We start from the raw sequence: 248,745 nt of genomic DNA, 5'->3' as shown, positions 1-248,745 counted from the left end.
TCCTGGGTTATTTTTACCTCCAAACAAGCTAATTAAGCAATAATCCTAGAAGAATCCATCACTCTGACAAGGCTGTTGATTAACCATCCCCCAGCCAAGCCAGAAGTGCTTCATTTCCCAGCGGGACGGGCCATAATGGCACAGCAGCCCTGGGCGGCAGCCGAGCAGCCAAGGGAGGTATCTGAGAAGACAGAGGCAGGTCGGTCCTTGGGACAGACTTTGCAGCCTGAAGAAGCTCACAGGAGAGGCAGGGGCACTGGCCTGACGCCCCACAGGCTGGGACATCTCAAACGATTCCACACTATCCTTTCAAATGTCCCCAGAGAGTGCCTCTGTTGTGAACAATTCTGGACCACGGGAGAAGAGCGGTGGGAAGGGGACTGGACCCCGAGACGTAATTCTCCAGCTTTAGATCCGTGTCAAGGACAGAGCTGCTGCTGAGAGCAGAGACAGGCAGAACGATGAAATCACTGCCTTCGAGAGATCATTTCATGCCCAGACGATATCTCTTTCTCTTTTCCACACTTAGACTCTTATTGTAAACACCCGTCTCTATTCCCCTAAAAGACTTACTTTCTTCAGTACTGGGCAAAGAGGCTCTGACCGCCCCGGAGGTGATGAAACACTGCCCCCTGGCGGTCACAGTGGTGCTGCAGCGCGGAAGCATCCACCTTCCAAAGGCTCTTTCTTTCCCACCAGCCAGCCCGGCTGGAGCAGGGCTCACCTGAGTGAGACACTGTCCCATCGTCCGTCCGGCTCCATCGTTGTCTGAATCCCGGTCTCCTTTAGGCCTGTTTTGCATCAGGAGTAGATGATGTTGGCAAACAGTCTGAACCAAGGGGAAGGAAACAGAACCCCGGCTGGGACATCCTGCTTTGGTCACTGACATGCCAGGTCATCCTACCTCTTTAAGGGTATCCAATTCTGTTCAGCCACAAGAAGGGAGAAAGAAAGAGAGAGAGAGAGAAAGAAGGAAAGAAAGAAAAGGAAGGAGAGAAAGAGGAAGGAAGGATGGATGGAAGAGAAAACAGCATCTAGTAAGTGCTCAGTAAATGCTAAAGAGAGTGAGCCTATGTAGAGACAGGGAGCATGGTGGAGGGCACAAGGACTCCAGAATGTAAGACTACCTGTCCGGCCTCCAGCCAGCTGTGTGTGTGTGTGCGTGTGCATGTGTGTGCTTCAAAGAACAGCCTTCTCTAAAATGAAGGGGCTGAAGCTGGAGGTCTCTAAGGCCCCTTCCACACCACAGACTTGAGGAGCCAGTTCCTAAGGATTTCCAATCCACCATCATCATTCAGGGGCAGCACGTAACCAGGAGAAGGCCCCGGCGGCAGCAGCTCTTCCTGAGATCCACTCTCTGGAGAAATAAACCCAACAGTGCTCTCCTCCGTCGGCCTGAGAGTCGCTGCTCCTCTAACAACTTTGTGAGCGTGGACATTCCAAAGCCCCTTCATTCACCCTGCATTGGCCATTGGCCTTGGTATCACCCGGAGGAGGGCGGTGGGATGGTGACACCTAGTGGCCATCTCCAGGAATCAGCCCTGGTCTGCGTTCTGCACATGCCAAGTCTTCTACTCCCCACCTCTAAATGGGCAGTAGTGACCCCCAGCGTGAGTAGAGCAGTGTTCTGGAACTGTCTCTCCATCTGACTTCAGTCAGGAGTTTGGCCTTTACAACCTTCTTCCAAGTGCTTCGTCCTCTGAGATCCCGAGACCCTGTGGTTTATGGCTTCTAGGCAGGGATCCCAGGCTCTCCTGCAAAGGGCAGGATATCCCCATTGGGAGGGCACAGCCCAGAGTTCACCACTGGAACCGGGGGGCTCCACCCATGTGGTCATGCCCAGTCCTGCCACACACCCACCTCCACCCAGCCATGAGACAGGACGGCACAACCAGGCTGCAGAAGCTGAGGACAGCTCCCTCCTGACGGCCAGCTGCCGAGGTGGGGGAAAGTAACAGAACCAGCCAGAAGGGAAGCTTTGTTGAGCTAACTTTCTGTTGGGGGTCGGGGGCAGTTCAGCTGGCTTTGCCCACTTTGGGTTCCAAAATCTGGCCCTATTGGTGGGGTCTGTAGGGGTCATGTGTCCCCAAAGAATGATACAAATGGGTTCTTTTTAACACCTTCCTCCCTACACTTAGTCCACAAACCACAAATAGTGGGAAGCAGGTTGTGTGCAGAGACACCCCACAGGTCATACCATTGGGGCATGATTGTGTCACCCCATTGGGGCATGGCTGAGGACAACGACACTGAGCTCGTTGGGTCCTTCCTGAGTCCCACAACATTTTGGTGCTGGAAGAGATAGGTTCCCTGCCTCCTGAGTCATGGCCTTTATCATCAACTTTTGGTCCTTGGCTTATTCGTTTTTCTCAAAGTATAATCTTCGAGTGGTGCATGATTTCCACGGAAGACTGGTTTTTCTTCTGCTATGCAAACCGCAAAAAAAGCTAGACGATGCTGACCCTTTATTCCTCGTAGCTTCCCCCATGCCGTCCCCAGGAAGTATAACGTGGTAGCACTCTGCCGTCCTTAGAAGAAGGATGTCTTTAGTTCATGTGGGCGATGCAATTTCTTGGGTTGTCACGGCTTCCGGTGGTGTGTGGTAATTTTCCCTTGTCCCGTGAAAATGCTTTGTTGGAGATGGAGAGTCGGCGAACGTCAGTGTACAACACCTACCACTGGACTAGTCAGGGTCCCATCAGGAGACAAGAATCACACCAGCTGTTTGAACAAAGACAACTTAATACAGAGAATTAGTAGCTAGTAGTTAACCACTACTAACAGGGACCACAGAGTACTCTAAGGAAGACAGGTGCCCCTCCAGGGCACAGGGACAGTACCCAAAGAAGCAACGAAGCAATTGGATGAGATTCAGACCACGTCGGAGAGAGTGCAGCCCACTGGGTGGTGGAAAAGTTCACTGGGGCACCAGCAGGGGCAATGTGAAGCGCAGGGGTCCCCTGCTGGGTGCTGGGAAAGCTCCATGGAGAGTTTTGAGCAAGACTCTAAGCCCCTCCTGGATCTGTGAGCCCAGATGCCACCTGCAGTCACCCTGGAGGGAGAGGGGTCAGTAGGGGGAGCTCTTGCTCCGTATGCCTTGCAGTGTGCCTCTACCACCCTCTTCTGGCCACGCCTGGCATTGCACCAGCTGATCTAGGAGACACCTTTACAGAATCCAGTTACCAAGCAGGGCCAAGATAAGGAGTTCAGCACCTGCTCTGTGCCAGGCCCTCGGGAGTTTCATAGACTCTCAAGCATAGTTCCTTGAAATAGATATTAGCTCTCCTATATTAATGTTGAGAAGGCACTAAGAGCTAGGAGTTATCTGAGAAGGCTAAGCCACTAGCCTCGGGTGGGAGCTGGGGTTTAACCTGATGTGTCGGAGGAGGGTGTGGGGGGGTGCTGTGGAGTCTGTTTCTCCCACACAAACATGGCCTCTTCCTGTAAGGGATAACGGACCGTAAGGTCCTGTTCTCCTCCTCCATGAGCTCACACCACAGCCATTGCTACTTGGACTGTCTCCCTAGCGAGGCAGGTGCCAGTGGACACTCCAAAGCAGAGAACCCCAGACTAGAGACACGGGGAGGGCTGGTGAGGACAGAGCCTCCCGGACCTACCTCTGCACTTTCCAATGTAATAGACTGGGGGACACCGGACTCTACATCCAACAAACTCCCCGGAGGTCGGATGCGGTCCGAGAGAGGAGCACCGTCTCCACCAGGCGAGATGGGGCAAGGAGGAGTCTCCTGGCCTCTGATGGGGGAGGGGGCCTTCTTTCCAACAAGCTCCTCACAGCCCCCACACCCCGGGGAGAGGTCACTATTGATACCTGGTTTCTGAAATGAAAATCAAATAGGGCGCCCGAATCTGTGGCCTGGGTGACGCAGTTGTCAACGCTGTAACCCAGACGAAGCGGATTCGTTTGTCAGGTGGATGAATGAAGGCTGGGCTCCGGTCCCCTTTGTCCCCTTTGTCTAGATGGGAGGTGTTTCAGGCCAGAGGTAATCCCCTCTGGCTCAGGAATAGGACCATCCTCTTGGGAGCACCTGTCCCGTGTCAGACCCTCTGCACCTCCATCTCTGGTCCTTATGCCTGGCGGGGAGGAGTGGTCCCCCAGTTGTCGGCTGAGAAACCGGGGGTCCTGCCCAAGCCCATGCAGACACAAGAGGCAGAACTGAGAGTCAGCCCCCGGGGTGTCACTCCAGAACCGTGCTCTTTCCACGGGCCCACGTGGTCTCGGGAGACGAGGCAGTTCTGGGTCCGGGTGCTGCAGGGGATTGGGGAGCCAGGCCAGTCCTGGAGAGGGGTGAGTGTTTGCTGCCCTGGGAGGGCTGGTTCGGCGTCACCTGCAGGAGGCCAGGAAGCGCCCCAGTGGGGAGAAGGGGACGTACCCAGACATCCTGGTGGTGAGAGATGTGGAGAGGCAGCTGGGGACGAGGCTCCTCAGGGAACAGTAGCTCAGTTCGGCAGAAGGTGGGGCCCATGGCTGTTACAACATCTGGTCGGTCCTCCCCAGTCACTGTAGAAATGATCACCTGTCGACTCACCTCCAGGAAGGGGAACAATTCAGACCCATCTCAAGTGCCAGACTGTTGAATCCACAAAAGGGTGAAAACAGCTTAAACCCTTCCACGCTGCCCCACCAGCAGGATGCAGGCAAGTGGCTATGCACTGACTGAGGCCTGTGACTGCAAGGACTAGTTTCGGTGCCTCTGGGGTGCCCCCTCCCCTCTCCCCATCCTCTCCCCCTCCTCTCTCTTACCCCTTCCCCACCCTCTCAGCCTGCTCAGAAGCTCCTCCTCCCCAGCCTTCTCTCCAGCCGCAGCCCTCGGCAGGAAGCCCTGTGGCCCCGTATGGACCGGACAGCGCAGGCCCAGACTCCTGCCACCTCTTGTCTATGCGGGCGGACCCTCGCTCTCCGGACCCAGCCGCCCTTCTCTGGGAACAGGCACTCACAAGCACCACCTCTGGTCCAAACCCAGAATGTCGGACACAGAGGGGGAACCCTCGAATCAGCCGTGCACCCTGAGAGAGGACAACACGTCAGTGTAGGCTTGTCCACGGAGGGTGGGCGTGCCTGGGGGCAGCCGTGTGTGGGAAGGGAACACTCTGTACTTTCCCTTCAGTTTTCCTGTGAACCTAAACCTGCTTAAAAAGCTAAAGTCTGTTTGAAGGGGGGTGGGGGGAACTTCCCCTTAAGGCCGTGGTAAGAGTGAAGTAAGACAGTGACGTCGGAGAGCAAGGCCCGCGGGGCCCACAGTGAGGCCCACAGTAGCTGGGCGGGCGGGGTGGGGGGGTCGCCTGAAGCCTGTGCAGGCCAGGCGGACCCTCAGACTCACTTACGTCACCCTCTCATCTCCCTCGGGAGACCTCTGGGGCCTGGGGACGGGTGTAGGAATTGAGACCCAGACTGGGCCAAAGGACCTTGTTAATAAATCAGGAAACAGGACAGCAAGGGCAGCCCAGGGCTAAACATAATAATAGGCCTGGGTCTAGGATTTGTAAGATTAGTTAGTTCCTCCCTCCCTCTCGCCAGAAAAAAAGGTTTTTCATGGCCAAAGGAAAGAACAGGAAAGGACCTGGCAACCTGGCAAAGGCATAGTTCTGGCTGGCAACACCCTTGCTCTAAAGTCTTCACTTGCTCCCTAGTGCCTTTGCCTGGCACACTGGTCTCCCCTCCACCTGCTTGACCCTGTGGCCACTCGGGGTACCATTCGGGGGTGGAAAGAGAACAGGCAGGTGTGGGGAGACCCAAGTCTGAGACCCAGCTCTGGTAGCTCTGTGACCTTGGGAACATCTGTCGTCCTCTCTGTGCCTCAGTTTCCCTGGATTCTTTCCTTCTTTCTCTCAAGGAACACACTACTGAGTGCCGACTCTCATTCAGACAACCTCCAAGGTCTTTTCTTGTGATGTTATTTTCCATACGATGCAGTTCAGATGCTCTGCGAGAGATACCGCACACAGAGAGACAGAGCATAAATGGGAAAATTAAAAGGTTTCCTTAATCACGGTTCCCAGACATGTGCATTCCTCCCAGGCTGTGCCTTTGAATCTACATTTCTGTGCCCACCTTTTGTACATGGGACACTTGGGAAATGCACGGCTGACTTTGAAGATTGTAGGGCTGTGTGACCTCGTGCTCAGTATCTCTCCAGGGCTGATCGAGGACAAAAGGAGATGCTTGCCGACCACAGCTCTTGATCCCCCTGAGTCTCTCTCGTGGTGGGACCTGTCCTCCCTACCAGATCCCCTCCCCTGGCCCAGACCCCGTGAGAGCATCAGGAGTCTCTCTGGGGAAAGAAAGCACATAGGGCCCAAACAAACCATGAAACAAACAAACATGAATGGTGCCAGTCCTAGCGCTGCCATTTCCTTGCTGTGTGACCTTGGAAAGTTACTTAACATCTCTGAAAATCACTGCCTTCTCTTTGGTAGAGACACTAAATCTTCACCCGTCAGGATTGTAGTAAGGATTAAGTAAAAGAACATGAGTGATGCCCACAAACAGCAGCGACACTTTATTCGATGTGAGACGTTAGGTGTCTTGTCCTCAGAGGAGATGCTCGTGGAAAGCGTTATAGGACAGTGTGCAGGGGAGAGCCCCACGTCCCACAGCCATCCGCTGCCTCACCATTTCATCCTCCTGGATCATTGTCATTTCCTTCCCTGTGACCACCAGGGGGCAGCATGGGGTTGTGGAACCTTAGGCTGTCGCTTCTCCGAGTGTGCAGGGGCAGGCATCCTTGGCACCGGTCACCACAGGGCTGTTGGTTGACCTCTTACATGCTGGGTGCATGGGGAGCAGTAGGGACACGTGGAGGGCCATGGCTGTCTGCCTCATGCATAGAAGGGACAGTGAGTGCAGATGGAAAGGTCTGCAGTGGGGGCCGAGCTGGGGGCAAACCCAGTCTCCCCAGCAGCTGCCCGGCCACTGTCCTCTGTGCCAGGGGCCTGTCGGTGTCCCGGGAGCCCACGTGGCAGACTGTGAGAGAGGGAAGGGTGGAGAAGCCGGGGCCCTGACCCCAGAAGCTGCCCTGTGCGCAGAGCTCAGCTTCCTCTCCGTCAAGACCCCCATGGCCCCGAGGCCCAACCTGGACCCTGTGAGGGATGCTGAGAACCCCGGGAAAGCAGCGTCCTCTCGTCTCTGCCTCATCCAACAGGGCCTCTTCCTATCCCCAAGTAATCTTGGCCCCCGGCCGCCACAAGGGTTTGTGGGAAACTTCCTCCCAATCCTCAGCTAATCCTCCTTTGACTGAAGTCCTTTAGCAATTACATTTGGGCCGAGTGGCCTCTAATCCCTTCATCCCCAAATGTCCCCGGGAAGGCACATGTGCGGACGTGTGTCCCGCTGGGGCCTGGTGACCAGTGGGTCCGGGCCAGAGCTTGCCTGGGACCACCAGCGTGTCCCCCCCACGGAGTCTACCTTCTTTCCTCCCTCCTGGGGCCCAGTGAGAGCAGGCCGAGGAGAAGCCCCAGGCATGTACCTGTGGTGTCTGGACAGGCGGCGGGCCAGCTGCCCAGAAGCCGGGCCCCGCCTTCACGCTGAGCGACCATCAGAGAGATGCTCTTGTTTGAAGTTAGGCCCTCGGTGTCCTCCTCTCGGGCATGGGACTGGAAATAGTCTTGCCTCTTAGGGATACTTATGAGGACTTACTAAGGTCATTTATGCAATGAGCTTAAAGCAGAGCCTGGAGCCCAACAGACAATCAGAACCAGTTAGCTCCGCTTAACCTGGAGTGCCCGCCTGTCACCCCAAGTCAACACGTGTTTTTAGTACCATTCCAGGAAGGCCCCCTGCAAAACTGTGACTAGAGATGGACGAGCTAATGCTAACACTTCTACGGACATGCAGAAGAACTTGCCTAGCCAAACCAGTTTTGAACAAGAAAAGCAAAGTCGGAGAAAACGCACTATCGGTTTCAAGGCTTCCTAGACTTAACCACGAAGCTACGGCGCTGGGAAACAGGATATCCTGTTGAATGCACGGGGAGAAAACAATTGAATATCCATATACGGGGGAAAAAGAGCAAACCTCCAGCCGTATCTCCCCCCCCCCCACCGTATGCAAAAATCCCCTCAAAATGGATCAGAGACCTAAGCATAAAACAGAACTGTAAGACTTCTAGAAGGCACGTACAAGAAAACCTTGTGACTTTGCTCTGAGGAGACAGCACCCGGGACCCATCTGCAGTGTAGCTGCCGCAGCCAGAGCCACGTGTACGGGCTCCTACCTCCCTGATTACTTCCTGGCTGTCGGTTATTTGAATTTAAAAGTGAAGGTGTCACCCTGGTACCTGGGCCCCGTTGTGTTTCTCCAGTTTGCCGGGCCTTCCTGGTTCCTCCTGAAATTCTCTCCCCCCAGTGCTCGGCTTTGGGTCAGCTGCAAGCGTGGGACTGAAGCCAGAGGGCGAACTGCTCCCTGGGACCTGAAGGATCCCACCGGTCCCCAGCCGGGCAGGTGGCTCTCAGGGCCTTCTCTCCTGCCCTTGGCCCATTTCCCACATACTGAGTGAGTGTGCAGTCAAGTTGGAAGAAAAAAATAAATAAAATGAGCAAACCCACAATTTTTTCCACACTTTTCTCTCCATTCCCTCTCTCTGCCTTTCTACCTGTCTCTCTGTCACGCTAGAGACGCATGAGTCGACCACAGAGAGTCCTGGGATAGTAGCTATTAAACCAAGGGTCTGCGTGTCTGTGCACACGTGTGTGTGTGTCTGCGTGTGTGGGTGCACACGTATCCGTGTGTGTTTATACAGAAGAGGTGTGCAAGAAGCAGAGGCAGAGGCAGAGAGAGATGAATGGGAATGAGAAGTTTCTTTTCAAGGGAAAGAGGCAGAAATTACATCCGTTCAAAAATACCCTGCCCCTCTCACCGATAAATATAGCGACGTAAGTAGATGTGTCACCAAATGCAACTTTCAAAACGATCCAGAACGAGCCACTTGAAGAGACTGTCCCTGCTGGCTCTGTCCCCTGGCTCTCCCGGCCCCCGGGCCTTGGGCCCCCGTCCACCCAGGGCTTCCTGGGGGGAGGGACACCTGTGCTTGGCCTCACCGCAGCCTTCTGGCCAAGGGGAGTAGCAGGAGCAGTGTGCCCCTTTCCAAAGGGCTGCTGGCCAGAGGGGCCGGGCTGCCAGAGGTCTCCCCCACGACAAAGCTCTCGAGAGGCTACTTCTTTCTGTTGCAGGGGAACGGAGGCTCAGAGCAGGAAAGAAGCCCCCAGCGGCCTGGGCACCAGGTTCCGTGACTAGAGCAGGTAATTGGAGCTAAGATCATGTGACTTGGACCCCCGGGTGCCGTCAAGATCATTGGGCCTCCGGTGAAACAGAGGCACCTGTGAGCAAGACGGACTCCCGCACTTGACAAAGGGGAGGTACAAGGCCCACGGAACTGCACCCCAGTGGAGACTCGGCGCCCCTGAGACCCACATGCAAAAGACCCTTCCAGCAGCCCTGGGGTAGGTATTGTCTTCCTGTTTTTCCAATGGGGAAACTGAGGACAGGCGCCACGGAGTGATTTACCCCAGGTCCCGTAGTCGGCCATAGTAGCTGGGCTTTGCTCCTCTGAGGGGGTCAGGGAGGGCCTCCATGCTTTGTGGCTGCCCCACGTGAAAGAAGTCAGAAGCCGGGCTTGTTTCCCGCCAGCCGGCACCTGGGTCTTAATCCCTGTGGGAACACAGAGTCTGGAGTCCTCTAGGAGAAAGGCACTGGAAGCTGTGAGCGTCTCTGGTCTAACCGCGTCTCACCTCCCGGCTTAGCCTGGAGCCCCCTCCAGGGCCCAAACCTCCCTCCCGCCCACCTGGCTATACGCCCTGGCACCTCCCTGACCTAGCCCAGCAAGGGCCCCTGTAGATCCTGGGCTCCAGGCTCCTAGCGAGCATTTCTTAGCATCTTTGGAACCCCAGGAGACAGAGCTGGGTTCAAACACCCCCTCCGCCCCTTCCAGCTCTGTGGCTGGGGACAAGCAGTTTTGTAGATTTGTTTTTTACTGCTCCTGAAATGACCACACACTTTGTGCCTTCAATGACACAGGTGGATCGCCTACGGTTCTAGAGGAAAGGTGTCAACATCAGTCTCACTGGGCTAAGATCGGGGTGTCTGCAGGGCTGTGTCCCTCTGGCTCTAGGAGACGGTCCATTTCCGTGTCTTCTCCAGCTTCTAGAGGCTGCCCATGTTCCCTGGTGGCCGGGCACCACTGGGACCTCTGCTTCCCTCCCTGGGCCTCTTCCCCTGACTCTGGCTTCCTGCCTTCCTCTTGTAAAGTTGCTGGGGAGGCCATGGGGTCCATCTGTATAATCCGGGATAATCTGCCCATCCCAAAATCCTTCATCTCGGATGCAAAGCACCTTTTGCTAAGTATGGGAAACCATTTGCAGGTTTCATGGATTCGGACCTGGACCTCTTTGGGGGGGAGGGAGCATTATTTCATCTTCCGCACCCGTTTCTTCATTTGCAAAACAGGGTGATGATCTGTACCTCGCAGGTCTGCTGAAGGGCCAAAAGTGTTGCCAAGTGGAAAATGAGGCCACAAAAGCATGGCCTCTGCCCTTCTCGCTGCCTGTGTCTTTCTGTGGGACTCCCAGTGCCCATCCCCAGGCCTGGCTCTCAGTGGGGGCTCAGAGAATCCCTGTTGCAATGAACCAGCCGTCTCGAGGGACGGCTCCAACCTCCCTGGCGCTGGGCAGGGCACTTTGCGGAGGGAAAGGCTTCGGGCAGCCGGAGGAGGAACATGGAACGCGATGTTCAGGGACACCAATTCCAAGTGGTTTCTGTGGGAAGCGGAACTGGAAACCATTCCATCTGCTCTCACGGCGACTGCTGTCCCAGGTTGGCTCGGCTGAGACCCCTTCCGGTCCCCAAGCACCTCTCTCTGGGGGCCGAGTGAGGCTCTCCTTGAGGGAGTGGGCTAGCCCAAGGGCTCTGTCCCCACTCACTGCGCGGGCCCGGGCAGACAATGGCTCCGGGTGACAGGACCTGGAGCCCAGACCAAAAGTCCCCGTCTTCTAGGAAGGCAGTCAGAGCACGGAGGGGGCTGTGTCCTTCCCAGTGGAGGTGTAAGGCAGGGAGTGGGGGCAGATGCCGGGGAAGCCCTCCTAGTATTCCCTCCAGCAGGAGGCTGCTCCCCCAGGACAATTGGGACCCATCTTTATCCAATACTCTCATTCCTGAAACTTCTTTCAGCATGCCCTCCCATAAATGCATATTTATTTCTGAATTTTATGACATAAATTCCTGTACAAATGGCCCATGCACATCCAAACTTTCAGGAGATAGAAACAGAGAGAAATAAAAGGCTGTAAATACACACAATAGAAAAGCAACATTTGGATCCCACATCCTAGAACAAACGAACAAACAGGTGGACATGTGCACTCCAGAGGCCGGCGGCGGCAGAAACGACGCTCATGCGCGTTGTTGTTCTTTCTTCTTGAATCTTGTCTACTCGAGTGTCAGATGCAGAGAGCACATCCTCTGCCAGGCAGGCCTGGTATCTTGCTTCTCCACCTGGCCTACAGAGCTGCCAAAGACAGGACATTTATGCTGTAGACCGTGCAGAGTGCATGGTACACAGCTGGTGCATAATAAAACCATCCAGTAAATATTTTCTGAACAGCTGCTTTGAGCCCAGCTTTGAGGCAGGTACAGGGGGTTCAAAGAGCAGGACGGGGTCCCCCCCTCATGGAGGGAGCCCAATAGAGTAGTCGTTGTCTGAACCAGGCTGGGGGCGGCTAGGCCATTTGAAGCAGATGAGCAAAGGCGTGAACGGCACTGAGCAAGGGAGGCGTGTGTGCAAAGGCCCAAAGGCCTTCAGGAGCCTGGTATGCCGGGGGGCTGTCTCTGGGCAGCGGGTTCCATGGCTGGAACCCAGGAGGGAATGAAGGAAATGGTGAGTGAAGAGGCTAGCCGCTGGCAGAAGGTGGGCTCTGGGGCTTCTAGGTGGGAAGACTGTGTGGTCTGTCCTGCCTTTGTGGCTTTCCCAACTGGGGGCCCCACTTAAAGCACCCTTTCTGCCATGCATGGTCAGCCCAAGAGGAAGAGGACCAGAGGGCTGGTGCGGAGGCTTCTGCAACCACATAGGAAAGGAGAAGTTCAGCTCTCTGTCCTCACCGTGCAGAGGCAGGTGTGGACCCAGGTGAAACCCAGAGGATCTGGAGTTCTGGGCTTTATTCAGAGGCTGGCCCACAGGCTCCACAAAGCCTCCACTCACTGCCGTGGGAGGCCACCAGGGCTTTGCATGGCTCTAGTAGGGGTTCCTCTCATTGGAAAGCCTGCTTCAGGGCCAGGGAGCCCTGCCGTCTACCCTCTGGTGAGTCCTTGGCTCCAGACCCCTTCCCTGCTCCTCAAGGTTGGGGGCTTATGATCTTTCCGTCTCCCAGAGCCAGGGGAGGGGGGGACGTTCCGACCTGAGCTGGTCATGTCTGTTTTGGGCCAGGGAGCTTTAAATGCTTAATGGGAACACACCTCACAGGCCGGTGGCAGGGGTCGGGGGGGGGAGGTGTGCAGACGCTGGAGCCCTAGAGTTGGCGATGGGGGACATGCATAGGGGAAAGATGCATAAAGAGGGAGTCACGGGCCTCCCACAATCCTCCCTGACACGCTACGTGGCCTTGGGCCTGGAGAGCTTGTGTGACCACTGCCGCAGGCCCCAGACCACAGGGTTGCAGAACTTAGAGTGGGGAGGTGTGGCCGGAAGTGGACATAAGGCACCAGACTGAGCCTCGCTCCGGAGGCTGGGGGGGAGTTGAGAGAAAGGTCATTTACTCTTTACTCCCAGGTCTCAGGGCAGGGTCCGGAGGAGCGTGGAGAGGGCCAGAGAGATGGCCGGGAGGAGCCTGCCAGGGCAGTTCCAATAAGCAGCTGACTCCGTGTCTCAAGGAGTCACTGAGAGCAGAATTTCAGACATCTGCAGGCGGCCCCAAATGGATGGCTCGAGAAGGAGGTGTTGTGTGAGAGCAATCTGGAGCCAGGGTCAGCATGATCCGCAGGACGGAGGGGCCCATGCTGGACACCTCTGAACTCTAAAGCACCCCCCTCGGGGTGAGGGGGAGTCCCCTTGGGATTCAGCATTTCAGGCCCTGGCTGTGGGGTGGGTGGCGATGGGACACGAAGGGAGACCCTCCAGCACCAGCCCCAGAAGAACGTTGTTCCAGCACGACCCTGGCGCCTGAGGCAGGGAGAGCTGCCGGCTGGAGATCTCTGGTCCCTTCACGGAGAGACTCGGGGGCGGGGTGGGGGGGGTGCAGAGGGCAGGAGCTATTGCACACCTGAGGGTTCTCGAAGCCCTCATGAGTGGGAGCCACTGGAGGATCAGGCCAGGCCAAGCCAGAGGAGACAGGGTGATTTCTGCCAGTGCTGGCTCTGCCCAAGACGCCCAGGGACCCAGCTTCCAACATCTTCTCTGGTCACCATGGAGCGAGCAGCCCTCTGGGATTCCTTCCAGCTCTGCCATTCTCGACGCCAGCTTCTCCAGGCCCTGCCCGAGCCACAGCCCATCAGAGGGTGGGCCACCCTCCAGGGGGTCCGGCACCTCCCATGGGTGTTCCCAGAAGCTGCTAACAACCTGCAGCTTCCTTCCTGAGAAGTAGGGGAGGCGGGCCAAGCCCTGTTCCCCTACCTCACCAGCCATGGCCTGGGAAGGAAGCACCACACCGCCCTCCACTCCTGTGGCCTCCGTGGCCGGCCTGTGAATGAGTATGGAAACAAAGAATCAGAGGGAGAGAAAAGCCTGTCAACCCAAAACAGCCCTCTGAAACTCCACCAGCTGTCTAACCCCACACCCCTGCAGCGGGGATGTTCTGGTATTTTGACAGAGCAGAGAGAGCCACCTGATGGCTCCTTCTGGAATCTCCCTCCTGGGGAGAGAGCTTGCATTGTGTGCGTGAGGACACAAGGACAGGAGCGAATGTCCTCAGACAGATGGACTGAACACTGCGGACCTCCCAACGCTGGGTTCCCTGCGGAGAGACGGATTAAGGGACAGGCTCAGGGCCCGATCAAGGCGTGAGGATCAGCATCCAGCGAGAAGTTGCAGAAATGCTCCCCCGTGCTGGTCGCCAGGGTTTCCAGCCCAGCGTTAAGCACTACAGGCCCAGCTGGGCCGGAAGAAAATACCAACCTCCCTTCCCGCCCTCGTGGGGCCCGTGGGCAGAATTCAAGGATTCGGGGAACTTGGATGGGAAAGGTTTTTGCATCTTTATGCTCACGAGCTCAGCCTCCCTGCTCTTGCGAGGGTTCGAGAGGGTTCGCCAGGGACCTCGGGTGTTTTCGCAGGGTCTCTAATTTGTCCGCGGTGGAAATCACGGAGGCAGCAGGCTTGCTGGAGGTTGCTGAAGGGGCTGTCTCAGCTCCTCCCCTCTCCAGAGGGACCGTGGTTTTTGGACCTGTCACTAGAGCTTGTCGATGTAAGATGGTAGCACAAATCTGAGGTTTTTAAAAAATATTTTGATAATTGCATTTCAGTGTAATTGGTTTCCTTTGTAATCTGATGTGTTCTCTTCCATGCATTTAAACATCTGACTCTGGAGATCAATTCATCAACTTCACCAGACCGCCTCAAGAAAGAACGGAAGGACCCACTTCCCCCCCGGGGAACCTGGCATAAGCCTCCCACCCAACCAGCCAGTGTGCAGGGCTGGTAGGATGCACATGGGCGTGGGAGTGTTTTGAGGATGCAGAGCCCTCTGTTCAGACAGGGGAAGCCCAGGCCATCCCTCGAGGGCGGAGCCAGCTGCGCAGGTCGGATTTGGGAGGGAGGTTAGAGAGCTGCCCAACCCTCCCCAGTCAGGTGCCCTTCCTTTCCTTTCGCCCTTCTAGAAAGCTCCTTAGATGTCCTGAGTTTCCACAGAGCACACCTGCAAACTACTGACCTCATGCAGCCTTTCTCTGGGGGCCAGAAGAACATGATCGAGGTGTCGTCTTGTGGGGGGCGAGCCGACCTCACACTGGCCGGCCCGAGGGAGGTCCTGACTAAAGACAGGTCTGGACTGCAGTCAGGGGATGTCATTTACGCAAACTCGAGGTGAGGCCTCTGTGTGTGTGTGTGTGTGTGTGTGTGTGTGTGTAAGAAACAGGAGAGAGAGGGGATCCTACCACAGGGCGCTCTGTCACGTATAGGTTGTGGGGTTGCAGTTTTCACATGGTAATCAATAAAAATAATCCCACTTTGTTCTTTAAAAAGATTGTATTTATTTATTTATTTGAGAGAGAGAGAGAGAGAGCAGGAGCAGGAGAGAGGGAGGAACTCGGCAGGGAGCCCGATGCAGGACTCAAGCCCACAACACTGGGATCATGACTTGAGCCAAAGGCAGACCCTTAACTGCCTGAGCCAGTCGGGTGCCCCGATAACCCCCAGTTTAAAAGGTGGTTTGGGAGATTAAAGGAAGCAATGCATGCTAAGAGTTGAGCTGGCTCCATAAATTCCCACTGTTATGCTTTCTCTGGGGAAGAGGTCTGTACCTGCCCTGGCCTCCTCCAGCCACAGCCACGGCCACGGCCATGGCCTCCCTCCCGTCCTCTGCCTTTGAGGCAGCTTCCTGACTGCGAGGAGCTTGGAGCTGGTTTTTACCAATTAGACCTGAAACCCTTCATTCTTCCCCTCCTTGCAAGCCTGTCTCTTGGCCTCCCTGGGTGTTTTGGCAGTGGCCAGCCTCAGCCAGACAGCACACACGGGAGTCACTCTCTTATCATCTAATAATTAGCCTGACATGTAGAACAGTCCCCCGGGGCTCTGGGATGACGGTGCCTGTTTTCATATGCAAAGATGCTATAATTTTGCATTTGCGCCTGGCAAGGTGCAAACAGAGAGGAAAAGTGACAGAGGCTGAGTGTGCCCTGTGCTCAGCATGTTACGCAGGGGGCAGGTTATTGGGGAGATAACGAAGCATCATCTTTAGGGCTCCTCCATCGCAGTCCCTTGTTTTCCGCGAAATTTGCAAGAGTAGCGCATGCGTGCATGTCCTTCATAAAGACGCGCTTCAAAATTGTATACATGTCAGGCTCCACAAAACCTAACCCACCCCTGGGTGGTCTCCTGGGTCTGCCCTGCCTGGAAGTGGACCCCCTCCTATTGTTGCCCGTTTGGGACAGGCAAATAGATTTGGGGGTGCAAGTCCCAGGCGGCATTGCGCTTTGGGCTAAGGAATCTGATGGTTCATTGAGTGGAAGGGCACGGCCTCCTCAGGGAAGCAGAGCTCCTCCCTCGCTCTGCCAGCTGCGGGCCAGGAGGCTTGGTGCCGCCCCAGAAGCTCCAAGCCTAGGAGTCAGGCTCTGTAGAAGGCAGCTAAGAAGCCTGCCCTGCCCACAGCGGGCAAGATGGGTAGAAAGAGCAACATGTACCTGTTATCTCTCAGTGGGTGGAGGTGTCCATGTCCTTGATGATTGCAGAAACACACAAGACATTGATTGAAGGATGGAAAGGCCAGAGATAAATCCCTCCTCAGTCCCTGACAAATCATGGAACAGGTGCATAGCCTGTGCATGCCTCACTCGACTAAGAAATAAAATGGGGAAATGTGTCATAGGTCCCTCGCCGTTACTAGCAGGAGACCAGGGGCCAGGAGAGGAAAACAGTGATCTCCTGTTTCTGCAGCCTCAGACCTCCTGGAGTAGCCCCTGGAACAGATGACCGGGGAAGAGCATGTGGGCTCAGGTAAGGACATGGAGGTGAGAGGTAAGAAGGGACCGACAGCTCCTGCAGCCACAAGGCTGGGCTCTGTCAGTACTTCTGTCCGCAGCCCAACATCCCATCTGGACTCAGACCCCACAGCCCCCTGACACCTTCCCTTCTTTGTTTCCTTTTGTTCTCCACACCTAATCAGCTGTCAAAATCTAAATTCCCTACCCTCGATCTGCGCTGTGTGGTCCCCTTCTTGCTAATCCTACAGGCCACCGTTCATGTTTTATCTGGACAAGAGCTCTAAGGATCTAATGCAGGGCTTCCAAACAAACGGGCCATGGGTGTGCTGAGAGTTCCATCTCCTCAGCCCTCGGGGTGCCCGACCATGCTGGGGGAGACCAGAGCCTCCAGACCAGTACTTTGTAGCCGTGGGAAATCTCACTTGTTAATCTCACCGTGCAATTCGAATGTCGTCATTTTTTTGTCTGTTGCTTCCATGGGGGAAGCGTCCATCTCCCAGGGGCTCCCTTCTGCCTACTCAGACCCATGGTAGGCCCTGTGGTCAGTCAATGCCATGGGGTCCCACTTCAACAGCGCAGCTTGCCTTCAGCACGGCCAACAAGATTCTGAACCATATGAAAGTGACTGAAAGCTACAGGGCGGGCAAGAAGACCCAAGCCCAGCTTGAAGAGATCAGTGGAGAAAGGCAACCTGGAAGGACTTCTGGAAAGGTCACACCAGCTCACACCAGCTCCTTCAGCTGGGACAGTGGTTCTCAGACTCCACAGCACACTGTGTCTGAGAAAAATGCAGATTGCAAGGCCTCCCCTGCCCCACGAGAATTTTCATTCTTCTATTTGCAACCAGCCCCAGCAGTCTGCATTTTCAGGAAGCACGCTGACTGCGCACACAGGTGTCCCACAGACCTTACTGTGAGCAATGGTGCCCGATGGTCTCTGTAACTGCCCCACTTAACCCCGTCAGCTCCTATATGAGATAGTACCATGGCATGTGCTCAGGGTTTCAGCCTCAAACCCCAAATCAAACGTATCACTTTGAAAAAAAAAAATATATATATATATATATGAAGACGGGATCATTAAAATATGAAAAGCAGTTGAAAGAAAGACCATCTGGGCAAAAACCAAAGTTACTCATCCCTGAGAACATTATCTCAGAAAGGCAAACTGCCTGGAAAGGATTAAATGTAATCCCAAAGAAAAAGAAAGTCTTGCAGTTCTGGAAAGAAATGATTTATCATCTATAACTCAGGCAGCCCATTGGGTAGATGACACTGCAAAGTGCTCTCTGAAATGTGCCAGGACCCGAAGACGAGGAGTATGTGTGTGGCTGAATGCTGGCCAGGGCAACATGCACACGTTCCTTTAGGTTTCCAGAACGGAGAGAACGTTCTTCATGGCATCATTAGCTTCAGCATGGGGGAAGATTATCTTCATTATCTCAGTCAGCTCGGGAACCTGTCCCCTTTACTCCGCTAGATGGTTCTAGAGAGCGTCATGACTTTGTCTGATTCCCAGGTGGAGGCATCTGGGAACTTCTAAGGGCTTTATAAGCCTGCCAGGAACTCATTGGGCAAATGGTCCCGAGTGTTTGAAATCCAGACTGACTTGAAAACCTAGATTGCCTATTCACCATAATTTTGGAGAAAGGTTTGGATTTCCATTCCCGCTTCCTCCTCTGCCTCCTTGGCACACCTCTAAACCCATTTTCTGCCTAGAGCGTGGAGTGGGGTGGAAGACTCCGGGAACTAGTCTGGGCTGCTGATAGGCGATGGGGACATGAAGACCCAGGAGCGACTGCCGGCTTCCTTCAACCGGAACAAGAGGTGTGGTCCTTCCTCTTTGCTGGAGGAAGACAAGGAGGTGATTCTGGCTGCATAGACGTGACTGGGCCTGCTGCTTGCCTCTCCCCTAGATCTTCGTGAATTAGGGATGAGGATTCAGGAGGAGGCTGAGAACCAGCGTGAGAAAGCGCTCAGAGAAGACGCCGGTTTTCAGCTCTTGTGTGAAGAGCTAAATTTAACTGGGATAAAATATCTGTCAAGGAAAGAAACACAAAGGCTCAATTACATCCTCTCCGAGGTGCCCTGCATCTTCATCTGGGCCAAATGCGGAATAGCCAAGTAAGAGGCATTGAGCTAGGGCCAAATGTTGCCACCATTTGGGATGTGGGCTGCAATCATAAATAGGAAACTTTATTTTACATGTGCAATTAGCGTTGTCCTTTTGTTACAAAATGTTTAATGTTCGGATTTCTTGTTGGGCTCTAGAGGGCAGGAACAGCAAGTGCGGCTGCGCCGTCTGCTGCGCCATGACTCTGACCTTCACGCTGATGCAGGCTTACGAGCCTCACCGGGCACACTCTTCGGAGCTCCCTTTGCCTGCCCAGGCTGCTCGCCGTGAGCCTGCCAGCCAGCCTTTTCCCTCACCTGTAACTGGAGAAAGGCAATTCCTCTTCCAACTCCTGGAGGTAAAGAAGTCTCAACCAGGACTTCTTGAAAAATTCACGGCACACAAGAAATTAAATATTAAAAATTTAATTAATGTAGCTTTTACAGGCTAATTTGTGTATTATTACCAGTGCTTCTATCAAAGAATTCTATCAGGATTAGCATTATAATCTAATCTGGTATTCTGCCTTGTGTTGTTACTATAATTGTTCAGAGGGCTCTACAGGTGATCGCAATCAGATCCGAAGGTCAAGATCGTTTTATCACGTGGGAGCTTGGGGAGGGGCAGAGGGTGAGGCATTGGGGGTCAGTCCTGCGTGGGCTTAGAGCGCAGAGCCCAGCCTCGGGCGGAGTGGGCCATCGGCACACATTTGCTGAATGGCTCACTGGCTGAGCGAACGGCTAAGTTAAGGAATGAGAAGAGGTATGAACAGGAGCCAAGCAAAGAGGGGCCTGCACCTGAAGGCTATATGTGCTCTAGGTAAGGTGAGGTCAAGGGGCAGACCTAGAGCCAGCAGCAGGACAAGGTCAATGCTATTGGGAAGCCAGGGTGCATTCAGAGAAGACGGGACAGGAAGGAGGCTGTGACAGGGCAGCGTGGCCACCGGTGGGGGGTGAGTGAGTGTCCTGGCAGGCACGTCAGTAGGTGTCCGAGAGCAGGAGACATGTCAAGGTCATACAGGGGATGCGGGGCCTCAGGAGCAGAACTCCAGACCCTGGCTAGGATGAGTTGTAGAAGGAACAGAACTCGGGCCAGCTGTCAAAGTTCAGAGCACCCAGATGGTACCTAGACCAGGAACAGGAGGCAGGCCTTAGCCACAGCGAGACAGCCTGTTTTGGGCCTGACACCCAGGCCAGCAAAGGAGCCTAGCCAAGCGGGCTCCAGGGCCAATCCCCCGAGCCACTCAGTTTTCATTTCTCCCCTCCTTAGGAAAAAATCCACCCAGAAACCACCGCAGGGATGGGCCCCCATGAAGGTGATCCAGTGGTCCTGGGGAAGGAGTCTGGGAGGCTAGGAAAACACAGAACCCAACAGCTCCCTGCAGAGAAGGTAAGCCAAATTTCCACATGTTATTTTAGGCTTTGATTTGAACATGTGACCAGCTGTCCTGAGCCCTGAGTGCTTTAACTGATCATCAACCGGCCAGCAATGTTTTGGTGAGACCGGCAAGGTAGCTAGCTTTGTGCTTCCCCAGTTAGGGGATTGGAGACGTGGAACAGTCATGGACAGATGAGTGTTCCTAAGTATGCGTGCTGTGCTACCATACACAGAGAAGGAAATAAGGCTGCGAGAGGGAAACCGCCAGAAAGTGCTACACATGAGCTTGCTTGGGGAGGACTTTCTGGAGGAGGTGCTTGGGCCTTGGGTGTGCACTGGCTGAATTCCATTGCACAGGTGAAAACCCTGAGGCACAACAAGGTCAGGGCTAGGAGGTCCACTGAGCCAGGGCAGGCCAGTCCAGGAGGCCCCAGGATCTTTCCTAACAGAAAAGAGCTGCATTCCTTTCTCCTGCTAAATAGAGAGCTGACTTTGGCTTTAGGGTGACGGTTTTAGTTAGTTGGGTTTGTTTGGGCTTTTTCTTTGTTTTGTTTTGTTTTGTTTTGATTTGTACAGAAGGAAAGAAAAGGGAGGAGATGAATTTTCTTCCTCTAGCAGTCAAATGGGGTCTGTGCTTAGGTGAGAAGACCCGGCCTGGGACCATGCCAGGGAGCAGCGGGGCGAGGTAGCCTCTGGCTGTGCCTCTCCCCACAGGCCACCCCTGCGTGATGGTGGCACCAGTTCCCTGGGGCTCTTGCATGTTGCCACAACATCAGTGACTGAAATTGACTCAGAGCTATGGTCTTAAGAGTTCCTAGGTCAGAAGGCTGACTGGGGGTCGACAGGCCTGTGTTCCTTTCTGGAGGCTCGCAGGGAGAATCTGTTTTCTTGTATTCTCCAGCTTCTAAGGGCCACCAACGTCCCCAGGCCAACAGGGGCCCCGTCAGGTGTTTCTCATGTGGCACCAATCTGCCCTGCTCTTCTGAGGACCCTGGGACCCCACGGGGCCCACAAAGATCATCTCTCTTACAGTCTCCTTGTCCTAAAGTCAACTCGTGAGCATCCTGAACTCTGTCCACAAGGGTAATGCAAAATAGCGTGCCCCCCGGTTTCTGGGATTCAGACGTGGGCATCTCTGGAGGGCCACTGCCAAGGTTACAGGAGATCAATGTCTTTTATTTAACGATCTGCTGGTTGGGCTTATAATTGTCAGCATCTGGAGATCTGGTGTGGAGGTTTCCGTTCCATGCTCTTCTCCGGGCCTCCAATGCTAGGGCTGCTCCGGGGGGAGCAGGGGCTGCCTGAGGTCTTCAGGGCGAGGGACGGAGGGGAGCACTGAGTACGGGCCCCTGGCTAGCAGCTACCCCCTGGACACAACATCCAAGGCTCCCCCCAGGCTGTGGGTCTCCAGGGAAATGCGTCACCTTCGTCATCTTACCTCTGACTCCCTACAGTGCTCTCCTTACAAGAGCATTCCTCCCAGCACAGCTCCATCTCCAGCTCTTTCTGCCTTTTACATAAAAAGGCTAGAAGCAAGGGAAGCAACCTCATGAGCAGGGCTCCCGGAGTAGATCCATCAAAGGACGCGAAGCCCGTAAGGAGACCGACCGGAGCCCCTGCTTACATCATCCTGCCACCCAGCGCTCGGCAACGGAGGGATCCACCCCCGTTTCCATGGAGATGTCATCTCCTCGCCATTCTCCAGGCCCCCAGAGAAGTGCATCCAGGAGGAATGACTACACCAGGCTGTGCCAGAGAAGGACAAACTCTCGTAGCACAACCCTCTCAAGGTGAAAGGCTGACGCGTGAGAGAGCTCTGGAATAAGAAGAGGAAGGATGGGCACCAGAGGCTTCCTGGAATCAGCCCTCTCCTGACCCACCCCAGTAGCAGCCTAGAGAGGCCCCAGACTCCTGTCCAAAGCCTGCACAAGGGTTCAGAGGCTGAGCTGGGGCCAGAACCCCAGCCCCCACCAACCCATCCCCAACCCCTCACAGGACTCCTCCCCCCTGAAGGAAGGCACTAGGGAGAGGGAATACCATTTGTCCTGTTGGCTCAGACAAGCAGAGATGGTCCTGCCTCCTTGCCTCCACGTCTAGCTCTGGCCTGCCTAGACCCGTGGCTTCCAGGGACATGTGTGTCGGGGCAGGCTTCGCGCTGGTTCTGGGGAGCGGGGGCGGGGCGGGGGGGGGGGGGAGAATGGATCTCCACTAACGCCCGGATGCTGCCCATGGAGTGTGAGAGCCGTCACGTGGCTTATTCAATGCAATGAGAAGGCCAAAGCTAAGGGTCAAAGCCACTAAGGATCCCATGTTCTTGGGTCAGAAGTCCCCCTGCAGTGGTGCCAACCCCTCCCTCGGACTCAGGAAGAGAACTGTGTCCCACCAAACACCATGCGGTCTGCCCAGTCCAACCTGCCAGGGTTCCAGACAGTGTAGGAAGAAGCCTGGGGGAGGGCGGGGGAGGCAAGGCTTCTGTGGGTGGGTGGAGCTAATGATAAGAGGTTCATCCCCTGCTCCCTGGTTAGGAGATTGTCAGAGATTCCCTGGATCCTTGAGTTTCTGCATCAGGTCAAGGATGCTGGCCTGTTCCAAGGCTGGGATGATGTTGGCTAAGCAGCAGATCCAAAGCTATCTCTGACTGCTGCTGGAGCCATGCAAGGAAATGAGTCTTGGGGTGTGTTCTGGGAGCATGTGTCCCACTGATGTGATCCTCTCCTACTGTGGGGGAGCAGGAGGGTACATGGCTGGTCCCCACCCCCGCCAGGATTAGGGCCTACATCTGTAGAGATTTCCAAAGGCGAAGTCCTCGTAACTTTCAAAGTTTCCCCATTCTAGTTTGTAATTCCTCCTTCTTGCCTTTCCTAATCCCTATCTCTAAGAAAGTTTCCCCATTGGTCTGTTTTTTAAATCACTATAGGTTGGTTTGTGCTTTCTAGAATTTGTTGTAAATGTCATCATAGATCATGTACTTGATATGGGTTAGCTTCTTTCATTCCATGTGATTATTTTGAGATTGACTCATGTCCATTCCTTTTCCTTGCCGAGTAGTAGTCCCTCTTGTGGATATACTTTCTTTATCCATTCACTTGTTGATGGGCATTTATTACAAATAATGCTGCTGTACGTATCTGTATACAAGTCTTTGTTGTAGATGTGTGTTTGAATTTTTCTTGGTAAGCACCTGAAAGTTAAATGGTTGAATCACATGGTAACTGTAGGTTTAACATCTTAAGAAATTGTCACTGTTTTCCAAAGTAGTTGTACTATCTTATATTCCTGCTACTAGTATCCCAGTTTCTCCATATTTTCACCAAAACTTGATAGGATCAGTCTTTTTCATTTCAGCCATTTGAACAGATGGCTAGTAGTTTCTTGGTATAGTGGTTTTCATTTCCATTTTAATGTAGTTGTTTTAATTTGCATATACCTAAGAGCTTATGATGTTGGACATGTTTTCATGTGTTTGCCATCCATGTGTCTTCTTTGTTGAAGTGTCCAAGTCTCTTGCCCATTTTAAAATTAGGTTGTTTTCTTATTACTGGTTTCGAGGGTTCTTTTTCTATTCTGTATAGAAGTCCTTTATCAGATTTATGCTTTGCAAATGTTTTCTCCCAGTCTTTCGTTTGCCTTTTTAGTCTCTTAACAGTATTTGATTTTGATGCACACAAACATGTCAATTCATGGGTTATATTTTTAGTGTCCTATTTAAAAATTTTTTTCCCAAACCCAAATTTACAAAGATTTACTTCTGTTTTCCTCTAGAAACATAACAGTTTTAGGTTTTACATTTAGTTCTGTGATCTATTTTGAGTTAATTTTCACGTATGGATTGGATTTTGTTTTTTGCATGTGGATATCTGATTATTCCAACACCATTGAAAAGTAGAGTCTTTATTCTGTATTTAATTTTGAATACTTTCTGTTGAATAAGTCTTGAAGTACTCCCATGCTCTTTACCATGACCCTCCACTGGCTGCTTTCAGAAAGATTGGGGAAAGGCAGAGGACCTTAGATCAGTAGTAATAGGCATGAAACCTAGGTAATCTGCTGCCCTTCACAGAACCCCATGCTTATCCTGGACTCTTTTGATAAGAAAAGAGCCTTATGCCAGAGGAAGGACAGGAAACTAAATATCTAGACACACACACACAAATCCATGACCTTTGGAAGAAGATCAAAACAAAAGCATTTGACATTGAAGAAAGGGTAGGAAACCTGTCTGTTCCTTGTCTAGTGCTGGTAAATGGCAAGAAAGCACTCGGTTCCAGGACCATGGGGTAAGGGGTAAGGGGTGGGTTGACACAAGAAACCCTTCCCCACCCAGGATGTCCCACAAATGTAGGCAAGGCTTGGTTTCCACAAATGAGAGATGCAGCAATAATGAGGGCCAAATGCTCACAGTGTCAAGGACAAAGGCATGATCAGAAATCTGGGAACCCCATCTACTCCAACATGAGCCTCACACCCAACATTGAACAGTTACAGCATATAGCTGGGGAAGAATATAGAGTCTCCCTCTATGATTCAGGCATGCAGGACCCCCTGAAATATGGGCTGGCAGGAACACTGAGAAAAAGTTCACAGCACACAGACACCCTACTAAATGCAAGGGAGCAGGCACTCCGCCACTGAAGGAATTTGAAATCTGTGTTGCAATGAGGTAAACTATAACAATTACAAAGCTAAAGCTCAGCACAACTGCTGATTATACTTGGTTCAACCCCCGACACTGACAGCCGGACAGAAAAAGAAGGGCACCTACTTCCTTCATAAATTCTATTTACCTCAGTCTTTACTGTTATTCGAGACACAGTGTTTGAAATATATTTAAAAATTATAAATGCACACACATAATTATGAGACACATTAAAAAGCCAGAAAAAAAAATACCAGCCTATCACCAAGAGATAAAACAATTCACAGAACCAGACTCCAAGATGACACAAAAGTTGGGACTATCAGAGGCTTTAAAGTAATTATGATTATTTTTGGGGAAAGGATCTAGTAGAAAGGGTGGACAACATATGTGAACAAAGGGAGGGAGAATTCCAGGAGAAAAATATAAATTATAAATAGAGTCAAATGGAAATACTAAAATAAAAAAAATAGATAAAGAATTCTTCTGGTAGCTTATAATCAGACTCTATATGGTGAAAGAAATAAACAGTGAACTTAAAGATAGCTCAATCAATAGATATTTTCCAAACTGAAACACAAATTGGCTAAATAATGGAAACAACAAATGAGGAAAGTATCCAACAGCTGTGGGCAATGTCACTATCTATGATCCAAAATCAGTGTTTCAGAAGAGAGAGAAAATGGGACAGAACAAGTATTTGAATATATAATGTCCAATCATTTTCCTAAGTTGGTTAAAAGCAGCAAACTATAGTTCATAGTTCTGTGAAACTCAGAGAATAATATGGGTAAATTTAAAAACAAAGTGAACAACAACAACAAAAAAAACAAGGCCCATCACAGTCACACTGCTGAAATCCAAAGATAAAGAGAAAATGGTGTAGGCAAACACAGGGGAGAGAGATGATATATACAGGAGGGAAATATTTGAATTACAGCAAACTTGTCTTCATAAATTCTGGAAAACCAGAAGCTGGTAAAACATCTTTGAAGCAGAGGGTCGGGAAGAGTGGGGCACCTGAGTGGCTCAGAAGGTTGAGCATCCAGCTCTTGGTTTCAGCTCAGGTCATGATCTCCGGGTCCAGGGACTGAGCTCCATGTCAGGCTGTATGCTGGACAGAGCGTGGTTAAGATTCTCCCCCTTCCTCTCCTCTGCCCCTTCCCCCTCAAAAAAAGAAAAAATAATAAAAATAAAATACTGAGTGGGAAAAAAGAAACTGTCAACTCATAGTTTCATAGCAGGGAAAATATCTTTTGAAAACTAAGGCAAAATCGAGACTCTGAGACAAAACTTCAGCAAGTTCATTATCAGCAGATCTACACTATGAAAATGTTTACGGAAGTTTTACAGATCAAAGGAATATGATATTAGATGGAAGTTTATATCTCAATAAATAAAGGAAGATTCCTGGAAATGGTAAAGGGTAAATATAAGACTTTTTGTACTTATTTTTAATACCTTCACAACAAGTAACATGCACGACAATAGCTCGAGAATGGGAAGGGGGAAGGAACGTTTTCTGTGACCCTCTTACACTCTCTGTGTAATGGTGTATTACTTGACAGCTGTTTATAATAAACCCTAAGGCAATAACTATTTCAAATAATTAGAGATTTGAGCCAAAAAACAGAATTTAAGTAATATATATCCTGACAATATACAGCTGATACAGTTATTTTAAGGAAAGGGGAAGGGTTCAAAAGACTGAAAAGAGAGTAAGTTTGCTCATTGCCTCCTCTGTCGCCTGTTATGAAAAGCTAATAAATGTAGCAGTAGAAGTCTGTGCCTATTTAATGTGGCAAAGATAAGTTCAAAAAGATACTTCTAAAACTCATGCAGTCAATCAATTTGAGAATGGACAAAGGACTGAATAGACCTCTTTACAAAGAAGATGTACAAATGGCCAACAGGTATATGAGAAGGTGCTCAACATCAGTCACCATTAGGGAAATGCAAATTAAAGCCACAATGAGCTGTTACCTCACACCTCCTAGAATGGCCATCATCAAAGTGACCAGAGACAACTAATGCCAGCAATGATGTGGAGAAAAGGGAACCCTTGTGCATTGTTGGTGGGACTATAAATTGCACAGCCACCATGGAAAAGTATGGAGGTTCCTCAGATTACAGATAGAACTGTCCTATGATCTTGGAATTCCATTCCTGGGGATATACCCAACAGAAACAAAAACACCAATTTAAAGAGAAATCGGCACCCCCATGTTCACAGCAGCATTATTTACAAGAGCCAAGAGATGGGAACAACCTAAGTGTCCATCGATGGATGAATGGATAAAGAAGTTGTGGTATATAAATACAATGAGGAGAGCCTGGATGGCTCAGTTAAGCATCTGCCTTTGGCTCAGGTCATGATCCCAGGGTTCTGGGATCAAGCCCCACCTTGGGCTCCCTGCTCAGCGGGGAGTCTGCTTCTCCTTCTCCCTCTGCCCCTTCCCCCACTCATGCTCGCTCTCACTTTCTTTCTCACTCTCAAATAAATAAATAAAATCTTAAAAAAAAAAGAAATGCAATTAAATATTATTCAGACATTAAAAAACAAGGACATCCTACCCTTTGCAGCAACACGATGGACCTTGAAGGTGTTATGCTAGGTGAAATAAGTCAAACAGAAAAAGACAAATATCATACAATCTCCATTATATATGGAACCTAATTTTAAAAAGACCAGATTTGTGAGTACTGGAGATGGAGGGTAGGAAAAGAAGGAACTGGAGGAAGGTGGTCCAAAGGCTTACACTTCCAGTTATAAGATGACCGAGCACCAGGGCTAAGATACAGCACACAGTGAACATAGCTAGCTCCACTGTGGGACAGACAGAGGTGCTGTTAAGAGACTAGATCTTAAGAGTTCTCATCACAAGGAGAACTTTCTTTTTTTATCCTTCTCTTGCATCTATATGAGATGATGGATATTAACTAAACCCACTGTGGTGTCATTTCATAATATATGCAAATTAAACCATCGCTGTATGCCTCGTACAGTGATATGTACCAGTTCTCAATAAAACGGGGGAGGGGATGCTCTTTTTAAAAAAAAAAGATTTTATTTATTTGTCAGAGAGCAAGAAAGCCACAAGCAGAAGAGAGCTGCAGGCAGAGGGAGAAGCAGCCTCCCCACTGAGCAGGGAGCCTGATGAGAGATTTAGTCCCAGGACTGGGCGGGATCATGACCTGAGCTGAAGGCAGATGCATAACCGACTGAGCCACCCAGGCACCCCGAGGGGATGCTTTTCTTAACCAATGCAGTGTGGCAGAGGAAAGGGAAGAAAGCAAGGAGGAGGAAGCACGCAGGTTTTGTTCCTGTTTATAGAAGGGGATTAATATATTCTGTCTAAAGAAAGCTAAGGATGCTATATGAAGTTTTAATTATAAACACTAGAGAAATAAACAAATGACCTTTCTTACATAAGAAGAACCAGACCGAAAACAAACAAACAAACAAGACCAAGAAGAGAAAGGATAAGAAAAGGAAGCCAGTGTGTGAAAGACCAGAAGATGAATAAATAAAAGGAAAAAGGAAAAATTAGAAACGTGACATAAAATTGCATGACAAAACTTGGAGCAAGTATACTGTTATGTCCGTAAGTGCAAACCCACTAAACTCACCTCTTAAAAATATTTTCAGATGGGCGCACCAAACAAAACCCGACTCTGTGCCGCGTACAGAAAGCACACTGGAAACAAAGTGGTTCAGGAAGGCTAAAAATAAAAAAAAAAAAAAATGGCTGATGTTATGCCAGGCACACACCAGTAAGAAATCAAGGGTCCTGAAGCTGAAACAGGACAGGAAGGCTTCAGGTCAAAGAGAGCTAGTGTGTAATGCCAAAGTTGTAATTCACTCAGATTAGTCATATTTATGCACCCGTCCACAAACCAGAAAATTTCATACAACAAAAATTATAGGGAATAGGATAAATGGACAACAACACAGGAGGGTATTTTTATCTCAGTCCTGGGAAGATCAAGAAAAGAACTGAAAAGAAATAGATCCATTTATGGTCAACCCTAGTTAGACAACAGGGTAAACTCTGTACCCTGATCACAGAGAACACACCTTCTTTCCGATACCCAAGTCAGTGTGAACACGCATGAAAATCTTACGTAAAGCCACAGACATCAGTATGTAGAATGGGTAATATTCTCTAATCCCAGTGTAATAAAACTAAGAATTTAGAGGAATATCAGGGAAAAAAATCCTTTTCTTCTGGAAATTCATGAACTCCTTATAAAACTACTCAGAGGCTAAAGGTGAAATTGCAAATAGAATTTCTAAACAAGGCAATGAAAAAGCACATGTATTAAATCCAGTGGAATCACAAATAGAGCAGATCTCAGAGGAAAATGAATAATGTTTGATTGATCTACCAGTTAAAAATAATTAAAGTAGGTGAATTAAGAGCCCACTCAGAAAGATAGAAAAAGAAAAAGCAGAAGAAAGGAAAATCTAAACACAGAAAGTAATTTGATGGCAGAGAAACATAGAACTCATCCGTGAATCCAAAGGTTGGTGTCTTAAGAAGAACAAATGTAATACATAAGATATTAGCGAACCTAATTGCAAAATTAAAATGAAGGCACAAAAAAAACCCACAAAAAATACGGTAATAAATATGGAAGAGAACATTCAAAAATCATGTGAAACTGCTTTGCACAACTCTTAAGTAAATATGTCTTAAAACTGTGTAAAACAGACGTCAGTTCTGGCTGGGAGGGATTGCATGGGTAGCTGGTTGAGCGAAAACCATACCCCAGCCTTGTGACTCCCAAGGCAAGGCTTTGCTAACACATCTACCACCTCCTGCCTCCTACTTGGAACCTCCTTGGCCAGGTGCTGTCCAGCCTCTGCAGGAGGGACAATTGGCAGGAAGGTGGCAGGAATGGGGGGTTCTGGATTTGTAGAGCCAGTGAAATAAAATCATCCATTTCTTGTCCCAGGGGACCCAAAGACCCAGCCAGGCAGGGTCCCTCTTCTTTATGCCAGCCGCAGCCCTGTCCACTAGGATCAGCCAGCACCCTGACAGTAGAAGACTCCGCAGGTCATAGTGTACCCCATATGACAAGCTGACTATGTCCTCCAAATGTCCAGGGTCCTCCCTCAGACACAGCCCTCATTCTGCTACATCCTCTGTTCTCCCCCTTTGGGGGTTAGGCCCCAGCTGGCTGCCAGGCAGACCTCTGTCTCCCCAAGAATCTAACACAATACCCAAGAGGTGAAGGGTGCCACCAGCTTTCCCAAATCCAGTGTGGAGTCCGCCCGCCAGACAGCAGGCTCCAAGAGAGCTCAGATCAAGACGGTGTGGATAGACACCAAACATGGTCCCCATGTGTTCCTCCGTGGAACAGAACGCCGGAACAGTGTGACTAATATGACGCACTTTGTAAACTTTTCTCCCGCTCCTTGTAAAAGCAAGATGGAGAGAGAGACAGGGACGGAAGGAGGGAGAGAATTAGAAGTATAAAGTGAGATGAATTTTCTTATCACCCCAGGTAATTCTCCCCAGCCCGTGTGCCCAGGAAGCAGGCTCTTGTACTAATGTCGCATGTGTCCTCATTTTTCCAAAGATAGCCCATACATAGAACAGCATACACGTGCATATCAACAGGTTTACACACACGCAAACATGTTCTATTAACGGTTAACACCAAGTAGAGCCATTCCTTCTCTCCTTCGTTGGTTCCTTCGTCCGTTCATCCATTTCAAACAGACGAGATGCTAAGGATACAGCGCGTACAAAACCAGCCCAGCCCCCGCTGTACAGCGCCCGGCCACTAAGGCCCACGATCCCCAAATAACCACGCAAGTAAAGGCGTGATTAGGAACCGAGACCCAGTGAGGAAACACACGTGACGACTGAACTGAGAGGCCCGGCTGGTGATGCCACGGCTGTCATTGGTTAAGGGACGGCCACCAGCAAGCTGGGCGCCCGGCCCTGGCCGCAGGCACATTCTCTCTGGGGCTTTAATACGTTTCCGATTAAGAAGAGAGCTGTGAGTCGTGGCCCTCAGCCATCTGCTGGGCAGGACTCACATGGCTCACGTCCCCACCCCACCCTGGCCCCCAGGAGTGCTGCAGAGGAACGAGAGACAAAATTATTCCATGTGCCTCGGGCAGAGAAAGGCTGGCCTGGCTCCCGCCCACTACTCCCTCCCTGCCTGGGGGGGAAAAAAAAAAAAACAAACCCTGGTGGTGGGCATTGCTCTGCGTGGACTTCCCAGGGACATATCAAACTTCAGACAGCCCAGCAGAGCCCACTGGCCTCTCCGCTGCCCCCTGACTTACTTGCCCTTCTGCCCTGGATCCCGCGCGGGCCTCCTCACTCCCGGTTCACCCTTCCTCCCATTCTCCAGCCCCTGCCCTCGCGCATGCCGTGCCCTTCACACGGACCCCTCCACCTCCAGGAACCCCCTCATTGACTCCAGGCTACAGACCTCTCCTCTCTGGCCTCAACATACTTCCCTAACATTCTTGGTGGCAATTCCCCATCCTCCACTGGCATCTCCTTCCCTGGAGGTCCGGCAGGTGACAGGGGAGGGCGAGTTGACAAAGGGCCATGGTAGGGAGTGGCAAGGATTCAGGCCACCTGGAGAATGCTTGTCCCCGTGAGGGGCAGCCACCCCCCAGCCACAGGTAAGCGTAGTGGCAGGATGAGCCAAGGCTTCAAGTTACCAGACCTCCTGGGCTTTTAGGAGAACAGGATTTGCTTATGAAATCCCTGGATTTATTCAAGTTGGTCCCTAATTCACATTTGAAACACTCAGAGTGATTTGTTCATTCCTGTACTTCAGACTTTGCTCTGTCTGGGTCCCACCTCCTCTTCCAGAACCGTCTCCCACGGTGGCTGTCCTTCCTGCTCATGGCACGACCATACCGTGCTCCAAGACGTGCCTTGTGCGTCTCACCGACACTGTTCCTCATGTTGTCCTCCGCTTCCCCTCTGATGTCCGTCCACATCCACCCTCATGAAGACCACCTCGCCGTCACCACTTAGCCCCGAGTCTGATGACTCTGTCCCTCTCTGCCTTGGTGCCTCTCCTGCGTGTTGTAGCTCTGTCCTTGCACGACGCACAGTCTGACCCGGGTGACCAGCTGTGTGTACGCCCCTGTCCTCGCTGGAGGGGAGACTCTGCGATACAGACACGGTCCTAGTCACAGACCCGGGACGTGTCCGATGCGGAGACACCTTTCAGGAACTGTGACAGTCGGAAGTGAAAAACAGCACCGTGTGGGGCTGGGCATTTGGGATTCGGCGTCCCAGACCCACGGCACACGCAGGGTCTGCTTCCAGGACACACACCCAGTTTCTCCGGGGCCTCCAGCCCTCAGCCCCGGCCCAGCCACAGGACATGCTACATCCCCATCTGCACGGCGGCCCTCACACGCTGCCAGGCCTCGTCATTAGTAACCCGGCGCACGTCTTGCTCTGTTGTTCCTCCCAGTTTATGGCCAAAAACATCTGTGTGAGAATAGGCTTTGCTGGAGTGTTTGGCCCTGCTCCCCGCCCCTCCTCCTGCTCCTGGAGTCTGGGTCCCCTCAGGGCTGTTTATGACTGATTGCCGTGGTCCAGGAGGGAGCAGGTGCAGGGCAATGGGAGCGCACATGAGTTCATGCAAGTCAATGAGCCCGCTTCTCCGTTCTGACCCGGAGGACAGAGGACACAGAGGACGAGCAGAGCGTGTGGGCCGGATGAGAAATGGTCCAAGGCAGGATGTGGAACACGGTAAAATGTGGCCTGGTTTTCCCGGAGGTGTGAGCCGGATGAGAAATGGTCCCCAGATATGGGTCTGAGAGGTCCCCTGACATCTGCGGCATGTCGGTCAGCGGTCTCCCTCTATGGAACCAGAGAGCCCTCAAGAAGCAGCAGCTTCGTCTCTTTGCACACGGGCCCAGTGTCACACTCTCCACCGTCGTGTGAACTGCGGGGCCCTGGGCCCTGGCCGTTTGCACCGGCCTTGGTCTTCGAGACACTGGCATCTAGAAGGACACAGAGCCATCCCTCCCCAACCCCCCACTTCCCACCCCCGCCGTCAGCTCCCCTGCAGGGGTCCCTTTCACCCCTGGGTTTGGTTCACATTGAAATGAGAGAAAAGACGGTGCTGGTGCCAAGCGAAAGGCTTGATGGGCGCCGGGGGCCACCATTTCTTCTTGGTGGTGGTCTCTGGGCCCAGGAGCTACCAGCAGATGCTCTTATGCTAAGCAGTGTTCAGACCTTCTACTCAACAGGCTCTTTTCAAGTTCTTCCTGTGTGCTGAGGCCGGTACTAAACTCTGCAGGAGACAAAGGTGCCAGCCAGGGGTCCTCATCACCGGTGCCTATAGTCCATTAGGGGAGAGAAACCGTAGGCATCCCTTCAAGTGCTCCAGGTCTTAGGAGAAGAACTCAGGATGGGGAGGAGAGCATCTACAAGGACAGCAGACGCGGAGTTGGAAGCTCGTGTGTAGGTGCTGGCAGGGGTGCGGGCAAGCTGACTGCCTGATGGCAGGGAATGGGATGAGGGCAGAGTTTAAGCACATGAAAAATGCCCTGAGAAGTCTGCCTTGTCAAGCCCAGCCGGCCAGTGGCTTTGTGTCCTTGGGAACTGAGGGGACGTCTGCTTTGTGGGGTTCCCTGCATAGTCACACGAGCTTGTGGTCAGTGGAGTCGGCTGCTGAAAATGGGGGTCTCCTCCTTTTGGGCCAAGAGGCTGTTTCGTTGTTACCATGAAATCACAACCCAGTCATGGGCAGATGAAGGATGCCAGTTCTTCCAGGAGTATCTGCTTTGGGACTCCAACGCTCTCAGTCCCTGGGACCGGGATGCTGAGGTCAAGGCAAGGCCCTGCAGCTTCCTCCTTAAGGAGACGGTCAGCTGCCCGGCTCTAGCTTCCACGACTTAGGCCTTGACACTGCCAGTTCTTTCTGCTTTAAGAGGAAGTTTTTCCCTCCCAGCAAACAATCCCCTGGTCTCCATAGTGAGAAGCTCTGTAACTTCACAGAGTCATACCCTTCCTATATGGGAGCTATGCACCTGCCTAGATGGTTTCAAGGCCAAGGCTCTAGTCACACAGTAAGAACTTTGCCAACTTCTTATTGGAAGTTAGAAGTCATTAGCTCAAACAAGGGGAGACTCTTGTCTTTAGCCATGCCCCACTCCCTACACCCTCACACCCTCATGGTAAGTTCCTTGTCTTTTCTGAGCTAGTCTTTTTCCAGATGTTGAGGGGCTAACTTCTGGTAGGGGTAGGTGGGGATTCCTAATCATGACATTAGAGGGCTTGATTAATGTTTCAAAGATTCCTTACATGAGTTCCCACAAGGCCTAGGACATTTATGGAGATCTGCTCTCCCTCCAATGCCCAGTTCTCACCACATGCCAAAGTCCTTGGGCAGGTTGGCAGATCAGGCGTGACTTGGACCCCAGGCCATGTGTCTAAGGAGTAGCTTCGTGATCCAAACAGCATTTGTGTTCCTTGGCTTAATGTCTCCCAGCCGGGCTAATAAAAAATCTACCCAAAGAGGAGCCTCAGGGGTCCTGAACTAACTCACCCAGTTCAACAGCTGTCAGGTCAGAGGAAGCCGATAGTCTATGCAGATTTCTTACTTCAAGCTAAGAATGTTCTAGATCTTGATTAGTTGCTTTTATTATTTGTCGACTGCATACTTCTGCCCAAGCCCTCGGTGGGAGTGACTGACTGCACGAAGCATTCACATCAGAGGGAGGCAGGTGTGTTTTCAGAACAACCCCTCCTACCCTCAGGGAGGCGAGTGATGTTAGGGTCTGTTCCTCTCATAGAGCTGTGAGTGGCCGAGACTCTGGGAGAGTCAGCATGCTGCCCTCATAGCATAAGCCAGAGGAGTCACAGACATCATCAGCCACCCCTCTCCACCTTCTTGCCATTTACTTTATTCTTCGCCAGGTGCCCTTTCTCATCTGAGCAGCACTCCAATTCTGTTAAAATAGGACCATAGATTAAAAGAACCACAGGCCTGGGTTAGACCTTTCTTTGGAAGGAAAGCAAGGGATGATTGTCAAACCATGTGGGGCCTCAAATAAAAGGAGCTGTTCCTCATTTCTTTTCATAAAGAGCCAAAGTTTGTTTTCTGAGAGCACTCAGAGTTGGAGCCTGGTTGACCAGATGGTCTAATGGACTCCATAATCTTACTTCCCTGACCTGGAAAAGAGCCTTTGATGTTCTCTCGCTCTTATTTTCCAGGCTCTCCTGGAAAGCAAGTTTACTCCCACCCTATCCAACCATACCTTTCATGACCTTGTGTGCACTTTAACCATCTTCCCCCTGGTCCTTCATCTTCTTGTCCCCAAGGCCCTAACTTCTCGAGCTCAGGAGATACTAGCAGGAAATGTTGAGCATATACCGCCAGCTTCACTACCGAGGCATGCCGAGCTCAAAGAGGCTAGGTTAGGAAGCGTCTCTGCGGCCTGAAGCAATGGATGCCTTCCTGTCACCGAGGCCTAATTGATTCCTCCTGGGTTTCTGGAAGTCCAGCTCCAAGGTGACATTGGCTGCTGCCTTCAGGGTCTGTGTCTTGTCCCTTCCTGGAGGATGATGCCAGGACCTGGGGTCCCCAGTTCACAGCAGCCTGACCTGGGGGAAGCAGGATGGAGGTGGCCTAGGCCGTGACTCTTAGGGAATCCATGTGAGCCCAGTCAGCTTCCCTTCGGGTGCCTGGCTTCCGTCCTCCAGCCTCTCTTCCACCCTGGCTTCAGGAAGTTCATTGCCCTGCTGCTCCAGGGGCCTTTGCAACAGGCCTTCAGCATAGAAGGGTTCTCCTCTGCTGCAGAGGTGGGGCTGAAGGCCCTGGGGCTTTGGGTCAGTATGAAACCAAAGTTTCTTCCACAGGTGATCCCATGCCACCATCTAAAATATAATGATCACAACATGCACCTTTGAGTTTCCCCTGTGGTGGTGGTTAATGAGGAACCTTAACTCCTCTGTGGTGTCTGAGCCTCACAGAAGCCCTTCAAGTGCTGTTCATGTCTCTGCTGACTTGCTCTGTCCTTTCCCTGAATCCCCTCTCTACCCCTTCATTCCCCCTCCTCCACTCCACCCCTCTACCCGGAAAACCCCTCTGTACCTTTCAAGACCCAGCTGGAATGTGTGGCCACATCTTCTGTCTCCAGAACTACTGTAGGCATGAGCAGGGACCACCCCTTCTGTGGCCCCTCAGGGCTCTGCGCCCATGCTCTCCATAGGCCTTTACCATGCGCTGTTCCATGTGTGTGGCAGCTGGGCTCCAAAGATGGCGGCCAACAATCCTGCCTCTTCCTGTACACACTTAGCCCTGCCCCACCAACAACGAGGGCCTATGTCCTCTGTCCTGGAATTTTGGCTAGACCCATGGCCACATTGAGGAAATGACCCATCCCAGGAAGGGCACCTTCCGCTCCTTCTCTCTTGATACACTCTCTCTCTGTCAGGGAACTCTCTGGGATCCCGCCGCCATGCCTCGAGAAGCCCCGGCTGTGGAGCGGGTCACATGTAGGCCCTCAAGTTGACCATTGCTGTTCCACTCTCTGCTGCCAGCAAGGTGGACCAGTCATCGTGGACGCCCCCAGTCTGGCGCCCAGAGAACTGAAGACCCAACCAATATCACACGGAGCAAACGAGGGACAGGAATGAGCCCAGGCGACCCACACAATCCTGGGAGATAATAGAACAATTGTTCATAGCCGCTACGTTTGGGGTGAGCCATGGATAAGTGACATGCATGACTCCGACATTGTTTCTCTGTCATCTACGAGATTGTAAACCCCATGTGGGCAGGAGCTGGGGTCTTGGTCGTGTGTGTATATCCCACACCCAAAACAGTGGTCTGGCTGAACGGTTAGAAGCTCAGAATCGATGGTCAAGGGGCCTGGGGTTGGATCCGTCTCCTGCCCTCACTGGTTATGAGGCTGTTATCAGTCAGGGTTCAAGTGGGGCCGCAGAGCCACAAAAATGATTATAGGACAAAGGGACTTATTATAGAGATTCAGCCTGAAACAAACATGAGCTGGTGAGAAGGATGTCTAGAAGGGGAGACAGAAGATCAGAGTCACTGCCCCGTCCTGGCTAAAGAGCCAGCCTGGACTTCCCAGAAAATCGAGCCGCCCCACACACCCAGCCCCTACTCTGATGGACAGGGCACACAGGCGGAGAGGTCTGTTGAAACTGCCACCTGTGCCTACCTACCAACTCTGGCTGAGAGTGTGGGGCCTCTCTTGGTCCGGGGGATCTGAAGCTGTGTGACAAGCCTGACAGGAAGTCGAGGAGAATGAGAATGAGCTGGGACCTGCTAGAACCTTTGCTGTGGTCCAACACCACAGGCCTCATGGCAGCCTTTTGAGATCAGTGGCCACTGCTGCCCTTCCGCCTTCCAAATCTCATACAGGCTGCTCTTCTGGTCAACTCGCTATGGCTCTCTAAGCTAGAGTCGTGCAAGGAACGGAATTCAGCCTTCAGCAAATGGCTTTCCTCGAAGCCTTGGTTCCTTGTCAATAGAAGAGGGAAATGAATACTAACCAAATTCAGATTGCTGGAGAGATTAAATGAGAATTAGATGTATGGTTCATTGTGTTCTAGATTCTCAATGCGTGCTCGTTGTGCTGCTTGCCATAGGAGAGCGCGTTCCTGCTCATGCTTGTTTGTCGGAGGAATGGATCTGAACTCTCTGGAGAGGCATGCTGGGGGGCAGGAAATACAGCATGGCCCAGAACTTCAAGGCCAAGCCGGAGCAGTCTGGACCTCTCCCAGGAAGCTTCCCTTTCAGTCTTTAGTGGCTCGAGGAAGGAGAAGGGGTAAGAAAGCAGGACCGAGGCAGCTTTCTGGTCCTCCTGGGGCTGCCCTGCAGGCTTTGCTCTCTCTACAATGGGACGTAGAGATGCATCCTCCCTTGTACTGCCCCAAGCCTGCCCAGAGTTTCCGACATCCTGGCTACGGCGTGTTCGCAGCCCCTCCTCCCGGGCATCTACCAGCAATGGAGGAGGTGGAGAACAGCTGTGGGTATGAAGGCAGACAATCCGCCTTCACCTGGGTCTGCACAAAGCTGGTGTTTGCCACACAGCAGGGAGTTATCTGGGTGGCTGGGAGATTGCGCAGAGTCACCAGGCCACAGAATACCTAAGGGAGAGAGCTCAGAGCGCCTTGGGCAGAGGATGGGGGGACGTGGGGTGCTGGTGTTCCTTTTAATAGGGAAAAGAGAGGCCTCAGCTCAGTGGCCTCCCCTGGGTGGATCAGGTCCTCAGTTCCACTCTTAAACCCCTAGAGCCCACCCTTCATACAGGGCCAGTGCAATCTTTATTTAAAACATGAACCAGACCATGTTACTCCCCACGCCACTCTCCAGGGCATACAGGATAGGTCAGGTGCATCTTACGCTGTGGCCTGCAAAGCCCGTGTGAAGCGGCCTTACCTCCCACTCCCCCCACCCCCTACCTCCTACTAGGCTGCACAGTTTTGTGCACAGTTTCTGGCCCCTGAGCTCCCCGGCCCCCAGCCCAGAGCAGATTTAGCAAATGCAGGGCGATGTGGAAAATGAGCGCATAGGCCTGAGCTGCTGGCTGTGTCCTGTCTGCACCCCCCCTCTTTCTTTTTCCTCCGGCTCTATTGGAATGTTTGATTGTACGATGAAAATACAACACATGTAGGATGAAGGTGTATAACATAGGATTAGACACACGTGTATATCACAGGATGATGACCACAGGAGGTGAGTTAACACTTTCCTCCCTTCACATGACTGATTCTGCGTGACGTGGATTTACCATCTCCTCTCTCAACAACTCTGAACTAGAGAGAACGTGGCGTTGTTCATAATTATCACCATGCTGCCCATCAGAGCCCCAGAAGTTATTTATCTTATGGCCAGGAGTTTGTACCCTTTGAACCAACGTTCCCCTAGGTCCCCCGCCGCCAGCCCCTGGCAACCACCATTCGAGGCTCGATTTCTAGGAGTTCAGCTTTTCAGATTCTGCATATAAGTGCGATCATACTGTATTTGTCTGTCTCTGTCTGACTTACTTCACAGTGTGATGGTCTTCAGTTTCATCCATGTTGAAAATGGCAGGACTTGTTTCTTCCTTATGTCTGGGTAAATTCCACTGTAGACACACCACGTGTCCTGCACCCGTCCATCCACCGACCGTGGCCTGTACCCAGTCACTCATCGACGGACACTTGAACGGCTCTCACCTCTTGGCGAGTGTAAATAATGCTGCTGTGAAGAGTAGAAACCATCCTTCCAGGAGCGAGTGTGGGTATCTATTCGAGACGGGGTTTCTATTTCCTTTGGATATAGATCTAGAAGTGAGAATGCAAATTCAAACGGTACTTCAATTTTAAATTTTTTGAAGACCCCCCGCCCATACTGTTTCATGCGGCGGCTGTGCCAACCCACACGCCCAGCAAGGGGTCCCTTTCCTGCACGGCCTCACCAGTACTCGTCGGCTCTTGTCTTCGTGACGACAGCCGCTCTGACAGGTGTGAGGGGGGAGCTCACTGTGGTTTTGATTTGCATTTTCTTGACGAGGAGTGAGATCTAGCAGTTCTTCATTACCTGTCAGCCATCTGTATGTCTTCTGTGGAAGAAGATCTATTCAGGTTCTCTGCTCATTTTTAGTCAGATTGGTGTGGGGTTCGTTTTGCTGTTCGCTTTGCATAAGTTCCTTGTATATTTTGCTGATGTAACCCCTTGTCAGGTAGATAGTTGATTTTCTCCCATTTAGGAGGTTGCCTTTTTCTTTTGCTGATTTCCTTTGGCAGAAGCCCCTTAATTGTTTTCAACCCCTTCCTTCTGAGCGAAGGGACCTGACCTTGGGGACGTCCGGTTCTCCACTATTCTCTGACTAGGTTTGACCAAACTCCCCCTCACGCTTCCCAGTATCTAGAAGTTCTTAGAGGGGCTCATCCTGCCCATTCTCATTCATGATGCAGTGAGCGTTTGAGCGCTAGAGCCAGAAAGTGAGTCGGTCAGCACGAGGGAGAGGCAAAGCTGCCCTTGGCCTTGGCTGCCGCCAGGAGGGCCTCTCCCCGAGCCGCCTCCTGGGCTGTGGGGCCTGGGCTGCAAGATCCGGGGAGCAGCTGCTCGTCCTCCCCGGGCCCCCTCCCAGGCCGGGACCCCGCATGGGCCGCAGTGTGACCTCCGCATGGCCTGATTGCTGCCAAGACTGCCTCTTGGCTGACCCTGAACCCTGCTGCCACCAGGGGCCTCTGGAAACATCTCGAGTCAGCCCCAAGGAGGGCGGCCTTACTGTTCCAGGAGCAACAGGGGAGCAGGAAGGAAGCTGAGGAGGATGCTAGAGAGGGAAGGGCGGCTGAGCAACCTGTGTGTGGGGGGGGTAGATAGTGGTTCTGGGGAGCAGTTCAGAGCCAACAGGAGAGAGGGTGCTGGGGGGAGGTGAGGAAAGCGGACGCAGCCACCGAATGGAAGCTTCAGGAAGCAGCACTGTCCACACCCCACCAGTCCAGGCAGGAGGGGTCAACCAGGGGCCAAGGCTTCCAACCCCAGCGAGTCACTCAGGGACCTTGGCCAACTCACTTAGCCCATCTGAACTCCCATCCTCCCCTGGCAATGGCACCTACACTGGAAAGCCAGCACAGCACAGGTAACTGAGGCTGTGGGAGATCATCTGGGGAGCTGTGCTTTCTTTGCCCCTGGGGACATCCCCTTCCAGGTTGACTCCGGGGCGGCTCCGTGAGGAGCTCTGTCCAAAGGGACTGCCCCCCGGGGTGGTGCAGATGGAGGTCTGCTGAGCTCGTCCCCCTGGAACATTCTCCTTAGTTCTCCAACCACCATGCCAGGAGCAAGTGTAGGCAGGTGTGCAGAGAGGCCCATGTGAAAGAGAGTCAAGATCCTGACCAACAACCATCCCCCCGGGCTCCCAGCCAGCAGCCAGCGGCACGCACCACCTGCCAGCCATGCGACCGAGCCCCCGTGAACACCATGTGAGGCCGAAGAAATGCCTAGGCAACCCACGGAGTCAGGAGAGAGGATATACGTGTCATGTCTAGGGCTGAGGAGGTTCGTTACAGAGCAAACACCCAAACGTCGTCTCGTGGAATTGCAGCGAGACCAGCAAGTAGACAGCAGGCGCTCCATAAATGTCGCTGTTCTCGGTACCGGAGTCTGATCCTAACAAGCCATGAAGTGTGAACCCTTGCTGCTCTCCACACACAGACGCCAACAAGCAGCGGGCCTGAGAGTTGGTGGTTTGCAAAGCACTTGGAGTCTCAGACTCGACCCACATCACGAGGACACGAGCGCCAACGGGATGACGGGCCAGGCCCAGGATGACCGAGCTCCTGCAGGGCCGAAACTCAGTCTCGCCGTTCCAAGCACAGCGCCATTTAACACAAGAACTTCCTCACAAGCGGCAACAACAGGTTTTGGAAAGAGAGACAACAGCACAGAGGTTTAGCAGTTCCCTAGAGAAAGCAGACCTGGGACCGCCTCCTCACCGTGTGGCCTGAAGCAAAATACTGAAGGGCAGCTTGGGTCCCACGTCTGGGAGACGGAGGTAATGCCCATGGCCTGGCCTTCCTCCACCGAGGAATGCCGTGAGAATCCAATCAAAGAACAGGTGAGAAGGGGTGATGGTTTTTCCGCAGTTTCTGTAGAATTCTTTGACGGATTCTGGTTCCTTCTCATCATTACAGCGGTCATGCATCTCTCACAGGACAATGTGGGGTGTACACTAGGCCTATATGCCATGCCCTCTGAGCGCTTAGACTCTGGAAACTTCCGACCTCTGCTGGTGGCTGGAGAAGGGTGCTGTTGGCCTCAGTCACCGACTGGGCCCGGTTCTGGCCCTGGGCCCTGAGCAGGAGGAGCGGTGGGCAGAAGCTGTCCTTTGTTCCTCCTGATAACACTCCATTTGGACAGGTGCAGGCCATACCTCAGACTACTAACCCTTGACCTTGTTTTCTTCTAGTCAAGGAAGATTATGCACTGGCCCCGCCTCTCCCACCCTCGCTATTTTCTTTCCCCGTCACAGTGGGAAGATTGCGGGGATGTGTCCTGAAAAGCGAATGGGGCGCTCATGGCCTGGTTGAAGGGCATTCTCCCACAGTGAAAACCCAAGGACATCTCCAGCCTCAGCATGTCTGCATCAAGACCAAAGGGCACAAATGGATAGGCCTTGTGGCTATCTGGGGAAGGCGGCAGGAACCACAGAAAGAACCGCGCCTCCTGCAGCATCCCCTCTACTTACCCTCTCCCAACACCAGAGCGCAGTCATCCAACTCAAACTCAAGACCCGGACTCGGCTGCGAAGTCATGAACAGGTTCACAGAACACATTCGGAATCGGCCGGGATCTGAGTCACGATCCCACCTTGCGTTCCGTTGTCTCTAGTTCCCCAGTCTGTAGCCACTTTTGCGATCTTGTCTCTTGTGACCTTGACAGTGGCCAGTGAGTTCGTAAAAATGTCTCTGACCCCGAGGCTGTCTCCAGTTTGCTCGTGATTAGACTAAGGTTGTGCGTTTGAGGCAAACACGAGGCGGTACTTTTCTCGGGGAGGAGGGGCGCATGAGATCAGTCCGTCTCAGGCCGGGTGATGGGAACCTAAGTCCCCTGGCTAAGGTGTCTGCTACAAAGCCACCACTTTCCCTCTGTAATTACTGTCGTATGGGGAGAGACCGTGAGGATCTACAGATTGTCTGTTTCTCATCATGGATGTTCTACGCACTGATACCCATCACGGAGCCTTACCTGTAGCAATGACTATAGCGTTTGCCAGATGGTGATTTGTTCTTCCCAACATTTCTTCCACATTTACTCATTGGAATGCTACCGTAAGGACGCGATGCCTGCTCTCCTATGCACGCGTTCGATTATTTCTTTATCCCAAGATGAACTTGAGGGTGTAACTTGACTCTGCGGGTTATCACCCTTTCCTCTCGGTTTCTCTGTTGCTCGAATCGCTCAGGCTTTGATGTCTGGGCGCTCCGAGGGTTGGCCCCCACTGTGCTTTCACCTGCCACATGGGAGCGTGTGGCAGACGTCCTGGTGTCATTGCTTGGGGGTGGGACCTGGCTTTCCGACGTTCTCGCTGCTCTTCAACCGTGCCGCCTGGGTTGAGACCCGCTGATGGAGGGCGACCTCATCCACCGAGGAGGAAGCGACGGCTCTGAGCAGGGAGAGCACTTGCTCAGAGTTAAGCCATTGAGTCGGGGGGCCCTTGGGACCACAGGCCTGGATTTCCCCACTCCTCCCTGGCAGCCAAATCCCATGCCAGAGCTATCAGACGTTCTGGACGATGGTGTTTATAGCCGGGGACCCCATCTGTCCTTTCAGAGAGTCCATGGGGTCACAGCAGTTACTCCCTGTCGGCCCTCCCCGCCCCCCAACCCGGTTGGGTGCCATCTCAGAGCAGCTCTAAGATGCTCTTCACCTCTCTCGCTCCCCCTCTTGCCCACACATGCAAGTGTGCCACAGGGCTTCCCAGAGACTACACGACAGGGGCTATTCAACAAGCTGACTACAGCCGCAGATGGGTCCGTCTTCTGTGAGGCCAGGCATGAAAGAGATTCGAACAAAACAAAACAAAAAAATTCGAACAATAAAACAACACTGCGCTTCTCATTAATTTCTGTTTTGGAAACTATAGCTATCTGTCATAAGAAATGCACTATATGGGTTTATCGCGTTAACGAATGAATACGGAAACATCTTAAGTATCTGTCACAGTAACTATTGATAGAGCACATACAAAGGACTTTGGGCTTATCAGTAATTTTTGAGTATAAAGAGGCCCCAGAACCAAAATGGTGTTCGAGAGTATTCTAGAAATGGTTTTCTACTTTTCTAGAATATTCCAGTCCCATGGGATATAACATTAAGGAAAAAAAAAAGGCCTACCCTCTACCACCGTCAAATTCTCTAAGGACTGGTGGGTTATCAAAGCGCTCTCTCATCCCCTGCCTCACCACGGTGTCAGCGACAAGCGCCCTTCTCTGTGACTTCCACAGCTTACCAGAACACCCACAAGCAAAGGGCAGCACACCTTACATGTTGTGAAAATGATGGAGATTTCTAAAGTAAATGACAATTTTATGTTTATGAAAAATAGTAGATAACTAAAATACCTGCTAACGAGTTAGTCTTTGTGATGCAGATGGAATTCTTGCGTTTGGCTGGACCACAGGGAGAACGGAGACATCCAGCTAGAAGCCCGAGCGAGTCCTCCTTTATCACCCGTCCTCTAGCAGGTGGAAGCAACGGGCACTGGGGAGCATGTGGTGTCTTAGCCCCAAGTTTTCAAGAGGCAGTGATCCCAGTGTAGACCACATGGGGGTTCTTAGTGGATTTGGGGAGGAAGTGGTGTTGGAGCACCGGGTGCAGAGATCCAGCCTCTGCCTTCAGGCACATGTGGTGTCCAGGGAGACGGAAGGGGTGAGGTTCTCAGAGCGGCAGGGCTACAGAGACCCTCCGTGAGGGAAGGCGCTCACGTCTCAGCTGGGACTTTCTGCAGGGCCTCAGGCCTGGGAGAGCAGGCCTTCTGGGTCTCCTGGCTGTGCATGAAAACCACCCAGGGAAGCTTAACCCAGCACTGATGCCCATGCCAGGCCCATGCTGGAGAGGACTGGCTGCCTGTAGTTTTTTAAAAAGCATTGGGGGCGCCTGGGTGGCTCAGTGAGTTAAAGCCTCTGCCTTTGGCTCAGGTCATGATCCCAGGTTCCTGGGATCGAGCCCCGCATTGGGTTCTCTGCTTGGCAGGGAGCCTGTTTCCTCCTCTCTCTCTGCCTGCCTCTCTGCCTACTTGTGATCTCTTTCTGTCAAATAAATAAATAAAAATCTTTTTTAAAAAATGCATCTGGTGCTTTCTGTGTGCAGCCAGGCCCAAGGACCATGATTCGGATTTTCCTGGGTTTGCTTATGGCCTCCAGCAAGGACTGGCCGCATCATTCACAGGGCCCAGTGCAAACGGAAAATGTGAGGCCCCTTGTTCAGAAAACTATGAAGAGCTTCCAGATGGTGACAGCAGAGCAGCAAACCAAGTTTGGGACCCTCCCGAGACCAGGAGGCCCTGCAGATTCCCTGGGCATACGCCTACAAAGCCACACCTGTCTCTGCCTGTTACTGCCCTAACCACTTCCTCAGAGGGACCCAGAGCTGACTTGCCCTCCTTGGTGACAGTCCCTGAGAAGAATCCAGGGCTGGCTCTCCAAGGCAGCTGGTCCTCCAGTCCCGTGTAGCCTCAGAACAAATGAAGTCATCTCCGAAGCCGGAGGCAGGCAGAGGAGCGCGAGCTCTGTGTTCGCCCACTCTCCTTCTCAGAATGACCTCAGTCTTCCTCCAAGCCCCATGTGTGCCGGCATCTGGCTGCAGGCCCAGCCACGCAGCTGTCACTGTGCGCTCACACCCTCTGAGCAGTCCGGCCCCGTCCTCGGCCCCCTCCCTGGACCCGCTCCCTGGAACCGAGTCTGCTGCGGATTTCCCGGCAAGGGCCGGCCACCGATGGCTATGTCCCAGAGTGCAGAGACGGAGAGGAGATGGGCTCTTTCTCTAGAGGATGGAGAATTCCCAGTGTGGGCCGTGGCTGTCATCTCACCCCAGTTTCTGGAAACGGAACCACCAGCTGCCGTGGGAATCCGCTCCTTAGCCCCAGGCGGTGGACGGAGCGCTCACAGCGCTGGAGCTTTCTGTTGGCCGGCTGTGCTCAGGGAGCCTCTGGTCCTGTCTGTGCCCAAACTCTGGCACCAGGGACAGGGCCAGGCCTGGGATAGGGATGCCTTCTCTTATTTACCCTCTTCATTTTTATCTGGTTGGCTTCACACCTGGAAGGCGGTGCTTCATAAACAGTGGTTTTGGGAAAGGAAAGAAAGCAAACCTGCATGTGGTCAGGAAGGCAAAGAAGAAAGCTTATTTATCTTGGCTCCCTCCCCAGTCCTAAGCCTGGGCTCTACATCCAGTAAGTAGTTAATAAATATTGACTGAATTAAATCACCTCATAAATCATCCCAGATTTCCGGAACATCTAAGACCAAATGCTCATTGTTTGGAGGAGGGCACTGGGGCCTCGAGGGTGGACGCAAGCTGAGCAGTCTGAGCTCGAAGAAGGCGGATGCGCTCATTTCAGGCACCTGGGGAGCTTTGGCATCTCCTAATTTTCAGTCTGCACACCTGATTAAATCCCGTTTCGGGGGCGGGGCCCAGCTACAGGTATTAAAGCTGCAGGGACCATCCAGGTAATCTGGTTGGAGATCCCTGGTGGCAGAGGCAGAGGCTATGCCTGGGGACCCCACCAGAGGGAGCACTGTCTGTGCGCCGGCATGCCCCAGGGAGCAGGGGTGCCTGGGAGGCCCCTGCAGGGGGATTTCCAGGGAAAGTTGGCAGGTGGACATCTTGAGGCAGAAGAGCAGGTATACTAGTGCACGTTCATCTCGTGTCTACCTGGCGTTTTGCTGGAAAGGGGCAGCAACTTGCCGTGGGACCAGCCCTGACCCTTAGAGTAGGGGATCTGCTGAGAACCCCACTGCTGTGAAGAAGCTTGTACTACATCGGGCCCCTGCATGACTCGTGCTGCCTTCCTCCAGCCAGTCAGGGGAGCTGAGACATGGATGGATTTCTTGAGGTGGCTTGTCTAGCAGCCATTTCTTTTAATAGCCTATTATTCAAAGTGGACACAATTTAGAGAGACCAGAATGATGCACCCTCAGGCACTCATGCACCCATCACGAGATTGATGACCATCCTCTCGGGGCTCTGCTGATCCATTCATCATTAACTCATTCCTATTTTCAGTTCAAATTGACAATGATGGGGATTTTAGCTCAATTCAAAATTTTTTAAAAAGACTTTATTTATTTATTTGACAGACAGAGATCACAAGTAGGCAGAGAGGCAGGCAGACAGAGAGAGAGAGAGAGAGAGAGAGAGAGGAGGAAGCAGACTCCCTGCTGGGCAGAGAGCCCAGTTTGAGGCTTGATCCCAGGATCCTGAGATCATGACCTGAGCCAAAGGCAGAGGCTTATCAAACTGAGCCACCCAGACACCCCTAAAATTTTTATATTTATATATATATTTTCTTTTACAATGAAAACCTTGGTTCCTAACAACATCATAATTACTTGTACAATTTATTTTACAATAAATGCAATAACTTCAGGAAATAGGTATCATTACTACCAATACGACAACAAAAACAATCTGAGATTTTTTTTTTTATAATTCTTTTTGTCCTTCAGATATATGCCATTAAGGATATACCCTATTACCTGAAGTAATTCCTCTCTGCAAAATGAATCCACAAACTCAATATGCTATATTCATTTGCTTCATGTTCCTTTTGACTTCTAGAAATTGCTTTCTTATTTTTTTATTTAATTTTATAATTATGTAAGACATCAACTTGGTTCCCAAGTCAAGCATACCGTATAAAATAAGATTTAGTCGAAGAAGCCTAGGGTCTACTGTAGTCCTACGCATCGTGTTCCTGCTCTCCTTCTGTACATTGCCATTTTGCTTCCGTGATTTATATTTTAAAATTATTTAGTAACTTGTTTTTAATGTCAGCATACGTGTATGTATCTGTGTGGCCTCACCTTCTTCGATAAAAATCAGCATAACTGTATGTATTGATCTCTACCTTTCTTTTTTCACTTAACATACCGTTCTAGAGAAAAGTCCCCTGCCAGTGTCTGTTGATGTTCATCATGGTGTCCTATAGCTCCTAAGAACTCAGTCATGTCATCGCGTTCGACTCAGTCATTCCCTACTGTGGGCATCTAGGTTGTTTCCAGTATTTTATTCTTACAAGGGAGCCACCATGAAGAGTTTTGTGCGTGCATCTTACCATTCCTCTTGGCCAGTATTTTGGGGATCAATTTCTCAAAGTGGGATTGTGGGACAAGGGTAAGTGCGTGATCATTATGTTAGACATTGGGAAAGTTTCCTCCACAGGTGTAGTTGGAAGAAGATAAGAGCAACTGAACATCTTCCTGATGATGTTATAAGTTTCTCCTTGGAAGAGTTAACATGCTAAGCTATTTTGGTAAATCATATCCTCAATCAAAATGATTTGACTCTTGCTAAAAAAAAAAAAAAAAAAAAAAAAAAGGAGGTGGACAGGTTTGCATTTCTTTTTTTTTGTTGTTATTTTAAGTTTGTAAATTTGTGCACCCAGCTTTAGTTTAGAACAGGATCCTTTCGGAATGACTTCCGAGGAATCACCAGTCAGAATTTATTGTGCAAGAAGAATGGTTAAGGTGATGGGCTAAAGCTGTTTGGGATAAGAGAAATGTGAAGCATCCTTATCTTGGCTTTCCAGAAGCTTACACTCCTGCTGAGGTGATCAGGCTGAAAAATAACGTAACATAAGATAGGCTGTAATGTAGTCAAGCGTGAGTTGCTGAGAAATGTCTCTGTGGCGGGAGGACATGTCAAGCTAGACTGATTGGGGAACACTGCAGAGAAGTGGGATCTGACTAGTCGTGGGCTGGGACAGAAGCCCCTCTCCCATGAGAGGGCTCTGTGCAAAGCTGGGAGGGGGTGAGGCGCCCGTGACATGTGGGCAACCTGGTTCATTCTTGTGAAAAGGTTGACACCTGAGGACCTGCTGGCTGGGTTGGGAGGAATTGGGAGAGGCTGTTTGGCATTCTGCTGGAAGCCACTGGGGGCTGTGAGGAGCAGGTTCTGTGGTCAAACAGGCTTGGGTGCTCTGAGGGGGACGTGAGGAGAACTTGGAACAGGGAGAGTGGGTAGCAGGTCCCCAGACTTGCCCGATCTAGTGCACCAGGAAGGATGGACACGCATGGAGGCAGGTGCGGGAGGGGTGAGTCACTGCAGGTGAGGGGCAGAGCAGGGAGACAGAGGGATGGCAGAGCTGCAGGCGGATACTTCAGCGGATCTTGATGGAAGGAAAACATCAACACTGTCTTGCTTACGTCTGGATACTCTGAGTGGAAGTAGTGACTGGAGAATTCAAGTTGGACCCGCTGTTGATGAGATGGTCTATGCACCGCTATGGAGAACACCAGGGTTCCCAAATACCCCCTAGGGTTGATGGAGAAGGGTCCCACAGGGCAGGGCTTGGAGCCCTGTCTGGAAACTATGTGGGAGCTTTCACAGTTGAGGTGGACATCCCACCGTCCAGCATCATTTCATCCTATTCTCTGTAACAGTCCTCTTCAAATCTGTCCCTCTCGACACAGGTCCTGGGGACCAGGGACCAAATTCCATCCCTGCTCCAGGAGGCGGCGAACAACCCACATTAAAAAAAAAAGAAAAAAGAAAAAAGAATTTCCACCAGCCTCTTGGTCTGGTTTTTGAAGCCAGCCCTCATGGCCTGGGTGCCTCAGGCCTTATGTGTCCCTTTTCCAGAAAATGACATTGTGGGCTCCCCCCAGAGTGAATCTTTCTAGCAAAGTGCTTGTAGATTCTGAAGACAGAGTGGGGAGCATGGGATAGGTTCTGCAGGGGAGGAAAGATAATTTCCCTCTACTCTTCTGAGTTCTTGGTTGAGATTCTGGTAATAAAAGATTAACAAGAGGAAGACAATCAGAAATGTATTAACATACATCTGCCACGTATACGTAGAGATACAGCCAAGGAAAAATGAGTAACTTCCAGAGGTGGCTCGGAATTCAGGACTAGAGAACACCTTCTCTGGGAAGGTGGAGGCGGTGGGAGGACTCTTAGGGGAGAGTAAATGACTTCGAGGAAAGATGAACTGGCCCTTGGAAGAATGGCTGGGAAGCATAATGCTTTGTGAGCACCTTTATCTGGGGGTGGTGGTCATTTTTGTCCTCTCTCCTATGACAGGAGTCTATCCTTGCTGGTTGATGCAACTCCCAGGGAAGGGATTTATGGCCACTGAGTCCTTTTCTTTCTTTTTTTTTTTTTTTAATTTTTTAAAAATTTGAAGTCAATTAATTAAAATATAATGTATTACTGGTTTCAGAGGTACAGGTCTGTGATTCATCAGTCTTCTGTAACACCCAGTGCTCATTAAATCACATGCCCTCCTTACTGTCCATCACCCAGTTACCCCAGCCCTCCACCTCTCTCCCCTCTAGGAACCCCTCAGTTTGTTTACTATGATTAAGAGAATCTTATGCTTTGTCTCCCTCTCTGGTTTCACCTTGTTTTTTCTCTTCTTCCACTATGATCCTCTGCTTTGTTTCTTAAATTCCACATATCAGTGAGATCGTATGCTAATTGTCTTTCTCTGATTGGTTTATTTTGCTCAGCATAATATGACCAGTGAGTCTTTGGAGAACTGGTCATCAGGCAGATGAGGACAGTTCACAGAAAGCCTTTCCCTCCAACTGCTGCTTTTCAAGTGCCTACAGTTCAAAGCCGTCAATATACCAAAGTGGCCTATTTGGGGTGGCACGTGCTTAACTAGTCATATTTTGGGGAGGCATATTCTGCTACCCTTCAGTTCCATGACTTTCAAGTGCATGTGTGTGGGTTTGCTAAGCACATTTTCATGCATTTGTCAAGCTTTGTTACAAGATTTGCTTTCACGGTTACATACTCCCTGACAGTGATGGGGGATGCACAGTCCCATTTACCTCTTGCAGCTGGTGGTGCTGGTATTGGGCATTACAACGCCACACGTGTGAGACCAAATTGCCCTCAGGGTTTAATTGACAGAAATGGAAGAAAACCAAGTTCTGATGAATTCACTGAGGCCTGAATTCATTCAACTGTGGACCTGACTTTTCCAGTTCAGGAAGCAGTGTATTCCCTTTTTGTGGGGGCATTTGTCTTTTTTTTTTTTTAAACATCTGTGAAAGATTCCTAACTGATGAGCTCTTCCTTGATGCTACATACCGTAAGGCTGGAACAAGGTGGGAAAACACAGTAGTACTCAAGTCATTCCGGCAAACCAGAAACAGGATACATGGGCGAACTTGATCTGATTCATTCCACTTTATTCTGGATGTAAATTACAGGTAACACAACTCGTAAACATACTAGTGGACATTGAAAACTAAGGCCATTCTGTGAGTTATTTTTAAAACTTGTTTTGTACATAATCTTTTAAAAAATAAATTACCCAAACCAAGATTCTCTTCTGAAATAAAAGCTTAAGGTTGGTACGAGACAACTTCTGGGCCATCTCCAATCTGAAGCTCATTGCGTGACAACACCGTGTTTGTTTGCTACATCATAAATAATAGCTCTAAGGCAAAGGCTACCTCAGCATCAAGCTCTCCTCTCCAGATGTCCCCAACAAAATAGTGTTTACCACAGTGACCAGTGTTTACAAACTATTTTCCTCCCAGTGAGTAGCAAAAAGAGACTATTACCTAAGAAACACATTGTAGAATTCTCAGAACAAGAAAAAGAACGGGACCCCAAACTAAGGCACTGAAAGCACGTTATTTATATAAAGAAATGTAAACAATTTAATACCAACAGGCTCCCTCCATTAGAGTCTCTATTACAAAAGTGCACAGGGGCATCGCAGTCAGGCCGAGAGCCTGCAGGCCAGGTGCAATGGGCATGTCACCCCTTCTGCAGAATTCGCAGATTTCTAGCCACCAAAGTCCAGCTCCCAGTGTGGTGCTGAGAAGTAACCAATGTCAAAGTGACACAAGCGGAAGCTGGTATTTCTCCCTAATCTGTGTGTTAGTGTTACAAACAAGGAAGGGTTTTACCAGGAGTTTGAAATTATGGGTTGTTTTAACATTTTCTTCTGGTCTTTTACCACATTCGCCTACTGGTTTGTATAGTGACTTTGGCCTCTTATCAGAGCTTTCTGGTGGTAAAACCTGGGACCTCTTCAGCACCCTTCCTCGTAGTTTACTATTTTAAGTATAATGGTTCATGTTCTATACAAAGCACATTTGCTTTGTTTAAAACGTTCAGAATGGTAAAGAGCGAACAGTTGGACAGACAGTACTGTAAACATTTCATAGCCCACTACTAAGCTGATCTTCAAAGGACGGAAAGAGCTTTCAGTGGAAAGAGGGCGGCTAGACTGAGTCCAGAGTGATGAGGTGGGAAGGGGCGGAGGGCTCCTTCCTGAGGCCCATCACAACACTCAAGTTAAATTAATTTTTACTTGACGTTTTTTAACCAATTTACAAAGCTCTAAGTTCCAAATCATTCACTATTTCTTTAAATTCTTTCTCTTAAAAAAGCCAAACATGTAGGAACAAAGAATTACAAATTTATAAGAAGTCTTACTGCGAAAACACAAGACCCCAAAAAACAAAACCAGAAAACAAAACAGAAAGAAGCAACTTCTTTCTCTTTGAAGTTATCGTTTCTGATTCAGAGAGCAGGCACGATGTCTGTACTCCCCAGTTTGGGTGCGTATGAATTTTGGGTAGTAAAACAAAGTTTGCATTATCTTAAACAGGTCTTTTATGATCCAAAGAAAACATTTTCTTAAAGAGGAAAGGAAAGAGCTTTCCTCTTGTCCAGGTTTCACTCCATCCTCTAAAGGTTACACCACCAACGAGGAGCCAGGGAGCTGGAGGGCGCGCAGCTGGGTGGGCTACAGTACAAACATGCGTGGGGCAGAAGACGAGCTCTTCTCTTGCCCAGGACAAATGCAGGGCTAACTGTAAAACTGTGTTTCCAAATATAATCAAGAGGAGGTCTAAGAGAAAACTAAATTAGAAACCTCTTTTATTAGAACCAAAAAATAAAATAAAATAAAATAAAAGGTTAAAAAAGAAAAACACCTTAAAAACCACGGGATTAAACAGCTGGGTCTGGAGCAGATGTGCACAGTAAGTAATTAGCCGCTCCAGGCAGGAAGGAAAAGGGCCTGGGGGGTGTGGTTAAATATAGGCTGGTGCGTGCATGCACTCCTCGGTCCCCCTCCAGTAAAAGTGATGTCAGCGGTGTTCTGCAAGCAACCCGGCCCCTTTTCTCGGTAAGTTCGGCTCACAATGTGCTTGCATGTTTCCATTGTTGGGTACAAGTCACTGCTGAGCAAACATGGGCTGTGGTTAAGGAGAAGGCATTCATGCCAAAAGGGTACATAAAGCAGTAGCGTTTGAGGCCGGTGGGAGGCAGGAGGAAAGCCGGCAGGTCTGCAAGCAGCTCGATTTCTCACCGCCTCACGTTTTCTGCTGCTCTGACCAGCGTCCCTATCCTATGACAAAAACAGTCGGGCCAGCTCCAGCAGGGTGGAGACAGGGACCACGCATCCCTTCTGCCTCAGGAGACTGGTGCTGTTGGTTTGCTGGAATTCCCATGGACTCCAAGCGCCAGCAGTATTTAGGCAAACGACTGGTCAAAAGTGGATTTAAATTGTAGTACTCAAACAGGCAGCTTGGGACTAAAAAATGAGAGCGAGAGCCCTCATTATCATTAAAAAGGGCTTCATTTTCCTGTTATCAAAAATCCATCAGGGCTGCGAGGGAGGAACTGAGGCTGAGCCTGACCGCCCGGGCTGCAGATTCCAGATACCCGTGCACGTACAGAAAATACAGTATCCTTTCTTTCTGGGGCTGGTTTAAAGAACTATTTCAATAGACACAACTTCAAGAGTTTCTGACCCCAGTGACAGACCCTTCCATGCATTCCTTTAGAAAGGTAAGTGACTCGATGTCACGCAGAAAAAGCTACCCCTGCCGATGAGCGTCAAGGAAACCAGCTCAGAGCACGCAGGAGTAAGAAGAACGGAACAACTGAACGGTCTTCGTTCCTATCTGTACAAATCCAAACTAAGGTTTCCAAGCGGAGAGCCTGGGGTTGCTCCCTGAGAAATGTCCAGGTCTTACTATCCATGGGAAGAAAGGGCACAGGCGGTCTTCTGATGTCTAGGTAAGTGCGAGGCTAAATGTCAAGGTTTTATGAATAATGAAGGGCTTCCCAGCAAAATGGATGGTTGGTTGAAGGATGTGGGGTTTCTGTTTTCTGGCCTTAGGAAAGGATGCAGTGGTTTGGCACAGAAATGAGCCGGGGGGACAGTGCTGGGGGAGGGAACCCAGAGGAAGGGCTCTCACCTCCAGTGTCAAGTGCCAGCCCTTGTTCTGAGCCCCGCATCTGCCTCTTGTCTCTGGAATTTGTTAGGAAATAGGATTGGGCCTGTAGGAAAATCTTGTGTGTCCCTTGTCTCTTAACAGCCTGGTGGCTGCTCTAGGGACACTCTGGCCCAAGTTATTTTATAGCAATCGCTCCCTGCTAGGCGTATTGAAATTACATTCAGAGAGTTTAAAAAAAAAAAAGTGTGTAGCAACATTTTCCCTCAAAACTAAGTGCAAAGTATCTTTAACAAATAAGGATGGTAGTAGAAATATTTGACATAGTCATGCAAAAACGCATCTCTGTGTAGAAAGGCTTGACACATTTCCAAAATATCCCCTTGGTCATTAACACTGTGAACCTTATGATCTCACTCCTGTTTCTTTACATTTAAATGTGGCTGTTTGTGAAAAAACCGGTAACATGCAAGTTCAACCATCTCCAGTCCGCCAAATAGTCTCTCTAGCAGCACAAAGAGAACCATGGTGATGATAAAATACCACCGAACAGGACTGTACAGATATATGAGGAGGCACATTGCAGGGCTGAACAGGGTCCAGTAAAGTATGGAGAGCAATTTGAGCACAAGGACCCTGAGCTCAGACTTGCAAGGTGGAATTACAGTCTGTCCCGTAAACTGAAAATTCTTCTGCCCTTGATAGAAGGCACGAAGCCTCTCTTCCTTTTCCTCCCAGCGCCGGTGGCACCAGAGCTGCAGGTCCTCCCTGGACACGGGGAGGGCATCTACCGGGTAGCGGTGCACATGGAAGTGAATCTCCTTGGGGAAGTCCCCGAGGACGAGATGCTTCTCGGTCTGAGGAATGTTGTGAGGGTACGCCACCGTGATGTCGTGGACCGCGTCGAGGTTCTTACCTAGGTTTTGGAAAAGATAAAAAATACAGACTGAGTAACGATCAATGCGGGGCAGTAAGGCAGATTTAAACGACAAGGCAGAACCAAAACCAGGGGAAAAAATCACAACAGAGTGAGCCACGGTGAACAAGCAAGGGCTATACAGACCAGTGGTCCTAGACTTTTGGGTCAGATTTACCAGTCATTTTTAGTTTTTTTATTTGCTGCTAATCACCACAAAGACCTTCAGAAAGAAATTATCTTCACTCATGGAGACAGTAACCTGTAAACAGTAAACAGGTTTGAGATAGAAATAATTTTTTTCATTTACATTCACTTTCATCAACATGGTTTCAGAGGTAGAGTTTAGATTTGTCAGTTGCATGCAACACCCGGTGCTCTTTCCACCAAGTGCCCTCCTTAATGCCCATCACCCTCCTCCCTGCCAGCAACCCTCAGTATGTTCCCTAGAGTCAAGAGTCTCTTATGGTTCGCCTCCCTCTCTGTTTCTATTTTTTCTCTCCCATTCTTCATTCCATATATTAACGGAATCATATGATATTGGTCTTTCTCTGACTTATTTCACTTAGCATACCACCCTCTAGTTCCAGCCACGTTGTTGCAAAAGGCAAGATTTCGTTCTTTTTGATGGCAGAGTAATATTTCATTGTATGTATATACCACATCTTCTTTATCCATTCATCTGTCGATGGGCATCTGGATTCGTTCCATAGTTTGGCTGCTGTGGACACTGCTGCTATAAACACTGGAGTATATGTGCTTCTTCGAATCACTATGCATCCTTTAGATAAGTCCCTAGTAGTGCATCTGCTGGGGCGCAGGGTAGTTCTATTTTTAACTTTCTGGGGAACCTCCAAACTGTTTTCCAGAGTAACCGTAACAGTTTGCATATCCACCAAAAGCACAAGAGGGTTCCCCTTTCTCTGCATCCTCGCCAATGTCTGTTGTTTCCTTAGTTAATTTTAGCTATTCCAACTGGCGTGAGGTGGCATCTCATTGTGGTTTTGATTTGTATTTCCCTGATGCTGAGTGATGTTGAACATTTTTTTTTTTTTAATGTGTCTGGTGGTCATTTGTATGTCTTCTTTGGAGAAATGTCTGTTCATGCCTTCTGCCTATTTCTTGCTGGATATTTTTTGGTTATGGGTGTTGAGTTTGATAAGTTCTTTAAAGATTTTGGATGTTAACCTTTTATCTGATAAGACATTTGCAAATATCTTCTCTCATTCTGTTGGTTGTCTCTTAGTTTTGTCGACTATTTCCTTTGCTGTACAAAAGCTTTTTATCTTGATGAAGTCCCAATAGTTCATTTTTGCTTTTGTTTTCCTTGTCTTTGAAGATGTGTCTACTAAGAGGTTGCTGTGGTTGAAGTTGTCACAGAGATTGTTGCCTGTGTTTTTCCCTAGGATTCTGATGGATTTCTGTCTCACATTTAGGTCTTTCACCCACTTTGGGTTTGTGTGTGGTGTAAGGAAAGGGTCTGGTTTCATTCTTCTGCATGTGGCTGTCCAATTTTCCCAACACCATTTGTTGAAGAGACTGTCTTTTTCTCCATCAGACATTCTTTCCTGCTTTGTCGAAGATTAGTTGACCATAGAGTTGAGGGTCCATTTCTGGAGACTCTTTGAGTCCCACTGATCTATCTGTCTGTTTTTGTGCCAGTACCATGCTGTCCTGATGATTACAGCTTTGGCATAGAGCTTGAAGTCCAGAATTGTGATGCCACCAGCTTTGGTTTTCTTTTTCAACATTCCTTTGGCTTTTCTGGTTCCATGCAAATTTTAGGACTATTTGTTCTTGCTCTATGAAAAAGGTTGATGGTATTTTGATAGTGATTACATCAAATGTGTAGATTGCTCTGAGTAGCATAGACATTTTCACAATATTTGTTTTTCCAATCCATGAGCATGAAATATTTTTCCATTTCTTTGTGTCTTCCTCCATTTCTTTCATGAGTGTTCTACCGTTTTCAGAGTACAGATCCTCTGCCTCTTTGGTTAGGTGGGTTGTGTTCCTTTTTTAATGTTCTTTAAGTCTTCTGTAAATGTCCACTGTCTGTCTCCTTTACTCTGTGATTTACTTCAGTCCAAGTTTCAATTTGGTTTCATAACTATCTTGCAAATATAATCAGCCCTTGGCAAGGACTGTAGTCTGAGAAATGAAAATACCTGTGTCAACAAGGCTAAGATTCAGAATTGAAGGGACAGTCTCATTGGGAAGCTGAGCATTGTATATGAGAGTGGAAGTGGATGAAAGGTCCGTGAGGGACGGCCGTGGTGAAGGTAGATCTAAAGGTCTTGAAGAAAGGCAAGGCTAGACCTCTTTGATTCCAGCAGGGAATCTACTTTGTCTCACAGCAGAGGAAATGTCACTTCCTGTCACTTGTCATGCCTCTTTACCTCTTAGAACTGAGTGCTCGTTCCACTTACTTGTAAAACTCTCCTGCAAGCAACATTTTCGCTTCATGTTCTGCACAGACCCCTCTGAAAGGACTGGTCTCATCAGACTGGTCCACAGCCTGGGATCAAGCCCTTCCTCAGGCAGCTTTCATCACCCTCCTCCTTGGTCACCTCAGCAGCTGCTCATGTGAGCTAGCCTTCTTCCATAGGTGCTGCTCAGTGCTCACCAACTGCTATCAAAAAGGGTAGAGCTGAGGCACCTGGGTGGCTCAGTGGGTTAAGCCGCTGCCTTCGGCTCAGGTCATGAGCTCAGGGTCCTGGAATCGAGTCCTGCATCAGGCTCTCTGCTTGGCAGGAAGCCTGCTTCCTCCTCTCTCTCTCTGCCTGACTCTCTGCCTACTTGTGATCCCACTCTGTCAAATAAATGAACAGAATCTTAAAAAAAAAAAAAAAAAGGCTAGAGTTATACTAGTAACTAACTAAACTTTTACTTTCTACTTTCTTCTGGACAACCCATAAGGAAGGGTGTATGTGCAAACACATGTCTGTTGAGGCTATAAATGGCAATGTTTGAGACCATGTCCATACCACTTACAGAAATGTTCCTAAGTGAAAAATTCCAGAAACACTGCTGTGTGGAGCATGGAGGGCTGTGGAAGCAGAATGTCCAAATTCAAATCCTAGGTCCTGGGGCACCTGGGTGGCTCAGTGGGTTAAAGTATCTGCCTTCAGCTTAGGTCATGTGTCTTGGGATCGAGGCTCTATGCTCGGCAGGGAGTCTGCTTCCTTCTCTCTCTCTGCCTACTTGTGATCTCTGTCTGTCAAAAAAATAAAATCTTAAAAGAAAAAAAAATCCTAGGTCCTGCCTCTTACTGACTGACTGGTCTCTGTCGCTTGCTTGGTTCCTGTATCTATAAACTACCTCACAGAGGTGTTGGGGCATTAAATGAGAAAATACACATAAAAGCACGTAAAATAGGGTCTGAGATATAGTAAGCCAATAAATGTTGGCTGCTAACATAGCTTACTGAATTGTACTACCAGCATTTTTGGGTTCTAACCTGTCCCTCTGACTTTAGCTCCTGTGAGCCCGCCGGTGCCAGCACAGTGTGGGGACTGTACTCACATTCCCTCTCTATGCTACCGTCCAGGGTATTATTAGCCTGAGCCCCCATGATGCCAATGAGGGACCTCATGCCTTCTACACAAGACAACCACTCAAATTGCTATTTCACAAAATTGCCAACAATATTCTCTTTGTCTCAAATATACAGCCCATTTCCCTGAAATTTTTTCTCTCCACTCTCTTCAAAGTCTATCTCCAGAGTCAAGGAGACTGCATTCTAAGAAGAGCTTTCTTCAAGTATCCAGGCCCAGAGTGGTCTTGCCCCCTGACCCGCTCAGGACATATGTTCTGTGTGCTTGTTTGGGTTCTCCTCTGCCATCCTGTCCTCAGTTACTGGAAGCTCATGGAAACCCAGTCTATCTGGTTTAGATCTTTAGTATCTAGCACAATGCCCTGCGCTTAAAACAGGTTCCAGAAATGCTTGCTTGACCAAAATTTTTACGGTCTGATATCCTCTCACATAAAAATACAGGAGGGAATTATAATGCCTTCTACATGAGGTTGTCATAACAACGCAGTGAACTAATATACATAAAGCCCTTTGCATAGTGCTGGGCAAAAAGAAAGTTCTTAATGTTAGCATGACTACAACTTCTATATACTGTTAGTAAGACCTAACTACTGCATGGGATTTTTTTTTTTTTTTTTAAACTTGTGTGCTACAGATTCTTGGTTCTGAAAGAATTACAACAGTCTTGGGTAATGGGGTGTCACCTTAAATAAGGCAATATTCCAAAAGATTTCCAACAAATTGCTTTTCTGGAATTTAGAACTTTGGAATGACAGAACTCAGCAGAACTAAAATACTACTTCTGTTACAAATAAGAGCAACAATATAATGTGAGAAACTAAAGGAATGGAGTGAGAAAGGAAGAACTGGGGAGAGGGAAGGAGAGACCGCTTGTTGCTCACTGCCCTGCGCTGGGCTGGATCCTTAAGAATCAGAGGGACCAAGAAATGCATTCAGGCTAGAGCAAGAGAGGAGGAAAGGGACAAACGCTTCTATGCCCTGAGGTATCGTGATACTTGTAAATTTTATATTAAGTTTCTTGTCTCCAGACAACCCAAAGCCACACAGAACTCTTTATTGCTAATAAAGGAGCTCATTTTTCACATCATCCTCTGAAGACCTCTTGGCCCCGTGGCCTCTAGCCTAGAGGAGCCGTTCCTACCAGAAAGTCAGTTTGGTCTCAGAAGGTAAGAGGTAAAGGCGGGCAGGGCTTGCTTCGTTCCCAAGTGACAGTACTGAAATGGATACTCAGAAGTTGAAATGTGCCTTTACTTCATTAACCAGCTTGTAAGAGGGCTAAAATAATGTAATAACAGAATAAGAAAAGAGAAGTTCCTTCAAGGACACAGGAGTTATAGCCTTGACATCTTTCGGTATGAAAACATCCTTTTAAATATGCAAATTAAGATGGCTGCCATCATGAAAAGCCTTTTTTTTTTTTAAAAAAAGATCTCCTTTTTACACAGTTGAGATTACAAATCTTGATGTTCTCTAGCCACCAGTCATCTGCCTCTATGTGCTTAGAAAATGATCTGCTCCTGATTCTCTGTCTTCTGGAAAGTTTCAAACTTTATTATTATGTTAAACTACCACTATGTTAGAACAACCACACTCATGTGGGCCCACAGAGATTTCTTTTCTCCCCCTGGAAGAACAGGACAAACACTCACTTCACATCTTAATTTTTAATTTAAGACTGAGAGTAGGGGAATTTTTAATGTCAGGTTTAAGTAACGAATAGAGGCTTTAAAAGATATGACTGGAATTTACAAATGTAATATGCAGAAGGGAGGGTCTCCAAGCACATCAGGTTGAGCCCATGACTATTACAAGAGTCTGATTTCAATATGAAAAGCGCACTGGGAGTGGGAGAGAACCAATTCTTGACACATCTGTATGTCTCAAAGGAAAGAACTGGGTGAAGAAATCCTGGTTTGCCCACAGCTGCTAAAGAGCACACATCCAATTATATAGTTCAGTGTCAAAATAACCAAAAACTTTTTCTTTTTCATCCACAGTAGTCTTAAATTTCCATTTTCAACTCTGTTTTCTTTCTCCATTCTACAATAAAATATACATGAAATGCACAAAAATATAACTTATTTTGGGATTTCAATTTTAATACCTTAAAAAATTAAAAATACACATAGGCCTATTTTCTATTAGCCAGATCTAAATCCATCAGTCTAACTACATATACTGGAGGGTTTTAAATAAAGTAGCTTGTCATCTAAGATGCATTTTTGTTAAAATGCTGAGGCTGCTGGATTTGTGTACTGTTTTTCAGATTAAAAAAAAAAAATTACACCAACATGCTAAAAGTTGGATTTAGTAACTCAACAGTCACTCACTGTATCACTTGAACACTGACCTATACTAGAACCTGGCTAATACTAAGAACGACAAATTGGCACTGGTCAGTATACTTTGAAGAATGGTTCAGAAAGGACAGATAGAGGTATTTTTTTCCCTAAATATATCTAAAAGAAAGACATCTTTCTGCTTCAAAATAAAAGGGCATGCATGAATCACTTAAAATCGGCTGGTATTAGGACTCAGAACCATTTTCATACGGAAAGAAACTGCTTCCTACTGAGAATATTATTCATCTGTCTTTGCCTGTAAGTTGAGTATTGTACTTAAGAAATGGAAAGTAGAGACAGACCGCTGCTGGTTCTGCCCCGCATCAGCTCTCTGACCTTAACGTTTTCACCACAAGCCTCATCTATATATGCAGACAGTAACACTACCTTCCCTCCCAGGGTTTTGTGGGGATCAACTAGGGGAAGGGCAGTAAAATGCTCAGAGAAGTGCCTGGTGTATGGTGTGTGCTCGGATTCTCGCTCTTACTTCTCCAGGCGGGGGATCACCTACAGTGCCTGTAGGGAGTTGAGGTTTACGCTGCTACTCTTGACCTTCCTTTTGTCTCTGGACTTCCTCTTTCTCTAGGGGACACTGTCTGCTGTGGCACACCTTGTGGTGTATTCTCTGACTGCACTCACGCCTCTCCCATAGCATGGAAGCAAAGGGTTGAGGAGACGAGCCTTGCCTCTAGGGGTAGGCCCTAATTCATGACTCGATACGCATTTCTCTCCACCCCTACCAACTTATCCTTAGACATTTTCAGCTAAGTGTAGCTATTAATCCTTGGATGGCATTCAGAATTGGAAGGTGATGATCTGTGCTCTAGGGCTGCTGGTGTCCTGCCCCATCTTGCTTTGATTTTTTTAAAAAGTCAGAATTAGTACTTCCACTTTTTCTAAGAAGGAACCATCCTGCGCTTAAAACTCAACTTTTGGTTTGTGAACAGTCTAGCTTATCCACCCTGAATCTAGTTCATACAGGTAATTTCAGGGACCTATATTTTCACATTCCTATCCTAAATCTGTTGAACTTTTGGTGTTTTGTATGAATGCAGATATCTTTTCAGTTCTGAAAATCTCTCTTCTGAGGGGCACTGATTCTCTGAGTCTTCAAAATAAGCTTCTAGATAAAAAGAAAACATGTTCACATTTTCTGCAATTTGTAGTATGGGTGTATTAATAGATCAAAGGCAAGATCAGAATAGTATATACTTGTTGAGGCCACATATACGTGTATGTATACACACACACATATATATAAAACATGTCTTGAAAAAGAGATCCATAAACTTTTAACAAATTGGACCATGTTATACGTACTCTTTTATAACTTGTGTTTTCAGGCGTCTTTCCATAAATGCCATTAAAGATTTTCTAAAATGTCACTTTATGGATGCATGTTTGCTTATATAGAACTCTTAAAAATTCCTTTGTTATTTAAGTTGTTTCCACACAAACAACATTTAAATTGATCTATTTGTAACTAATGATAGTGACTTTTCTAGGATAAATTCCAATAAACTGAATTGCTGGTCTGAAGATATGAACACTGTAACAGACTTTTGGCTACACAAAGGAAACTGCCCCCTGGGATGAAATTTAAACACAAAACATGTATGACACGGCTTGCTTTTCAGACTTACTAATGCTTGGTCTTGTCATTTTTTATATCGTTGCCAAAGCATACCATTTTGGTTTTAATCTGTAGGACTTTGATTAGCTAAGTAAGCCTACTGGAAGTATATATTGGTTAGATTGTCTATTCTCTTTTTGAAAATTCAGTTTTTTCATCTTACGGCTGGTAAGAACTCTACCCTCTGCCATATGTTCTGTATCTTCCGCGGTGCTTTTATCCGCTGGTCACTAGTGTTTCCCTGGCCACAGGGAACAGATTTTGTTGGATCCGCTGCTCTGTGAAAGCAGCTTCCTTTCTTCTATCCAGTCCCCATCTGCAGTTCTTCTCTTTTTAGTCAGTTTGCGAAGCTCCTTTATCATGAATTCTTAATCCTTTATATTTTTTGTCGTAAACATTCACAAATCCATGACCTATTGCCTTTATTTATGGCATCTTGTCCAACACTTGCATGCGTGTCTATACAAGTTCATTTCTTTTGCTATTATAGCCTTTGGATGCCTATTTTTATCTCCCCCTACCTCTAGATTATATTTTTTATTTTTCTGCAAGATGGAGAACATCTTCCCATTTAGTTTTATAAGTTAATTTTCTTTTGGTAAATGTCAGTTTTTCTAGCATCTTTTATTACACGACTCCCTTTTTCTCCACAGTTCTGAAATACCAACTCGGTCATACATTAAATTCTCAAATACAGAAACATCCAGTTTCCCTTCTCCCTTCTGCTCCACTTAACCTGTGTTGATTCCTGCTCCAAGGCCACAGTGATGTCCTAAATGACATCATTTACCTCGTAAAGTAAATCTGTTTCCTTTTTCATACTATACTTGACTCCTGCTGGCAACGATGTTTTCAAGACAAACTTAAGAGCATTAATTCAATTCTAAAATAACCATCCTCCAATTTATTCTGAAATTGCATTTGCATTATATTTACGTTATAACTTTGAAAGATCGGAAAGATTACGTTATAACTTTGAAAGTTCTGTTGTCTTTTCCTCTAAGAAAAAAGTATGCTTTTCCATTTGCTCAAACCTTATTTTATGTCTTGCAATAAGATTTCAGTTTTCTTCACACAGCTTCTGTGACTTCTTTTTAAAATTTATTCCTAGGGGCGCCTGGGGGGCTCAGTTGGTTACGCCACTGCGTTCGGCTCTGGTCATGATCCCAGAGTCCCAGGATCGAGTCCCACATCAGGCTCCCAGCTCCACAGGCAGTCTGTTTCTCCCTCTGACCTTCTCCCCTCTCATGCTCTCTCTCACTCTCTCTCTCTCAAATACATAAATAAAATATAAAAAAAAAATTATTCCTAAATAATTTAAGAATTTTTGCCATTATTGTGAATGGAACATTTATTCCTCCTTCTGCTTTTAAGCAATCACTGCTTCAGTAGAGAAAAATCTATTTGCTGAATATTTTTGTATGTAGTCATCTAAACACACTTTCTTACCTAAATTTGGTTGTTTCTTTTTTACTACATTCTCTATGACTTTTTAGATTTTCTATCAGCAGCAAAAAAATTTTATGTTCAACTTTCTCCTCTTTAAGGTAGTCTTTTCTTAGTGCTTTCACTAGCATTTACTTTTACGAAAAAGGACAATGGCTTTAGGTCTTGAGTAGGAGAACTTTCCTGTTGAGTTTTGGTAAGACAGTAGTCTCTTTTATTAATTTCTATTAGGAATGGCTCAGTTTATCAAATATCTTTTCAGCATCTACAGATAAGATCAAACAAAAATTTGTTAAAGCGAAAACTGGTCAAACATCTTCTTGAGCTAAAGTCATAAATGTAAAAGGAAAAACAGAAATGCAAAGAGAATTAAAAAAAATTATAGTGTAGGCTTTTGTGCCTTTCATAATAGGTCATCAGTAATAATCAATTATGTAAAAGAATTGAATAACTACTCATAAATGTGATTTTAAAAGGTTATATAGATCTATAAGTCTTTCAAAAATACTTCAGATGGGGTAGTATCCATGGAACACTGATAAATACTTGATTATTTGTGACAATATTTAGACACATTTTGTAAAAGTTGAGATATTATAGTCCACATTCTCACGTCAAAATCCCATATACATGTATCTCCCACTTTAGCAGAACACTTTTAGATAACCCTTGATGAAAGGTGAAATCAATAAGAAAATTATGAACTACTTTTAAAAGAATGAAAAATGGAATCAGTGGGACAGAGCGAAGGCTATACTCAAATAATAAATGCTTCCTTACGAAAGAGGAAAAACAAAAAAGAAAAAGAAATTACAAATCTTGAAAATGGCGAGGGGTGGGGAGAATCCAAAGGGAAATAGAGGGGAGAAAATACAGATAAAAGGCAATAATTAATGGAAGAAAACTAAGAAATGGTGAAAATAAGTAAGTGCAGTTATTTGATGAGATCAATAAAATACTAAACTCTATGAATGTGATTAAGGGAAAAAGAGCATGTGTATTTAAGATGACAGCAAAGGAAACAATCAAATATAGAAGAGATTAAAAGAATGATGTGAATCAACACATGATAAAACTACATAGATTTGCATACTATAGACACACAAACTAGAGTATGCATGTGCAAATGTACTATACTTGATAGTATAATACAGTGTTTGATAAAATTTTGTGTTCAATTAAAAAATCATCATATAGCATTATCAAGTCAACTTTCACCAGAAATGCAAACTATAACGTCATTACTGTGTAAGTGGGACAAAGGACACAGGTGCTAGTTTTATAGGCAGGCCAACCTAGCAGCTGGCCTCACGTGCCATGCCTCCTTAATCACAGGGATTTTAGTGCAGAGCTTACAAAGCAAAAACAGACAGCAAGGAACAAAACAAAACAATGTGCTATGAAATAAAGTGACAAGAATCCTAGTTACAAATTCATTCCAGGACCTATTAAGCATGACTGTCACTTATACTTGCGCATCTGTAGATTGTGTTATTGATGACATGAACTTATTTTGCCTAATCTTTGAAAAATCCATACTCTGTTCATTATTCTTCAAAAGAAAAACATGTGCTAAAATGATGAGAGAAGACATTCAAAATGCAATGGGAAAAACAAGGGCAATAACAAAATACAATTTGTCACTGCTGAACTCAACCAATTTGTTTAGATGTTCCAAAACCGCGGGACATGAATCAGTAACAGATTAAAAGATCCAAGGTGTCAGCACATGCACATCTACTAATTTGCTGGTCTTCAAATTAAATGAGACCAGAGATCTCACATTATTAGTCTCTACGCTCTGATACTAGGATTGAAGAGGACTGAAAATGCACTTGGACGTTACTGTTTACTGAGTGCCTACTAAGTGCCAGCCATGTTTAATTCAACGAGTTCTCTTTTGAGCACATACTCTCTATACCAGACACAGCTGTAGGCTTTGGGGTTACAATAGTGGACGAAAAGATCTCTGCCCTGGTAGAGCTTATCAGGATACAGTCACTTTACTATGATCTTTACAACCCTTGTGATATTATCCCTCTTTTATAAAGAGCTGTGGAGACTGAGGCACAGAGAAGTTAAGTCACTTGCTGAAGATCACAGTTAATCAGCAATCAGTTGTGTTTAATTCAAAGCCTTTCCGCTACCCTACTCTACCTTCTAAGGACTGCATATTAAAAACGGAACTACAGAGTCAGCCTGACCTGGTTTTATACATAGGCACAGCGACTTATTAACCAAATCCCTTAACCTCCGTGGGCCTCAGGTTCCTTAGCCTCAGTCTGGGAATAAGGCTTACCTTGGAAAGTTAGCAGAAACAGGAGGAGATGTGTTGGTCAGAGGTTTATGAAGGGAGTCTACTGTACTCAGTAATGAAAGCAATACTAAGCAAATGAAAGATCTTCAAGTTTTTATTCAAGTTTCTTTGAGTATTGCACTACTTTTAAGCACACCCTACACATGTTCTGATTAAGAGTTTTGTTATGGTTTTATTCAAAGTATAAACGACTAGATCTTTGTGAAATTGTTATGCACTCCTGATGGTCCTACTCACAAGCCAGGCCCTACCAGCCGCTCTGCGGCAGCTCTCGTAACTACAACAGAGTATCTAAGTGACAATCCTGTAACTCTTTAAAAATTATGCAAATGACAATACAGCTCAACTTGGGAGAAAAAAACAAAAATGCCTACAAAGCCAAGGACAGTGTTACTCTTCTCCATCTTTTTTGTGTAGGTAACTTTGCCCAGAACAGAGTCTTCTCTGCAATTTCATCCTTTTCTCCTCTGAGAGACAAAGTCTGGCAGAGGACAGGGTACTGTCAACGGGGTGAGGGCAAGCTGCTGTGTGCAAGAGCGAGACAAACTGCAGAAGGTGACAGTCTCTGGCTGCAGTGGAGTTCTGTCCTTTCCCCGCCCTGGGCTCTGCGTCGGGAGCCACCTGGGCCCGTCAGAAGCGGCTGCGAAGCCACCTTAGGCTCGTGCCACTCTCCTCAGGTGATCCAAGAACGAAATTACCTCGTTTTTAACCCCTTAGGAATCCAAATTCCCATTCAGTGAGCCTGACTTCAGTCTAAGGTTTAGGGATCTGAGTAAAACAAGGCTTCCCGGATCAACCAGGAGTGATCCAACTGCAGCTGTAGGCACACCACGGCAGGGGCTTATTAAACTACAAGACCTCCCCAGGGCATGGACGGCATTTCTGAGCACAGGGCTATGCCTGTGCCCACTTCATTCTACCATCTGCTCCTACTGTGTCCTCCCTAATTACCCGATTAAGTATTCCACTAAGGAATATACTTTAGGGCCCCATGCTTTTTAGTACAAATAATCATAATGTGTTCTTTTTTGTCCTTGTAATTTAACAAGTCCTGTATGCTAAAGTATAAAGCGGGGCGGTGGTGCCGGTGCTGGTGGTGAAGAAAACAAATCTATATGGAGAACACTTGGGGTGTCTGGGTGGCTTAATTGGTGAACCATCTGACTCTGGGTTTCAGCTCAGGTCATAAACACAGGGTAGTGAGATTAAGCCCTGTGTTGGGCTCTCTGTGTTGGGCGTGGAGCCTGCTTATGATTCTCAATCTTTCTCTCTGCCCCTCCCTCCCCTCAAAAAAATATGAGATATACTCAAAATTTCAAAAGATGAATTCTCAAACACAGGCCTTCTGTATGGCCAGTTCCTCACTTGTGCAAAGGCTGCCACTACTGGGATGTAGGGATTATCTTACAGTACTGCAAACCAAGAGAATAAAGCATCCAGCTGTGTGTAGCTCAACCAAAGAACAGAAGTCTCCGGTTCTTCCAAGATGGCAAAAGAACAGTAGGCTCTATTCTTATACAGTATATGGAGTATCTTCTGAGGTTTAAAAGAAAATAGCAAAAAGTAAATAGATTTTATGTAGTTCAGAAGGCTGTCTTTCAAAGAAGGCTGAACTATTGATAACACTGTCTACCATTTTGATACTTCTGGCCGAAAGAAGTAAAATTTTTTTTTCCTTTTGGCACACGTTGTCTTCCTCTTTGTACTTTCTTTTTTAATTGTATGTGGATAAAGCTCAAAGACAGATGGTAACATTACGCAGGACACTAACCCAAGTACTCTATGCCTTTATAAATGATCAGAATACCCCATCAGTGGCATCTACATCTGTAGACTTACATTCTTGGTCTTGAGTAACTGCGGCCTGCTGCATGCTCTGCCAGGCAGAAAACTCATTTGCTTGCATCCTACGGAGTCTACTAGAATCAAGTACTGATTGGGGAAGGGAATATTCCATGTAACAATGTTCTTTCTCTGTATTTTATGCCTTAGATGAGAGAGATCAAAGATTCTTCTAAATATTCTCCAAATTTCAACCAGAACTTCCTTAGTGATGACCAAATTCTCAAAACCATACTCTACTCTCCAAAGCATCAATGAGTACTGGGGGCAGGGAAGAGATAATAAGAAATCTTAAGATATGAAGCAGTGAATTTATTTGCTAGTAAGCTTTGTGGAGCTTTCTCTGAAAGCAGAGGTCAGGGAAGATAATCAAGTCCAGTTGTCTAGTAAATAACTATCACATTTGAGCAGCAAAGGGGTGGAATCAGGACTGGGCACCAATAAGGTAAATCCAATATTAAGCAGATGCTTTCTTTGGAAACAGTCATCAGGAGACAGGAAGTAGAGGGAAGGAGAAAATGGTTTCCACCTAGGGATCAATTCCTATGAATCAGCACAAAAACAGTCACTGGAACTATAACTGGACTTCCTGTTTAAAGTCCCTTACAAACACACTCATCACCAGGGAAATGCAAGTCAAAACTACAACACAGGTGGAATGCAAGTCAAAACTCACACAGGTAGAAATGGCTAAAATAAAAAACAGAAGCAACAAGTACTAGCAAAGATGTAGAAAAAAAGGAACTCTTACACTCTGATGGTGGGAACATAAACTGGTGCAGCCACTGTGGAAAACAGTATGAAGGCTCCTCAAAAAATCAAAAATAGAAACACCATATGATCCAGTAATTCCACTAACTGGATATTTACCCAGAGAAAGTGAAAACACTAATTTAGAATGTAATATTCACCTCTGTTTATTTCAGTATTATATACAAGGGCCAAGATATGGGAGCAACCAAAGTGTCCATCAATAGATGAATGAGTAAAGATGTAGTGTATTTATATACACAAGGGGATATTATTCAGCCATAAAAATGAGATCTTGCCATTAACAATAACATGGATGGACTCGGAGTGTATTATGTTAAGTGAAATAAAGAAAAACATATAACTTCACTTTTATGTGGACTCTAAAAAAAAAAAAAAACAAATGAATAAAGAAACAAACAAAAAAAAGAAACATACCCATAAACACAGAACTAAAGATTACAAGAGGGGACAGGAGTAGAGAATGGCAAAATGGGTGAAGGCAATTGGACGACAGACTTCCAGGTATGAAAGGAATCAAGTCATGGGAATAAAAGGTGCCGCCCGGGGAATATCATCAGTGGTACCATAAGAGAATTGTAGGGTGACAGGCACAGCATAAGGCAGAGCTGTCAGATCACTGCTTGTACACCTGAAACTGACCTAACATTAGGTGTCGACTATACTTCAATAAAAATAAAGTTTATAAGGAGAGTCAACATCTGGATAAACATCTACCAATTCTGAAATTTAAACTGGGAGAATAAACAATATATGAGGGAAGCAAATAAATATATGTAGTGGGATGGACAGTGCCGTCCTGAAAACTCAAGATCCAGCAGAACTCCAAGCATAACCTCACTTAGAAATAGGGTCATGGCATCTTGGCAGACATAATTAAGGACTGAGATGAGATCATACTGGATTCAGACGAGACTTGAGCCCAGTGGGAATGCCCTTAGCGACAGAAAAGGAGATATGGAGAAGATTTTCATGCGAAGATGGAGGCAGAGATGGAATTATGTAACCAAAGAGCACCAAGGCCAAGGAGCACCAGGCGGCCAAAGAAAGATTTCTCCTGCAGAGCTCTGGGTGAGGAGTGGCCCTGGCAGCACTTGATTCTGGGTTTCAGGCTTCCAGAACTGTGAGAGAATAAGTCTCAGGTTTATTTAAGCCATGGCGTTTGTGTGATTTTATTAATGGCAGCCTAGGAAACTAATATATAGTATACATTAAGAAATATCAAATGTCAAGGATTATTTTTTCTCTTAAAGTTTTACTTTTATTTAAAGTAATCTCTATACCCAATGACCCCCAGATCAAGAGTCACATGCTCCTCTGACTGAGCCAGGTGCCCTTGTTGTTTTTTTTTTCCTTTAAGTCTTCATTTTGGGGAAGAAAAAACTTTTCTCTGAAGTTCCATTCAAGTTCTGAGTTATGAAGTAGCATTTCGAGAACAAAAAGCAAAGTCACCTGTTAGAAACAGCTTCATGGAAAAGGAAGACTTGATTTTCTAAGTTTGTCTGAATAGGTTGACTGCAGGCTCCGAATAGAGCGCGCAGAGTTAAAATTGTAAGGCACTTCCCTTACAAACTGCAGAGACGCGTTCCTTAGTCAAGGAAGAGAGGCTTTGGCAGTGGTTCTCCGCCTCTAGTGGTCTTAGAATCACGTGGGGAGCCGGGTGAAAATGAAGAGCCCTAGGCTTCATTCCCAAAGATCGTCATTTTGCGTGTATGGGTGAGATCAAGAAATCCACATTTTAACAGGCACCCCAGGAGAGTCTGATCTGATGGAGAGGCTTGGAGGACCACACTCAGGAAAACACAGGGTTATAGGGATGATTCTAAGCAGAGGAGGCCATGGGAATTGTGTTTAAGACCCAGGTTCTAATCTAGAATCAGGTAAGACGGTGGGTTCTTTGTCTAATTACACTGCTTGTTAAACGTGTGGTCTTGGAAACATACACTACCTCTGGGAGAATTATTTGAGGTCATCCTTAGTTAAGTGATTAGTGAATGCTGTCTATTACAGTTATTTTTAAATTAAGGTGAAATAGTTTGCTCTAATTCACATTACACAGTGACTTACTTATAATAGTAACTGCCTTGTGTCCCTATAGAAGGAGATTTGATTAGGGTATTGAAAAGAGTTTATTCCTCCTTTGGGGTACTGAAGAAAGATCTTGCTGGATGATTTCAGATAACTAGTGGACAGCGAGAGAGCACAAAATGACTGGGATTGGGCAGAAAAAATTTTAAAGCAAAGGAAGAGAGGAAGAAAGCAAAGACCAGCTCTGCCAACACTGCAACTTTGCCTGAAAATTCTGGTGGCTCCTAAGTTTACCAAAGAAAATCCTTTCTCAATGCATCTGACCCAATGAGGCTGGCGGGACTGAAGAGAGTGGCCTGCCTGATGTCTAATTCAGCCTGGTTTCTTAGTTAGTCCCAATACCTTTACATACCGGGGGGTGGGGGGGGGGGATTTTTTAAAAGCTACTCACACATCTTTGGTTATTAGGGTAATACAAACTAAAACCACAGTAAAATACCACAGCACATTTAATAGAATGGCCAGAATTAAAAAGGCTTTTTTGGCAAGGTTTTGGTGAGGGAGCCAAACAATGAGCTCTCCGGTACTACTGACGGGAATGGAGCAGAGTGTGGCCACTTGGGAAGAGAGTCTGGCGGGGCCCTAACCTTATCACACTCCTTCTAACCAGGGAAACCTAAGCTCACACAATTTTTTTTTTTAAGTTTTTTTTTTTTTTTTTTTTTAATTTGACAGAGAGATAGAGATACTGAAAGAGAGTGGGGGAGAGAAAGCATGTACACAAGCAGGGAGAGCTGCTGAGAGAGGGAGAAGGAGAAGCAGGTGCCTTACTGAGCAGGAAGCCCAATGCAGGGCTCAATTCCAGGACCTCAGGATTGTGACCTGAGCCAAAGGCAGACGCTTAAATGACTGAGCCATCCAGGTGCCCCCGCCCACACAAATTCTTATACACAAATATTCATAGCAATTTTATACATAAATTCTAAAATTGGGGAAAAAACCCAAATGTCTGTCAGTCCATGATTGGATAAAACAAACTGTGGTATAGTCCATACAGCAGAATACCACTCAGCCGTAAAAAGGGATAAATTGATAAATACCAAGTGAAAGAAGCCAGACACAGGAGACTACGTACTACTTAATTCCACTTACATAAAAATCTAGAAAAGGCAAAACCAGTGACAGAAATCAGATAAGCAGTTTCCAGCAACTAGGGTTCAGGGAAGATGTCTGACTGTAAAAGGGGGGAGGGCATATGAGAGAATTTGGGGGGTATTGGAATGTTCTACCATTTGACTATAATGGTAGTTATATAACTGCATTTATCTAATGCATCTATTTTTACGCTTAAAGTGTGCTTGCATTTTATAGCAAGTAAACTGTACCTCTAAAAGCTGTAATTTTTTAAAGCTTCTCAAATATGTGCCCTAAAAAATACTTAAAAATGATAATGTCATAAATTTGTAATATCTGCTAAAGTCTAAATGGAGCTTTATTTAGGCTAGTTGGATTCTAACCAAAGTGTTAGAAAACAAAGTATTTAAAGTTTGAAACACATCCAAAATTTATTCTTATGCACTAATTTTTAATTTTTTTTTTTTTTTTTGGTATTAGCATTTTGTTGGAAGCAGGACATTTTCCTATTCATTCAAATGAACATTAACATATCCATATGCTTTGCATTATTGTTTTGTACCACTCTTTCCTTTCCTGGCTAATACAAAATATAATTTCTTAATGAAAAGATTACTTTAAGTGCAACCTGACATTTTAAAATTCCTGCCACCCTAATTCTTTCAGGTCCACAAATAATACCTAATGTGTTTTCTTGCTGCTATCCAGAAAGGAAAAAGATCAAATCAACATGCCTCTGAAAAAATCACAAATAATTCAATTAGGATTGACAAAGAAAAAAATAAAGACGAATGGAAGACAATGTGTCTTGAGAGCAATATTTTAGAAGCAGGTATCTCTAATTCATTAGATTAGCACAACAACAAGCTTACCAGATGAAACACACACACACACACACACACACACACACACCCCATCCTTGTAACTTTCAATATTATAGTAACAGTATAGCATCTAATCTGCTTAATAGCTCAGATTTTGGAGGATATACTTCTGCTTTTAACACTATGACAAACTTATAAAACACTTGGGAACTAGTTTAACATGATCCCCTGTAACCTCCCCCTCCCCAAATACTCCCTTCTCCACCATCCAAAACAACAGTCCCTTCAATCCCACAGCAACTCAATAGCAGTGTTCTTTCTTGGCTGTGCACATGGTGTGACACTTGTGTCAAAATGACCTTGCGTAGCTTCGAGAACTCTCGAAGACAGTGGCTATGAATGAGGCCGGGCCTGGGTGGGCTGTGAAGAAGGTTCCTACTCTGTAACTAGGGCCCTTCCCTCCTCCAGGACACAGGGAAGGTCTCTGTTCAGTCCTTTAGACAATGATCAATGACTGATTACATTTTGTTATGAGTAGATTTCAAATCTTAACCATTCAATGAGTCTTCAGACCTAGCCAGAAAGCAATCTGATTTTGTCCCCCTGATATTTAATTCACTACTCTTTCACTGGTAAATATTCTCCATTGTATCACTCCAAAGCAAAAAATGAAATGGAACTGGGATGCTGTTTCTAAAGTTTTATCTCCTTTCACTTCACCCATTTCTGTAACCCCTCTGGCTGCCGAAGGTTTTTGAGTTTGCTGTCTCCTGCTTCACCCAGAAATTCACTTGAGCCTATTAGCTCCATGTTTTGGTGGGCTCATTTGATTTGATTTTTGGCTGGGAACAGAGACTAGTGGAAGTCTTTGGTAATGACTGATTATTGGCCAGAACTGGGCCCCCAATACTGCTTGGCAATCCCATGTGTTTCCATAGACCACTCTGTGTTCTACCTGCCCAGATTTGAGTATTTAATGCCTCTGCTTTTCTCTCAAACTTCCATTACTTCCTCACCATCTCTCATTCTCATCCTATTTCTCTGAAAACAAGAAACTTCCACAGGCTCTTACCACTCTATCTACCCACCTACTTGCACATAAGCCCATGTACTTACTTTGCCTTCTTCGGTTTGTAGAGATGATGACACTTGTGTTTAGGGCCAGTCCCTTCCCCTATAAGCTTGATCTTACCCTCTCTTGTCTACTCGATGATACTGCTCTGGCAAACTCCCCTCTCTTCTACATCAGTTTCTCCTTCACTCAGTCATTCCTTTCTTACTTATTAGGAAACTCCGTTTCTCCCACCCTTCACTCCATGCACATCTCCCAGCTACCGCTTGTTTCTCTGCTCGCCTACACAGCTAGGTTTCTTTTTGTCTCTACTCACTGTCTTCAACCCCCTTTCTCATTCCTCTCTTAAACCCAAGCCAGTTCAGCTTCTGCTCTCACCACTCCACCAAAACCGTTCTCATCAAGGTCACTGGTGGCCTTCACAGAACCAAATCCAATGAGTTCCTCCCTCCTTGAAAGACCTCTTTACTTGGCTTCCTGCCCAAATTACTCTCGGCGCCTTTCCAGCCTCACTGGCCACTCTCTAGTCTCCTGTGCAGGCTGATCTCTAAATACAGGAGTGCCTCAGGGCTTGGGTTTTACTTTTTTCTCTACACTCCTTCCCTAGGTGACTTACAGCTTTAAATTCCTAATGTGTATGATGCCTCCCGAATCTGTGTCTCTGGCCTGTCTCCCTCCCTTGCACTCACATCTTTGACTACTAACTTCACATCTCTTCTTGAGTATCTAATTAATATCTCAAATCTATTGGGCCATAAACCGAACTTCTTCCTGGTTTTTCCCCCAAACCTGTGCCTCCCAAAGTCTTTGCCTCAAGGGTAAAGCTGTTTCTCCAGTTGAGGCCAACAACTCTGCAGTCATCCTTGTTTCCTCCCTTAAGCTCCAGACCCAATGCATCAGAAAGTCCTGTTGGTTCTACCTTAAAGTATACCCAGGACCCATCCAAATCCTATCATCTTACCAACTTTACCTCAAGCCACCACCTCCCTCACTTGTGGCTTACTGCAATAACCCTTCTAATTGGTTTCTGTTTGCCTACTCTCCCTCCTACAGACTTTTTCAACATAATGGTAGAAAACAGAGTAATACTTTTATGTTAGTCCCTGCATTCTAACCCCCTTCGTCCCCTTGCCCCAAAGGCTGACCACCTCACCCAGAGAGAACATCCAAGTCCTTACCATGCTCCATGCTCCACAAAGCTGTACACTCCCTGGTCACCTGTTACTTTTCTGGCCCTCCTTCTCTATGGCAATGTACCTGCCTCCCTCTGCTCCAGCCACACGGAGTTTTGTGTCCCTCTTTGAACACACCAGGCACACTCCCATCTCAAGACCTATGCTGTTCTTATACCTGAGATATTCTTCTGTTAAATTCACCTTTTTTCGGGGAGAACCACACACCCACTGAAAATGGCAGTTTTCCAGGGCGACCGGGTGGCTCAGTTGGTTAAGTGGCCAAATCTTGATTTTGGCTCAGGTCATGGTCTCAGGGTTCTCGAATGGAGCCCTGCATTGGGCTCCATGCTCTGTGGGGAGTCTGCTTGAAATTTTCTCTCCCTCTCTGGAGGATTCTGCTTCGAAGAGGCCTGAGATTAGAACCTTTGCTCACAAGTAGAGGAGAGGGGCCACGGCTGGAGAGTATTGTGACATGGTCCTCCAGACCCCAGGTGAGCAGGCATACGGGAATCTGCTTCTGTTCTTCTGCAAATGCCAGACATTGTTAGGCTTCAGACACTTTGTGTTCCAGCCATCCTCTACCTCTGTGCAACCACTGCTATCCTATCGTTAAAGCACTGATGTTCCTGAGTTCATCATGAGTTATTGGGCAGATCTCATGGTCATGAGTGTGGTATCAATAGGTCAAGGGAGAAAAGTGACCAACAGCAGGACTCGTACAAGGTGCCACAAGGATAGGAACCTAGGGAGTCTATCCAGTGTGGACAGGTGCCGACTGCACCTTTGAAGAGCTGAGGGAGTTTGATACACTCCCTCTCTCACTATCTTCAAAGCCCCAGATAAATGTTTTCTAGCTGATGGCATATTTGACCACGTTAAATACATACTGTTTTTAAACTGAAATTCTTTCCTGAAATTTGGAATGCAGTGTTGAGTGCTTTCTGTATCATTTCTCTCTTATAACAAAAGACCCTTCGTTAAGCATGCTGGAATGCCGACTCTCCATTAAATGAGGTATTATGGTAGAAGCATTTGTTTCCTAGTCAATTCTCAAAATAGGTCAATAGGAGCACCAATCTCCTCAAAACCATGTAATTCTCAACTATCATTCTTCTTTCTGTCCGTGAGAAACATGGGGTTCCCACGAGCTGGAGTACTCCGAGAGCCGGCAATTCCCTCGGTGCTGATGTTCTCCTGAACTAGTACTTGCTGCCTTATACTTAGAGGGTGCTCTGTTTCTATTTTGACCGTCTCCGGGGGTGGGGTGGGGTGGGGTGGTGTACTTTGCAAATGGCCAGAGTATTTCAGCAGTTACCATTTATCATTCCATTGGTTCACGTGGTCTGCTGAACGGTGCATCAACCGCCTCCCTCCGCTGACTCAGACAAGCGGACCCCTTTGTGGCTGCCGAGCGGCTCACAGCTGTTTAAACCATGCCCAGACTCTGTGAAGATTCTTAGCCAGACTTGGTCTGAGACCCTGTTGCTTCCAGTCCTGACTCCAAAACACCTCCCATCATCCTTCTCCCTACGGACTTGGGTTCCTCCTTGCCACTATTTATAAATGGGGGACAAGCTCAGTGGGGCAGAGTGAGGGGAGGGGGTGGGGAGGAATCAGCCACTCTGTCAGGATACTGAGGGCTGAAGGGACAGGTTGGAAATGGGACCTCAGAAAGCTCAGGGTGTGGAATGTCTGTCTTTCCTCTCCCCCTCCAATGACACTGGGTATGGTACACACACATTCTCTTTCATTCTCTGCTACCCCAGCCCAGGATTTCCAAAAACTGGAATGAAATTGTGATCAGAACAAATCATTTAGTTTGGGGGCACCTGGGTGGCTCAGTGGTTAAGCGTCTGCCTTTGGCTCAGGGTAGTGATCCCTGGGTCCTGGGATAAAGTCCTACATCAGGCTCCCTGCTGAGTTGGGAGCCTGCTTTTCCCTCTCCCACTCCCCCTGCTTGTGTTCCCTCTCTCACTTTGTCTCTGTCAAATAAAATAAAATAAAATAAAATAAAATCTTAAAAAAGAAAACACTTGGTTTGCCTCATAATGGACTTTCTTGATAACATCAAGAGAGACCATATTTTCAGGATTTTTTTTTTTTTTTTTTTTTTTTTTGATGGCAATGAATTAGATTCTATGCTTTGGCTCCCTCTGATTAGTTCCTATACCTGTAATCCTATTCACATGCAGACAACCGTGTAGACTTTTTCCTGCTCACATAGCAGGGAAGGAGGAAGAAGTAAAATAACACAAATAAAGGTAAGTTAGACAAAGGGATCAGAAGAAAAAGGTTAAAAGTGTGAGTGGTGAGGTTAGACTTGAATAAAGTATGGGGGAATGTTGGAGGAAAATCGTTAAGAAGAACAACCCCAAACAAAACTAAATTCAAAATTATTATCTATTAAATATCCTTCATTGAAAACTACAGGAAAAGCTTAAGAAAGGTAAAAGGTGAGGAAGCAGTAAGAAGTCCAAGCAGATAAAACAAGTTGCATTCAAGGCCATGTCCACCTTCATTAAGGGTACGTATCAATAGTCTGCCTGTTTCTAATTAGTTTCTCTGAAATTCTGGTAAAACAGAAAAGGTACATTTGATATGTTGAACCAACTACTTGGCATGAAAATTGATTTCCAAACCTAAGTAACACAACAGTGTTCTAAGTCTAAGCTCAATATTTTAATGCAAAATAGAATCAGTGTACTATTTTCAGTGGTCGCCCATTACCGCACTTGTGACACACAAACATTTATTAGCAGGGACATCAGACCTAGGCGGACAGAACAAATCACACAGCAAGGCCTTAAATACTTTGAAAGATCTGTGAACATCAAGATGATCTTAATATTCCTAATCCTCCCGTGTTAAAAACAATTTCCACCAGACCCCGATACACAAGTGGATAAATCCCATTAAATTAAATCATTCTGTACTTGGGAAGCTATCTTAATCAGAAAGAGATTTAATGAAAAGCCTTAGCTTAGATGAATACTCTAATTATTACAGGCTAATATTTGCCCACAAAGAAGAATTTGTTTCAGGATTAGTCAGAGACCAGGAGAAGCCAGAGACACCAATTCAATAATGGAATGCCTAATTCAATGATAATGGAATCCTAATTATAATGTATTGTTTTCCCTTGCACATGATTTATTTACCACAACTGCTTTTTGCTTGGTTCATTAAGGAAAACTAAATAAAATGCAATTACTAAAAATAAAGGGGAAGAAAAAAGAATTGGTAAATTAAAACTTTTTTAATATGGAGAAACTGAGATGTAATAAAAAGTATAATGGTGGAAAAATCCTGCCACAGAAGATATGGCTATATTCAGTCAGTATGTGTTGACGATGTATATTTGTGCTCTGTCCTTCGTCAGTCAGTCCCTGCCTATATATGCTTATGGTTCTTTTTTTTTTTTTAAGATTTTATTTATTTATTTGACAAATCACAAGTAGGCAGAGATACAGACAGAGAGAGAGGAAGGGAAGCAGGCTCCCTGCTGAGCAGAGAGCCTGATGTGGGGCTTGATCCCAGGACCCTGGGATCATGACCTGAGCCAAAGGCAGAGGCTTTAATCCACTGAGCCACCCAGGCGCCCCGCATATGGTTCTTTTAAGGAGACACACACCCATCAAATCAAAAGTACAGATTATATGCTAGCTACAACTATGAAAGGAGACGCAAAGATGTGTAAGCTATCCTTGCCTTTTGCAAGTTTATAATCTAGATGGAATATGTCAAAGCATGTGAAAAGTTAAGTAACAACACAGGAAATAAAAGTTAATACAAGGGGGTGTAAGGGTGGGTCAGTCAGTTAAGTGGCTGCCTTTGACGCAGGTCATGATCTTGGGGTCCTGGGATCAAAACCACCTTTGGCTCCCTGCTTGGCAGGAGTCTGCTTCTGTCTCCCCACCACCCCCACCACCTGCTCATGCAAGCTCTCTCTCCCCAAAATAACATTTTTTATATTAAAATAAAAGTTGGGGCACCTGGGTGGCTCAGTGGGTTAAAGCCTCTGCCTTTGGCTCAGGTCATGATCCCAGGGTCCTGGGATCAAGCCCCACATCAGGCTCTCTGCTTAGCAGGGAGCCTGCTTCCCCCTCTCTCTCTGCCTGCCTCTCTGCCTACTTGTGATCTGTCTGTCAAATAAATAAATAATATCTTAAAAAAAAAAGTTAATGTAAAGTTTTAACAGAAGTGAAGTGAGGGTAACAGAAAAGGAACACTGCCTGTTCAGAGGACAAGATCACTGTGGGCTGAAATGCCTAAACAGTGAAAGCAAGGAGGTTATTCTGGTTTAATACATGCATAAACTAGTTCCTTGAGAAGAAACAGGGTCTTTAATATGGAAAATACTTTCTAAAATAATCAATTAGTTAGGAAAAAACAAACACCAGATATCACTTTAAAAAAGACAAACTTCTACAACAGAATAGAGTTCAAAGCCACTCTGACGGATGTGTGGGATCTTACAGCCAAAGGTAACATCACAAAGCAATGGGGGAAAGACCCACTGCTTAATGCATGGTGCTGGAGAAAAACAGAACTGGGTCCTCACCACCACCAATGGAAGTTTCAAGGTGGATGAAAACTAAATGTAAAAGGTAGTTCCGTAATGAACAGAACAGAGCCTGTTTTTATCAGAAATATAAAAGGTAGTTTTATAATTAATAGACTAGAGACTGTTTTCCTGATAAGTAGTGATGAAGGTTTTCTTAAACTTCAAGAGCATACTTATAAGGTAAAAAAATTATGATTTTGATTACATTAAGAATTTCTGTCCAATGAATATGTAACTGGAGAACATATTTGCAGTGTCTTAACTGAACACGGGATTAATATCTAGAACATAAGAATTAGGTACAAATCAGTAAATCACTATGGAAATCTAAAAACAGGAGTTATAAACCTAGAAGAGGAAACCCAGAAACATAATAGGCACAGGAAAATCCTCGGTAATCCAATAAAAGTAAATCAAACAACAGGATACCCGCTTTACACATATTCGACTGTCAAAAAAGAGAAAGCTGAGTAAAACCAAATGTCTGCAGGACTGAGAGCAGACGGGCACACTCACAGAGATGGCCAGCGGGAGTTCAGAGGGCAGGAACCCATCAAGTTGGAGAGCAATCTGCAGCTAGCTGAATTAAAGTCTCAAAGTCCTAGGACTCAGCCAATTCCACTCCTAGGCATCTGTTCCTAAAGAAATCCCCACAGGGGCATCTAAGAAAGCCTTTGTAAGATACTGCAGTGCTCTTGTATGGTGAGAACCAGGGGCTCCCTGGGGGTTCGTCTTGGGATTCTCGTAAATGAGATGTGCAAAGGGCATGTCATGGAGGCGGTGGTCAAGGATTAGACATACACATAGCAACATGCATGTGTTTTAAAAGCAAAATGCTAAGTGAAAAAAATAAGAAACAGAATGAAATTTAGAAGTATCCTTAAAAATGTAGGAACCCAAAGCAAAGTTACAGGAACATTTAGAAGCAAAAGGTACAAATTAAATATACCGGGATGATTGCCTATGGAGTAAATGAAGAAGAAATGGGAGTAGGGTACAGGGATAAAGTGGAATAAATTACAACAAAAGAGAAGCTTTGCCCAAGACCAATATTATACTCATAAACTGTATGAGTCATCTGAACCTGAGGTCTTCATTAAGTAATACAAATCTTAAACAGTTAACAAATACTAGAAAATACAAATCTGGCCCTTTAAAATAACACCACCCCCACATCTTTAAACTAGCTACCCTACCCAATTAAATAATAGCAAAACATTTTTGAAGTAGAATTTAAAAGGTCAAGCCTCACTGCCATGGAATGCTCTAATTTTAATACACATCATGGGATAGAGGGGAGGGAATGGTTTGTCTTGGCCGGTAAAACCTGTTCTGAACTGAATACTACAAATTCTGAGAACAAGATTATTCAGATCTCTTTGGTTTTTATGTGTATCATTTTATTTTCTGGTTGTGGGTCAAATGAAACCTGTCAAAAAAAATTTTTTAAATTTAGGAACAGTTTTGCTGTGACTGCTCAGCTTCTCTTAATCCTCCTGTATAAATCTAAAACAGATCTTTACTTGAGTTATGCGAATCTGCAAAGGATTTATACTACAAGGGTCCATTATCTTTTTTTTTTTTTAATTTTGAAGTAATTTCAAGCTTATAAAAGATATTGTGAAACACTAAAAAGACTTCCGGTGAACCTGACCTTATACACTTTCTAAATGTTAACATCTTCTACAACCATAATACAATTAAGCAAAATTTTGAGACTTTACCATTAGGTAATCTAGAGGTCAAATTTTATTCAAGTTTTGCTCAGTTCCACTATTGTCCTTCTTCTGCCTGAGGATCCAATCCAGGAACCAATGTTGGCAGTTATTCTGTGGACTATGGCTCAGTTTGGTTTGTCTGATATTTCCTTGCGACTAAATTGAAGGTATGCTTTTCAGCACGAATACTTCAGAAGTGATGATGTGCTCTTCTCAGTGAATCACGTCAGGATCCATTATCTTTTCAATAAAACCGTTAACTCAGGATAAGCAACATCCACCTCTCACAGACTGCCATGGTCTGTGTTAATAATCACAACATTCAAAGACACTGCTTCATTTCCCCAGAGTCCTCTCATCTCTGGGATTTCATGATATTATATATATTATATTGTCCTCCTTCTCTAAACCCCACAGCTCTTTCTTTATGAGGCCTTCTCTCACAGCCACTTAGCATTCTTCTAGTTTATACTAAGGGTTTATTCAAAGCCAGAGGTCTTAGATCAGGCAATCTACTCCATACAGTCAGGCTGAATGTCTTTCTCATCTTTGTATTCTCCACACTGCTTTGAACGTACTCTTAATTCAAATACCTGTGAGAAAAATGGTTCCTCTGTATTACAAAGACTTTAAAAAAAAAAACCAAAAAACAAAAACCCTAGTGATTGCCAAGTGGTATGCTGGGTACTTTCCCGTATTATTCAACAGTCATAACGCCATGAAGTGGGTCTTGAGACTCAGGTTACCCGAGTAATTTGTCCAAGGTTACAAAGCCAGTAAGGAACAAGATGATGGTTCTAACCTAGGTCAGTCTGATTCTAAAGCCCTGGGGTTGGGGTTAAGAGTCTAATATTGGGAGACAGCTGAGAATTTCTCATTGTCAGTTTGGTAAACAGAAGATGTGAGAGATTAAGTAAACTTTCAAATAGGCTTAGAGTTGGCTGATAAAAGAACTACATTTAGGGGTGCCTGGGTGGCTCAGTCGGTTAAGCATCTGCTTTCAGCTCAGGTCCTGATACCAGGGTTGTGGGACTGAGTTCTGTGCTGGGCTCCCTGCTCAGAGGGAAATCTGCTTCTCCCACTTCCTCTGCCCCCAGCCCCACTCATGTTCTCGCTTGATGTCTCTCTCAAATAAACAAAAAACTTAAAAAATTACATTTAGAAGCTGGGTTTCCTGCCTCCCAGCTGTAATTAGAGCTTTCCACTGCATAAAAGGACCAGAGTAAAGGCCCCCAAATTGTATTTTGGTATTCTCAATAAGCACAGGTTTTAAAGTCTGAAGGAATACAATTGGTCTTTACATTATCTTTTAAAAAGTCTCTTAAAATGTTAAGTTTGGCAGCAAAAGTCCTTTAAACAAACTTAAATATCTTAATTTTATTACATAGCAAATATAACTGAAATTCTTTCCATTTCTGAAACCTATTACAAACAAAACATCAATTAAGCAACATTTACCCACAGCAGAAAAAACACACTGTTCTAATTGAGAATGTGTCTAATGGAAAAGGACAGGGCTATGGTAATGCTTTCTTGCATGTGGTACTGAACTGGCCAAGTTTTCCATTACTCTTCTAGGTATGATTATGAATACCTAATTCAACTTGAAAGAATAATGGGCTCACATGTAAGTTTTTAAATGCTTCCTTCACGGACCTGTAATAAAGTGAGAAATGGTACGGTCTATCACATTCCTCGGGTGAACAAGAGTTAGCTTTTATTTCAGTGAATTTACTTTGCTTGGAGTAAATTTGTTACTTACTTTACTAAAAGGAGGTTTATTCATATTATCTTTTCCCTCCAGCCTAACAAAGAAAACTACAAGTTTATAAGTGAGGAGGGTGACTATATAAATGAATATTCTCTTGTGGTTCATTTTCCCAGTCTACAGTTTTATCTTTTTTTTTTTTTTTTTTTTTAAAGATTTTATTTATTTATTTGACAGAGAGAAATCACAAGTAGGCAGAGAGGCAGGCAGAGAGAGAGAGAGGAGGAAGCAGGCTCCCTGCTGAGCAGAGAGCCCGATGTGGGACTCGATCCCAGGACCCTGAGATCATGACCCGAGCCGAAGGCAGCGGCTTAACCACTGAGCCACCCAGGCGCCCTACAGTTTTATCTTTATGGTGCTATTACCATCCATCCTTCTCATGAAAATCTGTGACTCTTGGGCCAACATTTCCTTTTCTCTCTGCAGACCTAGCAACAGCACTACTTTCCTGTAGTTCTGTGACAGCTGGCTCAGCTAGCGTCACAGTAGGACTTCAGGTCTCTGACCTGACTCACTCCAAGACCCTCCCAGATGTAGCCTCCACACCTTTCTACACCTTTCAGATATGTAGGCACAAAACTGTTGCCCACCTTGCGAAAGTTAGGCAAACCAAATGGAGAGCAGAAGTACAGTCAGTAAGAGTCGCTCAGAAGCACTAGCTTGCACATTTAAAATGAAGGCTAAACTTGGGCTCTGGTATATCTGTCAGTCATGAAAAACAGTTCAGTCATTATAAGGCTATTTGCCTCATACATTGCTGTGGGTGCAGCTTTTAGAGGCTCACCGTGTGTGTGGGGGGAGGGAGTCCTGCCCTAAGTTGTAAGGTCGAAGTTCATTTCAAAGTCAAACTAAGCTGTCCCTGTTCTAAGGCGGGGAGGGGCTAAGAAAACATCATTCCTGATGCTATTAGTGTTTAGAATGGCTTAAGGGCGCCTGGTTGGCTCAGTGGGTTAAGCCTCTGCCTTCAGCTTGGGTTGTGATCTCAAGGTCCTGCGATCGAGTCCCGTATGGGGCTCTCTGCTCAGCGGGGAGCCTACTTCCTCCTCTCTCTCTCTCTCTCTGCCTCCCTCTCTGCCTACTTGTGATCTCTGTCAAATAAATAAATAAAATCTTAAAAAAAAAAAAAAGTAGCCCTTCAATAGATGACTGGCTAAAGAAATGTGGTATATATGCACAATGGATTATTACTCAGCCATCAGAAGGGATGTTAATTTCCATTAACAACTGGAGGGGATTATGCTAGGGGAAATAAGTCAAGCAGAGAAGGACAATTATCGTATGGTTTCACTCATATGTGCAACATAAGGAATCGTGCAGAGAACCAGAGGGGAAGGGAGCAAAAACTGACTGGGAAGAAATCAGGGAGGGAGACAAACCATGAGAGACTCTGGACTTGGAACCAAACTGAGGGTTGGAGAAGCAAGGGAGGTGAAGGGGTGGGGTGACCAGGTGATGGGTATTAAGGGCACATGTGGTGATGAGCCTTGGTTGTTATACATAACTAATGAATCGTTGAACACTGCATCAAAATGACTGGTGTACTACTATATGCTGGCTAACTGAACAACATAAAAATAAATGCCAAAGTGCCAAATGGCATATATATGTAAAAAAACTGAAAAAATAAAATCTTAGGGAAAAAAAAAAGGTAGCCCTCCAATCAGCTCTCCACCACTATAAATACACCTAAGTGAGAAACACAGGAGACTTCCAAAATTGTCCCAGAGCACAGGAATTCATCACTGGGTCATATAGAAGCAGGAAACATTTAATCTCATAGTTTTTTTTTTTTTTTTTAAACTTAGCAACTACTCAGAAATTCCTCAAGAGTAATATCTGCATATTTGAATGCCTTTAGATGTCAGATATCACTTAGTGCAATATTATCTCATTACAGACATTCAATAAATATTTGCTGAATGAGTGGATAACTGTTATAATTGGCTTAAAATATTGTCTCAGTCTTAACTTCATTTTCACTGAAGTATAAAATGAAAAAAGTTGAATTTGTATCTTAAAATAGTGGCTTTAAATTCATGACCTGGATGTCCCCGTCATCTGGGACAATCACTGATAATGACAGCAGATGGACCAAAAAACTGAGTATACTCACTTTCCTACTGCATCTGAATTATAAACCCAGATGTATTTGATCCTTAGTCATGTACCTGAGAAAAGAGTTGCATGAGCCACTCATCCAAGAAACACAGAGGGGAATGTCACTTGCTAAACTCCTATTTTAAAAAGTAACTAGGGGAGATCTGTTTATAGCCAGTAAGTAGCCAACAGCTTTGGACTGATGACTGGGTCACCCTTCATCCTACAATGCTTGAGGACAGTGTGATTTCAGGACCCTCCAGGAATTTGGGCCATTTTAAGTAAAACTTGAAGTAATTTGGAAACTCTTGATCAAAATAAATCCCTATCCTCCTATCCTCCATGTCTGCATGGTGGCCATGGCAGAAGTTAAGGACACCTGAGGGCTAACTATAATCTCACTGGGTCATTATTAATGGAACAGATGATCATAGGTATGGTTGGGCTAAGAAGGACTTAATTCCATTCAACGGGCCTTCAACAAGACACATTTTTGGCATTCATCAAAAGGAGAAGATGAACTAGTCTTTGGTTTTCTACATTAAATCTTTGTGGGCCACCTCCTGGAACACTTCTAGCTTGAGAGGCTATAAGAATGGTGGCACTGCTGACAGAAATGAAGAAGAGGGGACGAAAGTAAGGAGTTTGGCATTAGATGTAGTTGAGGTGGTAGCGACATATCTAAATAAAAATTATCCAATCCACTTACTGGAGACACAGGGAAGTCAGACCCAGGAGACTGTTTAGCCAGAGGTGTAAATTTGGAAATAGTTAGCAAACAGATAATGGTGGCAGTCACAAGCATGGAGGTATATTCTATGGGAGATACTAAAATGAGGGAAGAGCTGAAGCAGACATAACTTCAATGGATGGTTTTTCCACTGGAGACCAGAAAAGGAAAAGAAAACAGCAAAAGAGGCCTAAAAGGATAAAACTGTTAGGAGGAAAATCAGCAAGATGTAAAGGTATTGGCAGGTAGGTGAAAGAAAGATCCAACATACTCTGAAGGTCTAGGCTGTAACTGGTTTAGGGGCACTGATTGGGAGATCCGTAGTTTGTGTCAGGGCAGCAGTGGATTCTAGGTTTTCTTTCCTTTTTTTTTCCTTAAGATTTTCTAAAAAATGTATTCATTCGAGAGAGCAAGAGCGAGTGCACAAATGAAGAGGAGGGAGAGGCAAAAAAAGAGGGAGAAGCAGTTTGCTGAGCAGGGAGCCTGATGAGAGGCTCAATCCCAGGACCCCGGAATCACAACCTGACCTGAAGGCAGACACCCAGCTGACTGAGGCAGGCCGGTGCCCCTTAGGTTATCTCCTTTGACTAATCTCCTTTGGTATGAAATCATTTAGAATTCAAGATTCTGACCAAATGTGAACATGGTATTTAAACTGGTACTTTCAAAACATAAAAAATAATTTAGAGGACTTCACATGACATAAAAGATTTTGTTCATCAATTTCAGAAACTATCTAGATTCATTCTCATCATTCACTAAAACCACTACTGTACTAAAACCTAAAACCACTACTGTACCTTTTCTCTCTAAAGGTGAAGCTTGGGGCCACCTAAATCGTAGTCTGTAAACCAAGTGGCTTCTGGTTTTGGCTCAGGTTGTCAACTTGGGTCAGGCTCTGTGCTCAGCGCGGAGTCTGTTTGGGACTCTCTCTCCCTCTCCCTCTGCTCCTCCTCCACCCCAAATAAATGAATCTTTAAAAAAAGTAAAGGTGGAGCTTCAAAACTATCAGGGAAAAAAGGGATGTATATTTCACTCATAAAAGTAGGAATTATGTCACTGATAAAACAGCTTTCAGAATTATTTTAAAATAAATTTTGCTAGGCTGAAATGGTCTCAAACATCTAAATATTGTAGATATTTGAACATTTTTTAGAAGCCAAAGCAATTCCTAAGAATAGCAATACACTGAGAAATCTGGAGAAATAAATATACTAAAATGCGACATGTAAATTGGTCTACTTTAGAATAAATCTGCATATAGAGTCCTGCAGTGGTACATTTTACAAAGGGAATTAAAGCCATGAAATTAACATTTTAATGAAGCAGACAGACTATTGACGTCAAGACTACTCACTGATTGCAGCTTCCAGGTGGTCTAATGAGATGAAAATGAAGTTTATACCTTCCGCTAGTCTAGGCTAGAGCTGTTTGGAGATTATGATTGAATTTAAATTAGAAAATACTGCTGTGTGCAAACATGTTTAGGCTAGCAAGTAGTCTCTGCAAACCTTGGCACCACAAGTGCTTAATTTAAAATATTTAAGAACACACACATACACACACACACACAGAGACGTAACTTTTTCTAAGAACTGTCCTCAAACCCATGGGAAGTGACTATACTTTGGAAAACATTAGAACAGTTTTATCAGAATGATTCCTCCAAATTGTGTTATGGAGCTACAAAATGCAAGGATGAAAAGGGAGCTGAGCAGTCCTCTAATGCAACCTCCACCTCTGTATGAACATTTCAAGCACAGAGACATCCCGAGGCAGGCTTTTTCACTGCAGGCAGCTCTAATTTGTAGAAATGCTCTCATTATGCAGGGAAATTTGAGGCTGAAACTGATGCCCCTGGGACTCCCACTCTTTAGTTTTGGTTTTGTCCTATGAAAAACAACAGTTGTGATACTTTTAGACTTCGTGCATAATAATCTTTTGAATATTTAAAGTGGGCCAGCCAATTCCACCTGTTTGTGTAGCCTGTAGGCTAGTAAGAATGGTTTTCCCCATTTTTAAATGACTGGAAAAAACCCCAATATATTTTATGGCACATGAAAGCTATATGAAATTCAAATTTCAGTGTCCATAAATAAAAGTTTTACTGAAACATATACCCAACTTCTTCATTTGCACTGCAATGAATTCATATTTACTATCTGGCCCTCTATGGAAAAGTCTGCCAAATCTTCTCTTAGTCTTCTCTAAGAAGTCATAGTTATAAAAAAACATAGGAAAGATTTCCAGACTACTGGATATATTCCAGTCTGTCCCACCAGGTTGCTGGGGCCTGGGAAGAAGGAGCTGAAAGGTCATGCTGTCACAGTGCTCTGTCTAGGCCAGGGCTGGTCATATAGCCCTGATAGCCATAGGGTTCTCAGACATCTATATGCTTCCATTTACCCAAGAAGAGAGAAGACCGCACTGATGAGTATTAGTTATGTCTGCTGTGGCTTTTAATTAACACAGGAAGCAATCACCTGCCTGATGCCTCTAATATGTAATGCCACTCTCCAAAGATAGGCATTTCCAACATTTTAAGCTTTTCTTCCTCAGGTTTACCTTCATATGACTAAATGCCTACAATGACATTTTTTCTTTCAGTCTTCCTGTTATCAACTTCTTACTAGGAAAATAGGGATTTTGCTATCATAGCATTTTTTCCTCATAACTCCCTCCATGGCCCCAATATAGTTAATCATCATTTTTGGTAAGGTTAGTATTTAGTCTTTATATAACGAGACAGAGATTCAGTGTAGTTGTTAGTGGCTATTACGTTTCTTTTTTGCACTACTAATCATTTTCCCTGGAGTTTAATAATGTCTTCATTTTTCTCTTTGCTGACTCTTCTAGAAACCTGCCACTAGTTTATTCCCAAACTCAGCTAGAAGCACAGATCTCTTTCCAGAACATTCATACGCATCAGACTATCTAGCAGTTTCATCTTACTGGAGATGTTCTTCTTGGTACCTTCCATGTGGACCCTGCTCTGATCAGGAGTACAGCTCACAAGGCCTGTTGCACAGCCTTCATCCAAGAGAATCCCTTCATATACTATTTGCCTGGTCTCCCGAACCCACTATCTTCATCTTTTTTACTTTACTTGTTGGAACACCTCCTTCAGTAGACCCCTAAAAAAGGTGCATGAGAGGTAAATTTTGAGATCTTGAATGTTCAAAATGATCCTTCTGTTTTCACACTTGGTTGAGGATTTAGATATATCAGAATTCTTAGCTGGAAACCATTTTTCTTCAATAAAAAATTGAAGGACTTCCTCCACTTTTTCCACCAGTGTTGCTTTGGACAACGTGATGCCATTCTGATTTCTGATCTTTTGAAAGTCATTTCTCTCCTTTGGAAGCTTATAGGATCTTTGTTTTATTCCAAGTGTTCTGAAATTTAATACTATGATTATGTTTTGTGGTAGGTCTTCTTTTCATTGTATTGTGTACTCACTGGGCTTTCTCCATCTAGACCGTCACGTTTAAAAAATTCGGGATCAATTCTCAAATAATTTCTTTGATAGTTTCCTGTGGCAAACACTGCAACATTCAGGAAACAATTTTTGGAGTAATTATTCTGTGCCAAGTACCATTTCTTACGCACTTTGTTTCTTCTGTATTTTGCATGATATATTAACGTTAAGCTTCTTAAATATATATTTTATTTTATTGAGGCAGCACAGTAAATGTTAGGTAAAGCTTTATTATCCTCATTTACCAATGAAATGTTAAGTAAATCACCAGAGTCACACGGCTAGGAAGATATGAAATTGCAATTCTCATCCAATTCTTTCCTTACTGAAATGCTCTCAATTATTATGTCTGACTATCTCTGAAAGAAAGAAGGACAGTTTCTATTTCTAGAAACCTCATCTTTCTCTAAATTTTGTGATCAATATAAAGACAAGAGATGGGAAACCAGGGCTGACCTTATGTTGAGCGAGTTCGGCCAGAAGAGCACCACTCAAGGATCAACAGGTGTCAAAGCTCCCGAGTCAACAGCCATGATGCTTAAACTTTGCACCACTCTTTTATTTCAAAGCATTAAAATAAAAGAGCCCTCTGTTACTGAAAGTGTATAATAATACATAGGACCAAAAAGACAGGCTTTTAGAAGAAATAGGTGATTAGAGGAACTTTCTGGAAAAACTTTTGAAGAGACAGAACTGATTCTTTTGGACAAGTCCAGAGGGCAGAACAATCCACGGTGCATGTGTCCAGGTAGAAGCCCCAGATGGCCAAAGGGATGGCAGGATCTCCGTCAAGGATGTGGAGTACAGAAACAGTAGGCGATGCCCTCTGAGACAAATCTCAGCTCTTTATTTTACCAAAGGCTGGCTTTATGACATAACTTCTCAAGGCTTTCTTTAACTGTCGGAATTTAAATGTTTCGAGCCTGGCTGCCTGAAGAAGGAGTGAACTCTAAACTCTTCTGAAGGGAATTTTCCAAGCTGCTGGTAAGGTCCAGTAAGATCTACGTTACCAGAAAGTGTCCGGGGTCTCACAGGCTCAGCAGTCTGCTCTGCTGCACTAGTAACACAGCTGTAAGGATGATCTCTCTCGAACACAGGGATTAGCCCATTACTTCCTGGCCAAAGCCCTACAGGTCATCCACTTATCTATTTGATGAACTCTAACTACCACAGCCTAGCACTGGAAATCCTTTTGAGAAAGAAGCTGGGTGGATGACAACCAACCAGTCCCCTTGACCTAAAGAGAGGCCTGCCAGGTGCCTCCTGTCCCCATCACTTCTAGTCACCATAACAGGCCACTGCTGGTGTAGGCCCAAATTTGTCTTATTCTCAGCTTCATGCTATTACTTTCTCCTGCATTTAAAACAATTTATATAGTTAAATGATCACTTTAAACATCAACTGAATCGTACTATTTACAAAGCACTTATTTGTAACATTTGTAACATGTTGTTGGTATGTCTCTGCCACTGCATTAAAAAAAAAAAAAAGCACCCAAATAACAAATGCTTCATTAAAATGTATTATATTATAAAATTATATTTATATAAAATATAAAAATTCTACATCTGCTAACTTTGGGATATGCTTGCACCACTGATCATCATTAATAGGTCTGTGCTAGACTAGTCCTGCTCATGTGAATACTGAAACGTATTTGCTTGCGGGAATTAACTAGCCTACATGGGATTAAACCCGCAATCTTGGTCTTATTGGTCTTTAACCCAAAGAAATAATATACTGAAGCAAAGCTGGTGTTCCTCTTTGCTTGTTTTACCACTTCAACAATTATCTTCACTCACAGAACAATCAAGTGTTGAAAAGTCACCCAGAAACATTATAACATCTCTTGGCACATAGTAAAAATATTTGAAAAGTGATAGCATACCATACTCAAACTCGGAATCCGAAAATTCAGGTTCTCTTCTGGAAAATTATGCAGACCTATGTGAAATCTTTGGTATAACTATCACCTTGATATAAATAAATGAGCCTTTCTAACATATTATTTTTAAATGTACCTCTTAAGGTCAGCGAAAGCTCAAACTAGCTAGGTCCTCGTGGATGCTGATGAAGAATGAAATGGGGTAGATGGTATCAGAATGGCACTGCAAACAAGGGCAAATGTTCTGGGTGGGAAAGGACACAGCATGTTCAGGACACACTGAGAATCCATGCTGAGCAGAGCAGGGAGATAGGGTGGTGGCATCTTTGTGGCTCAAGACAGTCCTGGTACATAATTACTCAATATATTTGTGATTTGAAGGAATGGCTAAAGCTTGAGGGAAGAAACCTTCTGGGTCAATTATAAAAACCAGAAATAAGGTAGGCCTGAGAGAAGAAAAGGAATGGGAAAGCTGACAAGAAGGGGAAAGGTCAGAGGGCTGTTATACGCCAGTAGTAAAGTATCACACAGAACTGTGTCTAGAAAGGAAATAAGTAAAAGATGGAAGAAATACTGGGATAACAAATGGGTGTATACCAGACAACACAAAGAAAACTGATTCTCTTTAAGTTTCGGAGAATAAAAGGAACATAGTAAACCTCTTATTTTTTTAAAAAAAGGCAATGAACAAAACTGAAGAAACATAAAAAAGGACAAAAGATCAAAGGCAAACCAATAAAATCTATAGGCAGTCAATTCTGAAAACTAGCATAATCAAGATGACAGCCTTTAGGTTCATGATTTATAGAGGAAATATAGATTATATAATGTTTCTTTTATTCTTGATTAAAATATTTGAGGATTATATAATAAGATTCCTACATAGTGTATACTTTGTAGGCAAGTTTTAAAATATCCAGTAAAATCTGCTTCATTGCTTTTTCCCCCCAAGGGAAGCATTAATTATATACTGTTTCATTTCAATTAAAATAAAATTCCTGAGACAAGAGTAGAAAGAAAAGGAGAGATTACAGTTTTATATACTGTGCTGAGAAGCAAGAGACCTTCCCACATGATGGTTGATCCAGGAGAAATAATTGGCCACTTTGGTGGGAACTCTGGTGAATGTGTGCATTCACCCACACATACACACACGATCAAAGGAAATTAGTAAATAAGGCTAAATGAAACAGCAATACAGCCTGATCAAATCAAGAAAAAAGGTAAGCCAAAAAAAAGGAATTCATAAAAGAGCACTGATCAGCGATTACACTCAACTAACCAAGTGTCTATAAGATTATCTAACACATGTGATCAAACAGAGGGAGATGTTTGGGGTAGCGTCTTGATGATACCATATGGATGTTCGCTATAAACTTTTCTGGAATTGTGCACGTTTGAAATCCGTCATAATAAAATGTTGGAGCAAAACCAACTAGGTGAATCTGCAGGACTATCTGAATACAGAAGGGAAAAAAGTGTATTCTGGCAAGAACAAGTTTATAGAAGTTTTGATTATTTTCCCTTAATGTTTATTAGAATAACACATATACATAGATTAAAATATCACATGCTTATAACGAAAAGCATTAAGCCTCTACTGTACTCCTGAATTCCAAGTCCTAAAGACACCAGTGTGAAACTATAAAAATTTCATCAAAATATAAAACCTGTATTACATTTCTTACAAAAGTTGTTTTGAAAATGAGTATGTGCGGTGAATAAAATGGAGAGTCACAGAATTATAAAAACTTCAGAATTAAAATTTTACACATTCTGATGAAACTCACGGGAAGTTGTCTTCTAAAATGTCAGAGAAATGTCTTCAGCATACAACTTGGAGGGAGTGAAAAAATCACAGGGAATCTACTATGGCAGGAGTTTCTTAGTGGGGCTTATTCCTTAGGCAAGAGAAAGAAGAAAACTAAGTTGATTAAGAAGCCATAGAATGACTTCAAAATTGAGACCTGAACATTTACATCATTGCCCAGCCGACTGATTAAAAGCCCAGGCTGAGTGAAATACTACATGAGAGGAATGGACTGGTATATTTCCTTGAAATTAGATTCAAGCAAAATTTCCCACTCTCTAACTAGATAGATGCCAGGATCAATCCCAGGTAAATATAAGGTCGATACACCATTTTGCCAGATTTTGAAAAAATTTTCACATGGACTCTGCAGACTTAATACTAAGATTTAAGTAGAATGCCCAAGTCCTTGTTAGCTAGTCGGGGTCACTCTTTTTAAAAAGTGAGGTTAAGTTCCAATTCATTTATTCTGCCAATAATTAAAATGAACAATTTACCAAGCACAGAAGAAATATTTTCTTGAATGTGACTAATTCACTGAAGTTTCAGTATAATATTCTCTTGATAGTTTTTAAGCTTTAGACTTACTGCATTTTGCTTAAATAATTTAAAACAACTGGAAATAGCAATGGATCTCTTGGCTATTATAGGAGCTGAAAGAGTTCAAGAAGATAGCAAAGTGGATGGGCAGGCGGAGAGACTAATACGCAGTTAAATAACATCAACAGAAGCCCAGGAGATCCAAAATAGATTCCAGCTTTATTGATTTTTTTCTTAGTCTATCCAACTCTGCCATATAAAAACACACCTCATTTTAGTATTAAGTGTCAAAGAACCCTAATTTTCAAATAGCAAATATAGCCAACCAGGAAAAATTTCCTAGAAACTTGAACATTACCTTAAAATATTTTGGCAACGTAGAATCATAGAAAGGGCAACATTAAAACAAAAATGAGCGTTAAGTAGTAAATGTAATTCTTGCTGCTTAAAGGAATGGTAGGGTTAGCTTATCATCTAGTTGCATCTCCCCAAAAGTGGATTTTCAAGTGTTGAGAATGATTTTTGAATAGTAACAGTTTAATAATATATATCTACTAAAATCCTTATAGATTAAGCATTCACTGGTGGTTAATTTCATTGTAAATACTGAATATTAAAGGGATATACAGAATTAATGATCCATATGTCAGAATATACGGATCTACTGTATTTGGCTTTAAATTATGGAAGTCCTTCAACTAAGCATTTATTCTATAACCACTCAACACCAAGGATAAGGAGTTCAAAAATCTCTTTATTTTGGATTAACTGGGAAGATAAGGAACTACTTTCTGGTTCAGACTTCTTCAAAAATGGCATTTTTTGTTGATTCAAGTGTATTTTGTTAATGGAAACTGCAAGTATCAGGCTGGCATATGATAGTTTCTATTGGATGTACTTAAACAAAGAGGTTAAGTTCTAATTCTTTTATTATTATTGTAATCAATGCAGTAACTGAATATAATCAAATGTGTACTATTAAAATGTCTGAAATGGATTAAACAATCATCCAGCAGTTTTATTCACACTGTTCTCTGCTTGGCGACCTCCTCCATCATACATGAAATAAGTGATTTATTTCAGACCTGTTCTATAAACAACATAATTCATTCTGAATTGAGAAAGTCACATTAATAGGGCTTCACCATACATGAATACAACTATTAAGCTAGGAAAGAAAAATGTTCTTATCAATCAACTTCATTATTTAATTTTCCTTTCTACTAATGGGTTTTGGTTCATTTTTTTGACGTTCCATCAAGGTGCATGGTGGAATATGGGAGAGGGACTGGAAGAGGGGAAGAAGAGTAGACCGTATCCATTTATCCACATTTATGGAGTGCTTGATAGATGCTAAGCGTTGTGCTAGGAGCTGGGATCACGGAGATAAATGATAACTCTCATGATAATAGTCCAGTAAAAGAAATAGGCATGGAAATAAATTACCATCCTACTGATTTAAGAACATATAAGCTACAGAGACATTTGGAGAAAGGAATGAGTAACTATGGGGGAGGGAGTATAGCAGGGAAATTTCTAAGAAGGGCAGCAGCCAAGCCCCATTTTCATGGTGTAGGTATTAACCTCTAGACTACAGGGAGTATTTCAGACCAAAAAAAGGTGAAATGGTATACAGTATTATTAATCGCTCACATGTTTGTTTCCCTCAATAGCCTGTGGGCTTTAAGCTATTAGGGAAAACAAGTTTTACTATTATAGTTTCAGGGCCTGGTTATAGCAGGTGCTTAATGAAATTTTTGTAGGATGATTTCTTCTATCAGTTACCATAACATTCCAAGCAAAACACATGAATTATAAAACATTTGTTTTCAACATTTTTAGACAATGATAACCTAACTTTAAAAACTGAAGAAATATATTATTTAACTTCATGAGGTAAAAATAGTTCCAAAAATAGTTCCCTTTGTTGACCTTAGAGGATGCAACACAAATATTCTACTTCTTAACTTCAATGCTAAACTCAAAGCTCAGCAGCTGAAATTTGTACTTGAACGGGTAATTAGTAATAATTATGATGATGTATTTATGGAACACCAAGCATGGTCCAGGTACTGAGAGAAGCTTTTCACATAGATTATGACATTTATTCCTGATAATAAGCCCAAAAGGCAGGTATCCTTATTTTACAGATGTGATGGAGAAGTTTGGCCAATTGATCATCACACTCTAGTTTGGAAAGTACATGTTTTTCTCCTGTGGTTGTAATCAATACATTTCAGTAATACAAACTGTTTTTACAATGCCCTAAATTCTCAGTAGCATGCTTTCGTGTGCTGATTGACAAATGCCAAGTAAACTGTGTATCAACTATCCAATTTTACCTCTAAGTTAAAGGACTGAAGAGGGCAAAATTTTAGCACATTAAACCTCTAACATCACAGCATGCTTTGATGTTACAAATCATACTGTGTATTCCACTGCTGATGGCTAGACAAGTAATGGATAGCACATTAATTAGCCTTGGGGAGGCATATCCTTGCTGGTTTATTAGTACTATTTTTTTTTCTTGTTTCAATATATTATTTGGCATCTTCGAATCTTGTTTTATTTGTGTAAAAATAAATTGACCTGGCCCTTTTGCATCCTTGAGTATCTGAGTTTTCTATGTATATTTATTTCCATGTCACTACCTGCTGCTATATAATTAGTTCCCGGAACTCTTACTGAATTCCAAATAGTAAAACCCAAGATGATCTGTGTTAATGTCAAGTTTCCATTGCAAAGAAAATTTGTAATTTGCCTATTAATTTCCCTCCTCTGTGTAGGAGTCATGCCTTATCACTCCCAGAATATAAATGAGGCCCACCCTGACATAAGAGTAGGTAAAAAAAAACCAAAAACCAAAAAAATAAAAAACCCACAACAGAAAACCAGGTTTATTGCCTCTTGATAGGGCAAATCAAATCTCTCCTTCTTTCTAATGCATTCTTTACTTCTTTTTAGAGACCAAGTGATTTCCTTGCCACCTATAAAGTTGCTTCATCTAAACTAAGCAACTATCTTTTTTCCTCTTTGAAAAGCAATCTTTCAAAAGCCCTCATTATTGTACTATAAAGTCAATAATGGAGTTTAAAGAGCTAGCAAAAAGCTATTTTTAAGTGATATTTTAAGGCACATGTGCACCTCCAAAAGTTCTAGAATCTCTAGGAGTTATATGGATTTAGGCCTTCCTTACACAGAAGGATCCAGAATTCTTACAGACACAGCAGGTTCCAAAAATCTTCTCTAAAGTCTAAGAGTAGAACAATTATGTAAGTGAAATCAAATGCACCAGAAGGGCAGCACTGAAGGCAGATGTCTTTGAACTCTTGCTCATGAGGAAACATAATTATCACCTCTGTTTCAAAACAAACAATTCAATAAAATAAAATTGAAAACACCATACAGAAGGTAGAAAACTTAGTTTGAACTGCTTCTCGGATGCTGAGTTTTATTACAAGGGACCCTTTTCAAACGCTGAATGAACACAAGAATCCTGGCCCTACTAAATATTTGCCAAAGATAACAAAAGGGACATAAAAGCTTGGAAGAGCAGCAGCAGACCCAAAGGGAACTACAAAATTACTGGGTGAAAGGTCATCCCTCACCATTAGATGCTTTAATAAGGTTGCAATTAAAAAAAAAAGAAACAAAACCAAAAAACAAACCCCACAAACATGTGTAGATATATATCTATCTAAAATAGCTTTTTGTTTACAGTTGTATCTACATAGGAATATACATAGTTGTGTTCTGTTTTATCGCTTTGTGGGGTCTTTTGGGGGGGCAGTGTTAATATACAAATTTGATTTGCTCTAATACTAGCTTAAAGAATAGACATCGGTAGTTATATAATTTAGGAATTAGGTGAACAGGAGAAAAAAACATTCTTACTCAATTGTAGGCCAAATTTAAATCTTTAGTAGATGGTAACACACTGTGCCTTGTCTCTACTTTTTCTCCTTCACCTGGTACCCCTCCTTTACACTTCAAACTCAGGATGAACACATATTCCAACTATCCCCCTTTTCTCAGTTTGACCAATTAAAATAAGTGAAAACGAGCCTAGCACCCAGTTGTGCTGCAGAGTAGCCTAACTCCGTACCCTGGAAGAACTACTATAACTGGGTTGCAAACACTGATTATAAACCCCAGAGAGATGACAACATTTTGTTCTCAATAAAACTAAATGTGGAACAACATTTCAATTGGAAGACATTGCATACTATTTAAAAAGGGTTCTGAAGTCCATGGCCATGAAAGACATATGGCAGTAGGAAGTCCCAAGTGAACTTGAGATTAATATCTGATGCACTGCAAAGCAGGCCACTTTGTTAAGGATCAATTTGCCAAATAACCAACCTGCAGTATTTACAAAACGTACTGTTCACCAAAATCTTGTTTAACTACCAAGTGTGTAGTAACTCATACTGGAAAGGAAAGATTATTCGACTAGACTGCTTTGGGTGTTGCATTAATTTGCTACAGCTGGACAAAATAGGGATTGGGGGATTAAAAGGTTAGGGGAGAGTCTGAAGACTCAGAACCCTGAGTTGTCAGATTCCCAGGAGCTCTAGCAAAGTCTCCAAGAGGACTTGCCCTCCACTCCCCTGCCCCTTGCACCTCCGTTTATGAGCACGGCAGTGCCAAGAGGACTCTGCAGGGATGCTTGGGGCCCAGCCTCAGGGGTACAAACTGCTAAAGATGGTGCAGAGAGGGAGGGCAAGGTGTCTTCCCCCAAGGATTAGGTACAAGTCCTACAGGGAGAGAAGATGCTAACTAAAAGCTGAGGGAACTCTTTCCAGGAGGGCCTTCAGTCAGATCTGAGGGAGCACAGGGACAGGAGGCCTTTGCCGAGCGGTCAGGTTCGGGAGCTCTAGGCACAGAAGCTGCATCCATGGCCCTTGTCAGCCATGAGATGACCTGGTCAAGCAATTTCCAGACTTCCAGAAGAAATATTTGGAATTATTGTTAAGAAACACCTGGAGAGAAATGCTGGGGTTCAGCAGCCGGCGGGAGGGGCTACAGGACAGGATGTTGGTATTTAGTAATAGGCTCTCAATTGCATCCTTAGGGTAAAAAGACTCTGACATATTTAGAAGGACTACAATGCCATACAGATTAGCCAGTTATCTTTTAAGCCCTGCTCTTGGGTAAAAATCAAATTGCTCCATTTCTAATAGAGTCCAATGGTTTGTCTAAAGGGAGAGTGGTTGAAAAAAAAAAAAGTTTACCACAAACAATGCAGTTCTTCATACTATGTTCTTAGGAAGAGAGGAAATTCTAAACTATTCAAGTTTTGCTCAACTCTTTTATCACACTTAGTTTCCATTTTCTCTTACATTGTCATATGATCCTCTTTGAAAAATTAAATTAGGCTATAAACTTATTTTCATAGATATAAAAACCTTATAATATTACAAGAGGACTTTTCGGACTTCAGAACTTCAAAAGATAACTTAATACATCAAAGTCTCTATCTTCAGATCTTAGAATTTTTAAATTCAGTTCAGTTAGCTTCTATTTATAGTTTCTCTAGTGTGCTTTCCATTTCTGAGAAACTTTACAACAAATACAGTTACTAAAAATAATCTCTTTGAAATTACAGTAACCGCAGGAGAGGGATGTTGCAATCTGTAGGCTCTACTTTTTTTTTTTTTAAACACTACCATGTTTAAATAACTATAAACTAACTAGAAGTTCTATAAACAAAGAGAACTGAAGACTCCTAAAATCTCAGAAGTCATCAAATCTTAGAATTGGAAGAGATCTCGGAAGTCTTGTAGTTGTAGCTATGAATGGGGGAAGAAAATAACGGCATTAAGTGAAAGGGGATCTTACTGAGAACAGCTATGGGGGCAGAAACTTACAGATGGTTGTCATATAACAATTGTGGCCAGAAAAGGAAGTGGGGTTTTAAAAATTTTTAATTTAAATTCAATTTAGCTAAAATATGGTATATTATTAGTTTCAGGGGTAGAATTAACACCCAGTACTTATTCCATCAAGTGCCCTCCTTAATGGCCATCACCCAGTTATCTCCACCCAACACCCCTCCCCTCCAGCAACCCTCAGTTTGTTTCCTGTAGTTGAGTGTGTCTTACGGTTTGCCTCCCTATTTTCATCTTATTTTTTCCTTCCCTTCCCCTATGTTCATGTTTTGTTTCTTAAATTCCACATGGGTGAAATCATATATTTGTCTTTCTCTGACTGACTTATTGTGCTTAGCATAATACCCGCTAGTTCCATCCACATCATTGCAAATGGCAAGATTTCATTCTTTTTGATGGCTGAGTAATATTCCTCTGTGTAGGTGTGTGTGTGTGTGTGTGTGTGTCTGTCTGTCTGTCTACCACACCTTCTTTATCCATTCAACTGTGGTTGGACATCTGGGCTCTTTCCATAGACTGGCTATTGTGGAAATTGGGCTATAAACACTGGGGTGCAGATGCCCCTTCTAATCACTATGTTTGTATTCTCCGGATAAATACCCACTAGTACAACTTCTGGGTCATAGGGTAGTTCTACTTTTATCTTTTGAGGAAACTCCATACTGTTTTGTAGAGTGGCTGCACCAGTTTTCACTCCCACCAACAGTGTAGGAGGGTTCCCCTTTCTCTGTGTCCTCACCAACATCTGTTGTTTTCTCAGAAAATGAGGTGTGTAGTGTTTCACAGATGGAGCAGCTCCAAAAGAGAAAACCCAAAGTATGAACTACTGTGGATAACGGGGAGATTAGGAAACTGAGCTCAATGTGCCCGTGTGGGTGGGGAGGCCACTGGAGAGGGAGGCTGGTCCAGAGGTGGGAAGGAAGGCTGAGCCAGGTGTTAAGTCTCTTCCCTCCAGTGAAGTGAGGCCCGAGGCCGGGGATGGAAGGGCAGAAGTCTGACTAATATCTGAGAAGAGTAAAATTGCTATGTTCAAAATAGAATTTTTTAAAAACTCCAAGATGCACAAGTCAGAGGTGAAGAAAACATCCTAAGGCAGACAAGGAACAGCTTTTACTTGAGAGGGCTCCAGGACAGCGCATGAGATCAGGAGATGGCTGTGTTTTAATGAAGGCAGTAAGGCAGACAGAATGAGGAACACAAAGACGGTTTTCCAAAATATGGTCCAACCCCCTGATGACTGAGATTCTTATTTACCCCGTATTTCTTTTACAGAGGTTGTAACTTGATGATTAGGAAGTCATTCTGATGTCTGAAACTTTACTGTTATTCCTGTCCAGTCAGGAAGCCTAGAGATTCCGAAATACAGCAATGTTAGCTCCTTAACTGGGCAGCAGTTGGTTCTGCCCTTCCCAATCGCTAGTTCATGGACACCAAATAAGAACCAAAGGATATCAATGAAGTCTCAAGGGTTTGTTTTGTTTTGTTTGTTTTTTTAAGATGTATTTATCTTAGAGAGAGTGCTCAGGAGTGGGTGGGAAGGGTCAAGAATCTCAAGCAGAGCCCTGGCTGAGCGGAGAGCTTGACACAGGACTTGATCCCACAACCATGAGATCATGACCTGAGCCAAAATCAAGAGTTAGATGTTTAAATGACTGAGCCACTCAGGGGACCCCTGAGATCTATCTTTCTTTCTTTCTTTCTTTCTTTCTTTTTGTAAAGGTTTTATTTATTTGAGAGAAACATGAGCAGAGGGGAGAGGGAGCAGCAGGGAGCCTTAGCCCAACATGGGGCTTGATCTCAGGACTCTGGGATCATGACCTGAGCTGAAGACAGATGCTTAACCAACTGAATCACTCAGGTGCCCCCCACAAAAATCTTTCTCTTATAGTCTAGTAAAACAGAAAAAAAAAATCTGACTAATTGTCATGCAAAGGTTTTTTTTTTTTATTTTAAGATTTTGTTTTATTTATTTGAGAGAGCAAGAGAGAGCATAAGTGGGGTAAGGGGTAGAGAGAGAAGCAGACTCCCACTGAGCAGGAAGCCCAATGTGGGGCTTGATCCCAGGACTCCAGGATCCTACCAGAGATGAAGGCAGACACTTAACCAACTGAGCCACCAAGGTGCACCAGAAAGGTTTCTTCCTAAGCTGCATCAGCAACCACTGCTACTTGGGAAAAGAACACTGTCCAAATAAAGACAATGAACTAGAAAATTAAAACGAATCCAAAGAACCTTCCAGAATACTGTCAGTATGGCCATATGCCACCCATCTCTATATTATACTGTACAAAGTAGTGATCTCCTGTGGCATCTGTACCTACAAAACATCTTATCCTCATTCTAGATATGAATTGGCTAACCAGAATAATTAACAACAGAACAACACGGCTATTGTTGGCTATATGAATTGAAGGCTAGAGAAAAGGAAGCAAGCTCAGGATGACTGCTGGGCTAGTAGCACAGAAAAGAGAGGTTTATGTATACAAGTGTGTTATAAACTCAAGTGTCTTAACAGAAGTAGAGGTAAAATGCTATAGGAACTGAGGAAAGGTAAAAAGCTATTTCCAGGGTGCCTGGGTGCCTCAGTGGGTTAGGGCCTCTGCTTTTGGCTCAGGTCGTGATCCCAGGGTCCTGGGATCGAGCCCCATATCAGGTTCTCTATTCAGCAGGGAGCCTGCTCCCCCCCACATCTGTCAGCCTCTCTATTTGTGATCTCTGTCTGTCAAATAAATAAATAAAATCTTCAAAAAGAAACCTATTTCCAGCTGACAGTGTTGGGAAGTTTCATGGAAGAGGTGGCCATGACTTAGTAATGACCCTTTTCCTTTCATCTTCAGATATCCCTATAGAAGAATTCCAGCAGGAAGAAAACCAAAACTAAAATCCTGAGCAATTTCCCAAACAAAGCACTATGAATGATCTATATTTATATACCAGTATATAGCAGCCTGAAAAATATGATGAGTGGAAATTTAACAGTATAGGCAGAAACTGCCACAAAAATGATGGCACTTAGCTTGGCAAGATTTCTTTTCCTCCTTTTTCTGTATTTTCTTCTCTTCACGTGATGACACATTGGCCCACCCTGGACAATTCCAGCTGACAGACGTAGAACTGGAGGGTTTTATCTGTTTTGGCCACCCTCCTCTGAGGTAAGACTATAATGTTTTAGCAGTTTCTTGCCAGAGGCCGCACAGGAGGTTGAGATGGATATAAGTGGGTGGACCAGGATCATAAAATAAGGAAAAATTCAAGTGCATGCTTTCCTGGCCTTGGGGAGGGGCAAGAGCAGTCAGAGGAAGATGCTGCTGATTGTATTGGTGATGTCCAATACTGCTGTCATTCCACCTCAATTAAACAATGAAGCCCACAATCTTAGAATTTACAGAAACGAAATCTGAGCTATGACTGCTATCTGAAACTCAAAATCCCAAATGGCAAAAGAGGCATTAGAAGTATCTGAGAAGCTTTTGTTGGCTTCACTCCTCAAATAAATAATGCCAAATATAGCTCTGTAATGCAAATTAAGATCTAAATACAGTAGACTCTTGAACAAAGCATGTTTGAACTGACCTAGTCCATTTATGCATGGATTTTTTTTTTTTTGGATACAGTACTATAAATGTATTTTCTGTATGGTTTTCTTAAACATTTGCTTTTTCTAGCTTACTTTATTCTAAGAATATAGTATATATGTGACATACAAAACACATTAATTGACTGTGTATGTTATTAGTAAGGCTTCCAGTGACAATCAGATAGTTAAGTTTTTCAGAAGTCAAAGTTATATATGAATTTTTTTTTTCTTTTTTAGTATGAAAGGGGAGTGGGGGCAGGGTGGGGGGACAGTGGCACCCTAACCCCTGTGCTGTTCAAGGGTCGACTATACTGAGCTTTATTCTAACAGGCCACAATAATGTCCTTCTAGTTAATAAGCAAAAATTGTGAATTATATCCGTTGACTAACTTAGTTATATCTTAAATTTGTATGGGCTGACACTTTAGATAAAAACACCAAATAGTTAATAAAAGCATAAAATAAAATGAACTGGTTTATAGGGCAGGAAAAATGGTTAGCAGAATACAAAGAACTGAATTATTAAAATTGCTGCAGTAATATAAAAGAGGATGACCTTTATGTGATAATAACAATGTGCTTCAATTTATGAAAATGTTATGAGTGCCCACCACTGGGAACCAAGGCTTAATAAACGCAGGAATTCTCAGACATGCTCCATCATCCTTTGCTCTAACGTTGCCATTTTCTGTAATTGCTGCCCCTTTATTGTTTTTAGGGTGACTGTCCCTCTCCTAGCCAAACCCTGTAAAATGCTCAAGTTGGTACACCAAGTTCCTTCAGCATAGTACAGTAAATCACTGAGTGAGAAACTAAAAAGGAATTTAAAAAGGAAGCCTAATCTTTGGATGGATGGTATATTATGGCATTAGCATCATTACCAATAGAAAAGGCAAGGTAAAAGCTACATAATGATCAGTGGTGGACACATTAGAGATAATACAGGAGAATAAAAATAATCTAAACACTAAATAACTCAAGTCACCACGTTAGAAGGATCACCTACAAATACAACACACTTCGCTGTTAGTGTGAAAGAGATATTAACTATCTCAAGAAATTAGCATTCTCCAAGTTGATTAGCCTGTAAAGAATTCTGACAAACTACCTTTCTATAGAACACCACCATTCTCTTATACAATTTGGCTGTAGTGGATCTGCCTTAATTTAGTCATTGGGTATTTACTGAACAGTACAGTAGCACTGGAAGGGAGAGAGAGAAAGGGTGACAGAGACGGGGAGGGAAGGAGGCGCACATGGCAGGCTGACAAACCCATGATTCTTATTCCAAAGAACCTAAGACCTAAGACATATTTGCAAATTATGTGATTCTTTTTTTTTTTTTTTAAATTATGTGATTCTTAAGAGTGGTTCAAATGTTGTAGAAGCCTGGAGGGATTGGTCTTCCAGCTGAAGAGATCCAGAAATGATCTGTCTGGGCTGGATTTAACAGGTAGATCTGATCAGAGGCAGAAGAGACAGAAGTGTTGCCGGCAGTAGGGAGGTGTGAGGCCAGGACAGACAATGTGAGTCATGGCTTCAGATGGAGCTTAAGGGAAGCCGGATGGGGCCTGTAGCCTGAGGTCAGAGAGCTCAGCACCGCTTTCAGTTGTTTTTATCAGCTTCCTTTTCTCATTTTCCACAGCAACTATTCCAGACTCTCATTAATCACCTCTGTGTCCAACATACCCAAACATCCCCCTCAAATTCCATAAACTCTCATCTGTCAAGAGCATGACTCCCTGTCTTGCCACCTATTCCCTAAACCAAAATAAGCCTCTCCTGCCTTAGCAGATGAGGAATCCCCTTTCCTTTGCTTGTACTGGTGATGTCCAGTGCTACGGTCTTGTGATTTCCAATACTACTGTCACTACTACTTGTGATTTCTGAGAAAATCTGCTCCATGATCAATCCATTTTACATTCCGCTTTTCCTCTACTGAATTTTCCCCACCTCTGAAAATATTTTCCTGGTCATCCTTGATGCAGCTTTCCCCTTCTTGTGACGACTCCTGCTCTGCCCTTTCCTTTAGCAGTGAACTCCTGGTAGGAGTCACCTATCTACTGGAAACTTGCTGTCTCTACTTATATCCATCTTCACTCCACTCAAATCTGGCTTCTGGAACCCTCATTACTGAGAAACTACTCTCACCAAAGTCAACACACACCACCTAGTTGTTGCACCCAAAGGTTCTTCACAGAGTCTGCAAATAAAGAGTCTATCGGCACCTCAAATTTCAGAGAAGTTGCAGATGTCTCAGAGAATGACTCAAAGTCCATGAGCATCTGACCTTGCTAAAAAGGCCAATTACTGCTGAAAAAGACTTATTTAGGTAAATCAATATTTGCAAATATAAAATTATGTCCATTTACCACTACAGACAGAAAGGCCGAGATGTTTTTTAAAGTCTCAAAACCATTTGTAAAGACAAAAATAAGACATTTGTCCAATGATTCCTAGGAAACAGCTTTGTAATTAGGATGAGTCATAATTTTTTCCTACTATATGCCATCATACCACCTGTAAATACCTCACTCATGGATCAAAAGAGATGGGGGAAAAAAAAAAAGAACATGAGATGCAATTACTTTTACTGAGTCTTCCTTTAAACTGCACATAATTAATGCAGAAAGCTCAAAATAGGACTCTTTGGGATGACTATGACGATGACAATGCCATCAGATCTTACTTTACTGAGAATAAGTAACAAACTGCTTTCCAAGATAATCAATTCTTTTAGAATACTGAGAAGAGAACCATTTACTCTCCAGCTCCCAAGTATTTATAAAGTCATAAATACTACTTTGAAACTCCCACTAGTTCTGATTCCCTTTAGTTTCTATTCTGTTAAAAGTGAGGCTTCATGACAACTAAGACAACCTTTCTAACATCAGATCTTACCACTTAGATGAACTCTCGTCTCCAGTCAGACCAGTCTCCACTGCTGGATCTCCAAAATTGACTGTTCTTCACCAAATCAAATCCTACTATTCCTCAAGATCTAATTCAAAACTCTCCCCCTTATTCTGCCAGCTCACTACAACCCTTTTCTACTCTATGCTCATACATTGTTTCTGTGGTACTTGTACACTGACTTTCCAAATGGGAGCATAGGGATATGCTCATAATTTTTTACTCCTACCTATGCTATCACCAGCATGCATTGATCACATAGTATTAAATATAAAACACAGGCCTTACCTAAGATTCAGGTTACATACACTTACCAAAAAAGGACACTTTGTTTAGAAAATTTAAATACAAACACTTTTAGTTACAATTTTAATAACAGTACATTACAGGATAAACTTTTTATGTTTCTCTTTGCTTGAACTCTATTAGTCTGTCAAGTCTAAACAAAAACCAGTCCATTCCTAATCTATTAAAATAGAAGCCTTTGTCACGACTGATTCAGTAACATAAGTGGTGGCTACAGTCTACCTGAATTACTAGGGAAACTAATCTTGAGATCAATATATTAATTACATTTTTACTGATAAGAAAGTTTATTAATAATTTCTTTAACAAAAATTAATTGGTAAACTATTTGGAAACCTCATCTGGTTCTATGATGAACACAGTGTACTTATTAAAATTATGTCCTTGAGGAAAGCAAGTATGTCTTAGGACACAGAAAATAACGTGCAAAATAACTTCCATGTACTCCCATAAACACTGTGAAGTTCCGCTCCTGAGAAGAAGCACAGTATGGCCAAGTCGTAGACCTTCTATAATAATGACATCTAAGAGCAGTCTGCAAAAATAGGGTAGCTGGTTGTCCAGCTTTGAGAAGTGCTCTTTATCTGGTTGAGGAACTCGGATCTGCTGCCCAGGAGCAATGATAACTATGGCTAAAACAGGCACTGTCTAACACTTCTACTACAAATTAATTCATGACCATTGTAAATCAGCACGAACTTCACCCACAATGAGTAAGGTGTGGGGAGGCCCCTTGTGCCTTGACCTCTAAGAAGGTCACTGCTAAAGTTCATGTTTGGCTAGAGCACACTTTCTGTTTGGGTAATAACATGCCTTCCCTTCAAGGCCTATGCACACATATCCCCTAATACCTGCCGTTGGCAGTGGAGGCTGTGTTTTACTTATCTGATCTTCTGCTAAAGGCCATTTTCAAGCTGTGAGGAAATGGGAAATACAAACCATAAACTATGAATACAGGATTTCAAAAAAAAATTTCCCACTTGAAACCCCAAACTACTTTCAGACTACATTTATATAGTGCAGAATTAATCCAAAGAATGAACAGTTTTGGGTGATATATCTATCACTTCAAAGAAAGCAGCTATTAACCCACAAATAAAACAACCCTCAACACAAATGTCTCACGTTATTATCTGAAAAACTGTAAACACCCTCACAGTATCAAAGGTGAGTTATTTAGAATAAATAAGGACTCAGAGACAGATGTTTACTTAACAGTACTGAAATATGTGCTGGAGAAGCATTTTAGTCCCTACAACAGGCCTTTAACACGAATGAGAGAACAATGATGACAAAAAAATGCACTAACAGGACGCTTGCTGTCCAAAGATTTAAGACAGCTATTTTAAAATATTAGCATGAAAAGAATCTAGCATATCATGGATTACGGCTAGTTTATTACATTCAGATAAGACTGTAATTGGAAGAGCTACTTTATTTTAAAAAAAAGAGAGAGAGAAATAAATGTTAAGTTCGTGGATACTCTAATTTCTCTTTCAATTATCATTTCCTATGAAAAAGATGACTAAGCCATGATGGAAAGTATTTGCATGAAGTTATTATCATAAAATAAGTACACTAAAATGGGCACGTGGAGTGTAGGTGCATGCTCTAACAGATTCTCTACGACAATAATCTTACCAAGTAGGAGAATACTTGGAATTTCCATTATGTGGTCACGTGTCTTATGCAGAGGGAATGAAAGCCATTGAGGACACACATGCTTTCCTCTCCTACATAACTGTGTTAGGAGAAAGCAACTTAATTTTAGAAAGTTCCTAACGTACTTTCATCTACCCCTTCCTGCGGTGCAGAAGAGCAATCTCATGATAACTGCACCAGGAGGGAGCACCTGGGTGGCTCCATGGGTCCAGCATCTGCCTTTGGTTCAGGTAATGACCCCACTGTCCTGGGAGGGAGCCAGGTAGTAGCATCAGTCCCCTGCTCAGTGAAGGAGCCTGCTTCTCCTTCTCCTCCCTGCTTGTGCTCTCTGTTGCTATCTCTGTGTACCACTCTCAAATAAAGAGAGAAAATCTTAAAAAAAAAAATTTTTTTTTTTTTAACTGCACCAGGACTTGTTTTGCTCAGTCCAGATTTTATGGCAAAGTGAATTTGGGTGTTTGGAGCAAATGGATGATAAGTACAGGGTGTCCATATTATGAAATATATACAATGATGTTATACATAAGTAAAATTTATATCACATATAAAAATATTGTATGCAGATGAGAGGGAGAAAATGATTCATTCAGAAGGCTGTCCAGATATTTTTCAACATTACTACATAAACAATTGCTGTATTTAGGTTCCATGTTCCTATGGGGCTGATTTTTTATCAGAATCTATTTTTTAAAAGATGATGATGCATGAACTTGGTCTGCAACTGCACAGCACACACTCACACTGTTGTTTTAACAATACCTTTGTGTTTCTCTAAATCAATCAGAGAAAGACAACTATCATATGATCTCCCTGATATGAGGAAGTGGAGATGCAACATGGGAGCTTTGGGGGATAGGAAAAGACTAAATGAAACAAGATGGGATCGGGAGGGAGACAAAGCATAAGAGACTCTTAATCTCACAAAACAAACTGAAGGTTGCTGGGGGTAAGGGGGTCGGGAGAGGGTGGTGGGGTTATGGACATTGGGGAGGGTATGTACTATGGTGAGTGCTGTGAAGTGTGTAAACCTGGTGATTCACAGACCTGTACCCCTGGGGCTAATAATACATTATATGTTTATAAAAAAATTTTTAAAAATTAAAAATAGAGCTTCCCTATGACCCTGCTATTGCACTACTGGGTATTTACCCCAAAGATACAGATGTAGTGAAAAGAAGGGCCATCTGTACCCTGATGTTCATAGCAGCAATGGCCCCGGTCGCCAAACTATGAAAAGAACCAAGATGCCCTTCAACGGACGAATGGATAAGGAAGATGTGGTCCATATACACTATGGAGTATTATGCCTCCATCAGAAAGGATGAATACCCAACTTTTATATCAACATGGACGGGACTGGAAGAGATTAGACTGAGTGAAATAAGTCAAGCAGAGAGAGTCAATTATCATATGGTTTCACTTATTGTGGAGCATAAGAGATAACACGGAGGATATGGGGAGATGGAGAGGAGAAGGGAGTTCGGGGAAATTGGAGGGGGAGATGAACCATGAGAGACTATTCTGAAAAATAATCTGAGGGTTTTGAAGGGGCGGGGGTAGGAGGCTGGGTGAGCCTGGTGGTAGGTATGATGGAGCACTGGGTGTGGTACATAAACAATAAATTCTGGTACACTGAAAATAATTTAAAAAATTAAAAAAAAAACAATACCTTTGCATTTCTCAAACATCAAAGTATTTTTTAAAAAATAAGAAAAGGTCCTAGCAAATGGAAAAAGCCACAGAAAATATATATTTTTTTAAGATTTTATTCATTTATTTGACAGAAACACAGAGAGAGGGAACACAAGCAGGGGGAGCGGGAGAGGGAGAAGCAGACTTCCTGCCAAGCAGGTAGGCCAATGTGGGGCTCAGTCCCAGGACCCCCAGATCATAACCTGAGCCGAAGGCAGATGCTTAAAGAATGAGCCACCCAGGCACCCCAGAAAATACTTTCAATAAGGAAGAAAAAAATCTATAAAGCTAAAAGAGAAAAGGTACAACCTTTTATAAATAATGCAATGGACACATGCCCAGAATAAAGGAGAAACAAGGTAAAGCTTTTTTGGACAAACCCAAAAAAGAAAGATAACACATCCACAAAGAAATTGCATACCACATAAAACCAAAAGGCAGTCGTAAGTGCCTGTTGAAATGAATTTCTGGATTCAAGAATCCAGAGTGTTTAGATTCAGGCTGACAACTGAACTTCTAGGAGAATAAATCTGATTTTCACACGAACAGGAAACTAAAGCATATTGTTACATACATATTGCATTTGCACCACAATTCTTCTGACTTGTTTTAGTTCAACATGATAAGGACATGACAATGTAGTGTGTAATGCCACCTGGTGATGGACGGAACTACTACTGTGTCCTCTAAGGTTGCTTGCTCTGTGTCTCTCACTTCTGCCTTCAGAGGGAAAATCGACAGAACGTCTTAATGTATGTAACAATATTCTTTGCAATCAGGGTACAGTATGCAGAAAGTTCTCACTCAAAGGCAAGTCCACAAATTTTACTTACACGGCATCTTCCACCATGGTGAATTTTAAAATAAACATATTTTGTAAGTGTCACAGTTATCAGCATTTTTCGGCATGTTACTCTTAAGAAAACAATATAAACATTGTAACAGAGCATCAATACTTAGGTAAAGACAAACCTTTCGAATGAGTAAAATACACCATGTATATCATTTTCACTCACCTAAGAAAATGATAATCTAACCAATACTGGAGTATGTATTTCAAGAATATTAATGGACATATTAATTAGACATGCTCTCATTACCACCCTGGCCTACCTTCACTAGCAGGAATTCATCAGAGCTGACTGGTGTTAGAGAAACAGCAGATAGCCCCAAAGCAAGATTTTCCTCCTACTTAAACGTGAAGCAGTACAGAAGGCCCTAGGCTGCAGTGACTGTCTCCTTAGCACCATCTCAGAATCTGAAACTCACGGAGGAGAGAAATACTAACAAACTAGGGAAAACCCTCCTTAAGAATCCAATTCCATACTGATTCTTACACGATCAAATGCCAAGACCGTGTTCAGTTAAAAATAACATGTTCCCGTTATGCCCCTTATAAAAGCATAGATTATCTAAAAAGAACAATAACAATTAATAACCAAGAAATCAGCCTTACTTTTGTTCTTTGGTAATTAAAAAAAGAAAACCATCTTAAGACAGCATTTATTATCGACTGTACACCTGCCTGCACACCCTCAAGCACTGTCCTGAATCTCTCCTTTGCAATGAAAGGGTCCGTGTGACTCAGGATCTGCTGAGTGATCACTAGACTGAAGGTGGGAGGGGCATTACTAATCAGATGTGCACAGATAAGCATATGCAATGCACAGCATGTGTAAGAGGCTGAAAACAGGTCATCTACAAAAATTTGTACAAACCATAAATTTACGGAGTCCCTGTAATATTCATGACTGCAAACTAGGGGCTCAAACAGAAAAATAAATGAGACTGCTATCTACCCTAAAGGAGCTCAGTGTCCAATGGAGAGAAATACTGACAAAACACCTGATTATAGAAGAGAATGAAAGAAGTGATTAAGACAAATGTATAAATGAGAGTAAGAAGAGGGAACCTCAAGAACCTGGAGAAGTCAGGGGACTGTAAAGCTGACAAGTCATTTGAACCATTTTGAAGGATCAACAGGAGATACCCAGGTGACTGGGACAGTTTAGGAAAAAGAACAGCATGAAGAAAGTATACTCCACATGGCAGGACAGAAGAGAGGGCAAGGAGTCACACAGCAAGAAACAAGTCCAGAAAGGCCAGACAGGCAGGGACTGAGCTTTGGGCAATAGTTTTTGTTTCACAAAAATCCTAACTGTCTTGTAAGAAACACACTGGCCCGCCTCAGTTCACAGGTGAGGTTGCCTTCACTTCTCATGGGAGGCGTCACTCAATAAGTTCCTCAGTGTCCCTAAGAGAATCCTACTAGTCAAAGTCCCTGGCCCCACACGTCAATTTGAACTACAAGGTACCTGTAGAACAGAGGCTTTAGGAAGAGCTCTCAAACCCCGTGTGAACTAACTCTCCCCTGAATGTCAGTGAGTGAAATCCCATTAATGGAGAACATTTAGCGCTGAGACACTCTAAATCCTACGCAGCCTGATGCTCTGGCCTCTTCCGAGACTGCCTTCTCTGAAGTGCTCTTTCTCATTCTCCTCTCAGCCAATGTGGACGGATGCCCTGAGGTTACGTGGGACACTTAGCATAAAGATGCTGTAAGGGCACTGGTCACAACTGGGCACAATGTCCTCTGTGAGGAACCCCAGGAGATTCCTTTACCCAAGTCCTTCGGAAATGGTCATACTTTTTATGAGCAGGTGATCTGCTCTAATCTTATGGACCTTGTCAATGATACCGTTCAGTTTCCCTCTAGAGAAGATGCCAGAAAGCTCAGAGCCAATTTATGGACCCTTATTTGATAGGAACATAGAATCTTGTGTATTTTGTATATTAACCTTAGGATACTATATTTTGTATACCAACCTCACATCACACCCTTATTTACCCTTTAGTTCTCTAATACTGTGGTGCTGCTGTCATTATAGCATACATACTTACATTGTGCACTTTCAGTCTTCATGGGAACATAGCAGGGTATAAAAGTACATCAGCCAGTTAGCTAATGCGTTCAAAAAACTTAAAGAGGATTATATGCTAGGCCTATGCTGAAGCCTGGGGATCAAAATGGCGAATGAGACAGACTGGATTCTAAAGGTCAGGAAACTGAAAGTTAACAGATGAAGGAGACAAACAAGAATAAGACAGTAGTAAAAACTTTTATGCAGGGCACATACTCATCTGGAGGAACACAAATGTCTAAGACAGTTGGAAAGGCTTCCTGAATGAACTGCTAACCTATGCTGAGACCTACAGGCTAGTAGGAAGGGCTGTGCCCTCATAGGGAAGGTTTTGGAGTACTGCGCACTCCGGGAGTGGGAAGCAGTTCAGGAAAGCAAGGACAAAAAGGAGGACAAAGGAGATAAGAGAGAGGCCAGAAGGGGTAAGCATGGGTCAGGTCATGAAGGTCTGGTAGACCCCGTTAAAAGAAAGTAAGTTTAACCCTGCAGCATTGTTAAACCCCAGACAAGTTTCAGCCAGAAGCTGACACAATGAGATCTGCACTATAACATTTACTGAGTGCTTCCTCTTTTCTGGGTACTATGCTAAGTGCTTTATACACTGCACTGAATCCTTATAAGAGTCCTATAAAGTAAGCACTGTTGTTGTTCTATTTTACAGAGGATGAAACTAAGGGTCACTGAGGGACACACTGCTCATTCGGGTGATGCCAGGATTCTAAGCAGGTCTTTGGACTCCAGAGCCAGAACACCTCACTTAGCGTGCTGCCTCCCTCACTCAGAAAAAGGCCTGAAGTTCCAGTTCAATGTGGAAAAAGGCCTGGTTAAGGCAAGCCCAGAACTAGGAAGCCCTGCTGTGCCACTGTATGAGAATTCAGGGGAGATATGATGGCAGTGAGAAGGAAAAGAGTGAACTTGAGAGACAAAGAAGAGACAGAACCCAAAGGCACTGGTTGGGATTTCACTGTCTGCGAGAAAAGGGGGCTGGTCCAAGAATGACCCCCAGACTGTAACTGGAGTAAGTGAGTCAATGATGCGTACTGGTGAAGGCAAAGGCTCCCCAGCTCTGCCATTTCACAGGTGGAAACCCTGGACTGTTATTGAACTTCTCTTATCTGGGCTTCCTTATGCATGAAACGAAGATGATAATAAAACCTCCTCTAAGAATTAAATGACTGAGTTCACGTGAAGCACTCAGAACACTCCTGGTATGTAAGTACTCCATCTTAGCCATTATTACTATTATCTTCATAACACCACCAGCATTATGTGCTGTGGGGCGTACAGGAGGAAAAGCTGTTTAGGGGAAAATGACAAGTTCAATTTTCAACACTGAAGATGAAGTGCCTGTAGCACCTCCAAAGTGACAAAGGTCACACGTATGGCTCTGCACGAAGGAAGGGCTTTATGAACAGAAAACTCAGGAGCCATGAGCCTATGTTTAATCATTTAAGCCACCAACCTGAGTGACATGGCCTGGGAGAATGTGTGCAATGAGAGAACAAAGGAACCCAAGAGAGCCTTATGAAGAACACAGATACTGAATGGACACAGAAGTAGGAGGAACCTGCAGGAGAGTCTTGAGAAGTGGCCAGAGATGCAGGAGAAAAAAATGAGAAGCCCAGAGGGGAAGAGTATTTCAACAAGAACAGTATCAGCGGTCACTAAGAGGGGTCGCAAGATAGAGACAGAAAGGTATTCGGTGGATTTAGAAATAAAATATTTGCCCTAATGGTCTAGGTGACATGACCACTGCTGTCCTTTTAACAAATTAAGAAGTAAAATGTATTAGAGCAGATATTAGTAAAAGGCCCTTTCTGTTGAGCCCTATTAGAGAGGAAAAAGAAAGATACTCAGTTCAGACTGACTGCCAACTGGGGAAAATAGGAATGGACTCTGAGAAGAAAATCATTAAAGGAAGAACAGTATTCAGCAGTTAAAGAGCAAAAGCACTACAGATTTTAACCTGGACAGACTTAACCAAAGACAAAATTCAGAAGGCATTAAGGCACAGTCAAGAATAGTCAATTAATTCAAATAGGCTGGCTCACATGGCATGAAGGGGGTTCTGAGTGGTAAAATTCTGAAAGTAGATTGGAACCATATTATAGAAAGTTCTGATCAAGGAATATGGAAGTGCTGCAAATGTTTAAATGACTTTCCTCCCTGGAAAATGCCAATTATTCTTTAATTCTCAGTTCATATGCTACCTCTTCAGTGTCCCTTTAGGTAAAGACAAACTAACCTTTCTAGATGTCCTCAAGATGCTTTGTATTCATATCTCTTTTGACACTGCATTATGATTCTTTTCTAAACCTCAAACAGGAAAGGGCTGTGTCTTCGTATCTCAGCAGGCCAAACAACATATGTCCCCAAAAAACCATTTACCGAATAATTAAACACATACACAGTTTCGTTAGAGTGGTACATTATGAACACTGACTGAGAGCTGAATGCAGTATGGCTTAGCAAAGAAGAAACCAGAGGCCGACCAGTCAGAAAGCCAGGAAGTAAAAGGAGAAGTAGTGGGAGCCCATCCATTCAGGCCACCGTGAAAACACAGGAAGGGGGGGGATGTCTCTCTAATGACCACTGCCGTGTCTCTCTAATGACCAACATTAATAGAATTTGGTGGCCAAATGAAATAGGACAGAATAAGAATAAAATTTTTAAAACCTTAAAAAAATATATATACTCTTTGACTCAGTCATTAGACTTGGAAATATATCCCAAGGGAAGAATTACAGAGATTTATGCATACTTTGGTATTATTTATAAGGGTGGTAAATTAGAAGCAGTTTTAACTTTGAACAACAGAGGACTAGTTTAATAAATAGTGGTCCTTCTATCTGATAACATGAATATATTAACATAAAAATTATTCAAGGATAATGAGAAAACATTAACATAAGTTAAAAAAATTTCTAAAACAAAATATATGATGATTTAATTTTGTTTACTATATATGAATACATGTGGAAAAACACAAGAAGAGTTTATCAAAAAGTATGCACCAGTATTTCTGAGAAGTAACTGACCAGACTATGGGTACCTTTTTCTGCTTTATAATTAATTTCCTAATCTTTAATTAAAAATATATTGTTTTTATGATAAATATCCCATTTTTATAGGATGAGAAAAATCAGGTCATTTGGCTATTTTTTTTTTTTTTTGGAGACTTGGTGGCAAGAAAGAAAAAAACAGAACCACAATTTTAAAGGACAGACAGTATGAGTGTTATGTTTCTTTGTTTTGCTTTAAGGATTACAGAAATGGAGGGGGAGCCAGTAAATATAGGAGCCAGAAAAATAAAGGACGTGCTTTACTTTAAAAAGGAAACCCTTGATATATTTTTCCGTTTAAACAAAATGCACAGTATAAGCCAAGGATACCAGGGAGAAGTCTTGGAAAGGGAAAAGAAAAAGAAAAAAAAACCATAAAGATTACATTTTTGAAGCACTTGGCATAGAAAAACTGTTAACTTACTACACAGTGGGAAGAACATGGGCTTTGGCATCAAAGAGAGCGGAGCTGAAACCATGCAGGACTCAGCAGCCACGTGACCCTGGGCAAGTTGCTAAAATGTGTCTGTCTCCTCAGGGCTGGAATGGGGCAAAGCATTGCCTAGTGCAGTCATAAAAATGAAGGGGTCTGTAGGACAGTGACTAGTGGGGTGGCTAAGAGCTCAGGACCCTACTTTCAAACTTTGATTCATGCAGCAGGTCTCAGCCCAGACCTAAGCATCTGTGTTCTAAACAGCTCCCTGGGTGTTAGCACTGCATGGGCAGGGTAGAGAAGCACGTGAATGACACAGCGTCTGGCATGTGATAGGTACTGGTTAGATGGTGGTTTTTATGTACAGAGCATAGGGCTTCCATCACTTCTTATTAAAGCTACCAAGACTTTTTTTCATTAACACAATGCCAAGATCTATCCTAAATGAGCAGCTTGGATTTTTTGCTATGAAAGAATTAAAATGAATAAAGAAAACCAAAGAAATGCAATTAAAGATCTAAAGGCATATCATGACATTCAGAGATTTGACCTGAGAGGTTCCAAAGGTCTTTGACATGAAGTCAGATATAATTTTGCTGAGACAAACTTAAATCCTTTCTGCTTCGTGATGTGTGGGACCAAGTCCCTTAGTTGATCCGTGTGCTTTCCTACTGATCAGTATAATTTAGGTTTGTTGTGTTCTATTCATCACCGTAAATAGATAAAAGCTTTGTTCTCTGTAAAACAATCTCAAAAGAGGGTCAACTGCTCTGCTACAGAGATATTTGCAAATTTGGGGAAACAGAAAAGGTTTCAGAAAACATTCTAGCAAATGTCAGAGAGCTACTTTATAATTACATTTTTTTTTAACGTAAGGGAAAGGTCTTATCCTTTTTCATAGTTTTCAGCAATAAAAAGTCACATGAAAAAGTCAGAGTGCATGGCATTTAATGCACCCAATATTTCAATAGTCTGTCTGTCTGCCTTTCTTCCTGGCCTCCTAAAATACGCCAGTTGTTAGGAAGGTCACTGAAATGCAGTCCTGGGGGAGGCTCATCAACGAGGATGAAGGCAGTGTCAGCCACGGGGAGGGGCGGCTTGCGCTGGCCCTCTTTGGTCCCTCACTAGAACATTTCCTACGGGCAAGTCATGCTTACTCATGCACTAAGCCAAAAGTCCAAGAAATTAAAACTGTCCGAAAACACTGAAGACTGAGCTATCTACGGTATACTGCTTTTACTGTCTAGGCAATGGCCAACTTTTTTGGAGCAAATGAGAACTACTGTAGACCAAAATGAGAGAGCCGAACACAGGACTACCAGATACTATAGGTAATCCAGGGGTCCAGTGAACAATTCTCTCTCCCTGAATACAGACTGAAGAGTTTGGTCAGATACGCTGATCAAAACTACCTAGTGGGAGTTTATTTTGTCCTTAGGGACTAGCCCTGTATCCCCTAGATTAGTAGAAAGAAAGCATCTTTTATATTCAGACTTTGGGCATATGAGCTAAACACAGATTAAAATATGGATTATTTTAGGGGTGCCTAGGTGGCTCAGTCAGTTAAGCGTCTGCTTTTGGCTCAGGTCATGATCTCAGGGTTCTGGAATCAAGCCCCACAGCGGGATCCCTATTCAGCAGGGAGTCTGCTTCTCTCTCTCCCCTGCCCCTCCCCCCACTCATGTTTTCTCTCTCTCTCTAATAAGTAAGTAAAATATTTTAAAAAGAAGTTAACATATGGATTATTTTACTTGGAATTAAAAATCCCAAAACTTAAGTATATCGATATGATGTTTCAGAGCCTTAACATATGAGATGATTTGCCTGAAATGACATCAGCTAGAAATGTATGATTAAAGAGATGATTATTTGGGGGTAGAAGGTAAGTTTTTCAACAATGGCTCCAAAGAGCCTTCTTAATTATTGTCTGTTATTCTACAGTACAAGTCTTCAGCTCGATCGCATTCATTGTGCCTGTTTACTGCTCAGCCTCCTACTGCCCCAAAGTTCATGTCCTCTCTTGTACTCTTCCTACCCTGCCCTCAGCCATCATTGTTTCTGCTTATCCAAATCACACATAGTCTTCAACATCCAAGGGAGATGGAGCTTCTTAAAGAAGTGAAGTGTTTCAACACTGCCTGATATCTCTTTAGTGAATCCTCCTATAATTATTCAGCAAAACATTTATATATAAAATTTAGCATGTCATTGTATTGTACAGTCCCATTTTGTTTTGGATTTTTCCATGTGTATTCTTATCTACCCATGAAGACTATAAACTTCTTGTAGGCAAGCTCATATTTTAAACAAGACATACCCTCAAACAAATATGAGGTGTTTTATTCTCACCCCCAACCACTTCAACCTAACTTCATTGTTTCAAATGTACACATCTGTGCCGCCTAATGATGAAAGTAATTATTGCATGGTTACAGCTCAGTGATTGCTTATAAAACATTTAACAATATCAAGCAATGGTGGAACCGAATCTTTATTTAAAATCAAAGAAGAGTAAAGCTATCATTTAAAATGATGAAGAACCAGAGATGATGATGACATAACTAATTTTTGGTGAGAATGAATTACAAAAGTTTAAAATTATGTGATAAATTTATTATAGCTGTCAATTAAAAAAAAACTTTCATATAAAAGCCTTTTTTCCTCTAATTTAGAAAATTCCTTTTGTGAGGCACCTGGGTGGCTCAGTGGTTAAGCATCTGCTCAGGTCATGATGCCAGGGTCCTGGGATCGAGCCCTATACCGGGATTCCAGCTCAGCAAGGAGTCTGCATCTTCCCTCTGCGTCTCCCCCTGCCTTGTGTTGTCTCTCTCACTCACTCTGTCACTCAAATAAATAAAATCTTTAATAAAAAAAAAAAAGAGGAAAAGAAATTCCTTTTGGGTTTGGTTAATCTAGTATTGAGAAACCTTACATAATCATACTGAAAAGTTAGAAGCACCTGAAATCATCTGTGACCTTGATCTATCAGTGTAATATACGCTAAGGGGAACATGCTAGGACACTATGCTTGTCTTATTTTTTCAAATAAAAGAAAATATTTAATTCAACTCATACTGATTGGGTCACTATGTGCAGAACATTCCATACCCTTACGAAGGTTATGATCTAATATAAGTATAAAGCAAGTACATTAATGGTGAAATTTAAGGTACTCGGGATAAATTTCTTGCAGTTACTACTACAGAAATGACACATCTGTATAATGTTATATAATGGGTGCACTGTTTCAGGAAAAGTGTGGGTTTTCTAAATGTTCTTAATCTCAGGGAAATATATTCTGAACAGAGGCACAGAAGCTACTTTCATTTTGCATTTTCATTTACTGGGTCCTTCCTGGTAAGACTTCATCCTTAGCTTCTTGATGTCTTAAACTTCTCATGAGCCCATTAGTGCTGACTGGCAAACAGATGTCAGAAACACTGACTTGAGTTGTATGCGTGAGCAGTGAAGATGTTACTTTATGATAAATCATTTCAATATATGGTCTTTAGGATTCCACTGGAATAATTTATTTACAAGGGTCATTTGTTTTAACAGCTTCTTTTTCCTATAACTTGAGTATCTAAAGCAGATCTCAGGGACCTAAAGGTCAGAAAGTTGGGTTTGGTCCTTTCTGAGGCTTCAGTTTCTTTTCTAGGAATGGTACTCTGGACGCAATAGTTTCTAAGGTCCTCTTCACCTCTGACCCTTGATGACACTTTATATGTTCACTTGACACCAGCCCCCACTCTCGGGGAGTGGAGCTGACCTTGACTCTCCACCTGATGCCTCCTTAGGTGTGCCTGATACCCTAATCTTGGGCAGAACCATAACCTCCTCCTTTGGGACCATCATCCCTCCACGATCTGGCCACTTAGCTCCTCCCCCCCCACCCTTTTTAAAGCTCTTTTTTGAGGAAAACCAACCAGTTTACTATAGTTACAAAAGTGCTTTATGATTTGGAGATTGTTAACTAAAATCATACTACAAATACAAGAGGCACCAAGTTAGAGTAGAAAGAGCACGGGATATTCAATCAGATGAACCAGATTCCAGTAACTCTGACAAGCTTCCTCACGTCAGTTTCTGCTTCAGTTTTACCCTACAAGTTCATTATTAGTAACAATAACTACCATGCATGGTTCTTGTCAGGATTAATTGACCTTATGCATATAAAATACTTAGCACAATGCCTGGTATTTAGTAAAGGCTCAATAAATGTTAGCTGTTACTACTATTATAATCATAATAATCCTATTTCTTTATTATAGTGTATAATATATTCTACTTTTCTAACTGAAGTAAATAGAATCATCTAACTGTGGTTCTCTTTTTTTACTGATATGGGGGGTGTGTGGAATCAGTGGGGTGGGGGTGGGGGTGGAAAGAGCTGCCAGTTCTAGCAGGAAAAATTACACACTGTGGTTGTTGACTATTTTGAGTGATGATGACTAAGTAACACACATTCCCCGAAGTTATAAATCAACTTGCTTCTAAAATATCTTCCAGATTTTAGAACAGAGAGGTCTATAGATACATCCTTATCCACGATAAGATAATCCAGTATCCTGCCTACATTTAGGAAGATCTTTATTAGTAAAAGATGTGTTCCAATAGCATGCTTGTGTTTACAGAGAAATCTAGTAGATGAATGTGTTCCATGATGTCAGAAATACCTCTAAAGAAATCATTGAATACTATAAGCTATCAGATTAGTGAGAAAATAGAAAACATATTGTTGAACAAGAAGGGTGAGCCTAAGCTGGATGCCACAGTTAAGTGGTACCACATTAAAAAACAACAACAACAACAACAAAATATACCCCTTCAATGTCTCAGTGCCTCCCTGACCCATCCCACAGGCAGGAAGAACTATGTTCTTCAGGGGCTTCACTGGGTAGATGGACACTCAGTATTCACAGGCAATAAGACCATCAAGCCCACATGTCCATTTCATACTGGTTATGACCACAGAATTTCAAGAGCAAGCCACACTAATAGGGGTAACGTTTTCCGTTTACTCTAGCAATGCAATTTTGGATTGACTATATATTTTTTGTAAATCATGGGTACTTAGTTGTAAAGGTGTTTCAGCCGGGCCCAGTTCATTGAGGTTGTACTTTGTATCTTAAAGTATATTAAACCCTAAAGGAACAACACTAATGCTACTTAGAGAAAGACCCAAGAACTTTACAGCTTTTCTTATGTAAGGAAGTGCAACTTTTTTTTTATGACAATGTAGCAGTTATCAGAGGAGGGTGACAATTTGTCATAAATGTCATCAGCATACAGTATAGCTTGGTAGAAATCAGAGTGGAGAGCACAAACACGTTAAAAAAAAAAAAAAAGATTTTTCTTGCACTAGGTGACTCTGGGCTTTAAATCGTTCTTACAAAATCAGTAACACTTCAGCATGTTTCTGGATAGTTCCTTTTCCATATATATTCATATATTTTTTTGTCTCAACGTATGTATGAAGCAATATATAAACATACAAATAAGATGTATACTTTTACCTAAAAAATATGAAAATGTACATGTTTAAATGGATGTGATACCATCAATAGCACCACCTCATCCTGACATGCCTGTCAACAGACACTGCTCTTGAGGAAGTGTGTGTAGCAGTACGAGCTACAAACTAGGAGCGGAAGAATGACGTTCTGTCCCTCATCTACAGAGATTTACTAACCTCCCTGGATGCCAGCTCTGCTTAACTAGAAAACAGAGGTAGTATTTGCCTTCCTACTAACCAGAATCATTTGTTGGAGTAAGTGGAATAAAAATTCAAAAATAATTTTTAAGCTATACAGAACAACAGCATAGTATTAAGATACTTTCGAGAAAGTTTTGGTGCTTTGAGAAAAATTTAAAAATGGAATGATAGTCTATCTCTGTCTATTCTGAGAGGAGAAAAATATTTTAAGGCTATCTCTGACATTTCTAAAGAATACATAATAAGACATTTTAGCTCATGGGGTCAACTTCGTATAAGAACAAAGTATCTTCTATCTTGAGAAAAAAGCCATACTTTGTAAAATTTTGAAGGGCTACATACACAGTTTAACAATTATTGCCACTTAACATAAAAACATAGCCTTCTGAGACAGGTGCTTACCTTCTCTTAGACGTTCTACCACAAAAGTAAAGCCTGTAGTTCTTGGGTGTAAGACGTACTCGTATTTCGGAAGTCCATTCTTTTCAGCAAACTCATTACTTCGAGCCTTGCTGTTTTCTAAACAAAACAAAAGACTATGAGAAGCCATAAAATAAGGGAATGTGAGATAAGAAAATAGTGGAAAATTTTTTTGATAAAATGGCAGTTAATTCATCTGTAATTATTGAATATAGCATATATGAGTTGACTGAGAAGATATAAACACTTTGGTTCCTAACAAAGATCACAGAGTTTTTGGAATTTTGAAATTTTTATAATAAAGTATTAATAGGACTTTTTATAACTGTTTCCTGAAATTCATATTGAAATTTTTTAAATTATTTAAGAGATTTCATAAAGTAGTCAATGTACAACAAAAATTGAAATACAAATCAAATGTGAATAAGCTAAAATTTTCATAAAGTAGTCTTCACGTAATGAAAAGTGAAATACTAAAAGATGCTAATAAAACTTAGATACTAATAAAATGTAAGGACCAGGACAACCAGAAAAAATAAGTAGCCAATATATCAAATATATCAACTCAACAATTTTTTTTTAACCCAGTAATTTAGGGCTTCAATGCAAAGTGAAATGTCTGCCTTGCTCAGGCATACAGCATGCTAATATTACTAACCAAAACCACTCCCCAACAGAATGGGCACATGATTAGCACATCATGTACAAACATCTGAACATGGTTTGGCTGAATATAGTTACAGAGTCAAGTATATGTTCCAATTGCTGGCAAAAACTTCTTTTTCCATTCCATGAGGTAACTTTATAAGTTCCAAGAAGAACCAAACCCATTATTCAGCAAATATATTTGGAAAAAGTAGTGTTCAGAAATTTGGCCTCAACTGCTGGGAGAGATCATGAAATACCTTCTGATGACAGCAGATGTTAGAATCTGCAACTCTCAGCTGCATCCTGAAATTTACAGCCTATTCCAAGTCACAAGAAAAAAAAAAACTTTCTCTATATAAACCCAACCTTCTTAGGAATAAATTTAAGATCGCGGAGTCCTCAAACCTCAAAAAACCATATATGGATGCCACAACACTAAAATATTCAAAGAATATGCCTCTAAAAGGTGTCATACTATTTTTTAATTGAAGAACTGAGAATTCAAGAACTAAATATTCATAGTCCCCGGCAAAAGTACAGGCTGTAAAAAAAAAAAAAAAAAAGTACAGGCTGTAAACATGAAAAAAGGAACAGCTCCTCTCATGTTCACTTGAGGAGAATATCCTGGACATGGGACTCCAAAACAGTATTTGATAGACAGCTAGAAGGCCCTTCCACGGAATGAGGAATCCTAGGGATATGACAAAGATAAGCAGTTAACTACTCTTCAGTTTCCTCTTCCAGTTCATCACAGCCTTTAGGGATCTGAAGACAAAACTGAACGCTGCTGTAGAATGGGCGGGCACACAAGTACTAAAAACATACAGTCACAATGTGGGGAGGTAGAGATAATAATGAGAAACACAGAGATACAGAGTTTTCCTCCTATCCCCACTTCATCCACCCATCCCCAGACTCTGATTATTAGACTGCACTAGCCTCCCTCTTTCTGACCACAGCCTCCTGCCCTGTCAGCTCACTACTGGTAACACTCCAGTGCCAGCACGCCATCTGCTCTGAAGACAGTACTGGCCATTCTGTGTTCTCCAATCAGCTAGGCATGTTTTCACTTTAGGGTCTGTGCAGATGTTCTTTCCCCTACCCAGAATGCCTTGTACCCAGACACCTGCAACATTTTCTGCTTTGTTCAATTAGTCTCTACTTACACAGAAATTCTTTTAACCACCTTATATAAAAGAGTACTCTGTGCTCTATCTACTCCTCTCCCTGTCCTTTTCTTGCTTTATTTCTCCGCACAGCATTTATGAATATTTGACCCATTTTTGTTAACTAACGGGTGTTGTTACTCTCTTTTCTCATAGAATATAAGCTTCATGAAAGTAGGGGCTTTGTTTTATATATAAAGCTTCAGGGCATTCATTTATTACATTTACTAAATGAAGTTTTATATACAAGAATGTTTAATTACATGTATTATTACAATTCTTAAAACCCAGAAAAGCTTTCCTTTCCCAATCACAGAAACAGAACTCAAAATTATAGTATACCGATGGTTACGATCAAGTGTATGTATCAAACTAGCATAGCCAGAGTACCCAGATAGTTGGCTCAAACATTAGTCTAGATGTTCTGTGAAGGTATTTTTCAATGAGATTATTTAAATCAGAAGACTTTATATAAACAAATTACTCTCCATAATGCGAGTGAGCCACATCTGATCACCTGAAGGCTTAAACAGAAAAAGACTAAGCTCCTCCAGCAAGAAAGAATTCTGTACCAGACCGCCTCCTGACTCAAACTGTTACTCTTCCCTGGGTCCCCAGCCTGCTAACTTAACCTGCAGATTTTTGACTTGCCATGCCTCCACAATCATGTGAACCAACTCCTTAAAATAAATCCTCAACTCCCATCTCAATTTCTCTCACTCTCAAACTCTCCACACACACAAGTACATACACATACATATATGCACACACATCCCGTTGGTTCTGTTTTTGCTAGACAACCCTACCTAATAAACCAATATAATCTAGAACTGCCCACCCTTCGAAACACATGTTTTATAAGAATAAATAGTGGTAGGAAAGATAAGATAACACTAAGTGCAAAGAAATGTATAATTCTTTTTTATAACTGTTTAAAACTGTATGTGTGTGCTTATGCACATGTGGTGTGCATGCCTGCATGCATCTGTGATCAAATGATCAAAAAGCAATGGGCCAAATTTTTAATAGTGTCTGTTTATGGGCAGTGGAATTACAGCAACTTTTGTGCTCTTTTCTATGTTTCTAAAATTTCCAAGTTCACATATATGACTTCCATAGCCCCCCCCAAAATTAAACCAACAATAGCATATAAAGATAAAATATATGTAAAGTCATATTTAAACACACTACTTTGAAAATATGCAAGCAAGTTGGACTCAGAATTTAAAAGAGGGTTACAGAACATTCCCCTTGGGCTTAAAAATCCCAAGTTTCAAGTTAATTGTGGTAAAACTAAAACACCCTTGAATTAATAAAGATAATCATTTATCCCAGATTAAAACTACCTGTATAATCCTGTTTAAAACAAAAACAAAAACAAAAACGAAACCTTTTGAAAGCTTCAGGATCTGTTTTCTCTATTTGGCAAACAATCTAGCTTTTGAAAGTTGGCTTTAAAATGTAAATACCATTTTAACTTAAAAAATATGCAACTACATCATGTAATGGTGAGTATTCTGGACCCTGAAAATATGCCACTAGAGGTTAAGTTCATCATGTAAAAAAGACACTTGAGAAAAAAAATAGACTGAAAAAAGTTTTAAATATAAATTTTAGAGGCTTAGAAGAGCTAATATATAAACATTTTAACACTCATATACCAAAAAGTAGCATTAATCCAGAGCTTTTTTTCCATTAGCTATTAATTACTAAATAACATCCAAAGGTGTCATTCTTTAGTGTCTGCTTTGGCATTCACAAATATCAATCCATCTATCATCTCAGTAAATTACTTTCTATAATACAGCTGGTATTTCAGCAGCCAAATTTAAGTGTTATATATTCTTTAGTAATAAAAGATTTAATACAGCTGTATGTCCATCAGAACTTAGTAGTGATAGTTGAGCTCTAGGAATCAATTAATTTACAACCTATATTTTCAAGCTTAAACAATATGCAGCCAATATTATTATCCTCAGTATTATCCTCTGTGATCCAACTACTTTTAGAATCCTCACTATAAAAATCAAACCTATAGAGTAAGCATATATTTTAGTACATCATATTATTCAATAAAAATTGCCATGATTCATTTAGTTCAGTTCCCTGTGTAACGGTTAATTCAAAAAGTTCTACCTTGTATCAATGGTAAATGTAAGGGCCTATTCAGCCAGAGCGGCTCCACCTCTGTTGAACAGCCATTTTGTTGTTTATGCAGTAAAACTTAAACTGACCCTACCCACCATCCCCCCAGGGGGCTTACTTAAAAGCAAGTCCGGGAAACCAGGGAAACCAGTAAAATCTGGTCAACCAGTCCCTGATAACAGAGCCCAAATACAAGGGCGGGTCAGGTCAGGTGGAGATAACAGCCCTAATGCAGGGATGAGTCGTGCCCCGTGGAGACATCCAATCAGTGGGGCGCGCATACTGTCTCCCGAGCTACCAAGGAGTGTGGGCTCCACCTTTCAGGCACCTTTTGGGTGCCATTTCTGACCAAGGTGATAGGCTAGTTCAAACAGCTACTATGGGGTGAATTGTAATTCAATTGGACACTCGTGTGGAACCTAGCCTATGCAGCTTTCTCTGTGTGTTACAATCTCATGGGCCACCTATGTGTGGCCAGGCTCAACCACATGGCCTTTGCTCTATAAAAGTTAGTCTGTAAGGCAGGGAGGGGTCGCCTTCTCTGTAAGAGGCGGCCCCAAAAGGTTGGCAGTTTGACTCTCAGTGCCTGGCGAGAAATAAAGCTTTGCTTCACCTTCGCTTTGTATCAGTCTCATTCCTTCGACCGCGGACCTAACAGTAAATGTTTCCCAAAATACCTCAATTTTTCTCAGTTGCAGAGTATGGCTTAGTTACCAATTCACTTAAATAGTTGTGTAGTTTGTATTTTTCATCTTGAACTCTTTGTAGGTACTGGGTTCCATAAATTATTATGTACACACAGTGAACTGGTATGTTCTCCCCTCTGAAGCTCTAAGGGTTGTCCTTCTCAGTAGCTCTCAGTTGCCTCCATCTGGTATCGAGGATTTGGAAGACAGGTTCATGTACTAGCCTTCCATACTATTGTGATTTTTTTTTTTAAGATTTTATTATTTTATTTTTTTTTTTTGACAGAAAGAGACATAGCGGGGGAGGGATCAAAGCAATGTGAGTGGGAGGCAGAGAACAGGCCAAGCAGAGAGCCTAGCGGGGGTGCTTAATCCCAGGATCCTGAGATCATGACATGAGCTAAAGGCAGTTAACTGCTTAATGATTGAGCCACCCAGGCACCCCTATTTGCAATTTTTAGACGTTAGCACCCCTATTTGCAATTTTTAGACGTTAGTTCTACCCTCCTTCAGTCTGTCTTCTCTTGTACAGCAGACCTTTATCTACCAGATCCTTCTCAAATTCTGCTGTATCTTTCTTGAAGTAAGCAGGGAATTAACAGTTTTAGAATTTTGATCTTTTTTTTTTTTTTTAAAGATTTTATTTATTTATTTGACAGAGAGAAATCACAAGTAGGCAGAGAGGCAGGCAGAGAGAGAGAGAGGAGGAAGCAGGCTCCCTGCTGAGCAGAGAGCCCGATGCGGGACTCGATCCCAGGACCCTGAGATCATGACCTGAGCCGAAGGCAGCGGCTTAACCACTGAGCCACCCAGGCGCCCATAGAATTTTGATCTTTTGAGTTGGATTCCACAGAACTGCTTCCTGTCCAAGCTTATTCCACCCTGCCAATATTCAACCACAACACTTCTTCAATCTGTCTTAAATTCCAGACTGCTATAGGCAGTTTCATCCGCAAAAATGACCCGTGTTTTTAAAAAAAAGTGTGAGAACCACTGATTAAGGATAAAAGACTGTATTTCCTTTTTAATTTTTAAAGAATTCCTTGACTATTGTGGACATTGCTGCTATAAACATTCGGGTGCACTCTCCCTGATATGAGGAAGTGGTGATGCAACATGGAGGCTTAAGTGGGTAGAAGAAGAAAAAATGAAACAAAATGGGATTGGGAGGGAGACTAAACATAAGTGACTCTTAATCTCACAAAACAAACTGAGGGTTGCTGGGGGGAGGGGGTTTGGGAGAAGGGGGTGGGATTATGGACATTGGGGAGGGTATGTGCTTTGGTGAGTGCTGTGAAGTGTGTAAACCTGGTGATTCACAGACCTGTACCCCTGGGGATAAAAATGTATGTATATAAAAAATAAAAAGTTAAAAAAAAAAAAAAAAAAAAAAAAAGAATTCCTTGAGATACAGTGGCATCTTGGCATATATATATATATATATATATATATATATATATATATATATATAGTTTAATATCTAGGAAGGTAGAAAAGTCTTAAATATGTCCTCTTGTGTCCTCTCCACAATTCAGTGGAGGCTGAATTTTCTTGAGGACAGGACAAAGCCTTTCCTGCTTAATTAGAGATAAGGCTTTAAAATACCCAGAGAAGGACAACATAATAACTTAAAACAACAATAAATGAAACTGGTTACTATTATACCCTTTTCTTTTCTTTTCTTTTCTTTATAAGATTTTATTTATTTATTTGACAGAGAGATCACAAGTAGGCAGAGAGGCAGGCAAAGAGAAGGGGGAAGCAGGCTCCCCGCTGAGCAGAGAGCCCAATGTAGGGCTCAATTCCAGGACCCTGAGATCATGACCTGAGCCGAAGGCAAAGGCTTAACCCACTGAGCCACCCAGGTGCCCCTATTATACCCTTTTCTTATGAAAAAGAAGTTGAGAAAAAAGGGTCTAATGGATATATTTGTATCCTAAAAGAGGACAGAGAATATACGGAACAGGAAGGGGATTTTTTTTTTTTAATTTATTTGACAGAGAGATCACAAGTAGGCAGAGAGTCAGGCAGACAGAGAGGGAGAGGCAGGCTCCCAGCAGAGCAGAGAGCCCCACGCGGACCTCTATCCCAGGACCCTGAGATCATGACCTGAGCTGAAGGCAGAGGCTTAACCCACTGAGCCACCCAGGTGCCCAGGAAGGGCATTTTAAAATGACGCTTTGTTTTTCGTAAGATTTCACTGGCTATTTGGGGGTTTAATTTTGTGGTTCCATAAAAATTATAAGAAATTATATAAAAGTAAAAGGCTGACACTTATATAATGTGACTTAAAATATAAAGCTCTAGGATGGCAAGTGTGAATAATAATGACCTCTTGGAGTTGCCCATCATAAAGTCTATGGTCTGGAAACCAGGAATTCTAGGTTCTAGTGTGCTACTGATTCAGAGTGAATGACTTAGTGGTGGACCATTAAGACCATTAATCTTACTGGTTTCACTGATTTCATCTGAAGAACAGAAGTTTAGATCAAGTGATTTCTAAGTTCCTTCATGTTTTAAAATTCTGTGATTCGATCCCAGGCTACCTACCTGTGAAATCAGTCCCTTCTGGGAATAGGAGGAGTTGCAGTGGTTCACGGATATCACAAAAATAATCAATTATGTCTTCAAAATGGCTCTGGTCATCCTTCCATTTCCTGTGAATGAAGATATAGGCAGCAGCCTGCATGGCCCAACCTAGAATCAATTTAACAAGCATTTACATATAATTTTATTGTTAATATCCACATATTATTGAATTTTTCAATTTTTTATCATGAATTATCTATTATCCTAATAAGGATCTCATGATATACCTTAAATTCAGCACTGATCTTTGGTTAAGTAACACATACACCAGAAAATATTCTTGTTAAATTCATGGGTTTGTAAAATTCTCAAAACCTCTTTTCAAGTCAAACCCAGCTATTAAAATAGCCAGGAAAAAAACTTCCCCAATATTTGTCAGTAACTCCTCCAGTTTTAATGATCCTAACCAGACATTTTAAACAAGGTATCTACAAGAGATATACAACATGTTATCAGGCTTACAAAACAGTAAGCAAGAGACTGTTCTAATGTCAAGTATTTCCCCTGCTATACTACTTAACCTATAAATTCAATTGCTATTTTCAAAGTTAGCCCCTTCTTTAGACTTTATTTAAAAGGGAAAAGGTGTAATGGGTACTAAACACATTAACCAGAATATATACTGTGATCACATTTCCTTTATATTTAGGGCAAATCAACCTTGTTACTGAACACTGAAGGAGGTCGTTTTAGATGAGCCATGTTTCACCGAACCAGTCATCCCTCCCTGGCCGAAATGACTAGAACTACTGGTAAAGTTGACTCAGCCAACCTATTGTCTGTTCTGTAGTCTATAAAGCATGAGACACTTGGCCCAAACACATTAACTACGATGGCCAATCAAATGATCTGTCAGAAATTTTACCTGGGACCATGGAGAAAATATACTGGCAATATGAAAGTAAACAGACGGACAAGACGGCAGATAATATGCCAGCAGCAGCTGAGGGAACATAAAATCAGCACATTGCAGGAAAGATCTAAAATCTTGCTGCTGAGATGCCTATAGCTGATTTTAATCTGGAACAGAAGACATTTTTAGTCTCCACAAAGGCTGGCCGGTCTATGGATCCATCTCTTGGATATCCACAGGAGTCCGTCTCCCTTACGGTCATGTGTATCTTTACAATATACTATCACTGCTTCAACTAGAGGGAGTAAGTGATAGCTCCTTGCAAACAAAGAACACAACTAAAACAGTAACTATCATTTGGTAAATACAATGACACCCTGGGAATATAGAAAATGATCATTAAACCATTGGTTAATCACTTAAAAAATTGTAAGATGATTTGGTTTGAGTAAGTCCAAACTAGAATCCTGTAGTCTACAAATATAAATGAAGGTACACTCGACAATCCACTTTACTATAGGTCTTGCCCTTATACAACCAATTACTACTCACGCACTGTACTGTCAGTCTTATCCATCATTGTTAGACTTGATCCCACACTTGGCCTTCCTACTCGTCTCTCTCGCTTCACCTGAGGACACCTAGGCCCACGGTGTTTGTAAGCAGCATAGCTCTGGAGTAAGACTGCCTGGGTTAGAATCCTAGCTCTGCCACAAAACAGCTGTTCAGTCTTTGTCCCTCACAGACCCCAAATGTAAAAATTAGCACAATGCGGTTACCTGATAGGGACTCTTGAAAAAAGTAAGACTACTTAGCACAAAGTGTCAGTAAATAATAACTTTTACCGTTATTGAGATTAAGAAGTTATAATAATACTAGTACATCAGGGAACATAAATATGTAACCAAAAAGTTCCCAGGCACAATAGCAAAACAAAAAGGTACAAAAATAAAAATAACCTGTAGGCATTACATGAAGACAACTACAGAACTGGGAGGAAACTGAACTTTGACCCACATACCAATCATCTCCAAATTTTTAATTTATTAGTTTCATATAATTACAATCAAAATTCCAATGGCATGAGGGTATATGAGAATTTGGCTATTTAAGTCTAAAAACTATCTATAATAAGAAGTGAAAATATCCAAGATAACTTTGAAACAGAAGAATGAGTAGGAGAGACTCACACCATTAACTATTAAATGTATTATAAAGCAACCATGAGTAAGCCAGAACAATGCATCTACAGAAACAGACAAATGGAAAATAATGCAGACCTAGGAAAAAAAGCCCCTGAGTATGTTAAAAATTTGGCATAGGATAAGGACACAATTTCATAACAGAAGGTAAAACCTGAGTTGGGGTTTTCTTTTTTAAATTGTTTTTTAAAAGATTTATGTGAGAGAGAGAAGGAGAGAGAATCCCAAGCAGACTACCCACTGACTGTGAAGCTTGGTGTGGAGCTCAGTTCCACAACCCTGAGATCATGACCCTGAGCCAAAATCAAGACTTGGACGCTTAACCGACTGAGCCACCCACATGCCCCCTTTTTAAACATTTTTACTGAGGTATAAGCTAAAGTGTGCAGATATTAAGTATGTAGGTGTAAAGCTTAATAACATGTGGCCACCATCCAGATTAAGGTGCTGAACATTTCCAGCATCCCAGAATATTCCCATTTGCCCCCCCTGCCAGTGAGTTACTGCCTCTGTCCCCCGCTTCCCAAGGAAACCATTATTTTGACTTTTTTCATCATAAAGCATATAAATGAATTCACACGGTAGGTATTTTTTCATCTTTGGCTCCTTTTGCTCAATTTCAGTCAATGAGATTCATCCATGTAATTATAGGTAGCAGTATATTCTATGCATTGCTGTGTAACAGTCAATTAGATGAATATACACCAACTTATTTGTACTGCTGATGGAGAGACTTCTTGGTTATTAGGAATAAAGTTAGCATGGTTATTCTTGTATCTTTTGTTGAGCATAAGCACCTACTTTTCTTAAGTGAATACTCAGGAGTGAAGCAGCTACAGCACAGGATTTATATACACCCAGACTTAGTACACAGTTTTTTTTTTTTTCTCAAAATGATTATATCAACTGACACACCCACCACCAACAGGTGAGTTTCTAACTGATCTATGCCTTGCCAACACTAGATCTTATGGGGCCTTTTAATTTTAGCTGTTCTTTTTTTTTTTTTTTAAGATTTTACTTATTCATTTGACAGAGAGAGCATAAGCAGGGGGAGCAGCAGGCAGACCCAGGAGGAGAAGCAGGCTCTCCGCTGAATAGGGAGCCTGATTTGGGGCTCAATCCTGGGACCCTGGGATCACAACCTATGCTTAAGGCAGATACTTAACTGGATGAGCCACCCAGGCACCCCAATTTTAGCCATTCTAATCCACGGATAATAGTGTGAGTTTGCATTTCTCTTATGATTAATCATGTTGACTGAGAGCCTTTTCATATGCACAACAGGCACTGATGTTTTTTGTGAAGTGCCTCTCCAAACTTTCTGCACACACATACACAGAAAATATATACATAATTCTAGGTTTCAAAGATATAATATGCCAAAGATCATCTCTCAGTCTGAGGCTTAATAGTGTCTTGTTATGAACTTACATCTAATACTAATGAAGCCCAATTTACAAGTTGTGACCTTGTGGCTCATGCTTTTTGTGTCTTAAGAAATTTTTGCCTAGGGAATCCCTGGGTGGTTCAAGATGGGTTAAGTGTCTACCTTTGCTCAGGTCATGATCCTGGAGTCCTGGAATAGGTCCACATCAGGCTCCCAGCTCATTGGGGAACCTGCTTCTTCCTCTGCCTGCACTCGATCTCTCTGACAAATCTTTTTTTTTTTTTTTTTTAAAGAAGAAAGAAATTTTTGCCTACTCCAATTTCTGAAGACATTATTCCATGTATTCTTCTAGAAGCTTTAGTGCTTTAACTTTCACATTTTGTTCTATAATCCATCTAAAAATAATTTTTGTATATCATGTGAGGCAGAGGCTAAGATCCTTGTTTTCTATATGGATATTCAATTGCCAAGTATTGAAAGGACCATAAGATCGTCCATTTAAATAATCAAATGTTTAAGAAACATTATACAATAAGTGAAAACATACAGCTTTAAAAAAAAAGTTAAAAAAAATGTCAAACAATATAAAACTATGTAGATTCAAACAAGAAAATACTCCATGTCCTTCAAGCCCCCAGGTCCAACAATCATCACTTCTCTTTAGTTGAACCAAAGTTAACAGTTTGATATGAATTATTCTGCATTTTAAAAAACTCATTACATATACAATTGGTGCTTTTAAAAAAACCACTTAAAATCATATCTTATATACTGGTCCGTGATTTGTTTTCATTTATCACATATACATATGGATCTACCTCATTTTTTGATGCCGACATTGTATTCTCTACTATTGCTGCTCAAAGCAGTTTTAATCTCTAAACCATTATTGACTAACAGTTTTGTGAAATGCAATAAAATGAATTACTAGAACAATGATCACACACTTGGAAGTTGTTAACAATGTCACAACACTATAAGTTTCCAAGTACTCTTCTCTCCTGCTCCCTTCTCTCAAGGTGGTTGGGTCACAGTTTGCTAACTGGCACTGTTATGTGAATGATACTTCAGTTAGCCCTGTTCTGTTATACTATGACCTATTATCATGTAGAATGTACCCAATCTGAGAATCTGTCTTTAATGGAAAAGTTTATTCCATTCACATTATTGGGGAACTGCTGCTTCTTTTACTGACATCATTTATGTTTCATGTTTGCTAGACTTCATGATTTCTGCCCATCGTTTTCCCCTTTTCTGTCTTTAGCTGAAATTATTTTTTCTCCACCCCCTTCTTTGTTCTCCAATGCAGAGGTCCACGAACTATGGACCAAACCCAGCCCACTGTCTCTGAATAGACCACGAGTCAAGAATAGTACTTTGTAATCTATGAAAATTATATGAAATTCAAATTTTGTGTTTATAAACAAAGTTTGATTGGAGCTCGGCCACACCTACATGTTACGGAGACTGTCTATGGCTGTTTCTGAGCGGCACAGGTGTGGCAGAGAGACGGTATTGCCCACAAAGCCTGAAGTATTTAGTACCTAGCCCTTTATGGAGCAGTTTGCTACCTCCTACTCCAGTGGTTTGGAAACTATACACCCTGTTTTGTTCTTTTAATGGACATCCTTGAAATTTTTTCCAACTTTTCATTTTTGACAAACATTTAAACTTCTATCAACATTGAGTTAAACAATAATCTTCTCCCCAAAAACTTATGCTTTCCTCTTGTGCTTTTCCAAATTTGCATAAATCATCCAATAGTTCCCCCAAAGTTGCTATTATTATTACTAACGCATTCCTTATGCTTCACAGAAATAATTTTAATTGCCTGGACTTGACTGGCTTCCTTATCACTGTTTCTTTTATCTTATGGTCTTCTGTTAGTCCTCCTGAAGGAATTCCTTTCAAAACATGTTTAAATCTTTGCATTCCTAAAATGTATTTATTTGTTCTCGAGTTTTTTGGAGGCCAGTTTGGCTAAAAACAAAACTTGAAATTCCAAATCATTTTCCCTTGAGAATTTCAAAGCTATTTTTCCACGGTCTTCCATCATCTGGTAGGGCTGCTAAGACATCTGACATCAATCTGATCTGTGTAGATAACCTAATCTTTTCCCCCCTCTGGAAGCTTGCATGGTTTTCTCTTTACTCTTGGTTTCATGGAATGTTCCCCGTGTGAGTCTAGGTATGGGATTTTTTCATTAATTCTGCTCAGCAGGGGTGCTTGGGTGGCTCAGTGGGTTAAGCCTCTGCCTTCGGCTCAGGTCATGATCCCAAGGTCCTGGGATCAAGCCCCACATCAGGCTCTCTGCTCAGCAGGGAGCCTGCTTTCCCCACCCCAACCTCCCGCCTGCCTCTCTGCCTACTTGTGATCTCTGTCTGTCAAATAAATAAATAAAATCTTAAAAAAAAAAAAATCTGCTCAGCAGTTGCTATATTCTTCTAATATGAGTCTTTCTTTTAACACTGGGGATATTTCTTCCATTAGTTAAGAAAATACATTACTATCCTCTTTATTCTGTCTATCTGGATCTTAGGTTAGCTAGCTAGCTGTTAACTTCTGGACCTGTACTCTCATACTTCTCATCTCCTTTCAAATGACACTGTGCTCAAGGAAAATCCACTGGTATGATCATTCGCCTCACTAATTTGATTCTCAGTCTGGTCTACTAACAGTTTATTTCAGTAAGTGTCTCCTTAATTTTTAGGATTTACAATTTTTTTTAAGATTTATTTCAGAGAGAGCATCTCATGCAGACTCCCTGCTGAATGCAGAGTCCAATGTGGGGCTCCATCTCAGGACCCTGAGATCATAACCTGAGCCAAATCAAGAGTCAGACTCTTAACCGACTGACCCATGCAGGCATCCCCCAATTGGTTCTTTTTATAGCAGCCAACTGTTAGGACAAACAACAAAAACTGTAAGTTATGACAAATATGAAGAGTTAACAATTTTTTTAAAAAAAATTTTATTTTTTTATTTGACAAACAGAGATCACAAATAGGCAGAGAGGCAGGCAGAGAGAGAGAGAGGAGGAAGCAGGCTCCCTGCTGAGCAGAGAGCCCGATGCGGGGCTCGATCCCAAGACCCTAAGATCATGACCTGAGCTGAATGAAGGCAGAGGCTTTGACCCACTGAGCCACCCAGGCACCCCAAAGAGTTAACAATTTTAATAAAAATGCTTATTGAAAATACTTTATATGTTTATAAAAAAATTTTAAAATTTTTTAAAAAATGCTTATTGAATGGTTGCTATGTGCCTGATACTATTCAAAGCATTTTTCATTAATTCAATGAATTCTCAAGACAACCTTATGAATTAGGTAAACTGTCCTATTTTATGGATGAGGAAACTGAGGCACACTGCAACTCAAAGAGCAAATAAGTGATAAAGCCCAGTTTCAGACACAAGCAGTTTGGCTCCAAAGTTATGTTTTTAACCAGTCACCAAACAGACTCTCAGCAATGGGTACTTGAATCTCTCTAAAATTAGTAGGTAAACATAGTTTAAGTTCTCCTAGGGGAATTATGTATTCCTCGGAGCTTAAACTTCCCATTTTTTTATATTAGACTCCCCTTAAAATGGTACATTTTCCACAAATGTTAAGTCTAGATTGTCTTCCTATGTATAAAGAATGTTCTAGACTGAGCAATACTGAGAGGTAGAAGGTATTTGTCCATTCCAAGTGAGACCATCTGTTGCTTCCCTAAGGGAAGCAAGCTACAGTAGCAAGACCTCTGGGGTTATGCCATGAAATTTTCCTGAACAGTCTGTGTGTTTCAGAAATCACAGAAAGGGAAGTAAAATGGCTGCATTCGTCTAGCTCTTGGATCTCTCCCCTGAAGATGATTCTTCCCCTCTGTGCCTCTGTCTTCTCATATCCATGTAGACATCACTTACGCTTTTGAATCTTTCCTACTCCCTTGAGCTTAAGCATTTTTCTCCCTTTCATAAAAATCATAAGAACAAATTCAGAGTGAACTTCTTTTTCCACGTCATTGCCATCAATGCATACTTTGTGTTTAAAGCAACACCCAGAGTTTTCTTAACATTGTGGAGATCTTCAAACATGTATTTTTTGGTATTTATTTCATACATCTATGGCTGGATAAATAACTGGGCAACTGATCCTGTCCTCTGAAACTCATCTGTATTACTTGGTGTTTTGTTTTGGTTTTTTCCCCCCAAACTTTTCCATTGGAAGACAGTCCATCTATCACCTGAATTCCTCAGACAAGGGCTGGGAGTCTGGCAGGTTTATAAAGACAGATTCTGTGGATGCTGGCATGACTCTGTTACCACTCTTTACTTTCTAAAACCTCACTGAAGTTATCAACATTGCCTTCTCTTCAAAGCAGACAGGAGTAATACCTGAACATACTCTATTGCTGAAAACTATTGCCTAACTTTAGAACCCGGTTTTCCCTGGCTTAAATTATCTTTTATCAAGTTTTTGAGTTCTTAAAAACAACAACAACAACAAAACCTGAGTATTTTTGACATTATGCATTCTTTCTAATTAAAAAAAGTAAGCTCTAGGGTGCCGAGGTGGCTCAGGTGCATAACTGTCTGCCTTCGGCTCAGGTCATGATTCCAGGGCCCTGGGATTGAGCCCCATGCTACTCCTTTACCCACTGCCACTCTCCCTGCTTATGCTCCCTTGCTCTGTCAAATAAATAAATAAAATCATTTTGTAAAAAAGTAAGCTTTTGGGGCTCCTGGTGGTGTCGTCAGTTAAGCGTCTGACTCTTGGTTTAGGCTCAGGTCTGCTCTCCGGGTTGTGAGATCAAGCCCTGTGGTGGACTCTGTGTTCAGCAAGAAGTCTACCTGGGTTTCTCTCTCCCTCTCCTTCTGCCTCCTCCCCCCAACAAATAAGTAAAATCTTTAAAAATAAATAAATAAATAAGCTCTTCATACATTTTTTTTTTCTTTTTTCAGTTTAGCATAGATGAATATAGTTAAAGGAATCATAAAAATATTTGCACTACTCACCTACTGCTCTAAAAACTGGATTTAAAGATAATTTGATCTGATGTCTCCCTGTTGTCCATGTAGTCATTAATTCATATGGTATCTACTACGGCACTATACATGTGACACCAGAAACCAAATGCAACGTGGAACAGAAAAACTGTCCTCTTTACTTTATTTTCAATGCTGAATAGAGGGTATGAATGCAATCAAGGAAATGCTATCCGTAGGCCTCCATTAAATGAGAATGAGTGATATAAACAGATGCACATTTTTGTATAAACTTAAATCACAGCAATCACGAACAAATACTGTATTTACTGAGGGTGTAGTTATGCATAACAATAATTTACATATAAATCCAGAACAAGTAGGTATTCCTTAAAATTTCAACCTAGGTCAGGGTGCTAAACACTACACAAAAGTCAGGGAAACCCTAAGCCCTATCTTCTTTGGATTCAACATTTTATATTATATTATGCTGTCTATATCCCACTTCTAAGTTGATTAACTTCCAAGATAAAAACAACCCTCACTGCAAATATCACAGACTCCAAAAATAGATTATCATACCTACCTGCAGAGAGTACAAAGTCTTGTTTGGCACTGAAGAAACACCTAGTTACTGACAGCTTTTGTTGGCAAGATAAGACTCCTTGGTTTTAATTTTTGAGTTCATCCTATTGTGGGACTAAAACCTATCTTTCATGCTGTAAAAGATTTGCCATTTATTCAATTTTCTAGATGAACTTCCATCTAAGAAATCCATCCCTATGGAAAATGAATTCCTCAGCAAGTACATTACTAGCTCTGCACACTGACAGGGCCGGTAACAGCTAGCATGTGGTAGGCAGAGTAACAACCCCCACAAAGACGTCTACATCCTAATTCCCAAAAGTGTGAGTATGTGACATGGCAAAAAAGAATTAGATGAATTTAAGACAGAAGATTATCCTAGATTAGTCTACGGGGCCCGTGTAATCATAGCGGTCCTTAAAAGAGGAAAAGGGAAGCAGGAAAAGACTCATGTTAAAGAGAGAGGGACTCAACCGGTCCTTGCTCGCTTTAAAGGTGGAGAAAGGAGGTCAAAAGCCAAGGACTGAGCATCCAACTGAAGCCAGAAAAGTCAAGAAAAGATTCTATACAGAATCTACAGAAAGAAGCCAGTCCTGCCAGTGCCTTGATTTTAACCCAGTGGCCACAACTCAGATTTGTGGCCTCCAGAACTGCAAATGATAAATGTGTACTTTTTTGGTTAAGATTTTATTTATTTGACAGAGAGAGAGATCACAAGTAGGCAGAGAGGCAGGCAGAGAGAGGGGGAAGCAGGCTCCCTGCTGAGCAGAGCGCCCGATGCAGGGCTCGATCCCAGGACCCTGAGATCATGACTTGAGCCGAAGGCAGAGGCTTAACCCACTGACCCACCCAGGCGCCCCAGATAAATGTGTACTGTTTAAGCCACGTCATTCATGGTACAAGCACTAATAGGAAACTACTACAGAGCACCATCAGTGCCGAAATCTTAGTTTCTAATAGTATTCTTGAAAAAATGGAACTAGGATTCCTTAGAGAAATGCTGAGTCCAGAGCTGTGGTAGGGGAAATACAAGAATCGTATACTGCTAGAAAGTTAAAAGGAAAAAAAAAAAAAAAAGATGGAAGCCCAAAAGGACACAAGAACCAACCTGCAAGGTACCCTACTGGCCAAAGTCACACAATGTCAACAACAAAAATAAATAATACTGAATAACTCAAAGAAAAAAAGTATCAACAAGTTCATACTGGCATAATTAAGTGAGTAAATAAATGAGAAGGGACAAATCTTCTTTACAGAATTATAAATAAATTATGTACATCTCACTCTAGGAAGTAAAGCTTAGTGCCCCCTCCCCAGCCATTGTATGTAGGCTGTTGTTAGTGAATAAAAAATAGATAAAAAGGAAAAACAGCAACTTTATAGTGGAGAAACGTGGCAGGAACCACCTTAAACCAAATGATTACAGGTAGCATCATCGGTGATAAGCCATGTTGATATCATGGACCTCCCTGATGAGAAGAGAACTTTGTTTCTGTGGTGCTTTTCCCTAAAACCCATAATCCCCATCAAACCACGAGAAAATATACAAACTCAAATTGAAGAACAATCTATGAAATATCCAACCAGTACTCTTCAAAAACATCAAAATAAGGAGACTTTCACAGAATGAAGAATAAGGAAACATGGTAACTAAAAGAAATGACAGGATCCTCAACTGGAACCAAAACAGAAAAAGGGCATCTGAAATCGGAGAGAGGTCTGTGGTCAATAGTACTCTACCCATGTTAATCTCTTACTTTGACACATGTCCCAAGGAAACTGGGTGAAGAAAATAAAAAAATTTTTGTACTGTCTTTGCAAAATTTTCTATAAATCTAAAATTATTCCATATATAAAGGTATTTAAGAATCAACTATTTGTTGATCCAATCTTTTGCTTCATTTAAAATACATACAAACACAATAATGACCACTTTGCATTCTAAATTCAAAGACATTAATATTCTTATCTGAGATTCACTTACTATACCATAAAAAGATTATCAGCAACAACATTTCTAAGATACAGTTTTGGCATTATTTTTATTGTGGAAGAACATTTCTAATTCTTGGCTACATCATATGTCCGTGCCTGGTGTTCATTACACAATAGTATAACAACTCAGAAATATCTGACTTCAAGCACAAGGAAAATATTTTCTATATGACTTATGATAAGGAATAAACAAGAGAAAAAAGTTTTTTTAACTCCCTTAATGATGACATATATAATAAACCTAATAGCCAATTCATTTTTTCCTCAGCACAGCAGTGTTGCCGTTGTCTGTTTAAAAAAAAAAAAAAAAAAAAAAAAAGACAAACATTTTCAGTTGAGGGACACCTCATTTAGCCACAAGTGAAAGGACAACCAAAAGCACTGGCGACAAACTACCTACTGACATTAAGTTTACAGAACAAACTACGAAGTACACTGGGTCCATCTCTCCTATCTTTTTACCATTATTATAAAGTGTGCTTTACAAAGTTGGCTCAAACTGATCACTGAAAGATTTATTTTGTTTGTGCTTCTCCACTAAATGCAAAACAGACACAAAACCTAAAGCTCTCCCCAAATTCTTTTCCTGCTCTCTCCTAAAAAATCACTGTCATAAAAGCATTCTTTTTAGATAATTTTTGAAGCCTAAGCAAAGGAATTCCTCATTTTCAGTAGACGCAGGGGGTACTAAAAGGTCTAGAATCAAAATATGCTTCATAGCTTACATCTGGGATGCCAAGCATCCTGAAGCAATGCAAATCTGACTAGAGTGTTAGAGACAGTGCACATCAATGGGACATGCAATTTAGGTAACCGCTTGGATTACAACTTCAATAAGTGATTCACTGAATGACCTTAAAGCCCAGAGTAATTTCTCCCATCCAAAGAAACTGTAAACTTCCAGACAGAACAGGGCTTAAATTTTGCTAAGAAGTCAGCTAACAAATTTGAAACAAAAGCTTCATTTAAATTACTTGGGTCTCAAGGCAATCCTAAAAAATACTTAGTTCTCAGTGTAATCCTAGAAAGAAGTACAATCCTAGTATACTGCCTGGCACATGATTTAACTGAATTGAACCTTTGTTCCCAATAGGTTTCTCTCCCTCCCCAACAACAAAAAAAGCATCAAAACTCATCTTGGCTGATCAAGTTTGGCAACTGAAACTATAAAATCAACAATTACAAGAACTTATTTTGCAAACTAGTAAAACTGCTAAGATGAAACTGATCTTCGCTTTGCATCTGAAAATACACAGATATGAATGTGATATCTAACCACAGAACTAAAATACGTTTAACATACTCTGTTTCATTTGATGGTTTTCATAAAGATCTTGATTCATGATAAGCATTTAATAAAATTTACCGAATGAGTACATCAATCATTGGATACTTTTCTTTAAGAGCTTGGTGAAATGAAGAAAGCAAGTTTTCAGCTATAAATAACAGAATACTAATCTGGAAGCCATATAAACAATCTGGATTTATGTTTCTCACATAAAATAAAGCTGGCCTCAAGGCTGGTTCAGAATCCAGGCTCTCACAGTCTACTCCGCCATCCTCTTGGACACAAGACAGTTGCAGCAGCTCCAAGTATGATGTGCTCTAACAGTAACGTCCCAAGCAGGAAAGGGGCAGTTCCATCCTCCCTTCATCAAATCTTGCCCTTTGGTGGAAGGAGGTAATTTTTCCCAGAGCCTCCTGACAGACTCTTTCCCTTTGGTCTCGAGACTGGTTATTAGGAGGCAGAGAAAGCTGGTATCAGGTACTTTTATCCTGTCACGGGATGTGTAGATAAATGATTCACTGTCAAAATTAGTGAAACATCATCTCTGGCCTTTAGTAATAAATGCAACCACACCAGGAAGAAGGTTACTGCTGTGAAATCTTTTATCATTTAGATACAACAGGAAGCCAGCACTGATCAATTTCTTGTGGCTAAGCCACAAGAAAGTTTGCTGTGAGAGTAACAGCTACAGATAGTGATTAAGTAGTTAGGAATCCTTGACTAGAAGCCCCCTTTGAAGAAAGGATCACAGAGGGAGCTTCAGATATGCTCTTGAAGAGATTTGTTCCAGGAAGGGTCAACAAGTTGTTAGCTTGAATGATGAGCGCACTTACCAGATATAGGTAATAAAACTGACGACTTGGTTTACCAAAGAAACTAGTGGGACTGGAGTGTTAGGGACACCAAGTCTTGTGAGAGACTTCTCCAATTAGAAATTTATTTCCCTTCTGAGTCATGAAGCAACATTAATAATTTCATTAAGTACAGCTGACATACATTGTTACAGGAGTTTCACAGTGATTTGACAATTCTCTATATTATGCTGTGCTCACACAACTATAGCTACTGTCTGTCACCACACAGTGCTATTACAACGCAACTATTTGACCTATATGCTGTACTCTTCATCCCATTCCGTAACTAGAAACCTACACCCCCAGTCCTTTTACCTGTTTTACCCAACTTCCACCCTTCTCATCTCTGGCAACCACCAGTTCTATTTATGGGTCTGTTTGTGCTTGGTCCATTTGTTTTTTTAGATTCCACATACAAATACAATCATCTGGTGTTTGTCTTTCTCTGTCTGACCTATTTCACTTAGCAATATACCCTCTAAATCCATCCACGTTGTCATGAATGGCAAGATTCCATTTTTATTGGGTGAGTAATATTCCACTGCATATGGACAAGTGGCTTGCCTTCCTATCTTGGCTGTTGTAAATAATGCTTCCATGAACACAGGGTTGCATATATTGTTTCAAATTAATGGTTTTGGTTTCTTTGGGTTAATACCCAGTACTGCAATTACTGGATCACACTTTTTTTTAATTTGGGGGGGAAGCCCCATATTGTTTTCCCCAGTGGCTACACCAATTTGCATTCCCACCAAGAGGGTATGAGGGTTCTTTTTTTCCCATGTCCTTGCCAACACTTGCCATTTCTTATCTCTTTGATAGTAGCCATCCTGACTAATAGAAGGTGGTATCTGTGGTTTTGATTTGTATTTCCCTCATGATAGTGACCTTGAGCATCTTTTCATGTGTCTGTTGACCATCTGTATGTCTTCTTTGGAAAATGTCTGTTCATGCCTTCTGCCCAATTTTTAACTAGTTTGTTTGTTCAGTTACATAAGCTCTTTATATATTTTGGATATGAACCTCTTATCAGTTAAATCACTTACAAGTATCTTCTGCCGTTCCTTAGTTTGCTTTTTTATTTCGTTGATAGTTTCCTTCACCATACAAGAGCTTTTTATTTTGGTATAGTCCTAACAGTTTCTTTTGCTTTTGTTTACCTTGCCTGAAGAGACATATATAGAAAAGCGTTACAAAGGCCATGTCAAAGAGAGTCCTATCTGTGTTTTTTTTTCTAGGAGTTTTATGGTTTCAAGTCTCACAATTATCTATTTTGAGTTTATGTTTTGTGTATGGTGTAAGAAGGTGATCTTGTTTTCCCAGCACATTTATCTGTCTTTTCCCTATTGTATACTCTTGCCTCCTCTGTCATAGATTAGTTGACTATACACCTGGGTTTATTTCCGGGCTCACTTATCTGTTCCATTAATCTATATGACTGTTTTTGTTTCAGTACCATACTGTTTTACTACAGCTGAGTAACATATCTTGAAATCTGGGATTATGATACCTCCAGCTTTGTTTTTCTTAAGTTGTTCTTTTTGGGTTTTTTTGTTTTTGTTGTCTTTTGTTTTGCTTTTTGTTTTTTGTTTTTGTTTGTTTTTTGGCTATTTGGAATCTTTTTGTGGTTCCATACAAATTTTAGGATTTTTTTTTTCTAGTTCTGCGAAAAATGCTGTTGGTATTTTGAAAAGACTGCATAATCTGTGATTTACTTTGGCTAGCATGGGCATTTTAACAACATAAATTCTTCCACTCCATGAGCATAAAAAATGCATGTTAAAAAAAACATGTCTGCATGTTTGTTATTAACCTTAGTTTCTTCTTCAATGTTTTATGGTTTTGAGAGTACAGGTCTTTACCTCCTTGGCTAAGTTTATTCCAGGTATTTTATTCTTTTGGTGTAATTTGAAATGGAATTTTTTTCTTAATTCCTCTCTGCTACTCTGTTATTATTGTATAGAAATGCAACAGATTTCTGCATATTTTTAATTTTGTATCCTGTGACTTTTCTGAATTCATTTATCAGTTCTTTTAGCTTTTTGGTGGACTCTTTAGGGTTTTCTATAAATAATATCACGTCATCTGCAAGTAGCAGCAGTTTTACTTCTTCCTTACCAATCTAGATGCTTTTTTATTTTTTTCCCTTATCTGATTGTTGTGGCTAGGATTTGTTGAATGAAGATGGTAAGACATCCTTGTCTCATCCCTGATCTTAGAGGAAAAGCTCTGTTTTTCACCATTCAGTATGATGTAAGCTATGGGTTTTTCATATATGGTCTTTATTATGTTGACCCCTAAACCCACATCGTTTTATAGTTTTTATCATGAATGGATGTTTACTTTTGTCAAGTGCTTTTTCTTCACCTATTGAGATGACTGCATGATTTTTATGCCTCATTTTGTTAATGTAGTGTATCATAGTGATTGGTTTGTGGATACTGAACCGTCCTTGTATCTCAATTGATCATGACGAACGATACTTTTAATATATAGTAGGAAATAAAAACAAGGGTCCACCAAACTGGATGAAGTTAAAGACTTTCATGGCTTAAAAATTATTTTAGTTTTAGTGAGTGTCAAATTAAAATAGGAGGAAGCTGGGTAAGAGAGGAATTTTCCCTCTCATAGGAGATAAAGTCCAGTATTATTAAGCTATAAATGTAAAGTTTAATATTAATAAACTGTAAATGTCTCAATAGGAAAATATCCATTCTTTGTGCTTAATATAGAATAGTTATAAAAGGTAAGGTGACATAAATTTAGTAATTCTTAAAACTGCAGGAGCAGCATCATCTTTATTTCAACAAAGTATACTTTACTAAACCTTAAAACACATTAATGAGAAATAGTTAAAATGAAAAGTTTGTAGTAAATGAAAATAGTATAAGTTTGTCATAAATGAAAATAGTAAAATGAAAAGTTTGGCCACATAAAATGATTACCTTTGTATCAATACAACCCCATGTTGCAGCCCTTCCATGTTTACTAGTAAGGTCCGCTATAATTACTGTTGCTATAGCGCACTGGCAAGGGGTAAAACAGATTTTAACCGACTATTTTTATTCAGGATCTTTAAAAACAGAAATGCTTATATAACACCAAAGGCATTTAAAATAAAACTGCAGTAAAAAAATAAAAAATTAAATTACAAAATAAAATTACAAAAATTAAATTGCAGTTATTTCTGTAAATCAAATTGAGCAAAAAATATTTAATACTTTGGCAATAGATTAATACTCTGGGAGAACAAACTTCTGAGTACCCTCCTACCCAGTTTCAATTATTCTGCTAAAGCAGACCACCACAGGAGCTTCTGGATATACACTCAGAGTCTCTGCCAGCCTTTAACAAACAATGCAGAGAAGCAGACATCAGAGGCCAACTTGTCACTTCCACATCTCCCTGATCTCATTCTGAACAATCATTATTTCACAATTTCACATATTTCCTATAAGTTTATGTCTCAATTTGTGATTTTCCTAGTTTTCACCATTCTATTCTGTAATTTTATCATTACCGAATTACATGACAATTTCCTATGAAACACATGTCAGGAGATTTTATTTTTTTTTTAAGACTATTTATTTATTTGACAGACAGAGATCACAAGCAGGCAGAGAGGCAGGCAGAGAGAGGGGGGGAAGCAGGCTCCCTGCTGAGCAGATTGCCTGATACGGGGCTCAATCCCAGGACCCTGGGATCATGACTTGAGCCAAAGGCAGAGGCTTTAACCCACTGAGCCACCCAGGTGCCCCAAGTTAGAAGATTTTAAACTTAATACACAACATGGCCACTTTTTAAATCAAAGTCTCTTTAATATTTATTCCTCTTTGTACTTTGGAAAAACCTCAAACTCTTCTGCCACTCAAGTATAATTAATAACCCAGGAAAATCAAGCAGCCATGAGTTGTGTGGGCACAAATGGAACAGAAAGTCCATTTGCCTGGTAATTCTTTACCAGGCAAAGGACTTTTTATGGCATCTTCTGGTTAATATTTCATTAATTGTTACTAAGTAGTTACAAAGTTGGCTAAAAATAAAAATCTATGTGTATACCACCATTAGAAACAGCTAAAATCTGACTATAGGACTTTTTTTTTTTTTTTTTTAATTTCTTCACAAACTCTAAACTCTTTAACTTTACCAAAATTCTTTATAACCTGATCTGGAATTTAAACACTGTTACTGATTTCTTTCCTAGCAAGTTACATTAGTCTATTACTTTTATACTTTAGGAAAAGAGCTTCCAAATTCCAAACTTTGATTCGTTCTCCAACCTGGCACTACAGATATAAAATATCATTTTTTCTTTAGTCATCTGCAAATGAATTAAATAGACCAGAAAACTCCATTCTAAACATCTGGTAAGCAAACATTTATTTTAGAAATAATTATAAAGAGCAATATTAAAGACTCCCTGAAGTCATGTGTAACTGTTAACAAGCTAAGTCTAGCATTAGCATAGTCTGAAGCAAGAGATGGATGACCACTAAGATGTTACCATTCTTTTCCCTTTCATTTCCTCCTGCAAACTCCAGCTTTAATGGAGCTTTAATGCAAACTCTCATCTGCAAACTGCTCTGCTGGGGGTTTGGTTTGTTTTGTGTTTTGGTTTGGTTTCTTGCTGCCTACATTTTTACCTTATTTAATTTTCTTTGCATTTCTTTACAGGTTCTAAAATCTTTTTCTCTAATCCAAAATCAGTTCTCATTAAATTTTGCATTTTCATGAAATCTTACCAAGTCTACAAATTTTTAAGACATATCAATGTGGAAGACCCTCTCTGTAAGGAGCTTGTAATTCATGCGCAGGGAAAATGTACAAATGGAAAAGCTAAGAATGAAATACTTCAATAGGAACTCATGACAAGAGAAAAGAAAGTTTTGTGGTGATAAAAATGACTATACCATTGTATAGAAGGAGGAGTAAAGATTAGGTGGAGAGATTAAAAGTTCAGGTCTCTGAGACCCTGGAAAAATGAGAAGTCTAATATGGACCTTTATAACGCAAGAGGTAGAAGGGCAGATGTTCTCACTGGAACTAGAGATGTAACAAACAGCAGCAAATAACACTCTACTGGAACTTAATCCTCACAACTACCAATAAAGCAGTATTACTTTTTAAAAGTGAAATGTAACTGATAGATAATATTAGTTTCAGGTATAAAACAGACTGATTCCATATGATACATATAGGGAAAGGATCACTACAATATGTCTAGTTAATATCATTACAAAGATAAAAATGTTTTTCTGATGAGAACTTTAAGTATCTACTGTCTCAGCAACTCTTATATGTCCAATACTATAATATTAACTATCGTCACCATGCTGTACATTTCATCCCCATAACTTATTTACTGTATGACTAGAAGTTTGTGCCTTCTGACCACCTTCATGTTATTTTGCTCAATCTCCAAACCCCAGGCTCTGCCAACCACCAATGTCGTCTCTGTATCTGAGGTTCAGTTTTGCCTAGTTTGTTGTTGTTGTTTTATTTTGTTTTTAGATTCCACATATAACTGAGATCATCTGGTATTTATCTTCCTCTGATTTATTTCACTTAGCATTAACACCCTCAAGGTCCAATCATGTTGTCTCAAAGGCAAGGTTTACTTCATTTATGACTAAATAATACTCCTGTGTGTGTGTGGGTGTGTGTGTGTAATTCATACCATTTGTTTTTGTTTTATTTTTGCTTTCTTTTAAATCCACTGTTACACAAAGTATTATCTTCATTTCAGGTATACAATATAGTGATTCAACACTTTCATATATTACTCAGTGCTCATCATGGTTAAGTGTACTCTTAATCCCCTTCACCTGTTTCACCTGTCCCCACACACCTCCCCTCTGGTAACCATCTGTTCTCTATAGTTACAAGTCTGTTCCTTGGTTTGTCCCCCCCCCCTTTGTTCATTTGGGGTTTTTTTTGTTTAGTAAATTCAACGTATGAGTGAAGTCATATGGTATCTGTCTTTCTCAGAATGACTTATTTCACTTAACATTGTACTCTCTAGAATCCATTCATATTTGTTGCAAATGGCAAGATTTCATTTTTTTATGGTTGAATATTTCATGATATACTATGCATACACACACACACACACACACACACACACACCCCATGGATTACTCAGCCATTAAAAAGTAATATATGGAATCGAACAGACTGATTTTGTATCATGTGACTTTACTGAGTTCATTTATCAATTCTAGTTTTTTGGTGGAATCTTTTGGGCTTCCTATATATAAAAAGTTAAAAAAAAAAAAAAAGAATAAATAAAAGTGGTGAGAGTGGACATACCTGTCTTGTTCCTGACTATAGTGGGAAAGCTCTCAGTTTTTCCCAGTCTACACATTTTCATACTATTTCCTTAGAGTCCTTTGTATTTTTTCTTAAGATTTTATTTTTTTGACAGACAGAGATCACAAGGAGGCAGAGAAGCAGGCAGGTGCCCCAGTCCTTTGTATTTTTGTGATGTTGGTTGTTATTTCTCCACTTGCATGTCTGATTTTATTTGAATCCTCTCTTTTTTATTTATTTCTTTTTTTTGATGGTCTGGCTAAAGATTAACCAGTTTTGTTGATCTTCTCAAAGAACCAACTCCTGGCATCATTATTTTGTTCTATTGTTCATTTCTACTCTAATCTTTTATTATTTTTTTATTTTATTTTTATTTTCTTTGCTTCTACTGGTGTCAGGCTTTGTTCTTTTTCTAGTTCCTTTAGGTGTCAGGATTTATAGGGTTTTTTTCTTTTTTTCCAGATTTTTCTTGCTTCTTGAGGGGATCGAGAAATATTTGTCATGCCAGTGGCTATGAAAAGAAAGTTGGGGTAGCAATACTTAAATCAGACAAAATGTATGACATGAGGTAGGCCCATACCGCTGTAAATTTCCCTCTTAGAGCCACTTTTTCCCACTTAGAGCCACTATGTCCCAAAGATTTTGGACTGCTGTGTTTTCCTTTTCATTTGTCTCCATGTATTCTTTGATTTCTTGGTTGACCCATTCATTATTCAATAGCTTCCAGATATTTTCTTGTGGCTGATTTCTAGTTTCACAGTATTGTGGTCAGAAAAGATACATGGTATGATTTCAATTTTTTTTAAATTTGTTGGGATTTGGTTTGTGGTCTAATATGTGATCTGTTCTGGAGAGTGTTCCATGTGCACTTGAAAAGAATGTGCCGGGGTATCTGGGGAGCTCAGTCAGTTAAGCATCTGCCTTCAGCTCTAATCATCCCAGGGTCCTGGGATCAAGCCCTGCATTTGGGCTCTCTGCTCAGCAGAGAGCCTGCATCAATCTCTCCCTCTGCTGTTCTACCTGCTTGTTTCCTAGCTTGCTCTCATCTCACACTTTCTCTCCCTCTCTGTCGAATAAATAAAATCTTTAAAAAAAAAAAAAAAAAAAGGATGTGAAGTCCACTGTTTTTGGAATGGAATGTTCTGAATACGTATGTTAAATTACCTGGTCCAAGGTATCATTCAAAGCCACTATTTCCTTCTTGATATTGTTTGGATGATCTGTCCATTGATGTAAGTGGGGGTTTAAAGTCCCCTACTATCATTGTATTACTATCAATTAGGCTCCTTTCTGTACTGTTTCATGTATTTGGGTGTTCCCATGTTGGATACACAAATATTTACAACTGTTGTATCTTCCTGGATTGTCCTCTTGATGATTTTATAGTGTCTTTGTCCTTTGTCTATTGTTACACTCTTTGTTTTAAAGTCCCTTTTGTATGATGTAAGTATTGTTACCCCAACTTTCTTTTCATAGCTACTGGCATGACAAATGTTTCTCGGTCCCCTCACTTTCAATCTGTATGTCTTTAGGTCTGAAATGAGTTTCTTGCAGGCAGCATATAGATGGGTCTTGTTTTTTTTAACCAATCCATCACCCTGTGTCTTTTGACTGGAGCATTAAGTCCATTTACATTCAAAACAATTAATAAGTATTATATCATTCTGTTATTTGTTTTATGGTTATTTCTTTATAGTTCTTCTCTGGTCCTTTCCTCCCTTCCTCTTTTCTCTGGAAGATACACGTGGATTCCTTTCTCTTTATTTTTTGTATATCGATTACTGGTTTTTGATTTGTGATTACCACAATTTGTAGATAACATCTTCTGCATATAGCAGCCTATGTTAATAGACCCTTAAATCTGAACCTATTCTTTACCCCTCTCCACTCTACATTTTAGGTATATAGTGTCATACTTTACCTTTTTTATTTTGTGAGTCACTTGACTGATTTTTTTCAGGTATACATATTTTTACTGCCTTTGTGCTTTCTACTTTTATTACTCTTATTTATGGTCTTTAATTTCTATTCTGAGAGTCCTGTATAACAATTCTGGTATGGCTGGTTTAGTGGTGATGAATTCATTTAGTTTTTGTTTGTATGGAAAACTCTCTCTCTCTCTTTGTATTCTGAATGATAGTCTGGCTGGACAGAGTATTCACAGTTGCATATTTTTTTCCTTTCAGCACCATAAATATATTATGCCACTTCCTTCTAACCTGCAAAGTTTCTGCTGAAAAATCCACCGAGAGCCTTGAAGTTTCCCTTGTATATAACTGTTTTCTTTTTTCTTGCTGCTTTTAAAATTCTTTCTTTATCACAGCTTTTTGCCATTTTAATTTCCGTGTTTTGGTGTGGACTTCCTTGGGTTGACTCTGCTGGGGGATCTCTGTACCTCCTGCATCTGAATTTCTGTTTCCTACCCCAGATTCAGTAAGTTTTCAGCTGTTATTTCTTCAAATAAATTTTCTGCCCCCCTTTCTCTTCTCCTTCTGTGATCCCTATCATGCAAATGTTACGACACTTGATGGAGTGAACGAGTTCCCTAGGTCTACCCTGTATTTGTATAAATGTTTTTCGTTCACCTGTTCATCTTGATTACTTTCCATTACTGCCCTCCAGGTCACAGATTCATCTGTTTCCTCCAACATGCTATTTATTCCATCTAATGTATTTTTAATTTCATTTACTGTGTTCTTCACCTCTGTTAACTTTTTTTTTTCTTTAATCTTTGCTACAGGTCTCACAGATGTCTTCCACTCTTCTCTCAAGTCCAGTAAATACCTTTATGACTATTACTTTAAATTCTATCAAGTATATTACTTATCTCCATTCCACTTAGGTCTCTTGCTGTGGTTTTATCCTGCCCTTTCATGGACATATTCCTCTATCTTCTCATTTTGTTACCTCTCTGTGTCTGTTTCTATGTGTTAGAAAAGTCAGCTATGTCTCGTGCTCTTGAAAGTAGTGGCCTTATGAAGAAGAGGTCCTACAGTGTCCTACAGTACAGTGTCCCTATTCACTAGAAACTGGTGGCTCAGGGGTGGCTCCTCTATGTAGTATGTGTGTTTTGGATGAGCTGCTTTTTCCTTTGGTTCAGTCATCTGCAATGGCTCTCTGCCTGCTTGGTCCCTATGATGTTGGTGGGCCAGTGTGAGGCCTCCTTGGGCTTGAGTTGAGTCAGACTAGGTGTTTATCAGAGATGCAGTGGCACCAAACAACAAGGTGCTAAACCCAGGTTGTCCCAAGAAGCTTTCGTCAGTGGGTAGAACCAGCAATCACACCAGCTGTCAGCCCCCAACTCACTGCTGGGGCCGCAATCTAAGTGGTGTCAGGGAGAGCAAGAGTCACTTTGGACCAGTAGTGGCCCCTGTTGTGGCTGCTTGCACACTGCCAGGCTTGTGGCCCTGGTATGAATGGGCTCCAGCCAGGAGTGTACTGGATAGGGCAGATCTGTAATATGCTGGGGGTGGGGCATGCAGTTTTAACAAGGTTTACACAATGGTCCTCCATGAGAGGGAACCTACTTCTGCTGTGGGTACCAAGGCCCTACAAACTCTGGGACCAGGAGATGAGATATTGGCAAGGTTTGTGCTGTGTTCTCAGGGAAGGAACCAGCAGCAGACCTGGGTCTGAGACAAGTCTGGCTGGATGGGGGGGGGGGGGGGAATCTGCTAAGCAGAGCTAAGCAAGATGGATAGTAAATTTCTGCACTGCAGGTGGTCATGTGTTTATACTGGGACACAGTGAAGGGAAAGAACTCCTGTCCACTACTTTGTTTCTGGAGGAGTCTCCCAGTGATCTCTGTCCTGAATAATTCTCCATCCCATACACCTAAGGCATTTTTCAAACTGTGGCTGCTATGCTATCTCTTCCCAGGCTGTTTGTTATGCTGTCACTTTAAGGGCATGGACTCTATTTTCTCTCACCTTCTGCCCTCCAAGTTTTCCAAGAGCTGACCCACTGATTTTTAAAATTCCAGGCTTTAAGCCATGCTGGTTTTAAGAACTCACAAAATTAGGCCCCTCTGGTTTTCAAAGCCAAGTGTTATGGGAATTCATCTTCCCTGTGAGGGCTTCCTGGTGTGACAGTCTGTTTCTCTCCCCTCTCTGTGCCCACAGGTCTCTCCCTCTCTCAGACAGTCCTGTGGTTTTCCTCCCCACTGTGTCTCTGCCCTTCCTACCCTCTTCAATGTAACCTCTTCTCCACATTTAGTTATGGAGTTTATTCTGTCAGTCTTTGGGTAATTTTCTGGGTTATTTACCCTGATGTGAGTGTTATCCAGTTGTATTAGTGGAACAAAGTAAGCTTAGGGTCCTTCTACTCCCCCATTTTCCCAGTGATCTCCTATCTCACATCTTTATCCATTCATCCACTGATGGGGATGGTAGGTTGTTTCCTATCTTGGCTATTGTAAATGATACTGCAATGAACATAGGGGTGGCAAATATTTTTTCAAGTTAGTGTTTTCCTTTCCTTCAGAATACTGTTTTTAATTTTTTGAGGACTCTCCATATGGCTTTGCATAGTGGCTGAACAAATTTTAATTTCCCTTTCTTCCAGTCTCACCAACACTATTTTTCATCCTTTTGACAGTATTTATTCTAACAGGTGTGTAATTATATTGATGTGTCATTATGGTTTTGATTTACATTTCCCTGATGATTAGTGATGTTGAACACCTTTTCACGTACCAGTCAGCCCTCTGTATGTCTTCTTTCAAAAAATATCTACTCAGATCCTCCATCCATTTTTAAAAATTAGATTTGCTGGGGGGTTTTGGTGTGTTTTTTGTTTGTTTTTATTTTGCTATTGAGTTATAGGAGTTCTTCACATATTTTATATACTAACCCACTGTCAGATATATGATTTACAAATATTTTCTCCCATTTGGTAGACTAGCTTTTCATTTTTTGATGGCTTCCATCATCTGTACAGAAGATTTTCAGTCTAATGTCATCCCTCTTTTTGCTTTTGTTGACAAATCCATAAAATCATCACCAAGACCAATGTTTAGGAACTTACCACCTATGTTTTCTTCTAGAAGTTGTATGGTATCAGGTCATATATTTGTCTTTAATCCACTTTTGAGTTATCTTTGTGAATGCTGTAAGATAGTGATCCAGCTTCATTCTTTTGCATATGGCTGTCCAGCTTTCCCAACACCATTTATTCTTCAGTAATGTGTATTTTGTATTATATTCTGGGCTCCTCTGTCATAAATTAATTGCCCATATTTGCATAGATTTAGTTCTAGGTTCTCCATTCTGTTCCACTTATCTGTGTTTGTTTTTATGCCAAGTCTGGTAACTACAGACTTGTAATATACTTTGAAAGCAGGAAGTGTAATGCATCCGGGTTTGTTCCTTCTTTTGCTTTGGCTATTTGGGATCCCTTTTTGGCTCCATTCAAATTTTAGGACTATTTATTTCTGTGAGAAATACCACTGAAATTGTGATAGAGATTGCACTGAATCTGTACATTGCTTTGGGTAGTATGGACATTTTAACAATATTAGTTATTCCAATCCACGAGGACCAATTATCTTCCCATTTGTTTCTTTTCAATTTCTTTCACTAGTATCTTACAGTTTTCAGTGTACAGGCTATCTCACTCCCTTAGTTAAATTTATCCCAAAGTGTTTTATTCTCTTTAATACAGTTATGAATGAGATTGTTTTCTTAATATCTGATAGTTTATTATATAGAAATGCAACAGATATTTATATATTGATTTTGTACCCTATACTTTTACTAAATTCAAGGTTTTCTATGTATAACATGATGTAATCAGCAAATAGTGACAGTTCTCTTCTTCCTCTAATTTGGATGCCACCCATGCATCCAACCATCCTATATCTAGGACTTCCAATAGTACATTGAATAAAGTTGGTAAAAGGTGGTAAAAGTGTCTTATTTCTGATTTTAGAGGAAAAGTCTCAAGCTTCCAGCTTTTAGTATGATGTGAGGTATGGGCTTATCATATACGGCCTTTATGATATTGAGATACATTTCCTCAATACCCACTTTGCCGAGAATTTTTATCATAAATGGATGCTGAATTCTGTCAAATGCCTTTTGGCATCTATTGAGATGACCTTATGATCTGTATCCCTCATTTTGTTAATGTGGTATATCACACTGGTTGATTTGCAGGTGATATACCATCCCTGCATCCCCCAGAATAAATCCTACTTGATCACGGTGTATAAGTTCTTTAATTTTTTTTTTTAAATAATTTTCAGACTGTGGCATTTATTGAGAACAAAACTCTCATCCAAAGGTAAAATGATAACCAAAGGAATCTCTTTTATAAGCATGACTCTTAATGAAAGTCTAGCGAATACTGAAGAGAAGAATAGTTTGCTTTGAGAAACAGCAGTGCATTAAAGCAGCCTGAGGGTAAATGCTACTTCCTTCATGTCATGTATTCTTTTAATTTATTCTTAAGTTCAGTTTGCTCATATTTTGTTGAGAATTTTTCACATCTGTGTTCATCAGGTATACTGGCATGTCGTTTTATTGAGGCATCTTTAACTGGTTTGGGTATAAGCATAAGGCTGGCCTTGTAAAATGACTTTGGAACTGTTTCCTCCCATTCCATTGTTTGGAAGAGACTGAAAGAATTGGTATTAATTCTTTAAATGTTTGGTAGAATTCCCCAGGGAAGTCACCTGTTCTTGAACTTTTGTTTATTGGGAGGTTTTGGATTACCGATGAAATCTTACTAGTCTATTCAGATTTTCTATTTCTTCATGACTCAGTCTTGCTAGGTTTTACACTTCTAGGAATTTACCTATTTCTTCTAAGTTGTCCAATTTGTTGACATATAAATATTCATAGCAGTCTTATATGATCCTTTTTATTTCTGTGGTACTAGTTTTTAAATCTTTTCTTTCATTTCTAATTCTATTTGTGATTTCTTTTTCTTGGGTGATTCTAGCTAAAGGTTTGTCGGGTTTGATTACATCTTCCAAAATTTGATTGTTTCCAAATTGTCTTTTTACTCAGTTTTATTATTTGCACCTGATCCTTGTTATTTTCTTCCTGTACTAACTTTGGGCTTCATTTGTTCCTCTTTTTCTGGTTCCTTGAAGTGTAAAGTTATTTGACATCTTTCTTGTTTCTTGATGTAGACCTTTATCACTATGAATTTCCCCCTCTTAGAACTGCTCTTGCCACAGAGCCCAGAAGTTTTTTATTTTTTGGTATGTTGTATTTCCATTCGCTTCAAGGTATTTTTCTTTTGATTTCTTCTTTAAACAACATACTCCTGAGAAACCAGTTTGTCAATGTCCACAAATTGATGAGTTCTCCAGATTTCTTCTTATAATGGCTTTTAGTTTCGTATTACTGGGATCAGAAAAGATGCTTAATATTATGTCAATCTTCTTAAATTTATTGAGACGCAAACCAAACAAGACTCTGAACTATAGAGAACAAACTGGTTACCAGGCAGAATGCAGGTTGAGGGGATGGGTAAAATAAGAGATGGGGATTAAGGAGTGCACTTGTGTTGAGCACCAGGTATTGTACGGAAGTGCTGAATCACTATAAAACTAATATTACACTGTGTTAAGTACCCAGAATTTAAAAAAAGAAAAAAGACTTGTTTTCTGGCCTAACAGCTGACATATACCCTGCAGAATGTTTCCATGTGTTACCTGAAAAGAATATGTATTCTGTTGAATTTGGATGAAATGTTCTGTTATATGTCTGCAAAGTTCGTCTGGTCTAACATGTCATTTCAGGCCAATGTTTCCTTATTGATTTTTCTGGATGGATGATCTATCCATTGCTAAAAGTGGGTTTTAAAGTCCTGCACTACAGGGCGCCTGGGTGGCTCAGTTGGTTAAGCAACTGCCTTTGGCTCAGGTCATGATCCTGGAGTCCCCGAATCAAGTCCCAAATCAGGCTTCCTGCTCAGTGGGGAGTCTGCTTCTCCCCCCACCCTCTCCCCTCTCATGCTCTCTATCTCACACTCTCTCTCTCAAGTAAATACATTAAAAAAAAAAAAAAAAAAACTTGTAAAAAAGATAATAAAGTCCTGCACTATTACTGTACTGCTATCTTATTAGATTGACCTCTTTATCATTATATAATGACCTTGTCTCTTAATTAGTCTATCTAGCTTTCTCTTATTAGATTGACCTCTTTATCATTATATAACGACCTTGTCTCTTAATTAGTCTATCTAGCTTTCTTTAGGTTTCCCTGTGCATGGATTCTCTTTTCCATCCCTTCACTTTTAGTCTGTGTGTATTCTTACAATCTGAGGTGAGTTTCTTTAGGCAGCATATAGATGGGTCACGTCAGCCACAATGTCTTTTAATTGGAGAACTGAGTCCATGCACATCTAAAGTAAATATTGATAAGCATGCACTTACTGCCATTGTGTTCATTGTTTTCTAGCTATTTTACAGGTCTTTGGTTCTCTCTTCTTCTTTGGTTCCCTTCCTTTATGATTTGATGATTTTCTGCACTGGTATGCTCAAATTCCTTTCTCTCTTTTGTTTTTCTAACTACAACGTTTTGCTTTGTAATTACCAAGAGACTTACATAGACTGTTACAAATATAAGTAGTCTTAAGTTAGTAGCAACTTAAGTTAGAACACATTCTAAAGCTCTACATTTTTACTCTTCCCCTCTTTGCTGTAGCATGACCCACACATGCTCATCATGTTCATTTTTTATTTATATAGTTTAATGTATGTTCTTAAATAAATTAAACATGGACCAGCCAATCAAGCAGCCAATCAAGTTAAAATAGTATATATGACATTAAGAGAAAATTTAATGGTTCCTAAAGCCTGCCTAAACATGTTTGGCTCAAATGTTAATTTCATAGCAAGAGATAAAATATTCTGTACTTAGGTTCGAGTCAAAGCAATACCTAACTGGAGAATGGAGGTTTTAAATATATTACTTATTATATTAAACAGAAATAAAACTTTGGCATTAAATGATAATGCAACTGCTTTTCTTGTACTTCAAATTCATTGTTCCTTCATATGCAGATATAAAATTTTTATTTTACCAGCAACTTCTAGCTTAATTTGCTTTCTTGAAAACCAAGCCTAGTCATTGTATAATCAATATGAAGTTATTCGAGTGAAGACAGTAAGGACTCGTGGAAGAAAGCCATCTAATGAGAAGCCAGAGAGGGAAGGAGGCATGTTTTTTCTATTGTACCAGTCTGGAGTGGAGTTTCTGTCTGACTGACAGTGGAAGGAAAAGAAAATGTGTTGTTTCAAATACCACAGATTCTCATTGTTCTTAACAAATCTTGGTAACCTTTCTTGAATAAATGTTCATTTGCTGTATGTCCTTGGGACCATCTCGAGAGATTTCGTTGTTTTAGAAATTTTCACCATCTCACTAGGCAGTGGGGTCTGTGGAGCTACTCATGCTGTCATCCTGGAAGCCCCTCTCATGTCATTTATGCCCAGAATGTTTTCTTGGGTTATACTTTTGAATGTCTTTTTTAAGGGCTCTAATTACATACATCCTTTGACTACCTTCCATTTCAACTACTTTTTGACAATTTTTTCCCCTCATTTTTCATTCTCTTTGTTTTCCTATACATTTCTGATAGGACTTTGCCTTCTTGTCATTTTTTTTTTTTTAACTTCAATCGATTCCCCTTACATTTTTCTTGTTTTCTTGACTATTATTGTTCTTCGTATTTCTCAAAGTGGTCTTTTTCCCCCCATACTCTTAAATGTTTATTTGATGACATTTCATTCAGTTGACAGTATTGTGTTATAGTGTAGCTTTTGGATTTTTCAGTTCCACCCTCCACCTAAGAGATTTCTTTTATAGATAAAAAATTATTTTATGGCAGTTTTTTGTAGGTGTATTGGGGGAGGGGATGAAGAAAGGCTATTATTTTTTGCAAGCTTTTTTATTCCTGCATAATCTTTAATTTCCTCATTTTCCTCACTGCCACACCTCTGTGGGGAGCTAACTCTTCTCTTTGTATCTGACTGACTCTCCATTGTTTTTGTTTTGCTTGTGCTTTTTCTTACTTGTCTGTGCCCCTCTACTCTTAAGCCTTTAGAATTTATTTATCTATAAGACAACTAGAAGGTTATGATATTCCTTATTTCCTAGTCATTCTGAAGAGATGGGTGATCCATGTTTTTATTTCCTGTTTATTTGATCACTTTTTTTAACTCTGAGAAAAATCAGACTGCTGCCATTGTCCTCTAAAAACCTTTGTAAGCAATAAATAAATAAATAAATAAATAAATAAAAACCTTTGTAAGAAGACTTTTAATTATGGATTTAATCTCTTTATTAGATATAAAACTGCTTCAATTTTTCTTCACTTTTCAGACAGAATTATCAGTTGCATTTTTTTTCTGTACCTAAATTTCCTGATTTCATATAAATTTTCAAACTTATTTGCATAAGTTTTTAATATTCTGTTACTCTATTTTATGTAGAATCAGTAACAATAAACAAGACATCCTCATTCTTGCTACTGGTAACATGTGCCTTCTTTCTTTCTTGATCAGTCCTTTCAGGAAAGTAGCAGCTTTAGAAATACTGGTAAGTTCTTTGACATTTCTGTCATCAAGAACTGAGGTCTGTGGGCACCTGGGTAGCTTAGTTGGTTAAGAACCTGCCTTTGGCTCAGGTCATGATTCTGGAGTCCCAGGGTCGAGTCTGGCATCGGGCTCCCTGCTCAGCTTCTGCTTCTCTGCTTCTCCCTCTAACTGCCCCCCCCAACAATGTTGTTTCTTTCCATTCTCTCTCTCTCAAATAAATAAGTAAAATCTTTATTTAAAAAAAAAAAAAAACTGAGGTCTGTGCTCTCCCCCTAGATCTCTGAAGGTAGTGACTGCTTCCATCAATAATATACCATGGATGTGACACTATATGAATTCTGAGGTCATAAAATGCCTTGTAGTTTCATGCTAGTTTTATGAGGATATTAACTCTAAAGGAAGTTAGTTGCCATGTAAGAAATCGGACTGTCCTGAGAGTACAAACCTCTTTACTAGTCCATTCTGAGGCCAACACCTACCTTTTTGCCCTCACAAACCCTCAACCATTTCAGTACACTGACAAGGGCATAGTTTGGAAGGCAAAGAATTCAAATAATCAATGTTACGTTGTGTAAACCACAGAAAAAGAGATATAAGAGATAAAGCTGTCAGGGAGTTTTCCTATACCCCTATGTGAACAGCTTGTTTGAATACAAATTTAGTCTGCTCCCTACCCCATTTCATATTAAATGGAAGAAGGAGATTAAGGTGTAACATGCCATGCTGCAATACCCCTACTTCTCTACCATACAACATGCTGTACTGCTAGGAATTTTAATATCGTATAGAACCAGCAAAATGAAAACTTAAAAACAAAAACAAAAGAAGCTATGGATTGGGAAAGTTCAGAAAATCCCAGCAACTAGTATACTGCTAAGAACCAATCGGTAAGCAATTAATATTTGTTGGATGAATTTGAATGAGTCAGTTCATTTTTTTCTGGCCTAAATTACCACAAGCATTACATACAATAAAAAGTTACTTAACTATTAATTGGTATCCTTACAAGTACTGGTCTCTCTGGGACCATATCTACCTCCTTGAAAGGAGCTTCTTTTCTCAACATTAAATATTTCAAAAAAGAGATTAAAACAGTTAGTTGTGCTTGATGTTTTTAGGCTAGTAAGAAAAAATGGGAATAATTTTAATACTTAAGTGGAGTTTAACAAGTTATTCTGTAATTTTAGGGCAGGGGTCAGGAAGTAACATATTAAACGAATGACCAACTTAAAATAATTTGTGATAACCTACCAAATCCAGGAACACTTTTGAGACTAGCTTTGAGGCAAATTTTCTCCAATCTGAGGTAGCTATATCTCATCAGACAGTTCCACAGGAATAGCCAGTCCATTCTTGTCCGATGATTCATGATAATGACACTTCTTTCCCCAGGAACAAATGCATCACCTGTTATAATCACCTTCACACCAAACATGGTCTCCAACAATGCCTAAGGAATAAATAATATAGACATGTAACAATTTAAAGTTATGCTTTCCCATAGATAAATTATATCATGTCCTGTAAATAAACCTGATTTCTAATAAGTCAAAGGCATAGTGTTTCTCAAGATTATTGCTTCTAAGGGCACCTGGGTGGTTCACTAGGTTAAGCCTCTGCCTTCATCTCGGGTCATGGTCTCAGGGTCCTGGGATCGAGCCCCACATTGGGCTCTCTGCTCAGCAGTGAGCCTGCTCCCACCTCTCTCTCTGCCGGACTCTCTGCCTACTTGTGATCTCTCTCTCTGTCAAATAAAACTTTTTTTAAAAAAGATTATTGCTTCTATAATAATCTGAAAAAAGAAGTTAATCTCAAAGAATGAGAATACAAAGGCACTGTTTATATTTTTAGTGTTATTAATTTAGGTTTCTGACAGTTTCTTAATTAAAGAAATGCTAACTTTCACTGAAATCTTCAGGATATAATTTTACCTTAAAAATAAAAAAGTGTAAAAAAAGAAAGAAAAAAGTGTAAAAGACATGAAAGAAGATTTCACTGTGTAATTTCTTAAGGCTATAGATACATTATTACTTTCTAGAAAGGAAAATCAGGAAATTTAACACCGAGTATAGGGCTGAGGGACAGAAAGTCAAAATTTTCATTTTATACTTTTCTGTATTACGATCTTTTTAAACACATACACATATCTGTTTAGCAATATAAAGGATAAAATAACTATATGTTTATAAACTTCTGAAGCCTCAGTACCCAGTACCTAGAAGATGCTCAAGTATTTACTGAATTTGGAACTTTTCTGATAAGCAGGCACATAAATATTTAGAAGAAAATATATTACATACTGGTTTTGTGGAGGGAAAAAAAAACAGAAAATAAGAAAACCTGATTATTAATTTCAATCTCTTATTTAAATTTTCTAGTAATTTTTAAGTAAAAAATTTACTAGATAAAATATGACTTCACTATTAATGGAAAAAAGGGACTGAAAACCTTTGTGAAAGTACTGAGCACATAAACTGCAGTACAGCATATAACAAAATATGGAGCAATAATGCAAGTAAACGAACTACAGGTATCTACAACAACAGAGATGGCTCACTAGCATAATAGCTGAGAGAAGCAAAACAAACAAAAAGTGCCATATATAAAACTTCCTAAAACAGACCACAACTAAGATATTTTAGGAGTAAATATATAGCCAATAAAATTATAAAGAACAGCAAGGGAACGACTATCTTATAGCTCAGGTTAGTGCCTGCTTCTATTAAGGAGGAGATGATTGTTACTTCTCAGCCCTCTGGCAAACCACCTACCTTCCAATACTCTAGTTCTTGAACTGGTTGATAGCTACACTCTACTAGATTATTTTAAAGTGTGCATTTATGTTTTACAAACATTGGCTATGTTTGTTGCATTTCACAAAAACAGGACTTCAAAATAAACACAGGACCAAGAAAAAAAGGCTAAAAGGAATATTAGCTAAGGAAAAGTCAGAAATGTTTTATGTCCAAAGAATTATGCAATCAGAGTGTTAATATCTTAACAGAGTAAAACGATATCCCACAGATCCCATCAAGTTACTTTCCCAGAGCTGAGATTCACTTTAGGGCATGGGTGTTTAAGCTGACATCAAGTCCTAGAAGTATGGCCTTCAGGGAGTAAATAAAAACGAACACCTCCGGAAAATGTATACAGAGGTATTCTGCTCAATGCCTGTAGTTTTCATCTGATTTTCAAAAGGGTCACTCAAATAATTATAACCCCCACTCCAAAGTCTTGGAAAGTCAAGTCCTAGGTGGACTTCTTGATAGAGAGCCACGGCAGAGTCGTCTAGGCTTGGACCCGCAGCAGAAACTGTCTCTCTCTTTCTAAGTACACAGGACCATCAACTCCCAAAATGAATCACTGAATTACATGTCTCAGCCCAGAGGACATGTGTGAAGACACCATCTATGGCTTATTAATTGGGTCCGGCTCCACTCCATTTTCCAAAGGATACTTTACAGTTTTTATAAAAAACTAAAATGCAGGATGCCCTTCCCTTAACTGGTAGAAAGATGAAGTTGACTGTTAATTGTGTGTTGTGCCACATAAAAGAGTCAAAAAATCTTAAAGCCTATAAATCCCAAACCTCAACCCTCACCTTTTAAGTGCAATTTTTAATACATGTATCCCGTGGATCCCAAATGTCAAAATAAATCCAGACTATTTGTCCAGGAGCATATCATACAGCATTCTCTCCCTTGCCATCCAGCACTTCATCAGAATATGCCTGAAAGTTATATATAACCTTTTGGACAGCCTAGATCTCAAACTCACATTAATCATTTGTAATACCAGACAAGACCTATCTAGTCAAGTTATTTACAGCTCCTGCAAAGGCAGAACTACAAATATTTACTACAGAGAGATAAGGTTATAACGTGGCTAAACTGCAGAATTCAAATAATTGGATTAAAACTGATTAATCAGATTAAGAACTATTCTAGAAAAAAATGTGAGAATACTGCCTTTTTTCCTAGTCTAGAATAGAAACTAGTATAGAAGAAAAACTAATCTTATAAAATGTAATAATGGTTTATGGAAGCAATTTCTGATGATCTTTTATAGACCACTAATCACTACCTCAAAGTGTTCTACCGTGTCTGAAAACACAAAGATGAGAGGTTCCCCTTCATGATCACAGAGAATCAGTTTTGCCATCATGGCCCAAGCTCTCATTTATCCTTCCGATGAATCTTTATTTAGTCTGAGGTAAAAACAACTCTGTGGCGCTCCCCTTCTTCTAGTCTGCCTGGGCTTTTCAGACTTCACTTAGGCCCAGCTCTTCAAATCCTTAGCTATTTAAAGTCTTGCAATCCCAAGCCATTCATCACAGTATCCCTTCTCTTAGTAGCAGTCTAGGTAGAAACTATACCCTGTATCTGTTGAACACCTGTTTTATTCTAGGACTGGACTGTAATCAGCAGGCTGTGGAAGAGACTTGCCTCCTACGTGGGGAGTTATCAAATGATCTCTAACTTCCTAAGTCATGACTAGGGTGAGAGGACAGAACCCCAAATAATTTAGCTACGATTGGACCACTGGAAAGACTCCCAACTTTGAGAAGCAAAAAGTGTTCTGGGCGCATGCAAAGTCTGATCTTGACAACAGTGATTATGCTGAACGAACTGTCTGAAAATGAAAGAATTAAGACCTACACTCCCCGCTGTAGGGATGTACCAAGAGAGAATGGTCACTCTGCAGACTGTTCTGGAAGGAATTCTTACACAGATAGGTTAGACGAGGTGACCTCTAAGTCTCACCTAACTCTAAGATTCTAGAAGATTTTACTGGGGGACCTCATTTAAAATGCAAAATCCTCCTTAAAAATGGTAAGAGAAGAAAAATCTTGTCAATGAAATCATTTTAATGCATAAGAGATGCTTACAAAAAAGATCGCCTCATGATTATTTCGGTGAAGCAGTGATTTGTTTAAATCCATTTACCTAATCTATTATTAGTGAACACTTTTTTAATTGTTTGGAATTGCTTAAAGTAAAGTACATGTATAGCTGAGAAAAGACTAAATTCCCTCTGAGTAAAAAAAAAATATATATATATTTGTTTCGAAATAAAAACTTCTTTAGCACCTTGTAAAAGTATGAAATAAAAGATCATAAAAGACACTGACAATTTTTTGTGACTTAGCTGTAAGGCATTCAACTATAAATTTCTTAGCTGAAAGACTCTGCTTGATATGCCCTTACTCATAAGCAAGGCAGTGAGTTAAACAGGTCATAGAAATTTTTTCAAATATATACTAATTTAATACTACAGTGATGGTTGTTGAATTCTGAGTGTTAAGTTCTCAAAGCAAAAGTCAGGAATAGCTGAAACGGACCACTGAAAATCTCACAGAAATGTACCTCACAGGAGACCAGTACATATCAATAAATCCAGCTCAGTTTTTTTCTAAAGAATGCTAGAACAGCTTTTTCTACCTGACCATCAGATGACGTGATTGGTCTACATGCTATTTAAAACACAAGAATGACACTCAATAGAGCACCACTCACATTTCCTCTCACTTTCAACAGGGGTAAGGGTAACCCTAGATTAAGAAAAAAAAGAAACACACACACATATTATCTTTCCACTCTTCGCTCATCCACCATGCAGTAGGCATGCACCTGGAGTTGTATGAAGACTTGTACCATAGTGTATGGTGTAATGCTATGTGACAGTACCAGAACTAAGAGTGACAGCAGAAGCAGCTATGGCAGAATTTGTTTAGTGAAGTCCAGCATTTCTTCCAGAGTAACAGATTTTAGTTATGTACCTTGCTGCCCAGAGGAAAGATGGTATTTCCCGGATGTTATTATAGCCGTCAGCCATTCCCTCCAACGGCATGAGCAAGAGAAACAGGTGCTCTTTGTAATTCACTGATTTAAAGGAAAGCCCTTGCTCTGGATTTCCTCCCAGATCCACTTCCTGCAGAGTGGGGCAAAAAAGTGGTAGTGACCAGTCCCAACCATATTATTATGCCAGGCTGGATGGAAGGAATCTGAGTCCCTGAATGACATGGGAGCAGAGCTACCCTGCCCACGTGGTCTTGAGGATGAATAAAGTTCTACCTTAATCAAACCACTGTATTCTGAAAAAGCTATATTCACTACCTCATTCGCTCATCAGAATAACAGCCTGAGGGAAGTAGGCAGTATTAGAACCCCTGTTTTTCAAATGAAAAGAGAAGTTTAGGGAGGCTAAGTAGTTCCGCCAAGTTCAAATGACTAGAAAGTGGTAAGGTCAGTACTGAAATCAAATGTCTGTACCAAAAGCACTCCACTTATATTGGCTCTTCGAGGAAACAGACTGATTGGACACTAGAGCATGGCAACTGCAAAGATTCCTACCAACGTAGTAACTACAAGAAAATTTTCAAAACCCTTTAGATTTTGGTAGAAGGGTGTAGTCAAAAATGTGATTCATATTCAAAAGATTATACACTGGAAAAATTAAGACTTTAAATAAAATGTAAAACAATGTATGATCATTATCAAAAAATCATTTACCTCTAAACGTTTTAGAATCAGATACACAGTGCTGAATCAGCAATGGCTCTCAAAAGATCATCTACTCCAGTTTCTTTATTTTACAGATGATAAAATAAAAATCTTTAAAAAGTTATATATTAACTTGAAAAAAGCTGAAAGTTTTCAAAATGAAATGTATCTGGTTTATAGTGACATAAATGAAATTAGTTAACATTCAGGTAGCTTGTAGAGAACTTCTTAGAAATATGTACTTATGACAGTTAAGCTTATGTGAGCTGGGCATTATGTGCTTATTTTACTTAATATAAATATGATATTTGATGGAGAAATACTCATTTTGTAAATAAGTACTACTAGTGGGTAAGCAGCACCACAAAAACGAGTATTCCGTATTAAATGGTCTGTTTGAAAGCCACAATGAAACAATGGACATCATTTTAAAGCTAATTTAAAAATCTACCTCTAAAAAATTCATGGCCTGAGAAGTCACCTTCTGTCATCTAGCAAAGGAGGCAGTCTCTCAGGCAAATGAAAGACAAACTAGTCAAGCTGTGTGTATCTACAACTAGGCAAGATGGCTTAGGTAGAACACTATTACCTTCACGAGGTCAGAGGTCCTATCTGTCCTGCTTATCATCACCTTCTAGCAATAGGCTTGGCACATGGTGGACACTTAATAAATAGTTGCTGGATGAATGTCCAGGATCCTGCTGATTACTTTTGACATAAACAACAGTTAACAAAACTTACCAAAAAAGTCTTTCCTTCTATTATGAAGGGGAAAAGAATTTTTACATAAATGTATAAGGAGTATCCATACTGATAATATGTAAGAATATTACAAATATTTGATGCAATGTACTTCCTACAGGAGAAAAAAAAAAAAAAATAGAGAAGGTGGCTGTCGCTTCCTGCCCTGAAAACTCACCACTCAGCTAAGTTACAGGAAAATAAGTTTATGATGAATTAACAGATGAGAAAGCTCAGAATGTAATGAAACCAACAAAGATCCTGATATAAATTCTAGAACTTGAAAGTATGGTATTTTAAATAGAGGCAGCAGAAGAGAGGGTCAATGAACCTGGTGACTTGTACAGCAACGTAAGCATCTACCACACCTGCATCTGCAGTCCCAGAAGTAGAGGGGAGACGAAATGGAGCAGAGAAAAAAAAAAGAAAAAGAAAAAGAAAATATGAGGGAATACAAGCCCCAAACATTCCAAAGTGGAAAAAGCAAAGCTACAGATCTAAGAAGCCCAATGAAACACAGCAAAATAAACAAAGAAAACTAGACCTAGCATTTCATCACCAAACTGCTGAAAACAAGCAAAGAAAAAACAACACAACAACAGGGAAAGAAATCTTGAAAGCAGCCAGAGACAAAGGGCTGCAAATACAGGGTAGCTAACTTTTCATCAACAACAGGGAGACCACAAGACAGTAGAACTTTAAAGTACGGAAAGAAGAAAAACTGTCATCCCATAAAGTTCACAGCCAGCAAACAGAATTTCAAAAACAAAGGCAAAATAAAGAAATTTTCAACTAAAAGAAAACAGAATTAATCCACAGGAGCCCTCACTGCAAGACAAGCTAAAGGAAGTTCTTCAGGCTGAAAGGAAATGATACCAGACAGAAACTCTAATAAAGGATAAAGAATACTACAAATGGAAAATACTTAGATAAATATAAGACTATATTCTCTCATACTATTTCTTTGAAAGACACGGGACTAGTAAAAGGGAAAAGCTTTAACACTCACCCTAGAGTTTATTGTGCAAGTGGATGTACCAGGCCAGCAGCAGCAGCACCAAGGAGGCGAGCATGAAAGCCCTACCTGATCCCGACTCTTCCATTTGACGCAAGGTGGTAAATATGAACTTTGGGTGGACTGTGACCAGCTAAGGGTACATTAAGTGGTCCCTAGGTTGTAACTCAATACATATCTTACACATATCTTACACATATCTTACACATATCTTACCATATACATAAACACTGACATACATACATGTCATTTTCTTTCAAAACAGATGAGGAGAGAATATTGCACAACTCATTTCACGTCCTTGTTCTAGGTACTTCAGCAACCTCCATCTTTGGCTTCTCGAAGGCTTTGTAGGACTATTCCTTACCAACCTTCCTCTTTCACTGCGAGAAATCATCATGCCACTGAGACTGATTTTATGAGTAGTTAACAGTTTCTCAAAATTTTTTCCCTTGAGGCATGCCCTGCCTTGAAAGAACTCGAAACCTTCTTCTTTTGAAACAGTCAGGAGGTCCCAGTGAACTTCTTACCACTGGAAGGTCAAGTACCATGTGACCCTGACCAATCCTTCAAGGTTTTCCTATCACCTAAGGCTCTAATGGCAGCAAACTGGATTTAATCTCAGCTCTGCTTATGCATGTGACCTTCAGCAAATCATTTAATTTTGCAAAGCTTCTACCTCTTCTGTAAACTTGGGATAATAGTGGTGCCTGGAATGAAGGCATCCTCAAGTATTTATTAATAGCACCGTATCTGCCACAGAAGTGCTTAACAGCTATGACCATCATTACCCTTCAACACAATCTTGCAATTCTCCTCCTTAATCTGGATTAAATATGCAACCATACCAGTTATAGTTATTTACCATCTACCAGTTATGCTACGGTCCTTTCTTTGTGTTTATAGATTAAGTGCAAATACAGAAAAGGAAGGGGGAAGAGGAGACGAGGGAGGGACAGGGAGAGATAGGGGACACTACTTTTAGTTGAACGCCAACACATTTCATAAAACACATACCTAAATAATTTTTTTAAAAATTAACCCCTGACAAAGGACAAATTCAATTCTTAAAACTAGTCACCACAGGAATCCTTTTGAAAATATGAAAAGGGTGCACTGTAAACAGCCCCTCATCAAACTCCACCTGAGGAGTCCACAGCTTTAGTGGACATTCCCCTCCACAGATGTGACAAGGGCAGGCTGCCTGAGGGGAAACGTGCAACACAGTTCAAAAGACAAGTATGGAAAAAGATCCTTCAGCAACTGAAAGCAGAGGAGTCCCTCTTGGTATATCCTCATCACCCCCACCATGGCTGTCCATAAACCCAGTAACATTAAGTTCTAGCTGTTGCTCAGGAAAAAGAAGGAGCAGAACAGCCTCAGGAAATAGAGCCTATTCAAGATAAAGGCAATGTATGGTGTCACTCCACTTTTGGAGAAGGCACTACTGACTAGCAGCCACAGGGAAGGGCCGAAGCAGCTTTAATACAGACGAGGGAGGAGGATGGACTGGAACCCTACAGGACGTTGCCAAGCTCAGAATCACAGAGCTGCGCTCACAGCTCTATGCACTGACCTTGCAGAGAATACCTGTCTATTCCAAGAATCTATTATACATTTTGTGTGTTCTTTTACCTTACAGATGTTGTCACTCTAGCCCTCAGATGGGAAACCATTTTATTATTAAATTCTGTTTTAACTGAGAAGAATTAAATCAATCACATCAATATCAAAAGTTAAAAAAAATAGTGTATCTAATGTTAATTTTTGCTATTATTTTGTAAAATAAATGGAAATACAAAACTAATTATGTAATCATTTTCGATGAAGGAAAATAAACTTCATGAGGAATATAAAAGAAGCTTTTAATTTTGGATATGATTCTTAGATATTTTACTTCAAGGACATGAATTATATTTAATTCTCTTTAGTTCCTGTATTTCCTCCAGAAAGGATTTATGTTTATTTTAACATCTGACTAAATCCAACTCTAACAAAATAAAAACTGGTCAGCTGGGCTACTTTGGTCCCGTCTCCTTATCTGACATGTGACTTACCACGGGCAGCGTGAGCCAGGTTGCCACAAGGCGGTTGTTGATCCAACGATACCAAGATGGGCTTACAAGCATCAAAGGTAAAAAGGGGCCCAGCATGAAAATGCTTCCAAAAAAGCTTCCGCAAAACAGAATGAGTATAAAGTAAATCCCTTTCCATGACACCATGATTCTGAAAGATACAAAAAAAAAAAAAATAAGTATTTTGTTATTATACATGTAACTGCCCAAATTGAAAAACATAAAATAATCTTTGAATACAGGGCTAAAGAAAAGGCTCGAATAAAAAATATAAGAGCTCCAATACCATAAAGGTGACCCTCATACATGTCCTACAGATCTAACAAACTTCCAGGACACTAGAAATCAATATAATCAATATTATCAGAATAAACGTCTAACCTTTAAAACAATAAAAAGGCTGTCAAATATACAAATATACAATAAACAAATATATTTGTTTTTTAATGGTTATTAGTATTAACAAAAAACTATAGAAGTTACTCATTACAAACCTTAAAATATTCCAAAATTTTTTATATCCTACTATAAAAAGTAGACTTAATGGACCAAGAATTACAGAACATCTTCCTAAGACTGACTTTGCCTAAAAGGGTTGGCAATTTTATAGTGCACTAAATTTTTTTAAAAACCTAGAAATATTAATCCTTCACATTAGAACCTAAAAGTAGTATCTTTAGGCAACTCATCTTAAACTGTTTTTTTTGTTTGTTTTTTTATAAGCTGAAAGATAAAGCAGAAGTCAGACTCCTCGCTTTCCTAAACTATTTGCCAAAAGATTACTTTCAGGGTCTTCATAACCAGAAACACTTAGAATTGACATTTTAAAATAAACTGTTGGAAACACAGTTTAAAATAAATAATCACACATTTGATTTTATAACCTAAACTACCATAGAGCAAAAATATAGTTTGCCTCGGTATAATAAAACTGTTAGAATCATTAAAATTATGAAAACAATAATGGCTTTAAAATTTTTATATTACAAAAGGTATTCCAGTGGTCAAAACCTGTGATACCTTTTAAATATTCAGAACAGGCAACAAATGAAATTTCAAATGTCAAAGTGCTTTCATAAATGTCAGACAAATAATAAAACAGGTCGAATCCCTTAACACAGACTCAAGTTTATCCGGGCATGGAGTAGTTTTTTTAAACCTCTACCAGCACTTGACAGTATGCGTACAACATCCTTCCAAGTACAAAGAGAATGAATATCTGAGAACTGGATTTCTGCTAAACTCTCGATCTAAACTTCTGAGGGTGGAAAGAAAGACCGCTGAAGAGCAGGGGCCCAACACTTGACTCGCCCAGGGCCCAGGACGGTGTTTGCTACTCCGCACCCTCAGCCTTGCTTTCTGAGGCCCTTTGCACGGAAAGAAGACACTTGGGCAGCTTGTCCCCAGTCTTTATGGGAAAGCTTTTTTAAAACCAGAGGGAAAAAAAAAAAAAGACAATCCACAGTGCTGCTCCTTTACCTGAAACCCTCTAAGAACCTCTGTTGCTCTGTTTGTCTCTGCCCACAAGCCCTTCACTAGCTGTCTGGACACTTACCCTAATCTCCCTGAAAAGCTGGGCTCACACTCCCTCTGTTCATATCCAACAAAGCCTCAGACATGCTTTATCCTTGCTTATTAAACTATTTGTCATCTGATGTGATTAAGCTCCTTTAACTATGTATATTGTAGTTCCTTTAGATACTGATATCATCTAATAAAATCTTATCATTTTATAGCGATAAAGGGGAGAACGAGAATCACGATGACTTGCTTTCCTAAGTCCCCCTAACCAGCTGATAGATCAAGTCTTTACTGCCTTCCACTCTCTACCAAGATACGACATCACCTCTCTCCCACTGAGGGGCTGGGAATCAGAAACCTGAGTCAGCTTCTAAACACATATGTAAACACAGGCGCAGATAATAAAAAGACGTGTCCCATGAACATACTGGGGTTACTCAGGCCAAGTCTAACCTAAAATTACTTTTCCATCCAGTTCCTGGCTTCCCTAGAGAGGTTTCCCTAACCTCTGGATCATTTGTTCAACGACTCAATAAACACACAAAGATTCCTACTGTGGGCACAAGGCCCTGTGCTCGTCAGTTGGGGACAACACTGTGGGTATGACATGCCAAGCTCTCATAAACCTCGCAGTCTCTCAAATGCCTTCTCAGGAACCCTTCCCTGGCTCTGTATTTAAATCCAACTCCATTCTGCCTACTTCCAACTCTCACAGGTATCACAGATAACCACGGTTAACAATTAGGACAGCTACACACTTACTCAGAATTGCTAAAATTGAAAAAGACAAAACAAAATAGAAAAGTTGGCGATACCAAGTGCTAACGAGGATGCTGCAGAGTAAGAGTTCGCACAGACTGAGGGCGGCAGGCCACGTCCCATGCACGCTCATAATACAACCCAGCAACCCCACTACTGAGTGTCCAGGACAGATGAAAATTTACGGCAACATGAAAACCTGTATACCACTGTTCACAGCAGCTTATTCATTTCATAACCGCCAAAAACTGGAAGCACCCCAAACGGGGAGCAAGGAGGGGGTGAGAAGATGGGTTAACAAACCCACAGCCCAGACACCTATAGTTTCTTACTCAGAAAGGAAACTTCCTTTCCTTCATAAAATGTCCTTATGTAATCACCTCACAGCTGAAACAGTAACTAGCCTTGCTCCCAGAGTCTAACAGGTAGATTAAGAAACAGCTGCCATTCCACCAGCTGCACACCACAACAGAGGATAGAGCAGGGCATGCCGGGTGTGGTAAGACTAGAGCAAAGGAAGGCCAGAGGAACTCTGTTAAAAGGGATTTTAAAAATGCACTGGATTCTTGGAGGATGTGAGGTTGGGGAAGGTAAAGATTATTCCAGGTAGTAAAACAAAACATGCAAAGTCACGGAAATTTGAAACAGCACCACTTAAGCAGGGGATTATAACTCATCAGATATTCATGAGATACAATGTACACAGTGGGGAGCTCCAAGAGTCACCACAGCATAGGTCCTAGGGACAAAGTACACACCCAGGCCGGGAGAGCCAAGAACACCACCTCTGACATGTCTCCAAGAAAAAACCTAAGGCCTAGGACTCCTATTTTATAAGTGCTAATGGTGCATATAGGCATCGATGCAAGGAGTGAATGGATTGGTTTTGTTAAAAACTTAAAGCAAAGAGCTTCTTTTCCCTTTAAAACTGGCAGTACATGGAATTTGTTGGCAAAAACCTAGCATTGACAGATGCTGGTAGCAGAGTGGTCTGTGAGCCAAGACCATCTGACCCAGCTCCCACAAAGCAAGAGTCTGATGATCACGACCACATCACTTAATCTGGATGCTTACAGATGGGGAGGCTGGAGAAAATTCTTGAAGGCCTACCTTTTGAGCATCTAATATTTGCCAGGCACTTTACAGAAGGCTCTTGGCAGTGACATATTCAATGCCTGCAGATTTAATCATTCATGAGCAACTAAAAGGTCCTTAACATGTAAATACTCCAAAATTTTCCTGAAACTCAAAATTTGATTACTCTAAGACTGGGTTAAAAAAAAAAAAAAACATTTAGGTAGTAATAATATCTGGTCAACGGTCCAATATCCGAACCTCAGTGGCCCTTTATTCTATTTTTACTTACCTCATAAGCACAAGGTGGGACAAATTAGATGCATAGTGGAGTCAAAAAAGTAAGGTATCAACAATATCAGTGGTATTTACAGCTAAAGAGTAAGGGACTTGGTTCCCTAACACTGTCCATACTGACAGAGGAGAGGTAAGGAACCTCTAACCAGGGGCGCTCCCAGAAAATGCAGTGGACGAACGAGTACCAGAAAGATTTAAAGGCCAAAAAGTAAATGAGTGATGAAAGTGACAAAGAGTTATTAAGCATACTGTTTAGGCCTTATCTTCTCTGAAGAAAGCAAAACTAGCCTTCTGGACTAGGGGATACACAGTGGGATTAAGTGACCACACACATAGAGAATCCTGAACCTGAGACCCAGCCTTTCCTCACTGGGCTTTCCGGGGGCTGGGAACAAGATTTCAGTCCTACTCCAGCACTCTCCCATAAAATTTCCTGCAGTGATGGAAATGTTCAGTAGCTGTGCTGTCCAGTATGACAGTCACGCTCTGTGTGGCTAATTCAGCCAAAGAACCACTCATTCAACATGGTGAGTGGCCACTGGACCAAACAGCACAACTCTAGGCAGACTACTGGAATGCACTTCTCTGCAGAGCTGACAGAACTGCGAAGAAAGATGAAATACAGAAGCACTGAGGGCTCCTGAATAAATAGTCCACCTAAATCACCCTCCAGTGAGGCCCAGAGTTCATGGAAGCTTCACCTACATACAAACTCCTAATTGGCTTAAGTCCCCTATTTTTTATTGTGAGCAGATAATGAGCCATCCGAGAAAGGCCTTAACCATGACATTAAAGACTAAGAAGAAAGTATACTTGAGGGAAAAAACTATTCAAAAAGAAGAAAACTATCTTTAACATTTCAGAAAGACATATACTGCTTCTAGTAAACAAAAACATGTTCTTCGTTAAATAAAGAAAGGAAACATTCAGAAAACAAAGGAGCTGCTGGAAGTTAACAACATAGCGATGTTTAGGAAAAATTAAACACTCAAGAGTTGGAAAATAAAGCTGAGGAAATCCCCCCAAAAGTCAAGACAATAAAGAGCTGGGAAGTAAAGACAGTATTAGAGGACTAAGACAAGACAGGAGGTCCCATATGCAAATCATGAGTGCTAAAAAGAGAGAAGCGAGGAACTGAAGAAATCAGCAATAAAATAATTCAAAAACTTCTCTCAAACTGGTGAATGTGACATTCCACATTATCAGGGTCTGCTCACCAAAGGACAGCACTGTCACTTTCAGGACAGGGAGACAAAAGGACACTCTACAAAACATCTACAGAGGATATAAACAGGTGCAAAGGATCAAAACTTAGATTGGCTTTGGACTTCTCAGTAGAGATAGATCTCAACAGCAATACCAGAAGCAGGATGAAAACAGAACAACGCCTACAAAATTCTCAAGAAAATTATTCCATCTAGCCAAATGTAGGGCTAGTAGAACAGTATCATCATACATGCAGAATCTCAAAATAACCTCCCATACAATCTTTTTTCAAGAAACTATTTGATGATGAGTTTCCTAAAGGAGTAAACAAAGAGATGAAACATGGGAAATAAGAGATCTCACAAAGGTGAGAGATCAAGAGAACCTCCAAGATGAAGGAAGACCCTAAGATGATAATCAAGCATAAGACAGAGAAGGTATCCAGTCCAAATAAGGGATGGCTGGCTTAAAAGAAAGACCCTCTGAAAGCTGTTATCACCAAATTCCTTGCTCCTAAGCAGACTATCTTTTTGAACCAAGGGCAGAATACCCGTATGAACATTGACACAGATTCTAATCTACACTTGGCTTCTTAAACACATTCTGATAAAATTCCTACAGGCCAGCTGATGACACTCATTTTATCTACTGTAAGTACTCTGCTTTGACCTACTCCTGAGAGACAGAGGGAGGGCATGGAGAATTAGGAGCAGAAAATATATTCCTACCCGAGAGCCAGAACCTGCAGAGTTTAGCCAGATGCCATGACTGTGGTGAGCCATGGACTGTGGTTTTTCAGGACTCATTTATGCATGAATTTGCCCACGACCTTCCCCAGAAATGGATCTGGTCAATGCTCTGGGACACTCAGATCAGGCTACTACCTAGAGATTCTGTACCTCTAGAAGCCTTCATCTAATGACAGATTATGCTTACTTCAAATGCATACACACACACACACACACACACACACACACACACACACACATTGAAGAATATACACACAGGCGATGAAATTTTAAAGAAAAATAATGACTAACATAAAAGGATAATAGTTGTCATAGGGGGAGCACAGGAGACTTCTAATACTGGCAATATTCTATTTCTTAAGCATCGTGCTTACTTATATGTTCACCAATAACGACACTTAGAATAATGTTCTTTATCCACTACTCTTGCAAGCTAGATGAATACTTCACACCCAGACACAATCACACTGATTTAGTTCTTTCATAAACATAAGTGGAAATATGTTTGAGCTGATTAATTTCTTTTAAATCCAGCAAAATTTTTAAATCCCTAGATGCCTATTAATTTGCATGACCTGATTCAGATGAACATTTCTGCGTTTTTCAGAATTTAGTAACATACACACATCTGTCTTGCTTGATGAAATGGTTTGCTGCTTAATTCCCCAATGAGAACTGTATTTGTTCTCTTTTCGAGTCTCAAAAGAAACTCATGGCTAAATTTAACATTCAATTCCAGAAGCAAAGATCTGTGTTATTATTATTTCTTTCTCCTCTTATAATCTTTTTATTCTCACTGGTATTATCATATATGTCTTTTATCCTTTTAGGCAGCAGACTACTAAAAAAAAATAAATTTAAAAGACTGTCACCATTGGTAACCTTATTCGCCTTTACTTATTTTACTTAAAAAGACTGGTGCTTACTATAGTGTTAAGAAATCACTAGATATCTTAAGAATTTATGTTCAAGATAAGCTGAAGATAAAAAGGTATACTTTTATTTTTTTTTAAGATTTTTCTTTATTTATTCGACAGAGATCACAAGCAGGCAGAGAGGCAGGCAGAGAGAGAGGGGGAAGCAGGCTCCCCGCAGTACAGAGAGCCCGACACGGGACTCGATCCCAGGACCCTGAGATCATGACCCGAGCTGAAGGCAGAGGCTTAACCCCCTAAGCCAACCAGGCGCCCCGAAAAAGGTATATTCTTTTAATAAGCAAATTACTAAAAGGCACAAATTAACAAAAATAAGCCGAAGAGAGAGAACATATAACACCTTTCCATATCATCTCAGCATTCATGAGGCAGGCAGAGGAAGCTGAAAGGATAACATACAAAGTTTGCTCTGGTACATTTACCTGTTTGGGAAAAGGACACAGATGATAACAGGAAAGAGAAAAACTACAGTTTCACTCTTCCTAAAGCAGCTCAAAACAACTGATACTCTCCCAGATACTAGAAGAAGGTGCAAGGTAAGTAAGCATTCTGGTTAAGATCATCTAGTTAGATGAAATAAAACCACAGTTTACCAATTCTAATAAACACAAGAGACAGTTCGAGAGAAGATGGGGTCAAACCTCAGATCTACTCAAAATGAAGCAAGAATAACTTTCAACAATCAACTGGATTTCAGTAAACAAGTCTGCTAACTCCCTTTGGTGGGGAGAGGGTCCACTGAGAGTTCTCAGCACCACACAAGGACATCTAGTTAAAATAATACAATTTTCTCTTGTTAAAGTTTAGTGAGAAGATGGGGTGCCTGGGTGGCTCAGTGGGTTAAGCCCTTGCCTTTGGCTCGGGTCATGATCCCAGGGTCCTAGGATCGAGTCCCACATCGGGCTCTCTGCTCAGCAGGGGGCCTGCATCCCTCTCTCTCTGCCTCTCTGCCTACTTGTGATCTCTCTCTCTCTGTCAGATAAATAAATAAAATCTTTAAAAAAAAAAAAAAAGTTTAGTGAGAAGAAATTATCTGTGTAAATACTCAAACATAGTTCTCTAAATCCTGATGCAATTCACTTACTTAAAATGTATTTAAAAGTTAACACCTAGAAAGAAGCAGAGAGTACATACTGTATGATTCTATTTATCTAAAGTTCAAAACCAGAAAAAATAGACTATAAGATCAGAAGTAACATTAATGGTTATCTGGGAGGTACAGAGCAGTAGTGACTGGAAGGGGCACCAGACGGCTTCAGGAATTTTAGTTATACTCTGTTTCTTGATTTGGGTGCTGGTTACATGTGATGTATTCACTTTATTAAATTCAGTGAGCTATACATTTGTAATGTATGTACTTTTCTGTATGTATATTTTAATAATATTTACGAAGAAATATTTACCCAAAACTGTCATATATGCAGTAATTTAGATACCTTATAGGTAATTGTTTATATGTATGCAGTCCTCAGGAAGAAAATACAAATAGTCAATACACATAAAGAAATGCTCCGGGCCCCTGGGGGGCTTAGTCAGTTGCATGTCCAACTCTGGTTTCAGCTGGGATTGTGATCTCAGGGTTGTGGGATCAAGTCCACGTGGGGCTCCATGCTCAGAAGGGAGTCTGCTTGAGATTCTCTCTCTCTTCCCCTCCCCCAGCTTGTACATGCACACATGGGATTGTGCTCTCTCTCTCTAATATAAATAAATTTAAAAAAAAGAAATGCTTAACCTAGTCTCAAGAAAATGCAAATTAAAACAAAATAACCATTTTTTTTCTCACCAGATTGGCAAAAATGTCTAAGTTTTGCCTTTGATATTCTAAAAATCATTTGTTGGTCTTTCCTCTTATCACTAGAAGTATAAATTTCAGAGGACAAACTGATGAGTTATAGTAACACATATAAGCTATAATAATTTTGAATATACCTGCCATCATGAATTCCTTCTCAGTATTTACCCCAGAGAAATACTAAACTGCATGTACAAAGATGCTTCACCACAGCATTGTCTGTAAGCAAAATAACAGAAACAAAAATGTCCACTGATGGGGGAAGGGTTAAACAGTGGTGCAGCCAACATTAGGAAACACCAGGCAGCAGGTAGAAAGAATGAGATCAAGCTGTCTTTTCTAAATTGAACAATTCTCCAAGATGTATTGCTAAGGAAAAAGACTATGATACCATTTCTGAAAGGGAGGAGCCACACCCCTAGAAGAAAAAAACTCTAGGCTATATGGTTTATATAAATGAATGTAAATACACATAAGTATGTCTGTAAGGACACACGTTTCCATGGCCATCTCCATGAAGATGGTAGAGGCTGTGACTAAGGATGGTAGTTAAGGAGAAACAGACCTTTCTGTAATGTTTTAAAAAGAGACATTTCCATTTGATACTCACATACAAAAAAAAGAAAGAAGGGGGAAAGGGAAACAGAAGAGGAGGAAGGAAAAAAGCAGCAATGTCAACGTCAGGGTAGCCAAAGTCAGTCACCTTGTCAGTCACGTCAGTAATGCCTGGTGCTCCATGGTCCCGTAATCAAAGTTAAAATGATTAAATGCTGAGGTAGAAAAACCTCTTAGCATTACTGCTTGTCATACTTCAGACTCAAATTTTCACAAATTAAAAGCCACAATTAAAGACATACATTGAGATAGGAATGATAAAGTACTCCGGGTAAATCAGAAAGGCACAGAGACCCCCAAAAGTCACTCAAAACCACCATCTATTTATTTTATAGCATTTATCTTTGTTAACTTGAAGTTTAAGCTCCTCTTCTGTTGTTCTCTTCATGAGATAGAGAGCTAACCAGTAAAATGTGCAAAGAACTAAGCGATAGAAGTCCACAGCTGTCAGAAAGCAAGCAAGGAGTTTCCTGAAACTCTTCATATATACAAAATACGAGCCCATGAATATATGTGTACAAAAATCTCACGAGGATGAAGTTCTAGCAGAAAGCAGCTATTTTAAAAGTTTCTAAAAACAGAATGTTCACTTCTGACTCTCCCCATGGCTACTTTAATCAAAAGCATACTCTTAAAAAGACAGAAAAAGGAAGAAATTAAAATAGCTGTCTAAATATACCAAGTTATTTTGATCATTTAATTCTGATCATTTAAACAGGAATAAGTACCAATTAGAGTCATTCCACAGTCATTAAAAACTCATATAAAATAATATATGCGCTATTAAACACTAACCATCTTCAGGCAAGGTAGTACGAAGAATAGTGCCTTTACCCTCCTCGGCCCTATCATCTAGGTTGAAAGAGAGGACACATTTGAAAAGAAGGGAGGGAAGCAATACAAGAAAGTATATACTAAATGCCAAATTCATGAAAAATCAGTAAATTCAACAACCAGTTTGTAAAATCTTGTAAGTCTAGAGCTAGACTTAAGATCACTGAGCTTTAAACATCTTTCAATTTCACAGATGATCCTCTTGCTATACCGATGAATAAAGTGGGGAGCAGAAAGGCCTGACCCGCTCTTATAGTGGGCACAGCAGGTGGTGCTGAAGCTAGGCTAAGACCTTCGAACTCCAGTCACCAGCTAGCTCAGTGTTCTTTCCATTAGACAAGAATCATAGATGGCTAAGGCAACCAACTAAAACATGAAGAAGGAATTAGGTGCAAGCGAGGGCTGGGCTTAGAAGAAGGATACCAGTCAGTCAAGCTAGGACAAAAAGAAAGGCAAACAGGCTACCTCTCAACAAAATTCTTCATGGTGCACACCGTGCAGTGACTGGGTTAGTCATGAGAATGTTTTTGAAAGTCTCAGGATTTCTGTTGGGTTTTGTTTCTTCCAAATTGTTTCAAACAAAATGAATTATTAACAGCAAGCATTTTTTTTTTTTTTAATATTTTATTTATTTGTCAGAGAGAGGGTGAGGGAAAGCAAGTAAGCACAGGCAGACAGAATGGCAGGCAGAGGCAGAGGGAGAAGCAGGCTCCCTGCCGAGCAAGGAGCCCGATGTGGGACTCGATCCCAGGACGCTGGGATCATGACCTGAGCCGAAGGCAGCTGCTTAACCAACTGAGCCACCCAGGCGTCCCAACAGCAAGCATTTTTTTAAATGAAAATGCCACTAATTTTTTTTCTGTGTAAATGGCAAGCCCACTTATCATATTTGAACAGTTTCCTGTTGTTATATGAGCTTTCCTTATAAGATATAAAGTTAAAACCACATACACCCACGCTAAGTGGAACACTACTATATGAAACCCTTTCAGAAAGACTGGTTAGTACAACTCTCTTATACCTCCTACCTGATATTCAGGAGACTATCTCTGGGTCAAATTACTTATTATAGTCCTCAGAATGTTACAGTAGCACATAAAGCAGCAACTCCACTCCCAGATATATATACACCTACCTGCAATGAAAATACATGGCCACATAAAAACAGATGCAGTGCCACTCGTAGGTCAAAAGTGGAAACAGCCCAAATGGGTCCTTCATTTGATAAAGGGATAAACAAAAGGGGTTTGGCCATCAACAGAAAAGAAATGAAGCACTGGATACATGCTACATCACAGACAACTTTGAAAATCTTAATGCTCAAGTGAAAGAAGCCAGTCACAAAAGTCCACATATAGTATGACTTCATCTACATGAAATGTCCAGAAGAGGCAAATCTATTGAGATAAAAAAAAAAAATTAGTGGTTCCTAGGGCTGGAGGCAGGTAGAACGGGAATGACTGCTAATGAGTATGAAGTTTGTCTGGGGGGTCGGGGGTAGAAGAAATTCCGAAATTAGACAGTGGTGATGGCTGCACAACTGAACATTCTAAAACCACTGCCTTGGGGTGCCTGGGTGGCTCAGTTGTTAGCCTTCTGCCTTGGCCCAGGTCATGATCTCAGGGTCCTAGGATGGAGCCCCACATGGGGCTCCCTGCTTGGCGGGAGGCCTGCTTCTCCCTCTCCCACTCCCAATCCCGCTGCTTGTGTTCTTTCTCTCGCTGTGTCTGTCAAATAAATAAATAAAGTCTTTTTAAAATAAAAAAGAAATAAAACCACTACCTTGCATGCTACCCTTGAAATGGGAGAACTGTACAGTATGTGGATTATTTAAAAAAAAAAAAAAAGTTATTAGCTGGGAGATTACCAAGATACGAGTAACTCTAACCATTTTATCCTAGCAGCCATGAATGCTGAAGGAAAAGAAAAATTATAAGAATAATTACCACCTCAGAAATTAGAAAAAAGAGCATATACAAGCAAAGCCAGAGTACAACAGGCAACCAAAATCTAGACAGACGGCACGCAATCACTGAACAGAAAAAAGCCTCGCAGACACAAGACAAAATGTTACCAGTGACTATCCTTGCATACTGACACTGTGATTTTTCTTCTTAATTGTGCACAGACTTATTTTCACAGTATAAAAAAAAAAAAAAAAATCCCAGTTACGTTTATTTCAAAAGGAAAAACGAGCCAAGGTTTCTTATACTAAGGGACTGGAGAGGTCCCATTAATAATAAACCACTGAAGATAGAGTCAGCCACTAAGAAGCAGCATCAAATGGGGATTTCATAATATTGAAACACTGGCCCAGTGCTTTTCATATGTAAAAGATGCTGACATTCTGACCTCAGTAACTTGTCTTTTCTAATGTAAATTACTGGTATTCACTAGAAGGTATAAAATACTACTGTTCCAGGGCAGCATCTACCAAGTGTTTTGACTGGACAAGGAATAAGATGTATTCCTTCCTGTTTTCACACATTACAGTTCCTCAAAAAAACGCAAACCAATCACATTATTTTTAAAATATGTAGTTAATTATCATCTTTAATAAAAGATGTTTTACAAATTAATATAAACTGAATAAAAATACACTACCATTTTGTCAAATAAAGTCAACTATCATTCACAGTAATTTTCTTTTGATACAAGCAAAATGAAAAAGAAGAAAATTTAATGTTTCCTTTCTTCAATTTACTCTTCACAAAACAAAGGGCACTTTACCCAAAGATGGTTCATGGGATGTATTCAAAGGTTCATAAACCCCCTAAAATCGTATGCTAATTTACATAAGTGTGTTTTTCTAAAGAGACACTCCCTAATTTGTATCAGAGGGGTTTGAAATTCAAAGAAAGTTAAGACACTACTGGTTTATAAAAACAACTGAATAGCAGCCTAAAATGATCTTCTGTTGTAAAGGAATTCTGGAGACATTCTTAACTCTCCAGAAACTATACTGTGTAATTGTCATTTATGAAAACACATTTATCAAGTATCTAGGCAATGAGGCAGAACCAAGGATAAATCATATTAACACTATTACTTTAGAAAAAACTAAGTTGTTTAGTCAAAAAATCCATAAAATACTGTAAGGAAAGGCAAAAATATTACATATTATAATATTATTTTATTTGTACTTATTTATACCAGGCTTTATTTTTAAAATATTTGAGATATCTTTTTCTTTAATACTTTAATATGAATGGAATCAAATAATCTTGATTGAAGGTATTTCAGACTGAATTTCATAAACATGGCTGTTATTCTTATGTCATGGAATTCTGAGTGAATGTTACAAACGTATAATACATTTTTTTCTAACTTCTTCTGAAAGAAAATGAGATTTGGTTCATGTGTAAAAGTCTATTTTTTATAAATAACAACAGGGTTAATATCTGGAACATCTGTTTTGTTATTAAAACATTACTTCTGTGACCTTTTTTTCCCTAGACTTGCAAAAATCAAAATAAATAACAGATGGAGAATGATCCTGGAAATCTCTCCATGTATTTTACAGTGTTTCATGTAGCATGTTCTTGCCATTAATAAAAACACAGGTGGAGAAATTAATATGAATGCCAATAAAAATATTTGATAACAGAAGCTCATGAAGACTTAAGATCAGCAATTAATATTTATAGGATTTTTTAAACTGTTTGTAGAACTACTCTATCTGATGAACAAGGGGTAGTTTTCAGAACATTATAATGCATAAAATAATATTGAAAGACATCTCTGAAAACCACACCGCCTATAAAATCACCTATCATGGAAAAGCAGTTATGAGAGGCTTTAGAGACTGGTTTAGAAACTTTTTGGTTTCATTCAAAAATCTCACCAAAAAGTCTCATATAAAACAGCAGAACAGCCATGGTTCAGGGTTGTCCTCACCCCCAAACCCACCCCTCACCTTCACCAGGACCTCTCTATTCTAAAAGATATTAAAGAACATCATTTGGAACCAGTGGCCCAGGCAAACCTTTATCTTAGATGAGGCAACAGAGATCAGATCACTTTTCCTTAGTGCTAAGAGAACCTCCCATCTATACTGCCTAGTGATTTGTTTTCTCTTCAGATGACCTTCAGTCAATCACAAACTCACATGATCTTTGAGACAGAAGGGCCCTTGGGGCAGGCCAGGACTCCTGACACCCAGCTGGCCTCTCTTCTATTCCATTCTGCCTCTTTTTTCAGAGACTGTTGAAAGACACAAGGAGAGAAATACTCTATCGAATGCTTTACATACAATATTCCTAATCTCACAATTCTGAAAAGTAGGTAAAAGTATACCCTTTTCACAGATGAAGAAAGTGAATCAGAAATATTCACACATGCCCAAATTTAACTGGCAGGTAGCAGAGCTAGGATTTCAACATGCATCCATTTAACCCTAAAGTGTGTGCTCTTTCCAATGAACCATTTTACATTTGTACAAGACAAATGCCAGACTGAAAACAAAGGAAAAAATCAATGGTCCAGGCAGAGAAAAACACGTATATCGTCTCCAAAACAGTATCAAGGTAATAGATATCCACTAACATGAGCACCCTAAATTAGCAGCACTGAAGTGGGGTTGTGAAGAATATGGTCAACAAGGCTTTTAAGAAAAAGGAAAAACAAAATAAGCCTAAGAGCAACAAAACAAAGCCAGATTTAGATTAATGAGGCATAGCTGCTGAGTGTAAAGAAAGATTCAAGAACACATATTCAGGAAATCAACAATAAAAAATGAAATTGTTGCACTTAAGCACAAGCATGGAGTCCAAAAAATAAAAAGAAAAAAATTACAAAGTCAGAAGGCTGCCAGAAAAGAATAAGTTACACTCTACTTAAAATAAAAATATGCACAGAAGAGTAATATGCCTTTCAGATGCTTAATAAAACTCTGCCGAAGTATTAGTTCTTAACGCAAAGCCTAACATGAAATAAACAAAATCTCAGTTTTTCCTCTGTAACATAATTACCCTTGATTACCCGGAATCTTGATGAAAAAAGAAATCAGTGTACAGTGTAAAGTCAAAAGCAGCAGTTGAGTTACTACAGAATCCACATAAAACTTCAGAAGCAACACTCCAGAAGTTACAGGGGACACTGCTCCCTCAAGAAACAGGGGCATCTGGATGGTGCTGCTGGTTAAGCATCAAGAGCGTCCAACTCTTGATTTCTGCTCAGGAGATCCAGTCCCGGGCTCAGCAGGGATTCAGCCTGAGATTCTCCATCTCACCCTCTCTCTCTGTCCCTACACCACTACCCCCCATGCTCTCTCTCTAAAATAAATAAATAAAATCTAAAGGAAGTAAGGGAGGGAGTTAGGGAGGGAAGGATGAGGGGAGGAAATGAAATGCAACTAGTTGGTGCTGGGACTGCTCCCCATTGGGTTCTACTGCAAGGCCCTCTAGAAACAACAGATGATTTTAGAGAGGGTTGAGACTGGAGGATAAAGACAACACAGCTTCCCTGAGTGTCAATTTGACTATATTTTGGAAATATCACTTTTACCTACAACACAAGCATATAGGGTAGAATACAAAATTCTCATGGAACCCACAATCCAGCATGGGAATCAATACTCAAAAAAGTAAGCAGTGATACTGTAATAAAGGTTTTGAAACCTTTGGTTTTGGCCGTGTGTGTGTGTGTGTGTGTGTGTGTGTGTGTGTGTGTATACACACCAGGGGACGATCAGGTAGAGACGGGAGTTGGGGAGGGAATATGTGTGGCATCCCAGGTCTTATGGGCAGGGAGGTGTTTGTTGGGTTCGAGAACTGAAATAAGATTCAGATCAGAGTACTTATTATGATAATATACCAATAGAAGAGTATGAAAAGAGGACCATATTCTCTATAATCTTGGAGGGGGAGGATGCAAGGCTTTTAGTTAGCATGGACCCACTGTATCTGCTATACAGTTTACCACCTCCCTTGACACCTCTTCATTTGGCCCTGTGACAACCTGTGAGAAAGAAAAGGTAGGAATTTTACAGATGAAAAAACAGGTTTGTGCCTCAGGCCAAAAAGCAAGAAAATGGGAGCTCTGGCAGTATCTCTGAAACTATAGGATGTCCTCCTGGTATTAGACACAAGTCAACATGTCCATTACCTACATACTGTCCAGAAGAAAGACCCAAAGAAGCTTCATGAAGGAGAAGCTGCTCCGTGCAGGGGCGGACGGAGCTGGAGGCTAAAAGCACAGTGCACTGTCACTCCACCACAGGGCTTCCCTTAGCCAACCGCTTAGTACCTCCACAGCAAGCAACAAGTCAAGAATAAAATGCAGTTAACTACCTCACTTAAAAATGAAAAATGTTTTCAAATATTTAGAAAAACCATAAAGCAAAGTTTTTACCTAATAACTGTATCACTGGGCTCCCTGTCCTCTTAGAAGTCAGGAGCAACAAAAGAGCAGCATAGAAACTCACAAAACCTGGGATTCCTGTTCAAGCTCTGCGGGTAATCCCACTCTGCCATTCTGCAAAAGCGACACCAAGCTCAGGCCAATACTGCCCTCTGCCCCTTCATTCCGCCCCCATCTTCTTCACCAGGGAATAAAAAAAGACCAGAGTCTGGATGGTGGTTCTCCCTGGGGCAGTGCATACCCTTAAGGCCATTTTAGAAACCTGTTCAGCTTTTTTCTGTGGTGTGTTCTGTTTTTGTCTTGTGAAATAATCATACCTCATATTATATTTTAAATTATTTTCCTTTATATTACAGTTAGGGAATTAAATTGATTTATTTTAATTTTCATTTACTATTCATTTTATCTCAGGACAATAAAGAGAGTATTACAAAATGTTTATTATGAAAAAGCGGGCTTTGGGTTAGATAGAATTAGGAATTAATTGTCTAGAAGATCTCAAAGGTTCCTTCCAGTTCTATAATTTATTGATTCTATTAATATTTTGAACACTAATAAGGAGACAAAGAATAATGACAAAGACAGCATACATGAGAATTTGTAGGCAAGAACAGAAACTTCTAAATCTGCTTCTGCACTTGATTAAATAATTAAATTTGTAGAAAAGCAATTATACCCTACTGCCTAGGATGTTATATATCAGAATACTATGTACTTCACTTTTAAGAAAAAGATTAAAACGTCTCCAGAAATCACTATTACATCAGGGGCTTAGAAATATGAGCTCTAAAAGAAGTACTGGGGTTAATGAAGATTCAGTCCATATGTCCCAATCGTCAATTTCAAAAATCATATTCTACGAAATGGGTATAATGTGAAAGGAGCCCTGAAATATTATGATAAAGTTAAATAGATTTGGGTACTTCTCCCTCCAAACCAAAACAGAGAAATTGCTGACACATTTCCAAAAAACTTACCAGAACTTAACTAAAACACAAAGATAATGCTTTGAGAATCAACCTTCCCACTCTAAAAGCTTTGGCTGAGGGGGTAGGAAGAATATCTAGATATCAAAAAGACACAATATTTCATTACCAAACTATTCTAAAAGTAACTGTGAACTATAGTATTTATAAAACATAATCTTAAAATATTGACAGAGAAACCTACTATGGGCCAAGCCACAGACACATATGCGTATCTATGTATTTACATGCAAATATATCATCACATTTTATTATTTTAACAACTCTTCAAGGTAGGTATTATCCACTTTTTATCCAAGGAACAGGAGGTTAAAAGACATTAAAACAGAGATTTCCAGCAATCAGGATGCTATGGAACAAAGCCTAAAAGCCTAGTTTAGCAAAGAGAAAAAAAAGCTATTTAAGATTACACAAGGTTGACTCGATAGAAGACACCAGTTAAGGCTCACCTGTTGACCTAATATTATGTATAAAGTGATTTTTTTTATTAAGTACCTGATGCCTCTATCTGCCAAGCACTTTCACATACACTATCTTACTTGAGTTTTCTCATATTTAATCTTAGTTGATATCATATTTGATAAGATATTTATCATGTGATAGCCTCCACTAATCCATTCATTAAGGAAGAAATGTTAAAGAGAGCAGCAGTTGCCACCAGTGAGGGAAAGGATGTGACTATAAAGGGGTAGCACAATGGAGTTTTTTGGAGTGATGGAACTCTTCTGTTTTCCTGATTGTGATGGGGGTCACACAAATCCAGACATATATTAACACCCATATACATATACCAAAAGAAAAAAAGGCAACTTAAAGGGGCGCCTGGGTGGCTCAATGGGTTGGGCCACTGCCTTTGGCTCGGGTCATGGTTGAGCCCCGCATCAGGCTCTCTGCTCAGCGGGGAGCCTGCTTCCCCCTCTGCCTCTGCCTATCTCTCTGTCTCCTTGTGATCTCTGTCAAATAAATAAATAAAATCTCTAAAAAAAAATGCTACTTAAAAGAAGTTTAACTGCATTTCTTTAACAGCATGATGCAGAAAATGGCTATGATAAAGAATATTTCTCCTGACCTGCATTTCCTTTTTTTTTTTTTTTTAAAGTAGGTTCCACGCCCAGTGGGAGCCCAATGTTGGCCTTAGAACTCATGACCCTGAGATCAAGACCTGGGCCGAGATTAGGAGTCAGACACTTAACTGACTGAGGGACCCAGCTGCACCCTTTTCTTTTCTTTTTTTTTGTTTTTGTTTTTGGGGTTTTTGTGTTTTTTAATTCAAATTCTGATTACTTAACATACAGTGTACAATGTAGTGATTCCACACTTCCGTACAACACCTAGTGCTACTCACAGCAAGTGACTTCTGAATCCCCATCATCTACTTCACCCATCCCTCCACCCATCAACCCCCTGGTGACCATAAGTGGTTCTCCATAGCTGAGAGTCAGCTTCTTGGTTTCTTGGTTTATGTCTCTCTCTTTTCCCTTAACTCATCTATCTGGTTTCTTAAATTGCCATTATGATTCACTCATATGTGGAATTTAAGATGCATTTCCTTTCAATGCCAAAGAGTATACTTTTAGTTCATAAAATAACATTGTAGAAACCCCTTAGTCCTTTGATAGTTCAGGGTTTTATGGAGATTCTAACTAAACAACTACAAATTCACCTTTAATAAAACATCAGTAAGTTCTCCTGGTATACCAACATTTGAAAAATTCAAGTTATTATAACAAATAAAGTCAGATTTTAAAAAAGTAAATGCCTTCCAGATTCTTTGAGTCCTGCTACACAAGTCTTTATTTAAAGCATATACAATAAGAAGTCTCTAGTCACAACCATTTCAAAATCGGGAAGGAGGGAGAGAAAATTTACTAAGTACATACATCCAATATGTCCAAACATTACTGCATTCTCTTTAAACTCTCTTATCTCACTGAACAACCTCTCCATCCCTGAGAGACAGAGATCTTCCCAATTTTACAAAAAAGGAACATGGAGTCAGCAACCCGCAGTTGCTGGGCTAATGAAATAATGGAGCCAAGATAAGCCTGAGCTTTAAAATAAAAGCACGTTTTAGTGTGCCTGTAAATAACGGTATAAATTCACAGCATGTGGAAATTATACAAAATACTGATTTGTCATCTATAAAAAACAGACAACTGTAAAGTTGCTTTGTGAAACATAATTCTTCCAACCAAGAAGTCTGAGATGATGCTAACAAGCCAATTTTATACAATGGATTTGACTAGTAACCAAGAAAGCAAGCTCTTCATTATTTCTCGGTACCAACAACTAAAAACATCTAGCATGTTAAGTCAAGAATGTAACATTAGGGATGTCTATAACATAAGCAGTAACTTAAAGATAAATGATCACATAGCCGAAGCTTTCTGTCTCCCCTCCAAGTCTGAACTCCTTTTTTTTTAAGATTTTATTTATTTATTGGACAGAGAGAGAGATCACAAGTAGGCAGGGAGGCAGACAGAGGGGAGAGGGAAGCAGACTCCCTGCTGAGCAGAGAGCCCAAGGGGGGGGCTCCATCCCAGGACCCTGAGATCATGACCTGAGCTGAAGGCAGAGGCTTAACCCACCGACCACCCAGGCGCCCCAAAGTCTGAACTTAAGAAATTCAAACTCTTACACCTATAATTCAAGGTTTTTTCAATCAGTCCCAAATTAACTTTTCAAAATCTGAGTATTCCGCTTCCTAAACACTTTACTTTAGCCATGGCTGAACTCTTCCTGTTCCCCCAAGCCCAGTATGTACCGCCTCGTGTCCAAATCACACCCTCTTCACTCCACGTAAGGAAATGCAACTCACCCTACAAGATCAGCTCGATTCTCTCTCTCATCCTCCATCAACCCACTAGTTCAAAACAGTCTCTACCTTTCCTTAGAACTCCTATAAAACTTCTTTATCCATTCATGACATACTTAGTGTTATTTTGTTTGTTGTTTTTTTAAGATTTTATTTATTTGCTTGAGAGACAGAGTGAGTGAGTATTGAGGGGAGGGACAGAGGGAGATGGGAAGAAAGAAACAGACTCCCCACTGAGCAGGGCGCGGGCCACATGTGAGGCTTGATTCCAAGGACTCTGGGATCATGACCTAAGCCCTGAGCTACCCAGATGCCCCTGTGGTGTTATTTTATTGCACTGGATTTACCTCTTTTTTGCACATGTGTCTTATTTCCACAGGACAGACTTGTGCCATCAATGCAGTTATCATCCACCGCATCTCACTCCTAGTTGATAGCCAGAAAAAAATATTTTTTTTATTTTAGGTTACAAGCTAACTTAGGATGATAGTTAAATGTATTTATGTGACATACATGATATAAATATCTAATGTATGTTTGGCCTGGAAACAGCATTACACGTTTCCCTTGAGAATAAAAACTTTTAAAACATGTTCTCTTTCCTGGGGCTAACATCTCAATGATAGTTTCTAAGCAGAGAAAACCCAAATTCCTGTATCTCCTTTTGCTACCACACATTTAAATTATTAAAAGCTTATTTTTTATTTTTAGGTTTTTTATTTATTTACTTCACAGAGAGGGAGCACAAGCAGGGGGAGTGGCAGCCAGAGGGAGAGCGAGAAACAGGCCCCCTACTGAGCAGGGAGCCCAATGTGGGGCTTAATCCCAGGACCCTGGGATCATGACCTGAGCCAAAGGCAGATGCTTAACTGACTGAGCCGCACAGGCATCCAAAAGCTATGTTTCTCCCCTGAAAGTCTAGACAGATCTTTCATAATATATAAAATTTATGGAGCACTACCACAAATGCAATTAAGAGGCTAAAATTAAGGTACAAACCAACCAACCTTGAAGTGGAAAATGTAAACAAAAATTATTCACTTTTAGGAAATTAAAAAACAAATCTACAAAATATAAATACAAGCTGACACTAAGGCCACCTGTTGAGATGGCAAAAAAATTCCAGTGGGTTATCCATGCACACACTACCACACTAAAGCATAAGATTCAAAAATACAACAAATCATAAAGCCTTATAGCTTAAAGAGGCAATACCTCCCATACCTGAAAGTACAACTCTCCTAGGAAACCTTTCATAAGCCAAAATGGCATAAAGCAAAGAAGTAATCACCATTACTTCATTATGAAAAAATGTTTGAGCATTCCCACAGCCAAAAAATAACCTAAGGCTCTTCTGATACCTCAAGACACAAAGTAAATCCAGAAAAAGTACAGATTTTCACAGACACACTTCCAAGCTCTGGCAGCTGGCAGCTGAAATGCTGAGTGTAGTTCCCCGGGACGGAGCTTGGGGGCGCCACACTCACTGCCTGGGGGTGCACGCCCTTTCTGTAGGGGTGCGCTGCCAAACAAATGCTGAACGCTAATTCCACTCTCTCCACTTCTCTTTTGATTTCTTTCAGCTAGCAAAACACAGGTACTAGTGTAGGTCTTTGGTAAAAGTAAGGTGATATGACACGAACTTTCAAAAAGCAAGGGACCCCGTTGCAGCACAGGGGTTAAGAGCAATCTCTGAAGTCAAACTGTATGGTCTAGCACTAACTCCTTAATCAGTACAGCATGTGGCTTTAAACAGGTAGCTTAACCTCAGGGTGCCTCGAATCAGTAACAATAGTGCCCATAGTGTAACGCAGACGTACAGTGCTTAGAGGAGTGGCTGATATGCTTAAAAGCTCAATGGATATGCCTATATTATGCATGGTACAAACTATCTGTTCTTTCCATTCATTTACTTTATCAAACATGTTTAAGTTATTACAAGAAATATATATTCATCATCCATAGCTCAGTGGTTAACAATATACTTACCCAAGCACTTAGGTTTACCATATAGGCATTAGCACTCCCGTCTACCTCACTAGTTTCCTACCCACAGTGACCAGACGTTCTTTCTCTCATTTAGGACTCTATACAACAGTATCACCTAATAGAAAAATAATGTGAGCCATGTATATAATTTGAAATTTTCTGGCAGCCACACTTAAAATGTAAAGAAAAAGACAAAATTAATTTTAAAAGATTTAAATCTTTTAAGTTTTTATGTAAATCTTTTTACATAAGTTATCATTTCAATGTGATCTAAAGTAAAATTATTAAGATACACAACAATCATTTTTTCACACGAAGTTTTGAAATCTGCTGTGTATCTTAAAACCTACAGCACATCTCCGTTCACGCTCTGACACAAGTGTTCAACACCATAGGTGCTGAGGGTACAGTGCAGCTTAGTACACTGCGACGCGCAAGAGTGTGTGTAGCATACTGATGACTACAAGGTAAGATCCAACCTGTAATGAAATTTTCTTGCTGTATTAACATAATGTTTATGTACTATACTTTGTGAGTTCAAAATCTTAAGACTTGTCCAACAGGTAGCACTTCAAAGACCTCGTTTCTTGAAACTCTTCATTTCACACATGTAGAAACCTAGGCCAAGTGAAGTAACTTGGTGTTATCAGTAGGGGCTCCCTGAAAAAGCCCCTTTTTGAGTCCTAGGTCTCGTACAATAAAACTTACTCCTCTTCTGTATCAGGCTTGCCCCTAAGTTAACCCAAGCCTGTGGTAAGACAGGCTTTGGGTTTAAACCCCAGCTTTGCCACTTAATAACTGTGAAACTTTTAACCTGTCACTTCCACAATTGTAAAAATAGGGGTAACAGCAGTACCCACAGGTCAAAGGGATGTTGTTTAAAATCAGGTGAGTTACCACATGTAAAGTGCTTGCAGCAGCAACCCTGCACAGCACATACTTAGTAAATACTGGTTATTACCGTTGTTTACTCAAAGCTGAGTGACGGTAGCCAGATTCGGATGCATCCGTATGAATTTAGAATCAAATGCTTCATCTGAAAGGTAAGTGTGTTACCACCTTTTTGTAATGTTTTATGAGCAACAGTGGTTCCCTGTGTATTAAGCCACCAGAGCCTTGAATGGCTCTCTTCAGACCAGGCTGACTTTATAGAGCACTCCCCACCCCTATTTACACAAACCTGCAGGGCAGAAGTGCCCTTTCTCCATAGAGCCATAGGAGGCAGAATCGGGTTCTTTCCCCACTGCACCCTGCTGTGTGGTAAAAGCTGTGACGCTTGCTCCTCTCCCTTCCTCCCTTTCTCCACACTGGATCCAGGGAGGTGAATCCCACATTTCATTTGTTTTCTTTCATTTTATTCACACCTAGTGAGTTCTATTCTCCATATAAAATCCGTTCATTTAGCAGGGGTGGGGGGTATGGGGATGGGAAGTCCAGCTTACCAAATCTACCTCTGAAGTACGAATTTTGTCTTTGGTCAGATTAAGCTACTTGCCAAGGTCACAGAGCGAGTGAGTGGTAGAGCCTGGCCTAGAACTACAGGGCAGGTCAACTGTTCTCAACTTGACAGCAAAGTGATTGGATAACTGAATCAGAACAAGGGTCCTCTGGCAAAGAATAATTACAAACTGAGAAAAATTATTTGATGATTTATTTAATAAGATACAAAGTTTAAGTCAATAATTTTAAACACTGTAACAGAATCTAAAGAATCTCCTTAGGGTCAAGACGAAGCTGCTTTATGAGCATTATTTGTTAATTCCTCATGGAAATAGAGTCATGGTATTGGAAAAAGACCTCAAGGACAAAATTAAGGACTGGTAAGAATCTAATAAAGCTCTGCACTGACTATACTGTAACTCTGAACTTTCTAGCTCTAAGAGTCTAAGTATTAAGAGGAAAGATCTAAATCCAAGCTGCCTAGGTAGGCGGGATCTATGCAAACTTGTGATATAAAGGAAACAATATGCTAAGAATTATTTCCAGAGAAAAAAAATGAAAGATAGTATCTAAGAGCCAGGATCTGGAAAAGTAAGATCCAGGGAGACAGCTGACTATAGTCAGGCTGTTCTGAATATAAACCATCAAAAGCAGACATAAGGCAAGCATCATTCTAAAGGCAGAACTCTCAGGCAACTGCCCTGCGGAGTCAGCACAGTCTCCATCCCAAATCAGTCATTACTGAGCACAAAGCCAACATTACATTTCTGCCCAAGATATTATTAAAGGGACTATTACTTTAGCAGCAAAACATAAAACTGCACATACATGACCAGTTTTAGTGTTTGGATTTTTTTAAACTTACAGCCAAAGTCCCCTGATACAAATTTACTAATATTCATAATGATTATTGTGCTTCACACAATATCTGGGTCTGACCGAAACGTAATTTGTGTGATTTACTATAGTAACTACTACTCTACAACCAAGCATTTCTAAAGAGAGCAATAGGAGAAGGGTTCCCCCTGGGTTGCTGCTCAAGACCTCTCAAGCTCTGATGTTTTCTTTTTAACACTGTACTGAGATGTAACCGACATACACAACATTCACGCATAGGGTGGTGCAACATCACACGGTCAATTTTAGAACAGTTTCTTCACTCTCACCCCAGGCTGAAGAGAACTATGGTCTCTTCACTCGCTCTTTTTCCAGTTAGTCACATCACTTCTATTCACCTAGTTCAGTTAACTCAAAGGTCACTTTCCCAGAAAGGTCTTCCCTGACACCCCACTGAACACGCTAACACCACGCACTTGCAGCCCACACTTGGAGCATGGAGCATCATCTCACTTGCTGCCCGCATCCTCAGCCCCACCCCCGCTTTTTTTTTTCTCCAGATACTGATCACATTTAGCATTCCAAACATTTACTGTTTATTGTCTGTAAACTCCAAGGGGGAAATGAATTTTGTCTTACTGCTCTACCTGCAGGGCCTAGAACGTGACCCTGCTGTAAAAGTTTAACAGATCATAGAGGGAAAAGGGGAGGGAGAGGAGAGCAAAGGAAGTAGCTTCACTACTACAAATTTCACCAACTTGTAAGATCTTTGTCCTAATTTATTAAATTATAGGTTCTCTGTAACATTTTTCTCCTTTAAAATGAAAGTGTAGAGACGCCTGGGTGGCTCAGTTGGTTAAGCAGCTGCCTTCGGCTCAGGTCATGATCCCAGCGTCCTGGGATCAAGTCCCGCATTGGGCTCCTTGCTCCGCAGGGAGCCTGTTTCTCCCTCTGACTCTGCCTTCCACTCTATCTGCCTGTGCTTGCTCTCCCTCTCTCTCTGACAAATAAATAAATAAATAAAATCTTTAAAATGAAAGTCTAACTAGAGAAAACTAAAATAAATGAAGTTAACTAAATTTAACACCACTGCAGATGCCAATATCTATGCCACACCGAAAGATCTGTTCTCAAGTTTTCATTCCTTGAGGTCTTTACTTAATGCCTAAACTGGGTACCATGGAGAATACCATAGAAATATATGACAGCCATTTTCTTCTAAAAGTCTACAGTATGTGTGAGCTATTCGTGTGTAAATTAAATACACGGTGCCTTTGTTTTTCTGCTTTTGCTTCTCATTTAAAAAAAAAAAAAAAATATGTGAATAGCAAACACCTTCCAAGCACCATAGAATGTGGGGAGAAAAAGCAATAGTCTGTGTGACCTGGAATAGTCAGAACTGCCTGCCAGGGGAAGTAGTGTTATCACAGTCAGTGAAACCAAGGTAACAACAGAACCAACATGCAATGGCTTCCCACACTAGTTTATTTCTTGCATATACAGCAGTAGTAAGGTAAGGAGGAAGGTTCAGGTTGGCAGACAACTCTCTTCCAAACAGTCTTTCAGGGATCCAGGTTGCTTCCACTGTGGCTCGGCATCCCCTTGGTTCCACATTGTGGTATACATCCAGCCAGCAGAAGAAGCAAAGCACCAAGAACTGCAACACATCTTTTCCACTCACATTCTAGGGGCAAAAACTCAGTCATATGGGAACCAAGAGCTAGCTCTGGACTTAAGAAGAGGGGAAGAACAAATTTTGGTGGCCAGCCAGGAGTCTCTACCACAAGGAGGATTTGAAATGAACCATGAAGGATAAGTGGCATGAAACCAGAAACAAAGGAACCGCATGAACAAAAACAAGTCAAAACTAAGCAATAGTCAGGGCAGAAGAGCAAGAGGGCAAGGCTGGCTAGTTCTGAAGAGCAGTGAGAGAAGATGAAGTTGGTGAGATCAATGGCTCCCAAAAGTAAACTGAAGACAAATCCCAATATATGTCAAAGTTTCTACCAGCCTACAGTGAAGTGAAAAAAACAAGTACAAGGAGATAACCTGTTAATAATGCTAAATTAATTAGAGTGTGTTTCTAATACAATTTTCTATGACTTACATAAAATGTGGTATCAAAATTTCATGGTTTAATTTTTATATTAAAAATGTTTTAAAAAATGACCATTAAGGCTATCAACAGTTCTTTCTTTTTTTTTTTTTTTTAAAGATTTTATTTATTTATTTGTCAGAGAGAGAGTGAATGAGAGCGAGCACAGGCAGACAGAGTGGAAGAAAGAGTCAGAGGGAGAAGCAGGCTCCCTGCGGAGCAAGGATCCCGATGTGGGACTCGATCCCAGGACGCTGGGATCATGACCTGAGCCGAAGGCAGCCGCTTAACCAACTGAGCCACCCAGGCGTCCCTCAACAGTTCTTTCTAAAATAATGCCCTTTCCTGCCTATAACAAAGTCAGTCTCTGCCTTGTAGGCAATGGGGATTTACTTGCACTTTCCAGTTCATTATATAATTTTAATGCCTGATATCTTCTAACAAACCTTTATTGCTTTGCTAATTAGAAGAGACTTATTACCCCTAAATAACCATAAGAGTTTAAATATAAAAAAACAACAGTTACCTGAGAGTATGGAGAAAGTCTTACATATATAAAATGTACTGAAATCACATGACCCAAAGATTGAAAAAAAAAAAAAAAATAGTTGACTCTTCTGGACCTAATTTCAAATGCCTACATTAACATATAATATATATGACAAATATTAAACTCAAAAATGGGGACTTAAGAAAGCAATAGACTGGCAAACTAAAAAACAATCTACTATAGAATTTAACAAAGAATTTCCTTTTCTAAAATAACTACTTTTAATCTAAAAATGATATAATACACTATTCTAATTATTTACCATAGGCCGGGGGGGGAATATTAGTTACTATTAAAAATAGCAATAAAGGATGTAAAATGCTCTCTGCTAGAGAAATTCAAATGTCATCATTCAAATACAAGATAAAAATAAGAACTATATTTGAAATAAAAGAGTGTTCAATACTAAAGAAAGCAAACACTTAGAACTACTTATGACCAATGGGAATACGTGCTTATTAAAGACAGAAAGCTAATTCTTAGCCTCTAACAAAACCAAATTCTATTTTTAAAAAATTACTTTTTCTACCTTATCCCCTATACATCATGAGTAGCAAGGTTTGAAAAAGACACTGCACATCATGCCTCCTTAAAAACAAAGAGGGGAAAAAAACCTATCAGAGAAATATAAAAGGTGCAAAGTCCATTTACTGGAAACCCAGTATATGTCTCAGTAAGTTCCAAACATTTGTGCAAACGTTTGCCATGCATCTTTCTGGTCATTTTAGAACTATTAAGCTGAGGAATGACCAAACTAAATGAAATCAACCATGCAAGGAAAACATCTGCTGATAATTTCTAAAGTTAATGGTTTCCAACAGTCATATATATCTCTTATCACGATGCTTTCCATGGAAAATACTTAAGTATTCACTGAGAAAAGAACTTAAGTCAAATTATTGTCAAAAAATACTTCTACTACATAGCAGTCTGTTAGTTTGGAAAATTTAATTAGTCAGGTTCTAAAGAACTTTCTGCTTAACTGAGAGCTACTGCTTTTTAAAAATTTAACACACATGTACCATTACTGTGGCAAAATTATTTCTACAAATAGAATTTCAGTTTGCTAAAATTTAATTCACCACACATTTTGAAAAATGTAATAGTATTTGGTAAATACTTCAGTTTAATTTCTTAAAAATGAAATCACTTTTTTAAAAATCTCTGGCAAATATGTTACTAACTCATATATACTTAGAAGGACATGTACATACTTACACATGCTAATCATACCAGTTTTAGTCATATTAAAATCTAATGGCTGAGATTCATTAAATGTATGGGTCGGGTAAAGCTTTCCCCTAAGCTTGTGGACAAAAAAACAGAAACTAGATCTGACTAGGGATTTTATACTGCACAACACAGCTCCTGCCTAACATACTCTTCTAGTCCTACTATCTTGAAGTTATAATAAAAAATATTGGTTAATAGAAAACCTCAGAGTTATATGACATCGAGTAAACACTGAAAATTTAAAATAGGAGTCTCAAATCTAGGGTCATAGAGTACAGTGAAAGTCCCATAAAGTAAATCAACTTAAAAAGAAATATGAGAAGTCATATATTTCCAAATGAGGCCTGTATGCTTCAAAGAGATGAACTTAGGAGGCTATAATACTTATTCCAACAATGCTATAGTTAAAATATTTTTCCAGCTCCTTTTTGGGAAATCCCTACAGAACCCCTAGAATATTCTAGTGATTATCCTCAACAAATGGCAACAAGTCTTCAAACTTGGAAAGCGGGTTTGAAGTTTTGAAGCAATTACGGACTCACGTGGGGCCTGCTGTAGAGAATGATGAATCATCAATAAAAGTAATACACAGTACTATACAGTAATATACAGCTAATTGAAAACGAGACGTAAACACAAGGCAACAACAATTTTCCTGTGAGGCACCCTGGAAGGGTAAATCCTCCCAAAGAGCTGAGTGTACTTCTCAACTGGATGTCAATGTAAGCTAACCTCACAGCTATGCATCATTTAGTCCAACTCATTTTACCAATGAGAAAACTAAAGTTCTAAAGGTGAAAGAAACTGCCCCAAACCTAACTATTTGAAGCCAGAGTTGGAACTAAAAGTGAGGTCTAATTCCTCGTTCAATATTATTTCCCGTGTCTATGGTCTTCAAGGTCTGAGAAAAGGAAAACAGAATTGCCTTTAAAATCCATTAAGGGTTTTGGTTTTAAATTCAAACTAAAGCAACTGGGAATCTCCAAAATTCTGTAAGAATATGCAATTAGATTTTAAAACACATACACATTTAGTGATGCCAATTCCAGCTACTACATGAGGAGGCAGGCACAAACTGCAGGAAAAATCAACTAAGAATGGCCGATAAAGTAGTTCAGGTTCAACGTGGTTAGATCTTAAATTAATTCTAATTTGGCAAAGCCAAACTTCTTCCAACCACCAAATGTATGAAATGTTTTTCTTATGCATTTAAAAATGTTTTAAATGAGCTGTCATTATTCATTACTGTTTAATAGCATTTGTTGAGCATTTCCCATGCCAGGCACTTGCATTACCTCATTTAAACCACACAGCAGCCCTATGGAGGCAAGTACTATTAAACCCCATTTTAAAGATAAGGAAATGGAGATCCACCAGGGTCATAAAAGTGTGATGGCCTGTACTTTCCAACAATGTCTATAAAAATATTTCCTATCCCACATGTTTTTTTAATAAACTTTTTGCTCTACAAGTTTTAAATTTTCATAATTATACTGATATATGTATAGAACTCCTATATACCCCATAGTTTCCCCCATTATTAATATCCAATGTTGGTATGGTACATTTACCACAATTAATGAACCAACAGATAAATTTTTTTTAACTAAAACCTAGAATTTATTTAGATTTCCTTAGTATTCATCTAATGTCTTTCTTCTGTTTCAGGATCCTATCAGGATACCATATTAAATCTAGTCATCATGACTCCCTAGGCTCCTTCTGGCTGTGACAGTTTTTCAGATTTCCTTATTTTTGATAACCCAGAAATTAAAAAACTCAGACCCTGGATGTATATTACTCCAGAGAAGATGCTTCTTAACAACTCTTGGGGTTTTTTTTGTTTTTTTTTTTTAGATTTTATTTATTTATTTGACAGAGATCACAAGCAGGCAGAGAGGCAGGCAGAGAAAGAGGGTGAAGCCGACCCCCCGACCCCCACCCCCGAGCAGAGAGTCGGATGTAGGGCTCAATCCCAGGACCCTGAGATCATGACCTGAGCCGAAGGCAGAGGCTTTAACCCACTGAGCCAAGCAGGCGCCCTCTTAACAACTCTCTTGAACAATAATCCAAACTACCTGTACTTAGAATTTAAGAAAGTCTGTGTGTTGGTCAGTGCAGTGGGCCTGAATTGGCAGGACAATCACATTTGCAAAGTAGATCCTACCACAATACTTTTCTTCCAGGTAACTGCATTAATGCATGATAAAACCAAGAGAATTTATGAATGAGCTCTCATGGTATATAAGACCATGTGACTGCAAAATATGTTACATCATTCCCAGTGACAGGACCAAGCAGGCAATGCATTAACTTCTTTTTAAGTAACCATACTAGCTTTCCACACTGTTATGGGGGGTGGGGGGGGGGTGTTAAATATTCAAATAATTTCTACTTGTTTTCATTTAATGGAAGGAGTACTTATAAAATATCATCAAATTTCTCATACACATTTTAGGATTAAGTTGTAGCCAGTGCTAATTATAATGGACTTGGAAAAAAATTCAACCTTCATGGATTAAGATTCTATTTATAAAAGAAAAGTCTAAACTGCAGAAACAGTGCTTAGTTTAGAACAAGAACATGTACATAACTGCCAAATGCAATCCCTGTTTAGATTTCTCTTTCTGAAACACTGTAATTACAAAAAACCAAAATGAATTTCTAAGTGTTTCAAGATGAAATAGCCCTTGCATAATTTCTAAGACTTATAATTACTTTCCTGAAAAGGTAAATACTCCAAAGGTTTTAATTTAATACTAACTCTACAAGTTAACACAGATTAAACATTTGATTTTACTCTAAAATGGAAGCCACCTATGAAATTCAGAAGCTTTTTAAAAATGAACAATCAAATGTTAACCAAAGGAAAATTACTGGGAGGCTAAACGCCAATGCTAACTTCCTACAGCCATTTACAGGGAAAGCAAACCCCAAAGTTTACTGAATGGTTTTTAGGATTCCTCATATACATTTAGTGACTACCCAACAGAGAAATACATCATTACAACACACAGACTCTCACTTCCCATTCCCTCTTCAGTCCAGCTTTTTGCCTCTACCACTCCACTAAAACCACTTCAGGAAAAAAGTCCACTTTCACGTTGCCAAATCCAATGGCCACTTCTCTGTCCTCATTTCACTTGACCTCTTGGCAGCATTCCACATGAATGGCCGCCACCTCCTTGAAATGCTAGCCTCTTCTGGCTTTTGTGACATCATCCTCCTGGTTTGCCTCTGACTTCACTGATCTGTCTCTCCTGGTCTCCTCAAATGGCTCCTACTCCTCTTCTGGACCTCAAAATGCTGGGCCTTCCTTGCACTCAGACACTGGTTGTCTTCTCGCCATCCTTTTGCTCTTCCTTCCTTCCTCTCCATCATTCTCCTGCTGACCTTTCCAAAAGATATTTCCAACACAACCCTCCCTTCTGGGCTCTGGACTTTCAGATCAGCTGATGACTTGGGTGTTTCAAAGTCCTATCAAATTGAACACATGCAGAATAAATGTCATCATTTCCATGGCCTTCCTCCACATCCATTCAGCCCTCAGTTTTCTCCAGCTCCATGAAAACATCAGCTTCCACCCCAATTCTCTACTGAGAAATCCAGGAGTCATCTTTCATTCTTTCCTTTCCCTCATGCTCCCCAAATCCAATAAAATAAGCAAGAGATCTATCAACTCCATCTCTAACACCCATCCTAAATCTAACATGCTGCACCGAATGCCACTGCCACCACCTTACCCCACACCATCATCATCTTGTGCTTGAATCATCACGGACTTCCTCTCTTTCACTCTTGGCCAAACAGTACCCCCACCACATGCAGTCCTTTCCCCTTACTGTAAAAAAAAAAAAAAAAAAAGAAAAGAAAGAAAGAGGAAAGAAAAAAAGAAAGAGTAAAATGCCAACCTGATTATCATTTCCCTGGATTTAAGACTCCAAAAATCAAATTCTCACCTAAAATCTCCAAGTCCTTTATGAGTTGGCACCTACCTTTCCTCTTTCCAAGTATATCACTTTCCACTCCCCTTTACCCACATTCCAACCACTATCTTCTATCAGGTTCTCCTAGAGGCTACTTCCTGCCTCACTGCTTTGTGCAAATTGTTATGATGCCTAAAATGGTCCTCCCAAACTTGCTGCTTACTACCTTCCTTTCTTCCTTTTAGGTGTTGTTTAGTGCTGTCCCCTTAGAGAAGCTTTCACTAAGACTGACCACTACACTTAGAGCAAGTTCCCCTTAGTAAATACTCTCCCCTGTCAATCCTCACTGCTTTCTTTATGGCTCTCATTAAAACCTGCAGTTATTCTGTTCCATTGTCTGTTTTCCTGTTTCCAGCCCATCACTCCTTCCAGAATTTCAGTTTTACAGTTCTATGGTTGTAAGAACCATGTTGGTATTGTTCACTATTATAGCCTCAGCATAAAATCCAGCACACTTGGAAAGAACTCCATTACTACTTGCTGAATGGCTTAGTATAAAAAATGAAGAAAGTCAGATGAATTGCTACTACTATTTTATGTTTTTTAGGAATTCAAAAGCAGGCAGAAACAAATATGTTTCAGTTGATCACAGCATCTTTCAATTCTTGGTCCTTTTACTACTTCTGAATTTATATGGGGTCCTTTCTACTTAAGAGAATAATAATACAACAAACACAAAAGTGTAACAGAAAAATAATGTCATCCAGAGGGCATTTTCTAGTCTCTGATGTGTTTTCAAATGTTTTCTACCTCAACTGAAATAAAGAAAGCAGGTATTATTTCCATCTTATAGAATCATTAAGACTCAGGGAGGTCAGGGCACCTGGGTGGCTCAGTGTGTTAAGCCTCTGTCTTTGGCTTGGGTCATAGTCTCAGGGTCCTGGGATGGAGCCGCACATCGCATTGGGCTATCTGCTCTGCGGGGGGCCTGCTTCCCCTGCCTCTGTGCCTACTTGTGATCTCTCTCTCTCTCTCTGTGTCTCTGTGTCAAATAAATAGATAAATAAATCTTAAAAAAAAAAAAAAAGACTCAGGGAGGTCCATGAATTGCCTAAGATAACAATTCTTTAGTGGTAGAGATGAGATTTTGAACCCTGTTCAAACCCTGTTTCTTCTACTTTCTTCTTTTTTGTGTTTTGTTTTAGTGCAGCTTCAACCTTTTTTTAAACTGAAGCTTACAGTAAAGCAGACAGTGAAATGTACAAATCCTAAGTATATAATATCGTGAATTTTTACAAAGTGAATATACCCAGATCAAGAAAGAACATCACCTGCAACCCAAAAGCCTCCTTCATAAATACTCCCTCTCAATCATTCACTACTCCTAATTGAACTGTAACCACTATTTGACTCCTAGCACCATAGTTAGTGTTACCTGTTTTCTAACTTTACCAAAATGGAATCAACAAGTATATATTCTTCTGTATTAGGTTTCTTTAACTCAAAACTATGTCTGCAAGATTTATCCACATTAATAACTACTGTGGGGTGGTCCGTTCTTTTCTGTTACTGTACAATATTTAACTATAAAAATATACCAAAATTTATCTATCCTGTTAGAGTATTTTCCAGGTTTTAGCTATTATGAATAATGCTATTAATGAAATTCTTATTTTGTAGATGAAGAAGCTAAGACCCAGAAGGGGAAAATGACTTATCAAAAAAACAAAACAATGGGGCAATCCAACTAGTCCCCAGAAGGCTTATTTCCCCTCCCCTACATGACACACTCAGCACTCAGAAGCCATCTGAATCCTCAGATTTTTTTTAATGCTTGCATAATATAAAACCAAATCTTAAGTTACAAATAACTATGCCAAACATTATTGTAGCTTCTGGTTACCAAAGCAACTTCAGTAAAAACTTTTTAAACAAATGTCATCTTCTCTAACTTGTGGCATTCAATTAAGATTATGATGTTTGGGGGTAGAAGTCATTTGTTTTTACACATATCATTATTCCACAGGGGTCTATCTAATTTGCAGTCAAATTAAATTTTGGTTTCCAGATTAGAAATGTCTCAAGTTGGGAGTTCTATCAAAATATGGACAAATACAACAGTGCCAAATTATGAACAGGTAGCATTCCAAAACTCTGCATTTAAGTCAGCAGTTTAGAATTCAGAATGCACTTTCTCACAAAAATTGTATAATACACTGTGATCAAGCCTTCAGATCAGTATGCAAAAGCCAACCGGACCTAAACATACATAAAACAGCACTAATAATAAGTCTTTAACTGCTATGAACACACACCTAACTAGGAATAATAATCTATAGAATTGTATCTTAATACCCAGAATCTCTTATGTTAATCCTCATAAACCATGAGAGACCCCACGCCTATTCTTTTCAGATGCCTCTATGACCAGTTTATGTCTATCTTTTTAATCCCTCACCAATACTCTTCATGCTCCCAGATCCTGAGCCACAGAATTCAAACCACAACTTATCCCATAATTTCTATTCCTTAAATAACCCCTTGAGATTTTCAATGCTATAAAAACCTTTGGGAGGAGAAAGACAGAAATAGAGGGAGAAAAGGGGGAAGTCATAAAATCTCAAGAAATTCTAAAAAGTAGGGGTGCCTGGGTGGTTCAATTAGTTATGTATCTGTCTTCAGTTCAGGCCATGATCCCAGTGTCCTGAATTTGAGCTCCACTGCCTGGCCCCCTGCTCATCAAGGAGCTCGCTTCTCCCTCTGCCCTTCCCCAGCCCACCACTGGCTCACGCTTTGGCTCTCATTCTCTCTCTCGCTCTCAAATAAATAAACAAAACCTTAAAAAAAAAAAAGAAGGAAAGAAAAAAAATAAATCCTAAAAAGTAGTTCTTCTATCTTCACCGAAAGGCACATGGAATTTTTCTACATTCCTACATTCACTGAAATATTCTTTACTAGACCTGTACTCAAGCCTTCTAAACTTCTTAAAATCCTAGGCTGGGCATTTCTGAGCATCGCCCCTTGCATTAGGAAAGCTTCCTGTTTCATTACCTCTCACATTCTCTCTCATTTCTCACTTAGACTCTAAATGGAAAGATACAGAGGCATGTTGATAAATATCAAGTCTTTAGGTCACATAAAACTAAAATAAAGGAGAGACGGTACTCCAGGAGTAGTAAGGCCATTAAGGTCACCATTAATCTATAACATGTTTTTGTTGTTGTTTTGCTTTTGTTTTCTGGGTTTTTTTTTGTTTTTTTTTTTTTTTTTTTAAATAACATGTTATATACAAGTTAGGAGCTATATATAAAAGCTTTGGAGCAAAGAAGTAAGTTTCATGAATGGACAACAAAGTTTCCAGAAGTGAGAAAAATCTATCTTATACATCACAATATAACATTCCTTTGTTCTTGTGGCTCACCTTTATTTCCAATAATTACAGTGAAGATGTATGCCATACTGTCTCAGTACAACTAACACTGACCCCAGTATACCACAAATAGGTAGAATCCAAGGTAACAAAAAATCAGGTCCCAACCTGATCAAATTATTTACCAACAAATGCAGAATAAGTCAATTTCTATTTACTCTAAGTGATGAAAACCAAAGGACAAGAGCTATATTAGCCTTAAAATCCAATGAAGAAGATGGTAAATGACTCCAAAGGCCAAAAGAAATTTTAAAAATTAAAAATGTCCTCAGGGATGCCTGGGTGGCTCAGTTGGTTAAGCTGCTGCCTTCAGCTCAGGTCATGATCCCAGCGTCCTGGGATCAAGTCCCACATCCGGCTCCTTGCTCCGCAGGGAGCCTGCTTCTCCCTCTGACTCTGCCTGCCACTCTGTCTGCCTGTGCTCGCTCTCGCTCTCTCTCTCTCTAACAAATAAATAAATAAAAATCTTTAAAAAAAAAAATATGTCCTCAGAGTTCCTAAGCACAAGAATGAGTAGAAGAGTCTCTAAACTTTGAATTATAGATATTTTACAGAAAGTAAACTAGGAAGATAAGACTGTATTATTCCATGAAATAAGTCTTTAAAATAAATATATTATGGGCCAAAAATCTTAAATGGACTTAAAACTTTAAGTACAAACTATAAAACTACCACTGAAGTTAACAAGAAGCCACACACAGAAGTGTAGCAATGTAGATACTATACCCAAAAGTAATCTGAGCTAGCTTGTTACAGACAACTAAATAACCCATCAGAGAGCTGTCAACCTATAAACAATAAAAATTTACCTTTACCTACCCACTATTATTTTATATAAGCTGGTCTTGGTTCCACCACCTACTGTATGACTTTAGGCAAATTATTTAACTTCTCTGAGTCTCAATTTCTGCACTAGTAAAATAGAACTAAAAATGCTACCTACCTCATGATTATTATGAGAATTAAATACCATGAAGTGAATGGTGACTAGCTCCGGGACAAAGCAAATATTCCATAGTGGTTAACTACTACTGTTTTCTCCAAACTGGTATGTTCAAAAGTTACTTGAAGTCACATCCACGACTTAAGTTACTTGAAGTCAGATCCACGACTACCTCTCAAAACTTCACAATCCTCAGGATAGTGCTAAACACTATGCAGATGTTCAATATTTACTGACTGAAGACTAATAACACACATGGAATCTAGAACCTTGAAGCTGAAGTAGGTTTTACATGTCATCTGGAACAGTTTCACTTAATTCAATAATAAGAGTCATTGGAAATTATTAAATCTTTGTTGGAAAATTTCCAGAGTCAGAAACCTGCCATATCAAAAAGGCATAGAGTAACAATTCTAATTACCAGAATATAAGATTTCACTGTACTGATTACTTTCATAAACTTATCTGAAAGGCTGAATTCACTAGAGGGCATCACAATATTAGGAGAAATCAACTATCAGAAAGAATCAGTCAATATTTATTCTGAGAAACACTGCACCCAGTTGTATAACATATATATGCTAATTTTTAAATTATTTGTTTAAATATACATTAACATACATGTACAGAAAGAATTTTTTTAAAAGGTTATAAAATCATTACTTACAAGTCCCTGTGAATAGGGTAATTCAGGTTATCATAAAGCCTGGGTTCTTTCTGATCCCATAATAAGGCCTCCTAACAATTTTAAGCAATTTTAATAATTATAGGCTTATAAAGGAAAAGCTTGCAAAACCAGACATTTATTATTGTTCCTTGCAGCCATATTCCAAGCAACCACCAGCTTTCCATAAAAGGACCCAGCGCCAAAAAGAAATTTATCAATTTCTCTTTAAGAAATCCAAACCTGGACCTGTGTAAAACCAATTATTTAAAGGATCTAAAACTAAAATGTTCACATTCATTACCAAAATAATGGTACAACTCTGAAAGTTCATCAGGCTTGGTCCAAGAGAAATGTCTTCAAAAATCCTCTAACTCCCACTCATAATTCATAGCACCTGCTCACTGTGTAATATGCAGAAAGGAAAACAAGGAATTATCTATAGCACACTCTTCCACCTTATCACATTCCAATTGTATGTGAAATTTTACAGCTCACATGCAGATTCTATCAAAATTCCAATGGCCTTTTTTTTGCAGAAGTAAAAAGCTGATCCTGAAACTCACACAGAATTGCAAAGTGTCTCAAGTAGGCAAGCATTACTGAAAAAGAAGAACAAAGCTGAAGGATCACACTTGCCAACTTCAAATCTTACTACAAAGCTTACAATAATGAAAACACTGTGATACTGGCATAAGGAGAGACATACAGACCAAAGGAAAAGAATCCAGAAATAGACCCATGCATCTATGGCCAACTGATTTTGAACAAGGGTCCCAAGACCATTCAATGCAGAAAGAATAGTCTGCAACAAATGGTACAAAGTGGACACGCACAGGCAAAAGAAAGAAGTTGACCTCTATATCATACATAAAGTGGATTAACAACTTGAATGCAAGAGCTAAAACTGTAAAACTTTAGAAGAAAACATGCAGGTAAATCCTCATGACTTCAGATCTGACAACAGATTCTTAACTATGAAACAAAAAGCCCTAGCAACAGAAGAAAAAATAGGTAAGTTGGACTTAATCAAAATTTAAAACTTTTATATAGGGGTGCCTGGGTGGCTCAGTGGGTTAAGCCGCTGCCTTCAGCTCGGGTCATGATCTCAGGGTCCTGGGATCAAGCCCCACATCAGGCTCTTTGCTCAGCGGGGAGCCTCCTTCCTCCTCTCTCTCTGCCTGCCTCTCTGCCTGCCTCTGCCTGCTTGTGATCTCTCTCTGTCAAATAAATAAATAAAACCTAAAAAAAAAAAAAAAAAACTTTTATATATCAAAGGACACTATCAACAAAGTAAAAAACACCCCACAGAAGAAAATTTTTGCAAATCAAGGGTCTAGTATCCAGAATGTAAGGAAACTCACAACTCAACCACAAAAAGACAAACAACTTTTTAAAATGGGCAAAGAATGGGGTGTTTGGGTGGTTTAGCTGGTTGAACATCTTGACTCTTGATTTTAGCTCTGGTCATGATCTCAGGGTTGTGAGACTGCGCCTCACATCCAGCTCCACACTCAGCACGGAGTCAGCTTGAGAGTCTCTCTCCCTCTCCATCCCTCCTGCTTCGGCTCATGCTCCCACCTTAAATAAATAAATAAATAAATAATCTTTGAAAATGGGCTAACAATGTAAATAGACATTTCTCCAAAGACAAAATACAAATGGTTACTAAGCACATGAAAAGATGCCCACAGTCACTGTCACTAGGGAAATGCTAATCGTAACCATGGTGAGATAGCACTATATACCCAACAAGGATGGCCAAATTTTAAAAATGGAAAATAACAAGTAATGGTGAAGTCATGGAAAACGTGGAACCCTTAAACATTGCTGGTGAGAATATGAAACACAGCTTCTGTGGAAAACAGGTTGGCAGTTCCTCAAAAAGTTAAATATAGAATGACTAAATCACCCAGCAATTCCACTCCTAGGTATCTACCAAGAAGGACTGCAGAAACAGGTACTCAGATACTTGTCCACAAATGTTTACAAAAGCAGCATTATTCACCATAGCCAAAAGGTAGAGACAACTCAAATGTCCATCAATGGATGAATGGCAAAACCCAGTGTGGTATCTACACAGGAAATACTACTCATCCTTAAACATGAATCAAGTACTGATATATACTACAATGTGGATAAACCTTAAAAACATTATGCTACGTGAAAAAAAAAAAAAAAAAGCAAGACTCAAAAGATCACATATTATATGATTCTATTTATGTGAAATATCCAGAATGGGCAAATCCAGAGACAGAAAGCAGACTGGTGGTTGCTGAGAGCTGAGGAAAAAAAGAGAAGTAACTGCTTAAAGGTACAGAGTTCCCTTCTGAGTTAAATTAAGTGTTTTGGAACTAGACAGAGAGGTGGTGGTGGCACAACACTGTGAATGTACTAAATGCCACTGATTTGCTCACTTTAAAATGGTTAATTCTAGGATATGTGAATTTTATCTCAATTAGAAAAAAAAAAATCAATAGAGAGATACCAAAGGTCACAGCCTTTTTTCCAAGTATCCAGAGTGGAGGTCATTCATAAAAACTGATTGTTAAGCCATAATGGAAATCTCAATTTTATAGGACACATTTTTTAATTATTATACAATAAAACTAAGAATTTATAATAAATTCAAAACAAAGAACCCTAATGATTTAGAATATTTAAACTTAAAAAATTAAGGATAAACAAAACTTACAGGTTCAAACGACTTTGGTTTGTATCCAAACAACCTGGGGAGCTTGTTTAAAATTAAGAAGTTCTACATACACATGTATATATAGTTTCCCACAGCTGCTATAACAAATTACTTGGTAGCTTAAAACACCAAAAATGTATTCTTTCACAGTTCTAGAAGCTAGAAGTATGAAATCAGTGTTAGTAGGCCAAAATCAAGGTGTCAATGAGTCCACTCCCTCCAAAGGCTCTAGGGGAGAATCTATTCCTTGCCTCCTTCAGCTGCTGGTGGCTGCCAGAATTCCCTGCCTTGTGGCCCCATCATTCCAATCTGTCTCCTTGGTCACCACATCGCCTCCTACTCTCCTGTGCTTGTGTATAATCTTTTTCTGCCTTCCTCTTATAAGGACATATGTGCTTGTCTTTGGGACCCACCCAGATAATCCAGAATAACTTCCCACTTCAAGATCCTCAACTTAATCATATCTGCAAAGACCCTTTTTGGCCATGTAAGATAACATTCACACGTACCAGGGATCAGAACTTAGATTTCTTTTTGGAGTCCACCGAAGTTCATCTCCTTAAAAACTATGTCAAATCTTTTGATCAGGAATTAGATAATCTTATTAGTCTCTAGATTTTATAATGCAACACCACCTTCTGACCCTCAGAACTACAAACACTATCTGAAATTAACTCAGGAATCTATCACAAGGTGTGCAGAGACTATCACAGCAGCACCCATTTGTCTCTTGCAAATATGTCTTTTTTTTTAAGATTTTATTTATTTATTTGACAGGGAGAGAGATCACAAGTAGGCAGAGAGGCAGGCAGAGAGAGAAGGGGGAGCAGGCTCCCTGCTGAGCAGAGAGCCTGATGCAGGGCTCAATCCCAGGACCCTGAGATCATGACCTGAGCTGAAGGCAGAGGCTTAATCCAACTGAGCCACCCAGGTACCCCGGGAATATAAGTCCTACATGTTTACTTTACTGTAAATACAAATGAATTATTCTCAAATTTTGTACTCTCTCCAGAACAATCTACATGCATGCATCTGGCATGCATACTCAACAATAAATTGAGTTTTCTTTCACTTCTACATTGGTAAGGAGGGGTCTTTTTGTTGGCAGGACTTTCCTTATTTCTCAACTCGTGTTACAGAGTTGGGTAATAATGAACTACATTTTTTAAATTAATTTGAAATGAACTACTTTCCAAAAACAGCAAAATTTTTCCAGACACATGATTTCAAGGCCTACTAGCCCATGAATCTCCTCTAGAATTAAGCAGTTTTCATTTCATAGAATCAAAATAAACTCCAGATGAATTAAAGAGGTTTTTGTAAAATATGAAAGCATTAAGAATTAGAAAATATAACAGAAAAAAAATGAGCAAAGAATCAAAACAGTCACATACATAAAGGAACTAAAAAAAAAAAAAAAAAAGAAAGAAAGAAAGACAAATATCAAATCAAAGCAGTGTGATGCCACATCTCCCACTACTACCTTTTCATTTAGGACAGTGGTAAGATCTAGCAAAAGTGAAGGCCTAGAGAAACAGGTACCCTTAATACATACAAATACCATGAGTAAAACTGACAGAGCTCTTTCGAAAAGGCAAATACATTTTTACCTAATAATTCTACTTCTAATCCTCTATCCTACATAAGTACTCATACAAGTAATATATATACATATATACATACACATATAAAAATGCTCACTGAAGCACAATTCATGGGTAAAATAGTCAAAATAATATAAATGTCCATCAATGGAAAAATGCCTACATGAGGGTTTATGCCTACAATGGAATGTAGGCAGCCAGTGAAAAGAATGATGTATACCACTCTAAGCTCTCCTTTAGAAAGTTAGCCATGGGGGACCTGGGTGGCTCAGGTCACAATTTCCGGGGTCCTGGGATCAAGCCCCATATCGGGCTCCCTGCTCACTGAGTCTGCTTCTCCCTTTCCCTCTCCCTGCGCTCCCCCTGCTCGTGCTCTCTGCAAATAAATATTAAAAAAGAAAGAAAGAAGAGAGAAAAAAGAAAGCTAGACATGACACATCAAGTGAAAAAAAGTACTTAAAAGTGGGAACTAAATTACTGTAGTTTTATTTAAGGAAAAAAACAAAACTAACGAGCATAAGTAATATGACTACATATTAAAAGAAGCTATATTTTCAAAAAAAACTTATCACATGGGAAAATCCTCTTAACGTTCGGTGTAGACTACAAAATTGTATAAGCCGCTACATAAGCAAAAGTAGTGCAAAAGGGTTTTGAGCTGTAGTTTATGCATTTCTTGCTTTCAAAAATGCATAAATGTTACTTATATAATTGAAACAAAAATCAATTAACATTTTTCTATTTTACATGCGTACCCAGATGACCAATAAATCATTAATGGTCAGGAACCAACAGGACCAATTCGAACTCTACAGAATACAAGAAATTGATGTAAAATGATGTAGTGAGTTCATGTACAAAGAAGAGTTTTAAAAACATAGTCACCCAGTCTTAACATAAAAAATGCTATTTCCTTCAGACTGGTTACTTTGAATATATTTCTTCTGATGTTGCACTACTAAATATACTTTCAGACTTGTATAGTTTGAAATTTCCTTTGGTCAGTTCAGGTGACAGATAAAAAGGTATTATTCTCCATTGTATTTACACCTTTTTTTTTTTTTAAAGATTTTATTTATTTATTTGACAGACAGAGATCACAAGTATGCAGAGAGGCAGACAGATAGAGGAGGAAGCAGGCTCCCTGCCAAGCAGAAAGCCCGATGTGGGGCTAGATTCCAGGGCCCTGGGATCATGACCTGAGCCGAAGGCAGAGGCTTTAACCCACTGAGCCACCCAGGCGCCCCTACACCTTATTTTTAACTAAAATTGGTATTAACCAACATGATCACCTGTCCTGATCTTCTAGGTTGGTCCAAGGATGACTAATTTCAAACAACTTTAGCTTCAAAGACCAGTTTTAGCACAAGTTCAGTTAGTTAAGTCAATATGCTGAAGCTTTTGAGGAAGACAGCAGATACTGGTTTCAGAAAACAAACTTCAGATGAACTGAAGTGTTCACTGCCATCAACACCACCTTTCAGTATGTGTCCATCAACCTCCTCCTTTCCTTTTCATTTGTGGGCATCGTGCCCGGAAGGATCCTCTTCCCCAGCCAATTATCAAAATCCTACCATCTCTTCAAGACCATACTCAAAATACATCTGCTCCATGAATTGCTCTTTTGAATTCTAGAAGCATTTCATTATCTGTACTGCTCATTTGGCCATCATGTGCTATTTTTATACTGACATTCTTTTAATATATTCTGACTTCTCAATTATAGTTTATAAGGAACTGGAAGATATATTCTCTATTTCCAATGCAATACACTGGACCTACACACTGAGTGGCCAATCCAGGAAACACAAGAGGTGTTTGTTTTCTTTTGTTCTATATAAAGACTGGGACAGTGTTACTAGTTTAGAACTGATGAACTATAGTGAATCTTGAACAGCTAGCCGCCTAAGGAGTGTGGGTTCCATCCTACCATAATGGAGAATTTCAAGTGCCTAAGCTCAAAAGTGATGTAGAAAAAGCAGTCCTCAGTCCACAGCTCAAAGACTGGCGGAGTTGTTAAGGTTCTAACCCTCCAATCAAGAGGGTTAGAAAGGGTTAAGGGTTTACTTTAAGGGTTACATAAAGGGTAAAGTAAGGACTTTAGAATCAGAAAGCACTGGGTTTGCCACATCTAGCTCTATTACTCTGAGCAAGTTATATGACTTTTTAAAAACTTCACTTTCTTGGGGCGCCTGGGTGGCTCAGTGGGTTAAAGCCTCTGCCTTCAGCTCAGGTCATGATCCCAGGGTCCTGGGATCGAGCCCCGCATCAGGCTCTCTGCTCAGCAGGGAGACTGCTTCCTCCTCTCTCTCTCTCTCTCTGCCTGCCTCTCTGCCTACTTGTGATCTCTCTCTCTGTGAAATAAATAAAATCTTAAAAAAAAAAAAAAACTTCACTTTCTTTATCTATAAAACAAGGAGATAAAACCAGAACCTACCTAGCTATAGTTAGTATTACATAAAATAACACATATCACAATGATTGACAAAGAACAAATACTGAATTCTGACACCAATTTTCTTGATACCACCAATTCCAGCACACTACCTGGAGCTAGCATCAGATCCCACAGTTAAACGGCAAGATACTCAATAAGACTGCCCTTGCATCACATGTCCCCAAGCTATCAGAACTTCTGTCTAACCTTGCTACAAATTCAAGCGCTCCCACAACCCTCCTTCAAGTGCAATAATTTGCTAGAATGACTCACAGAACTTGTTGAAAACACTATATTTAAACAATTAACAGTTTTATTATAAAGTACATAATGTCGGAAAAGCCCAGTAGAAGACACGCATAGGACAAGGTCTAGGGGAAGAGAATGGAGGAATTCAGAACTTCCAGACCTTCTCTTGGAGAAATTCAGGCGTCACCCTTACAGCACATCCATGTGTTCACCAGCCTGGAAACTCCAGTGGTCCCAGAGTTTATATAAGGGGTTTCATTACATAGGCATGGTTGATTAAATCACTTATGCATGAATGAACTCAAGCTCCAGTCTGTCTCCTCACCCCAGAGATCAAGAGGTGGTAAAGTTCCAACCCTCTAATTGATAGCTAAATCTTTCCCAGCCCCTCCCTTGAAACTATCTAAAGGCCTATCCTAAGCCACATGATGAGTATAAACTCAGGTAAGGTTATAGGGGGCTCATTATGAATAATACAAGATACGCCTACCACTCAGGAAATGCCAAGTGTTATTGAAGCTCTATGTCTGGAACCAGGGACAAGAACTAGACAGTCTTTATTGTATCACATGCACAATAAATGGAAGCTATTATTTTAGAAACCTAGTAGTAGGCTATTAAAATAATGCAAGCATAAAGATGAGAAGGGGGAAAACATCAAAAGCAGCAATAGAAAAAGGGGGGTAGGGGGCTTGGGTCAAATTGAGTATAATGATTCAAACCTGGACGACTCAATGGAGAAAAACACACATCCAGGGGAACTGAGGATGGGACTGAGGATGAACTTAGTGTTAGCCAAGTTGGGAAGGAAGGCAACAACCAGTGATTTTGAATGGACACAGACAGATGAATGTGCGCCTAGAGACAGAGGAGGACATAGCAGAATCAGTTCTCAAAGTTATCCTCATAGATAAGATTCCCTACTCACCCCCCAAGGAAGCCCTCACTACTCAAGGGGGGATACTTGTTAGTGGTGTCACATAATCATCTACAGGAATTAAATAAAAGCAAATTACTGCACTCAGCAGAAAAGTTAACGGCTGAAATCTAGAACATATTCATGGTGGCTCATTCAGTTAAGCGTCTGCCCTTGGCTCAGGTCCTGATCCAAGGGTCCTGGGATGAGAGCTGCATAGGGCTCCTTGCTCAGTGGGGAGCCTGCTTCTCCCTCTGCCTGCAGCTCTCCCTGCTTGTGACTGCTAACACGCATGCACTCTCTCTCTCTCTCTCTGTGACAAACAAATAAAATCTTTTATAAAGAAATATTTTGGACTCAAATGGTACTTCATTTTTAACATAAAGATTTAAAAAGAATCACATTACCAAATAGCAAACTGAAATGCTGGTCCTGTTCTTCAACAAAAAAGGACCATTTTTTTACCTAACAACAGGAAATTTATAATGCATCTCACAGAAGTGTTTATTTTTTCAAGGAAAAGTTTATGGAACAACCATAGAACATTTCAACAACACAACATAAACAGAACAACTATCATCAATTCAGAAAAGCTTCATACTCAGATACATGAAGCAAGATAAATACTTCAGGCACAGATACCATTACACAGACTTACTCAAAGCTTTTACAGCCGGTCCAGTTTTTAAAAAGTACACTCAATACCTAGAAACTGCCACGTTAATGGCCCATGGTTCAAAAGGATCACAATTTATTCTTCCATACAATGTACATATTATAGAGGCTGTTTTTAGGCAGTTAGGCTTGAACAATGGAAACGTGATCAAGGCAGAAGGGCCCCCAGTTAAATACAGACGGGCCCATAATGGACCCACCTCAGAATATCCATAGGCCCTAACTGAGGGCTACTTACAATCAGACAGTTACCAAAAAATTTCTGTAAGTCCCCATACCTCCTCACCCCCTTGAGAAACAGCCACCCCCTGCCCAACCACCAGCACCTAGTGGCAGACAGCCTCTCAGTAAACTTGTCTTCTTCATTCTGTCTTGGGTGAATCCTTTCACTGCTTGTGCCACCAGCCCCCACCCAATCATTGCGGCACATCTGGAGACCCCCCCCATCCAATCTAGAGAGACCCCATACATATCATCTTGTCCTCTTGTTGCTAGAATCCTGAAAGAGTGTCCCAATTGTCTTTCAGCCAGTGAGGGTGCCAAATGGGAGAAGAAAGGGAAAGCAGAGTTTGGGAGTTTGGTAACAACATACCAGGCTAGTCAGATGGTTCAAGGTATCAAAAAGCTATAATGGGCCTATGGAACGGAGATATTCCGTACTGACTAGATTAATGAGCAGGTTTACTGACTCAGGAATCCGGGAGGACTGTGCTGGGTACAGTACTAAGTAAGGATGGGAATGACAGAAGGGTGCAGTAAGAGCCCAATGTGTCCCATGTCCCCAAGTTCCAGACTGAAAGCTAGGCAGCAATGTTACAATCCTCCAGGTCCTCAGAACTTTTGGGTTTTTCCCAGAAAGCAACAGCCCCAGCCAGAATATGGACAGTGAGGACAAAATCTAAGCCTAGTTCCCAACGTCCACAAGGAATGGGATAAGGGGCAGCTCCCCCTCCCCATACTCCATAATACTGGGTGTATTCAAGTTCCAAAGATGGCTGAAACCTTCCTAAAACCTTCCTACATAAAGCAGGCATGACACAGTCTCCCCACTTCCTGGACTCTAAAGCCAAACTACAAAGACCATTTTATTTTGCATGAAACTTTAAAATATATTTGCATTAGGCAGACTGCTACTTGTGTTTAGAGTAGTACTTAATTCCATTATAATATATAAACCAATTATAAACTCCCCGTTCACATGTGAGGCATTTTGCATTGAGGCTTATTTCCATTAGCTAAGTGTAGCTGAGGACGCTCTTGGCTTGAACCATCCCCCAATTTGCTCCAATTACATAACCTACAAAAAAACAAGTTCTCCCCAAATCACTGTTAAATTTCTGAGGGGCTTAAATTCTCTCAGCCTCTGAAGAACCCCTCTTCTAACTCAACCAATTCACCAAGTCTACCCTGCTCCCAATACCTGAATCCCCCCAAGCTCCAAAAAATTCTCAAGTAAAACATTTGTTAAATACTGATGGTCAGAGGAAACGGTCAATTTAAACAACAGATATCTTTGAGCCACCTTTCCAGCTCCTCCCTCTTCTTCAAACATCCAGTGTCCGTACTCACCCAAAAATTACCTCTGAAACGCCAACAGTTATCCCTAGGTTAAGCAAAATTCAGCCCTTCCACCTCTACTTACTGGCGAGCACGCCCACAGCCATCAAGGTGCTGAGTTCTGAATTTAGCCTTCCATCTATCAGAATCCACCCTCCACATTTTTTAAGGCCAAAGGGTAATATTTCTGTTACCTTGTTAAGCCACATATCCAGCCCTAATGCTTCTTCTCAGTACAAAGGAAGGCAGAACAGGGACTCCTCAATCAATGTTTACTGAACTGAATCACCAGGCCACTGTTCTGAGTAATTGCTCACCAGATCAAACTGTGCATTTCCCTCTCTCAGAGCAGAAAGGTCACTTGCACGTTAAAAGTACCCTCACTTCCAAAAGCAACTATTACCAGTTGCTTTGCTGCATTCTTTCCAATTGCCAGTGAAACCCATGACCTAACAACCAAGTAAAAAGTCCCCTCATTTTTTGTTGTTGTTGTTACAAATTAAGAAATTAAGTTTCAGGGGTACCCCGGTGGCTTAATCAGTTGGGCATCCAACTCGGGTCATTATCTGGGGGTCCTGGGATCCAGCCCTGTGTTGGGCTCTGCGCCAGGTAAGGGGTAGGCTTGGGGGTCTTTCTCCCTCCCTCTCTGCTCCCCTCCTTGCTCATACTCACAAGTCTCTCTCTAATAAATAAAACATTAAAAAAAAAAAAAGAAATCAAGTCTCAGGGAAGTAAAATTAGTTATCCATAGCCTTCTGATAACAAAAAGCAGAGTTCTGAAGATATGGGAGGTACTATAAGAAATGTTACTTGCGACATCTCTTTTAATTTTCATACCTCACAACTGCCATAAGAGAAAACAGCACCATGACCCCTCATTGCAGTGGGTAAACAAGTTAAAAAATAAAATCCCCTGTTCCAAGTCTCTATGACAGTAAGTGCTACCATGGGATTCAAGCCCAACAGGCTAAATTCAGAGTTCATGCTGTTAATGAATAATTTAAACAAACAAAAAGATAACATTGAGCCTTCCCTACAAATAAAAATTAACATCTATGATTTTATTTAACTCATTAATTACAGAACAAATAAAATGCTTTATTTGGGGGCGTCTGGGTGGCTCAGTGGGTTAAGCCTTGGCTCAGGTCATGATCTCAGAGTCCTGCATCCGGCTCTCTGCTCAGCGGGAAACCTGCTTCCCTCTCTCTCTCTCTCTCTCTCTCTGCCTGCCTCTCTGCCTACTTTTGATCTGTCAAATAAATAAATGAAATCTTTAAAAATAAATAAATAAAATAAAATGCCTTATTTGGTTCAAAAGTGACTCCAAAGAGTACAAACATATAGGCAATCAGAAATAGTGAAACAAATCTGCTTCACAGATCCAAAACTGGCTTCTTTCAGCAAAGAGGAAAAGAAATCAATTGTATCTCTAACCAAAAAAAAATTCACTTGCATGTCTAAGGACAAGAATAACTTGTGTTGCTGTCAGGTACTCACAATTCTCAAAGTTGTAAAATAAATGAAAAAAAAAAAAAAAACAATAAAAGCTGAAGACCCCATAGATTAGATCTACAGGAAAAGTGCTCTAGATATCACCTAATTTCTAAAGAAGACCCCCACTAATCCTTTTGGTTACTCAAAAGATTTTCACAGATTTTTCTTACATAGCTCTCAACCACTATCCATAACGCCTATTTCTTCTCTTAGAAAAGAATCCACAGCTTCAATATCTCTGACAACCTCCAGAAAAACTGAGGCTTCTCCAGAAACCTAATTTTTCAATAAGATACATTTTCCTCTATCACACACTAGTCAGAAATTTAGACTCACTATGAATTTATATATAAATGTATGTATGTGTGTGTATATATATACACACACATATAGATATACACATATATATGTGTATACACACACACATATATACACATACACACACACATGCTTATATATAAATACAGAAATAATCTGTTGGATTGCCAAACTTTTAAAAGATCTAGAACTACTGGAAGTTTGGTTTTACTGAATAATGAGACACAAATTATTCTCTGGAGAAATAAAGACCCAGTTAAACTATCACTTTCAAATAACTGACCTCAAATTAACTTCTTAAGTATCTTACTGGTCAATTTATGTTTCTTAATTTCCACCCTACATTTTCTTCAAAAAAAAAAAAAAAAAAATCCCAGTCCAACTTCTGCCTCTGGTAAAATCAATAAGATATACAACCTCTCCTATTCCAGCTAAGTGTAACTAAAAACTCTGGACATCATATAGAAGACAACCAAAAGAGGACTCTGAAGATGGAGAGAGGAAGGCATGCCAGCTGGGGACCTGGGACCCATGGAACAACAGGGTGCTGAGTTCCCTGGGTTTTCCTTTTGCATCATATGGACGTGGAGGTAAAGAAGCCCATTATCCCGAAATGCCAAGGGGGTTAGACAAAAAAATCTCTGCTCTTTCAAAGGACCAAGAAAAGAGCAATACAGCAAGACAGAAAACTTTTAGACAATAACTACTGCACTCTAGCCAAAAAATCACAGACAAAACTGGCCCATCCCTACCCATGACAGCGCAGGCCAGGTAGGGAGCCTAAACTTTCCCTCTCACCAGGCTGTAATGTCGTGCCTCGACATGACCTCTTTCCCTTATACAACCCCTGGCCCCTTCAGGGATCATATCAAAGGCTGGACTTTCTTCCCTGCCAGGTGGGTTTAAAGACCCCCTTCCCTAGCCACACAATGTCTACAGAGAGCATCTGGAGAGCCTGGACATATATTCCCATGACAGCAGCAAGGCACTCCTTCCCATCCCCATGGAGGTGGTAGATGAAAGGCCGGATAGAGAGGCAGGACTTTCACCACCTCCAGGTTAGGAAGGTCATCCCCTCCCAGCAGTGTCCAGAGATCCATGGAAGAGGGGAGGAGAGTCAGTTAAGGATACAGAGTAGTATTCAGAGGTGCCCCTGAAGGGAGCTGAAATGCCCACCTCCGCCAGCAGCAATAAGGAATCCCACTTTGTGTGTCAATGGACCAATTCCTGGAAAGCATACAATTCACCCAAAATGAAATAAATCATTTATAGCCCTGTAACTGTTAAGGAAATTGAACTCATAATTAAAACCTCCAGAAAAAGAAATCTCTTGGCCCAGATTGTTCCATCAGAGAATTATACCAAATTTTTAAAGAGGAATTATCACTTCCAGAAAACACAAGAACAGGGAGTATTTTCAAATTCCATTTACAAAGCTAGTATTACCTTGACACAAAAACCAGAAAAAGATAGTAAAAAAAAAAATAAAACTACAGACCATTACATGAATATAAACATAAAATCCTTAACAATGTATTAGCAAACAGAATTCAACAGTACATAAAAAGCTGAATTTAGGGCGCCTGGGTGGCTCAATTGGTTGAGCGATCTCAGAGTCCTGGGATCGAGTCCCACATCGGGCTCCCAGCTCCACTGGAAGTCTGCTTCTCCCTCTGATCTTCTCCCTTATCATGCTCTCTCACTGTCTCTCTCTCAAATAAATAAATAAAATTTTTTTTAAAAAGCTGAATTTAATCAAAGATACATGGTTAGTTCAATATTCAAGAATCAATCAATGTAATCCACAATATTAACTGAAAAAAAAAAATCCACAAGGCCATACTAATTAATCTATACTGAAAAATCAACAAATAAAACTCAATACCTGTTCATAAGAGAAACTCTCAGAAAAAATGGAATGAAAGAGAACTTCCTCAACTGGGTAATCAGCATCTACAAAAAACCTCCAGTAAACATTACTACACCTGATGATAGAGGACAAACTGCATAATCCCTATTACTGGGAACATGGCAGTGATATTCACACTCACCACGCTAATCCACCACAGTACTGGAAGTCTAGTCAATGCAAGGAGCAGGAAAAGGAAATAAAAGCCACAGAGAAAGAAGAAGTAAAACTCCTATTTGAAGATGACATGAGTTTTCCAAAGAAAATCCCAAGAAAACTACTTTTAAAGTCTCCCAGAACTAATAAATGAGTCCACCAAAGCTGTACATACAAGATAAACTTTTTTTTTTAAGATTTTATTTATTTATTTGACAGAGAGAGATCACAAGTACACATAGAGGCAGGCGGGGGGGGGGGGGGGGGGGAAGCAGGCTCCCTGCCGAGTAGAGAGCCAGAGATGCAGGGCTCAATCCCAGGACCCTGAGATCATGACCCGAGCCAAAGGCAGTGGCCCAACCCACTGAGCCACCCAGGTGCCCCAAGATAAACTCTTTTTCTTTTTTAAGATTTTATTTATTTATTTGACAGACAGAGATCACAAGTAGGCAGAGAGGCAGGCAGAGAGAGAGGGGAGGAACCAGGCTCCCCACTAAGCAGAGAGCCCAATGCGGGGCTCGATCCCAGGACCTTGGGATCATGACCCGAGCCAAAAGCAGAGGCTTAACCCACTGAGCCACCCAGGCGCCCCCACCAAGATAAACATTTTAAAAAGCAACTGCATTTCAAGTGAAAAGGCAACCTACACAAAAAAATTTTAGTCATTTATCATATATAATATATGTGTGTGTGTGTGTGTGTGTGTGTGTGTGTGTGTACACATACACATATAAAGGGCCTGGATCTAGAACATAAAGAACTTTACAACTCAGTAGTGAAAAGGCAAATAACCTAATTTAATATTTTATTCATTTACTTGACAGAGATCACAAGTAGGCAGAGAGGCAGACTGAGAGAGAGAGGGAAGCAGGATCCCCGCTGAGCAGAGAGCTTGATGCGGGGCTTAATCCCAGGACCCTGAGATCCTGACCTGAGCTGAAGGCAGAGGCTTAACCCACTGAGCCACCCAGGTGCCCCGGCAAATAACCTAATTTAAAAAATGGGCAAAGGATCTGAATAAACATTTCTCCAAGGAAAATATACAAAGTGACTAACAAGCACATGGAAAGATGTCTGATGACATTTGCCATCAGGGACATGCAAATCAAAACCACAATGACATCACCTCACACCCACTAGGATATTATAATACAGCTTCCCTAGTATGTCCCTATAATCAAAAAGACAGATAATAATAAGTGTTGGTGAGGCTGTAGAGAAATGGGAACACTCACACACTGCTGATGGGATTGTAAAATGGTACAGCCTGGAAGAGTCTAGCAGTCTCTCAAAAGAATAGAGTAATATGAAAACAGAGAGAGAGGCAAACCAAAGAGACTCTTAACTATAGGGAACAAACTGAAGGTTGCAGGAGGGGTGGTGGGTGAGGGGATGGGGTAACTAGGAATGGACACTGAGGAGGGCACTTGAAGTAACGAGCACTGGGTGTTACATGCAACTGATGAAAAACTAAATTCTGCCTCTGAAACTAGTAATACACTATGTTAACTAAATTGAATTTAAATATATTTTTTAAAAGGATTAAACATGTTTACCATATGACCCAGAAATTTAACTCCTAAGTATATACCAAAGAAAAATTAAAACATATACCTATACAAAAACTTGTACTTGAATGACCATAGCAGCATTACTCATAACAGCCAAAAAGTGATCATCAACTGATCGATGGATAAATAAAATGGGGCCTATCCATAAAATGGAATATCTATCAGCCATACAGATGACGCACTGATTCATGCTACAACAGGGATGAACCTTGAAAACATGTTGAGTGAAAGAAGATAATCACAAAAGACCACATACTGTATGATTCTACTTAAGTGAAATGTCCAGAATAGGCAAATACATAGACAGAAAGTAGATTAGATCTTATTTAGGGCCAAGGCTGGGAGAAAGGGGAGTGTTACTGCTAATGAACAGAGGACTTCTTTTCAAGGTGATGAAAATGTTCTAAAATTAATTGTAGTGATGGTTATACAACTCAATGAATATATTAAAAATCACTAGCAAATCCACAGCGGGAAATCTTTGTAGAAATTAACAAGGTGATGCTAAAATTCATATGGATATGCTCGGGAACCTAGATTAATCAACACAAACTTGAAAAAGAAGAACAAAGTAGGAGGACTCATACTTTCTGATTTCAAAACTTACCACAAAGCAATTGTAATTAGGACAGTGTGGCACTTGCATAAGGAGAGACATATATAAATCAATGCTATAGAACTGAGAGTTGAGAAATACACTCATTTGTCTATATAACCACAATATAACCCAGCAACTACACTCCTGGGCATTTATCCCAGTGAAATGAAAACTTAAGTTCACACAAAAACCTGCATATGAATGTTCTTAACAGTTTTTATTTAACAGCCGTTCACTAGAAATCACCCAACATGTCCTTCAATGGGTAGATCCACACCAAATACTAAGGCTCATGAGGAATACCACGCAGGAAAAAAAGAGCAAACTATTGATACATGCAACAACCTGAATGAACCTCCAGGGAATTATGCTATGTGGAAAACGACAATCCCCAAAGGTTAAATACTGTTTAATTCCACTTACATAACATTTTTGCAATGGAAGAATTCTAGAAATGACGAACATATTAGTGGTTGTCTGAGAAGGGGGTGTATGGCTATCGAAGGACCACATAAGGAACCTATATGCCAAAACTATTCTGGATCTTGGCTCTATCAATGTCAATATTCTGGCTGTAATACTGTACTATAGTTTTGCAAGATGTTACCATTGGGGAAAACTGGGTAAGAGGTACATGGGTTCCTTTTGTACTATTTCTTACAACTATAGGTAGCTCTACAATTACCTCAAAATAAACTGTCTTAAAAAGAAGGCAAAGAAGGGGCACCTGGGTAGGCGTCTGCCTTTGGCTCAGGCCATGATCCCAGGGTCCAGGGATCCAGCCCCAAGTCAGACTCCCTGCTCGGCGGACAGCCTGCTTCTCCCTCTCCCACTCCCCCTGCTTGAATTTGCTCTCTCGCTGTCTCTGTCAAATAAATAAATAAAATCTTTAAAAAAAAAAAAAAAAAAAAGGAAGGAGGAGGAGGTGGAGGAAGACTGGACCACAGAAGAGGAAAAGGCAATGTGGCCACAGACGGAAGTAGTGGAGTGCTGTGATCACACCAAGAAATGAAGGCAGTCACCAGAAGCCAGAAGAGGCAAGAACATACTCTCCCTGGAGCCTCTGGAGGCGGCACCGTCCTCCCACACTTGGACCTCAGCCACTGATTCTGATCTAACTAAGACTTCTGGCCTCCAGAACTATGAAAACGTAAACTGCTGCTATAGTAAGTCACCAAGTTTGTGGTATTTGTTACAGCAGCCACAAGAAACAAATATAAATACTCATCTCCTAGAAATGTAAAGAATTAATAAATGGGTATGGAAAAGGCCCTTGAGAAGTCTGAATTGCAACTGCAAAAGAAAACCAGATACAATTTTAGAGTTCTTAATTCAAAATAAGAATAGTAACACCCCTAATTTTTGAAAGTTAAAGAAATCTGAGATAAAGAGAAATAAATACAGCTTTAGGAATATCTCTGTCCAATGCAGACTGAGTTCCCTGAAGATTAGCCCACTCAGTACACAAGAACTATTTATAACAGTAGCTGTAGGAAAGATTCAATCTTGATTAACTCTGACTTCCAAGGTATTTCTTCTCAGAAGGAAAGAAAAGGTAAATTGAGCTGGTTTCATTACAACCATAAATAAATTAAGCAAAATAAGGTTACTCCAGCACCCCCTAGACTACTCTAGATTATTTCAGTCCTGCTTCTACACTTCTCTTCCATTCTTACAGAGAACAAAGCAAACATAATTCTCCTTTTAATTTAATCAACTGGTCCTAATTAGCAGCCATGCTGAAAAAACAATTTAAGTTTAAATTTGTAGTTATTCACATGAAAAGTATGTTACTCCCGTAATTTGCAAACTCTCCAATTTGAATACAACATAAATCATTATGTGTATGTTTATAACACAAACAATAAAACCAGAAATACGTTTTTACTGAATTTCAGATGATATAATGACACATGTAAGAGTATTAAGAGAGCCAAAAAAATCACAACACAGGAAAGGAGAAAAGCACAAAAGGATCTCTCATTTGAAACTCCACATAGGGTGCCTGGGTGGCTCAGTTGGTAAAGCGACTGCCTTCAGCGCAGGTCATGATCCTGGAGTCCCCAGATAAGAGTCCTGCATCATGCTCCCTGCTTATTAGCAGGGAGGCTCTCCCTGACCCTCCCCCATCTCACGCTCTCTCTCCCTCTCTCACCCGCTCTCTCTAAAATAAATATATAAAATCTTCAAAAAGACAAAAAAAACTTCCACATCATAGGGGTATCTGGATGACTGTCAGTTAAATGCCTGACTCTTGATTTCTGCTCAGGTCATGATCTCAGGGGCGTGACACTGAACCCACATTGGGCTCCCTGATGGGCATGAAGCCCAGAGAGAGATTCTCTCTACCCCTCCTACCCCATTTCCCCCCCTCTAAAAAAGAAAAAAACTCCCACATTATAGAATCATCCTAAGCAGCTACAGCAAACTATGTTCAACATGGATATTCATAAACTTTGAGCATAACTTGTAATATAAAGCACATCTTATTCAAAAAATAATCTTACACTTAAAACCACAGAAATAGAGTATATTTTAAATTTAAAGTGAATTAAAACAGGCATTACAGCAGACCCTGGAACTAGACTGCTTAAATTCAAACACATATTACTTCACCTTTCCGGCCCCAGTTTCCTCAAAGGTAAAATGAAGATTATAATAGTATTCACCTCATAGAAGAATTAAAGGAACTGCAAACGTAATGCACTTGGAACTTAAACCAGTATGCAGTAAGCACTCAACAAATATTAACTGTATATAATGATTATTAATAACTACTAGAAGAAACTGTCACCATGACTGCCTATGGAACTCATGTTTCACAGCTGTCACGCTTACCTTTCATCACAGAAAATCTAGAGGTCACAAGAGATGACTCTCAGTGATCTCTGGAGAGAAGGCACTAATTCATTCCCCCTCTAGAGTGTAAACTCAAGGATAGGAATCATGTCTTATATGACTCTGTCCCCACCACCAAGTTCATGGTGTCCAAAAATATTCAAGGTAAATAAATAAAAATGTTGGAGTTCAAGCCGCTCCTAGTTACCATCATTGTCTTCTGTAAACCCACATAGGCATTTTTTTATTTACTTAAAGGCTACACAATAAAAAGAAAACATAATTCTAAGAAACCATCTGTATGACAACAACAGGATGGCAGAAATAATAAGAGCCACAGACAAAGCTGGCTTCCCCAAGGTACCTGAACACTCCTGTGGGAAGAGTTGCTGTCTGAGCTAAAAATCACCTTTTTCCCTCCATACTCCCTCCATACTACATAGGGTCACACAGAACTCTATGAATGGCTGCCACCACTCTCTTCTCTTCCTCATTCTCTTATTCCTAATTTCTATCATTCGCCTTGTGACACCTATGGAGAGCAGCTCACCAACACTCAAAATTCCTGCTTCTCCCAAGGGGATTAACTATATACTTAAAACATAAAGTGGAGGCGAGCTCTTATTTGAGTTGGAAAACAATGGGTAGCTTCAGTCTTCCCTTTACTGTCCCCAGAGCAGCAATCTACTTCCTGGGAGGAAGTGAATAATTTCATTTTTCAGAAACCTCAACTGTGAAAGACTGCTGATAAAGTGGTTAATCCCCCCAGGTCAGCCTTCACTGATGGTGCCCCTCAGATACCCCTTCATTTGCCTCCAGGGTAATCACAGTAGGATCGTCATGTTCCCACTGCCAGGAGAGAGGACTAGGTAAAAGATGTAATGAACACTGTCAAATCAAGCTGAAGTTCACCACGGCCTTTTGTGAGCTTCACCCCATGACTACAGGAACTCAACCACAGGCTTTCCTCAGCTTCACTCTTACATCCAAAACCTTGCAGCCAAAGGGATCACAGTGGTCCTCATTATCCAAGAGCAATTAGCATGGAATGGAAAAAAAACACACAGTGATTTCTCTTAAACAGGGGCATTATACAATGATGAGAAAAGAGTGGGTCTGGGCACCTAGGTGGCTCAGTGGGTTAAGCCTCTGCCTTCAGCTCAGGTCATGACATCAGAGTCCTGAGATCAAGCCTCACATCAGGCTCTCAGCTCAACCGGGAGCCTGCTTCCCCCACTCTCTCTGTCTGCCTCTCTGCCTACTTGTGATCTCTATCTCTCTCTGTTAAATAAACAAATAAATAAAATCCTTAAAAAAGAGAGAGAGAGACTAGGTTAGAAATTCCCCCTCAAAAATGAAACACAATATAAATCAATTTATTTTCATAATATATCTGATATTAATGAAAACTTAGGTTACACTTGCAAGTATACACCAATTCTTAGGACAAGGAATTAACAAGGAATTGGGACGTAACTTTGTAGCCAAATTGTAAAACTGCATGATATGAGAACCTTGATTTCTCATTTGCCTTTTACAAGAAAACTAACCAAAAGAAAAATTCTAGGTTTCATCATTAATTCCTATGAAGCCTCTCGTGCTTTTTTCAATTCTTAGCATTTTTTCCATCATTCCTGCTGGGTTTCCTCATCAAAATTGGCTTAACACTGCCAAATTCTCACTAGAATCCCTTTAAAGTATAACAGAAAGTGCAGAAATATTAGGTGTGCAACTTGGAATTTTACATATACATGCACCCACATAACCTCCGCTCAATATATGGGACATTTCCAACACTCAAGAAGGTTCCTGAATGAACCACTATTCTGACTTCTATCACCAGGAAATAGCTGTACCTTATTTCTGGACTTCATTTAAATGGAGTCATATGGTATGCAATCTTTTGTCTACAAAACCCATCCATGTGGCTGTATCAGTAGTTCATTCATTAACTGCTTTTGTAATGTCCTCTTTTATAAATATACCACAATTTACTCATCCATTCTGCTGCTAATGTATCTTAGGTTTTATCTGATTTTTAGTTGTTATGAATAAAGGTTGTATGAACATTTTTTTACTTTTTTTTTTTGGTAGACCTATATATCCCTTCCTCTTGAGTATGTATCTAGGAATAGAACTGATGTTTTAATAGGTAAGATTAGACACAGCCACAGTTTTCCAAAATGATTGTACATTCCCACCAACATATACAAGATTCAGTTGCTCTACAATACTGGCATTAATAATTTTTTAATTTTAGCCATTCTGGAAGGCGTGTAGCAGCAGGTCACTATTTGAATTTCTATTTCTCCTTTGGGAGTTTCCATTTAGGACTAATAACATTGAACACCTTTTTATATGCATACAGACCATTCAGAGATCCTCTAGTAGAAAGTGCCTGTTTAGAACTTCTTTACATGTTTTAAATTGTCCTTTTGTTAATTTTATACATACAAACACACACACACACACACACACTCTGGGTAGGAGTCCTTGGGCAGATATATGAATTCCAAATTTCTTTTTCCAGTCTGTATTTTGCCATTCATTCTCTTAATGGTATCTTAGGTGGAGAGATGTTCTCGATTTTAATGAAGACTGACATCAAATTTTATCAATCATTGTTACAGTCATTGCTTTCAGAGTCCTTTTTTAAAGAAATTTAGTCTAAGAGTACTAGAGTACTAGTTCTCTGAGTCATGCTTACGGTTTGAACAGTTCTCAATCTTGCTCTGAACGCATGAAATCCTTCATCTCTGCAAGGTTTCCAGCTTCACCTTGCAGTCCATTTAAAAATGTATTCATTCATGTTATGTTGTCAGATGCTAGACAACTCTACTGTTCTGAATGTTTGATCAGTTTTACAACTAGAGAATTCATTTGTGATTATTTCCATATTATAATGGGACTTCTGTATAAGTATATTAAAAACCTAACATAAAAATAAATGAAAAAAATTCTCTAATACCTATTATTCTAAAATTTTACCCCAACATACATTACATGATTCTTCCCTCTCTTTTTGAGTGGCTTTGCTCCAGTGGAGCCAACTTTTTCACTAGACCATGTTGACTTTTATGAAATAATTGAGTTTTCTGTAGTCTATGAAACCAGAAGCCTACAGGAAGCTATAAGCCTGGTTCTATTAAATCTTATTGACCCCAAAACCTCAAGGAGTTTACAATCCTCCCAAAACCCAGTAACAAAGAACTTTCTGCTCTATCCTTTTCTTTAATTAATGAACAATATCTCCAATCTGCACCCATATTATTCCCAAAAAAACAAAACAAAACAAAACAAAACAAAAACAAAATACCTGACTCTTTACTTGCTTTGCAAGTGTTCCCCTCTCCCATCCTATAATTCTTCACACCCAATCAATCTTCCCTTCTGCTTTCAAAATGTGTGTGGTGGACTCTGAACTCTACTCTGGCAGTGGATGCCCCATGCACTCCCTCGCCACCTCTTGCTTGGAGTACGGAAACTGTCCTTAGCTAATCTCCTTACATTCTTTCACTCTGTCACCACCAGCCATCTCTCCAAAACATGTATCAGATTGTATTACTCATTTGATTAAGATTTTTCTACAGGTCCCACTGCCCATGTGATAAAGTCCCTCTCTCAGCTGAGAATTCACTATCTTTCCTGTGTTCTTTCTCAGCAACTTCTGCAAAACTCTGGTCTGACCCATGGACACCCATGCACTCTCTCACCCTGACTCTCCCGTGCTAACTCCTTTGGCTGAAAGCACTTTCTCCTTTACCCTGCAGTCAGCTCCCTGCCTCACTTGGTCAGGGCCCCCACAACAAAACCAACTGTTCTCTTGTATGTGTTCGCACAGCTCTCTATACCCACCACAACTACATTTGAGTCCTTCTCAGATTACCTTAGTTAATTATTTATTTGTTTGTCTCATTCACCAGTCTACATCTAGACCTGGACTTCTCCCTGGACTTCCTGGATGATAAGGTCAGGAATTAATCTTCACACGCCAAAGACTTGGCAGGACAATTCCATAAAGGTTCAAAGAATGAATAAATGTCCAAGCCACTTTTATTCATATCCTTTTATTTTTTTCTATAGAGGTGACTACTATATACAAACACGTCAAAGCAATGAACCTAACGTTAAGTTTTCTTTCAAAAGTAACCCAACAAGTTATTGACAGTTTAATAAAAACTAAAATTTTCCTTAATTATTGATTATTGCTTCCTGTTAGAAATTAATCAACTCTTTGTTCTGAAATGCTTTTTAAAATAAAGGGCATTAAATAAATAGATAGATAGATAGATAGATGGCAGCAAAAGTAGGTTGAATATATCACTTAACCAAAGTTACTGTAATCATCACCATATAAATCACTATTGGTTACCAATGAAATGAATGAAACACGGTTATTACTTATACAACACAACCAAAGGATCACAAACAAAATACTTCATTGAAAAATGTGTTCCTATGTATCCCCTTAACACATAACAAATCTAAATGATACAGAAAGATGGTATGCACAGTGGTTGAGAACACAGTTGTTTAATTTGTGCCTCAGTTTCCTCATCAGTAAAAACAAAGATGGGAAAGTAAGCACTTCGCAAAGTTGCTAGGTGACTAAGTCTGCACAGACAACATCCTTGGCTGAGTAACCGTAGGGTAAGAATTGTCAACTGTTACCCCTGTATTTTTCACTTTTGTAAGCCCTTTCATATATATCATCTTGGTTTTCCTCACAAAAGTTCAATGAGAGGAGGGCCTGGGTGGCTCAGATAGTTAAGTGTCTGCCTTCGGCTCAGGTCATGATCTTAGGGTCCTAGGATTGAGTCCCATATCAGGCTCCCTGCTCAATGGAAAACCTGCTTCTCTCTTTCCCTCTGCTTCTCCCTCTCCCTCCTCTGCTCCCTCTGCTTGTGCAAACTAGCTCTGTCAAATAAACAAATAAAATCTAAAAATTAAAAAAAAAATACAATGAGATTGTCTGGACAAGTAATTCTTTGCCCATTTCAGAGGTAAGATACTGACAAAGAGGTTATATGATTTCCCTAACATATTTTAAGTGGCAGAGTAGGAACTAGAAACCACTCCTACCGAAGCCCCAGGCCAAACTGACCAAATCACCAAGTAGCAGTGTAGAAGAAAGTATTTTGGGTTCTCCCCCCATTATTTCCTTCTGGTGGCAAGCAGCAGCCAGCCTAAATAACTGGTGGGGGCATATGAACTAACCCACTTGCTCGGATTAAAAGGTAGGAGAAGCCTCACTTTCACAATGCCTGACACACAGTGAGCACTCCAAAGACAGGAACTACTGATGACTGAAACACAAAGTGCTACTGTGCTTTCTCAATGACAGAACAAAGCACTCCACAAAATCATGCCTGCTATCAAATAAAAAGTCACTTGATAGTATGCTTATCTGTCACATCAAAGTACAATGTGGCAAAAGGAACTTTTTAAAAAAACTTATAAAATAATTTTCTTTTACTCTCAAAAATCAACGGAGTTGCAAAAAGGACTTCCATTAAGACACTTTTGGAAAACTAATTATATTTTATGATATATCTTTGCCCAAAAAGCAACATGAGTAGACAATATTTCATCCCTGAAAGGCCTTCACCATACTTTCCATTACTTCCCTAGGCTTAATCGGAATCCTAAGCCTCAGCCTTATCTACAGCCACGTGCACATGAATGCAGTCAATGAGCTTCGAAGGCAGAGGCAATATTCCAAGGAACCCATCTAAGCAGGAAACTGTACAAGGAAAGATAACGTCTCTAAGACACTCAAATGCCCTTTTTATTTCGCCTCCTCAGTGAGACGGTCGAAGCTAAGACACACCTTAACAATCAGATTTGACATCAGTTCCTGGCTGGGGCCTAACTTTCCTTTGGTGGCACTGCCACACTGGCACCTATGGGCAGGCATCTGGCGCCTGAAAATACACAGATTAGGGCTCGACAACCCACGCTCAAGCCTCACACGTGGCGGAAACTTTGGGGCGTTTGCACATGTGATTCAACAATGGCAGAAACAGAGCTCCGTGTGGGGCGAGGCAGCTCCCGGACCCGTCCAGGTCTGGAGCAGGAAGGTCTTGACATTAACCGGGAACAGGGATGGCGCTCCTGGCCCAACTAGCCCCGCAGTCGCCTAGCTCTCGCCGAGCCCGCCCGCGCGGCCCCGCAGCGCTCCCACGCCTCCGCTTGCCTCTGGGAATCGCTTCCCAGCCTCCCCTCACCTGAGCCGGCGACGCCGCCACCTGCGTCGGGCCCCCAACTCCTGGTCAAGCGACCGTTATCCGGGTGGCAGCCCGGGGACGCCCGCAGCTCAGGGGGAAGAGTCCGTGGGGTTACTCCCCCTCCGCCACCTCGGGGATCCCCCGGCCGCCGCCGCCATTTTACCGGCACGTAACACCTCCCCACCACCACCTGACAGTTCCAGCCTCCCACCTGTGACCAGCAGAGGACGTCGCGCTTCGCCTTGGGGGTCGCGTGGACGAGCTGGAGAATCGTGGGGGTCACAACCGCAAGCAGAACCCGCCGCTAATTCATCCCAAAGCGGGGAGGCGTCGGGCCGTCGCCCTAGTAATGCGTCCAGGCAGGCTCCACCCTGATTGGCTGCGAGCGCCGTGACGCGACGGCGTCCCCGGCTGCGTGGGAAGCCCGGGTGTCCGGCGCCCCGCCCCTGCTCTCCAGCCGGGGGCACCCCGGGCGCTGGCCCGTAGTGGAGGGCTCCCTTAAAGAGGCCGCGCTCACTTCGTCGTCTGGACTGGGGGTCATGCAGGGGCGAGGAATAATAGCAATAAGAAGCTGCGGAGGGCCTTGTCCCAGGGAACCTAATCGTCCAACCGACCCTTAGAATTTCAGAGTGGAAAACAGAAATCTGGGGAATTTAATTTACAAGACTAATTTATGGTCCAAGGTCCCTGGGCAAATCAGTAGAACCAGTTCTAGAACTCAGGTTCCTGATGGACATACCAAGTGCTTCCCTGCAGACACAATATTTCCCCACTGCCAAAGAAACTCCCTCCTCTGAGCGCCCACATCCCTTACATCACAGATGAAGTTTTGGAATATAGGTGAGGTTTTCACTGGGTGGGAGCCCAGAGCTGAGGACCAAGAAAGAATTCTTGAGACAGCTTTGGTGCAAAATGGTGGTTTATTAAAGTACGCTGCTGCCCTGGGGTTGTGAGGGGGTGGCAGGTTTATACAATGGGGGTGGGAGAAAGAAAAAGGAGGTTTCAATAGAACTTAGTATGCTAAAGAGGACCTAAAGATACCAGAGGCCTTACCATTGCCAAGGTCTTTTTGCCCTTTTTAGCAAGCTGTTCACATTAAGATAGTTGGGAGATTCCTAGAGAACTTCACATAGGTCCCACCCAAGAGGGAGTGGAGGAAGGTTGGAGGGTGTCAGCTTTTGCTTTGTCCTCAGCCAGCCTTCCGCTCCCTCATCAACACCGCTTGTAAAAGTTGTTCATTGATGGAGGAAGACCTTAGGGTTTGAAGTCTACTGCCAAGAAAATTCTTGAGATGTCTTTAGTACAAAAAGGTAATTTTATTAAAATATGGGGACAGGACATGGGCAGAAAGAGCTACAATATGGTCATGAGGGGTGGTGATTATATACCTACAAGTTGGAAGGGGGGTTAGGGATAGTGTAATTCTCTAAGGAAGTTTGGAAATAAGTTCTCCAAGAGGGAAACTTGAGGGGACTAGCTATTGTTAGGAAAAGGTCATTTATTACCATCGAATAAAACCTTAGTCATAAGACCCTTCAGATATATATGGGTGGGCCATACACTTGAGAGATGATTGCCAGCAGGTATCTTAGGGGGATTAGAGATAAAGGAAATTTCTAAAGGCGTTTTTATATATTAAAGTAGACTTACAGGATGCGGGGGTCCTTTTCACTCTTAGCAAAGTATTAGTAGTTGAATAGTTGAGTCCCAACTCTGCCTGTTTCAAGGACTTGCTAATAGACTGTAGATAGTAAAGAAATTTAATATTTTTCATCTTCCTTTGCTTCCCACACTATTCATCACTTTCTACTGTAGTATATCTGCCCCCCAACCTGCTATACTCTAAAGCTCCTTAATGGTGGGGACTGTGGTTAAACCTCTTTTCATTTCCTACACTATGGCTTCCTCCTGCTGGCCTGCAACAAAGATTTATAGAATAAAAAAAATCTTAAAAATAATAAACATAGCCACTTACCACACACATACCACTCCAAAGTCATTCACGCATGTTTATGTATTTTTTTCGTTTATTCAACAAGGTGGGGGGTGGCTTTTTTTAAAGAAGTTTCCTGTCCTCAAAAAATTAAAATGTAATAATAATGGACATCTAGATTTGGGGTGCATGGCTTCAATACAGATAAATTATCCCCCCAGTTTCTTTGTGAATCAAAAGTTCCTGACCTTCTTTCCTAAATCAGCTGCACAAATTCTCCAGTTTTGTTCAGAAATATTGAAATACTTAAGATGTGCTAAAATTGCAGGAGAAATGATGATAAACAGCAGAGGGAAACACCAATACAAAAGCCAGCCCTGCCAATTATCTCTATAATCTCAGGCCTTATTTTTATCTTTAAAAAAATAAGATTGCTTGGGGTGCCTGGGTAGCTCAGTGGGTTAAAGCCTCTGCCTTTGGCTCAGGTCATGATCCCACAGTCCTGGGATCAAGCCCCTCATTTGGCTCTCTGCTTGGCAGGGAGCCTGCTTCCCCCTCTCTTTCTGCCTGTCTTTCTGCCTACTTGTGATCTCTGTCAAATAAATAAAATCTTAAAAAAAAATAAGATTGCTAGAATAAAAGGTCTCGTTTTTTTTTTTCCCCACTCCTACAAGTTTTTAAGTTTCTTGGTGTCAGAGATCAGGGGAAAAACCCCAAGACACTGGAACTGGGTTTTGAAAGCAGAGACTATGTAAATAGCTTATCTTCATATCTCTCTTAACTCCTAGAACTGAAGAACAGAACTCTGTATTTGCATACAGCAGATGTTGAATAAAGATTAACGAACTTCAGTGAATCATCTGGGTTTGTTTTTTGGGGGGTTTTTTGTTCACTCTTTCACCTTCTAGCCTTTGGCCTTTCTTGGAGGTGAAGGTCGGACTTCAAGGAAAGGATAGAAACTGTGAAATCTGAGGGTGTTCACTGTTTTACTTCTGACACACACCACATTTGTGAGTTTTCCATACCAAACAACTATCCCATGCTCTGTGGACACCAACAGGGTGTCCTCTAGTATAACTCCATTCAATACTAACTCCTCGGAGTTAGTACAGACCCCACAGGTTAAGGGTTCAGTCCCACAAGACTGCTCCCCACTTCAGACACCAGTCAAAAGTTGGGGGCCTCCACTACCTCTGACCACTCAACTATTAGCTAGGGGGTCCCACAACCCTCCTGCTCTGGTTCTTTTTTTTTTTTTTTTTTTTTTTAACAATTATTTATTTATTTGACAGGGAGAAAGATCACCAGTAGGCAGAGTCAGGCAGAGAGAGGGGAGGAAGCAGGCTCCCTGCTGAGCAGAAAGCCAGATGTGGGACTTAATCCCAAGATCCTGAGGCCATGACCTGAGCTGAAGGCAGAGGCTTAACCGACTAAGCCACCCAGGGGCCCTCCTGCTCTAGTTCTAAGTTGCTAGAACAGCTCACAGGACACGGGGGAAATACTGTACTTATATTTCCTGGTATATTGTACAAGAGACAAACTCAGAAAGAGCCTAATGGAAGAGATGGATAGGGCTAGGTACAGGTAGTGGACATCAACCCAGAAGCTCTCAGAATCCCATTGTTAAGGGTTTCTTAATGGAGATCTCATTACATAGATAGGATTGATTAAGTCTTTGGATATTCATGATTAGCTCAACTTCCAGCTGGTCTCCCAACCCTGGAGTTAGATTCCAGCCCCCTAATCCTCTAATCACATGATTGGTTCTTCTAGCAGCCAGCACCCACTCTTTAGGAGTCAATCATTAACATAAACTCCTGTAGAAAGGGGCTTGTTGGGATGCCTGGGGGCACTCAGTCAGTTGGGCATCTGCCTTCAGCTGAGGTCTTGATCCTGGGTTCCTGAGCTCGAGCCCCACATCCTGCTTCCTGCTCAGGGTAGAGCCTGCTTCTCCCTCTGACATCACCCTCTTCCCCACCCCGTTTGTGTTCTCTGGCTCTATCTCCCTGTCAAATAAATAAAATCTTTGAAAAAAAGACCCCCCCCCCCTATTTCCAATTAGTCAACAAAGTACTAGGGTATTAGAAGCTCTGTGCTAGGAAAGGGGACAAAAACCAACTATATAGTTATACCACAATATTACAGAGGATACAAGGAAAAAGATTGAAGGACAAATCCAAGGAATACGACATTAAAGCACCCTGGCTCAATCACACTGAGGACATTAAAAGACTTGAGCCCAAACCATTTCCTTGCAACTTTGGTAAATTTGTGCTGCCATCATCCAGGAAATTAGCACCCCCTCCCCTTCCAATAAGTGAACTCCCACAGCATACAGTGACCTTCAGGATATTTCTTGGAGTATGTATCTGCCAGAACTTTCCACACTGACCATTCTTGAACTGTGTGCTCAACTCACTGCTTAAAATACATGAACTTATTTTTTTAAAGATTTATTTATTTATTTGACAGAGAGAGAGAGATCACAAGTAGGCAGAGAGGCAGGCAGAGAGAGAGGGAAGCAGGTTCCCTGCTGAGTAGAGAACCCAGTGTGGGGCTCGATCCCAGGACCCTGAGATCATGACCTAAGCCAAAGGCAGAAGCTTAACACACTGAGCCACCCAGGTGCCCCATATAAACTTTTAATACAGTCGGGCATCACTGATCATAAATTTTACAATTTAGGTAAACACCAAGGAAGAAGAGAGTTCAAATTGTATAGGGGGCACTTCTGTTCTACTTTAGGCTGTCGTCCTATTAATAACTTATTACTCTTGGTAACAAAGGTCTTTTGCACTAGGAAGGAGGCCCACTAGGCTAAAACCATTCTTGACGCCCAAGCCCTCCTGGAATTACAGTTTTCTAAGATCCTCCCCATAGAGTTTTCCTAAAATAAATTTCATCCCCAATCCTGCCTCGGTAAAAGAACATGTTAGGTAGTACAGAGAAGCTCAAATACCAGCTTCTTCCCTTTGCTAGTTAGGTGGCCTTAGTTGGGTCATGCAATCTGTCTGACCACAGGTGCATTCATCTGTAAAATAGGGAGAATAATTTTTCACTTTAGAATTGTAAAGGAGGGGCGCCTGGGTGGCTCAGTGGGTTAAGCCGCTGCCTTCGGCTCAGGTCATGATCTCGGGGTCCTGGGATCGAGTCCCGCATCGGGCTCCCTCTCTCTCTTCCCTCTCTCTCTCTCTGCCTGCCTCTCCATCTACTTGGATTTCTCTTTGTCAAATAAAATAAATAGAATCTTGAAGAAAAAAAAAAAGAATTGTAAAGGAAAGAATTCATCCAATAGCAAGCTCTTGTCTTGTACCTCACTTCTAAGTCAATTCCTCCAGCCCAGAGTAATATTAAAGCCACCTATGAGCTTGGAAGCCAAAGAAATCTTCATTTTTTCTTCATTTTTTTAAACATTTTATTTATTTGTAAGAGAGAGAGGGCACAAGTGGTGAGAGCAGCAGGCAGAGGGCAAAACAGTCTCTCTGCTGAGCAAGGAGCCCGATGTAGGACTCGATCCCAGGACCCTGGAATCATGACCAGAGTTGAAGGCAGACCCTTAAACAACTGAGCCACCCAGGTGCCCCTGGAGATCCTGGAGGGTTAATCAGATTAAAGCAGCACCCCCCACAAGCCCATAAAAACCCCTAGATCTAACCACCAGATCAGCAACCCTCTCGGGTTCCCTCCCTCTTTGGGGGTCTTTTTACTATCCCTCAATAAACTTTACTTTACCATCATTCAATAAACCTTGCTTTGCAGCTCACCACTCTGTCTGGTCTACCTCTTCATTCCTCGAAGAGGTGTGACCCAGAATCATAGGCACTGAAGAAAAGGGAATCCTGTAACAAAAACATCCTTTTGATGAGTGGGGGTAATGAAACCCAGGATGAGTAAGCCCCTTGCCCAGGGGCTCATAGCTAGTGGGGGTAGAGTTGAGGATTTGAGTACAGGTCACTCTGCTACTGATGGCCCTTGTTCCCAACTCCTCTGGCCAGCTGTACTGAACATTCTTTGGGGATAATTAGCATATGATTCAAAGGTCCTCACAATTTGCACTGACTCCCTGAGAAGAAAGACCCCAGTCTTTCAAGCTTGCCCCTGTCCAGCCAGCTAAGCTGTTTGCTACTGCATTTGTCCCTCTACATCCTCCTCTTGAGCCCGTTCTCCCCCCAACAACATAAATGGCTGGGAACACGGGCCTCACCTGTGCCCACTGGGAAGATTGCTGTCACCCTGAGTAGGTCTGCAGTGAAGTAGCAGTCCCTTTTCCTCTTGCATCCACAGACCAAGCCTATCAACCTTCAATCACTTGAGGTTTTCCTCCTCTTGTCATCTGGTCAAGGGAACTTCCCAGGGATGAAGGAAGAGTCATGGGTGCCACAGCAGCAGGAGAAATATGGAACCAGGCCATCTGGTCATGCAGCTTATGTGTGTCCTCTGGGCCTACCATACTCAGTTCTGGAGGTACCGCTTCCAATTTCAAAGAGCCGGTGGATCTGATATTGCCCGATTCGTGATGGGCAGTAAGAGTTGCATAGTCATTGGCCCCATGGTCAGATGCTCAGAAAGCCAGGGCTCAGCAGCCGGGAGATGCTTTCTAAGTACACGTGGCTCTCCGGGTGCCTGGGCTCAATGGGTGAAGCGCCCACCTTCAGCTCAGGTCCTGATCTCAGGGTCTGGGATCGAGTCCCACATCCTGCTCCCTGCTCAGCGGGGAGTCTGCTTCTCCCTCCCCCTCTGCCTCTTCCCACTGCTCAGGCTCTCTCTCTCTCGCTCACCTGCTCTGTCTCAAATAAATAAAATCTTTTAAAAAAATAAAATAATAAATAAACAAATATGTGTGGCTCTCTCCTGCGGTTGGCTTGACCACCCTCTAGAACCCTTAAGGAGCTGCCCCGTGATTCTGGTTTTGGACTTGCCAGAGGCTCCACATGCTCTTAGCTCTGCAACAGATGCCTCTAGCTCCACGGCATGTGTCAGGCGGTACAGCCTAGGGACGGGGCCGCTGGTACCCGGGATGGACATCCTGCTATGTCTTTTCTTGATCTGAGCCCTACTTAAAATAAGCCGCCTTCCATAATCTGTGAGATCTAACAAGTGTTATGCTGCTTTCCTAGAGGCAGAAGGTACAAGGTGCAGCAAATTGTCCTTGACTTTGGAGGAAATGTTCTGACGTGCCCCAGACCAGTGGACCACTTCACTACCCAGATAAGGTCTATACTTTAGATAATAGATAGCATTGTGTCAAAGTTATTTTCTTTGTTTTTATATATGTTCTACACTGATACAAGGTATTAACGTGAGGACAAGCTGGGTTAAGGGCATAGAGAAGTATTAGTTCTCCCTTTGCATCTCTCTTGTAAGTCTAAAGCTATGTCAAAAACCTTTTTTTAATAATAACTGTTATTTAAATTTATAGAGGACTTCTGAATTTTTCTGGGGTTTATCCACTCACTGGAATGTATGTACCTCATCAAGGCATCCAAAATATTTGCATTTCTGCTCATCAAATTTGGCAAGCACGGTATTTCAGTGATAGACCAATGCGGTCATGTGTAGAATGGCCAGATCCTCCAGGTCTCTTCAGAATATAATATGAAAGAAAACAGGAAAATGAACAGAGCCCTAGAGTAAGATTATAAAAGTTTAATACTAGGGGTGCCTGGGGGGCTCAGTCCGTTGAGCGTCTGGCTTTGGCTCAGGTCATGATCCTGGGATGGAGCCCAGTGCCAGGTTCCTTGCTCAGTGGGGAATCTGCTTCTCCCTCTCCCTCAGCCCCCCACAAATAAATAAAATCTCTTTTAAAAGAGAGTAATATTGTCTGTCCCATATGAGTGTCATTTTCCCCTGGGTGTGATATCGGTTTTATTGTCTTTGTTCTGGGAGAGAAAGAAGTACCAGGGGATTTGTTTGGCTTTTCCTGGGACAATAGCTCCTACTCATTGGGTTGAGGGTCTGTTAACTGCTGAGTATGTCCATTCCAATTATATATTCAGAAATAAGGGAAATGATCACCAGATTGGTTAGTGGACCCAGTGGACCCACGGTGAGATAGACCTGAGTGGAGACTTCATGTATTATCTGATTCCAATATTTCCCAACTTTAACAGGGGACCCATGCTTGTGCTTTGAACCCCTGCATATACCTGTCAACTTGACCCTGAATCCAACATCTCTCAAAAATTCAGGGTATCTCTCTTTCCCCAGTCAATGGTTATCCAGGGAATAAGCATAAATCACTTTAGAAGAGGACTGAAGAAATGGGAATATACTTGCTGGGCTGTTCCGGATCCTTCCTTGTGGATACCCAGCCTCTCCTTCAGTCCTTGTGCTCTAGGTCTGAGAACAGACTTAGTTCTTAAAACCAGGCAAAAGATCATGACTTATTACAGCAACATTGGCCCCAGCCATCCACTCATGCTTTCTTAATCTTTCCTGATTATATATTGAGCAGTACCATTTCTTGCTGCTCACCTACTTCTCGTCCTTAGAAATACTGTGTTCTCAGGGCACCTGGATGGCTCAGCAGTTAAGCATTTGCCTTAGGCTCAGGTCATGAATCCAGTGTCCTGGGATCAAGCCCTGCATTGGGCTCCCTGCTCAGCAGAAAGCCTGCTGCTCCCCCTGCTTGTGCTCTCTCTCTCTCTGTCTCTCTCTCTTTCTCTGCCAAGTAAATAAATAAAATCTTTAAAAAGCAACAACAACGGGAAATACGGTGTTCTCTTATTCATCTCCATAGATCAGCTCAGTCTCCCAGGCTGCTGCAGGGGTCTCTGCTATTCTAGGATCCCAGTATCTCCATTGTTCTAGGGGCTTCTGTTCCATAATAGCATCTTCCACCCTCAGCCCTGGTCTACAGAATCAAACACCACTGCACTTCTCAATGATGCTGGTGCCCCCTCTAGAGCATTTGCTATTTGACCTCAAGCATAAGCATTTGACCTTAATAGCCATCCAGGCTCTCTTGAAGAACATAGTCAGCTGAAGGTTTTCTGGTCTTACTTGATGGATGTATTTTAGCATACTTCCTTCTCGAAGCTTTTTGATTCCCATGTCTGCCCTCTATCATGAGAGTTCTGGCATCCGTACTTTATTTAATGTGGTTATTACTTTCTCCAGTTTACAAGAATCAGCTCAGCAGTGTATTAGAACTGGTTCCAAGAGCTCTTGCTACGGTATGAAATACTGTCATGGGAATGTGCTTCTTATTAGCAAATTCCCCTAAACCAGCCCTATATTCCACCTCCACCCCTAATCCAATACACCCATGATCCCACACCTAGACATAAATGCTCCTACTGTAAGCTAGGTCCTGCAAGCCCTGTGCATATAATCTTTTCTCTCCTTTATAGCCCCAGAACCTCCCCCAATCAGATCAGGATGAGATTTGACCCATTTTAAGAGAGGGTGGTTTCTACGTTCCAAAAGTCAGAGAGGCCCACTTCCGGGCGGTTCCAGGAATCTGAGGGTTCAAGGTTCTCCAGGGCATCTACTCAGCTATCCCAACCCTAAGTCTCAAGGTTCCTCTTTTCCCTGGTTTCACTGAGATAAAATTGACACATAATGTTGTGTAAATTTAGGATGTACATGATACACATATATCATGAAATGCTTACCACAGTAAGGTTAGTGGACACATCTATCACCTCAGATAGTTACCTGTTTGTATGTGTGTGTGGTTCTTACACCACAAGGTTATTCAACCTTGAGACAAGGGGCCCAGCCACTTGCATTCCTGTATCAATCAGTGGTTGACTGCAGGCTGCCTGAGAGTGCGGGAGGGGGTGCATAACCAGCTGGACAAGGCAGCTCTTATTTGGCTGAGGGGAATCCTTGTGGAAATGGGGAAGCTGTGAGCCATTGGAAATCAATGCTCACAACAGCAGGGACATGGCTGACCCATCTGGGATGGGCACCAACAGCATTCACTATAGACACAACATAAAAGCTAAGTCAGTGTTAGCCCGTTCTTCTCTTCTCTTCTTTCTTTTCTCTTTTATATACGCTCCAAGCCCAATGTGGAGCCCAATGCAGGGCTTGAACTCACAACTCTGAGATCAAGACCCGAACTGAGATCAAGAGTCAATACTCAACTGCCTGAGTCCCCCTGGCTCCCTAATGTTAGTTTTTTAAAAGAATATGTATATGATCATGAATGTCTAGAATACTGGGGAAGCCACTGCAGTAGTTGCCTCTGGGAAGAAGAACTGAACACCCTTGAACCAACACATCAATGCATTGCCCTTCGTACTGTCTGAATTCTAACCAGATGCATGAATTACCATTTTAATTTGGGAAGGGAAAAACTAAAAGCCCCTTTAGGACACGCTATGAAGCTGCTCTACTGCCCAAAAGGCTAGTTTTCCCCAGGTTTCAGAATCCTTCCAGCAGCCTACACCAGAGTATCACAGCTGATGAATTGTTCAAGCTCATGAGCCATTGATTTGATAGTCATATATAATAGAGCACTCTCGACAATGCTCAGGGAAACACGACGACACAGAGGAAATCCCAAGTCCTTGTTCTGACTGCACTTTTGTTATTTGGGGGCTACTCTATGCCCATGTAATTGCTTCCACTTCAAAATGGGACAGTAATGAAGTTGAATATGTATGTATTAATAGATATCAAAAAGAGGCAAGGAAACCGCTGCCAGTGAAACTGGAATAACTCTCAGTGGTAACAAGTGGAAGGAACACACAGCCCAGTGCTGGCAGAGACCCCTGAGAGCTATGCATTTCTTACAGCTCAGACTCCCTGTTTGCAAAAATCCCCCTGACCGATACTTGGCATAATCTCAGTCACCCGGCAATGTTCTGATGTTCAAAAGGTATGTGAAAGCAAAGGTTCTGAGGTCCTGAGAAGGCACTGTGTCTTCTGTAGTTCAGGAGTCTCAGTACTGGAATGAATGGCTCGGAAGATGCAATTCATGGATCGTAATAGAAAACGGTGGTGGCGTCTAATTCCGATAGTTCTCTTTTTGCTCCTCTAGCTCTAAAAGGTGTGCGTGTATCCCCCTACAGCACACATGTATACTTTTTGCTGATTCGTCTGGCTTGTCTCTCCTGGCTCCCTGGTCTGTGTCTCTGGCAGGGTTCAGCTAATGGCAGGCACTGACAGGTGTCTGCACAATGGACTGAGAAAGAGATCAAGGCATTGGTTCCCTGGGCTCCCGCTCTGTGGGGCTGTGGCCTGACAATGGCTTTATACTCCACATAAGGCCATAGCTCCTCCCCTACAGCCCAGCTCTCCCTGAGTCCTGGGACCCATTCCCTTCCACTATCCCTTCACAATGTGTGGACTTCCTAATTTATCAAAGCTAGCCCTGGGGTGCTTCATCCTCTATTAATCTCCCTTAATTCCACCTTTATAGTAATCCCTTCTGGACATTCTATTTGTTTCTTGCCAAAACCTTACCTGATACATCAGTGGACCAAAATTTCACTTAGGCTAAAAAGGTTAAAATGCCAGAAAGTAAATTTAGAACTCTGGTTATAAATCACTCAACCAGCACAAACATAAACATTTGTCCTCCTGCTTTTTAACACAAACCCTCTGGTATCAGTAAGAAATGCTTTCAGCTATAAGTAACAGCCAACTCAATTTACAATGGCTTAAACAAAAGGGTATTTATTATTAATTACTGAAGGGATAGATGTACGCAGTCTCAGAATTGGTTTTTATAACTCAAGGAGGACAGCAAGGACCCTGGTTCTTACCATCCTTCTGCTTTGCCTTCCTTAGCATATTGGTTTTAAATGTTCATGCTTGTTGCCTCATAACCACAAAATGGTTGCCACAACTCCAGGCATCAAAGGCAGGAAATAGTAACCAGAGAAAAAGTTGTTCTCCTTATGAGGCTTTATCTTTTTATCCAGGAAGAAAATCCTCTCCAGAACCTTTCCCACAAATGTCCTTGATTATCCCATTGGCCAGAACTTAGTTACATGGCCACCTCTATCTGTAAGGAGTATGGGAAAGCAAGTATCTGACTTTCCAGAATCTACAGGGGGAGGTGACAAAAGAAAGGGGGGGGGTGGGAGTTGAAATTGAGTAATCAATCAACACCGTTTATCACATCCTATGTTGCCAGTGAACCCCTCATTTCAACTGTCCCTCTCTGAGAAGTTACTTATGCTGTCTCGTAATAAGAAGTGTCTGTTACCTCTTCCCTACTGTTTCCCAAAATGGTAATGAACTTTAAGGCCCAACTCCAATTCCTTTGGCATCTATTTATAACCTCCATTGAATCACCCTGACATCTACATCATCTGAGATAGCCATCCAGAAAACTGTACTAACTCTATTTTCTTATTTCTGTATTCTTGCTGCACTGGCATCTGGGACCTCATTCCTAGAGAGGGCAAGCAACTTGCTTTTCATATGCACACTAACCAATCCAGAACACAGCCCCCATCCCACTCCCACCTCCCCCTACACCTCTCTTCTCTGGCTCTTCTACGCCAGGCTAATTTCCCTGCCCTAATCTCCCCAAGGCCCAGTACCAGACGACTTGGGACATCCCCTCTGCCCCAGAGCCTGCTCAAATTACTCAAACTAACCAGTCCTAAGCCTGCTTACTCTGCCGGTCCCTTCCCATGGAACCCACAGTAAAGGCTTTGCCAATGTTTTCTTCCCACTGCTTCACCTCCTGACTGAACCTGGTGCTTTCCCATATGGCCTCTGGCCTAAGCAGTGTCTCCTCCTCTCGGGAACTATGAATAACAGTTTTTTCTATGGCAGTCTTGTCTGTTGACCTCACTTTACCTGAATAATAATAAAAGATATATTTTTAATGAAGTTTTAAGATTATATTTATTCATTTCATTGAGAGAAACAATACTCTTCTCAATAATCTACTCCCCTTGGTGGTTCCTACCTATTACTCTTTCTATCCAGGGACCAGCTCTGTAGGGTTATTGTTCCTGGACTACAATTGGTCACATCTTACTGTCCTTCCCTAGACTAGGCACACATTCCTCATGGTCTTCCCACCAGAGCTCCTACAGGACAGACCCATCTTCCCCTGCTAAGGTTGCCACTGCTGAGAAGTATAATTTAAGGTAGGTCAAGGACCACATGCTTTCAGCATTGAGGAGAAAGACACAAGGGGCATTATAGAAAAAGAATGCCATCTGCTACACACTAAATTATTTAATTTTATTATACCCGCAGAAATGCTAAATTGTTTTCATTTTACAGCTGTATAAGTTTCATTTTACAGGTGTATAAGTTTCCTACCACTGCTGTAACAAATTACCACATGTGGTAGCTTAATATAGCATGGATTTATTCTCTTATGGGTGTAGAGGTCAGAAATCCAAAATCAGTTTCACTGGGCTAATGTTAAGGTGTTGCCTGTGCCAGTCCCTCCCAGAGGTTCTGAAGGGAGAACCCACTTCCCTGCCTGTTTCAGCTCAAGTGGCCATCCTCATTATGGGTGTGTGATCTTTTCTTCCATCTTCAAACATATCAGTCACTAATGTGATGTGTCTGCTCTCCACATCTTGTCACCTTCTCCTATTACTATAGAAACAGTAAAATGTCCTTCTGCTCCCCTTTTAATTTTCTTCTTTTTAAAAAAGATTTTATTTATTTATTTGACAGAGAGAACACAAGTAGGTTGAGAGGCAGGCAGAGAGAGAGGAAGCAGACTTCCTGCCAATCAGAGAGCCCAATGTGGGCTCAATCCCAGGACCCTGAGATCATGACCTGAGCCGAAGGCAGAGACTTAACACACTGAGCCACCCAGGTGCCCCTAATTTTCTTCCTTTTGTTTGAAGTGTAGTTGACACACAGTGTTACATTAGTCAGTTACACCGTAGTGATTCTACAAGTCTATACTTCATGCTGTGCTCCCCACAAGCGTGGCTGACATCTGTCACCATATAATGTTATTACAGTATCATTGACTATATTCCCTGTGCTGTACCTCTTATCCCTGTGACCTATGCATTCCAAAACTGGAAGTTTGTACCTCCCACTCCCCTTCACCCCTTCCTCTCTCTTTTAAGGGCACTTGTGATTACATTTAAGGCTCACCCAAATAATCCTGGATAATCTTTTCCTGTCAAAATTTGTAATTTAATTGTAATTGCAAAATCTCTTTTGCCCTCTAAGATCATATTCATGGTTTCTAGAAATTAGGACTGCATAGTTTTGAGGGCGATTATTCGGCCTATCACACTGGATTTCACTGAGCTGAAATCATAGTGTCAGTGTTCCTCTATGCAGCCAGGACTGCACCCTTCTGGAAAGACTAAGGAAGAATCCATCCCCTTGCCTTTTCCAGCTTCTAAGGGTCACTTGCACTCCTTGGCTTGTGGCTGCTTCCTCCTTCTTCAAAGCCACAGTGAAGCGTTTTCAAATCTCTCACTGACTCCAAGCCCGCCTCCTTCAGCACTTTCCTTTCTTTGACTTGACCCTCCTCCCTCCCTCCCTCTTTCCCTCCCTTATAAGGACCTTGTGATGACACTGAGCCCAAGAAGACCTTACATGCAAAGTCCCTTCACCATATAAGGTAACATATTCATACTTAAGAGTTTAGGACCTGGGTATGTTTGTCTCTGATAGGGCCATTATTTCTGCCTCCCCCACTCAGGCAGAAAGCAATGCAGTGGTTGTCAGGGACAGGCCTGGAGAGGAACAGAAGGGAGGGCCTACAAAGGAGCAGGAGAAAACTTTTGGGCATGATATTTGTGACCATCATGATTGGATGATGGTTGCACCGATATACATATTTGTCAAAACTTATCAAATTGTATGCTTTTAAAAATATGTTCAGTATGCTTTACATCAGTTATCCCTTAATAAAGCTATTTAAAAATTAAATGTGAAAAAAAAGCAAACCTTAGAGTCTTTGGCCAAGTGTAGGAGCTAGATAGTCATGAAGCCAGGATGCACCCCAGTCCTTCTGATGTCAAACCCCATGCCTACAATATAGAGCATCACTTCCTTTATCCTCTCTTCTGTGTGTTTGGGACGATCATGTTTGCCCTTTAGGGTTATGAGTACATGGTACTTGCTCGATAAATGGTCACTTCCTTCCCTTTCTCCATTTAGGCTTACTAACTGGCCAGAGTTTCTGAGTATTCTGGCCCATGTTCTAGGTCAAAGAACCTGAAAGTGGACGTTTTCTTTATGAGAGAAAGAATGGCATCTGAGGAAGAAAATGCCAAACGGTGCCAACAGGATGGCAAATAGGCTTATCTTCAGGGATTCTCAATGCCCCAGACTCACACACACACACACACACACACACACACACACACACCCCGATGCCAAGGATCAGATGTCGTGTGTTATTTGGGTCTCTCAGAAATGCAGGCTGGTTCTCTCTGTTGGCCGGTGGTGAGAGATAATTCCCATGAACAAGGACAGGGCAGCAAACACACACAGAAGGCACCCGAATGACAAACAAACAATGGCATGAAGAATGCTTGCTGTCCCAAGGTCACAAAGCCCTCCGCACTTGATCCGTGGGGGTGAAACACAACAGTCAAGATACCCAAACCCACTTCCAGGGTTTCCACAAAAGAGGAAACATCAGTTACGTATTTATGTGTTTAGGACTCACAGGATCCTCAATTCCTAAGTAAATGAAACTGTTTTGAAAAAAAGGCCCACATTTCCATCTTCCCTTGGAATTCTTCATGGGACACTATGTACCGCGGGCCACCCCACCCTTGATGGCCCCTGTCATGGGCTTCAGATTCAGGTTGTAGATTTCACCTTGGTTCCATTTCCTGAATCTCTGTATCTACCATTTCCACCCGAGGCCGTGTGTGTCCGATGATCATATTCACTTTATGTGGGTCATAGTCATCAAAGTAGGGAAATAGGAATAAATAAATGAAAAGAGTGATGGGGAGAGGGGAGACAATGGAGATCCACAGTCCTCAATTTACCACTGCAAAGCACCGTCCACAGACCAGCAGGCAAGCTACTACAGACAACGAATGTAAGATGGATAGTTCTGGTTTCAAAATTAGTAAATATAGGGGCGCCTGGGTGGCTCAGTGGGTTAAAGCCTCTGCCTTCGGCTCAGGTCATGATCCCACGGTTCTGGGATCGAGCCCCACCTCGGGCTCTCTGCTCAGTGGGGAGCCTGCTTCCTCCTCTTTCTCTGCCTGCCTCTCTGCCTGCTTGTGATCTCTGTCTGTCAAATAAATAAATAAAAATCTTTTAAAAAAATTAGTAAATATAGTAAACAGCCAGACACAGTGATTGAATTCTGCTGCCACTTGTCAACCCTACGATTTGAGGCAAATGAGTTTAACTTCTTGGGGCCTCAGTTTCCCCATCTGTTATAGGAGAGTAATAAGTCGTTTCTGGCTGTGGAGCTGCTGCAAGAAGATGCTTAACAGATAGAAGTTGCTTTCTCTTCCCTTCTTTTTCTTCTATCTGCCTTTATCTAATTTAGCTTATGAATTTGTTCCAGCTAAATACCTCCGGGGAGACCAAAATGTGAATGTCAATCAACCCAGAACGAAAGTGCTAGTACACTGCGACCCACGGCGAACCATTACTCCTCAAAAGCACTGAGAGTAGGCAGTTCTGGCCGGCAGCCATGCTTTGGCACTGAATCATGTCCTGTTTTGCATTGTGCTCTAATTGTTTCAAGTCATTTCCCCACTCTTGGAGTCCATTTCCTAGCCAGTTGAATCCTGAGCCTGAATAAGATCTTCCGTAAGCCCCGTCTAGTTCTTTTCTCTTCCCCCTCCTTCCCATCTACCTCTGCTTGCATCATAAAAATGCTGCAGATAGTAATGGTGACAGATAGCTAAGCAGAGCTCCCCACCCCCCAAACTTTTTAAAAAATTTATTTATTCACTTGAGACAGAGAGATCCAGAGAGAGCCTGAGCAAGAGGAGAGGTAGAGAGAGAGGGAGAAAGAGACTCTCTGCTGAGCAGGAAGCACAATGTGGGACTCAATCCCAGGTCCTGGAGAGGATGACCTGAGCAGAAGGCAGATGCTTAACCATCTGAGCCACCTAGACGCCCCTAACTCAGAGTCAGGTCTCTGCAGTATAAGGCTGAGACCATCCTCCGGGCCTCTGGTTGCTGCCCA

At 41.7% G+C, this 248,745-nt stretch overlaps 1 protein-coding gene across 3 annotated transcripts; it reads right to left on the bottom strand.

Annotated features, from left to right (window-relative positions):
- Positions 1 to 50,618: 50,618 nt before the first annotated feature.
- LCLAT1 (lysocardiolipin acyltransferase 1) lies at positions 50,619 to 232,134 on the bottom strand. Of its 3 annotated transcripts, none has more exons than XM_082745265.1 (6): positions 231,954 to 232,134; positions 169,431 to 169,599; positions 160,366 to 160,564; positions 129,082 to 129,228; positions 121,869 to 121,985; positions 50,619 to 54,563 (listed from the first exon to the last, which is right to left on the bottom strand). In XM_082745265.1, exons 2-6 carry the CDS (start codon positions 169,593 to 169,595, stop codon positions 54,061 to 54,063), a joined length of 1,131 nt encoding a protein of 376 aa, XP_082601391.1. In that variant the 5' UTR covers positions 169,596 to 169,599; positions 231,954 to 232,134; the 3' UTR covers positions 50,619 to 54,060. The 3 variants fall into 3 exon arrangements, with proteins under 3 accessions (XP_082601391.1, XP_082601392.1, XP_082601390.1); XM_082745266.1 differs by lacking the exon at positions 231,954 to 232,134 and adding an exon at positions 231,743 to 231,929; XM_082745264.1 differs by lacking the exon at positions 231,954 to 232,134 and adding an exon at positions 201,279 to 201,370.
- Between the last annotated feature and the right edge of the window lie 16,611 nt (positions 232,135 to 248,745).

The sequence above is a fragment of the Mustela nivalis genome, assembly GCF_964662115.1.
Source record: "Mustela nivalis genome assembly, chromosome: 8".
Classification (NCBI taxonomy): Eukaryota; Metazoa; Chordata; class Mammalia; order Carnivora; family Mustelidae; genus Mustela; species Mustela nivalis.
The sequence above is the reverse complement of the archived record's forward strand: the minus strand, read 5'-3'. Positions and strand labels throughout refer to the sequence as shown.

Coding starts and splice junctions, on each gene's coding strand:
- LCLAT1 (XM_082745264.1), bottom strand. CDS start 201,310: ATGATTCAAGCACAAGATGATGATGGTGTGGG. Junction 169,600..201,278: donor CAAGATGATGATGGTGTGGG/GTAAGGTGGTGG, acceptor TGTATCTTTCAG/AATCATGGTGTCATGGAAAG. Junction 160,565..169,430: donor CCTGGCTCACGCTGCCCGTG/GTAAGTCACATG, acceptor TTTATTCCTTAG/GCATTGTTGGAGACCATGTT.